General features: G+C 55.5%; 9 protein-coding genes and 1 long non-coding RNA gene across 29 annotated transcripts in view; 5 read left to right on the forward strand and 5 right to left on the reverse strand.

Annotated features, from left to right (window-relative positions):
• The first annotated feature begins 1,216 nt into the window (after nucleotides 1–1,216).
• On the forward strand, nucleotides 1,217–34,510 carry NHERF2 (NHERF family PDZ scaffold protein 2). 2 transcript variants are annotated; one of them, XM_064673417.1, is made up of 7 exons: nucleotides 1,217–1,679; nucleotides 5,649–5,906; nucleotides 24,626–24,802; nucleotides 26,757–26,910; nucleotides 29,105–29,148; nucleotides 29,717–29,779; nucleotides 31,890–34,510. In XM_064673417.1, exons 1-7 carry the CDS (start codon nucleotides 1,470–1,472, stop codon nucleotides 32,046–32,048), a joined length of 1,065 nt encoding a protein of 354 aa, XP_064529487.1. In that variant the 5' UTR covers nucleotides 1,217–1,469; the 3' UTR covers nucleotides 32,049–34,510. The 2 variants fall into 2 exon arrangements, with proteins under 2 accessions (XP_064529487.1, XP_064529488.1); XM_064673418.1 differs by lacking the exon at nucleotides 1,217–1,679 and adding an exon at nucleotides 3,946–4,023.
• Nucleotides 34,511–35,301: 791 nt separating this feature from the next.
• Nucleotides 35,302–41,377, reverse strand: NTHL1 (nth like DNA glycosylase 1). 2 transcript variants are annotated; one of them, XR_010434773.1, is made up of 6 exons: nucleotides 41,278–41,377; nucleotides 40,294–40,526; nucleotides 38,383–38,553; nucleotides 37,863–38,022; nucleotides 36,381–36,527; nucleotides 35,302–35,793 (listed from the first exon to the last, which is right to left on the reverse strand). XR_010434773.1 is itself a non-coding variant. In XM_064673420.1 (6 exons), exons 1-6 carry the CDS (start codon nucleotides 41,330–41,332, stop codon nucleotides 35,670–35,672), a joined length of 849 nt encoding a protein of 282 aa, XP_064529490.1. In that variant the 5' UTR covers nucleotides 41,333–41,377; the 3' UTR covers nucleotides 35,302–35,669. The 2 variants fall into 2 exon arrangements, 1 of the variants encoding a protein (XP_064529490.1); XM_064673420.1 differs by having other exon boundaries at nucleotides 36,381–36,486.
• An 82-nt stretch (nucleotides 41,378–41,459) lies between these two features.
• TSC2 (TSC complex subunit 2) lies at nucleotides 41,460–74,669 on the forward strand. 7 transcript variants are annotated; one of them, XM_064673411.1, is made up of 42 exons: nucleotides 41,460–41,477; nucleotides 43,180–43,337; nucleotides 43,899–43,985; nucleotides 44,567–44,677; nucleotides 45,291–45,435; nucleotides 45,575–45,692; nucleotides 46,157–46,205; nucleotides 46,584–46,709; nucleotides 47,060–47,133; nucleotides 47,506–47,632; nucleotides 48,246–48,389; nucleotides 48,600–48,737; nucleotides 48,940–49,043; nucleotides 49,835–49,916; nucleotides 50,099–50,254; nucleotides 50,388–50,504; nucleotides 51,039–51,161; nucleotides 51,422–51,528; nucleotides 52,285–52,438; nucleotides 53,146–53,268; nucleotides 53,560–53,694; nucleotides 54,200–54,389; nucleotides 54,742–54,835; nucleotides 55,345–55,447; nucleotides 55,665–55,759; nucleotides 58,234–58,365; nucleotides 60,328–60,492; nucleotides 61,302–61,454; nucleotides 61,608–61,720; nucleotides 62,242–62,463; nucleotides 63,128–63,343; nucleotides 64,917–64,985; nucleotides 67,081–67,241; nucleotides 67,772–68,259; nucleotides 69,032–69,107; nucleotides 70,050–70,136; nucleotides 70,819–71,005; nucleotides 71,788–71,927; nucleotides 72,104–72,182; nucleotides 72,724–72,815; nucleotides 73,072–73,170; nucleotides 73,260–74,669. In XM_064673411.1, exons 2-42 carry the CDS (start codon nucleotides 43,200–43,202, stop codon nucleotides 73,425–73,427), a joined length of 5,487 nt encoding a protein of 1,828 aa, XP_064529481.1. In that variant the 5' UTR covers nucleotides 41,460–41,477; nucleotides 43,180–43,199; the 3' UTR covers nucleotides 73,428–74,669. The 7 variants fall into 7 exon arrangements, with proteins under 7 accessions (XP_064529481.1, XP_064529486.1, XP_064529480.1 ...); XM_064673416.1 differs by lacking the exon at nucleotides 41,460–41,477 and adding an exon at nucleotides 42,681–42,770; XM_064673410.1 differs by lacking the exon at nucleotides 41,460–41,477 and adding an exon at nucleotides 42,744–42,770 and having other exon boundaries at nucleotides 58,237–58,365.
• Nucleotides 74,670–75,158: 489 nt separating this feature from the next.
• On the reverse strand, nucleotides 75,159–158,601 carry PKD1 (polycystin 1, transient receptor potential channel interacting). 3 transcript variants are annotated; one of them, XM_064673407.1, is made up of 46 exons: nucleotides 158,217–158,601; nucleotides 124,478–124,549; nucleotides 123,845–123,916; nucleotides 122,338–122,507; nucleotides 119,646–120,311; nucleotides 119,201–119,384; nucleotides 116,222–116,436; nucleotides 115,128–115,240; nucleotides 114,920–115,046; nucleotides 113,734–114,014; nucleotides 112,312–113,061; nucleotides 111,182–111,313; nucleotides 109,498–109,673; nucleotides 108,971–109,104; nucleotides 104,844–108,466; nucleotides 103,962–104,108; nucleotides 102,163–102,306; nucleotides 101,211–101,490; nucleotides 99,540–99,756; nucleotides 98,942–99,092; nucleotides 98,253–98,405; nucleotides 96,028–96,172; nucleotides 94,610–95,212; nucleotides 93,966–94,122; nucleotides 92,826–93,078; nucleotides 92,067–92,262; nucleotides 91,544–91,714; nucleotides 90,967–91,110; nucleotides 90,479–90,689; nucleotides 90,003–90,129; nucleotides 89,069–89,185; nucleotides 88,632–88,681; nucleotides 88,277–88,479; nucleotides 87,700–87,805; nucleotides 86,817–86,935; nucleotides 86,300–86,502; nucleotides 85,594–85,788; nucleotides 84,763–84,902; nucleotides 83,672–83,799; nucleotides 82,742–82,901; nucleotides 81,927–82,052; nucleotides 81,595–81,769; nucleotides 80,684–80,971; nucleotides 80,122–80,256; nucleotides 79,536–79,850; nucleotides 75,159–79,251 (listed from the first exon to the last, which is right to left on the reverse strand). In XM_064673407.1, exons 1-46 carry the CDS (start codon nucleotides 158,459–158,461, stop codon nucleotides 78,655–78,657), a joined length of 13,116 nt encoding a protein of 4,371 aa, XP_064529477.1. In that variant the 5' UTR covers nucleotides 158,462–158,601; the 3' UTR covers nucleotides 75,159–78,654. The 3 variants fall into 3 exon arrangements, with proteins under 3 accessions (XP_064529477.1, XP_064529476.1, XP_064529478.1); XM_064673406.1 differs by having other exon boundaries at nucleotides 103,962–104,111; XM_064673408.1 differs by lacking the exon at nucleotides 111,182–111,313 and having other exon boundaries at nucleotides 103,962–104,111.
• Nucleotides 158,602–169,784: 11,183 nt separating this feature from the next.
• Nucleotides 169,785–197,163, forward strand: RAB26 (RAB26, member RAS oncogene family). The gene is made up of 9 exons (XM_064673429.1): nucleotides 169,785–170,006; nucleotides 172,549–172,659; nucleotides 191,078–191,119; nucleotides 191,928–191,994; nucleotides 192,274–192,326; nucleotides 193,239–193,304; nucleotides 193,458–193,514; nucleotides 193,849–193,925; nucleotides 194,524–197,163. The coding sequence occupies exons 1-9, from the start codon at nucleotides 169,800–169,802 to the stop codon at nucleotides 194,624–194,626; spliced, it is 783 nt and encodes a 260-aa protein (XP_064529499.1). The 5' UTR covers nucleotides 169,785–169,799; the 3' UTR covers nucleotides 194,627–197,163.
• On the reverse strand, nucleotides 170,344–170,865 carry LOC135423321 (uncharacterized). Its single transcript, XR_010434774.1, has 2 exons — nucleotides 170,755–170,865; nucleotides 170,344–170,504 (listed from the first exon to the last, which is right to left on the reverse strand). It is a non-coding gene; the product is annotated as an uncharacterized LOC135423321 (long non-coding RNA).
• A 1,485-nt stretch (nucleotides 197,164–198,648) lies between the features above and the next one.
• Nucleotides 198,649–229,806, forward strand: TRAF7 (TNF receptor associated factor 7). Of its 4 annotated transcripts, none has more exons than XM_064673424.1 (21): nucleotides 198,649–198,791; nucleotides 209,473–209,591; nucleotides 209,777–209,834; nucleotides 210,881–210,972; nucleotides 215,064–215,180; nucleotides 216,493–216,585; nucleotides 218,187–218,220; nucleotides 219,927–220,110; nucleotides 220,820–220,954; nucleotides 222,074–222,291; nucleotides 222,877–222,950; nucleotides 223,356–223,404; nucleotides 223,542–223,669; nucleotides 224,660–224,742; nucleotides 225,156–225,195; nucleotides 225,653–225,769; nucleotides 226,870–226,992; nucleotides 227,748–227,867; nucleotides 228,080–228,211; nucleotides 228,378–228,497; nucleotides 229,051–229,806. In XM_064673424.1, the coding sequence occupies exons 2-21, from the start codon at nucleotides 209,511–209,513 to the stop codon at nucleotides 229,063–229,065; spliced, it is 2,013 nt and encodes a 670-aa protein (XP_064529494.1). In that variant the 5' UTR covers nucleotides 198,649–198,791; nucleotides 209,473–209,510; the 3' UTR covers nucleotides 229,066–229,806. The 4 variants fall into 4 exon arrangements, with proteins under 4 accessions (XP_064529494.1, XP_064529496.1, XP_064529495.1 ...); XM_064673426.1 differs by lacking the exon at nucleotides 198,649–198,791 and adding an exon at nucleotides 200,666–201,912; XM_064673425.1 differs by lacking the exon at nucleotides 198,649–198,791 and having other exon boundaries at nucleotides 201,940–209,591.
• A 255-nt stretch (nucleotides 229,807–230,061) lies between these two features.
• On the reverse strand, nucleotides 230,062–260,201 carry CASKIN1 (CASK interacting protein 1). Of its 2 annotated transcripts, XM_064673421.1 has the most exons (21): nucleotides 259,989–260,201; nucleotides 246,468–246,519; nucleotides 244,173–244,270; nucleotides 243,915–244,060; nucleotides 243,732–243,827; nucleotides 243,320–243,450; nucleotides 243,141–243,249; nucleotides 242,749–242,857; nucleotides 242,543–242,637; nucleotides 242,355–242,472; nucleotides 240,694–240,909; nucleotides 238,785–238,892; nucleotides 238,524–238,642; nucleotides 237,559–237,646; nucleotides 236,118–236,215; nucleotides 235,896–236,006; nucleotides 235,723–235,824; nucleotides 235,101–235,239; nucleotides 232,922–235,030; nucleotides 232,425–232,818; nucleotides 230,062–231,990 (listed from the first exon to the last, which is right to left on the reverse strand). In XM_064673421.1, exons 1-21 carry the CDS (start codon nucleotides 260,080–260,082, stop codon nucleotides 231,894–231,896), a joined length of 4,629 nt encoding a protein of 1,542 aa, XP_064529491.1. In that variant the 5' UTR covers nucleotides 260,083–260,201; the 3' UTR covers nucleotides 230,062–231,893. The 2 variants fall into 2 exon arrangements, with proteins under 2 accessions (XP_064529491.1, XP_064529492.1); XM_064673422.1 differs by lacking the exon at nucleotides 240,694–240,909 and having other exon boundaries at nucleotides 259,989–260,197.
• Nucleotides 260,202–262,636: 2,435 nt separating this feature from the next.
• Nucleotides 262,637–269,984, reverse strand: LOC135423323 (hexosaminidase D-like). 5 transcript variants are annotated; one of them, XM_064673434.1, is made up of 15 exons: nucleotides 269,437–269,984; nucleotides 266,444–266,649; nucleotides 266,156–266,252; nucleotides 265,787–266,024; nucleotides 265,571–265,680; nucleotides 265,182–265,269; nucleotides 264,937–265,101; nucleotides 264,667–264,850; nucleotides 264,374–264,445; nucleotides 264,062–264,266; nucleotides 263,880–263,962; nucleotides 263,591–263,669; nucleotides 263,299–263,400; nucleotides 263,076–263,165; nucleotides 262,637–262,970 (listed from the first exon to the last, which is right to left on the reverse strand). In XM_064673434.1, the coding sequence occupies exons 3-15, from the start codon at nucleotides 266,248–266,250 to the stop codon at nucleotides 262,787–262,789; spliced, it is 1,695 nt and encodes a 564-aa protein (XP_064529504.1). In that variant the 5' UTR covers nucleotides 266,251–266,252; nucleotides 266,444–266,649; nucleotides 269,437–269,984; the 3' UTR covers nucleotides 262,637–262,786. The 5 variants fall into 5 exon arrangements, with proteins under 5 accessions (XP_064529504.1, XP_064529503.1, XP_064529505.1 ...); XM_064673433.1 differs by having other exon boundaries at nucleotides 266,444–266,652; XM_064673435.1 differs by lacking the exon at nucleotides 266,444–266,649 and having other exon boundaries at nucleotides 269,437–269,458.
• Nucleotides 269,985–270,429: 445 nt separating this feature from the next.
• MLST8 (MTOR associated protein, LST8 homolog) overlaps nucleotides 270,430–273,927 on the forward strand; it is a 4,465-nt gene continuing 967 nt past the window's right edge. The window contains exons 1-7 of one of the 2 annotated variants that reach the window (XM_064673444.1): nucleotides 270,430–270,679; nucleotides 270,756–270,807; nucleotides 270,905–271,067; nucleotides 271,164–271,239; nucleotides 272,999–273,151; nucleotides 273,231–273,355; nucleotides 273,465–273,745. In XM_064673444.1, coding sequence (XP_064529514.1) covers nucleotides 270,551–270,679; nucleotides 270,756–270,807; nucleotides 270,905–271,067; nucleotides 271,164–271,239; nucleotides 272,999–273,151; nucleotides 273,231–273,355; nucleotides 273,465–273,591 — 825 coding nt within the window. In that variant the 5' untranslated portion in view covers nucleotides 270,430–270,550 and the 3' untranslated portion in view covers nucleotides 273,592–273,745. Of the gene's footprint in view, nucleotides 270,680–270,755; nucleotides 270,808–270,904; nucleotides 271,068–271,163; nucleotides 271,240–272,998; nucleotides 273,152–273,230; nucleotides 273,356–273,464; nucleotides 273,746–273,794 lie in introns of those variants that run through there. The other variant, XM_064673443.1, reaches the window with a different exon arrangement.

The raw sequence follows: 273,927 nt of genomic DNA on the forward strand, positions 1-273,927 counted from the left end.
GGTGGGAAGAGCTGACAGAGATAAATAACGTCATGGTTTTCCTGCATAGACTCTCCAACCATCTTTTTGGTTCAAGAGTATTTCTTTTGAAGAGTGACTTTATGTATAACTGCAGTGGAGGCAGGGTTTTTTTAAGCAAACCACAGATTAAAAGTGAATCAATATTCTTTTCTGGAGTCTTTTATTTACAGCCTCCAGCTGGCTGCAGTGTTTGCTTCAGCTCTATAAAATCTGGTAGGAAAGCTGTTGAGGAAGGAGAAACACCGCAGAGGAAGGCCAGGAAACCTGTGGCAAAGGAATGTGACGTGCAATGCCAACACTGTGATAGGCAATCTGCCTCATGTCCTCCTTGTAACAGATTTCACAGAAATGAAGACCAGGAACGCAAAAAGGTGAAGATGGGGATCTGCACATTTCACCAAAACAAGCTCATTCCGGGGGAAACCTGGATGGCCTCTCCAAAGGGCACCTGGGATGTAGTGTGAACCTTTTCCCACCAGGAATCATCAAATCCTGGAATGGTTTGGGTTGGACATATAATGGCCAGTCTTCGCGAGCGAAGATTTTGGGAAAGGTCATTAACCCTTCCAGCCTGCGCAGTGGATTTTTTTAGGTGAGACACAGCGTGCGCTGAACTGAGCCCACCCTTTAGTCCTGAGGTTCATCTGCCGGGGCCGAGCAAAGCTTGGACAGTGGCAGTGAGGTCCCCAGGATGTAGGTTTGTTTAGAGTGACCTTCTCTTAGGTGGATTGCCTACCAAGGCTGACGAGCTCCACCTGCCCAGGGGGCCGGGAATCGAACCCGGGTCGCAGTGGTGAGAGTCAGGCACTCTAACCACTAGACCACCAGAGGCCCGGTTTGGGTTGGAAGAGACCTTAAAGACCATGCAGTCCCACCCCCTGCCATGGGCAGCGACACCTTCCACTAGCCCAGGTTGCTCCAAGCCCCGTCCAGCCTGGCCTTGGACACTTCCAGGGATGGGGCAGCCACAGCTTCTCTGGGCAACCCGACCACCGAGATCCAACCATATGGCTCATTTGCTGGAAGGATTTTGGCCCGGGGGTTCCATCAGCTGCTGGTGCCGGTGCCGGTGCCGGTTCTGGTGCCGATGCTGATGTCGGTGCCGGTCCTAGTCCCGGTCCCGGTCCCGGCTTCGCCCGCCCCGTCCCGTCCCTCGCCGCGGCTCCGCCCCGTCCCCTCCCGGCCCGACCCCGTCCCCGCCCGCCGCGCTCCCGGTGCCGCGGGGCAGCGCAGCATGGCCGAGCTGCGCATCGCCCCGGCCCCGGCTCCTGCCCCGGCTCCTGCCCCGCTCCCAGCGCCGGCCGCAGCCGCAGCTCCAGCCCCGGTCCCGGCCCCGTTCCCGGTCCCGGTCCCGACCCCGACCCGCCCCTCCGCGCCCGCCCCGGGCCGCCCATAAAAGCGGCCCCGCGCCCGCCCGCCCTCCCGCCGCCGCCGCTCCGCCGCCGGCCATGGCCAAGGACCAGCTGAAGCCGCGGCTGTGCCGAATGCTGAAGGGGGAGAGCGGCTACGGCTTCCACCTGCACGGCGAGAAGGGCAAGAGCGGCCAGTTCATCCGCAAAGTGGAGCCCGGCTCGCCCGCCGAGGCCGCGGGGCTGCGCGCCGGGGACCGCGTCGTGGAGGTGAACGGGCTCAACGTGGAGCAGGAGACACATCACCAGGTGAGGGCAGGGCCCGGGACGGCGGGGGGACGGCGAGGACGGACGGGGGGGACAACGGGGCCGACAACGGGGGCAGCCACCGCGGCACCCCGGGCTGAGCGCCCCGGCTCCGGCCGCCCCGCCGACTCGGCTCTGCCCGGCTCCAGCCTCCCTGCAGAGGGCTAAAGGGGTGTTTTCACCCAAAATATCTCTGCCGGAGCACCTCTGGTCCGGGCTATGCTGGTGGGTGCAGAGATGGGGTGGGTGACCCCCTCGGGGTTCCGGGGGCTTTGTGTGCCCCGGGACGGTCGGTTCCCGTGCGGACAGTGGGCGGTGCGGTGTCTCCCTGCTGGGGACAGGCTGTTGTAATCGTGTCAAGGTGGGAAAGCCGAAGGTGTTTGGGGCTGGGCAGGGCTCCGCCGCGTTATGCAATCTGTGGTGGAAAGGAATGGGGAGACCCGGGCTTTATTTCCGGCTCTGCTGTGGGTTTTCTTGGCTGCTTTTGGCGAGCTGCTCCTGCTTGTGCAGCCCGGAGTGTACGAGGATGCCTTAAAATCTCCTGATAAAGCTCTGCAGATGTTCAGCAGTTTTGCTGGCCGGAGTGTGATAGGGCTCGGAGGGGAGCCGTGGCTGTTCCTGCCCACGGCCGTGGCTGGGGGGGTCCAAGGGAGCTGTTTCTCAGCTCTGCAACAGAAGCTGTTTCAGGCCGTGTCATTTTCTGCTTACAAAACCGAAACTTGTATTTGTCAAACAGTTTCATCTAAACAAACAAACAAGGAGGTTCAAGCAGCTCCAGTCCCGCGGACACTCGGAGCCTGGCAAGGGGCACAGTTTGCCTCGTGGCTCGTGGGGCTCTGCGGGGTTTAGTGCTTTAGTAACTCAAAACACATGGTGAGCCCTTCTGCCAGCGCTGCATTGGGGCAGAGCAGGGATGTGCCTCGGCCCTGCAGAGTTTTGGGGGGTTGTGGCTTCCCAGGCTTCACCCACCAGGTGTGGATGTTGATGTGCTGAAGGTGAGGCTGAGCCTCCAGTAAAGCCTCATGGACTCCCTTCTGTGAGCTTGGTGGGTTTTGGTGGCTAATTGAGCTTGTTTTGATGATCTGAGCCAGCTGTGTGAAAGTTAATGTTTGTCCTGAAATGTGATTTCAAACCCCTTGAAGGAGGATCCCCATCTTTGATGTGGCTGGGCAGGAAGGAGAGCTGTGTTCCTGTGGCGCCTTGGAAGCCATCAGAACTCCCTGCTGGAGCTGGGCTGCTGGGGATGGGCGATAGCAGGAACAGCAGCTGTGCCTTTGAAACGTGCTGGGGCTGCCCAGTAGGTTGAGTGAAATGGGAGAAATGTCTTTCTTCCATTTTTTGCTGCTGGAGGCCGGATGGAGCCCTGGCGCTTGCAGAGGTGGGAGGGAGCCTTGGTGCTTGTGGATGCAGGATGGAGCCCTGGCACTCACTCCCCACTGCAGAGCAGTGATTGGGATGGGGTGTCTCGTCCAGGGTGTTGAAGAGCTCGGTGCTGTGCTGTGCTTCTGCTGCTATAGCATTGGGACCTATGAGCATGCAAGTGGTGGGAGCAGGAGCAGCCCTGCCTGCTCCTGGAATCGCTCTTTCTGCTGCCTCAATACCATAAGAACCTCTTCCTTCCCCCAAAACTACCCAGCACTGATGGACCATGGGAAGGGTGATGCTGTGCTGGGTCACACACCAGCTCCTGACGATGGGTTGGAGCAGCTGGTTCACCATGGCTTCTCCTTGTGCTGCTCCTTCCCCAACCTTGAACAAGTAACACTTCTCCATGTGCATCGGGACGGAGCCCGCAGCAAACAAGGCCTTGCTGTTTGGGTGTAACTGTGTTTCCAGCTGAAGCTGGCAGCATTTGTGTCTTTGTTCTCTGTTTTTTCCTGGCCTTACCCAAGGAGCGAAGGCAGAACGTGTTCTCAGGGCATTTCATGTCTTGGATGCAAAACTGCATCCTGGCTCCCGGGTTCCTCGCCCCGGCGGCAGCGCGGGCATGGGGCAGAGCTGTGGCTCCTGCCCTCCTGCTGTGCCTGGAGCAAGGAAAGCCTCCCGGTCCCTGCGGAGCCTGGCACCATGGAACAGGGCACAGGCACCCCTTTCGGAGCTGCTCCCAGCGGCATCGTGAGTCCCCTTCCTGGGCGGCTGTTGTTTGGCAAGGGTGGAAGGGCCCCGGCCGGCTCTGCCGGGCTGGTGCTGGTGTCGCCAGGGGTGAAAGTCTGTTTGGGTGGAGCTGCGGAAATCATGGGGCTGGGACCGGTGCTGAGAAGGTCCCGAGGCACCAGATGCTCGGGGGAGGCTGCGGCGTCTCCAGAAGCGCCGTGGGCTCGGGGCTGTGAACATGGCTCGGAAGCGGGTACGGTGCTGGGCAGGACCTTGTCGGGGCCCCACTGCTGCTTTGCCTCTCACCTCACTGCTCTGTCCCCAGAGAGACTTGCTGCCTGGGGGGGCTCGTCACAGAAAGCCCCTTCTGCTCATGGTGAGGGGCTGCTCTGTGCCACTCTCCCTGCCTGGTTCAGGGGGACTCGGGAAACGCTTGCTCCATCTGCTCCAGCACTGCTCTCGCCGTGGCTGTTGGGGAACTCGGTGCTGGGTGATCCTGGCACAGCTCCCTGCTGGGTTGGGACCCTTCTGTGGTGCCTCTGAGTGTCGTTGGGGTCTGTGGGACTGCTGTGATTCCCTGCCTGGAGCATCCAAACTGTGGGGTCTGGAGATCATCGCTGTGCAGGACCAGCGCATTCCCCATCTGTGTCACTGCTGCCATGTGTTGGCTGCTGCTGCCAGGTCCCCTCTGGGAGAAGTGTCCCTGCACAGGCATTGCTGGTGTCAGCAGCACCATCTGATGTCAGGTGTAAATGGATCTGAACGGGAGCAGATGGATTTTCTGGGGCCTGATGGATCAGCACTGTTCGGGCTGGTTACGGGTGGCAGCCCTGGGCACGACCGCCCGGCACGGCACACGGAGATGGAGCTGCAGTGGATGGCTTGGTTCAGGACAAGCAGCCTTGGGGGTTGGTTTCTTTTCCTCCTTTGCAGATCCGGGCTCTGTTGACCTTGAGTGGCGCTCGAAGGGAGTAAATAAACGCTGGCTAATTGCGCATTAGGCTCGTTTGTCGCTCTAACCTTGGCGGTTGTGGCGTGTCTGGCTGGTGTGACCTAGATCAGAGCAGGGGCCCTGCAAGGAGCCCAGTGCTGCTTTTGGGGGGTGCCCAGCATGTGTGAGGTGTTCAGGGCCACCCCGTGGCTGCGGGTGGTGGCTGAACAGCACTGCCGGCGATACCACCCCTCCTCCTCCTCCGATGAAGGCCTGTGCAGGGAGGGGGTGCTCTCAGTGGCTGCCAGCAGAGAGTCTGGAAGTGTTTTCCGTTTGCCCTGCTCCTGTGGATGTCCTGAATTTGCCCTGTTTCCATCTCAACCCATGCTGGTGGGATCTACCCCCCTGCCTGGCTGTGGGATCAGCTCCTCCCGGCTCTCCCCACCATGCTGGCACCACAAGTGCCTGTTGGAGCCTCTGCCAGTCACTGATCTGTTCGAAGGAGCCAGGCAGAGCAGGACAGTGTCCCTATTCAATATGCCTGGAGCTGGATCCTGGTGGGGACGGGCCCATCTCCTGCTCCCAGCACTGTTTTCCCTTATCTCTGCTGGTCCCTAGCACAGATGGGGGATGGATGCATGGATTGGGCTGTTTCCTTCCTAAAACCCCCCAGGGTCGGGGTGGGTGATCTCTGCTGCTGTGTGGCTGCAGGGAACGGGCTGAAAGAGCCACCACCATCATCACCCAGGGCTGCAGGCTCCATCCTGGGCATCTCCCAAAGCCGTGCTCGGCCCTTCTCCCCCATCGGTGATGGCTGGAAGTGACAGCAAACCTTCACCCAGACCGGAGCTGCAGGAGAGTGGGGGAGAGCTGATGGCCCTTGGGTCCAGCTCCTGCCACCCCTGAGAGTTCCCATGTTCCTGCTCAGCTGTCCCTCTCCTTCCCAGGTCGTGCAGCGCATCAAAGCCGTGGAGACGGAGACGCGCCTGCTGGTGGTGGACAAGGAGACGGACGAGTACCTGTGCAGCCTGCGCCTGACCTGCACCGAGGACATGGTGCACAACGGGATCCTGCTCAGCTCCAGTGTCTCACCCTCCAAGGCCCTGGGCAGCGACAACGGGGAGGTCTGGAAGCCACAGCTGGATCTGAGCGGGGGCAGCCTCCAGCGGCATTCCCACAGCTTCTCCTCGCACGGCAGCAGGAAGGTGAGGGCAGGGTGGGGCAGGGGTGTGAGCCCCCCTGGGAGCACCTTCCTCTGTTAGCATGGCTTGTCCCGTCGCAGTAAAACCTCCTGTGTGTGGCTGTCGGCTCAGGGACCCCGCTGTGTCCCGAGCTGCACTTTGGACTCCTTTGCTCTTGCTCCAGGCAGTGTTGGCTGCTGGGGGCTGCACGGCTCCCTCCCCTTGAGTGCCCCCCGGGGTTGTCAGCCCTGGGGATCAGTGACCCCATGGTGCCTCAGCTGAGGTCGGTGTCCCAGCCTGGGCCTTTCCTGGCCCTGGGACAGGCGGCTTGGAGCAGGGACATGGCAAAGCTGCAGCTCTGAATGAGCTTCTCTCCCCTCCATTATTTGCAGGAGGGAGGGAACATCTGGGACAAGCATATTCTCAACTTTTTGCTGAAATAGGAAGGAAATTAGCTCTTTTTAAGTGGCCTGGGTCTGGACTGTGCCTTTTATTGGTAAACTCCTTTCCAAAGGGGAAAAAATTCGGGATGGAAACTGTCCAGTTTCCACGGCTGCCGGGCTGGCGGGGACGGCGCAGGGTTGTGCTCTGCAGATAGCAGGGCTCGCTCCAGGCTGCCCCTGCTCCAGGTGGGAATGTGACAGGAGCCATGTGGGCGTTGCACGGCCGAGCTGGTGACTCTGGCACTGCTCCACAGCCATCTGTCCCCTTCCCTTCCGTGTCCCTGCGCTGTCCCCTCCTGTGCTCACTGCTCTGTGCTGCCACTGGTGCTCAATGGCCTCCTCCAGCACGGAGCTGCCATGGGTGTCCCCCTCCTCCTCCTCATCTTCCTCCTCCTCCCTGGGGGCCTTGCAGGGGCTGCCTGGTCTCTGTCCCCTTGGAGCAGGGCTGGGGGCTGAGTGCTGGCCCCATTGGGCTGCTGGGAGGAGATCAGTGGGAAAGTCAGGAAAGTGTCGTCCTCAGGAGCCCTCCATGGGGAAATCCCCCTGTGCAGATAAGGGGTGATGCTGCTGTGAGGTGTGAGCATCCCAGTGATAATGAGGGGCTCTCACCCCATGGTTCTTCCCTCTGGAGCTGTTTGGGATCTTGCAGAGGAGGGTTGCCCTTCCCTGACAGGGCAGGATTGGAGGCAATATTTGATTTTTTTGTATTTTTTGCATCATTTGAAGCTGTTGGAAGGTCTGTGTGACGATGATGGATGTGTTTCCCCGGGGGGTTGGTGCACCCCTGGGATGGCTGACATTCCCAAGGTGGGGGTTTGCTGTGCATGGTTGGGGGTGGCTTTCCAAACTGGGGATTTCCTCTCCTGTCTGTTTCGTGTGCTGGTCGGGATCCAAGAGCGTGTTCTGACGGGAAGTCAGGCCAGGGGAACAGGACAGTCCCTTCCGGCCTTTGGGTTTTGGCTCCTCCAAGGAGAGGGTGGAACAGGCAGAGCTGAACAGGGCTGGGTGTGAGTGGGGAGAAGCCCCCGTGTCCCCATCAGAGGGACTGGGGCTTAGTGGGGGCTTTGCCTGGGCATTCAGTGCTTGATGTGCCAGAGACAGAGCTGATTTTGGTGTAGCCTGCACTGGACAAAGGGAACTGACTCCAGGAATGACGTCCCCTGTGTGGGGTTGGGGACGGGCTGCTGAGCATGTCGGGCACTCACAGAGCCTTGGGTCAGCAGCTGGTTTGCTCCTGCCTTGGCAGCCCTCGAGAGCTGGGCCCTGCCAGCTCCCCTGGCCAAGGTCACTTGTCCGTGCTGGAGTGTGTGACCCTGGTGTGAGGTCAGGGGTGGCCGGAGCAGCAGGAGCTGACCCTGCTCCCGTGCAGTCCTGCTTGCTTCAAGGTGGTAAAACCTGCTCCAGGCTCTTTGTCTGGGGGACATGTCCCTCCTTCTGTGTCCCAAAGCAGCTGGAGGCCAGGGGATGGTGGACATAGGGTGGCTGACCCCAGTTTGTGCCATGCTCGGCCCCCCAGTGCTGTCCCTCCATGGGGCAGTTTGAGCCCCATCCTACTCCTGCAGATCACAAGCACTGGGATGTGCAGCTCCTGAGTGTGGGAGGACTTGAGGAGATTTCAGCCCCTGCAGTGGGGCTGTGGCAGCTGGGATTTGTCCCCAGCTAGATTTAGGGCTTTTGTGAGCTCCCCTGGAGGCGTTTAGTGAAGGAGGAGAAAAGGCAGCTCCCTCCCCCCTGCAGACCTGTGGCCCCAGCCTGCCCCTGTGGGAACCTGGGCCGATGCTCCAGGCTGCTCCCAGGGAGCTGCATTTTTGTGAGCACATTTGTTTATATAAAAGGCTGGAGTTTTCCTGGATTTGGGGCCGGGTTGTTAAGGGCAGCCTGAAGCAAGGAGCAACTGAAACAAAAAGAGGAGGGAAGTCTGGCACCCAGGATGGCTGGCAGGGTGGGCAGCGGGGGGTGATGGAGCAGGGAGGGTGGGCACAGCCCTACCAGCCCCCCCATGCTGTCCCAGACTGATTTCCCAAGAGGGGTGACCCCCCAAGCTCTGCCATGGGTGGGGAGGTCACTGTGCACCCCAGCAGGGACCTGGTGCCCAGGACCTCGTGCTCCAGGAACCCGGTGATGCCATGAATAATTCAGCACCTATTTCCAATCCTGCTGCCTGCCCCGGGTGCAGGTTGGCAGGGCTGGCAGCCAGTGGCTGCCCCTGTCACAGCTCTGCTGTCCCCAGCACCACTTGTGGCCGTGGTGGCACAGGGAGCTGGGGCTGCCTTGCCCTGTCCCTGCTGTGCCCATACCCGTGTCTGCTGGGCTGGGAGGGGTTTGGGGGTTTGCTTGCTTGCTGCCTGCCCCGTGCTGTGTCCCCTGGCAGGGCACATGTCCCCATGCCATGTACTCCTCTGTCTCCAACGTGTTCTTGTGGCCACTGGACTGTTTCCCCCTGCTTTCCAGGGGGCTGCTCTGCCCTGACAGGCTCCAGTACCCCTGGCAGGTCCAGGGGTGGGGAGCAGGGGGGTCCCAGAATGGCAGGGGCTGCTCTGGGTGCCTGGTGTGAGCTGCTTTAATGGCAAAGGTGCCTTTGGGCAGCGATGGCTGTTAATGAAATGCTAAATGTACAAGGCAGGCGAGCTGCAGGGCTGGCACTGGGTAGTGCTGCCAGCGCTCACCTGGGTGCTGCTGCTCACTCCTGAGGTGCCCCTGGTGGGCAGGGGTCATGGCCCAGGGCTGGCAACACCTTCACAGGCGTCTGTGGCTCCTCTGTCCCATTCCTGCTGTGCACTGGGAGGGATGTGCCATCACTGGGACCCTCGTTAGGGCCCACGGGCTGTGTGAGATGCATTTGGGGTGTCCTTGGGACTTGCTGCCTCGCTGCTTTCTCCAGGTGTGTTTATAGGAGAAATAAGAACAACAGCAAAGCCACCAAAAGGCACTTGGGATCATGCAATTCCCTCCATTGCTGCTCCGGTCTCGACAAATTGTGCTGCGGGGGGTGGGTGTGCAGAGGGACCTTCACAACCTTTACAAAGGATAAACTTCTCCAAAGTTTATCCTTTGGAGAACAAGCCCACGTCTTGTAGCTGCTGGATTTAAGCCTGTTGAGTCTGGGAATTTTAATGGAGGGGAATTAACGGCTGGTTGTTGATTGTCCCCTGCTCAGGGAGGGAGGTGTCACCTTGGGATTGCTGCTGGCAGGAATGGGTGTCCCTCAGGTGCCACGGGGTTGTGGCAGCTCCTGTGTGCCCTGGCCTGATGTGCCTGGGGACAGATGTGTTGCTCTCTGCAGGAGGGTGGCCAGGTGCCTGTTGGGACCAGGTGTGGGGCCAGCACTGAAGTTGGGGCCGTAAATATTTACTCTTCTCTTTGGGTCAGGAATAAGAACTTTTCTCTGATGCAAATAAACCCCTGGTGTTGTGATGTCTCCTGCCGGAGCGCTGGAAGGGGAGTAACTCGGGACAGATGTTTTTGGAGTGCTTTGCCAGCTCAGTTGAGGCCCAAAATTTAGGGCTTGTAGAATAACCACAAAGATGTAATAAAACCAAACATGAGCAGAAATGTCTGCAGCAATTATGCAATTTAAAAAAAATAAATAAATAAGTGAGGGGATGGTTTGAATTAAAGCACTTCCCTGCAGCATCCTGTACTCCCCGTGGCAGGCTCAGACCTGTGGGAGGGGGTGATGGGGAGGATGGCAAAGCTTATCCCTGGCACAGCCTGGGTGAGGTTCCTGCTGTGGGGAAACCTTCCGGCACGGAGCCCAGGGCTCTGTGGCTGTGTCCCTGTGGCGTTCCCTGCCCTTCCCACAGCAGCTATTTCTGTGGAATCTGAGGTTCTGGATGGGCAGAGCTGAAGGGAAGCTGTGTGTGTGCCCATCAGGGGAGGGATGTGTCACTGTGAGCTCTGCCTTTCTCTGCTTAAAAAGAAACTCTGCAAACTGTTTCTGCACCTGCGGTGTGGAGCTGCTCCGGGTGCTGTTCCCAGCTGAGGACATAGGGTGGGATGGGTGTGGAAGGGAAGATGCCTGTGGGGAGCTGGGGGCAGGACAGTGGGGCTGGAGACCCCCTGCCTCCCCCCAAAGAATGCCATTGCACTGGGCACTCGTGGAGGGGTGTTTTATGTGGGAGCTCAGCCAAGGAGCAGCAGAGGGATCCCTCGGGTTTGGGGTTGTGCTTCAATCCCAAAGGCAGGGCAGCAGCTGGGCCGAGCCTGGGGAAGCCGGCGCTGACCCCGCTGCATTATTGATGGTGCCGGGCTCTGGCATCGTGTGTCACGGGGCTGGGCTGGGGGTGGGCTCTGGAGCAGCTCCAGCTCAGCACCTCGGGAAGGGAGCTTGGGACATGTGGCAGCCGGAGAAGCTTTGGCTTGGGATGAGCAGCGTGTGCTGGGCATCACCACAGCGCTTGGAGGAGGTGCTGGCAGGGATCTGAGCCTTGTCCTGCTGGATACAATCCAGGTTCAAGACGAGACACTCACCCATGGGGTTGTGAGGTGGATAAACCAGTGTGTTGCTTGGCAGGGTCAGCCCTGGCTTCCCACCCCACAGGTCCTGCACGCTCGCATCCTCCCGGTGCTGTGGGAAGGGGTTTTGGATGCAAAGCACTTCCTTCTGTGTGGACTGTGGCTGTGTCCCATCCCCCAAGTGCTCTGGAGCCGTGGGTGGGCTGCGGGGATGGGATGGGCTGAGCAGGCGTCCTCAGCCACAGCTCGCCCGTGCAGGCTCAGTGAGGGCAGCGGGTCCGGGGAAGGGGCTGCTCTGGGGGGTTATTTTCGTGCCGGGGCAGCGCAGGAAGCCCCTCCCGGGGAGGAGAGCATCCACCCCGCGGCAGAAACTTCCTCCGCCGGGATATTTTTAGTGAAACACAAAGCGGGTGGGAGGCAAGAGGCAGATTAGCATCGGGAGGAGCTGTGCCCTGCCAAGAGCCTTTGTTCCCGGAGCCACACGCTCCCAAGGGACACCCGGTCCTTTGAGGGGGCAGTGGGGTGACCCCCGGGACCCCCTCATCGCTGGGAGGGGGCAGGAGTGGGTGGGGTGTCGATCCCAACCCAGTGCCCGGCTGCAGGAGGGGATGCTGCTGACACCGAGAGATGCTGCGTGTGGTCCAGCCGGTGCTGATCCCTTCTGCATCCCCGAGTAATCAAAAACTTTCCCTCAAAACGATTGGAAAACTGATATTAAGTGGGAGCTGTTGGAAGTGCAGCTCGCTCCGGCCCCCTCTGCCCGCAGGGATCGGCTCCAGCAGCCTTGTTCAATAACAGCCCTGCTCACGAGTGGGCTCCTCGCCAGCTGCCGATGGTTCTGTTCAATAGGAGGACTATTAAATGGTTTCAAATAAATTAAAAATCTTCTGGCAGCACCAGGGCCTTCCTCGTGTGCCCTGGCAGCTGCACAGAGCCCCTGCTGTGCCTCCCCTCCATCCCTTGGAGCTTCTCCAGCCTGGTCAGGCTCGTGGTCTTGTCGTGGTGGAGGAAACCTTAAAACAATATTGGGTTTGGGTTTTCTTTTTGGATTCCCTCTTTATTACCAAGGCCCAAGTGAGTTGTGGAGGAGGGGACACGCTGCACATTCCCAGCTGTTTAGCCAGGGCTGTCCCAGTGCTGCTGTGCAGCATGGCTGGATAAATCATCTCCAGGAGTTTGATCCCAGACCCGGTGGTGCCGCAGGTCTGGGTGAATCCCACCTCCTCCTGCCCAGCCCCTGGATGTGGGGCTGCTCCCACCTGGATAAAAGGTGCTGGAGTTTCATATTGCTTGTGGAGAATGGAAACACAGGGAGTAAAGTGTGCTGGAGGGGAGCAGGGCTTCCAGCTGCTGACCAGGTACACCTGACTTCCAAACAAGGTTTGTAAAGAACTCCTTTTAATCCATGAAACACCATCTGCCCACAGCCCTGACATGTGGCATCACCTTTGTGAGCTTTGTTCAGGCCCTCTGGGAGACCAAGGCTGTGAGGTGGAAGGATGTGCCCAGCACTGTGAATAGCTCAGAGTGGAAATGAAGGTCTGTTTTGAGCTGGTTTTGTCTCCCAGACCTTGGCTCTGTCTCTAAATATGGAGATTTTTACAGGCAGTGGTGTTGGGAGACCCCAGGTTGGGATATGAGAGAGAAAAAGTCAAACTCGTAATCAGTAAAGGGTTTTTTCAAATCCACAGGTTTATTCCTTTAAATAAGAAATTGAACCCCAAGTTGTTGACATAATTATTTCTGGCAAGATCCATATTGTAATTTAATTTCATTACAGCTTTTGCCTGGCCCCCTGAGTGTTTTGGTTCCGTTGCTGCGTTCAGGCCATATCCAGACGTGGGGCTGGATTTTGTTGGCTCAGTGTCTCTCTTTTCCCACTAAAGTTTTGCAAGAGTTTGTTTCCAGGTACAATAAGCTGCTGGTGGATGTTTGGTAGCGGTGAGTGTGTGAAAGCCAAAGTGAAAAGTAGCTTTATGAGGAAGGGGAAGGTAAGAAAGATGGTTCCCTGTAGGTTCTGGTGCTGAAGAAGTGTGAGGAGATGCTCTGTGGACACAGAATCCTGGAATGGTTTGGGTTGGAAGGGACCTTAAAACCCATCCAGTCCCACCCCTGCCATGGGCAGGGACATCTCCCACTAGCCCAGGTTGCTCCAAGCCCCGTCCAACCTGGCCTTGGACACTTGCAGGGATGGAGCAGCCTCAGCTTTCCTGGGCAACCTGTGCCAGGACCTCCCCACCCTCACAGGGAAGAATTTTCTTCCAGTATCCCATCTAACCCTGCCCTCTGGCAGTGGAAAGCCATGCCCCCTTGTCCTATCCCTCCATCCCTTGTCCCATGTCCCTCTCCAGCTCTCCTGGAGCCCCTTTAGGCACTGGAAGGGGCTCTCAGGTCTCCCTGGAGCCTTCTCTTCTCCAGGCTGCATGAGTTGGACTGCCTGGCAGTGGGTTTTCCCTTGGGAGAGTCTCCAGCTGTCCCATGTGCTGCCAGGGATGTTTGAGGAAGGAGTAGGACAGGGATCAGCAGTGAGTGAGTGCCCCAATGCCATCCTGGGCCCCTCCATCACCATCTGCTGGAAGTGGGGTCACTGCCTCCACATTGAGAGCCCCGCTGCTCACCCTGCACTGTGTGACTGAACCCTCTTAAGGAATTACAGGGGCTAATCCCGTTAAAGACACGAGCAGCACAAAAGGTGGTGGGAGGGCTAATCCCTCTGCTCCAGCCTCGGCAGGCTGAGCTCCCGCCCCCGGGAATGTGGCTGTACCTCTGGCTGGACCGGCATTCCCTGGGGAATGGTGCTCTGCCCTGGGGAATGGTGCTCTGCCCTGGGGAATGGTGCTCTGCCCTGGGGCAGGGCTCCAGGGGCTCTTCCCAGTTCCTGACAGCTCCTGCCTCACCATGGCCAGCACGGAGCTGGCTCTCACTCGTGCCGGACTTGCAGTCCCTCATGAGCAGCCAGAGGCCACCCCAGGTAAATCAGTTAATTCTGGCCTTGGGGTTGTTCATGGTTAGCAGGATTTAATTAAGACAAGCCCTAATTAGTTCTAAGCGGGTGAGTAGTCAGTCGGCTTTGCCTGGAAGAGTTCCCTGCTCTTGTCTGGCAGCTGTGAACAAGCACAGGGCTCTGCTGGCATTGGGGACTGGAATGGGGTACGTTGGAGACCCTGTATTGTGCTGGAATGTGGGCATAAAAATCACCTTGGAGTGGCTGATGGGGTTTTGCTGGGCGCCCAAATCCACCTTTTGGTTTTGCAAGCACTGTTCTGGGGCTGTTCCTGCTTTCCCATGGCTTTCTTCTCCCCGTCAGCCCTTCCTGTGGGCATGGATTGCCCCGAGCTCACAGCTGGCACCGGGCTGTGCCCGGCACCACACACCCACCCCGGGTTTATCAGCCGGAGCAGGCGGAGCCGGCGCTGCCTCCGGGGTTATCACAGGAGATCCTCCCGTGCTGCCCTGGGGACACACCGTGTCCCCCAAACCCCCTTATCTGCCCCAGCCCTCCTGGGCTGGAGATAAGCACCAGCCCCTCTCCTGGGAGCAGCAGCTGGAGCATGCTCGGCTCCCGGGCAAGGGGCATCTTCTGTGGCCGCCTCGTTTTTAAGGAGCTGGTTTGAAATGTGTCATTTTCGGAGCTGAGCATCCCAGTGGGATGAGCCCTGGGGTTCCCTGATTGCGTCAGGCCTCGGTTTGGTCCCGTGTTTCCCGGCAGTGCCGTGGGATGGAGCGGGTGCCAGCATTGTGCAATGGGGCTGTGGCAGCAGGGTTGACTTTTGGAGGGGGAGGTCGAGGAGAGCCCCTACAGAGCCAGAGGCTTTGGGTGCTGTGTCCAGGTCAGCAGATTTTGTGCAAAGGCTTTGGCTTGTGGGTTTTTGGGAGAAGGGAGTAGTTTGCATGTCAGGCTGAGGGCTGGGACCAAGGCTCCTCGCCCCTCCTGCTTTTTGGAAAATTGCACCCCTGGATGTTTTATTGCAGGATTTCTAAAGACAAAAGGCCTTACATTTGGTTGACCCCGAGCACGGGTGCCACAGCGCTGGCTTTGCTTTCGGTACAAGGAATGCAGAGGATGTTTGGAGCCCTCCCCCTGCCCCATTTCCTCCAGCGAGCTGTGCTGCCCAGCCAAGACAAATATTGGGAGTAAACTATTGAACTTCCCTGGTCTCAGCACTCACAGAGCAGCGCCTGTTCTCCCCCTTCCTGGGCAGGGGCCAGGCTGAGGGGGTGCAGATGTGTCCTGCTCCTGCCCCGTGTCCACTGCGCCCCTCGCTCCAAGGTGGGCTCGGTGGCAGAGCAGGAGGAGAGAACCAGCCCCAAAGGGACAGTGCAATGGCTTGTGCTGTCCTTCCCCACCCTGCATGTGCCTTATTGGGCTCTGCAAGGCTGAGTGTAGCACCCATGACCTCTTCCTCCAGGGTGGGGGGGACCAGGAGCCGTGTCCTCGCTGGCCCGTGGTGCAGAGGTTTTCCCCATTCCGTGTTCAATGTCTCAACTAACAGCCAGCTTTCTGCAGGGCAGTGGGATTGCACCCCATCCCCAAAAATCAGGCTTTCAGGGCAGGTTCTCCGTGGGTCTGAGCAGTTGGTGCTGGTCCTGGTGGGCTCTGGTGTTGGGTACATGGTCCTGTGATGGTGCCCCCAAGTCCCACAGCCTTGGCACGGGTGAAAGCCAGGACTTCAGAACCTGAGCAACCTCAGCCCTTGGGAAAATACCTTTCCTTCCCTGTGAGCCCCACCTGTAACAGGGTGCAGAATGTTCTCAGGGGTGGGAGGGTGCTCCCCACGGTGCCCAGTGCATGGCATGAGCCCCCACCACCTCTGGGGGGATTTCCCTTGGCATCCCCGGTGCCCAGTGAGTGCTGTGGGAGCACAAAGCTGTAGGACTGGATTCCTGCTTGTGACCGGGGTCACTGAAGGCAAGGAATGGGGCCAACACAGATGAGTGTTTGGTGATTGCTCAAGGCTTGGCCTGGAGGCAGCAGGGGGGTCCAAAGGGCAGGTGGTGGTGCCCGACTCCGGCACAGCCCCCGGCTGGGAGCTGTGGTGAACTCACCTATGGGCTCTGCCCTGAGCTGGAGGCTCCATCTGGGATCCATCACCTGTCCTTGGAGCAGTGCTGAGGACATGGATATGTGCTGTTGTGTCTGTGTTTTGGGGTGTTGAGGAGTTGGGCAGGGGATGTGAGTTCTGTGCTGCAACACAGCCCCTGTGGAGGGAGGGAGCTCTGTGGGATCAGGGAAGCTCATTCCCAGCATCTCCCTCTGCCTTCCCATTGTCCATAGCAATCCCTCTTCTCGCCTGGGGGTTCATGGTGAGCGTGGGAAGGACTTTTCCCCCTGTTCCAGCAGCTTGAACTCTGCACAGTGACCGATGCTCCTTTCCCTCCCACCCACTAGGAAACAGGTCCCTCTGGATCTGATGAGATCCCTTTGAATCCAGAATGGTGGAGATCCCATGTTTCTCCTCCTGGACAAATGCCAGCCTGCCAGGACCCATGCTGCTGCCCCATGTTGTGCTGGAGCTGATCCCTCTGGAGCAGGGGAGCTCGCTGGTATCCCGGCTGCGTGTCCCCTTGGCAGATCAGGCTGGAAAAGTTGTCTCTCTCAACGAAAACACGTGCACGTGGCGGTTTCGGTCTCCTCCAGCCTCCTTCCCTCCTCCCAGTCTCTCCCTGGGCCGGGCCAGCTGCTCCCTGCTCCAGCCAAGCCTGTGCTGCTGTTCCTGGCTCCAGCCCTGCCCGGGGGGAAGAGCGTGGGTGCCTTCGCTGTCTGAGTCTGCTCAAACGCCAGCAAAGAGGGGAAAAAATGCTGCTTCCCGCAGCTTGTGGCTGAGAAATTCCCCAGCTGTGGGATTGCCAGGGAATGGCCAGGACAGCTCAGTTGGAGTCAGTGCTGCTGGGGGGATCAGCTGGACCCCGTGGAGCTGCACTGGGCTGGTGTTCCCACAGTGGGGATGTGCCCATCGGGGTCTCGCCTGGGGTTGTCCCCACAGGGGACACGTGGGCCTGAGCAGGACATGGCCTGGCCACAGCCCCTCTCCTGAGAGGCCCCTTTGTGCTCAGGGATTTCCATAATGCTCCAGTTCAGTGCCTGGGATTTGGGAGAGGGGCAAATCCAGGCTTACCCCTTGCCTTAGGGCAGCAGCAGCAGCAGCAAAGGTCAAGCTCTGGTTTCTTTGGCAGTGGATTGTTTGGAGGTGAAGCCCTGATGGGAGCCGTGAGGGAGCTGCTGTTCCCATCGCCCTGTGGGTGCCGGGGTGGGAGTGGGGCCACCCAGCCTGGCAGGCACTGTCACCCTGGGCTGGACATTGGGCATCCTCCCCACCCTCCACATCCTTCCTGCTCTTGTTTTCTTCTGCCTGGCAGCTTGCTGGGATAACAGCCTGGGGCACAACTCTGGCAGGGTGCTGGTACCTGAGGGATTTGCATCCCACAGCACCTGGAAAGGACTGGGGCACATGGGATTGGGATGACCTGGACGCTCTGGTGCAGGGCACAGGGAGGTGCAAACCCCTTCTTGCTGCTGCTGCACTGCCAGGGTGTGGTGAAGGACCTCAGTAATTTTTTGTGACTGATTTTGCACCACCCTGGAAGGGGCTGTGGGTCACTAGTGACCCACACTGTCCCCTCTGCTGTGTCCAAAAGGGCTGCAGGGCTCAGGGTGGGTGTCCTTGGGTTCAGTGGGTCCCTACTGAGGCTCAGGACCCACTGTGGGCATCATCCTTCCCCTCCATGGCTGGAAGAAGCCATACTGCAGGCATGGGGTTTCCATGGCATGGTGGATCACTCTCCTCCTCACAGGGACTGTTGTCGGGCTTGACTGGGGGCAGAGCAGGGACCTGGTGTCACCCTGACCAGCCTAACTTGGTGCTCCCATCCATCACAGCAACCCCAGCAGGGACTGGAGACTCCCTGAAATATCCAAGTTGTCCCCTCAGCTGCAGCTTGGCCGTGGGACCTGTGGCTGGACATGTTCCACTGCTAACTGGAATCGCCCTCCTGCCATTCCCGCTCGCTCCCTTTGTGCTGCCTGTTGGCAGAGAAAGCAGCAGGGCCCAAAGGCTGGGATGCATCCAAAGGGTGTTGGGTGTGTGTGCTGGTACAGCCCCCCAGGCAGAGCTCCAGTGCCTGGCAGAGCCCCCCAGGCTGGTGGGAGGGTGCTGGGGGAGCACTGCTGGGAAAACAGCACAAATCTGTGTCTGCTGCCCTTAAAAAAAAATACACAAGTTTTTTCTTTTGATGCTTCTATCACTCAGACCCAGCTGGAGCAATTCAAATAATTGGAGCAATTTGACTAATGGAAGAGATTTTAATAAGCTACAACAGCCCAGAGCTGTGTTGGGGATGGGCAGGCAAAGTGTCAGCCTGGTGCTGACATGGAGCTGTGACACGGTGGCACAGTTTGTGCCGTCACCATCAGGACCCTGCAACACCCCCCTCTCCTTCTGGTGATATTTAAGGTAACTCTGCTGGCTTTAAGCTCTGGAAAAAGCTATTTGGAGGCAGCTCAGCTGTGTTTGTGCTCATCCTCTTCTCTCGGGACAGCGATGACTTTGGACACTCTGCAGTCCCCGTTTGTCCCTGGGAGCACCCAAAACTTTCTCCTGGCTGTAGGGATGTGGAGGTGGCAGCACTCCTGCTTGGGAGATGTTGGGAAGGAGTTTACAGTGAGTGTCACTGGGCTGTCAGGTCTGCACTGGAGGAATGACATGGGATTTTCCTCCTTTGACCGCAGCTGTTGAAGCCGAAACACCTCGGGAACGGGGCGGGTGCTAATTAGAGTTGTGGCTGTATAAAAATGGAAGCAGGTTGTTTACTGGTCCTGCCCGAGGATTTATTCCTGACCTGGCTGTGGAAAACCTGTGACTTACCCCCTTTTGCCAGTGCCAGGGGGTCTCTGGGTGCTGGAACTGCCACCTTTCTCCCCAGTCCCAGCTCTGGCCCTGCAGGGAACATCTGCTTGTGGTTCGGTGGGCCTGGCGTCCCCCCAGCCCCGTCTCCCCCTCCCCCTCCGTTATTTATAGCATTTCCCCAACATCTGGAGTTTGAGCCGCCCCGGCGCTGGCTGACTCCGAGCCGAGGGATGGAGCTGGGTGAGAGTGTGTGGCCGGAGGGACATGGGGGGAGGGAGGGAGGGAATGAGCCCCGAGCCCTTCCCAGCAGCGTGGGGGGGCAGCATCCCAGAATCCCAGTGAGGAGCTGAGGACCGTGGGGGGGTTGGGGAGCCCCGGGAGCGTCCTTGCTCTGCTTTTCCCAGCAGTGGGGGTGATGGGAGAGCTGCTGTGTCCTTGCCCCACAGTGCAGACCTGGGGGTGCTGTGCCTGCCCCTCGCAGCGCTGCCAGCCCTTGGTCCCACTCTCTAGATGGGTTTTGAGGCTCCTTTGACATTTGCTGTCAGCTGTGTTCCCCCCTCCCCAAAAGTGTCACCGAGGGCCCCTGGCCCCAGGGGATGCAGGGCTACAATAGCCCCCTTTCTGGTGCTGCTTTAATGGGAAAACTTGAGTCATTCCTGGGGGAAGAGAAATGAAACCCAGCCCTGCTAGAGCAGGCGGCGGATCCCTGGCACGGCAGTGAATGGAGGCAGCAATCCCGCTTCAGCCGTGGCACGATCCCAAAGCTGCCTGGTTCTCATGGCAAGCAGGGCTGTGGGTGCTGCTGGCAGCCACGGTGGGGGCTCCTGCTTCTTCCAGCTTTCCTCACCTTTGCAGTGTGTAAGACAGCAGGTTTTCACCTCTCCCCTCCCCAGATCAGGGTGACAAACATCTGCTTGAAGTTAAGTGCATCCCTAAATCCGAGCAAAGGCAGCAGCCTTTGAGGTTCCAACAGAACTGTGGTAATAATGCTGGCAGTTAAAGCTTGCCCAAGGCTCGGCTCAGCTCCCAGCATAACCAGTACTGCCAAGGGAGGGTGCCCCTGTCAGAGGGGTTTAAATGGACCTCTTGTTCTGGTGGTGCTGTGGCCCCTGGGCCCCCTTTCCTGGCTCCTTCCAGGCTCCCAGAGTTGTCCCTTGGTCCTCTGCCTGCTGGGGTTTGGATTTGGGTCAGGGTCCTGCACTTCTCCTCCACAACCCCTAAAGGTGGCTGTGCATCCCCTCCCATCCCTTGGTGGCCACTGCCTGCAGTGGAGAATCCAAAGTGCAGGGGATGGAGAGGCCCCAGCTGGAGGCAAGACAGTGGGAATGGACTCTGAGGCTCTGAGCAGTGTCCCCTGTCCCCCCAGGACATCTCGGTGTCCTGAGGTGGCCCCAGGGCAGGACGGGCCCCTGGTGTCCCCCAGCCCTGGTGGGTTGTGCTGCAGAGATTTGATTTTCAGGGAGTGAAGGAGCCATTTTCTGTCCGAAACCACATGGAAAAGGAGAGGAAACGCCACGGGAGCTGACTTAAAAGAAAATATGTTAGCAATGTGAATTAGGCAGGAATGCTCCTGCCTGGGTTTTCTCCAGCTCTGCCGAGCAGAGGCGGAAAGGTTTGACATGTCGCCGATCCGGAGCCTGGAGTGCATCCAGGTGCAGTTCCCGACAGTGGCAACTGGAGCCTGTTTGGCTGCCCCCAGGAAATGGCAAAGCCCCTGGGATGGGCATGGAGGGATGGGCTGGTGCCAGGAGCAGGGTGAGGTGGTCCCAGGCAGGACTGAGCCGATTAGGGCCGAGCCCTGATCTCTGGGGATGACGCTGTGACAGGGTGACCGTCACTCCCAGCACGTGAGCTCGGCTGAGTTTGAGCAAATCCCCGATTCCCTGGGACACCACGCACTTCCCAGCTGTGCTGAGTGTCCCTTGAGCCTTGGAGGGGGTTTGGGGTGACCCCCTGCGCTGAGGGGCTCGGCAGCATCGTGGCCTTGGTGCGTGGGCCTGCAGGACCCACCAGGATCCCAGGGAGGATGGTACCGACCCGGCCTCGGCCGCTAGATTAGCTCTGTGTCTGTGTCTGTGTCTGTGTGTTGTCCTCCTTGTCCTCCTCCTCTCCTGGAGGACCCAGGAGAACTGAACCAGGTGTCCACACTGGCACTGGTTTTTATTCTCAGAGTAAAACCCTAAAACATAGCATTTCAAGGCATTTTAGCCCATTGTGGGCACGTGTTTGTAGGGCAGAGGGGCTGGAGATGGTCCTGGGACTTGGCCAGTGCTGTCTCTGAGCATCCTGGGTGTGGAGATACCTGTGGCTGTTCCTGCAGCTTTTTGGGCTGGTCTTTGAAAAGCCCTTTTTTGTCCCCATTCCTGCTCACAGTGGGGCTGTGGAGGGATGGTGTGAAGGTGCAGGTTGGTTTTGTGAGTCTCACCTTTGGAAAGCGGTGGGATCAGGACGAGGGGAGCGAGTGGTTGTCCCTGTCCCAAAACTGGGGCTCAGGGTCAGCCGTGGCAGTGAGCGAGTCTCTGGCACCAGTGACCTCGTGATGGTGTGTCGAGGAGGGACTTTTGCAGGGGCAGGTGGGTTTGGTTGGGTAACAGAGCTTGAGGGGCTGCTCTGCTGCCCCTCAAAACCCAGGAGGTGGGTTTGTTTTCTTTTGGTGCTGCTGGGAGTGGATTCTGCTTGCATGGAGGCTGGCACAGCTAATTACTGGTGTGGAAACCCCTCGTGAATCGGAGCTGGTGACATTTGTGGTGCCAGCTCCAGGTGTCTGAAATGGGAATGGTCCTGGTCACTGCAGGGACCTGCATGAGGTGGCACAAAGCCAGTGCTGCGGTATCCTGGTGAGCCTGGGGGTGTCCCTGGAGGACTCTGGTCAGGGGTATCTCTGGGGGACCCCAATGAGCTGGAGGTTGTCCCTGGAAGATCCCCAGTAAGCCAAGGGGTGTCCCCAGGGGACCCCAGTTCCCAACAGCAGTGCTGGAAACTCTAAGGGAAATAAAAAATCAAATGCTGCAAGAGTTGCTATGAGATTGTGAGAGCTGGCAACACCCAACTAGGGTTTTTTTTTATTTTATTGGAAGTGTTTCATTGTTATTTAATGTCTTGTTTGTGCATTTTTAAATGGACCAGCTTGAACTGTGCTTCCGAAACCATTTTCCTTTTGATATGCCGATGGTTTGTCTCAAGCAGCAGCTCCAGGGATGGGGTGGCAGTGCAGCTTGTCCAGGCAGTGTTTATCTACACACACCCCTTGGATGGTACAGACTGGGATGCTTGTAGGTGGAGTGTGCCTTGCCATTTCATTCCTCCTTAATCCAGTTTATTAAATTAATGGCCACTGGTAGAATCCGAATTCCTAGAAAAAAAAATTGCTTCATTTTGCAATTTTTTTTAAAAATTTTTTTTTTTGCAGGCAAATAGACAAAAAAATAGAGTTCGTTTTTGTTGCTTTATAGTATCCATGTGAATGTAACTTAATCCAAATTGGCTTTCAAGTCCCTGGCGTGTGAAAGGCAGCGAAGCCTCCTCCGGAGCAGGACCGGAGTGTTTCTGCAGGCGGGTTCCTGGGAAGCCCAGATAACGTGCTGCTGTTCCAGGGAACGCTTTGTGGCAGGGTTTGGATTTCACAAAGGCCAAATTCCCCCTGGGAGCTTAGGAAATATCTTCCCAGAACACAACCAGGGAAACGTTGGCACGGGTGAAAAAGAAAATAGAGAGCAGAGCTGGCAGGAGAGGCAGCGGCTCCGTGTCAGTGGGGGAGTCTGAGCAGGGGGGAAGCGAGGGGAGTGTCAGCGTTTGCTTAATCCCAGAGAGGGGCTTTGCAGAGCTCAGCTCCAAGACCTGTTTTTTCCAGCAGCCAAGGATTGCGTTAGTCAGGAGGTTTAAGAGCCCGGTGAAAGCCCTGGATCATCTCTGCGGGACGATAAGCAGTTTTGCCTGAGGATTTCTGCTCAGAACAGATGCTGAATTGAGATTATTTTATATATATATATACTTAAAAATAAATATCTTGAATTCGACCCAGTTAAGGACCTTAAATTCAAGATTTTGGGGTGAAAGCAGCACAAGCCCACGTAGGACATGGCACCGGTCACCACCCTCGCAGCCAAAGGGATCCTGCAGTGGAGCTTTCCCCTGTGTGGTTTAATTATTGAGTAACTTGATTTCACTGGTGATCCCAGGGGATCCCCACGGGCAGATACACCCTGGTGTGTCCCCAGGGGATCCCCACGCTGGGGCAGCACCCACAGTGCAGCATTTTTGGGGTGATTTTCTCAGTGACTTCTCTCAGTGTTTTCCCTCTGCTGCCAGAGCTCTGACCCTGCGAAAACGGAGCAAGAGGAAAACCGTTTAAAAAGGTCCTTTTTAAACCTGAATAGGTGACCTCAGGTTCATTTTGGTGATCCCAGCCACGTTGCCCTCAGCTTGTGGCACATGCCCCCTTGTCCTGCCGCACAGAGCCCCGAGTGTCCTTTAAGGTCACGCGAATCCGACCCTCTTGGGCCGGTTGAATCATTTCCTGTTTTCCTCAGTTTTTGAAGAACTCGGAGGCAGGCTGGAAATGTTTGCAGATAGGGTGAACCCGCTGCTCTGGGGCCATGGGAAAAGTCCAGGGGTGTTAAATGTGCAGAGGGAGAGGATGAGGGTGCGGGGCTGCTCCTGGCTTGTGGGGCTGAGGTGCTTGGGAGCCCCATCCTGGTCTGGGTTTTTGCACTGATAATTTTTCCCCTTTAAGAACTGATCTGGAATTGAGGTGTCAACACCAAGAGCTGATTTTTAATAAAAGACTCTTGGCAAGTGAGTCTCTGTAAAGTTCCAGAACAAGTGGAACTTGCAGTGGGTCTGAGTGTGCCCCAATGCCCATGACGGGTGTTGCTGGTGGTGACCCTCGTGTGTCAGCAGATTTTGGGGAATTTGGTGCTCAGCACCCTCAGGTGGTCAAGGTGCCCCTCCTGTGTTAGAGAAAAGCTGTCTGGACACAATCCTCAGTGATGTGCTCTAGGGACCTCTGCCTGAAAAGGGAGGTTGGACTTAGATAACCTCCAATGGCCCCTTTCAGCCTGAACCATTCTGTGTGTTAGGGTTGATCATCTTGTGTCCCTGTTTCTTCCTGGATGCTGAGATTGAGCTGATCAGGCTGGTACTGAACCCTGATGCACCACTGTCCCTCCTGGGCATTGAAGCTATGGCCAAAATTGCCCACAGAAGTGGCTGCCCCATCTCTGGAAGTGTCCAAGGCCAGGTTGGACGGGGCTTGGAGCAACCTGGGACCGTGGAAGGTGTCCCTGCTCATGGCAGGGGGTGGAATGAAATGATCTTTAAGGTCCCTTCCAACTCAAACCATTCTGTGTTTCTATGAAAATTCCATCCCTCAGCACAGGACATCCCCAGGGGTGACCACTCTGTGTGCCCCCACTTTGTCCTCCTTTGTAAAATCCCTCCTTGAGGGGATGAAGGAGTTGGGATCACCCCATGGTGACTGAGCCATGACATTCTGCACAAGCTCAGCCCTCCCGTGCTGGGGGACCTGTTGGACTTTGGGGTTTGTCATCCCAGACCCCCCCGCTGGGAGGTGATGGCACCCGCGGGCGATGCCGGTGTCACCAGGATCAAGGGCGTGGTGCTGCCTTAAATAAATAAGTGAGGTTAATCCCGGGTCTGGGTGAGCCTGGGCGAAGCAGAACTCGGCCTTGGATCCTCCCTGCCTGGGGCTCGGCCGCTGCCGGGGGGGTCCCGGCGTGCGGGTGGGTTTATCTGGGCTGCTCCTGGTGAAGGAAATGCATTTTTTGTTTTGTTTTAATTTTTCTGGAGTGGTTTTGGACAATTGGTTTTCTAAAATAGGCTCAATGAGAGGAAATTCATTTGTTAACCTGTCCCTGTGCAGAGGACGGAGGCAGATAGGGCGCTTCCTCCTTTATTTATGGTCACCTCTGCCTTGGAGCGAACCAAACCCATCAGTTAACCCCCGTGTCTTGTCCCCCCCGCCCCCTCCTCTCTTGATCAGGATTTAAATGGACAGAAGGAGCTGTGCCCACGTCTCTGCCACCTGAAGAAAGGCCCCAATGGTTACGGCTTCAACCTGCACAGCGAGAAGTCCCGGCCGGGGCAGTTCATCCGCTCGGTCGATCCCGACTCTCCGGCTTCCCGAGCGGGGCTGCGGCCCCAGGACCGGCTGGTGGAGGTAACGGGGTGGGACACACGTTGGGGGGAGGAGGGACAGCAGCAGTGATGGGACCCTCGGGAAGCCTGAAGCTGAAACAGACCCCATCTCGTGACCTTTTCCGCCAGATCCCCCCCAATATTCCTCTGTAATTCTGAGCTGTAGGATGGGGGTGCCCTGGCAGTGGCTTTGTGCTCCTTCTTCTCGTGCCAGGTGGGCATTTGTGAGCACTGAAATGTAGATGGAATCACAGAATAGAATCGTGGAACTGTTTAGGCTGGAAAAGTCCTCTAAAACCATCAAGTCCAACTGTTCTCCAGCACTGCCAAGGCCACCACTGCCCCATGTCCCCAGGATGCTGTGCCATCCCCAGGATGCTGTGCCATCCCCAGGATGCTGTGCCATCCCCAGGATGCTGTGCCATCGTGGGGACCCATCCCCAGGATGCTGTGCCATCGTGGGGACCCATCCCCAGGATGCTGTGCCATCGTGGGGACCCATCCCCAGGATGCTGTGCCATCGTGGGGACCCATCCCCAGGATGCTGTGCCATCGTGGGGACTGAGCCACGGCCCTCGCTGCTGGTTCAGAGATGGAATGGGATTAGCACTCCTGGAGGAGCGTGAGTTGGGAAAACACCCAGACCAAAGCACTTCCCTGCTTTCCAGCCCTGTGAATAATTATTCCCCAGCCAGTGGGAGCTGCTGCCTCTTCCCAGCACCTGAAAGTTTAATGCTGGGAGCAGCGTGGGGCCGGGGCCGGGAGCAGGGCACCGGTGGCAGCGGCTCCTGGCGAGGGGTTGTGTTATTTATTGATGGGCTTGGCCCAGTGCCTGGCACACACAAAGCAGCGTGGGGTGAGCTGGAGAGCTTGGAAACCCAATCCCCTCCCTGCCTGCTCTTTAGGGCTTGGATAAATATTTGATGCCCCCACCAGCCATGTGCCAGGGAGGGGGGGAGAGCAGCCCTGAGCCTCCTGGCCCAACCCAACCAGGGGTGAGCACTGGGCACGGATCGGGGTGACCTGCAGTAGCAGGATTGTGCTGTCAGGGATGGAGTGGGGTTATGAGCCAGCAGCTGAGGTTGGCAGCACCTGGAGCAAGGTGCAAAGCCCGGGAATGAGGTTCCTTTTGATCCCAGCCCTTGCAGCTGTGCCTTCAGGACCAGGGGGAACCTGGCTGTCCACAAAGGGGAGCCCAAAGTTTGGAGCTGGCCCAGCTCAGGCTCTGCAATGTCCTCCTGCCTTGTCCCTTGGCATCCAGGAGCAGCAGCCACGGCTCTGAGTCCTGCTGAGGCTGTTGGGGCCCTTCCTGTGGGACAAAGGGTGATTCATTCCCACCAAACAATGCCCCTGAATCACAATTGTCCCCTCACTGTGGGGAACAATTGGGAGCAGAGGATCATGTTCCCTGCAGGTCCTGACTCGCACGCAGGGAAGGGAGAGATGAATCCGTGTGGCAGGCACAGGCATTCACCCATCAGGAACACAGAAAATCCATGGATTTCCATCAGAAAGAGATGAAGGATGGCTCAGTGGTGGCACAGGACACACCAGTGGCACCCAGCCTGTGCCCATGCTTGGTTGCACCCCACAGGCAACCTGAGATTCCTGGGGCACATCCAGGGGAAGGCTGGGTTTGACACCACTAAAGAGGGCAGGGAGAGCATTTTGGTGGGACTGGGGTGGTAGTGGAGCCTGGGGTCTGTGATTCCCAATGGCTGTGTTTGGGACACAGGCAGAGATGTGCAGTAACACGGAGGATGCTCTGGGAGAGGCACTGGGGGGTTTAGGAGGCCATGGCTGGCTTGAGAGGGGCAAGGAAAAAAGCCCAAAGCCTTCCATCATCCCAACAGAAATTAAAAAAGGAAAATCCCATCCCTTAGGGAAAGAGGGGGCTGTTCTGGGGGTCTGTGAGCCAGGAGCGGCATCTCTGCTGCAGGGGCACAGGTCTGGGTTCTGATGCTGTGGCTTTGCAGGTGAACGGCATAAACGTGGAAGGCCTGCGGCACTCGGAGGTGGTGTCCCACATCAAATCCAGGGAGAACGAAGCCAGGCTCCTGGTGGTGGACCCCGAAACAGATGAATACTTCAAGAAGCTGGGGGTGACCCCCACGGAGGAGCACACCAAAGGTGAGGCCTTCCTTTCCCAGGGTGGCCCTGTGGCGTTCCCATGACTCACCGTGCCACGGGTGGGATCTCAGGAGCGAGGGAGAGTCACGTTTCCCTTCTGTCTCATCCCTCAGTGGTTTCCTGAGCACCACCCAGCTATTTATAAATAGTGAGAATACACCCTAATCCAGGCAAAAAACAGTTTGTTACTTTTACATTGTGAATAATTAACTTAGGAACTCGCTGCCATGAAGTGACTGAGGCGTGGTGGGATTTGGGAGGAGCCTTCAAAGCCAGGTTGGATGGGGCTCGGAGGAACCTGGTCTAGTGGAAAGTGTCTCTGCCCATGGCAGGGGGTTGGAATGGGATGGACTTTAAGATCCCTTCCAATCCAAACCATTCCAGGATTTTGCATGGTTCTACGGACTGTCGGTCTTTGCTCCGGCGAAGGAACCCGAGGGTGCTTGGACAGCCACGGAGCGAAGCCTCTGTGAGCAGGGGGGAGGGTTTCACGCCGGGTGATCACGGCCTGGCTGCTGCAGGAAAGTTTTCCTCACTGCTGAAACCTGGCAGGGAAAGCTGCCCGGCCGCTCCCAACCTGCTGTGTCCCGGCTGGGAGGGAGCACTCCCAGGCTGGCCTGGCCCCCACCCCGGCTCAGCGGGGAGCTCTGTTCCCAGGACAGCTGTTCCTTATCTGCTCCCGGGGTGCTCAATGGGCAGATTTGTCCCCAGAAGTGGGTCAGACGGCGCTGGGAGCGCGTGGGGCGAGCGCGGTGTCAGATGCTCCGCGGGGTCCCAGGAGGAGCCGGGGCCGTCTGCTGGCACCAGCCATAAAGGAGCCCTTGTTCCCAGGGTGGGGATGGAGCTGGAGCCATGGATCCGCTGGGAGGGTGGGTGGGTGGGTGCTCCAGCCCCTGCCTTGGCCCTGCAGCACTCGCTGCATTCAGCAGAGCCCGGGGGTTGGGTCTGCCTGGGCAGTGACGGCACCTGAGCCGGTGACAAAGTGCTCTGGTAGATTCTGTTGTTTGCAGGGTAAGAGGAAATAATAATTGTACCCTTTAATCAAACTGCTTTGACCTCAAACTGACCATTTCCAAGCCTTACAGCTGATCCTGAGCACCTCAACCTTTAAGCCAATGAGTGGATTTTAAGACTTTTCAGGATTAAGGAAATATGAAAGTATTTCTAGACACGGCTCGTTTTGAAATTACTTTTTTCCTTAAAGTCCAGTTCCGCTTTAGTGTCCCTTGTGATTTGAAGCTTGCTTCCTTTTAAATTATTTAAAATTTATCTTCTTATGATACCAGAGGCCTTAACATACTTCTGCTGTGAGCTGACTCTCCTAATGCCCATTGCTCAGAGCTCGTTGTACTCTGAACACGAGTCCAGCATTCAATATGTTTAAATATTTAAGGACCCAAATGCCACAACTGAGGTTTTTGCACTAGCATGCTCTCAAAAAGAAGATTTAGGTTTCTTTTTCTAAACACTGCTTTGCCCCAGGAACCCCTGCAGTGAATGTGGCCTCCAGATTGGTCTGTAGGGAAGCATCCATGCTCAGCATAATTCAGTTATTAATCTCATCACAATTAACACATCTGTTCGTCTGGGACAGATGAGACATGATAATGCCTGGGGCAATGGCTTGATCATTGTGACTGGCAGCTTAAATGCATTAAATGTGCCATAGTGTGGGATATTATTAGTGTAAATCACTGGAAGGGAGCAAAAAAAAGTCCGGGGTGCCTGGGGAGTGGGTTGTTTGCCACACACTGTTGTGACACCACCGAGATGCTGATTGTGGTGCAGAATTTTGAGCTGTTTTTTTAAGGTTTTTAATTAAGCAACTTCTGAAGACAAATTCATAATGGTCAAAAAAATGGCAGTGTGCTGCAGTTAAGGCTTGTAGAAGGTTACTTAGTCCCCTTCCTAAAAGGTGTTTTCTTCTGGTGAAAACAGGGTGAAACTGGGGGAATTCAGGGAAATCTGCAACAGTGTGGCTTCTGAGGGGCAAGGGAGAGTGGAGAGGCTTCTGTGTGGGCAGGGAAACAGCCCAGGACAAAGCCAAGAGACAGGATGAGCTGGTGGGGTGGGCAGGGGAGGAGGCAGGTGTGGGATGGCAGGTGGGTGATGCTGAGGGGATGCTTTCCTGGGCCCTGAGGATCCCAGGAATGCCAGCTGAGGGTGTTCACTGTGTTTCTCCTGTGTTGTGCAGGGGTGGTGCCTCAGCCCATGACAAACGGATCCGCACAGACCCAGGTGGGTGCTGCCCTGCCCCGGGATGTGCCCATGGCCGGGGGGAGCTGGGCTGGCTGGGAGTGTGTTGGAGTGATCAGGGGGGATCAGGGGTCTTTCCTTGGCTCCCACCTGTGCCAGGTGAGCCTGGTGGGATGACTCTCCAGCCTGGAGAGCAGGGGGATGCTCAGAACATCCCCAAGGCTCATTTAGCTCAGCTTTGCTGCTGCTGGCTGGTTTTAATTGCTCCCCACTGCAGCTTTAATTCAGGGGTCAAACAAAGCTGGTTTCAGCCCCGTGCAATCCCCATGACAGAGGGAGGAGGTGGGTGACATCCTGGTACTGGCAGGATGCTCTTCTTGGTGTGGGGGATGTGGGAGAGCAGCAGCTGTTCTGGGAAATCCAGGGAGATCCTGTGTGTGCTGGGTCAGCAGGACCATCCCCTCCAGGCTCTGTTCCCATCCCTGGAGGGACCCAACAGAGTAGTGGGGTGTCTGTCCCCACCAGGCTGGAGCATTTTTCCACCTGGCTTTTTGCTTTTTGTCTAAATCTGTCTTTGCACAAACCAGATTAACATTTTCATTTCCCCCAGCTGAACGGAGGATCCACATCTTCATCTCACAGTGACCTGCAGAGTCCTGGGAAGGAATCAGAGGTAAAACCCCAAACACTCCCCCTCCCTTTTACACCCTGGTGTAGGTACAAACCTGCCTTATGATGCTGTGTATGGACATGTTTTCACTTTGTTTCCCAGACTTGGGTTCACTTGTATCCACCCAGCAGCCAAAATCCAGAGTTTTCTCCCATCCCCTGCACTGTGGATGAGTGTGGATAAATCCAGGATGGATGATACATAACTCCTTCTTGTGGCTGATTGAGGGCTCAGGACCCTCGGGGTGATGTTCCTTCCCCTCTTTGTCCTGGGGACAGAACAGCTCATGGGGGTCACGTGGCCTCTCCCATCAGCAGCAGATGCTCCATGAGGGGATGAGTTTTGGAAGGGTGTGGTTGTGTCCTGGCTCTGGGAGGACTCTTGTCCCTTGGGGCATCATGACCTCAGGGAGGAGGTGGCTCTGCTCCAGATGTCCAGGGTTAAGGGCAGCAAGTTAATTATCCCCTTGCTGGGCAGTGACTCCTGCCTGAGGAGATTGAAGGGAGGTGTGAGATGAAAGGGTGTCTGCAGAGTTTGGGATCTTAAGTGTAGTTACACTGGCAAGCTCCAGGACTGGAGGCTGGGAAGCTGGGGGTAGCAGCGCTGGGAGGCTCCAGTGCTGCTGCCAGGACCAAGGCAGGCAAAAATTTGAAAAAGCCAAATTACTTTTAGTTTGGAGCACAATGAATTTGTCACGGTTTTTAAAGGAGCTGCTCAGGATGGGAGGAGCTGGATTTGGTGACTGGCAGGGCTGGGGGGGTTTCTCTGGAGGAGCCTGGCCCAACACCTCAGTGAAGGGGCAGAACTTGCTAGATAAGGTGAAGGGGTAACCTGATTTAGCAGGTTTTCTTCTCTTAAAATAAGAAGTAGGGGATTTGTAAAGTGCTCAAAAAATTATCTTTAGCACGTGATTCTGCTAGAAATAAAGGAATGTCTCCCTGCAGGTGCTCTGTGGGGTCTCTGCTGTGCTGTCCCCTGCCCCAGGACATTTGGGAGCAGGAATCTGACAGCAGCAGTGCTCACAGGGCCTCTCTGAGCACCCACAGCCTCTGTGGGACACCAGCTGTGGCTGAGCTGTGGCCAAACGCCTGCAGTCTGGCATCTCCATTTCTCTCTGAGCATTAAATAATACATGTCCTGCTCCAATGGCTGCTGCTGTTGGAAAAGCAGGCTGTGTCCCAGTGGTGAGCACAGCCATTCCCCCCCTGGAGTCACCTTTGGGCTGTTTCAGGGGTCACTGCACGAGAAGTCAGAGTCCCTGGGGTGGAAAAACTGGAAAACTGGTCCCAGTGCTGGAGCACAGGGGTTCCTCCCACAGTCACTGTTGGGCTGTTTCAGGGCTTGCTGTCCCACCCCTGTGTAAGAAGCCCGAGTCCTGGGGCTGCTGAGGGGGTTGTCTGAGCTCAGTTTGGGTCAGTTTGCTTTTGTTAAGCCACAGCTTAACAGCCAGAGCTGTTATCTCGCTGTGCTGGTGGAAGGCCCTGCCCATGGTTATCAGCAGGGTTTGTGCAATCATTATTTTGGAGCTGGGCATGTGTGGTGGGGCAGCAGTGCCAGCAGGAAAACTTTAAAATGTTTCCTGGAAACTGAAGGTCTCCACTCTGTGTGTCTGCCCACTCCTGACACGAGTGCAGCCCTGCAGCTCCGGGTGCAGCCTCTGCCCCAAACCCCCCTGGGCACTTCCCCCCTGCCTGGCTCCAGGCAGCAAGCAGGAGATTTGGATTGTGCCCATGATGGAGCTGCTGGTGGTGCTTCCCAGGCCTGGGGGGTTTGAGGGGCTCAGAGACCCCAACAGGAGAGTAAAAGTGTTTTGGTCAGGACACTAACTGCACCCTGAGGGATGTGGGGATGTGGTGCTGCAGCACCATCAGGGTCAGGATTGGTGGATTGGGGTGTCTGGCACATGGGGTTTCTGCCTTGCTGCAGTGGCTTTAGAAAGAAGAGTTAAATGTGGGGATTGGTCACAGGTTGGGCTCGGTGATCTTGGAGCTCTTTTCCAACCTCAGTGACTCTGGGATTCTGTGAGATGCCTCTCTGGGGTGGAACACTGTGGGACACCACGTCCTTCTGGGGGCCTGCCTGGGGTGACTCCTCCTCTGCACTCTCCCCCCAGGACGGAGACGGGGACAAGAAGGACCCGTTTGAGGAGAGCGGGCTGAGCCTGAGCCCCACGGCCGCCGAGGCCAAGGAGAAGGTGAGGGCCAAGCGGGTGAAGAAGCGAGCGCCGCAGATGGACTGGAACAAGAAACGGGAGATTTTCAGCAATTTCTGAGCCTGGCTGGTGGTGCCACCACCGCCCTCCTCCCGCCCAGCCCGGACGTTTCTGAGGTGCCTACGCCCTGTCCTTCAGTGTCCACGTGAGATGCTTTGTGCTCTGCTCTTCACTGGTTGCTTTTACAAGGCGTATTTTAAAGCCCTTTTTATTTTTATTTTTTATTATTATTATTATTGTTATTATTATTATTGTTGTTACTCACCAGCGATTCTCATAAGAAAAATGTGACCAAAGCTCCTTTTCTTGCTTGCTCTTGAGCCCGGCTCTGGCTGCCCACCATCCCCCGTTCCTATGAGAAAGGACTGGAAGAATTTTAACTCTTGTTTCCTGAATCATTTAGGCTTCTGTTACTTCTTTTTTTTATTTTTTTATTTAGGGGTGTTTGTTTTGGTTTTTTTGTGGGTATCCCAGAGTGAGCCCCATGGGATGCTCTGTGCCCCTGTGCAAACATCTCATGGCTCGTGGTGGGTGCCCACAGGGTGGGGTGTACTTGGCACCCCCTCCCTGGCACCCCGTGTCCAGCATTAGCTGATCCCACGATGGGAAAATGGACTGTGGCTGGAAATGGCTCCTGTTGGCTTTGCTATTGAAGCGAAAACGTTTGTTTTGTTGTTTTTGTTGTTTTTTTTTAATCAAGTCCCATATGTTTCCAGTTAGTTTAGGAACTTCCCTCCCACCAGCAGCTCCTGCCCCGGCAATAAAAGCCCCTTTTTCATCCTCGACAGCTCTGCAGAGGGGAGAGGGCAGGATTTAAAACCCAGCCCCAGCACAGCCCTCACCACCTGCAGCCGTGGAAGGCAGGGAGGGGGCCGGTCCTGTCCTGCTGCGCACGGAGACCGGAGACACAGGATGCTACAAAAACCTCTTTGGACAGACCTGGAAGTGAGGACAAGCCAGCTCTGCTTCCAGGGGGGAAGGTGGGGCTGTGGCTCGAGCTGCGGGCTTGGTGTTGGGAAGCGGGGCTGGGCTGGGGATGGTGCTGGAGTGTGTGTGGGTCCCACCTGGGCTGGGATTTGGTGCCTCCAGCCTGTGAGTGTGTTTTGCCGTTGGAAGGGCATCCTCCAAAGCTGTGGGTCTCCGTGGGGCTGGAGAAGAAGCTGGCAGTGGTGTGATGGAATGGGCAGTTGCTTTGGTGTTCTGTGGCCTCCTCCAAGGCCCCGCTCATGGCATCTGAGCCTCTCACGTGTATCTTTAAAGCATTACAGATTAAGCCCATTTCGGCTCTTTATGGCTTGCCTTTGGCTGTGTGAGGGAAGGTGCCTCAGCTGAACTGCACCACTCACAGGTAGCAGAGGTGTGTTACCGGGGCAGTGTCCGGCTGTGACAGGGCTGTCCCGCTCCCTCCCGTGCTCCAGCAGCAATCCCAGCCCGGGCTGGGAAGGGACTGGGCACAGCAGGACAGTGGAGCACAAACCCCCTTTTCCCAGCTGAAAGCAAACAGCAGCAATCAGCTGGCTATCAGTGACTCACAAACAGAGCTGTGATTGTGCCCTGCCTCACTCCAGCACTGCTGAGATAAAAGCCCTTGGGTTAGTCAGCGTGCTACGGACATGGGAACGGCTCTGCGCGTGTTTCCTAAGGTATTTCCAAAATACGGAGCTAAAAGGTGCCTTATACCATTCTCTGCTCTCCTCAGCAGCAGGCTGGGGCTCAGCACGGGATGTTTGGCTTCCCCATGGGGAGCAGCTGATGCCTGTGGCTCCTTGCTGCTGGTAGGAGAGCATGGAGAGCCTCAGGGGTGCAGGAGATGATTTCTCTTTAGGAAAGTTATCTTTTAGGGTTGTGGATGGGCTGAACAGGTTGCAGATAATGACTTTGGAGAGGAACTGGTGCAGGTGTTTGGCTATCAGTGACAGACAGGCAGTGGGATCAGGGGGCATGTGGAGAGGTTGCCTCCCCTCAGGGCTCTGCCATTAAGACACCGCTTTCCTACCCCTCCTCAAGTTACCTGCTCTCTTTTGGGCCCCCAAAATAGGATCTTCTATCAATGGGTAATGTTTGGAAGGAGCTCTTTTCCATGGTGTGCACGTTGCTTCCCGTGCCCGCATCGCCAAACCCCGGCAGTGCCCGGGCTGCACAGGGCAGAGCATTCCCAGGACACCCTGATACAGCTCAGAGAGCAAAGACCTGTTGTAAATACCCCATTTCTCATCCAAGACTGCTGTAGTTGAGGTGGGGGGAGAAAAAAAGAACATGTAGTTTTGAATGCAGATCAAAAGAAATCAGGTGTGCAAACCCATACTGATAAGATTTAAAATCTTAATCTCTGCTTAGTCCATGGAAACTGCTCCTGGTTGAAGCGTTACCATATTCCTGACATCTTGTAGCTCAGTAGTAATTATTCAGTTCCTGTACATTTAACTTGGAAAAAAAAATCAATAAAAGTATAAGGCTGTCAGCTGCATTGCAAAACCATAATGTACACTGTAATGTCAGTAATAAACTTGGTCTCCCATGTACCCAGGACTTATCTGCTCGTTCCTCAGCTGCTGCAGGGAACTTCAGAGCGGAATTGTAGCCGCCTTTAGCACATTATAAACTTTGCTTCCTCCCTGGCCCGCTTAAAGAGGAGCTGAAATTATTCCTTTGAAGCTCCACAATGAAGTCAGCACTGCCCTTTCTTTGAAGAACAAAACAGGGGTGGTGGTGTCCCTTCTGGCAGCTCCTGAGGACACCAGCCTGGCTCCTGTGGCCACTGTAACCCTTGCTGGCACACTGGCTCATCTGTTCCTGTGTGACTCCCTGCTCTTCTGCTGCCAGGACCCAAAGGCTTGTCCAGGCAGTGATCACCTCTGGTGCTGGCTCTGGAAGGCTTCAACTGTGCCTTAAAATCACAGAATCACTGAGGTTGGAAAAGCCCTCCAAAATCATAGAGTCCCCCCTGTGCCCCATCCCCACCTTGTCCCCCAGCCCAGAGCACTCGGTGCCACATTCAGTCCTTCCTTGGACACCTCCAGGGATGGGGACTCCTCCACCTCCCTGGGCAGCCCCTTCCAAGGCCTGACCACCCTTTCTGTGAAGAAATTCTTCCTGATGTCCAACCTGAACCCTCTGCTTGAGGCTGTTTCCTCGTTGTCCTGTTGACACCACACCTTGTTGTGGCAGAGCCCTTGGCAACCCGGGCTGGCAGGTGGCTGGCAGGGGTGTGCTGCCTGCTCCCAGCTGGCAGGGCTGGTTGCCATGGTCTCAGCTTTGCTGAGGTCACCCACGCCCTCCTCTCCCTGCCCTGTGTCACACAAACGCCAGCAAATCCCGTGGGTGCAAAAAAACTCCCACCACCTTTATTAAATGTGTATTTACAAGCAGCAGCAAGTCCCTGAGGACAAAGCTTTTCTCTACAGTGACTCAGTGTGGCACAGCTGGGCCCTGCTGAGGCATTCACACAGGCTGGAGCCTCCAGCACTGGCACAGCAGGACTGCTGCACTCTCCAAGCCCCTTTTTCTCCTCGAGAGCTGAGCCAGCAGCTGCTCCCTCCTGAGATGCTGAGCTGGCTCCAGCAGCTCCTGTTCCCTGCAGTCACACAGCCAGCCCCGTGCAAGGCCCAGCTTTACCAGGGCCCAGCTCAGCTGCTGCTCAGCCCAAGCAGCTTTGTGGCTCTCCAAAGGCTGGATGATCCCTCAGTGTTTCTTGGCAGCTGGGCAAATGTCCTGATTGAGGCACTGGCTGCAGCGAGGGTTCACAGGCAGGCAGGTCTGCTGGCCAAAGCCCACCAGGAGCCAGTTGATCTCCCTCCAGAGATCCCTGCAGTGAGAGGAGAAACATGAGCATTCCTATACAGCTGCTCAGAGGGGTTAGAGAGCAGCCTGTGCTGTTTGAGGATCCCTTTCCCCTACTGCCTGTCCTTCCTGGCTTTCCGAGGAGCCTGGAGGCAACTCCCAGCCTTTCCTGATCCCTGCTAGGAACAGCCCTCCCAATCTTTCCAGATCCTGCTGGTTTGGGTGGGAGCAAAGGACAATGACACCAAGTGCCTGTGGTCATTCCCTTGTGCCAAGGCATGTGCCAGGTGTGGAGATGTCCCTGTATACCTATCAGCTGGCATTTGATACTGAAAATTAAACATGTGAAGGCCAGAATTCAGCCCTGGGCTGATACTGCTGTGGCTCAGCAAGGTCCTGGGTGGAAAAGCACACGGTAAACTTGTCAGGGCAAAAATCAGGGCAAGAACTCCAGATGCACTAATGGTGACTGATACATCTGACAGTCAGGACACACCCAAGAAGCTGAGATGCTGCTGCTGCTGCAGCTCTCTGGGAGAGGAGAAAGACATGCAACTAGTCCCAAAATGCTGGAAGCAGGATTGTGTGCAGCCATGGCTCCTGCAGCCTCACCTGGGCAGCCAGTCCTCCAGTGCCACCCGAGTCTCCTCAGGATACTTGGTCTCCTTCTGCACCCACTTCAGCCTGTTGGTGATCCTGTGCACGTGGGTGTCCACAGCTGGGAAGGGAGAGCCCAGAGTTTAGGTGGGGCAGAGACACCTGAACGGAGAGAGCACAGCCAAGAGCTGCCTGTCACAGCCCACCAGGCCCAGGGCCCTGCAAGGCTTCCCCTGCAGGCAGCAGGAACAGGCAGGTGGAATGGGAGAGGAGGGGAGGGGAGACTCACTCGAAGAACAAACGTGTCGTCTTCCTCCCAGGCCCAGAGCCAAAAGCATTTGGGATGGATATCTCTCCCCACGCTCACACAATCCGAGCCAGCCTCCCTCCAAAGGTTCCCCTGCTCCAGTGGAGCAGGCACAGGGCAGCGTGTTCCCCATTCCCTTCCTCCCTACGTCCTCATCCTCCCGGTGTTTCAGCTGATGTTACACAAATTGCAATCTCTGCCCCTTCGTTTACTTACCCAGATGGAAAACACATTTCATAATACCCACCAGCACAGGAGGGTTTGGGAGGCTTAAACAAGTGTTTATAAAGTGCTTTGAGCTAAAAGGCTCTGAATGCAAAGTGTATTATTGTTAGATCAGCAGTGATAAACCTGTCTCTAGGGCTAATTGGGCAAAACTCAGGAAATTACTGTAAACAGGAAGACTAAGCCTTGCTTCCTAAATCAAAACTGAGCACACAATTATTTGGAAAACACTTGGCTAGTTTGGCTGCTTCTGAACTTCCCTCCCCCACAGCAGGGAGAACAACAGACCCCAAGGGCTGTCAAATGTAGAGCAAGAGCCACGGTTTGTCCAGCTGACGGTCCCCCGTGGGGCTGCAGGATCCAGCTCCTGCCCACGCCGGCCTCCAGCACTCACTGATCGGGTCACACCACTCCTGGCTTCCCCACGGCTCTTCCATGAAGCAGCAAATCAGTCTGGATATTAATCTGTCCCCAGGGACCCCAGGCTGGGACCTGCAGGTGATCTGCCAACAGCTCCCCGGGCACAGCTCTGCCCCTCCTGCACTCGCTGCTCGACAGACAAGGTAAGTCTGGAGCATCCCTGTGCTGAGGGGAGACTGCAGGAGCTGGGCCTGGTTAGTCTGGAGAAGAGAAGGCTGAGAGGGGATCCCATCAATCCAGACAAATATCTCCAAGGGGTGTCAGAGGATGGTGCCAGACTCTGGTCAGTGGTGCCAGTGACAGGACAAGGAGCGATGGCCATAAACTAAACCACAACAAGTTCCATCTCAACATGAGGAAGAACTCTGCATGGAGGGTGGCAGAACAGCTGCCCAGGGAGGGTCTCTAGACGTTCCAACCCCACCTGGTGAAATGAAGGAATGCTACCAGGGTCCTCGGGCAGGAGCTGCAATGCTTCCCCTCTGCCCAGGGAATGGATCAGGCAGGATTTAGGAGAGGAATGGGAAAAACACAGTCCAACCTACCTATCCCAGACACACTGTCCCAGGCAATGTCCATGGCCAAGTGGGCCATTTTGGGCCCAACCCCTGGCAGCTGCACCAGCTCCTCCACAGTGCTCGGGATGTCACCTCCATATTTCTGCTTCAGGATGGCTGTCGTCTGCTTTATGTACTTCACCTTGTTCTGGGAAACCAAGGGGAAAGGCACAAAATTCAAGCTGCCCTCCAATACAGGGCAAAGAGACAAGAAAATGAACCATTCCTAAATGTGTTCTACAGGTAAGGCCACACATGGGAGCTGTGGAGGGGAGACAGATCCTTGATTTCTCCTTGGAATTAAAACGCTGAGAGCTGGTAGCTCCAACCTCCCTGCACGCTGCAGGCTCTGCAGCCAACAATCTCATCTGGCTGGGAATGCAAAGTGCCAAAATTGGTGTAAAATCCAGCCTGCAGCCTGACTCCAGGGGGAAGATCCCCTCAGGGAAGGGCACACAGGCCGAGTCCCAGCACGGGGGGCTCCTCTGCCTCGTGATCCCACACTCACCCTCCAGAACCCCACGGGATAGATGATCTGGCCCAGCGTGGCATCGTCCATCTGCAGGACGCTGTCGACGGTGAGGCCGCGCTGGCGCAGGCGCAGCATCGCAGCCGATGTCACCTGGTCCTTGGTCTGGCTGGACAACATCAGCGACAGCAGCACCTGGTAGCGCATGACCTGGGGGAAAGGAGGCTGTGAGACCCCCTGAGAACTCCAGAGCCACCTCCAGGGCTCGGCTCTCCCATCCAGCACCATCTGCAGTCCAGTGCAGGATATGCTCCTGCCCTGGTTCAGCTGTATCCACCTACAAGAGACTGGAAGGGTGCAACAGGAATAATCCAGAGCCTGGATAATTCCATCACACAATTCAAGGAGAAAAGAAACACCTTCCATCTCAGCTGTCAGCATCCGTGAAAGGGCAGGGAGCAGCTCTGTCTGCTGGGATCTCACATCCAAAGACACCAGTACTGAGCCATAAAGAGCCAAAGCTTTTCCTGAGGATGGGATTCTCAGAATGCACAGGATGCACAAGTACAAATGCCCAATGACTTTTCATGCAACTCCTGCTCTAAGCAGCTTCTGAGAATCCCATCCCTTTCTCACTAGGCTTCAGTAGGAACTGGGTATCTGGCTCCAGTGAGCTCCTTATGGAACCAAATCTGCAGGTCTGTGATGACAGAGACTGGGAGATGAAGGACAAACCCAGAAGTTCCTCTGCTGCTGCCCCACAAGATTTAGCCAGGCCACCCACCTCCTATTTCCCAATTATTTTTCTCCAGATGTGATTCTGTCCCCACCAGAACTAGGAGGATGATGCAACTAACCTGGAATGACCCAGGATAAAATGGGACACAATCCTTTCTCCAGCTCTCGTACAAAGTTTATAAAACCACAGGTGCTCCAGGAAAATTCCCTGAGTGCATGGAAGTAGGATGATCTCTGAGTACCAGGAAATGGTGTGAGGAGCTGAGGGTTAAAGCATCCACTTTTTCTTGGAAACAAGAACCCCGCTTCCCTAGGGAAGAGGAGTTATTTCCGTGTGCTGCACCGTTCCCTTGGCCCCGCAGCTGCCAGCCCACATGGCTGTGGAGCGTGTGACACTGTCCGGATCCAGGGTCAGAGCTCATCCTTCTCCCCAGGGATCCAACCCACGGCATGATGCCAGCAGCAAGGACAGCATTCCATGTGCTGAGGCTGTGCAGCTGTGTCTTCCAGACCCCTCCTTCAGAGCCCAGCAGGTCCTGCTGCTCCTCTGAGCCTGCCCATGGGTGATCCCCCCATTCCCACCCAGGGACTCCCACTGCTCCTCTGAGCCTGCCCATGGGAGATCCCCCCATTCCCCCTCCAGTGCCAAGCACGGAGTGCAGCCCTGCAGCCCAGGTCCCACCATGCCTTTGTTTTTTGTACTGATGCCAACGGTCCCCTCAGAGGGAGGTGACATCTGCGTGGCCTTTGATTGTGTTCCTGGGCTTGGGAAGCATGGAGCCATCCCATCACCACCTTTCCTTCCAAAAAGCATCCCTTAACAGTGGATCATGAGAGGGGAGGAGGCCATCCTACAGAGGTTTTTAAGGGAAAAAGGGACATGGCTTCATGCCTTGCTAGACTGCCCCAGAAGACAGCACTGCCCCTCATATCCATGACCTCCCATGAGACCAACCCCAGCCCAGAGTCCTGATCCACCCCATGTTTATTTTTCTGCTCTGGAAATATCCCAAGTGGGACAACATCCAGGGGCAACACGAGGATCAGGGAGGCCGGGGTCGTGTCTTCCTGTGCCTGACGGAGTAGGCAGCAGGATGCTGTTCCCTGTGGAAGTGCTGTTCCCTGTGGAAGTGCTGTTCCTTGTGGAAGTGCTGTTCCCCTTGGAGGTGCTGTTCCCTGTGGAGGTGCTGTTCCCTCTGGAGGTGCTGTTACCTGTGGAGGTGCACTGCTGTCATAGCACTTCTGCACTCCCATCTCATCCACAGGAGCATCTCTGTTCCTCCTCATCTCCCGGATACGCTCCAGCTGCTCCTGCCAGTCCCTGGGCTCCCAGCGTGGTCTCTGGGGCTCAACACCATCCCCCTGCCCAGGCTCATAGGCAATGGCGATGCTCTTCCTTCTCCTGCTGCGCCTCGGGATGCTGGGGGTGCCATGGGTCTGGCTCGCTGCAAGGGATGGAAGAGAGACTCCAGGCTTGAGGAAAGGCGCCTTTGTCTCCCACAGAGCCCAGTGACGGCCCCAATGTGCCACCAACCACCCAGGGGACCCTGACCTGGGCTGAACTCACCCTCCCCATAGTCTTAACCCAGTAGCAACACCTCACACCTACCCAGCCCTGCCCAGAGCCAGCACGGGGCAAGGGAAGGCTGGAAGGAGCTGGGAGACAGGTGACAACAGGTGACATCGTGGGGTCACATGTCACACTATGGGGACACAAACACAGGTGAGGCAGCTGAAGAAGCATCCCCAGGGCCTCTCCCAGGACCAGCCACCGGGCAGTGCCACATCCCGGGCTGCGAGAGGGATGTGACAAGGACACCCAGCCCCTGTCCCAGCGGGACCCTCACTGCCCCTGGTGCAGCACCAAGCTCCGTACCCAGCAAGGGTGCCCATCAGCCCCGATCCTCCCCTCTCCCGTACCCCGAGAAGCGCCGATCTCCCCCTCTCCCTACCTTCGATCCCCTTCTCCCATAACCCCGATCCCCCCTCCCGCACCCCGATCCTCCCTCCCCCCATACCTCTGATCCCCTCTCCCGTACCCCGATCGCTCTGTCCGTACCCCCGATCCCCGATCCCTCTCCCGTACCCCCGAACCCCCCTGTCCCTGATCTCCCTCTCCCGTACCCCGATCCCTCTGTCCGTACCCCCGATCCCCCTCCCGTACCCCCCTGCCCTGTCCCTGTGCCCAGTCCGTACCCGCGTTCCCCCCGGCCGGGCCGAGCCGCCGCAGCCCGGCCCTGCCCGCACACATGGCGGACCCGCGAACTACCGGGCCCGGAGCGCTCCGGGGCCGCCGGAACGGGCGGGACTTCCGCGGGGGCGGCACCGGGGCCGGGGGCCGGAGCGGAGCGGGCCGGGGGCAGCGGGGCCGGGCCGGGGCCGGGCCGGGGCCGGGGGTGAGCGGCGGGGCCGGGGGCGCTGCCCGGGCCGGGGGGCGCGGGGGTCTGGCGGGGCTTAGGGGGAGTGTGGGGCAGCCCCCGGCCGGGGTGTCCCCGGTGTCCCTTGTGAGAGACCCCCGCTGTGTGTTGGGGGGGCTGTGCTGTGACCCCCGCTGTGTGTTGGGGGGGCTGTGCTGTGACCCTCGGTGTGTGTTGGGGGGGCTGTGGTGTGACCCCCGCTGTGTGTTGGGGGGGCTGTGCTGTGACCTCCGCTGTGTGTTGGGGTGGGGGGCTGTGGTGTGACCCCCGCTGTGTGTTGGGGGGGCTGTGGTGTGACCCCCGCTGTGTGTTGGGGTGGGGGGGCCGCGGCGACCCCCGGTGCGTGTCTCTAAGGGGTTGTGCCATGTCCCGGGGTGGTGGGCGGGGGATGTGGCGTGTCCGGGCTTGTTTGGGAGCATGGGGCGACAGTGTGCCATGGCCAGGGGTGTATTAGGGGCTGGGGGGGTCCCCCGGGCTGAGGCTGCGGTGTGACCCCCCGGGGCTGGGGATGGTGATGTGTCCCCGGGGGTGGTGGGCGTGGGACCCCAGTGTGCCCCAGGGTGATGGGCTGGGGGCTGTGTGTGTCCCCAAGGACGGTGGGCTGGGGGTCATGGTGTGTCCCTCGGGGTGGTGGGCTGGGGGCTGCAGTGTGACCCCTGGTGACACTGGGCTGGGGGCTGCAGTGACACTGGTGACACTGGGCTGGGGGCTGCAGTGTGACCCCTGGTGACACTGGGCTGGGGGCTGCAGTGTGACCCCTGGTGACACTGGGCTGGGGGCTGCAGTGTGACCCCTGGTGACACTGGGCTGGGGGCTGCAGTGACACTGGTGACACTGGGCGGGGGGCTGCAGTGTGACCCCGAGGACAGCGGGCTGGGGACTGTGGTGTGTCCCTTTGGATGGTAGGCTGGGGCCGCAGTGCCCCCCACCAAGGGAGGTGTGTTTTGTCCCCTGGTGACGCTGGGCTGGGGGCTGTTTTGTCCCCTGGTGATGCTGGGCAGAGCTCCAGGGCGTGTCCCCTGGGATGCTGGGACAGGCTCTGCGGTGCATCCCCGGAGCACCAGGGTCTGTGTGGGGGCCCGTGCCCAGGGCAGGGGGCTGGGGCTGTGCCAGGAGCTGGGGTCCTGCTCCTAGTGGGGTTCTGGGGTCCCCAAGGGGCAGCAGGCTGTGGGGAGACAGTTTCTGGAGGATATCACTATAATGGCTGTGCTTGTCCTCTCCCCCCTCTTCCTCTTGCCATGGCAGCACTTGGATGTTCCAACACTCAGATCTGTAAGTCCTTCCTCACGTCTGCTGCATCTGCATGTACTGTGCAGCACTGTGTGCTTGGCCACTTTGGGCTGGGAACAAACATCCAGCTCACACCCTCCAAAAAGTGTGTGTGTGTTTGGTTATACTTCACAAGTGAGCTTGTGGGGTGGGGCTGGGCATTCAGAGCTCCCAGAAATGGCACCCCAGAGCTCCACATTCACCAGGGAGCTGCAGGATGCGGATGCCGAAGGCAGAAGCAGCACAGGCTTCTCACTGTTTTCTCAGTGTTGGGCTTCTCCCAAGTTTGAAAAGGCTTCAGACAACACCAGAGCTGTTTGGAAAAGCCATGGTGTGATGCTGTTGTTGTTGTTTTCTTGCTTAAACGTTCTCCTTGGGCCTCCCTTACAAGAACCCTGTTCTGTGTTTGCAGGGCCTCAGTGCTCGGCAGCAATGGCAAAGCCTCAGAGTAAGGATTCCGGACTGAAGGAGAAATTCAGGAACCTCCTGGGGCTGGGAACATCCCGGGGAAGTTCCAAGTCATCGGAGGGCAAGCAGACAGAGTTTATCATCACTGCAGAAATACTCAAGGTGTGAGAAGTGAGCGGAGTAAAGGTGGGGAGAGTGCCTGGGTCACCCAAGCTGAGGGATCAGGAGGGCTTGCTCTTCCTCCTTGCTCTTTTGGCTCACAGTCTCTCTTGGATCATTCCCTCTCCTGATCTCTCAACTCACTCTCTAGTGAAATGGATGTAAAAATCACCTGCTTTGCAGCTCCAGCATTTTGGTTATCCAGTGTTTGAATATTTTGGAGATACTCGATAGGATGGTGTTGTCTCACATCAGGTTATAAGGTGTTTCCCTGTTCCCCTCTTTTCTATACTCTGTGCCCAATGAAGTCTCTGTGGTGGCATTCTGAACAAGCTGGGAACTCTTTCTGTTTTATAAAAACCTTACAGTTCTGTGGAAAGTAAAAATAAAATAAAATAATTGATTCCAGTAATTGGTACAGCAAGTCTGTAAGTAGAATATTTGGCACACAAGGAGGAAAACACAAAAAAAAAGGAAGAAGGAGACCAGAATTCCTTCTCCCCTTGGAGAAAGGGGTGTTGCCAGTAGGATAAATTGTTAGGTTATTTCTCCATTTCTTTCCAGGAACTGAGCATAGAATGTGGATTGAGTAACAGGATACGAGCAATCGGTCAGATTTGTGAAGTGGCAAAAACCAAAAAAATTGAAGAGGTGAGTTCCAGAGTAAGAACTGAATTCCAGAGTGAGTAACTGAAGAGGTAAGTTCCAAGAGTACTGGAAAGATGGAAATTTAAGCAGCAGCTTTTAACGTATCATAAGAGGCTCCTGTAGTTTAGACTGCCTTTTAAAATTGACAGTCCCAGGGGCTGGTTTGTGCTGTCCAGAGCTGTAAAAGGAAATGAGTCTTGTCCAACCTACCAGCTCTGGAGCAGAGAGGATGGAGCTGATGGGCTTCCTGGACTGACTGGAGGGACAATGCTGTAAATATTCAGGCCAGTTTGTGGAAGATGATGTTAAGAGGGGTTTTCTGTCTCCTTCTGGCTGCTAATAAGCAGCCTCAAATTGTTTTTGAACTCATCTGGTAGATGGGTGAAGGTTTCTGCACAAATCTTCCCACTGAAGTGAGTGAACGAGGAACTTCAGTTCCTGGGGTGCAACTTGTCACGTAGGACGGGATTTGGTGTCTCATGGGTTTCATCCCTGGGTTCATTCATTGCCATAATTAATGACTGACCTACTGGCTAAAGATGCCAGGAGAAGCTGAGCTTTCCTGCTGTGTCCTGTGTTCCCAGCACGCCGTGGAAGCCATCTGGAAGGTGGTGGCTGACATGCTGCAGCCGGAGCGTCCGGCCGAGGCCAGACACGCTGTGCTTCACCTGCTCAAGTCCATCGTTCAAGGACAGGTGAAAACAACCAACCTGGGGAAGGAACACTGACTTAAGCTGGGGTTTGTGCAGAGGAGGAACGTAAAAAATACTGGGCGTCTCTTTTCTACGGGTTTTCATATTTCTTATTTTGGTTGTGCTTCGTAAACTGGAAGAGGAAGTGTTTTAATTTAAGTCTTGGTTTGACCTCATAGCAGAACTTGTCATACAACTCGTAGAAAGCTTTTCTGGTTTGGGGCAACATTCTTGAAAAAGAGGAAATAATTTGCGTTAAGTTCAGCACAATTCAGCAAATTTTACATGGTCTTTGGCCAGACCTTCTAGTCCCAGTCTGCAGCTGGTTTTGATGTTTCAGCATGTTAGGTATCCAAGAGGTTCTGGGTGAGACACTTTTCTAGCCTGGCCAAGTTCAGCATACTGTGAATTCTTCAGATTTCACAATGTGCTGCACAAACATGAGGCTGGATTAGCTCAAAATTGTAGTTTTCAGTGTTCTGGAAAAGCAGGGGTGGATGCTTATGAAAAGAGTAGGCATTGGTTCAATAAAAAAATTTAATTTCAAGCATGAAGATTGCTGATGTAAACCTTGATAATGTCCAGGCCCTAACCCCCTCCCTTTTTTCCTTTGAAGGGTGAGAGATTAGGGATCCTCAGAGCCCATTTTTTTAAGGTTATTAAGGACTATCCCTCCAATGAAGACTTGCACGAGCGGCTCGAAGTGTTCAAGGCCCTGACAGAAAATGGACGATACATCACCTACTTAGAAGAAGAGTTGGGTGAGCATTGTCCCTCCCCCTCCTCAGTTTGGTGGGAATAAGTCAAGGGACAGACATCCCATGATAAGACAAAAAGGCAGTGATATCATTTCTGGGTAGAAAGCATGTTGTAACAGGCTTTTTTTTCCCCTTTCTTTAGCTGACTTTGTCCTACAGTGGATGGATGTTGGTTTGACTTCTGAGTTCCTCCTGGTTTTAGTGAACCTGGTGAAATTCAATAGCTGCTATCTGGAAGGCTATGTAGCTGACATGGTCCAGTAAGTTGGTTTTTTAACTTGTATGTGCTTATTCTTGGTAAATTAGAGGAGAAAGTTGTAGATCAATATAAAGAGTTTTTTTAATCCCATCTGGATTTGTTTCATTCCAGGCTGTACCTGACATTTCTGACAAATATTTGATTTTCAATTCTTCCAGTGTCCAGATCTGTTTTAGTTTAACTAAATGTGCTTTTCCTATTTCATGGGGCAGACCTGGTTGCATTGCTTAGTCTCACAAAGGGCCCGTGCTGTTGCATTAGTACAGACCTGCTGAGTTGCATTTAAATGCCACTTTATAAAGAGGTTGTAGTGCTCAGTGTCTCAGAGAGTGTTACCAACATTGCCACAGGAAGGGGAACGATGAGTTAAATAACATGGCAATTAACCTGTCTGTTTTGTCTCTTTGTAATTTGCCTAAAATCATATGAAGCAAGCAATTAAAATTAAATGTTCTTTCCTAACAGCAAGATCTGCCTCTTGTGCATTCAGACTTCATCATCTGTGGACATAGAGGTCAGTGCTTTGTGTCTCTTTTTGTACTTTAGAATTCTTTGAAATTCTTTGTGGCTTCTACAGACAAAATCAGATCATCAGACTCTTGGTTTATTCTCATCTTTCAAGAGAGTTGATACAAGATTTTACTATTTGTAAGCCACACAAATTTGGATCTCACACACCAATAATAATTTTATTTATTTTAAACCAAACAGAGCATTGATCAATTCGATAAGTGAATCAATTTTTCAACAGAGCTTTTTAGAGAGAAAAAAACCCCAAAAATACCTTCATCCTTTTTGACTTCCAGAGAATTTTTTGGGTCTGCCAATGAGCATTTAACCTGCTTTGTTGGTAGAGAAATGTGTAACCATTTTGTCTTTCCCTTTCTCAAAGATTTCCTTGCAAGTCCTCGACGCAGTTGTTTGCTACAACTGCCTGCCCTCAGAGAACCTGCCCGTGTTCATCATCACTCTGTGCCGTACCATCAACGTGAAGGAGCTCTGTGAGCCCTGCTGGAAGGTCAGAACCTCCTGCCTGGTTTGTTTTTTGATGGATTCACTGGTTTGGCCTCATGGATGAAGTGTCAGTCGTGCCTGTGCACATCTGCTATCAACTTCAGTTTGGTTTTAAGGGTAAATTAAAAATTGCTAAAGTATTAATGGATCAGCATGTTGTTAGTGTGAGTCCTGCCACGTCCGTGGAGTTCAGCCCTGGGTTCCTCTCAGCTTATGTGCCAGGTTTCTGTCAGGGCATGGAAAGGGCTGGACACATTTATTTACCAAACACAGCACAACTGGCCAGCTAAATGCATATTTAGGCTCTGAGTGTTTTAACAAGTAGATATTCAGGTGTTCTCTTTGAATTTGCAGCTCATGCGCAACCTCTTGGGAACTCATCTGGGACACAGTGCCATCTACAACATGTGCAGGATCATGGAAGACAGGTAAAGAGGAAAAATTCCTCACAAACCCGAGGAGTTCAGTAGAGGTCCTGTTGAGATAGGTGAGGAGTCAGCGACCTCAGTAGAAGAAGCTGAAGGTTCTGGTGCTTAGAAATTAATTCCCTTCCTAGTTAATTAATTAATTCCCAGCAGTTATGCTGCTGAAGTGCTCATTTTTGGGCCTTTCTGAATTTAATTTTCCTCTGTTTAAAGTTGTGGTGGAGGATTTTGGGCTTTTCGTGTTTGTCAGCTGCTGTGCGAGGCCCCGATGTGTAAGAGCTGGGAATTCCTGTTGGGGCAGTGTGTGTTCCTGTTGACTCTGTGAGCCCAAATAATTGTAGTATGGTCTGAAACTTGCCTTCCCTGTGTTCTCAGAGCCTACATGGCAGATGCAGCACTGCTGAGAGGGGCCGTGTTCTTCGTGGGGATGGCTCTGTGGGGAGCTCATCGCCTCAATTCCCTCAAGAACTCCCCAACTTCGGTGCTGCCTTCCTTCCTCAAGGTAGGATGGGATGCTGGGGGAACTTTTAAGTCAGTTGTACAAATTTAGAACAAAAAATATGGTCCCCTACACCAGAGATCTTTGTAGGGCTGGAAGATGAGGAGAAATTGGGTGCAGGGTGAAGCAGGGAGAAACAGTGAAACAAGAGGATTTAAGTCTTGGAGCTGAGGCATCCTCCTGGAATATCTTTTTTGGCTGGAAAAGCAAAGTCTGAATTCTTTTTAGCAAATATCTACATTGTGGGTACTTTAGCTTTCACTCTTTCCAGTGTGTGGTAGAAAAAGTGAGGGACAGTGTCTTCAGGGACAGCCTCAGAGCTCTCAAAACTTCCTCATCCAGGTGCCTCAAGCAGGAATTACTGGCTTGAACTCCTGTGTCTGCCTGTAGGATGGGGCTGTGTTTGACATCTGAAAATCCAGCTGAATGCAGGAGTGCAGAAATCCTCTTGAGAAAACCGTTCTTTGCTGTGTCCTTTGTGTGTAGGGACTTGAATAGATTTATCTCAGGCCTCCAGGCTAATTTCCTAATTAATAAGGCGTGTTTCATTTGAATTAAGAGGCTTTCTGAGCACTACTTTCCAGCTGTTCAGTGACTGAAATGCTTTGTGTCCCAGGCCATGACGTGTCCCAATGCAGTTGTGTCTTACGAGATAGTTCTGTCCATAACACGCCTGATAAAGAAATATGGGAAGGAGCTGCAAGCTGTGACCTGGGACATCCTTTTGGACATCATGGAGCGACTGCTGCAGCAGCTGCAGGTGGGTGTTGAGCCTGCCTTGGTGGGCTCTCATTCCAAAGGCTTTGCAAGTTACTCTCCTGTTTCTACACTCCAGTGAACTTGGAAGCTGAGGAAGCTTTAGCCCAGTTCTCACTGCTGTGCTTCTCAGCTGAGTTTTCTGTTTGTGTTTAAAATTAACACTTTCCAGTAGGGTAGAACTCTTTCAGGGATGGTGTTATTTCTGTTTCAGAGTCTGGAGAGCCAAGAACTTAAGTCCATTGTACATGATCTTTTGACTACAGTGGAAGAACTCTGTGACCAGAATGATTTCCATGGTTCTGAAGAGAGATTTTTTGAGCTGGTGGAAAAATGTGCTGATCAGAGACCAGTAAGGCTTTATTAATGTCCTCCTTTGTTGCCAGTTGAATCTATTCTGTTACAGCTTAAAATTTGGGAGTCCTAAAATAGCAGATGGTCAGAAAATCCCAGCAAGGACTTCCATGAGCCTTTTCTCGGGGTGGGGTTGGGAGAATGGATATATTGTGTTTGCTTATACACTAAAAGAATAATTCTTGATCTTTCCATGAAAGGAATCTTCTGTATTAAACTTGATAACATACAGAGCTCAGTCTATCCATCCTGCCAAAGATGGCTGGATTCACAACCTGCAGCTGTTAATGGAGAGATTCTTCAGGTAGGAAATCATAACTTTGTGAACTAATTTTTAAGAAGCACTTTGAAGTGTTTCTTGCCACCTTTTCATGTTAGAGAATTTTGTTTTCTGAAGTTCTAACGTTCTGAAGTTCCAAGTTAGTAAATGACAGCTTAGAAGTGTGGTAGTCCCAGGGCACAGTACATGAAAGGATTTATTTAACAGGATAAAAGCTTTCCACTAAGTTATTTATGGTGCTTTTTTCCCCCTTTATCTCCATTGGATTCTACTCCAATTAGCTTAGGCAGTTGTGTTCCAGTCCACAGCACTTTGTAGTTCTGACACCAAACAAGATTTTCCTGTTAAGCATCAGGATTGCATATGGTTATTCAGTATTCCAGTTATCTGGTTTTGAATTGGTGCTCCTAAAAGGGTTCTGTGCTCTAAAACATCAACATGCAGCAATAACAAGCTTGTGTCTCCTCTGTGAAATGCTGCCAAAGAGCAGCTCTTCCTCAATGCCATGTGTTTGGTTTTAAATTTGCTCACCAGAGCACTTGTTCTTCTGACATGTGCTTCCTAGTTTGGATTGGAAATGGGTAAACTGCAATTACAGGTCTCCAGAAGTAGTAAAAGCTGAACTGGGATCTGAATTTCCAAGAGTTCTTGAATCTGATTTTGTATGTAGGGACATCAGCTGAAGGCTCAGCTGATCTCTCACTGTTACTGTTCCTGCTTTGAAGTTTCTTATTTTACTTTACTTTCCTTTTCCCTCTTCCCTAAGTATCAACAACCTCATTTTGCTCATTCTGAATTTGCTCTTCCCATTTTAGGAATGAGAGTCGTAGTGCTGTTCGAATTAAGGTTCTGGATGTCCTGTCCTTTGTGCTGAGCATTAACAGACAGTTCTATGAGGTGTGTGTTTACCTGTTTCTGATGACCACATGTGAGGTCTCAGGTGGGTGGGAAGGGGCACATTTCCAGGTGGGCTCCAGTTCCTCTCTGCTGGGGAGTGGATGCACAAAACTGTGCTTGAAATCTTGCACACACATCTGACAGTAACATGTCAGGGCTTATGAAGGTCTGTCCTCTTGCAGGAGGAGCTGATAAACCTGGTGGTGATCTCTCAGCTGGCTCACATTCCAGAGGATAAAGACCACCAGGTCCGAAAACTGGCCACTCAGCTGCTCGTGGACCTGGCTGAGGGCTGCAACACTCATCACTTCAACAGCCTGCTGGATATCATAGAGAAGGTGAGCTCCCTGCCAGGGCTGGCAGCACTGCCAGCAGGGATGACCTGCTGTGGGCTTTCCTCACCTTCCAGGATGGAAAGAAAGGAAAGGTGTGTTGCAGATTTAAACCATGTGCTACTTTTCTTTTTGAAAGGTGGCTGCACATTCTCTCTCATCTCCTTCTGAACTGGAAGAGAGGGACTTGCTGTCATATTCAGCTTCTCTGGAGGATGTCAAAACAGCAGTTCTTGGGCTCCTGATAATTCTTCAGGTAAATGCTCCAGAGCATTAAACATATTGTTCATAATAATCTTCTGCTGGACAAGGCTTGTTAGATAACTGTTCCTCCACTGTTAAATAGTCTGACTTTTTTTTAAACTATATAATGTGTTAACTGTTGTTTTGGTCATTCCTTTTGCTTTTGGATGCTGTAGGACTGTTTGCTAAATGTTTTACTTTCTTAATTTCCATTATACAAGGATTATGAGCACATTTTCATGTGGAGAGCAGATGTTTGTAAATTAGCAGAAAAGAAGAGTTCATAACCTTGAATAGATTCATTGTGTTTGGTTGGGGTGTTCTGAGCTGTGGTTGAACAGTTGTGAAGAGCAGGTTGTTCCTGCCAGTGCCCCTCTGGAGCAGACAGGGTTGCTCTGGAGCCTGCAGAGGTTCTTTCCAGAGCCATCTGTTCACCTCGCATTCAGGATCAAGTTTTTGCTGCATTTCTCTTGGGATTCTCAGTGCAGACACACATTTCTGACTGGGTAACAAGTGTCCTTCTGCTGTGTGTCTGTGTCCCTGTCAGACCAAGCTGTACAGTTTGCCCTCCAGCCACGCCATGCGGGTGTACGAGATGCTGATCCAGCACGTCCAGCGCCACTACATCTACTCCTACAGCCTGCCCGTGGCCAGCAGCATCAGGCTGCAGGTAGGAACAGTCCCCCGTGCTCTCAGGGCCAGAGCTGTGTGCTGTCTGGGGAATTCCTGGCTGGCAGGTGTGGTAGGTGTGTTCTAGACCTTGCCAGATGTAGAATGAAACGTTTCTTGGCTCATAGAAGTGTGTAAATGTATTGTAGCCGTGGCACCTCTTAAAAATCCCTGTGTACTTGTGAAAAGGTCGTGTGGGGAGGTGGGAGAATATTCCCCTGGCTGGGGGTTTGATTGACTGCAGTGTCTTCCCTGTTCCAGGTATTTGATTTCCTGCTGATGCTCCGAGCTGACTCCCTCCACCGCCTTGGCCTTTCCAACAAGGATGGAGCAGTGAGGTTCAGCCCCTACTGCCTGTGTGATTTTGTGTAGGTTCCTCATTGTGTTAAGCAAAAGAATCCCAACATGGTTTAGGTTGGAAGGGACCTTTAAAGCTCATCTCTTTCCTACCCCCTTTCCCAGCTGTGTGCTGGGACACCCACTAGACCAAGCCCCATCCAACCTGGCCTTGAACACATCTTAATTGACTTGTTTATTTAAAAAGAAGCCCTGTTTTTCAAACTATTTGGGTTTTTTTGCATGAGCTTAATGTTTGCTACTGATGGGCTTAATGGCCCATCAGTAGCAATCTGTAGGTTTTCTTTATCTTCCAAATCTTAGACCAGTTACAACTTAGGATTGTCTGAACCAATAACTCTTTAGTAAATTGTTCTTACAAATCACTTGCCTGCAGGGCTCTCAATCTCAGATGTGAAATCTATGTTCCTGCTCACAAAACTATTTGCAATTTCCTGCCTCAAGCCAGTTTTCACATTGAGTTTCAATCTGATGATTTGTACAAATCTGATTATTTTTAATTTTATAGCTTGTCTAAAGTTCTCTGTGTAAGACACCCCCAAATATACCTTTCTAAACTTGCTACAGGCCTGGATAGAAAAATCCTTCACCTGACCAGATGAACTCATTGCTGTATTCTACTGGGTTTTTTTTTAAATTGAAAATGAAATTTATATTATTGTTTGGTCTTTAAACTGGCTACCGAATAGGGCAGCACTGTAGTTTACCTGTTCTGAGCTTGATTTTACATTACATTACATGTATTTTTCTCCCTTTCCATGTTGTAGAGAGGCAGAGAAGAGGGCTGCTGACAAAAAGCCCCCTGGCACACTCTCTCCACCTTCAGGCAGCCCCAGTGTGCCTTCCCAAAATGCCACCATCCGGATTGGGCATCTTCCCTACTCCATGGTCTTCGGGGTCCTCCTGCAGTGCTTGAAGCAGGTACGTCCACCTTTGTCATCTTTGTGTCCCCTTAAACCAGCTGGCTGGGGAATTCTACCCCAAAATTTCTAAATAAGGTCTGAAAAGCAATTTCTTCTCCTTCTTGGCCAGAATCTGAGTGTAACTGTGAAGCTTCACAGCCACCAGTGGGAGCAGCAGTTCAGCTCTTCAGAAAATAAGCACACCTTTCATTTCACTGCTTCAGAGCAGACAGGGGCAAAAAAAATGTGCTTGTTAAACAAGATTAAACAAGTCATCCTGTTTCTGAAAGGGCATTTGAAAGTTCCATCCTACTGGAGGTTTTTGAGGTGTTTTGAGAATTGATGGATGTTTCAGTCACTAATAAGCTGTGAATATAAATTGTTCCTGAGGGTGGAATTGGACACGGTTCTGTGTGAGGGGTTGGCTGGCTTCTGGAAGTTAATTTGTGCTGGTGCTTAGGAGAATTGAATTCTGGCTCTGTCTTGTTGAGCTCTGCCAGATCTGGATACAATTTCCCTTCCAGTTTGTGGTGCCAGTGTTGCACCTAGAGCTGAGTGACAGACAGGGAGAAACTTGTGACAGCTAAATGCCACTTCTTTTTCTGGAACTGCCATGACAAGACCCACATCTGCCTAGGAAATGGCACGTTGTCTGGAATTTGATTGATCTCACTTTCAAACTGAACTGAAATCACACGAAAATTTCAACTTTTTCTTTCTTCGCAGGAGACAGACTGGAAGGTGTTGAAGTTGGTTCTCAACAAATTACCCGAATCCCTCCGCTATAAAGTGCTGTTTTTAACCTCTCCTTGTAACATTGACCTCCTGGCCTCTGCGCTGAGCTACATGGTAATGCCACTGATGCACAGTCACCATGGCCTTGGTTTGCTTGGGAGTTGGCTGGGTTTGTTTTTAGAGTGTTTTTCTGTCTGCAGTCTGATATTTTAAAGATGAGCAGGCTGTTTGTCAATCCTCACTCACCTCTTTTGTGAGGGTCGTTTTAGGTACAGAGTAGGTAATAATGAGTGTTCTTTATATATATATGCACGTGTGTGAAAAGGGAGCTGTGGCAGTGCCTGTCTGCTGCCTTTCAGAGAGTGTTTTTAGTGTGCAGTGTCCTGAGTGGCTGTGATGTGTCAGCTCACAGACAAGAAGACCACAGACCGGCTCCACGGAACCCCAGAAGGCTTTTCCCGCACTGATTTGCACCTGGCTGTGGTCCCAGTGCTGACAGCATTAATATCTTACCATAACTACCTGGACAAAGCTAAGCAGGTATGGGGGAGGTAGGAGGGTGTAAGAGGTTGGGGCCTGAGCCTGTAGAGAGAGCATTTTCTGTATGAGCTTATTAGGACACAGAGAGGAAGGTAGCACTGCCCTTTGCTGTTAGGAAAAGCTGCATCTGCTGAATTTGGGGTGGGATCAGGGGGAAAAAGTACTTTGCTAGCTCCATTCAGGATTAGCTGCCTGGTCAGGTGGATTCACTGCTCACCTGTTCCCCCTTGCACTTTACTCTCTGCAGTAAGACTGTTATGACCCCAAAATTCTGCTGAATCAGAAGCTTAAATATTAATGTCTAAACTGTCTGCTTGATTAAAGTCCCACGTTAAGATTTTGGCCTATAATACATGGAGCTCTCTGTAAGGCTCTGTGTTAGAATTCCAGTGTGTCAGACAGGCCTTGCAGGCTGTTCTGGAATGCTGACTGGAGCCAGGAGATGGTGCAGCAGGGATTTTCTGTTTTCCTGTGTTAAGGCTTTGTTTCCTGTCCCCTCTTGCAGCGTGAGATCGTGTATTGCCTGGAGCACGGGCTGATCTATCGCTGTGCCAACCAGTGTGTGGTGGCACTGTCAGTCTGCAGTGTGGAGATGCCCGACATCATCATCAAGGCACTCCCTGTCCTCATAGTCAAATTAACCCACATTTCTGCCACAGCCAACATGGCAATCCCTCTCCTAGAATTCTTGTCAAGTAAGTTGTGATGTTCTTCTCCTTTTGGTCTTCTATAGTTGTGTTGTTTGCGCTGAATGAGGGTATTTTGATTGTGTTGGTCATATGGAATGCACTGTAAGGGTTTCAGTGATGCCCTTGCTCTATCCTCCAGACATAAATGTTTGATCAGTTCTTGTTTGTTACTGGTTTTCTATTTAAAGCACTTGCACTGAAGAGAGAGACATACTCTGTATAGTGCAGCCATTGTGCTACTTCCATGTCAGCCAATCATTTAGAAGAAACAAAATAATTCAAATTAAACTGAGTTGTGATGTTGAATGGTTTGTGTTCAGTCCTCACCTGTGTTGGTTTTCTTGTTGAACTGTTCCAGCTCTGGCCAGGCTGCCTCACCTGTACAGGAACTTTGCAGCAGAGCAGTACGCGAGCGTGTTCGCCATCTCCCTGCCCTACACAAACCCCTCCAAGTAAGGCCACAGCAAATGTGCTGCTTCCTCCTCTCTAAAATTAACAGTATAGAGATGACTTTCTTGTAGTACTTGGCTCAGGGTTATTTATAGGATATTGCTCATTCTGGTGTCTCCAGGCTTGTCCTGAAGAAGGGACATTTCTTCCCTGTGAGGGTGGGGAGGCCCTGGCACAGGTTGCTCAGAGAAGCTGTGGCTGCCCCATCCCTGAAAGTGTCCAAGGCCAGTTGGATGGGGCTTGGAACAACCTGGGCTAGTGGAAAGTGTCCCTACCAATGGCAGGGGGGGTGGAATGAGATGATCTTTAAGGTCCCTTCAAACCCTAACCACTTGAGGAGTCCGTGATACGATTCTATGACATGGTCACCTTGGACAAAATACCTGTTTTTCTTGAACAGAACTTTTGAGGGTTTTCTTTTTCTTTATATTTAGAGTAGGGAAAGGATGAGGTCTGTTTCTCAGATTGAAACATGCAGCATTAAGCTCTGGGGGTGTTTCTGCTGTTCCAGGTTTAACCAGTACATCGTTTGCCTGGCCCACCACGTGATCGCCATGTGGTTCATCCGCTGCCGCCTCCCCTTCCGCAAGGACTTCGTCCCCTACATCACCAAGGTAATGGGCACAGCTCAGTCCAGCAGCACAGAGTGAAAGGGATGGCTTACAAAGTGATTGAGGACTTTAAAGGTTCTGTTTGAAGTAAGAAAAAAAATCTACTTCTCAACATCTCTTTTAAAACTGCCCGTGAGCTCTCGTGCGTCACCTTGGCCTTGCAGACTTTGAGCTGCCCGTTGTGGCCACTGACACTGTCCCCTCTTGTCCCCACGGGCAGGGCTTGCGCTCCAACGTGCTCCTCTCCTTCGATGACACCCCTGAGAAGGACAGCTTCAGGGCTCGCAGCACGAGCCTCAACGAGAGGCCAAAGAGGTAAATTCCCTTGGAGCCCAGCAGGGCCTGTGTTCCCTGCTCTCTGCTCACACCCTTCCCTGTGTTTCTCTGAAGGAGGCTGGGTCTGGTTATCCAAAATGTGTCAGTGCAGTAAGCAAGGAAAGTAAACCTCTTTAGGTCAGGGGATTGGGGCAAGGCAAGCAGGTTGGTGGGAAGTTGGGATCAAACCAGGCCTGGAAGCCTTTGCAGTGAGGTGTGGTGCTAATTTTTGAAAATCAGCAGTTCTTTCAGGTTGATGTGTGTCAATACAGTGTTACCAGAAATAACAGGGTAGGGTGGTACCAGAAGGAACAGAATCCCATGTTCATATGGATTGTGTGAACTTCTTTCATAACTGATCTGTAACGACTGATTTTTAAATGATTGCCAGAGAATTGGTTGTGATCAGCAACCTGGATAAATTAGAGAGCCAGTGCTGTGTTTTCCATGATGTTCCCTGTCGGGTCAGTGCACTGGCTGGCACGAAGCTGCCTTCTGTCTGTCTGGATGTCCTGATCCCTTTTTATTTTTTCATTTTGAAGCCCTCATGTCAGTTTTGGCAAAGCCTCTAATTAGAAGTCAGAGCGTATCTCTCCAGCAATCTTTCAGAGCAGCCTTTTGCATATTCCTTGGAAGGCATTCAGGGTTTCTCCAACGTCCTTTTACCTTCAGGGATTACCTAAATTGGTTCACTTAACTTGCTTCAGTGTTCTGAGAAGTGAGCACATGGTGGCATCTGAACCCTGGAAAGTGCCTCTACTTTACCTGCAAGACTCAAGGAGAGTCTTGCACTGAAGAAACACCATCCCTGCCCTAATGCTGCAGCTGTAAACCCTGTGTTGTGTTTTGTCTCTCCCACCTCCTCCTCTTTCATCCAGAAACTTGGAAGAGAAGCCTTTTGACACTCTTCTCTCCAATTAGAATTTCAACTAATCTTTTTTTTTCCTTTTTTTCCCCCCAAAAAACCCTGTTAAATTCTACCAGGTTGGAATACTACTGTGTCTAAAGGCTTTTGCTGGATGACTTTGCACAGGAGTCTCTGCTGAGGAGTGTGGGCTGTACTCAGGCAGTGACCTGAAGCACTGGAATGGCAGGATGCCACTGCCTCTGGGTCTGGCTGAGCTTGGATTCTGGCCGGGGGAGAGAGGAAATGGCTTGGAGCAGATATATTTCCTTGCTTGAGAGGCTTCTGTGCTTGGTTCTGTCTCCTTGAGCCCAAAGAATGAGCATTCCCAAACCCTAGCTGAGGTACTGGGTGTTCCAAGAGATCACATTCCCAATGGTTCCCAGGGCTTCTGGATGTCCTGATGCTGGTGGAGGTGATGGTTTCCCAGTGTGGGCCTGTGCTCTCTGCAGCACATCCCCAGTGGTGGCCAAAAGTGATCTGAGAGAGGTTGTTGGGAGAAGGACAGATAAATTCTACTCCCTGCAGGTGGCAAACTGAGATGTACTAACTCACTGAAAGGAGGATGGCAAATAAACTGTGGTTAGAAAGAGCCAGAAGGGTTAAGTCAGTGTCTGTATTTTACACACGGGGGTGGGAACTGCTGGACCAACTGTTCTGTCCAAATTAGTGCCAAGCCTGGTGAGCGTCTCAGTGACTAATTAAAAGTGCCTCTTAGATCTTAAGTGCTGTCATCTCCCACATGTGGTTGGCACTTGACAGTGTGAACACTAATTTCCTCTCTGCTCCAGTTGAAAGTCAAGTGGGTTACCTGGAGCCCCTGGAATTAAGCAGCTGGTTTGGCAAAGAAGCATCACAGAGTCCACAGCAGCCAAGGGGGTGTTTGCTGGCTGTGCAGTGTGGGAAGGGTCTTGTGTGGGTGGGCTGACTGTCCCCAGTGCCTCGAGCTGAGCTGGGGAGCACCTCTGAGAGGCCCTGGGTGTGTTGTGACTGGGGTGAAAGCTCAGATTTGAGCCAGGCCTGGCAGAGACAGAGATGGGTGATGTGTTCCTGTGTCTCTTAGAAAAACCTGCTCCTGCCTGGTGTAGGTAAAGCACTTTAGGATCTGTGGAAGTCCTCAGGTGTTTAGTTGTGCTGAGATGATGAGCTGGGGCAGCACAAGACGTGGTTGAACTGCACAAAACTTCTCAGCCTTGAGGAGTTTGTGCCCAGTGAGCCCTCAGGTGCCTTTGGTGAACAGCTCAGTATTCCAACTCTCATTTCAACCAGTTTTTTTCTTTTAGCTTGTACTAATTTCATTTGTTTTGTAGCACATTTAAAAATCTTGTTTTCAAAATGTGGTTTGTCTTTTTAATGCTTTCGGCTCTGCTTGTTTGTACGTTTTAATTTTTTTTCTGTTTCCCTTTTTTTTTTCCCCCTTTTTTTTTTTTGGCATTTGTTTTTATTTTCCATCACCCTGCCGGGATCCCCCAATATTGACCCCGTGACTGTGACCTTTCAACCTACATCCCTACAATGATTTCCTCCCTTCCTGTGACCTCTTTTGGGGGCTTGGTGCTTCTCCACATAGTAGTTTAAGACTAGCCAAAAATGCAAAGCAAGGCTTGAATAACTCTCCTCCAGTGAAAGAGCTGAAAGAACCCTCTGCAGTTGATGCCTTCCGGTCCCGCAGCATCAGTGTGTCTGAACATGTGGTCCGCAGGTAGAGGCACTTTGAATGGGGACAATCCAAGAGCAACTGAGCCCTTGGAGGTTTTCCTGCAGGGGTGGGTGGTAGCAGGGGGGATTTGCATGTGGGATGCTTGCATGACTCTGGTACCCGACCAAAATCTGGCCTTGGCCCCAGCGAAAGGTTTCGGGTGTCCGGTGGCTTCCCAAGGTGGGATGTTGGGCTGTCACATCACACCCTGTGTGTGTGTGTGTGGTTACTTTGCCGCGTTCTCTGGTGCTACAGTGATGAAAAATTGTGGTTTCAAAGTAAAGATGGTGAAGGGGGGGAAAAAACAAAAAAACATCCAAAAAAAACCACCAAAAAAAGAGGAAAAAGGTTGCATTCTGTGCAAGTGAGAGATCTGGTTACAACTGACTAAAACTTGAGCCTTCCAAGTAGACTTGCCCCACTTTGGAGACACTTTGGAAGCTCTGCAAAGTTATATAGAGACCTTCCTCCCAGCCTAGAAGGAACAGTCCTGGCCTCAGTTTAGGATTTGTTGGTTGAGGTAAAGGAGCTGATGGAAGTATTCAGGTCTCCAATAAGATGCTATGAAAACCTGAATTTGTCTTTCCACAGAGCAGTGAAGGATGTGCTCAGCCCATGGGAAGCTGTTGCTTTCACAGCTAAAGAAAACAAGATTTGATTTCAGACACTGATTTGATTGATTGACAAGATTTGATTGCAGACATTGATCTGCTCCCATGAAAGATGAAACAGTTGATGCCAGTTTTTAAAACGTATTTCTGGATCACTTCCCTCGAGAGTTAAACTGCTGTTGGTTTTAATTCTGAACCTGAAGATTCGTACCTTAATCTGTAGGATTGCTGTCAGTGGAACTTGATTTTCTGGTTTTTTTTTTTTTTTATTTTTGACTATATATGGTATGTGGGGAGAAGAGACCGAAGTGACTGAGTTGCAGATATAATTCTGACACTTCATTTGATGGAAGAAATTCCTCCTTGTGAGGGTGCTCAGGCCCTGGCACAGGTTGCCCAGAGAAGCTGTGGCTGCCCCATCCAAGGCCAGGTTGGACAGGGCTTGGAGCAACCTGGGCTTAGTGGGAGGTGTCCCTGCCCATGGCAGGGGGAGGGACAGGATGGGCTTTAAGTTCCCTTCCAACCCAAACCATTCCAGGATTCTGTGATTCTCTGGCATCCCCATTAATCACTGGATGATTTTTTTCTCTTATATTTATGTATAAGTAGTAGCAACTAAAAATTCAGATAATTACCATTAATGATGCCAAAGAAGTTGTCATGTCATAAAAAAATTTGGCTGTACTTCAGCTTAGTTTGTATTACGATGGCATAAGGAGCTTCTTTGTAAAATACTGCAGTCCAACCTGCTACAGAAACTGGTTTAAGCTGCCTTGTTAACTTGGCTGATTTGAAGGCCAATTTCCTGTTCAGAGTGCAATTTTTTTTCTATTTCAAGTTAAATTAGGTTTTATGTAGCTGTTGAATTTGGAGGGAAAAAAGCAATATATGGAAGAGATGCAACAGAGAAAAAAGCAAACCACTGGATTATAAAGTTAAATCTGGAGTGCCCCAATTTCTGGCTCATGGGCAACATTCTGCCTGGGAAGCTGGTGCTGGTTCAGGGGATGCTTGCCCTCAGCATAGATTAGTGAACTCAGAGCATGGTGCTGCCACTCACTCCTTGCTTGGGGCACTTGCCCATGGGCCACCAACCTCAGAGAGCACTGGCCAGCTGACTGACATTGGAGTGTTCTCAGTCTCTCCAGATAAAATACGCTTTCTGCAAGGGCAGGCAGTGAAGCACAACGTGAAGCTGATCCAAAAATATGTTGCTATGCCCTGGGTTTGGTGCCTGGCTACCTCTCTGATCTGGCACGTGCATGTGTGGCAGGGTCTGTGTCCCGCTGTCTGTGGGGTGACAGGGACCAGCATCCTGCAGTGTGATCTGTCAGTCGGAAACATTCTCTTCCAGTCGGATCCAAACGTCCATCACCAGCTCCAGCCTGGGCTCTGCAGATGAAAATTCAATGGCTCAGGCTGATGACAACTTAAAAAACCTGCACCTGGAGCTCACAGAGACCTGCCTGGATATGATGGCTCGATATGTCTTCTCCAACTTCACTGCGGTGCCAAAGAGGTAACGGGGCCAGTCACTGACCACGGGAGAGAGGGGTTGGGTTGGGGGTCAGATTTCACCTCATTAGTGGAAAATTCCTGTGACATGTTGGGATTCTGGCAGGCCCAGGCTCTGAAGCCTTTCCTGACTGATAAAATCTGGCTTGGCTAAAGAGGAGGTTACATGAGACAAGATCGGAGAAGAGAAGGCTCCAAGGAGACCTTAGAGCCCCTTCCAGTGCCTAAAGGGGCTCCAGGAGAGCTGGAGAGGGACTTTGGACAAGGGATGGAGTGACAGGACAGGGGGAATGGCTTCCCACTGACAGAGTGCAGGGTTAGAATTCTTCCCTGTGAGGGTGGTGAGGCCCTGGCACAGGTTGCCCAGAGAAGCTGTGGCTGCCCCATCCCTGGAAGTGTCCAAGGCCAGGTTGGATGGGGCTTGGAGCAACCTGGGCTGGTGGAAGGTGTCCCTGCCTGGGACAGGGGCTGGAACTGGATGATCTCGAAGGTCCCTTCCAACCCAAACCATTGCATGATTCTGTGAAGTCCATTAGAGACAATCAGCCTTTGTCTCAGCCTGGAACTGTCTGAAGGAGATGCCTTGAAGGCTCTGGGAGCAGTGCTTTGTTTCATGCCCTTGTTGGATAGTCACAGTCTCTGCTACAGAAGGTCATGCATTGTCCTGATGGATAATGTGTATGTTGACAGCCAAGGGAAATGGTAGAGATGCTGTATAAAGAAGGAAAGCAGGCAGGTTCTCGTGCATGGTTAATGAAATCTGCTCTGTTCCCTGCCTCCTGAGGAAGGTCTTCATCACAAGTGTGTTCCCAGGTCTCCCGTGGGCGAGTTTCTCTTGGCTGGAGGGAGGACAAAGACGTGGCTGGTTGGAAACAAGCTGGTGACCATCACTACAAGTGTTGGAACAGGGACAAGGTCCCTGCTTGGCCTGGACTCTGGAGAGTTCCAAAGCCCCACAGAATCAAGGTAATTTTTGCTCCTATTTCTAGAAGTTTCCACCTAGCTTTAGCCTAACCCACTGTTACAGTGCATCTTTTTCCTCCTGTTAGACGAGGGATGTCTTACTTGTCTAGCATGACTGATTCATCTCAACATCACCAATATTTTCTTTTCCCACAGCTCAGACCCTGTTTTGCAAGTGAGACAGACTAAGGAAGCTCCAGCCAAACTGGAATCTCAGGCTGGGCAGCAGGTTTGCAGAAGCTCTCGCAACAGAGTCCGATCCATGTCGGGTGAGTTCCTGTCCTGGAGTCTCTCTGCCATCCCTGCCTTCATGTCACAGGTCTAAATGTCCAAGTGCCTCCTGTGGCTGAGGTGTTTTGAGGCTCCGGACCTGTCTGGTGTTTAATAATGGGCAGGTGGGGCTCCTCCTGCTTCCCTCTCCTTGCAGGAGAGCCTTGGTGATCACAGAAGGTGGTTTAGAGGAAACACGGGGAAGGTAAAATTCCCTTGGGTTCCTGGCATGGTTTAACACCATTTGGCAACTAAGCCCCACCCAGATGCTCCCTCAGTCCCCCGTGGTGGGATGGGGAGAGAATTGGAAGGAGAAAAGTAAGAAAACTTGTGGGTTGAGAGAAGAGCAGTTTAATAATGGAAATAAGATAATAGTAAGAATAATAATTGTAATGAAAAGGAAAATAAAAACTGGGGCAGTTCCCAATATTGTACATGCAGCTGCTGGAGGATCTTAAAAGCCTTATTCCTGAGCTGTTTTGGGGGCTAACTCTCCCTTGGTTTGTGTCTGTCCTGCCAGGTGGTCATGCCTTACGTGTTGGTGCCTTAGACAGCTCAGGCTCCCATTTTGCCAGTGGCTCCACCTCCCAAGGGACACAGGGCCCTCCTGCTCCTGCAGCTCGCTCAGAGAAGGCTAATCCTGCTCCACAGACACCCCTGCAGAAGGAAAAAGCAAACTTGGCTGCCTATGTCCCACTGCTGACCCAGGGCTGGGCAGAAATCCTGGTGCGCAGACCCACAGGTACGACCCTGAGTGTGGAGTGAGATCCTGGACCTGGGAGAAACCAGAGCATGGGGGAAGAATAATCCATATTTAGTTGTGTATGGGTTGCTCTTCATTGCTTGCTGCCTTTTGAAACTATAGAACCATGGAATGGTTTGGGTGGAAAGGGACCTTAAAGGCCATCCAGTCCCACCCCCTGCCATTTGCAGGGACACCTTCCACTAGCCCAGGTTGCTCCAAACCCTGTCCAGCCTGGCCTTGGACACTTCCAGGGATGGGGCATCTACAACTCTGAGCAGCTGCACAGTGGTGTTTGCTCTTGGGGAAGGAACAACGACATGTTCAAGGTCAAAATTCTTGAACACTGGTATGTTCCACAACATAACAGGAATTGTCTCTTTCAGCTGAAATCTGGTTCATGAGAAAATAACTGACCTGGTATCATTAATTAAATGAGTGTTTTGGATGACTTTGGAGAATCTGCTGTAGTAATGAGTTACCAGGTTTTGAAGAGCTTGGGGTGAGGTGCAGAGCACAGGGAGGAGGAAATGAATCAAGTGATTCTGCAGAAGAACTGAGAGCTTGGTCCAGTTTGATTTTGATCTGCAAACTGCAAAACAACTTGTGCTTTTTCAGCCTGAGCTGGGAATACTCAATACCCTCCCCTGATTTCCCCTCCCAGGTAACACCAGCTGGCTGATGAGTCTGGAGAACCCGCTCAGCCCGTTCTCCTCAGACATCAACAACATGCCCCTGCAGGAGCTCTCCAATGCCCTCATGGCTGCAGAGCGTTTCAAGGAGCACCGGGAAACTGCTCTTTACAAATCCCTGTCTGTGCCCTCCTCCAGCCTGGCCACGGGAACAGCCAAACCCTCGCTCCTGCAGCGCTCCAACACAGGTGAGAGCTCCAGGCAGGGAGCCTGGCCCGGGGGGGACTGTGAGGCTGCAGGGCTTCTAGGGCAGCACAGCTGGGAGCATGAGGGGAGTCAGTTCTTGTCCCTAGGAGTTTTCAGTGAAAAACTCCCTTCCTCCTTGCCTCTGCTGTTCCGTGGGAAAAGCACCTCTCTGTTAGAGAGAAGGAAGAGGAGTCACGGAGCTTCCCGGGAGGAGTCGTGTGTTCTGTGTGTTCCCAAATGAAAATGAACAAAGTCATGGATCTGTTCCCTCTTCCACTTGCTTGGGGCTGATCTGGGCATCCCACTTGTGGATGGATCTTTCCATGCAGTGTTTCCATTTCCATTTGTCTTCAGTATGGGAGTCTGTGTGGGGCACTCAGAGCTGCAGGTTCCTGGGGGAAGGGCCTGTTCCAAACCTGGCCAGCCAGGATCAGGCAGATGCCACTGGCCTTGACAGCAGGAGATAACCAGAATGCAAATCCTGTTGGATTTATCCACCTCTGAAAAGGACTATTCAGACTTTAGTTGAACCACTTGAGTTTCATTTGCTGCCTTTCTTTCAACACAGTGGCCAAGGATTTTCACTCAATTTGTTTTGGTGCTAGATCAGCTCCTAAAAAGCTGTTAATGTTGGGAGATTAGTGTTGACCCACAGCTTTTAAAGCTTTCTGTAATCCCTGCTCATTATCTTATCAATGATGCCCACACTGAGGCTCTGAGCACTGCTGGCAGTGGTACCAGCAGACCAGGCTTTGCTGGGGAGCAGGGAGATGGATCGTCTGGAAATCTGGTAAAAGTGCCAGTTTTGAGGGTTGTTTTAAGCAGGGCAGGGTATGATTTTAGGATTTCAGAAAGTGCAAACACAAAATTGGAATAAAAATCAAATTATCATCTCTTAAAACCAAAAAAATTTAAATTCTTATCTGTGAACACTTATCTGTGAACCTACAAATTTGAGGTGTATAGGAGCTAAGTGATGAGCTGAAAGCACCCCCTGAATGCCACTCCTGTGCCAGTCTGAGAGAGTCATTTTGGCCACATCCTTGTTAACGTCTCCAGTAGACTTGCAGGAGCTGGCTGGGAATGACTGGAAGAGGTTTTGCTGTCAGACTGTCACGTGCCTGTTGTTCTGCCTCTTCAGAGGTTAAACCTTTGTGAGTCTTTACCTGTGTTGCTGCTCTTCTGTGGGTTTAAAAATGATCTTGTGCCACGAGTGTGTAGGTCAGGGGGGCTCAGCCTGATTTCCTGTGTGTGCTGGGATATCAGGAAGGAATTTTCTGTGTCTAAACCTCACCAAATGTGTTCTGCAAAGGGAGCAGTTGGAGCCTGCACTGTTGGATGTGTTTATGCCTCCCTTATTTGTGTTGAGACCTTGTAGCCCTAAATACCCCTTTGGCATCTAGTGAGCTTATCCCAGCTTGTTCTTTCCTTTGTTTCATTTATTTGTTTATTTGTTTTAAAATAGGCTCTTGGTTACATTTTGAACTCTGTGCTTTTTAATTTTTTTATATTTTTTATTTTCATATAGTCTCTCCTTCCTTTTGATGTAGCTGCTCACTTGATTTCCCTTTGCAGTGGCCTCTTTCTCTTCCATGTACCAGTCCAGTTGTCAAGGGAAGTTGCACAGGAGCATATCCTGGGCAGGTATATTTATATATCTTTAAGGAAAAAAAAAAAACAAACCAACAAACAGTATTGCCATAGAAGAACACCTCTGATTCATAGAAAATGTATCCCTCATCCCTCATTTTCCCTTTCCATGTCTTCTGTCTGTCCCCAGTCTCATCACTCTCAACAAATGGGATCTTGACTAGCATGAAGAAGTCCAAGCCAGATCCAACATTTGCAAGTGCAGACAATTTCCTAAAGAAACTTTGGTTTTAGCTGGGGTGGCTTGTGAGTCCTGAGGCAGAGTGTTAAACGACCTGTCTGGGTGCCTTGATTAATTGAATTCTTCATTTTCAGCTTCAGTTCACAATTGGCTTTGTGTTCTGCTCAGTGTAAAAGCTCCCACTTGTGAGAAGAGCAGCATGTGCTGCAGGACAAGCTCCCCTGAAATGGAGTCCTTGGCTGCTCAGCCCACAGGAATCTGCCAGAATTGGACACAACAAGATGTGAAAGAAAAATATATATATTTTTGAAATATATGTAAAATTTGACACTAGCATGGATGGTGGTTAAGAGTATTATAAATAAAAAATATATCAGCAGAAAACCTGCTAAATTCTACCTTTCAGAGGCTCTATAACAGTGTAAAATCTTTCTCCACTTCAGTAAAATTGATTTTGTAATTAAATGAAGTGGAGATCAAATTACACACCTTATGAGCACAACACCTGCATTGCTTTGATAACCTGCAGTGCTTTGTGATTTTAATTAGAGGGTTCAAATGTCTTTCTGCCTCTTTCCTTCACTGGAAAACTCCCTGTAGAGCACTGGGGTGTTCTGAGCTGCTGGTGGGTCTTGTCAGAGGCCTCTCAAAGCAGCACAAAGCTGCTGCAGTTAAATATTTTTCTGCACTTCTCTCTGCTCCTGTTATTCTCTTCCCACCTAAAGAATAATTAGTGCTTGGATTATTTCAAAGCACCAGCAATCTTGGCAGAGGTGTAAGAGGGAAGCTTGGAAGCACTGGCTATGTGCAGGTGTGTTCTGGCTTGGACAGCTAACCAGATCAGCACGTTGTTTTGGTTCCTTTTGGTTTGTTTTGTATTTTTTAGAAGGTTTGTGTGTGCAATGCTAACTCTTAATTGCTTCTTTGAAATAACTTTGGTCCTGCGAGCTGAAATCAATCCAGGAAAAGCTGCTTTAGTGATTTTTCTTTGTATTTTTTTAATTTTGCTGATTTTCTTTTTTTTTTTTTTTTTTTGTGTGTGTGTGTGCTAATTTTTGGTTTTTTTATTGTTATTATTTTGGAAAACAAATCTTGGCCTTTCAGATTGGTCTTCCAGTCCCTTGTGTGCATAATGGGAAGCCTCCTGTTCTCCAGCCTTTTCCTCAGGACAAAAAGCAAGGCCAAGAGGAGCCTTTGGTCAGACTCATCCCTGTGGTCAGTGCCTGGAGCAGATCCCACATTAAATCCTCCATGTAGGCAGGGATTCCAAGGAGTTTTCTTGTCAGTGTGGTTCCATTCCCTGTTTGTCTGAGCAGGTGCCACGTGCAGCTTTGCTGCAGTGCCCGTGTCACTCCTGCTCCTGTCCTTCCACATGTTTAGGGCTGAATTGTTTTGCTTCTCCTGAGATATACCAGGAAAAACGCCAAACTGCAAGGAAATGGCTCCTAGGAAAATTTCTTATCTCCTTCCAGGCCTCAAGGCACAGGAGTGTTGCGTTTCAGTACAAGAAAAACTCCCTGTGTTGCAGACTTGCACAGAACTGACGTCTCAGTGAACTTTTAGCACTAGTCTTGTGCTTTCCTACATCTCTGTAGTTCCTGTCTGTCCTGGTAACCAATGTCCAAGGTCCCATTTCCTCATTCTGTCCCATCCTCGTTCATCAGTAACAATTGGAAACAACTGCACTTCCTTTGCCCGAGGCAGCCCTTTGCTGTGAGGGGGATTTATTCCGTGCCAAAGGGGAACCCAGAGCGAGTCTGACATGCCAAGAAACCAAAGAGCACTCATTCCACATGGCCTTCTGTTGAGATCCCCTAGGGAAAAGGCTGGTACTTCAGAGGAGAGGATGGGGGCCTGCCCCTCTGGACCCTCCCCACACCTCAGCTGCCCTGCCCTGTGTCTCCGTAGAATCTGCCGTGGTGCTGGAGGAGGGGAGCGCAGGCGAGATGGAGCTCAAGGAAACCGAGTCCCCAGTGGAGTCTCCGGAGAGTGAGGACATGGAGACGTCGTGTTCGGAGCACGTCCTGAGCGAGGAAAGGTTTGGTAAAGGCCAGGAGTCCTACAGCAGGGTAAGGAGAACCAGGGGGAGCAGCGTGTCCTGGGTGAGAGCCACGGCAGAGTCGTCCGTGACTTCCCTCTTGGCACCCTGGGAACAACTCACCGATGGCATCCGAGTGGAGCCATCACTGAGAGTGTGGATGGCCTGGGGGACTGCAGGGGAAAACACCTGTTTTATCAGGGTCCTTGATCCACGTTACTTTGTGCTTGGCACCTCCCTGCTCACCTTACCCTGGAAGTGTTGGGGTGCCTTGAGCATTGCTGTTTCCAGCTTTTATTTTGGCTCTCAGGAAAAGGAAGAATTTCGTTACTGTGAGGGTGGGGAGGCCCTGGCACAGGTTGCCCAGAGAAGCTGTGGCTGCCCCATCCCTGCAAGTGTCCAAGGCCAGGTTGGATGGGGCTTGGAGCAACCTGGGCTAGTGGAAGGTGTCCCTGCCCATGGCAGGGGGTGGGATGGGGTTTAAGGTCCCTTCCAACCCAAACCATTCTGGAATTCTGTGATTCCATGAAAACTGTTCATCTTTGTTTCTCTCTTTTTAAGTCCTCCTCCACCTCCAGCCAAGAAGACAAATCAATGAAGTCGGAAGACCTGGTGGAGGGCGGAATTCCCATCGGGAGAGAGGACGGCCGGACGCTGGAGGAACTCTCCTTCCAGCCATCCCAGCCACTCAGCAAGTCCAGCTCCTCCCCCGAGCTCCAGACGCTGCAGGAGGTCCTCAAGGATGCAAATGGCAGAGAAGTGACGAGGAGGCTGAGCACGGAAGTGAAATCCAAATCCCAGTCTGGGAACCTGGAAGGGGAAGGGCTGGGCAGCTGGCTGGGCAGGGGGGAGGACTCCAGGGGCACCGGCTCAGGCTTGGATGGCACCGGAGCCGCCACCTCTCCCCGCTCCCCCTCGGGACACCGGCCCCGGGGATACACCATCTCCGACTCTGCCCCGTCCAGGAGGGGGAAGAGGATCGAGAGAGACGCCTTCAAGGGCAGGACAGCAGCTTCCAACGCTGAGAAAGTCCCCGGGATAAACCCCAGGTGGGTGGAGGGGCTCTCTGTGCCGGAATGGGAGCTCGGAACTGCTGCGTCATTGCTGGGTCCGGAGCTGTCACGGGGTCTGCAAAGCAGTACCTGATTGAAAAGGTTAATTACCTGCTTTATTAAGGAGCCAATACAGAAATATTGAGCCCACTACTGAATTAGATTTGGGATTTAGGAAACACAACTCCTAAACGGTGAAAGAAGTAGATGAATAGCTTCCTCATGTTCTTAATCTATGCTAATTTAAGGTGTGTGGCTCAACTGCAGGTCACCTAGAGTTAATTTTGCTGGGAGCAGGATGAATTGCTAGTTTTGCACTTCAAGAAATATAATGTGTAAAATCCTAAGAAAAAGAAATAGAAGGGTTATAATTGTTACTTTCTGAACTTGAGATAATGGTAATTGCCCAAAATTGCATGATGAGACCATTTTTATCTTACTGAGGGCAGGTAGAATGGAAATGTCTGTGCAATCATGTGTCTGATAGCCCAGAAATACCCCTGGAGCTGTGAGGCAGGAGGGCATTCTGTGCCTTTGAACAGGGAATTTGTGTGGCTGCTGCTGTTTGACACATCATTGTTTTTCTGACAGGGGTCTATTACAAACTGCAGGTAGCCCAGGCACCTAAAGTGTCTGAAAGATGAGTAATACCCTGTTAGCATTTTCATTGCTCCTATTTTTCTGCTGTACATAATGTTCTTGCATCCAACAGATCAAAATGGACCTAATTTTTATGGTAACTGAACTTTTTCCTCCCTCTCTCCCTTAGCTTTGTGTTTTTACAGTTGTACCACTCCCCATTCTTTGGTGATGAAAACAACAAGCCCCTCTTGTTGCCAAATGAGGTAGGCAAGGAATTTTTTGTAAATTCTCGTAGTTGCTTTTTTAACCTCATGACTTTCTTTGACTTTAAATGATAATTACAAAAGTCCAGCTCAGGTGGTGCAATTTAAAGGTGTTTCCTACCAGCGGTGCCACAGATGGGAGATTCTCTGTGCCCCAATCCTGGTGGCTCCTGCTTTATGGCTCTGGATTGGATTTGGGGTGCTGGGAGATGTTACTGGTGGTGTTTCAGAATCCTGAACAGAAGGCAGGGACAGTTGAGGAGTTGGGGGTTTGCTGGTAGGATGAGAACTGAGCATTAGGTGACCTGTCAGCCATCCATGTAATTGGGGATGGGCAAGAAGCATTCTGTGGTCCTATGGGATATTGGTCATAAAATTCCTGGAGAAGTAGTGCTGGAGTGGGGTTTTGGAGAGCTGAGCCCCACAGGCTCCTGCTGACAGATTCCCCTTGCTTTGGGTGTGGGTGGTTGGGCAGGAGGGAGCCCAGGTGTGATGAGGCCAGAAATGTTCTTCAGAGCAAGAGACAGAACCATTTTCCACGCCTGGAGCTGAAGTGAAGAGAGGATGTGATTTGTCGTGACAAATGCACCCAACCCATGCACTTGGGCAGATCAGTGTCACCTGGAGTGTAAACCCAGGAGAGCTGCTGCCAGATGCTACAGAGCACTGCCCTGTCCCTGGGCTGGCAGGCACTGTGCCCGTGCAGGGCAGCATCCAGCAGGGAAAACACTAGGGAAGGTCAGGAATCTGTGCTTGCTCTGTCCTGAAGGGGTTTTAGCGCAGGCAGTGAATGTGTGGAGGTTATTTTTTAAAGATCACAGAATCCTGGAATGGCTCGGGTTGGAAGGGACCTTAAAGCTCCCCCAGAGCCAGCCCTGCCCCAGGCAGGGACCCCTTCCCCTGGCCCAGGCTGCTCAGGTGTGACCAGTGCTTTGGTTGCAGACGTTTGAAAGGTCGGTGCAGCTCCTGGACCAGATCCCGTCGTACGACACACACAAGATTGCAGTGCTGTACGTTGGGGAGGGCCAGGTGAGTGTGACACACACAGGATTGCAGTGCTGTATGTTGGGGAGGGCCAGGTGAGTGTGACACACACAGGATTGCAGTGCTGTACGTTGGGGAGGGCCAGGTGAGTGTGACACACACAGGATTGCAGTGCTGTACGTTGGGGAGGGCCAGGTGAGTGTGACACACACAGGATTGCAGTGCTGTATGTTGGGGAGGGCCAGGTGAGTGTGACACACACAGGATTGCAGTGCTGTACGTTGGGGAGGGCCAGGTGAGTGTGACACACACAGGATTGCAGTGCTGTACGTTGGGGAGGGCCCGGTGAGTGTGACACACACAAGATTGCAGTGCTGTATGTTGGGGAGGGCCAGGTGAGTGTGACACACACAGGATTGCAGTGCTGTATGTTGGGGAGGGCCAGGTGAGTGTGACACACACAGGATTGCAGTGCTGTACGTTGGGGAGGGCCAGGTGAGTGTGAGCAGGGCCTTCAGCCCCTGCACAGGGCCGGGCACCCCTGCAGCTGTGGGGTTTGTCCTGCTCCTGCAGGCCTTGCTTTTCCTTAGTTTCTTGCAGTAAAAATCAGTGCCTACATGAAGCCCTTCTAGGAGGGCAGTGACCTAATCCTAGGAAGGTGATAACCTGGTCACTGGTGCTCTTGGTGCCCTCGGCACTCAGTGACTGCCACGTTCCTGTGTCCCAGAGCAACAACGAGATCGCGATCCTGTCCAACGAGCACGGCTCCTATCGCTACACCGAGTTCCTCACGGGGCTGGGGAAGCTCATTGAGCTCAAAGACTGTCAGCCAGACAAGATCTACCTCGGGGGCCTGGACGTGTGTGGGGAGGATGGCCAGTTTACCTACTGCTGGCACGATGACATCATGCAAGGTGAGGTGGCTCCAGAAGCTGGAAGGATGGTCTGTCTCTTCTCACCTTGACTGATCTGCCTTCTGCACAGTTTCCTTTCCAGTGGTGGAGGGAAGGTGATCTGGGGCTCTTGTTCTTTCTGATATCTCTGCAAGCCGTGTGTTAAAGAGACCTGCCTTATTTAAGAAAAGAAAAATCACTGCACTTTTAAAGTGTCCTGCTCTCTAAGGGTCGGTAGGGTTTGGTGTGGAGGTTTGCAGAATAAGCTGGTTGTTCCTGAGCTGCTGTGAAGACTGTTCACTGAAGGTGGTGTCAAAGCTCTGCTCTGTTTCTCTGAAGAGCAGTTTTGAGCAGGGGGTGTCACTGCTGTGGCCATTGCTCATTGCACTGCAGTGTCACCCTGCAGCACCCACAGTGCAGAAATCAGCGGTGATCCAACAGGCCATGGTGAACTTCCCTGATTTTTCCACACAGCTCTGCTCATCACAAGTCCAGTTCCATGCTGCAGGTCCTGGTGCTCAGTTAGGGCAAGTCTTGATTTAAGCTATTTTAACTCTTTCCTCCTTAAAGCCAGTTCTGCTCCCCACGGTGCTCTGCTCCTTCCCACTGACCACTTGCATTCTGTGCTCCAGGGACTGTTGGAGCAGCCCGTGGGACTGGATTCAGCTGTCACACACAGGGACAAACTTATTGAGGGAGCACAACTTGTATTTTTATTATTTTGGTGCTGGTACTGCTTTGTCTGGCATGTGACTGTTGCTGCTCTCCCAGCCCACCCTAAGGATTTTTGTTTCCCTCTCCAGCTATTTTCCACATTGCCACTCTGATGCCCACCAAGGATCTGGATAAATATCGCTGTGACAAGAAGAGGCACCTGGGGAATGATTTTGTTTCCATCGTTTACAATGATTCAGGAGAGGACTTTAAACTGGGAACAATAAAGGTACAAGGTTTTCCTGGTGGGTGTGTTGTAAATCTCCATCTGGTGTGGTACCTTAGCAAACAGCGTGGAGAGCGTGAGTTGTTGGCCTTGGTGGGTTCATGTGTGTGTTCATGGCATTCACAGGCCACGATGCTGCCAGGGAAATGTTTCTGACTGTTTTATTCTTTCCTCCTTAGGGCCAGTTCAATTTTGTGCACGTGATCATCACCCCCCTGGACTATGATTGTAACCTGGTGACGCTGCAGTGTCGGAAAGGTGGGGATCCCTCAGCCTTTCCCGTGTTGGGGGTCAGTAACTGCCTTCACTGCGCAGTGGGTTTGTGTTTCAAAAGTGAGAACTTCCAGGAGAAACTCTCTGGAACCAGTTTGCCCAGTTGCATCTGGGTTTGTCCTATTCCTGTATCTTCCCCAAGATAAGAGGTATCTTCCCATTGTACCACTTGGGAATGCTGGAGGAGAGGGGAGGTGCAGCTCCCTCTGGCTTTGGCCTCTGCTGTCCCTCCCAGCACTGCAGGACCCAGCCATGGCTCCATGTGAGTTCAACAGTGCTGGTGCTGGTGGTTTCCTCTTACCAAAGGGGCACTTGTGGGTGTTTCTGGCTCATGTTTCGGTTCATGTGAGAGCCCAGCAGGCTGTTCTTAACAGTACAAGTTCTGTTACAGTGGGAGCTGTGGAGCTCAGTGGGAACTTCTGTGATACAGTTCCTCAGGTTTCTATTACTTATTTAGTTACTGGCAACCTTTGCCTTGTTCTCAACTGTGCGAAAATATTTTTTTTCTTACTCCTTTAAATGAAAGACATGGAGGGGCTCGTGGACACGAGCGTTGCCAAGATCATCTCGGACAAGAACCTGCCCTTCGTGGCCCGTCAGATGGCCCTGCACGCCAACGTGAGTACCCCGAGCTCCCCGAGACCTCCTGGCTCCCAGCTGGTGCCTTGGGCCATCACCACCTGCCAAGGAAAGAAGCAGGGCTTACTAAGGCAAAGAATTAAGTTTTCTGCTTGACCTTGAAGTCAGAGTCGGCACACGAGCAGTCGCAACTCAGAGCTGTGTTTCGGCTGCTGTCAAACTGCACTGAAAATTCTGTTAATTTTGTTGTCATGGTTATGCTGATGTGGCTCCTCTCTTCCCCTTCCCAAATCAGATGGCTTCCCAGGTCCACCACAGCCGCTCAAACCCTACTGACACCTACCCCTCCAAGTGGATCGCGAGGCTGCGGCACATCAAGAGGCTGCGGCACCGGGTGAGCGCGGCCGCTCCGGGGGTTTGGCACCGGCTCAGCGCCAGCGAGGCAGGTAAAGTCAGCTGCCACCTCTCTCCTTTGCCTTCCAGCTCCGGGAGGAAACGCAGTACCAGAGCCCTGGCCTTCCCCTGCAGCTGCACCCCTCTGCCCCCAGCAAGCCTCCTCCCCAGGCGCCCCAGGACCCGCCGCCCACCTACGAGACGGGGCAGCGGAAGCGGCTCATCTCCTCCGTGGACGACTTCACCGAGTTCGTGTAGATCCTGGCACCTGTGTGGACACAGGGTTTGGGAGGCCTGGATGTGCTCCTTGCATGTGGACTTGGCATTGAACCCTGCCAGGTTTGGATGTTCCTGCCTCGGCCTTCCCTGAGGAGGACACGCTGTATTCCCAGCAGAGCTCTGAGAGGACCAACCCACCGTGTTTGGTTTTATTTGGTGTGAGGTATTTCAAGGCTTCTGTCTCTGTTGGGAACTTCCCTGCAGAACCTTCCTTTGGACTCCTTCCACACCGGCTCCTGGGGGAAGCAGACAAAGGATGATATTCTGCAGATCCTTACATGAAGGTGCAGGAATTGTGGGATTTTTGATGACTTCACTGGGAACGAAATATGAAGTACTGAAAATCCAGTTGCTATTTTTGAGCACCCTGGAATCCCAGCTCCTACCTGGACCCGGAGTCTCCCAGCACGTGAACTCTCCAGGCTCTGACTCGTTCTGCTACCAGCTCTGAAAAGAGTTAATTTGGGTTCTCTCCTGCCCAAAATGCTGCTTAAATTCCCAAGGGTTTTTCTGCATTTTGAGAGATTCACAGCAGAAATTATTTTGCCACCAGAAGTAACAGCAAACAGGGAGGTGGAGCACCAGAATGGCAGAGCTGGGCCAGGAATCCCTGGGGATGAACAGTCTGACCCCCAGGGCTGACTCCAGGTGTTCACCCCAAGGCCAGACTTGACTTCCAGGTCCATCTGCAGAACTTCCACTGGTTGCAGGAATGCTGGGGTATCCCAGCCTTCTCCATGCACCTGTAACCCCCTTGGGAGACTGTTGTCATGTCTTGGGGCATCGTCTCTGCCCGAGTTTTGCCTGTTGCACTAACAGTGACAGTCTCTCCTGGGACTCCTCAAAGGTTCAGGCCCTTCCAGCCCAGCTGTGCACAGCTGGAATGGGATTCTGTAGCCCATCTTGAGGTGAGATGGGCACCAGACACTACACTACCCAACTGGGAGACACCACGTAAGCTGGACTATACTGTGAGTACTTTATCTCCTGCTTTGGCCCTGCCTGGGAAGCTGGATTTGGGAATGGCTGACAGCAGTGAGGTGAAGACAAGTGCAATGTGCACATGGGACTGTGAAGTACCAGGGGAGGGGACAGAAAGGCCCCCCTGGCCTGTGCAGGGTGTTTGGGAACCAAGTGTCTGTTGTGTTTGAGTGTTTGAGTCGTAAAGGAAATAAAGTATTTGTCTGGTCAGTGGTTCTTGCTGGCCTGGGAAGGTTCCAACTGTTTCCTAATCATGTAAATCCTTCCTCCTCCCCCCTTTCAGCTTCCTGATCTGTGTTGTTCCTGTAACCACTCCCCACACCTCCCAGTGCTGGACACAGGGGGGATTCCTGGCTGTGTTCCAGCCCCTGTACTGGGATATTCCTTGTGGTTCAGCTTCAGGTAACCTCTGCAGGGGGGAGGGGGCTTTTCTGTGGGCATTGCCCACCACAGGTGAGCCAGGGCAGCTTTGTGTGAGCCCTGGAGCCACACTCTGCCTTGACCCAGTCTCCTTTAGGTGACATCAGGAGCTGATGTCACTAATGCCAGCCCAGAGCTGCCCTAAGAGGCTGGAGGATTTAAGAAAGCATCTTGTGTTGTGCAGGAGACCTTAATTAACATTCTGGACACAAAGAGCATGAGTATGGGGTGGGGAAGCAGCCCTGGCTGGAGCTGCTTTCCCCCTCAATGAGGGGCTGCAGGGACTGAGACAAAACCACCCAAGCCAGGTTGTAGCAGTCAGTGTTTATTTGACCTTGTCAGTTTTTAAGAAACATCCCCACAGTTACAAAACACACCGTTTTTGTTTGCAGTGAAATGCTGACCCAACAGGAACCACTGGCATTTTGTTCACAATCACTGTTCTTTAAAAAAAAAACAAAAAAGGCACTTAGAGAAGTCCCTCCCTCTCCCTTGGAACTAATGGATCGGGGTTTTGCTTTTCATTTAAGCAGCTTGATCCTGATGCAGCGTTGTGAGATTCACGACAATAAATAAGAAACCATCTCTTGGTGACTACAGACACAGAAATATACATTCAGGGGGATTCACTGGCGAGGGCTGCAAGTCAGGTTTATTGCTGTGAGGGTGTAACTCCTGACTTGAGTCCCTGTGGCTGCAGCTGTGCCTTAGCTGGGACGCTGAGGGGACCCTGGGATGCTTGAACAAATAACTGCTGCTCTGAGAACTGTGAGTGCTGGAAGCTGTGGGTGCTGCCCACCACAGAGGGCTTGGGCTCTTCAGGAAACAACTGGGGGGGGGGCAGAGCTGCTCTCCATTCTTCCAGGGGAGGACAGAGGGAGGGCAGTTGTCTGATCCCATTTCTGCTCCTCTTTGATTAGAAGAAGCACTTGGTAAGTCACACACACCAAGTCACACACACACACACAGGGCAAGCTTAGTAAGGATCAGGCACTTGGGAACAAAACTCCTGCTGGATTTGGGGAGTGTCCTTGTTACAGCTTCCCCTTTAGCTTAGGAAGGGCTGCTCCAGGCAGATGGGGCCCCCTGCTCACCCCTCTTGCCTCCATCTCTCCTTCCTGCACTTCACCACCGACCTCTTTTAATGAGGATACTCAAGCTGAGAACTAAACTCTGGGTCGTGACCTGAAATTTTTAGCTCTTCAAGAGATTTCCAAGACCTGCTTGGTTCATTTGGTTCATTTCAATCACTAAACATTCCCACAGGGCTGGATCCTGGATCTACACCCACGTGGCTGTGCTGGAGCAGTTGTGAGTGGAGCAAGGAGCTTAGGAGCTGGATGTGACTCCAGCCCTGTGCCATGATCAGCTGCAGGGACACATACCAGGTCCCTGGGACACCTCACCACTGCTCCTGTTACTGCCTTGGGCATTTGGGGCTTGCACTGGCATTGTCACCAAATAAGACATCTGCCAGAGCGGAGCCTGGTGCTGTGCTGCCTGGGAAGCTAAAGGAACAAAAAATCCAAGGCCAACAGTTTTACATCTCTGGCTTGAAAACCAGGGGTTTTTTTTGGAGCACAGAGCACAAAGCTGACCAATGCCTAGCCCCAGCCTTGGGCTCAGCCACTAAGTGCTGGTTCTGCCTGCTCCAGGCACCTCCTACCCCTGAGCTGGGATCCTCCCTCTGACCTTCTCTGTCATCTCCCACCTGCCTTTCCTGCCATTACCAACGTGTCCTGGTTACCAGGATTGGATTTCCCCTCTACACTTCTACTTCTCTGTGCCATCTGCTCTTCCAACACCTCCACGCTGACCAACCACCAGCTCACTTTAACTGATCCTCTTTCTCTTCTCCTGCCCTCAATCCCTCTGCAACCTTTCCACAGCATCTGTCCTGCACAGCAGCTGAATTTTCCAAAGGTAACTCAGACCTGTCCTAAAGCCAATACAGAGTACCCACGGTCCTCCTGCAGCCACCCAGACGGGATGTGGCCAAGGAGCCAAGGAAGCACATGGATCATGGAATGAAATCTTAAAAAGTATCCAGCACAGCTGGGGCTGGAGGGGAGGCTCAGCAGGTGATGGAGCGATGGAAGTGCCATAGGAGACCCCTCTCTCTGCCTGGAAAGGTCTCCCCTGCCATGGGAAGGTGCTTCCAGGAGCATCAGAGGCACAATGCAGCCGACCCCGAGGCACCTCCCCTGCAGCACTGCACACCTGAGCCTTCCCCTCCACCCTCTGGCTTGTCCAAAGCCTGGAGCAGGTTCTGGAACACACGGAGGAACCCCCTGGGGGCTTCCCCCCCTTGCCCCGAGCCAGCCTGGCCGACCCTCAGCCAGGGGAGCACACACACCACACACACACAGACACCCAATCCTTATATACATGGGACATTCCCAGGAAGAAGCACTTAATACATCCTTTAAATAACTCTGACAATAGTATTCTGTCTCCTATCTACATGTTTCAAACACGGTACCGATGCTATGAAAATATAGCAAACATACAAAAATATATACATTTAAAAACCAAACACACCCCATATAAATTACTTACAATAGCCATAAGGTGAAATGGGGCTGAGGAGGGGAACGCAGACCCCGGGGGGGGCCCAGGCCCTGCTCTGCACCCCCGTGCTGTGAGCTGGGGGTGCCCCGTGGCACAGCCCAGCTGTAGCCCAGCAGCTGTAGCCCAGCACACGGCCAGTCCCGGGGGGCAGGGCTGCAGGGACCCCGAAAAACCTCCCTCAGGAGCTCCTTTGTGCTGTAGGGAAGGTGCTGCCTGAGCAGGGGCTGCGCTCACCTCCTCACTGCCCATTTCAGTTTATGATTTAAACAAACAAAATACTGCTTTTGTGATATATTATCCCGTTCTTAGCTCGCACGTGTCACTGTAGCCGAGGAAAGCCTTGTTTAAAGTGCTGGGCAGTACATAGGAACAAGTAAACCAAAAAAATACATATACTTAGGGCAATACATTCCTTGGGTTAGAGAAGCCAAGCAGCCAGCAGTGCCTGGGGGCCACGGCGGGGGGACAGGGACGGGTGGGGACCGCGGTGACACCAGCACCTTGGGAACCCCAAATTGGAGGAGGCTGGAGCAGCCCCAGGGTCTCAAAGCCCTCAGGCTGAGCTGCTGCTCCCTGTCCCCCCCAGCCTGGCCAGGCTCGCTGGAGCTTGCAATGTCCTTTGTTTTAAATATTGGATTTCTTTAAATACAAATAATAGTACCAATTTCTGGAGGATAAAAGTAGCCAATACTGGAAATTAACTGATCTGGGCGTAGATAGCATTTATCTATATATCTATTTATGCTTAAAAAACAAGGTGGGTTAAATACCTTCTCGAAAGCTGTTGCTTTCCTCCACAGTGCGTCTGGTCGACAAAAATCCAAGACTTGGTTCAAACCTTTGAGGCCTGGGGCTCTCCTGTCCTTTCCCATCCGGCACAGCCAGCAGGGAAGGGGCTGAGCTTTGCCCCACTCACCCAGTGCCCACCCCCATCACCACCCGCAGCTGGGGCCACTTAACACCCACCCCAGTCCCCGCTCCAACGGGGATCTCCTGCACCTGCCCGGCCCCAGGGGAAAGGCTCGGCCTTCTCCCTGCTCTGTAACACTGGAACGCCCCCGGGGGTCCGGGAAGGCTGGTGGCCGTGCCAGCGGCGTGAGGGAGCGCCCCGTGTGCCCCGGCCGGCCCAGCCGCGGGGCAGCTCCCGAGGCTGCAGGGCGGGCACAGCCCACCCTGGCAAACCCTCCCTGTGCCCTGCCAGGGCATCGCTCCCGCACCCATAACCCATGCACAGTTACTTGACCGTGGGGTGCACCCTGTTCTTGGCACGGAGGGGCCGCTTCCTCCTGACGGCCGGCGCGGCCACAGCGCAGGGTTTGCCCGGGGCCACTGCGCTGACGCCCCGGCTCGCCCGCAGGAGCCGGCTGGGCACCGAGCCCCGGCCGCCCGGCACGGCCTGGGCACCGCGCGGGGACCGCGGGGGCTGCACGTCCGTGTCCGACACCTCAGGGGAGGGTCCCCGCTCCGAGCCGCCCGCACAGCCCCTGCCCAGCCCGTCCTCGGGGCCGCGGGGCCTCCTCCAGGAGCGGCGGCCCCGGGAGCCCTCCAGGAGCAGCTCGATGCGGGACACATCCTCCGTCACCTGGTTGACACGGTCGAACTGGGCCAGCAGCATCTCGAAGAGGGAAAGGAGGCGCTGGATGTCGGCGTCCACTTCCAGGCTGTCCCGGGTGCTCAGCACGAGGCTCAGCCCGTCCAGCTGGCTGGAGGACGTGGAGGCCCTGGAGCTGTCGGAGGCAGCGCTGGGAGTGGGGCCCCGGAAGGACTTGGAGTCACTGGAGTCGCGGGAGGGCAGCGGCTCCATCCCTTCGAACCTCACCTTGTGCCGGAACTGGAGGGAACAGGGGAGCAGGGCAGGGTTAGTTCAGAGCTCTCAGTGGGAACACTCCAAACACCCCGGGGCTGCTCCCAGCTATTCTTTGTGTGACAAACCATGGACCTTGTGGAGATCCCCGTTAAAACCACATGGAACTGTGGGGCTGAGAACTGGCAGCCGATGTCCCTACAGTGCCCCATCACTAACCCAGCCCTGGGGCCCTCAGGAAGGCTAAGGATGGTGGACATTGCTCTTTGCCACCTGGCCCCTTCTCCATGGAGCCCCCAGGCTGCTCTCACCTCTTTGGCTTTGCTGAAGCCCATCCACATCTTGAGCCTGCGCACAAACAGCTCCACCATCTCGTAGTCCTGGGGCTCGAAGGCAGGTCGGTACAGCTCAAAGTGCATCTCGCGGTAGCTGTGGATCAGCACCACCGTGAGCAGCCTCAGCACGATCCACACCTCCAGGACGATGTAGCTGGTGCAGAACAGGCAGCAGAGGCCCGAGGCCTCGGGCAGGCAGGGCTGGAGGCTCCCGGTGCCCCGGAGCAGGGACAGCAGCAGCAGGAGGCTGCTGCCCACGCTGCGGAACGACTCGGTGGAGGAGGAGAAGAGCTGCAAAGGGGACATTGGAGATGTGACGAGAAGGGATCAGCGGCAAAGTGTTCCCCTAAGCCAAGATATCCCCTTTTACGTGGGCCCTGAGGGGTGGCCTGTGAATCAGCTGTGACAGGGACAGCCCCTGGCCAAAGCTGCCTGTGGCAGGGTGGGCATGGACCACCCAGGGGACCCGTGGGCTTTGCTCACGTCGTGCCATGGTGAGGGATGAGGGACGACAGGACCAGAACCAGCCCCCCTGTGAGGGAACGGGGACAGGGGTAGTTACCAGGAAGCCGAGCTGGGCGTAGGCCAGGAGGAGGAGGGCAAAGGCCACCCCTGCAGCTGTGAGCTCCTTGGCTGACTTCTGGAAGGTCTTCCCAAACACTGACCACTGCCTGACGAAGCGCAGCTGCTGGGCAGCCTGGGGAGCAGAGAGGGGGTGTTACAGCACGGACCCCTCCAGCACGGGGAGGGTCTCTCACACACGTCTGAGAACCGCAAACCCTGGCAGAGCACAGACCATCCCAGGCCACAGGTTCCCTGCAGACAAACTCATCCCATCAGCCACACTTGGCTGGATCTGCCAAGGGAATTGGGGGCCCAGATGCTGTAGAGACCCAAAGTGCTACAGCAGAGACACACGTGGCCTCACTGCCACCCCCTCTGCCCCGCAGCAGGGTCTGATGTGGCAGCAGCATCCAACCAGTGCCTGATCAGGACCTCAATCCTGCATGTTTTCCTTCGGGGCCCTTTGCTGGCCCTGCCAGGGACCACACAGAGATGACAGGCTGGCACGGGAGGACCGAAGCACCCAGTGCCCACATGCTGCTCCCCCCCAAGCTCTGTACCTGCACAGTCAGGAGGAAGAGCAGGGACGCGGCCAGGCTGTTGAACACGGAGCTGAGAAAGGCCACCTGGTAGAAGTTGGTGAAGCCCCTGCGGTTGTTGAGGTACTTGAGCCACTGCTGGTCAGCGAGGGTGGCCTGGCTGAGGTGAACCACCACAGTGCTCATGGTGAGCAGGATGAAGAGCCACTGGCCGTAGTTGCCCCACTGGGTGAAGTAGGCTCTGCCTTCCTTCTTGATGGACAGCGACTCCGACACCACGAAGTAAACCACAAACATCATGAGGAAGACCTGGGGGAGGGACGAGGAGGTCACCAGGGAAGGAGGAACAGAGAGGTCACCAGGAGAGGAGGAATGAAGAGGTTATCAGGGAAGGAGAGGGCAACGCTTGACTGCTGTGCTACACCCAGGACAGCAAAAGCCCCCCGGACCAGGCCCAGTTCCACCACCTGGAGCACCTGCAGTGTCCTGCCCTGCCTTCCCTGCTCACCCAGTGCCCCACTCCCTCCTAAAGCTCCCCAGTGCCCCTGTAGTAGGGTGGTAGTGCTCAGGGGACGAGGTCTCTGCAGACACCAAACCCAGGCAAGGTCTCTGGGGACATGGCTTGTCTGGCTGATGTCCCCACTGAGGGCAGAACAAACCCTCATGTTTCCACAGTGACAGACACGAGCTTAAGGAAGTAAAAATACTGAGACAAGACTGAGAGGAGGAGGAACCTCTTTCCCCTCAGCAGTGCCAGGGCTGTTCCCTGTGTGCTACCCAGGCCTGGAAGCAGAGTGGTGACAGGCAAGGGAACAAGTGGATTCAGGCAGGGGAGCTTGAGTGCACCGTGACCAGCCTGGGTGAGGGTCCCCAGAGCCGCCCCTGCAGTGACCCCAAGGGCAGAGGGGTGCAGGGGGAGGTACCACACTGACCATCATGAGCAGCTGCAGTGTGACCCCCCCGCTGAGCCGCAGCAGCGGGAAGGGGCTGATGGTGAGGGCGGCGATGGCCTGGCTGGATCCCGGGAATTCCAGGCGCAGGGTGATGGCCACGTGCAGGTCCACGCTGGGGTTGTACTGCAGCAGCTCCACAAACACTGCCCGGCTCCTGCGGGGCGAGAGGAGCAGCTCAGGGACTGGGACAACACCAGCTCCAGGGCCACTGCTGGGTGGGATCATTGATCCTGTTCCCTGTGACGCTCCAGCAGAATCCCTGAAAACCCTGGCTGACAGCAGGACACATCCTCTGCCCCTGCCACACTCACATGTTGTCGATCCACGTGTGCTGCTGCAGGAAGTCCAGCTGGGCCTGGCTCTCCTCCAGTGAAGGGCCCAGCTCCTGCACGTACCCGCTGCTGTCGTAGAAGGAGAGGTAACCCCAGTACCAGATCCTGCAGAGGAAGAGGAGCCACGGCGTGAGGCTGAAGGGCACTGGCTGCTCTCCTTTGTGGCAGGCCAAGAGCATGTGTGCAGATGCAGATCCTGCCCCTCAAGAGCTGCCTCAGCATTTATTTCACAAGACAAATCATAGGAGTGCATTGATCCACCTCAGTGTTCCCAACCTCAGGACAGCCCCAGGCCCTGTGGTGGCCCATGAAGATGCCTCCAGGGTCAAACTAGAGCAGAAACCAACAGTGATTTATGTCTGGTGTGCAGGACAACCTCCTATCACCCCCTTGAACAGACATGTAGTGCTGCTGTGTGGGTGCTGGGTTACCCTCCCTGTCTCTGCCCTGGAAGGTGGAGAGTTGAACCCTCTGCCCCTGGGTACCCCAGAGCAGCACAACGCTGCTGTTCAGACAGTTTGGGGTGACATGCACGTCCCCAGGGAAGTTGGGTGCCCCCCACCACTCCCACTGCCAGTGTGGGTGTGCCCAGGGAAGCCCTTTGGTGTTTGTGTCTGTTTGCCCTTTGCCAGGCTCAGGAGCTGGAGTTGGCCTCGCTGAGGGGAGGGCTGGGAACCACCCATGGCACAAAACCCACGGTAAAGACCTTGTAAAGGTCTGCAAGGACCAGCTGTCCCATCTCTGCAGGACAGGGGATGGAGCAGGGGGTGGGAGCGGGCTGGGCAGCCCCTTACCCTGCCAGGTCAGGTGGGGAGTGGGCCCACGCTGCCGTCACATTCCCCGCTGCCCTCTCCCAGCCTGTGCCATAGTCAGCGGTGGCAAAGCTGTGCTGGTCAGTGCAGCTCCTCTGGGCCCTGCCCACGCCGGGCAGGATGTCCTGGGCATGGCACTCGGCTGGAATGAGACCACACTGTCACCCCCAGGCAGTCCAGCACAGCCAGTGCTGGGGCACAGCTGAGCTCACAGCCCCAGCATCGCCCTTCCTCCCAAACCCCTCCACCTCCACACCTCAGCCACCCCTCCAGACATCAAACCAACCTTTCTCTTCATGATTTCACCAGGGTGAGGGGAAGGGAGCATGCAGAAGTTAGAGATTAAGAAAAGAAGGGATATTAATAAGGAAAATGTAGGAGTCGTAATATATCCACACCGCCAGCTCAGAGTGGATTTGTTAGGTACGAGTGGAGAGCACAGGCATCCCAATCAGCCTTGGGGTAACTATGAATACACCACTGGCTTTAAACTACCTGGGTTAGATGGGATACTGGGGAGAAATTCTTCCCTGGGAGGGTGGGGAGGCCCTGGCACAAGTTGCCCAGAGAAGCTGTGGCTGCCCCATCCCTGCAAGTGTCCAAGGCCAAGTTGGATGGGGCTTGGAGCAATCTGGGATAGTGGGAGATGTCCCTGCCCATGGCAGGGGTTGGAACTGAATGATGTTTAAGGTCTCTCCCAACCCAAACCATTCCAGGATTCCATGACCAGCTGCCCCAGTTCATCTCTGCAGAGCAGAACCGGGGACTCACTGAAGCACAAACCACAAACCAAAACCTCGCTGTGTAACCTCTGCTGCCTTCCCTCAGCCCCAGCTGCACCCAGACCTGCCCATCTGGTCCCTCCAGGACCGTCCCCACCCCGCTGTGGAGCAGAGCTCCCTGCCCACGTACCCTCCTGCAGGCGGAGCTGGCGCAGCCGGGCCGTGCCCAGCGTGGTGCTGTGGCTCTCCTGGCCCGACCCGTTGTTGTGCAGGTACGGGAGGAACACCCGCGACATCCAGAGCCAGAACTGATCCGACCTGCGAGGGGACACGGTGTGGGAGGGAGGCAGAGCCCTGGGGTAGCTCTGCCAGGCCAGCTCTGCGTGTCCCATCCATCCTGGGGGTGTCACCTGGATGAGGCACTGAGCACCGCAGAGCAAACCTGGCTGCTCTCCTCCCAGCCAGCAGGCACATTCCCACCCATTCCAGGGGCTGGGATGAGGTCAGAAAAGGGATTATTTGACATGACCTAAAAGTAACTGAATGCACTTGGCACCTGGATGAGAATCAGAGCAGGGGATATGTGGCAGTGCAGTGGGAAAGACATGCTATTTAGGACCAGATTATCCCCCTTTACACCACTTTCACCCCAAAAACTCTACCAAACTCACTGGAATAACTCCTGATCCACACTGTGGTGAAATCAAAGCTCCAGTGACTTTGGTTCAGCCAAGCCATGCTGATGTGCACAGAACCAAGGGCTCTGGAGGAGACACCCTCAACCCCAGGCAGTGTTCCAGGGTCAGGCTGGACTTGTGGAATTCCTGGTGGTGTGAAAACTCAGCTGGGAAAATTTCACCCAGTTAAACCAAAAGTGCAGAGCAAGGAAGGGCAGGACTCTACGAGGTGTCATTTCTGGTTCTCATGACCCTGTTCATGGTTAAACCTTACGGTTGTAAATTTTAGAGATAGAGAAACTTGTTTCCTTTAGAACAGCTCCAGTAAGTTCAATGTCAGTAACTCACACAGCCCCTTCCCACAGAGAAATTAAACCTCTCCACCTCCAGAGAACCCTCTGCTCTCCAAGAGAGAAGAACCACAGGCACAAACGGGACCTGCTCACTGCCAAGCCAGGCTCGTGTGCGAGTCCCAGCTCCACACCAGCGCTCCCAGTGGAGTCGGGAACCTTTTATGGGAGAGACTGTGGAGCATGAGCCCCACATCCAGCTTCCCTGACGCACATCACCACCTCATCCCCCATCCCAGGGCCTGGGCAGGTACCTCTTGATGAGGAGGAATTCGTTGCTGCCCAGCTGCTGCTTGATGGAGCTCTGCAGGAGGAAGGCCCGGCTGGTGCGGGACGTGTCCCCGTAGTTGGTAAGCAGGATCACCAGCAAGAACATCATGTAGATGAGGAAATTCTGGGAAAAAGAGAGTAGAAAGGGATTGCATGGAGGAGCTGGATCCCAATCCTGCAGCAGAGCAGTGCCTTCCACTGCTGTGCAGCAGGATCAGGACCTTGAGCAGGCTGTTCTTTCATATGGGGAGCAGCTTAAAATGAAACCCAGATCACAGGCTCATAACAAGATCCTTTGTTGAAAGGGCTCCAATACGCTGTCAGTTCAGCTTATCCAGTAGTTATGGGGAGTTCCATCTTTAAAGGGGAACCACTCAGTTAAAAATAACCTGATTCCATCAAAGCAGCTGTGTATTCCCAGGACAAGTGGAGGATCAGTACAGAATGAACTATAAAGGCTGAAATTTCTGCTCCCGGACAGGAAGCTGCATTTCAAAAGACTCAACTAATGGATTTTCCCGTGCAAGTCGGTGTCTGCTCCACACTCAAACCTTGCCCTAACCTCAAACACCCGAGTTATGGAGCCAAACACCAGCTGCTCCAAATCAACCCCTCATGGTTCTGCTTTCCAGCCCCCTCAGAGCTCCAAAGAGAAGATGAAAATCACTGCAAGACTTTTACAGATGGGGAAACTGAGGCAGAAGCTGAAAACATGCACCCACTAGCTGAGGGGATCCCAGCTGGACTGGGAGGACCCACACCAGGATGTATCTCAGCCCTCTGCCCTGGGCACCAGGCAGCAGGAGATGTCCCACCTTCAGCATCCTGTGCAGCAGTTTGACCTTCCTGGCCTCCTCCTTGGCCTGGAAGAGGGCGAAGCCCTGCGGGGGCCGCACTTTGCTGATCTTCTCCGACACGTGTTCCACGCAGGGCTGCTCCACCAGCGTGTCGTCCTCCTCGGGGTGCAGGCGCTTGGCAACCAGGGAGAAATACAGGGCTTCCAGCAGCACCTGGGGGGCAGGGAGAGTCCTGAGCCTGCAGAGAGCTGTGCCACCTGGACATTCCAGCAGCAGCTCCTGTGGGCCCCTGAGCACAGCCAGCACAGCACAGCTCCTCCCCGGCGCGGCCAGGCCACACAAAACAATGTGAAACCAGCCCTGTCTTCCCATCCTTCATCCACATCCTTCCCTTCCTGAGGGATACAGGGCTGGGAGAGACCATTCAATTAACATCGGGCCCAGCCTGACTCGATTTCTTCATGGAAAAGATTGCCCAGCCCTGGCACAGGCTGCCCAGGGCAGTGGTGGAGTCATCATCCCTGGAAATGCTCAAAAACCGTGTGGGGGTGGCACTTGAGGACATGGGTTAGTGGTGAACATGGTTGTTGGCTGATGGTTGGACTCGACAACCTTAAAGGGCTTTTCCAACCCCCCCATTCAGTGATTCTGTGATCAGTAGCTGGACAAGACATGAATTACAGCTGACACACACACAAGTACAGGTGTGTCACGGTATCCTCACCTTCAGGGGCTCCCAGACCAGGAAGGATGCCAGAAAGCTGAATATCCCTGAGATGAGCCACATGAGGGCCACGCTGGAGGAAAAGCCCACCCCGATCCACACGGAGACCCCCGTGGAGGTGGCGAAGAGCAGGAGGCTGATGCCATGAGCCAGGTAGGAGCACCAGGGTGGGAGCAAGCGCTTCCTGAACGTTTGGTCTGCAACTGGGAGGAGGAGGGAAAGCAAATGTGAACATTCCTGCCAAAGGGTCCCAACGGGCACAGGAAGGGCTGAGCTCATCACCTGTCCTGGGTGAGTTTGGAGGGATTATCCCAAACATTTCCCACTAAAGCAGCACATGAAGAGATCCAGGCTCCAGAAGAAGTTGGCAGGAAACAGCAGATATATCCCAAGCAGGGAGCTGCCTTCCCTAAGACTCCTTTTATATTTCCCCTCTGCTCCCCCCAAGTGCTGCTGCGTGGGATGGCCCCTGTCCCTGCACACCCCCATCCTGCCCTGATGGGCACAGCCCTGGTACCTGTCCACGTGGACTTGGCTGATCTGCTCACTTCCCTGGGAGGAGCTGCCATGCTCTGCCCTTTGTCGTTCAGCTTCTGCATCATGACAGTCTCCACCTTCTCCCCGAACACGCTGGACCTGCCGAGGCAAAGGGTGACAGCTGTGTCACTGCTGGCACTGAGAGGCAAAGGGTGACAGCTGTGTCACTGCTGGCACTGAGAGGCAAAGGGTGACAGCTGTGTCACTGCTGGCACTGAGAGGCAAAGGGTGACAGCTGTGTCACTGCTGGCACTGAGAGGCAAAGGGCGACAGCTGTGTCACCGCTGGCACTGAGAGGCAAAGGGCGACAGCTGTGTCACCGCTGGCACTGAGAGGGGCTGAACTCCAGTGCCAGCACCAGTGACCAGTCCTGGGACAGACACACACACAAGGGACACAGACACTGCTCTGCATCTTGTGGGCAAGGGCTGAAAGTCTTTCCCCTCCCTTGATCTGCCACTCTGCAGTGGCTACCACTCGTGGGCTGCCAGCCTGGCTGGGTGGTGGTCAGGGTGCCCAGCAGGGTGCTCTGGGCATGTTATAACAAAGATTCAACCCCCTTCTCCCTTCCTTCAGTGCCATGAAGTGAACCTGCATCCCAGCACTTTGCCAGCAGCCCAGAAGTGCTGGAGGCACAGCTGGGGTTTTAAGGGATATTCCAGGTGGCTCCTGGAAGGACAGCCGTGCCCTCCTGGAGCACTGGCTGTGGGGGCTGTGGGAATCATGGCCAGCAGGAACACAGTGACCCATGGAAATGTCCCCAATCCAGCTCAGCTCAGCTGGGGCGACACCGTGGGGCTGGGAGGGAGGACAAGGGGCAGGAGGCTTGGGCTCAGTGGGGACTCTGCCCCTCAAACACTTACAGGCCTGAGATCAGATCTGTTTCAGCCCTCATGTACGGCCCCAGGTCCTGGGAGTGGGAGATGCCGCTGGCTCCATCCGCCAGGATCTGCCGGATCAGATCCTCATCTGGGAAAGGGACAGAGCACAAAGAGCATTGGGCACGAGCACAGCGCCCAGCACCACTCCAGGGCATGGCTCTGCACCCTGGGGAGGAGGAGGAGGATCAGGGTGATGTCCTTCTCCATGGACAGCCCTCCCCTGCTCCCTGTCCCCCAGCTCCTGTCTAGCCCCAGCTCCTGCAGAGCCAGGCAGGAAACTGCTGGTTCAGGGAGCCAGGTTACAGCCACTTACAGAGGCTCAGGGACACACTGTGGCTTTGCAACCAGTGAGAAAGAGCTGGTTGCTTGCAGCATTCCCATGGAAACACACCCCTCCCTGCTCCCAGCCTGCTGGCAGTGTGGGACCGCTCACTTCAGACTGATCCCCACCAGGATTTCTGCTTTCCCAGACTAAAACCCCTGTTAAGCAGACCCAACCCTCCTCCTCTGCCCTTCAAAGTGAAGCCAGCGGTGATGGCAGCAGCTCTGCCTCTCTAACCTGAGGCAGAGAAGTACCGAGGCTGTCCCTGGTGAATGCCAAGGGACAAACTGTCCTCCTCGGTGGCCAGCGGGGCCTCGAGCCCCAGGTGGCGGCTGGCCTGGCCTCTCTTCAGCTTCTGGATGGTGTTGCCCATGATGGAGGGGTCACTGAGGAGGTCTGGCCAGCTGAGCAGGGCCTCACTGGAGGGCCATCGCACCAGGCTGCAGGAAAACAGGAATGGGGGCATCAGGTCCGTGTGGGGAAGCAGGAGAAAAGGAACTGGGTAGGAACGTCTGCAGGGAAACAGCACAACCCCAGCCCAGCAAAGCAGAAACTAAACTCCTGTTCACTCCACCCCCAGAAACCTCCTCACCTTTTGGAGTCCTCCAAGAACAGATCTGTTTTGGTTTGCTCAGAGAAGGCCTGTGGAGGAAACAGAGGCACTTCAGGCACGTGACACTGGTCTGTGCCTGGTTAAAGCAGCAGGTTGTGAACACCAGTGGTCATTGGGAAGCTGGAGGTGCTGTTAGATCTGGGCCCACACCTCCAGGAGCCTGCTCCCCTCCAGAGGTAACCCACAGGCACCCTGGGAAGATCCATGTCCACAGACAGCTGGAGACAGCTACTAGATCTGGGATTGGCCTGGGCAGGTGAGGGATGAAGGGCTGGGCTCTCCCCCAGCACTGGGATTTTCCAGAGGCATCTGAGTGCCTGAGCTCTCCTCCTGACAGCTGGGGTGGGCACTGTGTCCCTGCAGGGAGCACACAGACCTGTGCACCCTGTCCAGCTGTGGGGAAGGAAGCAGGTTACCTCTGCCTGCAGCCCGGGGAAGGTGGGGAAGGAGCTGTCGAGGATTGAGGAGTCCAGGTAGTTGTCAATCTCCAAGGACTGCTGGTCTGAGTGAGTCACTGTGTGGCTGATGGAGACCTGCAGGGGACAGGAAGGAGGGAAGGAGGTGACACTGTCACTGCTGCTGAGGATCCCTCCAGCTCCCTGCTCTGCTGGGGAGCCCAGACCTGCCCAGGGGGGCTGAGAACAGGCACAGACCCATCCTGCACTGCTTCCCAGGCCCCCTGGACACCTGTACCCACATACACCACAGCCCAGTGCCACCCAGGCTGTCTCAGGGACAAGCTCCCAGGAAGCCCCATAAGTTTGAAAGTTTGTTCCTGTGTGCTTACAGAATGAGGAACATCAGACACATTTGCTGCTCATCAGTCCCTGAGCAGCTGGCTGCAATACTTAATGGGGCTGTTAATTGTGCCTAACTAGTCATTAAATCCCCAGCTAATCCCTTCCCAGCTGCTTAACCACAGCTCTGCTCAGCCAGCTGAGCTGTACCCAGGGCAGACATTCCATTAGAGAGACTCCACTGAGCACCTCCCGGGCTCCTGCCAGTGCAGCAAAGGGTTGTGCCTTTGCATGGCATTTGAGTGCCTGTCACACACTGAAATCAAGAGGGAGGAGGTGCCTGAACAGCTTCTAAAACCTGTCCTTTTGGTCTCTGGGCACTATCAGACTCCAGGCAGTGATCTGAGGTCAAGGAGGGAGGCAGAGACTCGCTAAGGGAAGGGTCTGGCCATGGTGCAGCACAACTGGGCAAGTGCAGAGACCACCTGGAATGGTGTGGAGTGGTGAGTGTTGGAGGGGTGAGGTCCCAGCAAGGGCAAAATTTAGCCTCAGATAAGCAAAGCTGATGGCATCCCACCCATTAGAGCAGCCTGCAACCATTCCTCCTCCTTACCTTGCCACGAGCCATCCGGAAGAGAAATAAAATGACCAGGTAGAGGGGATAAACCACCACACTGGACACCAGACCAACAGCCACTGTGTCCACACTCACAGGGATCAGGTTAGAAACGGCCACGTTGCTGCAGAGAATCAAGAGAGACCAGAGACAGGTGTCAGCAGGAGCATTTGGGGTTGCCAGGTAAGAAAGCAGGAGACAGAACTGCACAATCAGGTATTTCAGATGGGCAGAGAAAGAAACAGGCCTGGGCAGTGCTAACAGATGGCACAGCAAACCCAAAATCTGACTGTCCTTGGTCATCCATCATCCATGCCCCGCTCCCAGTTCTTTAGAATGAGAAGGGCAGGCTCAAGGCCACAACCAAGGCAGCTGTTCCCCGTGGGTTTAAGGTCTGTCCTGCCCCAATGGGACGGGCAGGAGGGGCCCTGAGGAGGGTGGGGGCTGGCCAGGGCACCGAGGGCCCAGCGCACCTGAGGTGGACGTTGCCCACCACGCCGTACCACACGGCGTTGGCGCAGAGGAAGAGGAAGACGAGGAGGGAGCAGCAGGTGGCCCTCTGGACGCGGGTGAAGCGGCTGCGGGGCGGGCGGTCCCACAGCGACAGCCACACGTGCTTCTCGAAGAAGCCTCGCTGCAGCTCCGCCACGAAGATCCGCGAGAAGCTCCTCAGCTCTGTCTCACCTGGGGACGAAAGAGGGACACTCAGGGTGGCTGTGCTGCAGAGGGGACCTGGCTGGGCACACCACACCCCTCCCCACGGACAACCTTAACATGGTTCTGTGATTCTCTCCTGCACGGGTCCTTGCCGTGCCCTGTCCTCCAGCACAAAAGACCCAGCAGAGCACTTGGCATCACTGCCATGAGGAAGAGCCAGTGTGGAGGTACCAGGGTCTCTCTGCTCTCCTGTGCCATGAGAACTGCTCAGCACCCCCAACCCACACCCAGGGTGAGCACTCACTGGCAGCAAACACCTCCTTCTCCACCATGCCATCGTTGTCCTCGCTCTCCACCGACAGCCAGTCGTTCACCAGGAAGAAGTAGCTCTTGCTGCTCTGCAGGTCCCGCACGATGACGTGCTGCAGGTACCAGGAGGGGCTGAGTCCTAAAAGGGAAGAGTTGGAGAAATATTTCATGGCAGATATTCCCTGTGTGAGCCTGCAAAGCTGAGAGGGCCACACAAGGACCTGTCAATGGGACAGCAGCAGTTCCCTGTGACACCATTATCATCACCAATGGGAAAAGGCACAGTACCCAGAAAAGCTTGGCACAGCCAGCTCACCCCTGAGGTGACATTTACAGACACTGTCACAGCACACAGCATCATGTGTCTGGGATGACACGTGGCCAGCCTGTGGAATTCCCCATGATGGAGACTCCATGTTCCCCCCAGCAATGTTCCCCCCAAGCCAGCAGGTCACCAGGAGCCACTGTAGGCTCTCATCCCTCTCTCCTAGCCCAGGTATCGGGCGGATCAGAGCCTGGTTCTGGCCCAAACCATCCACGTGCCCCAGCCCACACAGCTGCTGGTGTCCCACCTTTGTTGTCGTGCCAGATGCGGATGCGCCAGATGCTACCGAGGCTGCGCTCCGTGGCGATCTGGAACACGTCCAGGCTGTTGCGGTGGAAGGCGTTGTCCCCATCCAGGTGTCTGTGACCACTCTTGTTGTCCACCCCATACAGGGCGATCCCCACGTGGGCCGTGGTACCTGCAGGGAAGGGGCTCACTGAGGGAAGCCCACCCGAGGTGTGGCCGTTCCAGCCCTGCCGTCCTGCCAGGGACCTGCACCAGCGGGGTTGGAATGAAATGGTCTCTAAGGAACCTTCCAATCCAAAGCAGTCTGTGACTCCATGGTTTTTGACCTGTCCCATCATCACCCAATAAGAACTGGGAACACTGTGGGAAGCCCTGGACTGACTGCTCAGAGCTGCTTCAAACACCAGCCCAAAGGCTCTGGGCCCTGCAGGGGACATTCAGTGGGTGACGTGCTGAGGTCAGACCAGGCGAACTACGCAGATGTCACCTGAGGCACCACACACGGGAGCACCCTGTGGGCTCACCTGATCCTCTGCCCCAGCCCGTCTTCACCAGGATCTCGTATTTGTACATCCCGTTCTTCCCGCAGAAGGGAATCACTCCCACCCGGTGCAGGTCGATCATGTCCAGCTTGTGCACGATCAGCGCAGCCACCGAGTAGGTCACAAAGCACACGGCACACGTCAGCAGGACGATGTAGTTCAGGCCCGGGCCCGGGGCCTGGGAGGAAAGAAAAATGTTGAAAGGCAACTCTCCTTCCCCGGGAGGACCTCTCTTCCCATTCCCTGCCTCCTTCCTGGCTCTCATCACCGCTCAGACGTGATCCCACAGACCACAGCAGCAGCTGCCAGGAGCTCTCTGCTCCCACTCACGTCACAGGGACAGAGCGAGGAAGGGCTTGGATACCCTTGGGAAGCAGGGAGCAGCTGGCAGGTGCAATTCCCTGGGATAAAACCGTGGTGGGTGACAGCTGGAGGGAGAGTTTGGCATCTCCCTAAGAGGTGAACACACTGAGAGGTGTCCAGATCGGGGACTAAAGCCATCTGCCAAAAGTCTGTTTTCAGCAGCAGCCAGGATTCCCAACCAGAGGACACAGCCCTCTGTGAGATGTGCCCATCTGCACCTCCAAAAGGCTCCCAGGTGCCTGTGCTGGTGCCAGGTGGGCACAGGGCAGCCTGACCCAGCTCGAACAGGAAGGCGACAGGAGCCCGAGGCTTTGCGAGGTGACAACAACCTGCTCAGCATGTGACAACACTGCTCAGCCTCTGCGTGGGGGTACTCACAGGGAAGATGAACTGGACAGAGTTTGGGGGCACAAACAGGCTGGCCCCAAAGGCAGTGAGGTGCTGGGTTAAGCACACGGCCTGGTCTGGCCTGGTCTCCTCCAGAGGGACAATTCCTTCTGTTTTCCAGCGCTTCTCCCGCTCGCTGAAGTACTGGCACAGGGACGTGTAGAGCCCCAGCGTCACCTCCACTGGAGACCAGCTGAAGTGGTTGGTGATGTTCAGGTAGTATCTCTGGATGGGATCATCTGTTCTGGAGAAGGGAAAGAGCAAGGAGATGACTAACCCACCTTCTGAAGGGCCACAAAGCCTGTTCCGATGGATGTGTGCCCATGGAAAGCATCCAGCTGCAGGGGCAGGGGAGCACACAGTGCAGAGGAGAAGCTCAGTGAACATGGTATGATTTACACTCTTTGGCAGTGCAGATATTCAGACCACCTGAATCCTTCATTTTGTATTATTTCAGCACCTGGAGCACTACTGCACATTCTCCCTGCCCAGCTCTCCTGCTCGCCCTTCCCTGTGTCCCACTGACTCCCACGACACTTCCACGAATCTTGGCTCAGAGGAGATTTGATTAGGATTATTTATTCCTCTTTGAGCATCCTGTTCCCAAAAGCCATGGAAGCTGTGTCACCTTGCACAACAGTGGCTCCACTCTTGCCCCACCTATTCTCAAGCTGCCCATCTTTTCTCCTCAGATAATGCCTAGGACTGGCTCCTAAATAATCCAAGGCATGAACACATGCTCCAGGGCAAGGCAGCAACTGGAGTTGCAGGAATGACTGCTCTGATAAGAAGAAAAGAGCTTTTGGGAGCCCACAAGGGATGTGGTGTTCTCCTGTCACCCACTGGAAAGGGGAGCTGTGAGGACAGAGGTGCTCTCTGAAGGTTTCACCGCAGAACAAGAACAAGATTAACATGGGGTGCTTTGCACTGGGAAAGGGTTTCATGAGCTGCATAAAGCAAACCCTGAACCCACCAAGGTCAGTGTGAGTCCCTTGGGAAGAGTCCTGCTAAAGCTGGGCAGCTCTGGGATGACGGTGCCCAGAGGATGGAAGCCTGGACAAGCTGCAGTCAGACTCCAGCAGGTATCAGGTATCCCTGGGTGACAGGAACCACTTGGGAGATTTCTCTTACCTGGGTGAGGTGAAGAAGGTGTAGAGTTTGTGGTCACTTCCAGCCAGGGCATCCAGGCTGATTTTCTTGGAGGCAGTGCAGTTGTGCTCGTTGGGCTGGGGCTCGTGATGGAGATAGGCCATGATGAACGGCTCGGGCTCGCTGGCAAGGTAGTGATCTGTGTGGGGAGGGGGGACAGACACAGAGGGCTTCAGAAACACCTGGGAGACTCGACCACAAGCCTGCTGCCAGCAATGGGTGCTCAGGGAGGAGAATCAGGAATGCAGAAAGTCAGGAGAGATGCTTTTCCAGACTGCACCCTCTCAGTCTGCAGCTCAGAGGAACCCTGAGCACTGGATACCATCGTACCTGCCCAGGATTGGGACTGGACCAACTCCCTCCAGTGCTAATGTGGCTCAACAGAAAGGCCGAGAAAAGCAAAAGGCTTCTCAGTGCCAGAATCCACAAACAAGGATGACTCTGGCCACTGGATAATGCCTGAGACAGCCAGAACCTCAACCATGCAGTGTGGAACCTGCTGGCTACCCCGGTATCCTCTCTCACCCCGGTTATCCCTTGACACAGCTCTCCTTTGCTGCAGCACCCAGCCCTCCTCTCCCATGGGAAGAACAAAGAGCACGAAGAAATGGATTTGTCTGTGCTACCATTGAGGACTCTGTAGGTGAGCTGGAAATGCAGTCCTGCTTCTCTGTTGTTGCTCTCCATGTTCACAATCAGGTTCACAGACGTCCTTGGCTCGATGACTTCCGTGCCAGCAGCGAGGTTGTTGGGATCTGTGTTGTTTGACACCATCACAGTGATGGCTTTCTCTGAGTCCAGGCTCCCGATGGGGATCTGCACCCCGTTGTGTGTCTGGAACTCCATGGAGGCCACCTTGGTGGACACAGTGTAGTTGCTGATGTAACCAAAAGGGAAAGGATTGGAGTCCACTTGGAACATGACTTGAATGACATCCGTCAGGTTGGAAAGGGTGGAGTTGAAGGCCTGGGGGATGGAGAACTGGCAGTTTGGTGTGTTTTCGTAGCAAAGCAAGTTAAAGGGGTCAGACCTCTTGCCTGTGGCCTTAATTTCTCCTCCCACCAGCTCAAGGGGCTCTTCGTTCAGCACTCGGGACTTCATGAGGATGCGCATCAGGCTGGAGGACAGGTTGTAGGCTTTGGGAGCCAGCAGCAAGTTGTGGGAATCAGCAAGCAGTTCCTGGGGCTTGGATTCTTGTGAAACCGTATTGACAAGGTGGATTAGGTCACCTGCCAGGAGAGAAATAAAGGTGCAGAGGAAGTGGTAAATTGCCTGGATAACTCTAGAGTCCAGATAACACCTGACACCTTCCCAAAACAATCAGACAAGGCTTCCCTTACTGTCTTCTCACTGTTACTCCACACTCTGCACATGACCTTCCCCACTGGAAGTGTTTGTAGCCCAGAGCTAAAAACAGAGCTGCCAGAAATTCCTGCAGCCTCTCTAATCTACAAAGTTTGGTGAGAAATACTTAATCACAACTGGTTTTATTTTCCTCCTGTGTAGTGACTAGAACCACGGAAACAGGGAAGGAAAGGATAAAACAAACATATGTTACTAACTCTTTGCACTATAAAGTGGAGAACACTCAGAAAGGACTGCAGAGAATGTGTCTCTGCTTCCTCCCAGATCAACCAGGTGGGAATTTCCACACAGTGTTCACAGATGCCCCAGTGAGGTCTGAAAGCCTCCTCAGACTCCAACCAGAAGACAAGCATCTGGAAGCCATAGCTGTTACTCATTGTTTACTGAAAAGAGAAATCCCTGGAGAATTAGTGAGTTTATTAGGAGTATTAAGGGAGTTTATTAACAACTGTCATATTTAAATGTCCGCAGAGAAGCTGCCAAAGCCAGGACAACCCTGGGAAACATGAGGGGGAAGAGACTACTGGGATGCCACACTCCAAATCACGTGTCAGATGCAATTTCCTAACAGCTTGAGAAGGCCAAACCCCAAATGGCAGAGGAGGAGGCCTCCAAAGCTCCCCTCAGCAGGAGCCCTGTGCCCTGGTCACCTGTCCCCATGCTGCAGGACAGAGCTCACCTGTGATGTTGAGGATGTTGTCAGCAATGCCAGTTGGAGTCACAGTGCCCTGGGTTGTTTCCCCCTGCAGAATGGTCATCATGGTCTCCAGCTTGTTCAAGGTCCTTGTCAGGCATGACTTGCACACCAGCTCCTTGCTCGCCACCTGCAAAGGGAAACAGGGTTTGATGGAGCAGGAACATCCCCAGAAAAAGAGGAGGCAGGTGTGGGCAAGTCCAGCAAGTTCTGCAAAGACCTTTCTATTCTGAAAGTCACCCCTGCTCTTCCTGGGGAGGGGACAGCAGACACCATGGCTACCCTGCCCACACTGAGAGGGGCCAGCAAGTTACTGGTGTCTCCAAGACTCTTCCATCCACATCCCATGACATTCCAATGTGCCAGCACACAGGCAGGCATGGCAGAGACTGACAGGAGATGCTTTTGGGTTGGAAAGAGGAATAAAGGGAGCATATTATTGCCTAGAGCAGCTGTGGCTGCCCCATCCCTGGAAGAGTTCAAGGCCAGGATGGACAGGGCTTGGAATAACCTGGCATAGTGGAAGGTGTCCCTGCCTGTGGCAGGGGGTGGGACTGGATGAGCTTTAAGGTCCCTTCCAACCAAAACCATTCCAGAATTCCATGATTCTACACTTCTGTTCCCTGGAGTTCACTTGTAAGGACCACGCACATCTTCCCTCTGGGGCTACATGCTATTCCCACAGAACCCAACCAGAAAAAGCTGGATAGGATTCCTCCATCCACTCCACTCCCATCAATGGAAGCAGGATTTAGCCCTAACTGAATCCGTTTCAGTGTCTAAATACTCCTGAAAGCTGTGGGAGGGACCCTGCCACTCAGGCATGATGGATGTCCCTCCCTCTGCTCCCAGATGTGTCCAAGAAACAGAATGTTCTAGCCATGGCCTGGAGCTTCCCGCACTCTCGAGGCTGGATGGGAGGGACTGAGGCAACACATGGAAGCTGTTACCACAACCCCGTTCCTCGCTCTTATTCATCTTTTTTTCTTTTAATCATCACAGGATTCAGACGTGATTCACCACATGTTTTGGTGAAGAATCAAAACAGCATCTGCAGGTCTTGAATTCCCCCTTTTCTGCTTTTATTTGTAAGCTCTTGAGAAGCCAGGACACAGTGTGTGAATCGGAGTCCACGAGTCAGGAATCAGGGAGGTGGGGAAGAAACTGGGTTATGGGGAGGAACCACCCAAGGGCAGCTCCTACTTAGGGAGGAGAAAAGACTGAGATTCTTTTTTTTTCCCTCCAGGATAAACTAATTCTGATTCTTCCCCTCCCCTGTAGGTAAAATCAGAACTGTAACAGCCCTGATGGACCTTTCTACAGGAAAGGAATGTGTGAACTCCACTTGTCTCAACCCCTTGGGAAATTCTAGATTACTGTTTTCCTAAGCTTTTCATTCCAATCCAGAGCACAAACTAATCCTGGAATGTCAGCTTTTCTCGTGGAATAAAAATTCTATTTCTAGACCTAAGCTTCCACAGCGAGACCGAGTCACGAGGCAGGAGGAGGTGGGAGAGACAGAAACAAACCAATCCAGCACGGAAAGGGATGTGCTGAGCCCCAACCCCGGACAAAGATGAACAGAAACACGGGATTTCTGAGGTCTGCAGGCTCTGAAGCAGAGAAGAGAGCCCAGGACAGGTACTCTGTGGGTGGCAGGCAGTAGTCTGTCCATCATTCCGACGCCTGTTCCCGCTGCGCAAGGCCCTGACCTGGCTGGAGGCGAAGCACAGCCGAGGCCAAGGTACCTGACTCCAGTCCCCAGAGCAAGGATTTGGGAGGGCGGGGAGAAGGACCGTGCCAGAGCAGCCTGGCTGACCACCAAACCCCAAGTGCATTATATAACTGGGCTCTCTTCCCTCCTCAATCCACCAGGCAGCAGCCCCAGCACTGGGAACTGGCTGGGGAACAAGGCACTTCCAGTCAGCAGCAGAGCAGAGCAAAGGAGGGTTTCTCATCTTGTAGGGTAGAAACAGGGCTGGGAGGAACATCAGGCCTTGGTCCTTGCCCCTGGCCCAAGGCAGGTCCAGCTCTACTCGTGCTACTCCTGATGGGAGCCCAGTCTGTCCTCGGAGATTCTGCAACTCCCCCAGCATTTTATTCCAGTGTTTCTGGAGCCTCCCTGTGTCGGGGAGGGAGCCAGGGAAGCACAACAAGGATTGGAGAGCACCTAAGATGCAGCTGGATGGCCAGAGGTGACGGGAACGTACCATGCACTGCGCCAGGGCCGCCGAGATCTGCTGGATGTCATCAACAGTGTTCACCTTCAGAGAGTTCAGGGTCTCCGTGATGTTGTTGCGAGTCCAGGTCCGGAGCTCAAATTCATTCCCAGCCTCAGGTTCCAGAAGCATGGATCTCTCATACTGCGGGGAGAAAAGCACATAGAGTGAGGAAATCTAGGAGGTTGTTACAGAGGATGATGAGCTGAGCTTAAGTCTCCTCTTCCATGCTCTCTGTACCTCCCTGACTCTGCTTCTCCCCAGAGGGATCTAATGAGCTGGTTTCCCAGCAGAACTTTCTCAATTTTGCTTGTGCTTTCCAAGCAATTACCTGAACAGCCTTGCACTTGATAGCGAAGTAGTGCCCAGTGTAGTCCTTACCCAGCTAAGCAGAGTCCTGTGCTCAGGGGGATCATCCCTGCCTGGCTTCCAGGAGTGCAGCAGGCTCTTACCAGGCAGGAAAACACAAGTATAGCCCAAAATTCCTGCCTTGCCTATAGCGATGCACATGGAAGGACTGGGCCCCACTTCAGGTGGGAGTGAAAGGGAATTCTGCCAGGAGGGCGATGCTGTAGAATTAGTAATTTCCCTACATTATTGTACAAAATCTGGCCCAAGAACTTTACTGGTGACTACAAGGACTTCTGGAGGCCTCTCTTGGGCAGAAAGAGCTGCGTTACCTCATTTAAGATGGTGATGAGGGCCAGGGAGTACTCAATGACCTGCTGAGGGTCCCCTTGTTTCACCAATCCCTGGAGCACAGTGTCAGTTTGGTTGTAGAGCCAGTAGGAAAGGCTGGGAAAGCCCTCAGGTAAGCCAATTTCCATGGAGCTGCAAGGGAAAGAGGGATTTGGGTTAAGTGCAGACTGTCACCGGGGCTGGGAAGGGAGAGAACAGGGAAGCAGGTGGGTGAACCACAAAGACAGCACTGCTGACGGCCTGGCACCCACTTTGCAGGAGCTGCATGGAAAACCACCATGGACCTGAGACCTGGCTCTTCATCAGCCCAGCTCTGGGACCTGATGATCTTAGAAGTCTTTTCAAGCCTTAATGTTTCCATGATTCCAAGATTCTACGAAAGCAGTAACTTCTGGGAAAATCTTCCCCTTGAGCAATGATCCACAAAGACTGGAATTCTTTGTACTGCACTTCTGCTGAGCCTCCCCACCCCTTCCTGCCAACAGCCTCTCCCAGGAGGCAAACCTTTCACCTGGGATCCACCGAGCCCTTCAGGACAGGGAGCCCAGGCTGGACACTGATGCTGTTGGTGACCCTTACCTGTTAATGGCCACCACGGTGGCTCCCAGCTGGTCCTGCACGAGGACGGACACGGACACCTGGAAGCCGCTCTCGTGGAAGCCGGGGGGCAGGAAGGCGCCGTGCTCGGCCCGGCTGCCCTTGTAGAGGCAGAACTCGTGGAAGTGTCCGCGGCGGCGGCGCGAGGCCAGCAGGATGTACACCAGCGGGGCCTCCGCGTCCTCCGTGTCCCGCCAGCCTGCAAGGCAAACCCACACGAGGGGGCTGAGGGGGGCCAGGGCACGGGGGGGGCTGCACACACCTTCCCAAAGCCTGGGCCACCCATCTGGGCTGCGCCCCTTCCCTCCTCCGGGGCGTCCCACCCTGCTCAGCCCTTCAGCATGGACGGGGTTTGGAGCAACCCGGGATAGTGGAAGGTGTTCCTGCCCACGGCAGGGGGTGGGACTGGATGGGCTTTAAGGTCCCTTCTAACCCAAACCATTCCAGGCTTCTCTGATGATTCTGCAGATCTGCCCTTGCTGCTGTCCCCAGCAAGGGTCACCTTGCTCTGGTGAGAGGGACAGTGTTTGGGTCTTGTAACATTTAAAAGGATTATGAAAAATCCATTATCAAAATAAAAATGGAAATAACTCTGCTGGGACTGGGAACAGCACTGACCAAGGCCATGGCTTCTGTACAAGCCTTGCAAAGCCTGACATTAGACAGAGGCTCAGCCCTCAGGCAGTTCAGCATCTCAGGAACAACTGAGTCAAGGATAAAACCCGCAGGAAGGTTTCCTTGGAGATCCCAGGAATTATGGGGAGTTTCACAGGGGCTGGGAAATGCACTGTATGTTTGCCAGTGAGCCCCAGTGAAGGTGTTGGCTCTGCCAGGGCTCACTGAGCTGGACATCCACCAGTAGGTCTGTTTCCTGGTCTGTCACTTCAGCTTAAAAACAATCTAAGAGCTAAAATTCCCACCGTTCCAAAGAGGAATGGATTTCAGCATTATTCTGGGCAGCTCAAAACATCCCGAAGTTACAACCCCATCACGCTGAACACGCTCTGCTGCTCCCCCAGCCTTGGTGACCAGCCCCTGGAAGCAGCAGCATCCATCCCCTCTCCGCGTGGCTTCCCGGCACTGTGCACAAACAGCTCTAATCTCTAACACTAATCATTTGGGGAAATCTGGTTTCCAGAGGCACTTAGTCCTTGGCCCAAGGCTACGGGACATCAGCCAGGCCACTTTTCCAAAACTGGGCTTGTTGTTGCTGTCTCTGCAGCTGGTTGGGAAGGTAACTGCTGGCGGGAACATCCAGCCCCCATGGCAGAGTTGGCCCCAGTGCTTTGTCTTCTGATTCTTCCCACATAAATGTGACTCGGTTTTGGGCACCATCTTCTTTTTCCTGCATCGAAGTACCAGTTTCTTCCCCAAGAGCTGGCCTGGCCTGGATGTCACCATTCAACTACAGGAATTAAGATTTATAAAACTGCCTGCCTGCTACCATGAGTTTTAGAGCTCCATAATTTGGGCACACAAAGCTGCTCCTGGGCCAAGCTGCTTCCGAGCTCAGCCCTGGCCAACAATGTCCTGGGGTAGGAGTTTGGGGCAAAAGAAACCTCTGTGGGAAGAGCATCTGGTAACACTGGCCATGGGAAGGCTTTGCCTGCGAGGGGCAGGGAGAACTGGCAGGTGCCCACCCAACGCTCTCACCTGCACACTCAAAGTGCACCTTGGTCATGAGTGCCCTCAGGGGTCCTTGGGGAGACAGGAAGCACTCTCCCCCCGTGGGGGGCTGGTTGGGGAGCAGGTCGATGGAGGCGAAGCCCTCCTCCCCCGTGGTGAGGTCTGTGATGTGCAGGGTGAAGGTGTAGCCCTCGCCATCCTTCAGTGCCCCCGGCCTCAGCACCAGGTTCATCCCCGTGTCCCCAGTGGAGGTCGTTGTTTTGTCCAGGATGAGAGACCTGTTCTTAAAGCTGTGTGCTGCCCATCTCTGAAGGGATGGAAAGACAGGAGAAGTTTTGTTTAAATCTGCAGTTATGTCCTTAAAATGTTTTCAGATTGAGTCTCTTATAAAAAGTAACAGATTTCTAGTGGGAGCGTCTGCCAAATTTGCAGTTGATAATTCAGCTTTAGTCTTGTGTGCTACAGCAACAAGAACTGGAACCTTTCCAAAATGTCTGGTGGGAATATTTCCACTGTGAGATCTACTTTAGTTTCTGGGATTACATCACCCTCCGACAGAATATTTCATAATACAGAGTACAAAACACAGGAAATAAATGAAGGACTGGTGGAGTCTCCACGGGATACCATGTTTTATATGCTTCAAGCTGAACATGGCCTGGGTGGTTACTGTTAATAGCACAAAAGTACAATTGTGATAACAAGAGAAACAGTGAGATAACCAGGCAGAAAATGCCAGGCAAGGACATGCTGGGCTTGCTGGGAGCAACAGGGCTGCCCGTTCTGAGACCTGCTTCACTCCACAGGCTGCAGGGATGCTGTGGAGTGGAATCAGGAATCACAGGAGGGCAGGAGGTACTCGGGGGATCAGGAGAGACTAAACCACCTCTGTTTGAGCCACCAGAATAACAGGTAAAATGCCAACCAGCATGGAGAAAAAACACTTTACCAAAGGTGAAGCAAAGACCAATGACTTTACCCCAAGCTTGGAGTCGTTGTGACAGTTCTGGCAGGTCCCCTCCAGGTAGACGTAGGAGCTCTTGCTGACTTCGTAGACAGACTGAGCCTTGCAGGAAACACACTCCAGGGACACGATAGGGACTCCTCCCCTTTTGATGAACACCTGGGAAAGCAAGAGGCTCCATCAGAAGATCTGACACCAAAATACAGACAACTAAAATGTAAGGACACATCCCAGCACCCAGTTCTGAAAGGGGGAATCGCTGTGCACCAGCTCAGCCTATGCTAAGGAAACAGGAGGAAGGGATTCCCAAAGGATTTCCAGTCAGATTTAAGCTACATCACTGTTCTCACATTGCCCAGTTCCATCACTGGTTTTCAAGAGCCACTCAATGCCAAACTGGGCCAATCTAAGTCATTCTGGATTTACTTTATCTATACTTTAACAACATAAATTGCTTTCAAAATGTTCCTCTGGCCCCCTGTGCTGAATTCCCAGCAAACCCTGCTTTGGCTGTAGGTTAGGGATGGAAGAACCACCTTTTCCAGAGAGCAGCATGTTGTTCCAGGGTTTTAGCTGGAATCTAACTGCACTTCTCAAGATATCTACCACACCTTCCTGGCAGAGCACCCAGAGAGAGCAGAGGCACCGGTGGCTCAGACACAACAGCTTTTGAGCTCTGACCCCTGTACTTTGTCTAAATTCCTTTAATCCCCAAGGAAACAGGCCTGTCCAGTCTTGGACAGAGCCCTCTGTCCTGGCATAACGAGCATTAGGAATTCAAAGACAGTAATGAAGACATTGTTTAACATGGCAGACTCTTAAAAGAGGATAAATATTCCCCAGCATTAAGTCTGAGAGCATTGAAGCTCCATTCATTCCTCCAGTATTTGCAAATTTCCTGCGACACTGGGATCATTGTTTTGCGCTCGCGCATGGAAACCAGATAGTACGGAATGTCCTTGAAAGACTATCAATTTCATTTTTTTCTTTTCATCCTCCAGCTCTGGTTTCAAACCCCGGCAGTAAGAGTTTCCACTTTCAGAGTAACTACACCTCTAATTGCCAAGTGCACCAGATGAACGTTCCTGACATGAACCGTCGGGCTGCGGGTGCGCTCGGCCTTGGGTTTAATGTGTCATAAACAACATGCACTTAAGAAAATCCTCCCTTCAAAAAATTTGGAAGGAGAGAAGAGAGGAACTGTTGACAGTAGAATTAAGCACCAGGTCTAAGGAAGCTCTCTCTGGGCAAAAACCAGGGAAGACCCTGCTGCTGTGGGATGTGAAGAGCCAAGACTGCATAAAGTGCTGGGAGAGCCACCGACCATGGCCGGGCTCCTTCGCTGGCCCATAGTGGGACTCAATGATCTTAAAGGTCTTTTCTAACCCACATGATTCTATACAGAAACTAAAAGAACTTGGTAGGAGAAGCAAAAAGTGCTGCCCAAGGAAGATGACTGTAAGATGGCTCTCTCACAGAAATACCAATGTCTGCTCCTGCCAACAACCTGGATGAGATCAGTTACAGAGCCCCAGTGATGCCCTAAAATCTGGGGACTAATTCTTCCCTGAGAGGGTGGGGAGGCCCTGGCACAGGTTGCCCAGAGAAGCTGTGGCTGCCCCATCCCTGGAAGTGTCCAAGGCCAGGTTGGACAAGGCTTGGAGCAACCTGGGCTAGTGGGAGGTGTCCCTGCCCATGGCAGGGGGTGGGAGGTCCTTCCAACCCAATCATTCTATAATTCTGTGACTCCCAGTTTGGCTGTGTCCAGCAACAGGCACCCAAGGAGAGCAGTGACAGTTGTCTGTGGTACGTACGGTTTGGTTGGTGGCCTCAGGACTCATGTCCCCCTTCCTGACGGTGAGGTCGAACGTGTACGCCACATCTGCTTCTAATTCAGCTTTGGGAATTGTGACAATTCCTTCACTGGCACTGAAATTCAGAGAGCACCCTGCAGCCGAGCTCTGCTTGCAAGGAGAAAAGAACTTTCAAACCCTCCTTGGTACGGGTGCAAGTCGGGTTAGTCCACAGCCAAAACATTCAGGTCCACACAGAGTCACTGCCACAGACCTCACTGTGCAGTGCCACCACTGGGGTGGGAGAAACAGGGCGTGTGTGGACAACAAAACACATCATCCTACTCTTCAGGTTAGTAAACAGTACTTGGAATACTCCTGTGTTTCATCTGAGCTTCAGATTCTTATTTTATAGCAATTAATTCTTCATTAAATAGCTTATAAACATTGCCAAGAATCACAAAAAGCTCACATTAACTCAAAAGGTCTAATCCACAGACACTTCACATCTTGCTATTTTGAGGCAAATAAACAGAAAACACGACATTTTACAAGCAAAAGAATCCCACATTCAATCAAAAAGTGCTCCTGAGGTGGATTTCCCATCAGGATCTGCAGGGCAGTTCTCTCTTGCCCCTCCATCAGTGCAGGGTCAGACCACTTCAGCATGTGAGGACAGTGACCTGCTTGTGACCACAACTTGTGGTCACTTGACCTCTCTGAAGTCTAACTCTGTCCCCTGATGGCATTAGAGACATTTAACTGTTAATGGGACAGGGACCAGAGCCCTCAGCCCCCAGAACTGCAGTCAGCAGCTATTTCAGGCCAGACATGTTTGTAGTGGAGCTGACGTGCAGCTGGAGCTCCCCAGCGGTCACCCTGGCTGTGCAAGACTGCTCTTACCTTGGAGGAGTACGTACAGGACCACTCGTACAACAGTGGGGTCTGTTCGCCGTCATCCAAGTTCGGGTCGTAGGACTTCTCCCCGTCCAAGATTAAGTCCTGAGTGTTGGACCATACACGGTATGACCCCCCATCAATAATTGGGACCAGCTTACTTGGGATCACAGTCACATTGGCAAAGATGCTTTTGGACAAGGGGGTATCTCCAAAGGAGACAATAAACATGAAGCAATAGTTCCCAACGTGCAGGGCGAGCTTTGGGATAACCAGCTGGGGCCTGTTCATGTCAACATTCGGCAGCCAGATCCTGCTGGAGTCATCCAGGTCCATGCAGCTGGGTGCTCGGTAGATCTCCCACAGGTGCTCTGTCTGGTACTTGATGCACCCTCGGAGGTCAATCTGTGCCTCCAGATAGTTCCTCTGGGATCGCTTCATGACTACCTGGGGGGGCAAGGCCAACTCCACCTCCGGCTCCTCACACTCCAGGACTTTGACGGTGACAGTGAGCTGGGCTATGAAGAAGCTGATGAGATTGGTGGCATTCACCTCCACCAGGTAATCCCCAGGACTCAGGTAGGAATAGTTGGCCACTGCAACCCTGGTTGTTTGAGTGGAAGAACCATCCCCAAAGCTCCACAAGAACTCAACGCTCCTGCTGCTGGGCACCACCATGGCTTCAAACAGTGCCGTCCTGTTGACAAAGGCATTGGAGGCAGAGAGGGAGACCTCGACTATTGGGTCTTGGACCTGGATGGTTCTGGTGATATTGACACTTCCCAAGTCATTGAAGGCACTGAGGTGAATCTCAAGCAGCCCTGCAGCTTCTGGAGTGTAGGAAACGCTCTCTCCTGACACAGTGACCACAGACCGACCTTGCTCTTTCCACAGGGAGAACTGCCAGGAGAAGGACACACGGGAGCCGCTCCCCACGCGGGCACTGAGGCTCTTCTCCGTGCCTGTGGGGATGCCCTCCTCACAGCAGTTCAGGAGCCTGACATCCCGGATGGCCTCCAGGACAGAGATGAGCACCTGGGCGTGTGCGATGCTGATCTGGTTCTGCACGGTCACAGTCACCAGGTAATCACCGCTCTTGGCGAACTCATGGGTGTACCTGGACCCGTTGAGCACCACAGAGTAATCCCCGCTTATGCTCACCAGGTAACTCACAGAGGTACCTGACAACATCCTGATCACAAAGGTGACCTGCTCCCCTGGCTCCACCACCTTCTTGCTGGCGAGAACTTCCAGACCTTGGATCCTGTCCAGCACTGAGATATTCCTGCTGGCCAGAGCCCAGCTGATGTCGTTGGATGCGTTCAGATGGACTGTATAAAGCCCTGCCGTAGGGAATGTGACTGCCACAGACTGGCCAGTCAAGGTGCCATTGGGCACCTCCCAAAGCCAGGTCACTTCAGTCCCTTTCTGCAGCTCCCCCTCAAAGACCACCGTGGAGCCTGATGAGACATACCTACAGTCCAGTTCTGCTGTCCCTATACTCAGCCCCTCTATAACCTCCTCTACACAGATAGAAATTGTTGAATTGGTTGAATTCAGCTTGTTTTCTGCTCCGACGACGACCTCGATCACCCCAGGGCTTTGGAAGGAGTGTATAATGAAGGGTTCAGAAGTAACAGGAGAGGAGCCATCCTCGAGGTACCACACGTATGTGATGCCAGTGCCACTGGTTATGGTGGCACTTATGTTAACAGAGGCATTAATAGCAGCTGGGTTGGGGAAGGCATAGGGCTTTAGGAGACCAAGGCTTTCAACAAACTCCAGTGTCCTGTTAACAGTGGCACATCCCAGCATATTGGTGGCCTTCAGATAGACAGTGTAGTTCCCAGCTTCGGGGACACTAAAGGAGAAGGTTTTCCCAGTGGAGGTCTGCACAGCATTGCCATCCCGCTGGACTACCCAGCTGTAGGAGATGTTTGTTCCCTCTCTCACCACGGCCTGCAAATGGAGTGTTTTGTTTGTTGGGAAATACATGTCCTCCACCAGGTCACCGCTGGCCACCTGCAGGCCCTCAATCTGCTCCAGGACGTAGACGTAGATGCTGTCCTGCAACGAGCTGATCTTGTTCTCTGCTGTCACAATGACGTTGAACGTGCCCACGGACCGGAAGGTGTAGGAAATTGTGGAGGAGCCTTGGATAGGAGTGCACCGATCGCAGAGGATCCACGAGTAGCGGATGGCAGTGCCAGCCACGAGGGTGGCTACAAAACTCACCGACCCATTCAGTGGCACCACTGTCCTGCTGGCATTGATGGTGAGGCCAAAGAGCCGACGTTTCACGGTGACGTCGATGGTGGTCTCGTTGGAGCTCACGTCGTTCTGGCCCATCACAGTAATGCTGTAACGGCCCGTGCTGTTGTAGGAGTGGGTGGCGACTTGCCCAGGCTGGGTAGTGCCATCTCCAAAGTCCCAGCAGTAACTCACTTTGGTTCCATTCATGCTGGCAGAGAACAGGTAGATCTGGTTCAGCTCCAAAACATCTGTCCCATTATATTCAATCTTCGCTACCCCAACTGGTTCCTGGACTTCCACAAATGCTGTGTCGTTGTTGAAAGAGACGTTGTTGGAGACGGTCACTGTGACCAGGAAGACCCCTGTGTTCTTGTAGGTGTAGGTCACCTCGGTCCCACTCGATCTGGCGGACTCGTTGTTCCCGAAATCCCAGCGGTAGCGGTACTGGTAGGGAGGCATGGCACTGACCTGGAAGGTGCTCTCTTCCCCAAGCCTCACAAAGTGCTTGGAAGGGAGAAGGGTGACATTGACTATCTCCGGCTCCACACAGACACTGGTGAAATAGTGAGCCTTGTTAAACCTGCTGGAGAGAGTCAGGGAGAGCAGGAATGTCCCGCTTCGGGTGAAGTTGTGCCTCACCCCAGGGTCCCCCCTGACTGTGACATTGGAGGAGCCATCTCCAAAAGTCCAGTCAAAGATGTACTCCTCAGGATTCCCTGTCACGTACGCGGTGAGCTGCACGTCCGGGTGCTCCAGGATGCAAGAAGCTGGCTCTATTTTGAGCACTTCCAGGACAAATATCCGAACAGGAACAGCCTGGGAGATGGAGTTCACGGGATTCACAGCAGTCACATTCACAGTGTAGTTGATGTCCTTTATGTACACGTGTTCTACCACTGGCTCCTGACTCCTCAGCACCGTCCCATCCCCCAGGTCGAACACCCAGGTGATGCTGTCCCCGGTCTGCACGGAGGCGTTGATGGTGACAGACGCTCCCAGCTCTGCTGCCTCGCCCGCGGAAACACGGAGCCCGCTGATCTCCTCAAACACCTGGTAGCACTCCACTGTCTCCACACTGCTCACGGTGTTGTTGGCTGTCACGGTGACGTTGTACACCCCTCTCTGGGCGTAGCTGTGGGTCACTGTAGGCTGGATCTCTGTGAGCAGGGGGGACCTGTCCCCAAAGTCCCAGGTGTACACGACGCCATAGGGGGACGGCAGGGGATGGGCTCGGAAGGTCACCGGGCGGCTCACGACTAAAACTTCCTCCTCTGCTTCCACCTTCACGTCAACCAGGTAACTGTGGACGTGAACTGGGGTCAAGTGCGTGAGGTTCTCGAACTGGTTGGACACGACAACCATCAGGGCATATTCTCCTGCATTGGAAGAGAGCAGAGCAAGACCAGGGTGAGGACATGTCTGTCTGCCCCTGTGCTGTGCACACCCAAGGCTTTCCCTGCTCCAGCCCACGACCAGCAGGAACTACACCAGGACATGTGCACAAGGACCAAACACCAAGTAAGGAGCCAGTCCAGCAGGTACAGAGAAAAGATTTTCTTTCTATTTGCCCACAGAACAGACCCTCCTTGTTGCCCATCCCTCCCACCAGCACAGACCCTGCCCTGCCCCTCATCTATCTATCCACTGAGACTGCCCAAAAATGGACTGTGTGTGGTAGACCTGCTTCTTACAGCGTGGCCAAACCTCTCCAAGAAACACAGTTATAGAGGATGGCAACTGGAGACTTCCAGTCACTGGCCATTCGTTCAGGAACAAGGTAATGACTTCCATGCCTTGGTTTTATTGGATGGTGTCTTGTAGTCCCCTCATAACAAAAACACCTGAGCCCCTTCTTCCCCAAAGAACCTTCCTGACCATACCTGGGTCTTGGTAGATGTGTGAAACATTGTGCTCAATGACAACCTCATGGACACTGGGATCAGGAACAAGGAAAGACTTGTTGTAGGGAGGTTTGAACAGGTATGTCTCCTGGACACCATCTCCAAAATCCCACCTGGAGAAACAGGTAAACAGTGTTACACTGCACAACAGGAAAATCATGGAAATCCCAGAGGAATCCTGGCCTGTCTTTCAGGTTGGGGCTGGGTTTTCCAAAAGAAACATAGGAAACAGCATGACAAGTATCAAAGCAGTAGCTGTGCCCAATGCTGAGAGGAGCACAGCAGTGGTAAGAGGAGGAGGAACCCAATATTAGAGCAGTGTTGCAATACTTTAAAGAGTGAACTGAACTACAGGTCCCAGCCAGTCTGATTGACCCACAGGGATTTCAAATTAACTAGGCAGCATCTGAGAGATGGACCAGCTGGCCCTGGGAAGAGAAACAGTGCAGGCAAGGTAAGATATGCACAGAAAGGTCCTAAGTTTGGGGAAGTAGCAAAGGACTCACAGGAACAGAGCCTCCACAGCCGAATCAACGTGCACCCTCGCTGTGAGCTCCACGGTGCTGTTCTGGGGCAGGACTGGCAGGACACCCACCACCGTCAGGTTCTTCATCTTATTCATCATCTCCACCGTGACGTTGTAATTGACCGTGAAGTTGCTGACGTGGTTGGAGGCGGTGAGCTGGGAAGGACAGTGGGACAGAGACTGTGCTGGGGATCACCTCATCCTGCTGCCCTCTGAGTGTGAGGCTTCACTGCACTCAAGATGTCCCACCAGGCAGGCGAGCAGGCCAGCGCAGAGAAGAGTGGCCCCTGGGGCAGGGAGGCAGGGCAAGAGCCTGGATGGCACTGGAAAGCAGCCTAGGCTGGCAGGTCACCCACCTGGCAAAGCCACCTCTTGCTGGAACCACCAGTACAGTCAGCCCAAGGAAGGACTGGTGCTACAGCAAGAGGGAAAGAGAGGAGCTTCTCATCCAGAGGCTCCTCTGGCTCTGAACTTGCCAGTTACCCCTGTGCTGGCTCCAACATGCCCTGTACAGCCTCCAGCTGCTGAGCACAGGCCACCAAGGGGACAACAGACACCTTGGGACAGGGGCAGATGAGTGGCTTCAAGCACAGAGAGCAGGGATGGGAGAGGCTCATAAAATCAAGCACATGAAGTGCACCTCCAGGATCCTGGTGTGGTGGGCACAGAGAGAGAGACCAAGGCTGGGCCGAGGAGGAAAGAGAGGCAAGAGACACAACAGAAATAGAGCAGGATCCTCAAGATTATTTAGGCTTGAAACACTGACAGGGCACCTGGTGACAGAGCATCTTGCCACCTCCTCACCTGCAGGAGCTGCTGACAGAGGGACCCTGCAAACCCAGTTGAGTAGAGATATCAAACCCAAACATGTAAGAGAAGTTCATGTCTAGGCTTCTGTGACTGCTACACTGAACCCAGTGCCCCCCAGGCTAATGGCACCTTGTCAGCTCTGTAAGTGAAAGCGCCCCAGGCTTGTCAGCACAGTGCTTCACCCAGCAAATTAGTGCTGCACCAAGCAAATTAGTGCTAGCGTGGCCTTGGAGCTGGGCCTGGCGTCTCCTCAGGAAGCCAAGTCACCCTGCAAGAGGATCAAGCACCTTGGATGAGAGCAGACTCCACCTGGCAGTACAGGACATGACACAGAGAGATGTTCTGGCCAGAGATAAACTCCTGTTCCACAATACACACCCCCCTTGGCCCAGACTCTCTGCTCCATCCTTCTGGGGCCATGACAAAACCCAGTTCCAGTCTGCATCAGGAGGAAGAGAACAGGACAGAGAACAGAAGAGCTTGTGGGAGGTCTGTCCTGCCTACAGAAGTCTTATGTTTGCATCTTGCCTCTGCCTGGTTCTGAATCCGTATCTCCTGCCTCATTCCTGCTGGGGAGGAGGAAGCACAGACACTCCGTGAGCAGAAAGGAGAACAAGGAGAAAAGAGGAGAAAGCAAAGATGAGGAATAAAGTGAAGTAATGGAAGAACAGAAGAAACTATTTGCATTTGCAAGAGCAGCTCAATGAGAAATAGCAGATGAGCTCGTTGGGAGCACAGTGAAAACCTCAGCTCAATTCTGCCTTCTCCTCTCCCTGCTGCTCTTCCCGCTGAGTTTGTGGGATGAGATGGAAACCCAGGGTTGAAATGGTATCATGGGAAAGGCCTTGGCTTACCGAAAGCTTGTACACGGCTGGGCTTTGGTAGATAACGTTGAAGACAACATTGTAAAAAGTGAAAGATGGCTTATCATCTACTGTCCATCGGAAAGTCACATCTGACCCAGCCTCCATCACAGGGATGTAGCTCTGAAAGGCATGAGAACATTTCATACTAGTGCAAGAGAAAAGCATGCCCAGCACTTCCCAGGAGATCTCCAGCTGAACTGGAGAGGGAGCAGGGTCAGACTGGGAGGCACCTCACACCTGCAGACAGTGCCCTCAGAGCATGACACAGAGGTGACACATCGTCTGGGGCTCTGCTGCTGATGGAGAAATGCAGACCCTGACCAGCAGAGCAGGGAGCACACCCCACACTCCCTGCTCCCACAGCCCAGCACTCTGCTCTTGGGATCAGGTCTAAAAAACCTTCTGATATCTGCAAATAAACAACTCGGCTTTAGCTACACCTGTAAGCTGAGCCTCTGACCCTCGCCCATGGACGGTGCCTGACCCAAAGGCTGAAGGGCTTGACCTGCCCTGTCCTCACTCCAGTAGTGCCTCCTGAGCAGACTGTGGCAGCCAGGAAGGGTGAGACCAAGAGGTGGAGGTGCAGGATCTGCTGGAAGCAGCCAGAGCTTGAACAGAGCATTTGGGGCAGTTGCTGAACAGGTTCCCAGGGCTGCAGCTCTGGGGACAGGGGCTTGGAAAACAAAAAGACTGGAAATGCCAGAGGAACCCCAAGACTTGGACGGATGAAGCTTTTTTACAGCTTCAGCCAGCTGATGTAAGGATTTAGCAGAGCAAATCTGAACGTCTTGACAAGTCAAAAGAAGGTAAATACTGGCCTCTCATAACGCCTCTGGTTTCTGTGGAAGTGGAAAGCCAGTATCCCCCTCGCAGGAGGTACTGCCTTACCTCTGAGGGGATTCAAGGGAACGTACAGCCAAGCTGCCTTCCTGCTGGAGAGCACCAGTGCTTGTGCCACATGCCTGTGTCTGCAGCAGCGCGGGCAGCACAGCCTGGGAGCTTAGCAGCAAGCAGTGCTCCCCCCAACCCAGCCTCCCCAGAGCCAAACACACACCTACGGGCTAAAGGGGAAGGCTAAAAACCCAGCTGGTGAATTAAGGGCGGCAGCCACCACTCACCACCCGTGTGTTCAGCAGGACCCTGCTCTCGGGGTCGGGGGTGGCCCTCAGCCCGCGGATCGGCTCCTCCACCTTCACCGTGACCGTGATGTTCTGGGAGCTCACGGCATTCTCCGCCACCAGCACGTGGGTGCTGAGCCCCTCCCTGAGGCCGCTCAGCTGCACCACAGCGAACCAGGTGTCGTTGTTGTCCCTGGCACACTGCGCCGTGAGCGGTGCCACGGCCGCCGGGCAGGCCCCCGTGAAGGGCACGCTGTGGTTGTCCCCCAGCCAGGTGGCCGTGGCGTTCACCCCCGAGGACAGTTTGAGCACCAGGGTGGTGTGGTTGGTGGGCAGGTAGACCCTGCTGCCCTGGGGAGGGGGGTGGATGACACGCAGGCCCGACACCCGTGAGGCCACCCGGAAGCTGCAGGACAGGTTGGCGCTGAAGACCCCGCTGTCCACGCTGGCTCTGACCGTGTAGAGACCGGGCTGGTCCAGCCCCGTGTTGTGGGGGCTGAGCACCGGGACCAGCTGCTCCTCGGCATAGCGGACACGCAGCGAGCACACGGCGCTGTTCACCCAGGGGGGGCCCACGGAGCCCTCGGACGGGCCCGGCGCCCACTCGGAGGAGTTCACACGGAGCACGTTGGTTCTGGATGGGGATGTGGCACTGGGCTGGCACTGCAGGAAGGAGCCCGAGCCTGCATTGTGCTGGATGCTGAAGACATCCCCAGCCCTGACAAAGATATTTTCTTTTCTGAATGAGACCTGCAAAGAGTGGAGACATTTTTGGATTAATGCGTCATGTTAGGAGCACTCAGCACCAAGCTCTTGCCTGGGCATGATGCTGGATGTCCTGCCAAGGGGAAACCAATAGAAGAGCTGCAGATCCAAACACAGCACAAGGAGACCTTTCTCCACCCTGTTCTCCTTGGCCACTCTGAATAAAATGTGCCAACACTGAAATCAGCTTTATGCTCCATCTCCACTGTGTTAATGCCATGGGAACAGCCCAGGGAATTTGCACGGCCTTTTCATAGAATCATGGAACCACAGAAAGGTTTGGCTTGGAAGGGACCTGAAAGTTCATCTCATTCCACCCCCTGCCATGGGCAGGGACACCTTCCACTAGCCCAGGTTGGTCCAAGCCCCATCCAACCTGGCCTTGGACACTTCCAGGGATCCAGGGGCAGCCACAGCTTCTCTGGGCAACCTGTGCCAGAGCCTCACCACCCTCTTTTGACCCCTCTGACCAACTGTGCTTGGCAACAGGGAGTCCCTGGCTCAGAGCTATGTCATGGCATGTGTGACACTGGGCACATCCTTTCATTTCAGTGGACTTCAGTGTCTCCATCTGCCACAACTCAAATTTACCCAAAGCCCTCAGGAGAAAACTGCCCCACCTACCCACTGGTTACAACAGCTAGTGTAAACACTGACCTGATACTGGGAAGAGGGGCCAGCTGGTACTGTAAAGAGAAATTCCTGGTGGAGTTCATAGCTGGGCTGGCTGTCGTTGGGCTGCAGGGCCCCGGGGGCAGGGCTGCTGGCAAAGGAACTGTTGTTGGCACACTCGGTCGCGTTGCAGCAGTTGTTGTGGGACGAGCACAGATCAGTCAAATGACACCACTGGAAACCAGGAGGACATTCCAGCAGCGTCCAGTTCCCGTCATCCTGAGCAGGATGGAATGGTTCCGTAGCATTGCTTCCCTCCTGATAGTCTGGAAGAAGTGAAAAAGAAAGCAGAGATCACCATTCTCACAAGTAACACTCCTGCTGCACTTCTTTCCTCCAAATCCACCATTTTTTCCACTCAGATGATGGCTCCACTCTTAGTAAAAGTCGAAGCTGCAGCACATGCTGGTGCTACTGAAGTGCCTTGTTTCACTGGAAAAATTCACAAAGATCATTAAAACCAAAGCTGTCTCTTTTCCAGTGAGAACACACCAATTTGCACTCTAAAAGAGATCTGTGCTTGAGCAAAAGCAAGTCCAAGAGAAAGCAGAGCTGGCTCTGACTTTGAAAACACATTAAGCAACTTTTCTGAAGTTAATGTTTCCATGTCAAAGTATCAGCTTGTCAGTGTCAAAAAAGATCCTTTTGTAACCAGCCAACCCTACGGCTACAACAAACATTCTGCTGCAGAATTAATTGTTGCCAAAACTGTGACTGTTGAGCTGTTGTACAAGGAATAAAAGGCTTTTTAGATTATCTCATCCATCAGGAAGAAATGGGCTCAGGAAAATGTTCTTCCTTGTTAACCCGTGGGGCCAGATGGACCAGAACACATTCCCATTTGACATGTGCCTTCCCAAAGCAAAAAAGTACAGCTCAGAAGATTAATTGACTTCTACACACGCTCCTTTCACTCACATTCTCTTCATGCATGGAGAGAGGCTTCTCCCTCTATTATTTTTTCCAGGATAACCACTTCTCCAAGGCAGTCTCAGGCTGTCCAACCCTCCCTGCAGATCCTGCATTTTGACCTCCTCAAAAAACAGAACCAAATCTCTGAGCCTTTAAGGTCAAAGCTTTGAAGCCAGAGGGGCCACAAGGCCACGTAGTTTGACATGGCCCTGATGCCATCCCCTCCCACAACCCCACAAGCGCTGAGGAGATGTCTCACCTTCTCCATCCATTGGCCTGTGCACCTGGAACCTCACTTGGACGGGCTGATGCAGATCCTGTGTCACAAACTCCAGGGCAGTCAGATACCCCTCGTGCCTGAATGCCAGCTCAGGGAACTCCATCACCTGCCAAACACACACAGCTCTCACCTGCCTGTGTCTCCCTGGGCTCCCTGGGCATGGGCAGGGTGAGCAAACCCTTCTCACCTGCTCAGCCTGCCATGGCTCTGACAGCACAGCTCCAGTCAGGTTCCTCACGGCCTCAGGTGTGTCAAACACAGCGTCGCCCTCAAAGAAGTTTTCAGCATTTAGGAGAACTCCTGTTTACAAAGGAGATATTTGAACAAAGCCCATGAGACCCAGCGAGGACTGGGGCATTCCCTCCACCCTGCAAAGCTGCAGCAGGGCTTGGACCTGACCCCTTGTCACTCCAGCTGTGCTGGAGAAGCAGCTCTGTAACTCTGTACCTCCTTTCTTCTTCTTACACGTGTTTTGATTTCTTTCTCATCCTGCACAAGTCACGTTTGCAGCAATTTTGACTTCTAGGAACTTTGCAAACACTCCTCCCTTCCAACAACTAATTATTTGCTTTGAATTTTAGAGCACGAGGTGCACCCCTCATATTCCCTGTGCCCCTGGACTTCCTGGGAAATGTGTGCAGGACCAGCTGGTTTCCACCAGCAGCAAACACCTCTGATCAGGCTCTGGGGACTGATGCTGCCCCTCTGACCAGGGCCAGTGCCCTCTTCCTAGCAATGGCTCTTCCTTCTGGCCTAAATCTTCTCCCATATTTCATGACCTCTCTAATGCTGTTTATTCCTCCCTATACTGCTTTGGGATATTTGGGAAGCTGCAAAAACACAGACCTGCACAGCACACACCATCTCACACCTTTTTAAGTCATCAGGCCCCAACGTCTCACAAAGTACACGATGCCACAGAAGGACACCAAGCCACCAAGGTATCACCACTGGCCTCCTGCCAGCAGCAGAGGTTGCTCAAATAACAGGGAAAAGCTATTTCCAGAGCTCTGCCTCAAAGCTTCACTCCTCTCCCTCCTTCTGCTGATGGGAAAGACTGGAGTAGGCCAAATTCTTCCCTTTGGGCTAAAGTTGGGTTTCTGGAAGCTATCAGCCAAGCCTCTGCTGGGAATATTGTTACAAGTCCTACTTGTTCTGTGGTGATGCTCTAGATGACCCTCTCTCTCCACGAAACCCTATTTTTCCTTGCCACGTGTCACTGAGAGCAGGATGTGCCAGTGACCTGCCTGCCCACAATGCTGGGGGGGAGGCAGAGCCCACCTCTGGGTTTGTACTCGCAGACGTAGCTGTGCTTGGCCATGCACAGGTCGGTGTTGCACTGGCCCGTCGGGCCCATCCGGACGCAATGGTCAGCGTTGGAGGGATGGGGTTCTCCTGGCAGCCAGTTCTGACAGCTCTCCAGATTAAATCCTTCCCCTCTTTGCTGCGCTCCAGAGCTTGCAAAATCATTGAATCCAATCCAGACATCGAGGCTCCTTCAAAAAAAAATATGAAGGGGGAGGGGGGATTTCAGGAAATCATGAGTATTAGAAAGAGCTGGGAGAGCTGCCATCTCTGGTTCTCTCTAAAAATAATAACAGCTTCATCGGGGTGTCACAGGCTGCATTTAATGGAGCCTTTTAGTTCCTAAAGGGTTTCAGTAACTTTCCGTTCTGCCACCAGAACCTGGCTCCTCAGTAACAGTCCCTCCACAGCACACCACTGCTCTCCAACAGCCCCTCACACCTCTGTCCCACGAGCCTGCTGAGGGTGGGGAGGCCCTGGCACAGGTTGCCCAGAGAAGCTGGAAGTGTCCAAGGCCAGGTTAGACAGGGTTTGGAGCAACCTGGTCTAGTGGAAGGTGTGGTAGGGGGTGGGACTGGATGAGCTTTAAGGTTCTTCCAACCCAAATCATTCTGTGATTTTATGATTCTATGATTCTGTAATGAGCAGGTTGACTTGAATCTCACTCTCCTCAGAACAGAGCACTCTGTTACCATGACCTGCCCACACTGCAGCTTAAATGACCCTCACAGACTCTTCTGAGCCTGTTTTGAGTCCTGACCTAAGAGGAATGTTATGGTCAAACAGAACTGTCCGAGAAAGCTGAATCCTTCAGAAAACTTGTGCTTCATCTGTGCAGACCTGGGGGATTTGCCAATTCTCCACTGCAAGTGCAATGGGCACCAGGGCAGGATCAAAGCTCAGTGGTGCCAGGTCTGGCAGCTCCTGTTCTCTTGGATGCAGCTCCTGGAGCCAACCAGCTCCTCAGCCACCAGGGAGCAGCCAGGGTGGATAAGCAGAGGCAAAGCACTGCAGGCAGCTGAACCCCACATACACACAAAACTGCCAGGCTTGTTTTAGGAATATGAAATGTCCCTTCCCCATTTGGAAACTGGCTGAATCCCAGCAGAGATTCTGGTGGGAAGTGCTGAGCGGTCTTTCATAGCCACAGACAGCCTGGACAACTGTTTCTAATTGCACCCAGCAGAAAGTGAGGCACTTGTTCCATATTAACTTCTCCATATTAACATCCTGCACCCTTCCAACCCCTCAGCTTCTTCTCCATACTCCCTCCTGCAGTTGCAATCAATCCTGCCATGACCTTGCCTGCCCCAGTGTGCTCCTGGGGTGGTACCACGGCTCTGCAAAGCAGGCTGGGGAGATAAGTGGTGTCTCTCCACCCCCAGGCCCACGCCAGATGAAATGATTCATGAGGTCATGCTGAAAAACGATGACAAAAATAACTGTTCTGTGAATCAGTAGTTTTCACTGCAAATATGATCTAAAAGTAAATAAGGGCTGTGTTCTGCTCCCAAACCACTGGCAGGGGATTAGGGAGAGCAGGGTAGGAAACTGCTTGCGTGCTGCCATCAGGAAAACTCAGTGGAGATTTTCCTTTTCTAATTCCAGCTATGACCTAACTGCAAAAAGAAAAAAAAAAAAAAAAAAGGAAAGAAAAAAGGGAGAAACTAAAAGAGAAGCTGCTGGCTGGCTTCCATCCTGCCCCACTGCCTGGCCTGTTCCCTTGCAGGGAGGAACAGGAGGACTCTGAACACACTTTTTTGAAGCAGGGTGTGAGAATCCCTCTGCCTCTGAGGAAGGACCGAGCTACCCTGCTGGGGCAGAAGGAGCAGAACAAGCCTGGAGAGGCTTGGAATGGGAGAGGGGCTCCCTGTGCTACCCAGAGGGGAAATTGGGTTCCCCTGCTTCTGGAGGCAGGGAGAGACTAACTCAGCACATGCTGCTCCTGGGGAGGCCATCCCACATCAGGAGAAAAGGAGAGGACAGTGGTGCTGCTGCTCTGATGGAAAACAGCTTCCTGCTTCTACCATTTTCCCATCAGAAGCTATGGAAGCTGCATGTTCCAAAAACCTGCAGCTCGGCCGCTTTGCCTTTTATCATCAGGGAAACTGCATTCTGGAACTGCCTCCTGCATGTTTATCTGAATGGATTAATAAAATAAACACAGGCAATAAAGGGGGCTGGGGGAGACCAGCGTGGGGCAGCAGCTGGGGAACAGCCTGGGCGGCTCAGAGCCCTCGTGGTTTCTGTGCACCGTCAGCCCCGCACGCAACGCCTGACACACCAGAGCACCCAGTGACCAGCTCCTAACCCCGGGAGAGGGACAGCCTCCTCTGCCTTAGAGTAGGGAACACATGTTTGCAATCTCAGGATAAAGCCCCGTGTGAAGGGAACAGGGCTCGGACACAAGGCTGGGAAGAAGGGGCTGTCAGCCCTCGAGCAGGACCCTTCAAAGCCTACGTCACACGCAGCTGTTCCCTTCCTTGTGCTGTCTGGGATGTGTTTTTGAAGAGCCCATCTCCCACATCTGCAGCTGGGAGTGCTGACAAGGGCTGTCAGGCCCTGAGAGCTCTCCTGGTTGTCCTCCCTCCCCCCCAAAAGGGCTGGCTGGGGAAAGGGCACTCAGAGGGGCGGATTTAATCAAAGGCTGACACTTGCAGTGCTCTCTGTTTATAAAGCCCAGTCCTGAGGTGGAACAGATGCTGCTGGAGCCTGAAACTCGGAGAGGAGTCAACAGGATGAGAAACAAAAGGAAAAAAGGGTCTGGGCTTCAGGCTGCAGCTGTGTCTGGAAAGGTGCAGGATCCTGTCTGGGAGGCAGGACTGCAGCACTGCCCTGGGCTTTGCTACAGTCGAGACCACGGCAGGACCCTCCCTTTGGACCCCTGTGCAGATGTGACCCCAGGAACACTAAGCCTGTCCCTAGGTGATCCTGACCCCTACCCTCCTCACTCACCTGATGACACGAGCAACCAAGAAGCTCTGGATCTCGGGGCTGCTGACAAAAGCCAGCTCTCCATTGTCGTGCTCCTGGCAGTGCCGCTGGGCCTCCAGCCACTCCGCCTTCTCCACCACCAGCTGGTAGCAGTGGTTATTGCCCGGGAACACCAAGCCATCGGGGGGGCACATGGGGTGAACTGCTGCATAAAGAACACAAACGTGGTGTCCTTTCTCTGGGCCACGTGTCCCAAGCCAATCTGGAAAGAGGCTCCAGGAACGTCCTGGCCCTGAAGCCAATAAAGCCCGTCCGCTGCTGAAGTGCAGAACACTGCCTGCCCAGCCAGGGGAGCCCCAGAGGAGTCATCCCCTCCCATCCCTCACTGGGGAGGGAGGCAAAGGGAAGGCCCGGGATGCAGTGCCACCCCTCCCTTGCCCAGCACCCCCCAGCCAGCCCTGCTTACCCCTGCCCAGCTCTCCAGCCTGTGTGATCCCGTACAGCACCACGAGGCCGGTGCCACCTCTGTTGCGGATCTGGATGTCCAGACTCTCATTCGTCTTGACCAAGGAAGGACACTGCAGCTCCAGCTGTTGGGGTGAAGCCACCACCTCAACTTCTGCCTGCTTGTACAAGACCTTGGTGCCCACCAGGATGGTGGCAGTGACATTGTACCGCCCGGGTAAGGCATACGTGTGCACAGCTGCATTTCCAGTGGTGTTGAGAACCTCTGTCTGGTCCCCAAATTCCCACAGTAAAGTGCTGACAGCGATGGGAATACTGACATTGAAGAGCACAGCCTGGTGTAGGTTGTACCGGGGCTGGAGTCCTGTGAAAGACACAGGCAGCTGTGCCTGGAAGGGCGAGGGGACGAGTGACGGGCCACCACAGCCCTGCCCGGACAAATGCTCAGTGCAAAATGGCAAACAGCCAGAGGAAGAGTTTGTTTCATGGGCAGTTCCACACAGACACTGCCCCAGGGAGCTGAAACCTCCATACTCCTGGTCTTGGGCATAGCACAGGGCACTGCAGGTCTCCTCGCTGAGGTTCCCGGCGTGGACAGACGTGAAGAGGACGACAAGTTCAGCCCCTTCCGTGTGGTTGCTTGTCAGACACGTGATGTACTGAGCTCCTGTGGGACAGAACAGAAGATCCTCTTGCAAACTGACACTGTGAAGCCAAGACCCTCCAAGAGACACCACCCCACGCTCCCGGGCATGGAATTCTCCTGTGCAGCTCCTACTCCGAGCATTTCCTTTCTGAGACTCGCCTGGGAAGTCTTTAATCCCTCAGCAACAGTTTCCAAACTCTTTATGCTAATTAATGATGACAGAAATAACAAGCCAGTCACACAGATTTATGGAGCAGCTACACTCAGTAAATAAAACGAGGCTTTGGAGAGCCTGACAGTCCCATGGGACACGGAGCCGCTGTGTCTGACACTCAGAGGAGCCCCAAGGACTCGCCACCAAGTGAGACCATGACAAAAGGTTGTCCCTTGGTGGTACCCAGGTCTGGTGCAGCCTGTTTCACCAAGTGCTGCCTGGGACAGCCAGCAACAAGTCCATAACCAAACACTCTTGGGCAGTGGCACATCAGAGACTTTTGGGAGACACTGATGGATTCTCCACCAGGACCATGCTGGAATTGGGCAGACCCTGCAGCCACCTCCCTCCCTGGGGAGAGCCAAGAGCTTCCCACCTACCCGCAGGCAAAACGTGGTGCTAGAGATGAGGGCAATGGCAGGCACAGCCTGCACCCAGAGCTGTGGAAGGATAAACACTGGGAGGATGCACGGAAACAACACGTGCCCCAACACACACATGCACACACAGCACAGAGAGCAATGGCAGCCACGACAGCCCCATTCCCTGAGGGACAGTCCATTCCCTTGAGTTTAATTTCCCCTCTCTGGCTTGCACGGGGTGGGACATTTCCCTGCCACAAACACCCAGGCAGGGCCTCTCCCTCGGCCTCTGCCCACGCAGCTCGGCCACGTTGGCTCTGCTCTTCCTGCTGGTTGCTACAACATCTCCCCCAAACATCTCAACAGCTCCGTGTGATCTTCCCAGATCGAATCCATCCAACTGTCCAGCTTCCTCCACAGCCTCCCTGTGAATGCTGAGCCACTTCTCCTAAGAGCAGTCCCACGAGGAGGACCACGGCATGGGAACTACTCTGTTTTTACCACCAGCCTGGTCATTCTTCACTCCCTGCCAGTCAGTAACAACTGTCAGTAGCTGGCAGGCTGTCCCAGCCTACTCCCATTACACTGAATTACCCAGAAGACAGCCTCACATTATTGTTTCCACCCTGGCTTAAAGTAGTTCAAGAGGGAATAACTAATTATCAAGGGCAGTAACAGTGCCAGTGTTTTTCCCTTTGATAATTCCTGCAAGATGCTGCAAGCTGGAGTGGCTTTGCTGGGGAAAGAGGAGAAACTACAATCCAGATTTTGCTCCTGGGGAGGCCTGTGCTTTACCAGGCAGCTCAACTGGCTCCCACCAGCTCCGGATCCCTCAGCCTCATCCCTGTATTCTCCTGTCACACAGCTCCAGGTCCCTCAGCCCTGCATCCTCCTGTCATGAATTAAAGGAGGTGCCTGATCCCTGCTGTGGGGAGCACTCTTCTTCCCTCTCCCTCACTCAGGGATAGCTGAGCATCCAGGCACCATTAGTTTTTCTTGGGCTCCCCCTTTCCACCTCCAGTTAATCACTGCCTGATGTTTCTGCTGGCCAAGCTGTCAGAAGAATGCCCCAGGAGCAGGTGACGAGCTGTGGATCGGGGCAGTGCTCATTCAACACTCCTGTTACCTGCAAAGACCCAGAAGGTGCTCAGGTCCCATCAGCTCCCATGACATTTCACTGCTTAAACTCACACTGTTGAAACCTTGAGAGAATGAAAGCCTGAGGCTGGAGGTCACTGAGCCAGTGCGCTGTGTTGGCTGCCTGATGCCTGGTGTGTAATCAGCGTTAATCCCAGCCCTGATGTGACCGACTGGATCCCTGAGGCACCAGGGTACAGCCTGTGTGCCCAGTATTTGCTTAATTACATTACAACTGGTGACTTGAAGTCTAAAGAAGCCAATGTGAGCCCAGCTGCCCCGGGGCCCATCGCTGCCCCTGGTTTAACCATCCCCACCCCCAGGGTTTCCTTACCACAGGTGGCATTGGGGAACGGGATGTCGAAGAGGGACAGGTTTGCCACCTCGGGGGGGTGGGCACATCTCGTGTCTGACGCCTCAAGAACTCTCACTTTTCTGTCTTCCACCCAGCGGGGCAACCAGGACAGTTTGCAGTCACAAACAAATGGATTCCAACTTAAGTTTCTGTCAGAGGGAGATCAGAAATAGTTGGGGATTAGTGTGACATGTGCTAAGCGTTAATTACAGCAGTGTGCCGAGCCCTCCCTGTTCCCATCTGTGCCACTCCACTGAAAGGCTTTGGAATAACTGGGAGGGGAGTTAATGAATAGGGAATCAAGCAATAATTAACGTGATTTTTCTAGAGGCTGGAATTAGGCAAGTACTCCAAGTACTTTTTTAACTCTACAAATAATTGTCGCAATTAGAAGCAAATGACAGACACAATCTTATATCTAAAATAATCTGACATCCAACAGCCCCTGGATGTGAGGGAGCCTCTCCTGCTCTGGGAGACTATTTACAGCTCCATTAAAAAATAGCTAAGAGAATAAAATTGATCTGTCAAAAAAAGAAATGCAAAGTCAATGATAATCTTTCCATGTGGCAGTTTAATGAAAAGATGGAAACTTTAATTGCAGCTAAGCTTGATCCAAATTACAGCCTTTGGCACTCAGCTGAGAGCAGGATGGAGCTGGAAGCTGTGTGTGGAGCTGACGCCATCAGGGCTGAGCTGAACCACGACTCTGGGGCTGAAAGCACCACTTTGCCATCAGCCCAGCAGAGACAGGCTCCCTGGGACCCAGCCCGGGGCCTTTGTGTCTTTTAGAGCCACCTGAGAGCAAAAATGCAGAGCTGAGAATGCCCTTCGTGTCCCCTCCTCGGGGAGAAGGTGGGTCTGAGCTTTTCTCTTGCTTGCCAAGAGGGCTTGCATGGGGTTAATCCTTTGGCTCCTTCAGACACAGAACTGCCACTACTGCTGTGACTTCATGGATCTGTCTGGAAATGTGTGGCTTCCCCTTGCCTCCCTCCACATAACAACAAAAGCTTTCATTACTTCAATTAAAAAACAGAACCTAAAATAATCGACTGACTGAGGGACACCACCTTCAAGTACCTTGGACACCTCAGGCAGGACCTACCATGTTGCAGAATCATCAGATCCCTGGTCCCAAGGCGTGACCACACAGACAGGACAGTAAGTGTGACCCAGAGCATGGTCAGAGACAAGAACCTCAGCAGAGCTGCTGTGGGAGAGAAGCAGGGAAGACAAAAGGCAGTGGCAGGGGTTGGAGTTATCCAGGAGACAGAAGCAAATCTAGGAAGAGGTCAGGCTTGAAGGACAACAACAGGACCCAGGAGTAGGACACAGACTAAGAGACTGGAGACACCCCAAAAGGCAGCAGCTTGGTTGGGTACATGCCCAAGATCTCCCTGAGAGATCCCACCCCAGCAGGAAGGCAAGAGCTGTTCCAAGAAAAGACCTAAATAAAAGAACTGGGAAACAAAGCGAATGAACTTACATTTCACTTAAATTAAATAAATTATCAAATATTCCATCTTCTAATGTAGAAATCTGGTTGTGGCTTATATCTCTGTAAAAGAGGGAAAAGGAAACTTCATCACGTCTGTAGTCACCTCCTGGTCACTGCAGCTTTGTCACCATTTCCTGGGAGGGTGGGGAGGCCCTGGTGGAGTTTTCCTAGAGAACCTGTGGCTGCCCCATCCCTGGAAGTGTCCCAGGCCAGGTTGGATGGGGTTTGGAGCAACCTGGGCTAGGGGAAGGTGTCCCTGCCCATGGCAGGGGGTGGCATTGGATGGGCTTTAAGGTCCCTCCCAGCCCAACCCATTCTGGGATTCTGTGATATTCCACGCTCTAACACACATCTTGTGACAATTCTCATTCTCTGGCCTCGATCTCCTCTCCATCCAGCAGCACAGAGGGTCAAAATCCTGTCCAACCCTCAATGCCAATTAGCAAATCACTGCACTGAGCAGCTGAAGGCCTTGAGGAGGGAGCTGTGGACACCACTATCTGGGGCTCAGCAGAGGAGGCCAAACACAACAAAGTAACCTGTGAAAAACACCAGCACACGGGCAGGGCCCAGCTCAGCTCTGCAGAGGGGCTGCAGGACTGGGGGGCAAGGGGTACTCACAGCTTTGCCAGCGAAGTCAGGCTTCTGAATAGCTGAACATCTAAACCACTGATCTTGTTGTTGGAAAGATCCCTAGGGAAAGAAAACACCATTTTCAGCCTTTGTTCAACCCTGTTTTGTCACATCTCCATCACCAGACCTTAGAAGAGCCTCTCTCCGAACTCCAGCCAGGCTCCCAACTGGAAGTTTGGTGTGTTGAAGTGGAGCACTTTTCCCAGCCAAAGAAAACACCTTTCCCAACCATAAAGCATTTGCTCCTCATATAATGTGCAGACAGAGGTCAGGACTCTCATTGTGTGCCTCACCTGGAGCAATGACAGCCACGATAAACGTGGCACTAAACGTGATGCATCCTTTTAAAAAACAGTCAGGTCAAATATATGTTCAAAGAAGTCATTAAGAAATAATTTAGACTGAAGTAGTAATTAAGTTTAAGAAAAATTTAAGAGGAACTTCCAAGAGCATTTCTCGTGCCAAAGCCCTGATCAAGTAATTACACAATTGATGCGTCAATTCTACGTTTTAAAACATCTTTTTGTCTCTTTAGAAAAGCTTAAAATGGAAGAAGAAGCAACAAAGAATATTTTCCATTTGATATCAGGGCAGACTGTCCTTCTAAAAGGAACACTGCTTAAAAAAACCTCCACTCTCTCCCAGTAGCACCAGCTCATCCAAACCAAACCGTCCTGTCCAGCCCAGCTCTCTCCTCACCCCCCGTCCTCTTTCCCAATTTTAAATGTCACTCAGAGAGGTGAAAGTTTCGCTGATCAGCCTCCACTTGTTCCCAATAAAGTTCACATTTTGGCTTCAGACAAATCTCCTTTGGCCTAAACTTTCTTTTAGCAGCATCAAAACACTTACTCTGAGCCCATGTGATGGTCCTTATCCTTCCTGGATCTCCAGCAGAGCTCCAGGGAGCAGACAGGGCTGGACACACCGTGTCCTGCTCCCTCCTTTCTCACCTTTTACCCTACAGGCACCTCTCCTCACTTCCCCTGGCTGTCTCACTGCTTATTTTTACCCCTTAATCAATTAATCCTTGGTTTGATCTGACATTTAAACTTCATTTATCCAAATGAAAATAATTCTGCCAAACTGGCAGGAAAACTGTGTATGATTCCAGGAAACTCTGGGGGTAAGTAATGGGGATGGATGTCTCTCTAAAAGGTTTATTCTCCCTGATTTTGCTGTCTGGGAGTTCTTTGCCAAGCTGAGAGTGGATTCAGAAGAGCTCACCAGCAACACCAATACAGAAGTCCAAGAAATGTGCAAATTAAAAGCTCAACAAATCCACTGAAAAAGGATGTTAGCAAAAATATCTGATCACACCAGTGATCTTTGTCTCGGGGCAGCTGGGACAGCAGTGGAAGAGCACAGAGCACCCTTGGCTGAAGTGACACAGCTCACTGGGGGGCACATTCTGCACAGGGGACACCAAAGTCACCCCCAAACCCGTTTCCCGCTCCCATTTGGAAGACAAGCACCCAAGACAGCTCGGACTGGAATCCCAGCTGCTGCCAGCCCGGACAGACCCCTCCTCAGGGAGCTTCAGCTCCACTTCTCCTTGAGCATTCTCTGTACCTCGTACCCCTCTGGCCTTGCACCTTCCTGCAGTACTTGCCCCGTCCTGGAAAGGACCAGACCACCAACCAATTACCTGACAGGGAGAGCAGCACAAACATTCCTCTGCTCCTCTGAAAGACCTGGAAATCACCCATTTAGTTTTAGGCAGCACCTCAAGTCCACGACTGAAGGAAATGGTGTTCCAGCTCAGATGCCTTCCTGTTCCTTGCCCAGACAAGCAAAACCTCCAAAACAAACCATTCAGTTGCTACAAAAACAGGGCTCTGCCATTTCCAAGAGCCTCTCCCAAGTGCTGCTTGGCTGCAGGGAGGGGGGAATGCAGGGCAGCAGAAGCTCTCACCCTCAGAGATGGCACAATGGGCACCAAACCCTTGGGGCACCCAGCCCCAAGCCCTCCTTGCATCTCTCCCATCCTGCTGCTTCCCAGCTGGGAAGGGAAGGATTCCAGCAGGGCAGATCTGCTCTTCTCCATCCCTCTGCCATGATGCCAGGTGGGAGGGGTTGGTCCAGCGCTGTCCCCAGCCCTTTACAAACATCCTTTGTTGTTATTTCCATTCCATCTCAGAGGAAACTCTTAAACTTCAGATAAGGGGAAGCCAAGACCCAAATCCTTGACTCCCAGGGGTCAGTCAGCTTCACTGAATAAAGTTATCTGAAATGCAAGGACAGTGGAGCTGGGGAAGGGGCTGGAGCAGCAGGAGCAGCTGAGGGAGCTGGGGGGGCTCAGCCTGGAGCAAAGGAGGCTCAGGGGGGACCTTCTGGCTCTGCAACTCCCTGACAGGAGGGGGGAGCCGGGGGGATTTGGGCTCTGCTCCCAGGGAACAAGGGACAGGAGGAGAGGGAATGGCCTCAGGTTGTGCCAGGGGAGGTTGAGGTTGGATACTGGGAAAATTCCTTCACAGAAAGGACTGTCCAGCCCTGGCACAGCTGCCCAGGGCAGGGGTGGAGTCCCCAACCCTGGAGGGGTTTAAAAGCTGTGCAGATCTAGCACGTGGGGACATGGGTTAGTGGTGGCCTTGGTGTGCTGGGGGAATGGTTGGACCCAATTTTCGAAGCCTCCCCAACTCCGTTGGTGCTGAGCCTGCAAGGGAAGCAGAGCTCCTGCTGACAGGACAGGGAGAGCTGAGGAATGGTGGTGGATCCAGCGCCTGCCACCTCCAGCCACCAGTCAGGGAGCTGGGCTCCCAGCTGCCTGCCTGCCCTCTCCCACTGCCCCCTCTCCTGCTTGTGTGGAAAATCATATCATGCCTTCCTGGCATGGGAAAGGCGGCTGTGAACCAAGCTGGGCTGCAGCAAAGAAATAAACCAGGAAATACCGAGCAATAAAAGCCAAGGCAAAGGCTGTGGGACAGAGCTGAGCCTGGCGGTGCCACAAACTGCCACGACTGTATTTTCCCAGCCCACTGCCAGGCTGGAGGAAATTGGGAGCAGGTTCAAAGCAGAGCTGAAGCCAGCAGCAAACAAGGCTCTCCATTGACATGCTCTGCACATGCAGCCTGACGCCCTCCCCAGGAGGAGAAAGAAATTTGTAGTTTCCTGTGCCCCGGGGGATTTTGAGAATAGGCTGTGCTGCCTGGAAAAGGGCAGCTACAAGTCACAATTTCTTGGTCCTGCCTCAGTTTCCACACCCGTAAACTGGAGTTGTGCAGTGCCAGAGGAGGTTGGAAGGCTTCTCATGTTCTGTGAGATATGGGGCACCAAAACCCACCACCAGCTATGGTACAGGACAAGAGCTGTGTTACAGAGCTCCCCTTGCAGCTCCCCAAACACCCCAGCAAACACAGCCACGTTTCACTGACCAGCCTAGCAAAGGGAGGGTTTAAAATCCTTCTGGAAAAGGAGTTGGTTGTGCAAGGAAGGTGAAACTTTGGTTACGGGAACATTTAGTAATGAGGGCATCAAACTGAGCCTTGGGAGCCTTCAGCTCCATCCCAGCCCTGCTACCAAGTCCCTGTGTGATGCTGGGTGCATCCCTGAACCTCTCCAGAGCTGTGGATAACCACAGCCCACCTCCCTGGAGAGGATGGATCTGTGAGGACACCACCAGCCCAACCTCCTGCTGATGGGCTCGGGGAACCCGTGGGGGTACAGAGCACCGAGCACCAGCTCCTCACACAGGAGCACCGAGGATGGAAGTGAGCAAGAGGGCTCAGTGCCTCGCTCTGTCCCTCCAGGATGCTCAGACAGGCCCTGCAGAGCCCAGCTCAGGGTTATTTCTGCAGCACTGTGGTGGGCAGGTTTTTTTTGGTGCACTGCTGTTTGCTTCTTAATTCCACGGAACATATAATGTTCGGCAGAGGAGGGCCGGCCCCGCTGCCAAGCCTGATGTCATGCTCTCATTATGTCATTTGTGGGCCCGCTCTGTCCCCATCTCACAAACAGGGAGGGGAGGGGAGGGGGCAGCACTGGCCTGTGCCTTCCCCAGCCCTTTTGGTGCAGGGAGCCCAGCCAGAACAGTAATGGGAAAAGCATCCGGAGATGGAGGGGAGAGTGCAGAGAGGAGCCTCTGTGCAGGGGCTGGGGCGGGAGGAAAGAAGCTCCAGGTCTGTAAGCCATGATCAAAGCTGAGATTTTTGTGGGGCAGTGAAGCTCCAGAGGCACCAGGGAAAGACAGCTCCCAGCGACACCCAGCAAAGCCCAGCAGTGCTCCCAGCACTGCTCCCATTTCTCACCCCACCATCCAGGTTGTGGCTGCCCCAGCCCTGCAAGTGTCCAAGGCCAGGTTGGACGGGGCTTGGAGCGACCTGAGACAGTTGAAAGTGTCCCTGCCCATGGCAGGGGGGTTGTACCAGATGGTCTTTAAGGTCCCTTCCAACCCAAACTACTCCAGGATTCTATGCAAAGCCAGGCTGCACTGTCCACACCCTGCAAGCAGCGAGGACGAACGACAGAGGGACAGTGATGGCTGGTGAGACACAAGGAAGCCCCACTGCTTCCAGAGCCTTCCATCAGCTCACAGAGCCATAAATGCCCAGGAGATCCCCTGCACAGTCCAAATGCTGCCTGCCATGTTGCCATGGCAAACACTTCCCTGTCTCCAGGAAGAAAAGGCAGCGTGGTGCTGATCCTGCCTGACGTACAGAACAGACTTTCCAGAAAAGAGCAGGAAAAACTCTGTGTGCTTTTGCATGCTGGAGCCAGGAAAAATTAGAGGTTTTTGCTGATCTGATTCCTTTTTTCTTCGTCTTTTGGCTTGCACCTCTCCCAGAAAGCACAGCAGAAGTCACAGTGCTTGTGTGCAGAGGTGGGGATAGAGATTATTTCTACAGTGGCTACAGAAATCTGAAAAAAAATGGATTTTTCTGTGTGCTGGGCATGGGAAGCAATGCTGTGGTCTCAGTAGGCACAGGGACACCCTGGCTGGCAGGAACAGCCCCACAGCTCTCTCTCCTGCACCCTGAGCCCTCTGCCTTTCAGCACAGACAGGAGGGCAACAGCACATGGAGATCATCGCCAGCTACTGGCTTCAATCATGCTGAAGCAGGGATTTTCCAAGGCAAAAGGAGACCAGCTCCACCATACTCCACCTCCAAGAGTTGTAGCCCAGCACCAGGAGGGGCCTTTCTCTGGTGGCAGGCGGCTGTGAGCACCCTCATCTCTCCGAGGCTGACACAGCACGATGACAATTTATTAGCTCATTTTGAATTTATGAGTTTCAAATGCTGACCCAAGTCCTGGCTCTCTCTGAGGAATTTTTCCCAAAAGACATTTTCACAAATATTAATCTAAAACCAAAATGTTTTTCTTCCCACAGCAAAATCCTAACTGTTGATAGGAAAACGAAAGGCACAGAGAGGAGCATCTCTGCAACAATCTGCACACTCTGTGCCCTCCTGAAGAACCACAAAGCTCTCTCAATACGCCCTTGCAGGGCAGCTGTGCCAGGGGTGGGTTGGGTTTGACACCAAGCAGACCCAGATGCCCCTCCCAGCTTCTGCAGGACCATGAGCAGGTCACTCCATCACTGCAGACTCCCTGAGCAGTGGGATGAAGCCACACTCCTTCCTCACCTCCTTGCCTTGCCTTGTCCTGCTCAAGCCTCTCCCCGAGCACCAGAACAACACAACCCTTGGATCTGTGGGAGTAAATCCTACTTGTCTTGCTGGGTTGGGGCCACAGGCTCTTCACAGCTCAGGAAAAGGGGCTGGGAGAGCCTGTGCTTCAAGAAGCAGGGAAAGACTGAGCCCTGCATGAGTCTGAGCTGAGAGCTCAGGGCACCCCAGGTGACACAGCAGTCCCCTCCAGGTGCTGCTGGCCCACACTGCCCCTGCTCTTGTGCCTGTGCCTTATCCCTGGAGCAAATGGAGGAGGTGAGGCTGTTTGCACCTGCAGGATGCACAGTCCAAGCATTCCTGCCACAAGCAGGGGACCCCCACCATGGGCAGAGCATCCCAACCACAGCCAGGACATCCCAACCATGGCCAAGGCATCCCTGCCACAGCCAGGGCACCTCCATAATGGTCAGAGAATCCCAACCACAGCCAGGACATCCCAACCACGGCCAAGGCATCCCTGCCACAGCCAGGGTACTCCCCACCATGGCCAGGGCATTCCTTCCATGGCCAGGGCACTCCTGCCACAGCCAGAACCCTCACCATGGCCAGGGCATCCCAGTCATGGGCACGCATCCCCACCCCAGTCAGGATAAGCCCTCCCTCCAGGTGGGAGCTGTCTGCAGTGCAGCTGTGACTCCAGGAGCAGCTCCTCATATCCCCACAGCCAGCAGCTCTCTGCAGACTTTCCCAAATATGGTTACAAAGCTGGGCAGGGTGAAGCCACTGGAGCAGAGGGGCCGTGTTACCTCACAGAGCGACATCACACGCTGGCAGGGCCGGCCCAATGGCACCAGGAGCCCCATCCCTCTCCCCAGCCAGGGGGGCTCGGGGGGGCTCCCAGGACCTGCAGCACAGCTCCTCTTATGGGTTATTCTTACACTGAACTGACTTCATCTCCTCATTCCCAACACCCAAGCAATGGAGCCAAGGGCGAGGGGGGCACTGAGGTGTCACCAGGAGCCTCCTGTGCCTGTGGAGGTCAGGAGAACACTCCGGTGGGACAAGGAGCTGGATACAGGGATGGCCACTGCTATGACAGAGGCTCTTCATGCCACGTCCCACCTTCTGAGCCACCCAAGTGACCAGGAGCCAGCACGAGCCATGGTCCTTCCCCCACACCCAAGAGGTGACCTCGTGTGGCACAAACCGAGGATGAAATGGGCATCACCCGGCCCTGCGACATCGCGCCAGAGGATGGGAACAGGGAAAACCTTCGGCTTGGGAAAGCAGCAACCCAAATATTTAAGTCAAGCTGATGTCCATAATTAGTGCCGCACGTAAACGAGCTGTCTGCAGCTCCAGCCAGGGAAATGTCAGCCCTGCAAACACACATTTGTTTCATGGAAAATCGGCAAAGCAACCAAAGATGTGATAAATTCAAGTATCTTCCCAGTACACGTGGCAGGGCTCGAGCAGACTCTGTTAGGCGCCTGCAGCCCAAATCCAACCACTTTCCATGCAAGCCCCCACTTCTTCCCTCAAAACACACCTGCCCCCAGGTCCTGTGGCACTGCATGCCAACACACAGTTCTTCCAATGCCCAGCTCTGCTCTCCTGAAAACCCAGCATGTTTCCAAGTCAGCACATTGGAAGCCCAGGAATATTTGATTTTACCACAAAAAGTGAGCCCTCTGGAAGCTGTAATTTAGGGATTACACGGCTGAGCTACTTAGTGCCTAATCTTCCTTACAGAAGTGAAGAGTTTTCAATAAATGTTTAGGTATTGCTGATACTAATTCACCACCAGGACAGGGGATGGAGTACATAATCTTTTTTTATTACTCAATTTGTATTTATTTTAATGTGAGGCCTTTCCTTGGACAACTGTCCTTTGGGGTTGTTACCTCTCTGTGAGCAATAATAAAAATCCAATGCTATTTTCTCCCAGCACCATAAATCCTGCAATACACAAGAAACAAGAGTCCCAGACAAGGTTCACAGGATGCAGGAGGCTCGGGATGCTGCTGGACCAATAGCACTGATATGTCCCTGACACTGGAGCCGGAGCCAAGGGACACAGAGAACTCCAGAGGGGCTTCTCCAAAGCACACATCGAACGTTGCAAACACTGATAAAGTACAAAAAAATATTTACACGGCCTGTTCCCAGGAAACCCTCTGGGGTATCTGTGTTTTGTATCCCAAAAGGAACAAGGGAACAACTTGGGCATCATCGATACAGCACAAGAGCCACGAACCAGGGACTGTCTGATCCCTCCAGAATACCCTGAGGAGACCTGTAAAAAACCTCACGCCACTTCTGAGCTGAATTCAGAGAGCAAACGAGCTAAGAGAGAGGGAGATTGAAAAGGCAGTATCAGATCAAAAGTGATTTCTTCCAACAGCTGGGAACTAATCCTCTCATTTCTCCCACAGGGAGAACAGGCAGTTGGTCCCACCGGCACCACACGAACGGCAAACAAAGCCATGGGGCAGCAAAGCCCAGCCCTCACAGGGGCTCACACAACCCTGGCAAGGGCTGGGTTGGAAGGGACTCTTCCACCCCTGCAATGGGGACACTTTCCACTAGCCCAGGCTGCTCCAAGCCCTGTCCAACCTGAGCTCACAAAGCACTGAGGATTCAGGAGTGACACCAGCAGCCAGCCAAAGCCACCTCCCATGGCAGGTCAAGCACACACAGAGGGCACACGGGATCCAACCCAGTGTGAGACAGACAGCAAGTCTCACGATATACGCTGGTGCCAGTATTGAATTCCTTTAATACAAGTAGTGCTGATTTTTTCATTCCAGTTCCTGACAAATGCAGTCAAATTCAAAAATTTGAATTCTGAGTCAAATTCAAAAATTTGACTCAGAATTCAAATTCTGCCCTCTTACCAAAGGCAGATGTGCATTACATCAACATCAGCATCTTCATCTCCTCCATCTGTAAACTTACTTAAAAGGCAGAGGTTCGTGAGATCTATTTTCCATAAGTGGGTTTTCCATGTAGGCTGCCACTAATTACACTATCCCCTTTAATTGTTAGCTAATGCCATGCTATGCAATGTATTGTTTCTCCTTGGGATAGAAAATCAGGACACTGGGATAATCAGTGTTTGTACCATCCCATTTACCTTCCGTGAACACTGGCACCGTGTTCATTTTGATCCAGTCCTTGGGAATCTCCCTAATGCCCAAAAATCCATTAAAAGTGAACATTAATAGCCCAGAGGGCTCTTCAGCCAGATCTTTTAAAATTCTTGGATACAAAATACCTGAACTTGCTGGATAAAAAAGTCTAACATTAATAGCAGCTGTTTAACATCCTCCTCGGTTACTGTTGGAGTGGAAAGTGTTTCATCATCCTCATATGATACAAATACATCATGTGGCTTTATTCCAAATAGAAAACAGAAATATTTACTTAGAAGTCCTGTCTTTTCTGTATTTTCATTGATAATTTGACCGTGTCCATCTATTAACAGACCAGTATCATCTAACTCCTTCAATTCCCAATATACTCAAAAAACTCTTTACACTCCTCTCAACCAGTCTGGCCACAGAATTTTCCCTGGATTCTTTTGCTTATCAGTGTTTGATGGGCTCGAGTTCAGCCCACACTCATCACTACCACCATTTCTCTTTCCCAGTACTCTATCTTGTATATTTATTTTCCATAAGTGCCTCCGTTTCTTCTCCAGGCTCCCACAGCACTAGAAGCAGAGTTTCAAGCATCCACAGCTTCTCTGGGCAACCTGTGCCAGGGCCTCACCACCCTCACAGCCAAGAATTTCTTCCCAATATCCCATCTAACCCTGCCCTCTGGCAGTGGGAAGCCATTCCCCCTTGTCCTGTCACTCCAGGCCCTTGTCCAAAGTCCCTCTCCAGCTTTCCCTGTGTCCGTGACAGACAGCACCTTTAAGGAGTCCTCTTTAGGGACCTGATGCCCCTAACAGCTTTGTTCTCCCATTTCTTGCAGTAAAGGTGATAAGAAAAGAGAAAATCAGAGAAGTAAAAAAATTAGTGATCTCCTGGATCCTCCTATAATAAAAGGATCGGCCCCATCAGATATCCCTCAGGGATGGTTACAGCCTTAATTTGAAGCTGTTCCATAAAAAGCAACGTTCAGTGTTCTTTGCTCTTCAAGCAAACTATTTTTTTTGTGCAATTAAATTCCATCTTTCCATTTTCTCTAATTCTGGCACACCTACAGCTGCTTTGTCCTTGGCAGCACAACCCTTGGATACCTGCAGGACGTTAATCATAGAATCCCAAATCCAAGAATGGTTTGGGTTGGAAGGGACCTTAAAGCCCATCCAGTGCCACCCCCTGCCATGGGCAGGGACACCTTCCACTAGCCCAGGTTGCTCCAAGCCCTGTCCAACCTGGCCTTGGACACTTCCAGGGATGGGGCAGCCACAGCTTCTCTGGGCAACCTGTGCCAGGGCCTCACCACCCTCTGAGTAAAGAATTTCTTCCATCTAATCCCACTCTCTTCCAGTTTAAAACCAACAGACCCTGGAATGGTTTGGGTTGGGAGGGGCCTTAAAGATCACCTAGTTCCAACCCTCCTAATTTTCTCCCAAGAAGCCAAATTTTTCATAATTCTTCCAGAAGACCTCTTGCAGGACTATGTGGCACCACGTGAGAGCTGACTGTGAGAGCTCTCTGTGCCCAGCCCGTGTGCCCCTGCAGCCCAGCCCCAACCCCTCTGCAGCTCCGGCAGACGCCGGGTTTTACATCAGCAGGGCTGGGAGCGACATGCCCAGCCCGGGTACAGCTCCACGGGGCTCTGTGTGTGTGTTTGTTTGGGATTTTGTGAATAGGGCTGCTTAGCACGTTGAGTCCTCCCCGTGGGGATGATGTGTTAGAGCGGATTGGCTCGCTATTCCCCGAAGGAAACATCTGCACATTCCAGACACATTTTGTAACGGGAGTGAAACCCATCCTTGAAGTGAAATTTTACAGCCTCCACAGCGCAAAATAACGATCGCTGGCAAGGGCCAGTGGAAAAGTAATGTTTAAAATATTATTACAGGGAAGCGGCTGCCAGGGCCTCAAATTAATCACCCGAACGTGTCTCTGGAGCGGAGCGGCGCGTTATGTAACGCTCGCCCGGCTCCCGCCCGCAGCCGCTCCTCTCCAGCCCCATCCCGGTGCCCGCTCCCAGCCCTCAGCCAGGACAGAGCCAGGGACCCAGCACCCGCTGCCCGCACCCACCACGGCCTGGGGGCTGCCATCCCCTCCTGTGAGGTCTCTCTCAAGAGATTCCAGACAGGCCTGGGGTCCGCATTACTTCCAGGTGTCCAATTTTTCCTTGGATTAAAGAAAACCCCAGGAGAGACAAGGACAAGGGGTGTTTCTCCATCACCTCTGAAAAGCAGTGCCTGTCCCAGCCCTCTGCAGCAGAAAGAGCTGGAGGGAGCCCTGACTGCTTCCCACCATACTCTGCAGGGCAGGGAAGCTACAGGTCTGCTGGTTAAACTGGTTTGCTGGTGGGCACTGGTCTTCAGCCCACCTGGTCTGCTTGGGATGGCCTTGGGGCAGGTGACAGAACAGGGACATTGCCTGTGCATCGTCCTCCCCCTCACGCAGTGATCACTAACTGGCAGGATCCAAACATTATAAAAATGCAACTGATGTTCAAAAAAACCAAAAAAAGCCTCTAAAGGAAAGCAGGAACACAAACAGCAGTGGATGCAGACACAGCTACGGGGGAGGAAGAAACGAAATGCTTGGCAGCCTCCGCCAGCAGCAGGAGAAGGAGTGACACGAGTATGGAAGGGAAAGGAGCCCTGTGGCACAGCAACCAGGGAAAAGCCTGCAGGCCCTCAGGAAGGGACGTTCTCCCAGCAGAAACAAAAGCAAAGCTCTGCTATCCACCAGGCTGAAGATACCATAAACATAGCAAGAAACCACACTGATGAGGACATCGCTATCTCTGCTTGTCAGGGGATCCAGCCCTTCCAGGGGATGAGGACTCAGCCCAGCCTGTGCCAGATTTCTCTGTCTCTCCCAGGAACATGGAGGAACAGAGGTGCTCTGGTGGCAGGTAGGTCTGAGTCCTGGGTGGTCTCCCTGCAGAAGTTCCTTCTGAAGCTTGAGATAACAGTATTTCCATGATTCCCTGGGACAAAGGGCTTCCAAGTCACTGTTGTAAACATCTCTTTAGCACAAAGGCTCCATAATTCAAAGTCAGGCCCACGAATCCCTACTGGAACAGAAACACTCAAGGAATTCATTAAACAGCAGCTCTGGTTGACATTCTGAGCCATAAATCAGAGGTAAAACCCAGAGCCAGGCTGCTCTGCAACGGGACAGATGGAGCAAAGGGAATGTTCTGTGAGAGGCCAAAGGACTCCAAAAGGACAGGCCTTCCCCTAATCTCCCTCTCCCGGTGCTGGTACCGATAAGAGCCCCCCAGATTTTTTCAAATGTGGTTGTTTGGGTTGGAGGGCTCTGCTCTCAATATTTTTGGAGTGTGTTCTCTACTATGGAACCTTAAACATCTTCCTTCTGAAAACAAAAACCAATTAGAACCCAATATAGACCTGCAGGTTCCCGTACAAAAGGCATTTGCATGTTTCTGGCATTAATAATGTGTGTGGTTGGGCTGCTTCCTTTTAGCATTAGAAAGTCTTCTGTGATGCAGTCAGAATATTTCTGCTTAAAAAAAATGCTGATGTTCAGAGGCCCCAAAGTAGGTACAAAGGGAAGTGAGCAGCTTGTTGGGGCCCCGGCAGGACCCTGAGTGCAGCACCAGAACTGCCCCTCCAGAAGGCCTTGGGAACGGGTTTGGAAAACAGTAACTCATTTGTTCCCTGCACAAGATCATGGAATCCCAAATCCAAGAATGGTTTGGGTTGGAAGGGACCTTAAAGCCCATCCAGTGCCACCCCCTGCCACGGGCAGGGACACCTCCCACTAGCCCAGGTTGCTCCAACCTGGCCTTGGACACTTCCAGGGATCCAGGGGCAGCCACAGTTTCTCTGGGCAACCTGTGCCAGGGCCTCACCACCCTCCCAGGGAAGGATTTCTTCCCAATATCCAATCTAATCCAACTCTTCAGAGTTCTTTCAAGTCAGATCATGTGCAGGTGATGTACATTTCTGGTTCTTTCTGGACCACTGCCCACAGTAGCCTGCTCAGTGTCCTCCTCTGGACCCACCCAGACCAACAGACACCCCCAGGGATCCACTCACTTCCTCGTGTTGTACATTATGAGATGCCAACAGCCCCTCAGCATTCCAAGGGTTCAGGTGGCACAGGTGACACCTCGGCAGTGAGACAGCTGGAACAACCCGAGCCTGACACCACAGAAAGGAAGGTTCTGGATTTCATGGGTTAAACAGGACTTGTACATCCAATTCTCTTACCCACTCCTTTGAAAATTTGAACTCCAGATAGGAGAGAGCCAAAGCTTTTACATGATCTGCCTGAGACAAATAACTGTCCACACTTCTGCCAAATATCAGGAGCTGATAAATCCACTGTGCAACATATCTGGAGGTATGGGGTGGAGACCAAAGGACAGATCCCTGGAAAGAGCTTTGGAAGAATGCTTCAGTCGAGTCACAGGCTTATCCTGACCAGATGCAGCTGACCCTGAGATAACCTGCTTTATGCTGCTCCCCTCAGCTCAACTCTCCCCCTTGACAGGGACTGACCTCCACCTGTCCAGAGCAACAAAAACAATTTACCTCTGACCTCTGGCTCAGTCAGACCCTCCTGGGCTTGTCTCTGCTGGCTGCAAAACAGCTTCTGTGCTGCTTCACTGCAGCCCACACGACCTCCAGCAACAGAAGAACTTCCAGCTCCCAGCTCCTCATGCTCCAGGCTGAGGGGACAAGATGGGGCTGTGGAAAAAGCCACCACAGGCTGAGAACACAGATGTGTGCTTCTCAGGGAGAGCTTCCATGCTTCCCTGGGGAAGGACACTGATACAGGCTCTGATCCTCCACAACTTTCCCAGCTCGGTGCCAGGCATCATCCCATCCTGGCACAAGTGTCATCCCTACATGTATGTAGGCCACACGTGTCTCAGGTCAAGGACACGTTATCTCCAGAGCACCTGTTTCAACTCAGCCTGGGGGAAAAATAGGAGGAAACCACAGCAGCCATTCCATAGCCTGCAGGAAAGAGGCCTGGAAGTCCCAGTCTGCTTCCCAGGGGAACCACAGCAGGGACAGAGCTGGTGTGACAGACTGGCAGTGCCCACATCCCTCTCCTCACAAGGAGCTGCCTGCTCCTGCAGATTCCTTCCTCTGATCAGCTTTGGAAAAGGAATGTCTCTTCCTCAAATTAAACACATAATGGGGATACAGTCGGAGTGTCCAAGGCCAGGTTGGACAGAGCTTGGAGCAACCTGGGCTAGTGGAAGGTGTCCCTGCCCATGGCAGTGGGGTTGGAATCAGATGGTCTTTAAGGTCCCTTCCAACCCAAACCATTCCAGGATTCTATGATTTTTCTGTGAGGAATCAGAGAAAGGATAATTCCATTCACTTCAGACTACAGGTCACGCCAGGGATCTGTTAAAGGGATGATCACTACGGTGTCTGTTCCCTTCTCTCACAGGACCAACAACTATAATCCGCTCTTTGGAACATCATGTGGAATAAACTCGGGGGGGGGGGGGGGGGGGGAAAGAAGGTCTTGCAACTCTGCTAATCTTCCTAATGATTTAATACCTGCAAATCCTACTGGGAGGTATTGCTTTCCCGATCCCATTAAATGCTGCCGTATGAAACGTCTCACCACACTTCAGCATCCTACTGTGGATTTTGTTTTTAAACAAAGCCAGTTTCTCTGGAGACTGAGTAGGGGTTTCTGATCCCACAGCCCCACCAATTTTAAAAGATCTTCTAAAGGCCTGCCTGGGGGATTCCAATAAGTCCTGGCACAGATCCCTCAAATAGTAGCAAAGCTAAACAGGGTACGGCTGTTATTGTAGAGGTCTCTCCCTGCCAGCACAAATACACAGCCTGGACCATTCAACCTTTTACAGCAGGAAAGTCACGGACAGTTCATGATTCACAATCAGCATTTTTCCTTCCACTACAGCCACTCTTTTTCTTTAATTATTCCATCTTTCTGGCAAGCAGCCCTTCCCTGCAGTTTTTGTGATGTTTTTTCCCCCCGATTTCCTGATCACATTGACAAGGACAGGGCACATCCCAGAGTCCCCACTTTGATTTCTCTGTCTGCCCACGCTGCTGCATCAATGGTGAGATGCCCCAGGCTGTGGTTCAGCCAGCCAGGGCTGGCCATTCCACTGTGTACAAGACCAAAACAAAGCCTGTGAAACACTCTGTGCCCCCCAAGACCTCAGAATAAGGCTGAGGTGGTTTCAGGGGCCACGTTTGTGCTGGCTCTGTGCCCCAGGATGAACCTCACCCAAGTCAGCCTATACGATGGCCTTTTGTTTTTTCTTTGCATATGCAAACCCAAGAGATGTTTCTTTCTCAGGTCTATATGTACAGGTACATCAAACTTATTAAATATACCACATATATAAAATATAATAAATTATTGCCTACTCCCTACCCAAGCACACGCTGGGACCAACACTTGAGCTCATTGTTCCTCTCAGTAATCTTTCCCTGATTACTCAAATCCTCCTCAATTTGCAATTTCCCCAAGAGTTCCCAAGCACAGGTCCTGTGATGATCCACCTGAACTGCAGGTGTTTACTGCTGAGACTGCTAAGCCTGAACACCCAAAGGCATCACACACCAAAAAAGAAATGAACCATCAGAGACCCACCTGGACAGATGTTCCCAGAGCAGTCAGACATCTTACAAAAGAGAAAGTCACCCCCCTTACAGCTCACAGAGTTTTTTTTCTCAGTAAACAGATTAATTTGTTGTTGTTATTTCATTTTATGTTGAATAAAACAGACGCCCAAAGCCGAGCCCCCTCCCTGGCACACGGCGACTGAAACACTGACAGTGCTGAGAGGAGTCTCTGGGGAGGCTGATGCTTCACTGCAGGTGTGGGCAACTGTCTTGGACTACGGCTCAGCTCAATGACTGAACACAAAATTACTCTTTCCTACTCTTCATAAACAGGACATAAAAACCCACGAGGGCGATTGTGTCAGAGGGTGTTAGCGGTACATACAAACCACCAGCAAATCTGCTTTGTTTAACAGGGAAAGAAGAGCAACAAAACACCAAGCCAAGGCCAAGACAAATAAAATGGTACAGACAGAGTGGCCCAACAAGCCAGGGCGTGCAGTGTGCTCTGTGCCCTGCCAGCACCATCCACAGCCTCTGCTCCGATCTCTGTGAGACTGGAAGGCTCCCAAGAGCAGGTTTGGCACAGCAGGACACGTCTGATCCCTCCTCAGGCTCCACATGGAGACTCTGGACGGTCTCAGTAAACATCCTTGGTAAACTCTGGACACCACAGCAACACCAAGAAGTATGACACCCATAAATCAGCCCTTCCATCAGCTCTGCTGGCAGGAGGAGGATCTGCCCAGTTCCCGAGGCCCATCGCACCTCAGACAGCACCATCACTCCTCGGGATTTACGGCAGGCACCGAGTTAAGCTGCGTCTTTGGTCTCATGTTAAATCACCTTCTTGCCAAGGCTAAAAATTGCTCCATGTTGTAATCACAAACTGAGGCAGAAGAGCGAAATAATAAATTTCATTCCCATATAATAACAAGTTAGGTTTCCATAGCATCCCTCTTCCCCTCGGATCCAAAAGGACATTACTGACTGGCCTCGCTGCAGCAGGCTCTGTGCACAGGGATTATGTAATCCACCACAGCCACTGCTCTTAGGGGTGTAATCCAGCATTGCAGCAGAGTTTGAGATGGAAAGGATCACCAGTGCACTAGGAAAGGGATGCCATGGAGCAAGAACTGAATCCTCCATCCACTGCTTATGCGAGGGTGACTCTGATCCATGGTGTGCTCTCTGTACATCTGCCAGGTGAGAGTTGTTGCTTTCTGCTGACAAGACTAAACCCAGATCTCTCTGGGACAATGACAAATCATGGAATCTCAGAATTATTTAAGTTGGAAAATACCTCTGAGATTATCGGGACCACCCTGTGCCCCATCCCCACCTTGTCCCCCAGCCCAGAGCACTGAGCGCCATGGCCAGCCCTTCCTTGGGCACCTCCAGGGATGGGGACTCCACCCCTGCCCTGGGCACCCTCTTCCAATGCCTGACCACATTTTCCATGAAGAAATTTATCCTCATGTCCAACCTGAACCTCCTCTGGCACAACTTGAGGTCGTTCCCTCTCCTCCTGTCCCTTGTTCCCTGGGAGCAGAGCCCGACCCCCCCCCCCGGCTCCTCCCTCCTGTCAGGGAGTTGCAGAGCCAGAAGGTCCCCCCTGAGCCTCCTTTTCTCCAGGCTGAGCCCCCCCAGCTCCCTAAGCTGCTCCTGGTGCTCCAGCCCCTTCCCCAGCTCTGTTCCCTTCTCCGGACACACTCCAGCCCCTCAATGACTTGCAGCGAGGGGCCCAGAACTGGACAGAGCATTCGAGGTGTGAGCTCTCCAGTGCTGGAGCTCCCCCTCTTCAGCAGCAGCTCTCCCCGACTCAGCTCGGGGCCGTACAGCCCCACCAGACCCTGTGGGCAGGCAGAGCTGCTGGGAATGCTGCTTTCCTGCAGATGGAGAGCCATGGCCCGGGCACCTGTGGGCAGAAAAGGTCCTGGGTCATGCCCTAAAAGACAAAACAGGTCCCTTTTCAGCTCAGTCATGCTGGGATCACTGCCCAGTTGTGCCTGTTCACTCAGCACCAGCCCACGCTGGCTCACCCTGTCAGGACAAACAAGATCTGTGCCCCGCGTTAGCCAGGGGCAGGAAGACAAAGCCCCCAAGGCTTTTCCCAATAAGCAGTCTGCCTGTCCCATCTTGGCCCTTGGCAGACTATCAAAGGGCTCCTGTTTCCCTCCAAACAAAGCAAGGAGGAGCAGGCAGGACTGTGAGTGGGGCAGTGGGTGCAGAGGCTGTGCGGTGAGAGCTCCCAGCCCCGCGCACGCGTCCGAGCCCGAGGCACACAGACCTACAGACTGCCTGAGCTCCCTTTTTCCTTTCCAACATTTTCCATCCCCTCCTGCCAAGAAAGCTCCGAGAGCTGCCTGCCATGTCTGGCTAAAGCTCCCTGTGCAGAGTATTCCCAGCAAGCACAGCCTGCACACCCACACAGAGGGACCGCACCAGCCACCTCCATAGGGCCCTGTCCTTGCTCCTCATCGAGGGGCTCAGACTCTTCTGACAGCCTAGAAAGGACTCAGGGAGACTGAGAGGTCTCTCAAGTACATCAGCCACTCTGGGTGCTCCATAGGGAGGGCAGCTCCCCAGCTCCTACGGGGTTTGGAAGCTTTCTAAGGTAGAGGGATGATGCTGAGGCTGACAGTGGATGAAGTGAATCACAGAATCATGGAATGGTTTGGGGGTTAGAAGGGACCTTAAAGTTCATCTCATTCCATCCCCCTGTCATGGGCAGGGATGCCTTCCACTAGATCAGGCTGCTCACAGCTCCATCCAACCTGGCCTTGGACACTTCCAGGGATGGGAAGAGGGAAGGGAAGGCACTGGAAGCGAGATAACCACCGTTTGTCCATGCTCAGCCTGGGTTTTAACTGCAGGAAGAGGTTTGTACTCGTGACTGGTGTTCCCCTGTAGCACACAAAGACACATCACAGAATCGCCACAGTAGAAAAAGACCTGTAAGATCAGAGTCTCAGAGGCCTGAGCATGGATTTCATATATTTTTACCACATTCAGAATCATCAAATATCAAGACGTTTTTGTGAAGCGACCTGGAGCCCTAGCTCCTACATTCAGACTCATTTGAGCAAATAAAAATTTGCATCTGTGTCTTGTGTGTTGAGGTTTTTTCTTAATTTCCTGCTGTGTGAAACAGGAGGAGCAATAAAATCAAATCCTTGGAAACAAATGACAAACGTTTAACGAGTAAAAAGAAATCCCAACACCTTCCTAGGCTGTTTATGTCACAGCTACTCCATGCATGGCTCTTTCCACAGGTAGAGGAACAGGTTCCAAGTCCGGACTTCCTCACTTTTATGGGTTTAAATTGGATGCCACTCGACATTTAAGGCCATTGTTGAACTGCTAACACATTTTGCAGCATGACTAACACCAACTGGCTTATTTTTCACTCACATTTGGCTATTTTTTCTCTCTATCTGCCTGTCACAGCAGACAGGAGAGCAGCAGAGTAGCAGGTGAGTGACAGAGTGTGCTGGGTGTGCAAGAGCTGGGACAGGAGTTCTCTAGTAAACCCACCACTGAAAAGGTGTAGGGACAAGATGCTGCATTTCCCAATTCAGAGAGCAAAAGGGAGTGTAAATATGGCTTTCCTTCAGCTAAAGGGCAACTGCAACTGTGGAATGGTAGAGAGAAAACAGTGAAGAGCAACAGAAATTAAAGTAGGAAGGTGTCCCTCAGCGAAGGCTGCAGGGCCTCTCCTGACCTAGCGAGGATCTTCTGCACTTGCAGCAATGCTCCTGGAATCAATCCTTGGCCCTGTGCTTCCAGGACATTGGGGATTTTCTTCCTCCCTCGCTTTTTTTCTGAGCAGTGGCCAGCAGACACTGGTTGACTGTGGGCACTGAACTGGCCGGAGCTTGGCAGCAGGGATGGGGGCAGGCCCGGGACACGGGCAGTGGTTTATGGAACACCCTGTGGAATCAACACTTTCACTACCAGGAAAAGTCTTTCACAACTGTGGATTTGGGTGACTTCAGAATTCTCCCTCCAGGACCTCTCCCCTCCCTTGCCAGACTGTGGCTTCATCTTAATGGACGAGGCAAACCAGGCTGGGAACATCACTAATGGCATGGACAGAACTGGGAGAGACTTCCCAAGAAATGCAACCACAAAGCTGGTTCCAGGAGCCCCTCCCTGCACAACAGCTGCTCCCAGAGGATCCTGGAAACAGCCAGCAGGCTCATCCTACCTGGGAGCTCAGTCTCAGAAAAAAAACTGCAAGAATCTGTTGCCAAGGAAGAGGGTAAATCTGCCACCGGTTGGGCACATCACACCCCAGCTCTTCAACCACCCCGTAACCACCATCGCTGACTCTGCAACCACTCTTCTGCCTCAGGAAGAGGCATAAACAAGCTCAGGGACAAAAATTCTCAAGGTCTGAGTGATGCCCAGGAGGTGAATCAGGGCTGGGAGAGAGAGGAGGGCACACTCAGATTCCTGGATTGACAGAAAACTCTGTCTGGTACAGAATTCAGATCAGCCTTGGGTTACCCACAGATTAAATATTTACCTCTAAACAGCAGAGATGACATACAATCCATCTGATCACATGATCAATCCTCTAAAATTGACCCTCGAGATTTCAGCTGGTTTTTAGCAACCTCAAGGCCTGTATCAACCTCGCTGGAATGCCAACCAACTCCTGTATCTGCTCCCACAGTAGGTGGCTCTAGACAACCCACTTTTACCCCAAAAACAATTAGCAGATATACTCAACCTTGACACAAAAGAAGTGGAAAGCCATCTCCTGGAATCACAACATTAAATCATGACCTCTACCTTTTCCTTCCCTTTTATTTTGCTGAAGTCTTTTATTCCTCTATATCTCCTTATTGAGAGGTTTAGATGCCTCCAGATGTCTCCTACATGGGAGTTCAGGTTCAAAACATAGAAGGCAACAACATTTGGCCTTTTTTGGTTTATTTTTAATCTCAAGATTTATGAGAGGTAGCTGACTCATGTTTTGGCTGGCTGGGCTGGACTCTAGTAAGTAATTGCATCCTTCTATTCTATTAATTAAGATAAGTTTTCCCACTTCTGTTTGAGTTGTTGGTGATGGACTACTGCAAGAAAAATACACATCTCTGCCTTGGGTCTCAGGCAGGTGAAAGGCCAGACACTTCCTTCTCCAGTCCCTGGCCCAAGCATCCGAAGTGAAAGGTGCAGATATATCAAATATCCCAGCCCTGCTCAGCTCTATCAGATCATTCAAGCGTCTCCTCTCACAGGGGAGCTCCACCCTCAGCACAAGGCAAGGAATCCTACACACACCAGGGCTACTGTGACTTGTTAAGTATGGTTTTGCTTCACATACCCCCATTTCCTTTCCAGCAAGGCACCAAAAAAAAATACTGAGGAGAGAGTGTGCAGCTGAGGAATTCAGTGAATGATTAACTCCATCCTACCTATTAACCATGGCTCTCCATTCCCTCACGCCCCACAGGAGCCCCAGTTCCCGGCAGCAGAGCCGTGCCAGCATCTGATACCCACTGGTTTGGCCTGGGGAGTCCTCAGGTGATGTGGACGGTTCTTGCTTTGAGTTACAACCCATTAAGTGCAGTAATGATTAATCCAGAGCCCTGGCACAGATTCATGATGAAATGCTGCTCCTCTTGTCACACCTAATGTACCTAAATGAGTCCTGTGGCCTGGAAGTCACCGGTCTCTGTGTCACAGACCTGCTGAGGCACGACCTCCACGGACACCAGGAGCAGGGCCAGGGCAGGGCCAGCTCTTCACAAGGAGGCAAAGGGGTGCAATGGCCAGATGTTGCTCTCTGCACTCCAAAACAACCCAAATCTCAGCTGTGCTGCCTTTGGGACTAGGACAGAGCAGATGCAGCTCTGCCAGCCTGAAGAAGCTTCAGGAGCAGCTGGATGCACGTGCACCCCCAGCACGTCATCACACTGCCAGACCTTCACATGGGATTGGCCCCACGTGCAATCCCACGTGCCTGTCACACTCAGCTGCACCTCAGAAGACTGGGAGGGCTCAGGGCTGGGCTCAGACACAAACTCCCTGTGTGACCTCAGGCAACTCCCCTACTCCATGCATCGAGCTCTTACAGCCTTACCCAGCTGAAAAATAGGAAGGGTAGGTTCAGGCTGGACATCAGGAAGAATTGCTTCTGGTTGTCAAGAATTAGAACAGGCTGCTCAGGGAGGTGGTGGAGTCCCCATCCCTGGAGGTGTTCCAGAAACGTGGATGTGGCACTTGGGGATGCAGTTTAGTGGTGAACACGAGGGTGCTGGGGGAATGGTTGGACTAGATGGTCTTAAAGGGCTTTTCCAACCTTTATGATTCCACGATTCTACTGCCAGACAGCCCGTGAGCCAGCAAGAATTAGGACCTCAAGAAGTTAAAAGAAACAAGTGTAAAAGTTGATTTGCAGCCAGAAGGAAGACTGGCCCATCCCTGCCACAAGCCTGTGTCTAATCCCAACAGCGAGCTCAAGCTCCTGCTGAGGGATTTTCTGCTCTAGATTCAATAAAGGAAAAAACTGCTGCTGCTGAAACATGTTTCATGTTGCTGAGGACCAAAGCCCTCCCCTGACAGCCGAGCTCGAGGCTGCCCGGGCAGCAGCACCATGGAGACGTGGCTCCTCATGCCCTTCACCCAGTTTGATTAGGCAGAGGATCAAGACATCCTCAAACTCCAGTTGGAATAGAGAAACACACCCCTAAGGAGGGGGAAAGGGCCAGTCCCCTCTCCCTCCAATCAGCCATCACTAAACAAACAACTCACAGCGGGGACCTTGTCCTACACGCTACAGCCAAGAGCTACTGACTGCCCCATCCCAAACCCGGAGTCAGCAGGCCCAGCCCTGCATTCCCAAGGCACAGCAGCAGCTCACCCAGCCCAGGACATTGGGTGGCTCTTGGAGCTGAGTCCAACCTCACTGCGAGGCACTCTGCACATCCATCCCTGTGTTTGCTGCCTGGTGCCTTTCTCCAGGATGCTCCTGTGAGGAAAACACTCCCAGTCCCATGTCCTTCCACCCCAAGGAGCCCACAGGGAACAGCCATGTTCCTCTCAGGAACTAGTCCCTCGCCTTGGGCTGGAGTCAATGCCTGACTTCCCACTTGGGGCTGGGATGTCTGTTTGGGAAACCGATGGCACAGCCATGAAACAAAAAATAAAGTCGGGCAGAAAACCAAACTTTTTTTTTCAGATGCTTTGAAAGCAAAATGAATGGTTCTCTAGCTCTGAGAGCACAGTGGGATCCTGCTGGCTCCAGACCTGCCACACAGGATGTATCCGCAAAGCACAAGGCTGTGTGTTTGGTTTGGAGGATGAGGAAGAGGAAGTTGAAGTAAAAGCAGGGGTGGAAAGGCAGGACCAAGGGTACCAGTGAGCCTGTCAAAGTGAGTCCACATCTCTGTTCTGCTGCCCTGGTGTTCATCTTGCTCAGAGTGAAGACTCATCCTTCCAAGAGCTGGTATAGGATGTTTTACTGCCTTCTCAAAAGGATGGCAGAGCACCAGGCAAGCAGAAATTAGAAATCCAGGTCATTTATCCAGCAGCCAAGCACTCAAGCCCTCCACAAGCATTTAATTCCCATAAATAAGCAGGACAATACTCCCAGTCCCATTGCTCAGTCAGGGCAGCTGATGCAGAGGAATCACTGACAGCCCAGCCCACACCACCAGGGTCAAACTGAAAACAAAACCCAGAGTCCTGCTTCCCCCTCCCTGTTCCAGCTGTTAGACAACACTGCCCCCAGTAGCTCGGCTTTCTTCCCAAACCAAGGTATGCACTTCAACTCCCTGATTGTGGAGCAGAGAAGGACAGAGGGAAGCAATCCCTGGCGTTGTACACAGCCTCCATGGCTGCTGCAGAACCCAGCAGCTTCCAGGAGCTGCAGAACAAGCCAAGAAATGGAACACCAGCTCCATTGCCATTTCCCCACTCTATGAGAATGGAGGAATTGTGGTCAGTCTGCACAGGGAGGAAAAGGTGCCCCAGAGCACCCACCTGCAAAAGGAGAGGATCCACAGCAGGGCTGCCTGCCCTCAAAATGGGGATTGGTCAAAGGCTGGACTCGATGATCTTGCAGGTCTTTCCCAACCTAAATGATTCCATGATTCTGTGAAAAGATCCAGGACTCTCCCACGACTTATGAAACGTGTTTGCCAAGCTACAGAGTGGATCTACTTCAGGGGAAGCCGTGGGTGCTGTGGGAGCGGGGCTGTTGGAGATGAATTCCCAAACTTTCCCAGTTCTCTCTGAAGTTACCGGATCAAGCTACAGACTTGGATGTGTCATGGCTAATCCACAGGAAGACAGAGCAGCAGTGGGCTCTGATGGCTTGTTTTAGAGAGGTGATGGCCAGCTGTAATTAACCCTTTAATTGCTGCAAAGACTGAACTGTGCCGAGGGTAACACTCCAATCTGAGTGGCTGCACATGGGTCACTGTACACAATGCAAAGCAAATCCAACTTTATGCAAATTAAACTTGTGGCTGTACCAGATGCAATCTGTGCATCTCATCAGAAATTAAATTATCCAAGGCCAGTGACATTGCTACCTTGACAGTTCACTCTCCTGCACTGGCAAGGCAGAGTTTTCCAAGAAATGGCTGATTGCTGGATGCAGTGAGTGACAAGAGGGAAAGCAGCGAGGGCTTTGGGGCTCACAGTTCATGGTCAGGCTGTTGGGCTACTAGAGTTGTTATTTTGTGTTGTATGAAGCACAGATTCAGGAGCCAGTGATGCTCCTGGCACTCCCTGCAGAAAATAGGGTGTGTCTTCCCCCTCAATTAAAACTCGGGAATTGTGTTGTGTCAGTCCAGCAGAACCTCAAGTGCCACCCAGACAGTTTAAGCTTTGTCTCCATGGTGTTGCCTGATCTGTGCTATGCCCTGCAACAGCTTTGCTGCACACAGGGGCAGCAGTTTTCCTCTTTAATTTTCCTTAATAAAGCCCTTCCTTACTGCTGTAGAAACACAATCCACCACAGATATCACCTACAGTGAATTTTCTTAACACAACTCAAAGACTAACACAATCCAACCCTTGGCCTCTTCTAGCTTTTGTTTTCCCACTTCAGTTTTGTCTACACTAAATTTTTTAAGACTCCTGATCCAAACTTTGCATCGATCCGTGCAATCAGAGGCTGCAGAGCCGAGTCTATAAAGCCACTGACTTCATGTTTTCCCTCTGTAGGAGTAAAATAACGCTCCCACACTCCGATGGAAACCTTTGCTCTGCACAGATTTAATTCATTACTTATGAATCTCTGGCCAACGCCACTCTGCTCATGGCAATGGCTCTCTACTTCCAGTCGCCTCCCAAGCCTGGGAAGACAGGGAATCTTCTTTTTACCCTTTAGTGAAGGAGCTGAGATGGGATCCTGACTAATGGCTTCACCAACTCACTGCTCATGTTAACAGTCCTTCCACAGAAAATCACCCAGGTAGCAACAACGAGCTGCCCTCTACAACTGCTTTACAGAGGGTTGGTCAGGAGCCAGGATATTTTCCAAGGGAACCTCTTATCCCAGGGAATCACTCTGCATCATATTTCCGATGAGCACTGCGTTTTGTTTCAGGGAACAGGAGATTTCTTTTTTTGTGCTATGCTTGGGTGCAAGGGCAGTTCTGCGACACAAATCAGTGAGGGGTCACTGTACATCCTGCTGGAATCATTTACAGACCGGAACAGCAGCAGCTTTGCCAACACCTCAATGGCAAGTGCCCATATTCCAAACCTCTGGTTTTTTTCAGGATTGCCTGGACCACCTGCAGGTCTCAGGTAAGAGCTGCCCCTTTGCTGTGCCTGCACTGTGCCCAAGCTATGAGATCCCAGAGCTGGTACAGCAACACAAAATAAGAAAGGTGCCAGTTGACTGCTCTTTCCATATCCAAACTCCTCCTTTTGCAAACTCACTCTTTCCAGACAGCTTTCCAACCCTTTTTTTTTCATCTGGGGAGGGGTGAAACACAGCTCTGCCGAGGGCCAGCTCTGCACTCCCGGCAGGACAACACTGTCTGCACAGGCTCTGGGAGAGCACAGACCCTTTCTCCAGGTCTCCTGTGCCCCTTTGATCTCTCTGGGGGTGACCAGGCAAGTCACCATCCCCAAAACCCTGTCCCATTTCTCTTCCTGTGATGAAACACAGCCTAAGCAGAGATGTCTGAGGGAGTACAAAGCATAACCAAGCATAGGGAATGTGACTGCAACACTTTTTCTTAGAGGCTCCACTCCGCATCCCATTGTGGTTTCCAGCTGTTCCCTCAGCTCTCCAAGCCCCAGGAGAGGAAATGTGGCACATGGTGTGGGATGGGGCCCGTGGTTATTGTTCTTATCACCCCACAGACTGCCTGGCACGGGCTGCAGAGCGTGGCTGGACGGTCCCCTCTGCCCACAAACAGCCCCTGCACATGAAAGCCATTAAGGACCAGCACAGAAGCAACCCACGAGGGACAACCCATGAACATTCCCACACTGATGGCGCCAGTCCTGCTGCCAGCAGGATGACAGGGTGCCAGCCCTGGGCTGCCACATATATCCCCTGGAAGGTAAGGCTTGTGTGGGCAGCTCTCCTGACAGCCCCACTGACAGCACACAGACACCACAGAGTCAAAAAGCCCCACAGGTACCCCCCAGGCTCAGTCCATGGCCCATGTGCCAGCACTGGTGTCCTGCTGTTGGAAATGTGGCATTTGGGAGCACTGGCAGTGGAGACAGGAACGGAACATCTGTTTTTTCCAAGCCACACGTGGAAAGGCTGAGCTGTATTCAACCAGCCAGCTGTGAGGCAAGAGGATGAACAGAGAAGTACAAAAATAGACACTTCTCTAGTGCTTCTTCAAGCAACATTTTTGCACTACAAAAACACACGAAAAAAGAAGGGTCATGGTTTTTTCCCAGCTCTCAGAGGGACTCGTGTCTCCTGTCACAGTTTCAGGATGCATCCCCCAGACTCCCAGCTCCGTGTCACAGCGTACCCAGCTCCCCACCGGGGCTGTCTGCAGTGCAAGACTCACACACAGTGCCCCACACCAGGACACAGATGCTTTCACCAACCTGCCCTAAACCAAAATCCGCAGCTCCAGCCCGGCCTCACTCCACCCCCTTCCCGAGGCGTGGTTTGAGAGAGAAACGAACAGCTTTGGCCAACACAATCCGGCTGGGCTCTGCTTTCCCAGGCTTAGCTGTTCCTCGGGTTCCTCCCTCCGGAGGACTCAACCCACACCCTGGGTCCTCTTTTTAGAGCACCACTCCCACGGCTCCCGGACTGGGGAGAGTTTGCTGAACCCATTTAACCCATTCCCAGCAGGACCTGATTCCCCCCTACCAACAGGGAAAGGTGTTTATAGAATCCCATGCAAGCCCCCAGGCCAGGGAGAGGAAGGAGAGGCGTCACTGCCCGTCCCAGCCAGAGCTGCAGGGAAAACTGCTCCTTTGCTCCTGGATCTGCTCCGTGCCAGAGGAGCCCGGAGCAGCACAGACCCTGCAGGAGCCAGGGCTGAGGTGCTGCCAGGAGATGTTGCAACGGAGCTGTGAAGAGGCCATTGCTGGGGATCTGCAAGTACCACAGAACCATGGAATCACAGAACAGTTTGGGTTGGAAGGGACTTTAAAGAGCATCCAGTTCCTCCCCCTGCCATGGGCAGGGACACCTTCCACTAGCCCAGGTTGCTCCAAGCCCTGTCCAACCTGGTCCTGGACACTTCCAGGGATGGGGCAGCCACAGCTTCTCTGGGCAACCTGTGCCAGAGCCTGAAGACCCCCACAGGGAAGGATTTCTTCCCCATATCCCATCTAACCCTGCCAACTGGCAGTGGGAAGCCATTTCCCCCTGTCCTGTCCCTCCAGGCCCTTGTCCAAAGTCCCTCTCCAGCTCTCCTGCTGTCCCTTTAGGGATCAGAAGGTGCTCCAGGGTCTGTCCAAGGAGGTGGGCACAGGCTGCAAACTCCACCCTGGAAATCTCCCTTTCAAACCAGTGATTAGACCCCGTGACTTCATCAGACACACAAAATTGCATTGCACGGAGCCAAACGGGCTCCCGATCCAAGGAGCTGCCCGTGGAGGCGGGCAGAGAACAAGCTGCCCAGCTGTCACCAGGGAGAAAAGGCCGTGGTGTGGTGGCCAGGGCGGATTTAAGATGAACAGGAACAGTCTGGCTGAGTCCTGGCTCGGATCCAGAATCCCTGTCACTGCAGATTGTCCCGCAGGCTCGTCAGGAGCCGGAGCTGCCGCGGGCTGTGGCTGCTGTCAGACGAGCACAGCCCTCTCCTGACAGGGAGTCCCATCACCTCCCAGCCCTGCACTGCCAGAGGGCACCCACAGCCCCAGCCTGGAGGTAAAGCAGGACCACAGTTAACACCCAAAAACGCCGCAGGTGGGAGACTCATTACCACAGAGTGAACATCAAGTACTGTCACCAACCCAGAGTATCACACTGTCATCATAGGATGCTAATTAAATTCAAAATGACACTAGGTTAAACAGAATCACACAAGAACATATGCCACATCTGAAACTTCATCTCTGAGCTCAGCTTATTGAGTTTTTTTCCAAGACCTAGTGCCAGGAAGCCTAAGAGATGTACCTGTTCCCAACCTGGGGCGGGCGGGGGGGGGGCAATTTTCCTGTTAGAATGGTAGAAACAGCTCCCTGAGGACCATCACACTTTAATTATCCCTGTTTTGCTTATCTGCACATCATCAGAAAGGATATGATCTGTTGAAGAAAAGAGAAGAGCTGGAAAGCTGAGAAAGTTAGCCTGAAGAAGAGAAGGTTGTGTGGAGAGCTCACAGCACCTTCCAGTATCTGAAGGGGCCTACCAGGAAACCAGAGAGGGACTCTGCATCAGGAACTGTGGTGACAGGACACATGGGAACGAGTTCAAACTGAAAGAGGGGAAATTTAGGATCAATATATGGAAGAAATTCTTCCCTGTGAGGGTGGGGAGGCCCTGGCACAGGTTGCCCAGAGAAGCTGTGGCTGCCCCTGGATCCCTGGAAGTGTCCAAGGCCAGGTTGGACGGGGCTTGGAGCAACCTGGGCTAGTGGGAGGTGTCCCTGCCCATGGCAGGTCCCTCCCAACCCAAACCATTCCAGGATTCTAAGACAGAATCTCTTCATATTGGTCAGGGTTCCTGTAATATACCACAAATGCTACAGCCTGCACACTGTAGACGCTCTTCCTAATGATAGCTATCCTTTAAAAAATGGGAATGGCTGCACACACATGGGCTTTGTTTTTTGTGCCCTTTGCAAAGCAAAAACCTAATGTTATATTTCAACTGACGTTTTTAGTTTTGGCAAACAGAGATGCCAACTTGGCTCTGGTGTCTAAGTAAAGAACAGTGCTACGATGTGGAAAACAAGCTAATTCTTTACTGCAGAGGAAGGCTGAGAAACAAGGGCTGCACAGGTCTGATGTGGCACCCTCATCCTCTTTTGGGACCTCTGACAGAGCTTGTCCATGCAGGGGGCAGCAGGAGAAGGGGAGTGGGGGCAGCAGCTCCACAGCTGGGCAGCCACTGCAGTTTCCAGCCTTTGAGCCACATCCCAGCAAGGCCTGGAGAGGAGGGTGGGCTGGGGGTGTCAGAGGAGGGTGGGCTAATCTGGAGGGGAGAGAAGGGCGGGCTGATGAGGGGTAGCAGCCGTTCCTCTGAACAGTAGTAGTGCAGTAGTGCTTCAGTGCAGCCTAGTAGCAGAGCTGCCAAATTTCCACTGCGGAAGAGACAGAAATTTTCTCTTTGAGCCTGACAGCGACTGCCTAAATCGTGCTGTTGGCCACGGAGGAACTAATTCACAAGTGCTGTTTCCCCCACAGTCCCCCACCTTCTCCTGTGCACTCTCCTCACAGTAAGAGCAAGATCGTCTGTCCGTGCAGCTCCCAGCCCGCTCCACCCTGGCACTGGAATGCACAGCTTTGCTCCCAAGCTATCCTTCTTCACCCCTGTTTATTTTCTTATTCGTTTACTACAACTCAGATAAATGTTTGGGGACATATGGAGTAAATAAAATACAAAATCAAGCTGAACTACAACAATGAAAGGACAACAAATCTTGAAGAAACGGAGAAAGGATGACGCAGAGACACATTATGGAAACCAGAGTGTGGAAAACGTGGCATGACAAGAGATAAAACAAGGAATCCCATTAAATGGCAAACAGGGAGAGAAGCATTAACAAACCATATGAGTTCTATCTTCTGAGTGAGTGATTTTCTTTTAAATCCACTTTTTGTGAGAGCAGGATGAAATAAATTGGCTGAAACACAAGAGAGACCTGCCGGAGGCTCACCAGCAGGAGAAGAGCAGGATCAAGCCCACATTTTCACTTCAACAAGGAAAAAACCACACGCAGAAAAACACCACCAGTAAGCTTAAAAATTGCAAGAAATACAGGGAAAAATCAGTGCAAAGAGTACACAGGAAAAACCACACCAGATGTCAGAGAAGCCCCAAAAGGTGAGGGCGGCAGCTCATCCTTCTGCCCCTTGGGGCTTCGAGATGTTTAATTCCAGTGCTTTAACATGTGTTTCTTTATCACTACCAGGGTTTGTAGATTTGGCTGCACCGAACTGCAAATCACAAAAGTAGACACACGTTGATGCTGCTCAGGATTATCTAATTGCAAATTTTGCCACGGAGCAGGAACACCTTCGAACCCTCCTCGCTGGGGATGTCTGGTCTTACGAGGAGGACATTTTTCTTAACACACTTTTAAACACCACCAAAAAAAAAAAAAAAGCCAACATTTTAATTTAAAGAAAAAGGTAAATTTCTCAGCCATGGGAACAGCACTCAGATTTCCCTGAAGCTTTAGGGAGGAGGACAATAAACAATCCAGTCCTGTATACCACCAGAGCCCATTTTGCTGACAGAACACCACAGAATTGCCTCCTTGTTCACGCTCAAACTATAGCTAAGGTTGCTTATGGGACTGGTCCCTTCCATAGGCTGAATGAATCTCATTGGCAAAATATTTATCTAGCACCTCATTTGGGCCTTTTTCCCCCTCCAGAATTTCTTACAAAAGAGAAATGCAGCCTTGTTTTTGCTGGGATACGGCTTCCTACAAGAATGACATTCCAGGCTGTCTCAGTTTTTTTCTAGGAACAGCAGTAGAGCTATTTTGCCTCTGTGGCCTGGACACTACTGCACAGATACTCCACTGCCTATGGGTTTACCTGAGGTAGATTTTAATTTAAATTGGACTGGTTTTTTCCCTGATAACTTTTGAAGACATCTCAAGCCTTGAAAAGGCTTTTCCTGCATCACATAATCACACCAAAATCCACTGATGGTTGCTGACTCTTGAAATTTAAAATATCACAGACTGCAGGTTCCTGAATCATAAGATCTGTTTATTTTAAGGTTTACTTTGGTGAAGTCACCGGCTGGGCAGTGCAACCCCAGGGCTCACTGCCAAATCCACAAAAAACCCCGCTGGGTTTTGGATGAAAGTTCTGACCCCCAAACCCAGAGCCTGGCGATAGCAGAGCTCCTCTGATCCCAGCTTCTCCTTCTCACCCGTCCACAAAGACTATTCCATGTTAATGAAGGAAAACTAAGGAAGTCTCAACTCTTTGTACATCGAGATTCTAATTTCCACTTCAAACCTACCATGACACCAAAGACGTGTCAGAAAGAATCAACATTTGCAAGGGAAAGTCAGAAAACCTCGCTGAGCTTTATTTCCAGTTGAGGAATGAAAGAAGCGATGAAAGCTCACGAAACAGCTCAGGCTCAAATAAAGGCGAACAAAATCCGGTAATGCTGAGAGCAAAGCACTTGAAAAGAGATGGATCAGAGCGTTCCTCGGACAGAGGAGCTCAGAAGTGCAAATGCTGCCACTCCAAGCGTGTTGCTCCTCAAGCTCAGTTTTTATGTTGCGCACTGAGGGTTACTTGAAAAAAAACAGCCTTTGCTCCTGTTTCCAGCCAGACTTTGCCTTACACTTCAAGAACCCCACTCTGGCCATGGGAAGGGGCCAGTATTCCCAGGCTCTGCCTGGAGACTGCTCCCAGCGAGGTATGTGGTGCCTGTGGGCTGCAGAGCTGATTTCCTTAGTGATTCTTTGGACGGGGCATTTCTCTGGGCTCCTGGTAACGGTGCTGCCGCAGTTGGCATTTATTTCCCCAAAGCTGCTACGACTAAAACATCGGACCCGGGGGGAATTCATGCCTAGGCCTTACTTCTACAGCTCGAGGAACGGAATGGCACTGCTGAGAGCAGCTGTGAGCACACACGCCACAGGGGCCGGGAGCTTTGGCGCTGGGAATTTTCTGAACTTGGCCTTCTTAAAGGCTGCCTTCATTTCAGAATAATTAATTTTTTTAAAAAAGGTTTTGTTGAGATATTAAAAAAAGAAAAGTTTTTCTCTAATGAGAGAACAGGCAGCAATCATTAAAAATATTATTTATCTGTCAGTGTTCAATAAAGGGAACGCGAAATTAATAGACAAAGCCACTTGTGTAACCTCACTGTGCCATGAGCCAGAGCCCCTCTCACCCCAACAGAAATGAAACTGTAAATCCTTCATGGTAATAACAAAGGTGTAAGTACACCTGCCTCCTTGCCAAAAACAGGAGGTCAGACAGGGCAGTAAATTTAAAGGAAACCCACTTCACATCTTCCACCAGCCATGAGAACGGTACCAGCCCACATTTTCAGCTGACTGTACACACAAGATGATGTGCTGCCTGACAAAGATTACACTATGGTCTTAATTCCAAAGACACCCATCCCTCAGCTCCTCCCTTCCACACAGTGCTCTCGGCAGTGCCATACACAAACGCTTCTCCCTCGGAATCACAGGCAGATCAGTAACACCATCCATCACTTCAGTAGGTTTCCCTGTCCCATGTTTTTGCAGGAGCTTTATGTCCAGCTTCCATTTGTCATTACACAACAGCATCTAATCCAAAACGTTTTGAGAGTTTTACAACTCAGCGCCTCTGAACAGCAATAACAAAAAGCCAAATGAAGGACAGATCACCACAGCCTTCAGGAGGCTGCTCTACAGTGACCAGCAATGGGCTGGCACGTTCCACCTCTGTCACAGCCTCGGGAGCTGCAGTTCCCCATCTCTAACCAACAACAGATAACACAAACCCAGAAACTCCTTAATAAAAACCAGTCTTTCCCAGTTAGGGACTTTCTGCGACAAACAATGGCTGGTTTGTTTGGAAAACTCTAAATATATCTTGTAAGAAAAGAGCTGGAAAATACCTTGCCTGCTGGATTTAGAGATGTGCATTTTCCTGAGGTTAGTCCAGACACATCCTGCAAAACCTACAATTTATGTTTAATGTGGTGCTCTACAACTTCTACAGTATCTCTGTATTGACACTAAGAAGTGGAAACTTAGTTAAGAATATGCAAAGAGAAAAGCAGACCCTTAATGTAGTGAAATACCAGCAGAAGTAAGTTCATGTGAGATTTATCTATTGCGCTGGGCCCCACGTCATCTCTCTTATATGAATCACTTGATGCTTTTGTCTCGTCAAGAACTGAAAAGTTGCTTCCTACAGAACACAAATTTAGGTGCAAACCCAAACTTCTCCCTGATGTCTGTTTTTGCGTCATACAGTAACTTTACTTCAGTGACTGTGCACGTGGACCATTCCAGTGCCCTTCACGTGCCTGATTGATCTTCCCAAAACAACAAAAACAGCATCTGAATACACACACATCTGTCATCCCATCCCAGCGCTTCCATGGGCAAATGTTTATTTGAACTTTTTAGTTGGGTCCTTTGAATTTTCTGTTAACAGCATTTAACCCACATCCAACTGTTCATTTCCCCAACACCCTCCTCCTGCCACTCCCCAAGGGCCTCAGAAATCAAAACTCAGAGCACAGAACCTCCTGCTTTCCCCCAGACATCAAACTCCGCGCAGAAAACCTCCTGCCATACCCTAGAACCTCTGAATTCGAACTTCGGGCACAGAACTTCCTGCATTCCCCCAGAACTTCCAAAACCAAAACTCCGGGCACAGAACCTCCCGCATTCCCCCAAAAATCAAAACTCCGCGCACAGAACCTCCCGCATTCCCCCAAAAACCAAAACTCCGCGCACAGAACCTCCCGCATTCCCCCAAACATCAAAACTCCGCGCACAGAACCTCCCGCTCCATCGCCCCCCGGCCCCGCCGGGCTGTCCCTTTCGGGACACGCGGGGTTATCCCGCCCTGGGTCTGGGCTGAATCCCGGGCAGGCGGCTCGGGCTGCGGGTCCGCGCATCCCCCGCGGGGGCTCCGCGGGCACCGAGCGGCGGCGGGGCCGGGCCGGTGCCTGCTTTCCGTCCCGGTGCCCGCTTTCCATCCCGGTGCCCGCGCTCCGTCCCGGTGCCCGCGCTCCGTCCCGGTGCCCGCTTTCCGTCCCGGTGCCCGCGCTCCGTCCCCCCGGCCGTGCCGCCCCGGTGCCCGCGGTACTCACAGCGCGGTGGCGGCGGCGGGCACGGCGGGCCCCGGGCGCTCCACGCCGCGGGCCGAGCAGTTGACGGCGCAGGCGGGCGCGGCGCAGGCACAGCCCGGGGCGCAGGGCCGGCAGGCGGGGGCCGGGCCGGCCGCGATGCCCCCGCACAGCAGCGAGCAGAGCAGGCACCAGCCCGGCAGCGGCAGCCGCGCCGCGGGGGCGCCATGTTTGCGCTGTGATCCAGTGTCTCCATTTCCCAAAGGCATCTCTCCCTACGGGCATGGCATGGCCCCGGCGCGCCGCTGCCCCGGGGCTCGGCCGGGCTCGGCCGGCTCAGCGCCCGCCCGCCATGGCCCGGCCCGCTGGGGCTCCGCTCGCCGCGCTGACAGCCCCGGCCCGGCCCGGCGCCGCTCGGCTCTGCTGCTCCGCCCGGCCCGCGGCCGCCCCCGCTCCGCCTCCCGCCCGGCGGAAACGCGGCGCCGCTCCAGCCCCGCTCCAGCCCCGCGCCCGCCCGGGCCGCCCCCGCTCCGATCCGATCCGCTCCGCTCCGCGGGGCTCCCGCGCCGGCCGGCCGGGGGGACACGGGGGGTCCCGCGGGATAGGGACGTCCCGGGCGCAGGCGGTCCCGGAGGCAGGAGAGTCCCGCGGGGATGGGGTGTCCCGGGGCACGGCGGTCGCGGGAGCAGCAGAATCCCGTGGGGAAGCGGTGCCGCAAGGGGCACGGGGGTCTCGGGGGACAGAAGTGTCCCGGGAACGGGGGGATTCCTGGAGCAGAAGGTCCCGGGGGATGGGTGTCCCTGACGGGGCAGAGGCATCCCAGGAGCAGGGGGATCCGCGAGGAACGGGTGTCCCGGGGGCAGGGGGATCCCTGGAGAAGGGGGTCCCCGAAGCAGGAGGATTCCATGGGACACGGAGGTCCCAGGAGGCAGGAACATGAGCATCCTGAGGACAGGAGCATCCCGGGGAGCAGCGACATCCCGGGGAACATGGACATCCCGGGAAACAAGGATTATCCCGATGAGGGGCATCTCAGAAACTGGGCAGGGCAGACGATGCACGATGGAATTGTGCTGGAGATGGCGGGGGTGTCTCACAATGCCAGGGGGGCTTCCCCACCCCGGGCACACAGGGCAGTGGACAGATGGGAGCACCAACACCCACCTGAGCCCTTCCTGAAGGCCCTCGGCACCCGGTTCCCGTGGCTGGTGCCCATTCCCAAGGACTGTGGGATCCAGTAAGAGCTCAGGTTGTGGAGTGCTTTACACACCTACAGTACAGCAAGTACCTTGGAGACAGAGGAAGAACAAGTCAGGTACTTTTCAGTGCATTTTTTTTTTTTACCATTAAACAGCAAATCCATCAGGTTTCAGTGCCACTCACACCCCACATTGGCCCAGGCACTGGCCCTGGCTCACACCTGGTGAGGTCAATCCCATCATTCCACCATGGCTCCTCGGGGATCTGAACTGCTTCTAGTTTAAAGTGATTGAAGGATGTAACTAAAATAAAATCTCCATACAATGAAAGGAAGTATCATTATACAGGACATCTCCCCAAAACCATCCCTAGCCCGTTTGGAAGCAGTAGATAGGTGTGACAGCTGATAATTTCCCACCCTAATTTGTTGGTCTTTCACATGTGCCTCGTTACAGTGTGATGGGACATATGGAACATGGCCCTGGCCCTCCACCGAGGGAAGGATATGAGAAAGCTGAAATAAAACATGGGAGAAGCTGCTTTTGAACTGGTTCTCCTGAGATTTGTTGATCCAGACACCACTTCCAGCAGATTTTTTGCTAAATAAGAACAGGGAAATCTTGCCCTTCATTTATGCAATTCCATTAATTCTTGCAGCCATTCACACCCTGAAAACATTCCTATGTAACACTGAAGTTCAGTGCAGCAAATCTCCCCAGGTCAGCCTTGGCACCAGGAATGCCAGTGTCCACTGGAGCCTCAGAACTGCCCACGGGCAAAGCTGAGCCCACACTCTGTTCAGTCATGGCTGTTCCAGCAATTACTGTCAATAGGAAAACCTCTGGAAGAGCTGCCTGGAGAGCACCCCTGTGAGAAGGGCTGTCCCTCCCCAAAAAGATGGGTCACCCACCACAGAGGCTGCTCCCCTTGAACAGCCCATGCCTCAGTGTCAGGGTGAGAGGTGCTTGGTACTGGTCTGAAGCAGCTTGCACAGCCAAGCAGAGCTGCCTTCTGTCCAGCCTCCCCTCAGAGCTGCACCCCGTGCCTCTGCCAGCTTTTGCTGCTCCCAGGTGTGCTTCTGGCATTCCCAGTGCTCCCATGGTGAGTGTGCCACCCGGACACTGCAGCAGGGACTGTGGCAGTAGGGCCCTGGCAATCAGTGGGCTCAGGAACTCTGCCTGGCAGCTTTCAAGGGAGAAACCACAACAAAAAGGGGTGGGAGAGAGACATGCTCACTGTCTGCAAGCATCCGAGGAGTGAGAGCAGCAGGGAGCAAGAACAATTGTTTGGGGTGGGACCAGAGGAAGGACTGGAGCCTCAGAGCCTGCTACCCCCCCTTCTCTTCTGCTGAGAACAGACCTGGGGAGAGGAGGGCCTTGGGGGCAGGTTTGCCTCCCTCAGTGGGCTGGACTTGCCTAAACCTCATCTCTGTGTCTGTGTAGAATGCCCTCACTGAGTCATTCCACGAGGATACACTCATGTTGGGGTCAGGTCATGAGTTTCAGCATGTGCCACTTGATGGCTGTGATTGTTCTGCACACTCAGCTCCTGTGAGCAACAAAACACAGGCATTGTTCCTTTACCTCAGAGACAAAAGGTTGTAAAGTACCTCCAAGATCACCAAGTCCAACCTTTCATCAATCTTCACCTTGTCCCCCAGCCCAGAGCACTGAGTGCCACATCAGTTGTTTCTTGAACACCTCCAGGGACTCCACCACCTCCCTGGGCAGTCCATTTCAGTGTTTAACAACCTTCTCCATGAAGAAATTCTTCCTAATGTCCAACATGAACCTCCCCTGGTGCAGCTTGAGGCCATTTCCTCTCGTCCTGTCACTAGTTACCTGAAGAGGGTGACCCCCACCACGTTACTCCTCCAGAGCTGCTCATCACCTCCAGCTCTATCTGGTTGGCTTGATCCAGGATGGTCCTGATCCAACAGAGTCCACAAGCACCTTTGTGGATTTAAGTGTGTGACTGTCCTGCTGAACCCTGAGGGGTGGTGTTAAATGGGGCCTCGGCTTCCCATATCCAAACTCTGAAATATAAAGCCTGACAGCATCTGATCCCACTCCTTGGCATGGTGCTTAATGTGTGTGGGAATTTACTTTCCAAAAACATTTTGTGCCTTTTAGGCTTGAAATCTGCTTGAAAGACACATCATCCTTTGCATGATGTATTGTGCCCAAAATAGCCCTGCAGTTACTATTTCCTCATGTGACTACAATGTATTTATTTCCGCTCCCTCAAATGTGAATTGCTTTTTTTGGGTGGTGTTTTTTTTTTCCTTTTTTTCTGTACTGATGCCCATATTTTTTCAGATAACAGCAAGGAGAAAATATTCTGTGTGTGGATTGCAATCAGCAGACTAGCTGGCTAATGGAATCCAGCCGGTGGAATGAAGTTAAGGGCTGACCCTGAAAAGCCAGGGCTGCCAAGCTGTAACGAGGGCAACGAGCAAGGAAATACGTGAGTGAGTGGGCAAGGAGACAGCAAACCTCGACACAGCAGCAACAGAATAATTTGTTCACATTGAGTCACAATTTTTGATCTTGGAGGAAGGTCTTGTCGCTGAGTTATGATGGGTTTGAGAGCAGTAACTGCAGAAAATGATGGAAGTGGAAAATGTACTCTGGGGCTGGGAGGCTGCTGCTCACTGCGAGGCTGGGAATGGCTCGTTGTGGGGAAGGGATTCTGCTGGTTCCTCCCACTGGCAAGGAACTGGAGAGTTTCTCAACACTGTTTACTTGCAGCAGAATTCAAACCCCAACCAAGAGGGTGTTAATTCCCCCATCCCTCCAGCCCTGCACGAGTGCACCCAGCACATGGGCAGATCCTCTGTGGTCAGCAGAACGTGACGGAGCTGTGGCTGGCTGGGAATGTCACTGCTGCCTCCAGGCCCTCCAGCCAGATCCCAGAACCACCACAGATGGTTTCAGCAGTACCCAGACAGCCGTGGAACCCCACTGTGTGCCCCAAACCCCGAGGCACCCCCTCTTCAGTGCACTGAACACTGTTTGGCTCACGCCTGCAGCGCGCAGTGCAGGTCCATGAGCAGCTGCTGGGGACACCTTGTTGCCCAGGCGTGTTCATGGGGAAGCTCTGTGCAGATGGAGATGGGATTGCAGCCAGGATGGCTGAGCCAGGACAGGATCCTTCTGCCTCCAGCAACATGCATCCACTGTACCTTGTGTGCGGCTTGAGAAGGGCAGGAAAAATGCCTCTCTTGACCTCTCTGCTCCCTTGCCATGATCTGAGGTCCCTTGTAGCTGTATTCATGTATGGCTGTTATTTCTCTGCTTAGAAGAACTCTCACCTGATGGAAGGAGCACAGCTTGTCCTCAGCTGATGTCATGGGGAGAGAGCTCTCCCACTAGGTATGGAATAGAAGTATCCCAGAGGAGGTCATGATCTCTGTTTCTCCTGGGAGGAAGTGGCTGTTCCTATCTCTGCAGTGTGTTACTCTGTGGCTGCATTTTGTGTCCCCCTCGCTTTCATGATCATAGAATCGTGGAATTGTTTAGGCTGGAAAAGATCTCCAAGACCATTGAGTCCAACCATTCCCCCACTAATCCACCACTAATCCATGTCCCCTAGTGCCACGTCCACGCGGCTTTTAAATCCCTCTAGGGACGGGGACTCTGCCACTGCCCTGGGATTGATGCTGTGGTACTTGGGGAATGACCCCCACGAGGACCATCTCCATCACCAGTCCTGGCTCCTGCTCCCCGCCCATATTCCCATTCCCCCGCTCTAATCGCCCACCCAGATGGCCGCAGGCAGACCCAGGGGCTCCCCCCGGCCCCCCGAGCCGTGCGGGACCCGGCGGGCTTGGCCCCTCACCGCTGTGCCCGGCCCTCGGTGCCGGTTCGCGGACTCCAGGCGCCCTCTAGCACCGCCGCCGGGATAGAAACCGCGAAAAGGATGCAATGCGCCCTAAAATCATGGGATCATAGAATCCATTAGGTTGGAAAAGCCCTCCAAGACCATCGAGTCCAACCGCTCCCCCAGCACTGCCAAAGCCACCATTAGCCCATGTCCCCAAGTGCCACATTCACACGGCTTTTAAAGGACAAGGGGGAATGGCTTTCCACTGACAGAGGGCAGGGGTAGATTAGAAATTAGGAGGAATTAGAGTGCCTGGAAGTGCCTGGCCGGATCCCGGCTGGCCATGCTGCTCACACGTTGTCATCTTGAAATAAAAACTAACTGCCCAAACTTACCGGTGCCTTGCTAAGAGGAAATGTCCAGCCTTCCATGGAAAACATTAACAAAGAGCATCAAAACTCGAAGCTGTATTGTCATCATCCCCCAGATTGTTAATTACCTGGAGCAGCACCACTGGCTGATGGCTCAGATTGGGAATGTCACGTCAGGTGTGTCAGAGGAGGATCAGAAAGACAGCAGCTGTTGATCCTCAGGCTGATGGGTCCCCCCTGTGTCTCATCAGCCACCTGCCCCCAGGTAGCTCTGGTGAGCTGTGAGCACGCTGTGGGCACGTCTGCAGCTCCCCTGGCAAGCAGGAGCTCAGCTCCTGACACAGACAGTCCTGCTGCTCCTCAGCCCCCTGTCTCACTCAGGGGGTGGATTTCCCTGTCCTCCCATGGGATCTGCCCTCGGAGCAGACCCTCACCTGGTGCTGCCCCAGGGCCAGCGAGCCCAGCACCAGCAGTGACGCTCCAGCGGGAGCTTCTTCCCAGCTGGCCCTTAGGGGTGACTGGTTCTCTGGAGCAGCAGCTTTATGAGCCTCTACACATTTCCACGCTCACTCATTACCACTGTTTATTGTTTTACAAGGCCCCAGAGCACTGCTCACATCCCAGGGCTGGCCCGTGGGAGCTCTCGAGCTCTGCAGTGCCGAACTAATTTCCAAAGATGAAGGTTTTCGGGGAGTTATTTGCTTCAGCCCCTTGGGCTCTGCTGTGGTGGCTCCAGAGGCAGTGCCAGGCTTGGGGCCACTGGCTGGGATTGTGCTCCAGCTGTGGCGTGACTGGTGTGAAACTCTCTGGGATGGAAACAGCCGAGTGTGCACAGATAACAGAGGCACCTGTGACATTTATCCCCTTGCTTTTGAAACCACAACCACACTCTAACCCTTCCCTGCCTCAGGACGTGCCTCTATACGGCTACAAAATACCTCAGATATTTTCAAGCTGAGACATTATATTCCTAAAATATCTGATGATGCTGAGGCATGTTTGAAAAGCATCTAAAATATACCAAGCAGCCCACAAATATCTCATATCTGGGAGGCCAGGCACGTGCTCTGCCCTTTCTCTGTCTCTGTAGGATGTGTTTCAAAGACCCTTTGGACATCCGACTCCTCATCCCATCCGAAAGCCCTTGTGGGTGACTGTGTGCTCAGCCCTCTGCTCCTGAAACCTCGGCTCGTGCTGTTCTTGGCACAAGGAAAATTAATTTCCTGGCCTCAGCCCAGTGCAGCCTCATTAGGACCTGGCACGATCACCCTGTTGTGCATGGGATGGTGGGGGCCCAGAGCAGCACCATGGCTCCCTCGGGATGCCCGTGGGGACATGCCAGTGCTGGAGGACATGCCAAGGTCCTGTGTTCCAGTGGGATGTGGGACCGACCTGCAGGGAGCAAAAGCCTTCAGGTGCAAGGGGTGTTTGCTGGGGTTCATTGTGTTTTACACTGTCAGATCTGCACTGTGTCCTGCTCAGCCCCGGGAGCTGCTGCCACTTCCCAGTGCTGTGCCATGCCCTGGGTAATCCCAGGGTGCCAGTCCTGGAGCAGGGCAGAGGGGGAAGCTGTGCCCCATGTCTTGTTTACCAGCTTGAGCCCAGGACAGCCAGTATTACAGCAAAGGACTCTTGCCCTGCTCTGGAGAAGGGGACTGAGCCCCCTTGGCTTGGCACTGGGGACAGACCCCCCCATCCCATCCTCCTGCTGCCCATGGAAGTGATGTCTTGGCCCAGCTTGGGTCCTCCTCTCAAACACTGCCAAGGTTGTGAGTGCTGGTGGTTTCTTGACTTGGCTTTACCCTTTGAAGAATGGGCTAATGGGGGCAGTTTGATGGGGGAAGGAGTGCTCAACCTCTGCCCCTGGGCTGCACGTGCTGACACCTCAGTATCTGCCCAGCTCCCTGGTGTCCAAACCCTCGTGTGGAGCTATTATGGATTGGAACACCAAGAAACAAAGACTTAGTAACAGGCTGGGCTCTCCAAACCTCTGGGGTTCTTTGCAGGAAAACATTGGCAATGAGAGGCTGGAGGGAGCTGCAAGTGGGAGCTCCCACTAAGGATGGACCAGGGAAGTGGAGGAGCCTGAGATGGAACCAGAGGGACTGTGTGGAAGAGAGATGGAAAATGAAATATCCAGACAAAGGAAGGAGGTTGCAATGTAAGATCAGGCTTGGCAATGTAAGAAATGGAAGAGACAAAAGCAGTCTCCCAGCAAAACGCTGGAATTTAACTTTCCCAGCTGCAGAGAGAAAACAATGACTTCCCACACAAAACTAGTTGATGGGCTGTGCTGATGAGGAGATGTCTGAGGAATTTCAATTAAAAGCCAGCGAGGCTGACAAAGGCGATGGGATTGAAGTGCTGGGAGGTAAGTGAGCGATGGGGAAGGAAGAACAATAACTGGTGAGGGAGGGAACAGTGCCTGCTCAGCGCTGCGTGGGCTGGGTGCTTCCCAAGGTGGCAGAGCTGTTGCCCGCTGCGCCTGGCAGGGTGCTGGGGTCCAACTCCAGCCCGTGCCCTGTGCACTCTTCCCTGCCTCCCTGGCTCTGCTCCGTGGGGCACTGCTGGCTGCAGCAGAGCTGTCCCCCCTGTCTGACATCTCCAATGGGTGTCCGCTCATCTGCAACATGAAATCAAGCTCTCTGTATTCTTGAGTCAGCCCTGTGAGCTTGGTGTCACCTTTGTCCCCAGCTGCCCTCCTGCACCTCCCATCCAGGTGATGCCCACTGCCCTCAGGCCCTTCCTCTTCAGCCACTCTGGAGCCAGAGCTGTGTGTGCCCTTGGCAAAGGACCTGGAGCTGAACAGAGTGGGAAGAGCTGGCAGTTACATGTGATTAGGGGAGTCACAGAATTGTTCGGGTTGGAAAAGCCCTCTAAGATCATTGAGTCCAACCATTCCCCCAGCACTGCCAGAGCCAGCCATGTCCCCAGGTGCCACATCCACAGGGCTTTTAAATCCCTCCAGGGTTGGGGACTCCACCACTGCCCTGGACAGCTGTGCCAGGGCTGGACAGTCCTTTCTGTGAAGGAATTTTCCCAACATCCAACCTCAACCTCCCTTGGCACAACCTGAGGCCGTTCCCTCTCCTCCTGTCCCTTGTTCCCTGGGAGCAGAGCCCGACCTCCCCCGGCTCCCCCCTCCTGTCAGGGAGTTGCAGAGCCAGAAGGTCCCCCCTGAGCCTCCTTTTCTCCAGGCTGAGCCCCCTCAGCTCCCTCAGCTGCTCCAGCCCCTTCCCCAACTCCATTCCCTTCCCTGGACACGCTACCACCCCTCAATATCTTTCTTTTTGTGAGGGGCCCAAAACTGACCCCAGAATTCAAGATTAAGCCTCACCAGTGCCCAGCACAGGGGGACAGAGAAGCCTCCTGACCTTTGGCTGGTGTCATTGCAGTAGGTGACAGCAGAGGCACAACGAGGAGCACATGGGAAGAGCCTGCACCATGTTTCTTGCAGCCACCAGGCAAGGAAGATGAATATCTTCCAAGCTGGCGCAGCTGACATCGTGTCTGATGGGAATAGCTCGTCCTTGCAGCCTGCCTGCTGGAGAGACGGCTCTGCTCCATCCGAGCTGGCACCAGGAGCTGGGACCAGGAGGAGAGCAGGCTCGGCAGGCTCCCAGGCTGCCGGGAGAGGAATGGCTCCATCCTGACCAGGAGCAGGGGATGGAGCAGCTGAGGGAGCGCGGGAGCAGCTGCAGCACGAGCCAGCGATGGAACAACCCGGACCAGCAGGAGGAGGGAGAGATGGCCTCGCACCGAAATATCTCACTTGGCTCTGAGCACAGCACGGAACTTCTGGCACGCAGAACCCTGCGGAGCTCCGTGCCAAAGAAAACAGCCAGATTTAAACCCCCGAAGCAGAGTGTTTGTGCAGAGCAGCTGGGCAGAGCATGGTGCTCGGCCCCAGGTGGGCTCGCTGTGTCTCCAGCCCTGTGTGGAGCTCTGTCCCCCAGCGGGGGTGGCCAAGCCAAGGGCAGGTGCTGTCCCCATGGCCGTTGGTACAGGTGGCAATGGTGGCACCAGCTGCCTGTCTGTGCTTGCGTTCACAGCCCCCCATACAGCAGCACAACTGCCCTCTTGGCTTGACCACATGATGTGGATGAGCTGATTTTCTACCCCTAAAAACAAATTTACAAATATGTAGATGGCTGTGAGCACCAGGCAGCCACTGGCACGGCCAGCCCCGCTCAGAGCCCTGCCAGCCCCGCTTCCCCCAGGCACGCCGTATCTCCAGGCGTCTGTTGTTCCATTAAGCTATTTTTAGCAAATATATCCCCCTTAGTTCAGCTGCCGTTATCTGATTAGTTCCTGTAACTATATGAGGAGCAACATCTCCAGGCGTGACTGTGATTCTGAGCAGGCTGTGTCTCTGCACACGCCTTTCCTACAGGAGAGAAACTTGCAGGAGGTGCCTCTCACCGCGGCCGTGGTGCTCTGAGCTCTGCTGCCGCCAAAGCTGATTTTGGGTGGCCAAGGGCCATGGGGATCAGCCCTGCTGCAGCCACTGGAGCACACGACCTTTGGTACAGGCAGAATTTTCCAGGCCCGCTTGCCGGCTGCTGCCGCTGATAAGGGGCCATCTCCTCCGGCGTTGCCCTGATGCGGCCTCAATAAGCAGCTGGCTTTGTTTGCTCCTGAGCTGTTGATGGAGATTTCCATCATCATCAGCTGGGGATGGGAGAGGGGAAAATCCTTGTGCAGCAGCAAGGCAGCCTGCGAAGGTGTGCCCCGAGGGCACACAGAGGTGCCAGGGCTGGGTACCCCCTTCCTCTGGGCACGTTCCACTGGGAAAAGCTGCACCATGGCCACAGCACAGGGGCTGGTTAATACCTGCAGCCCCATACGTAGTTCCAGCATTGCACTTTGCTCTGAGGACTCAGCCTCTATTGACTGCAGCTGTCCCAGAAAATCAGATTAAAGTGCAAAACCCTGACATCCAGTCTGCTCTGCCAGGCAGGTCTTCCATCTCCCAGCTAGATCGTCAGGATTAAGAGCACATGAAGGGAAGTGGGAAGATGAACCTCCACCGTGACAGCTTTTCCTTCATCCTCAGCTGTGTTGGAGGAGTGCTGCAGACACAGAGCTCCTCAGCATTCCTTGGAGCCTGTGACAGCCGTGGCCATGCCCGAAACTCAGGAGCCATGCATTCAAGCTGCTGGCCCACCTCCCTTGTCCACAGCCAAATCCATGAGAAACCTGCTGCCTGCCCCTGCTCATTCCCTGGGGTGCTTCAGAGCCCTTGAAAAGGGATTAACTATAGATTTTAAATGCTCCCAAAGGGAAAAGTCTCATCCATGGCCACAGTGAGAACGACCCCTCACAGCTGTCACCTGAGCTCTGGCACTGCCCCCGGGCTTGCTGGGATGCTGATCCCGCTGTCACCTCCCTGTGCCAGTGTTGTCACCTATTCCATCCTCACCGTTTGCCTGCCTGGCTTCTCACGACAGTGATTTATTTCCCAGTTCTGCTCTGCCGTGCTGTTGAAGTCCCCGTTCCCAGCCAGGCCGAGGCCGTGCTACTGGAATCTGTCACACAGCTGAAGACGTTTATTCCAGCCGAGAGACCCACCAGCGCCTCAGGTGACATTTGTGAGCAGAGAGAGATGCCAAGTGTTGCTCGTTGAAACTAGTTGCTGAGACGGACCGGGGGGAACCTGGGCTCCCGTCCCCATGCCCCGCAGCCACGCCGTGTCCCCGCGGTGGCCTCGACCTCGCTCCACGACTCCCTCACACCGCATTCCTCGAGGGATGCTGCGAGCAGCGGAGGGTCCGTGTCTGCCTCGCGTGGCCCCACCCGCACTGTGGCAAACCCGAGCGGGGGGGACCCGCTACGGAACGGACCCCCGACCTCGCTGGGGAGCCGCACCAGGGATGGAGCGTGCGGGGGCGGCGTGGGGGGCCCCGCGCTGGTCCTCGGCGTGCGGGCACCCCATGGGTGAGTGTGACCCCCCTATTCGCGGCTCCCTTCGCTCCCGCAGACCCCGTGCACCCCAATACCAGCCTCCCGGTTCCTTCCCAGCCCCCCCGGGACCCCCCGGGACCCCCCGGTCCGGCGCTGCGGGGCGTGGCAGGGGCGTGGCCGGCGCTCAGACCACGCCCCCTCGCCGGCCGCTCGGCGCTGCCATTGGCGGCAGGGCTGCAGGGGGCGGGGCCGGGCGGCGGCGGCTCCCGCGCCCCCTCGCCCGGCGCGGCCGCGGCCCCGGCCCGCGATGTCGCGCAAGAAGGCGGCTCGCGGCAAAGGCGGCGGAGCCGCGCCCTCGGCCGCGCTGCCCCCGGCGCAGGGCACCGGCCGGGCCGCCGCCGCCGCGCCCCGGGGGAGCTCCGCCACCGCCCCCGAGCTGCCCCGCAACGGCGGCGCGGCGGCCGGGCGGCCCTCGCTGAGCAGCAGCGGAGAGTTCTACGACCTCGCCTTCAAGGTGCGGGGCCGGGGGTGCTGCGGGAGGGGGCCAGGAGCGCGGGGTCAGTCGGGTGCGGGGTCGGCTGTAGCGTCCCCGAAGTTCCCGGGGTCAGGACCGGGCGGGCATCCCTGCTTCCCTGAATCCCTGCATCCCTGCTTCCCTGAATCCCTGCATCCCTGCTTCCTTCCCTCCCTCCCAGCCCCAGCATCCCGTCCGTCCGCAGCCACCCGGTCGGGGTCTCCCCGGGGGCTCCCGGGGCGGCAGGGTCGGGATCAGCGGGGGCTGCGCTCGCAGAGCCCCCCGGCAGCGGAGCTGCTGCTGCGGGACTTGTGCAAGTGATGGCCAGAGGGTGCTCTGGGAAGCTGCTGTGGCCTCCCGGCTCCTCTTTAACCTACAAAAAACGGGGCTGTGAGCGGGGTGATGGCACCCCCTGAGTGGCATCGAGTCTGCTCTGGCTGCTGCTGAGATGTCTCCAGCTTTCTGGGCTCAGATGGCTTCTTCTCGCTGCTTCAGATCCTGCCGAGAGAGTCACAGAACAAATTAATTTGCGTCCCCCCCACTTCATCATACGACCTGATGCAAGCCTAGCCTGAAGCTCACTTGATGATTTTAGGGCGCACTTAGCGATATGGGGGCTCATTTAGTGATTTTGGCTGAGGCTACAACTCGGTGCAAACGCTCTGGCCGTGTTTCTAACACGGGTCTCTGTAACCGAGCGTGGGGGACTGAGCCGGGAGAACGCGAGCTTTGCTGGGGCAGGTCCTACCGCGGTGTGTGGTGTCGAGAGCTCGGTGCCGGTGGCAGTTGGTGTGGCTATCGTGTTAAGGTTTGGGATGTGGGGTAGGAGGTGAGGGGTGTTCCAGAAGTGGGTTTGGTTGCTTTGGTAGGCGGTTGGTCCTGATACAGCTGCAGTAACGGTTTAACGGCTTCCCTAAAATGGAGCCACCTCCGTGTTTGCGCTGGTTCCTGGCTCCTGGAGCTCACCTCTGCCTGCCCAGGCTGTGGCTTTCCCTGGGAATTGTGCCCATGGCACAGGGATGAGCCAAATGGGTCTCAGAGAAGCCCTAATGCCCCAGTTAGCCAAAACCTCTGTTAATGGTCTGGCTGACTTTGAACCAGTGGCAGAGAGAAATTGCTTTGTATCCAGTAAAAACCTGGTTTGTTAAACTTTCTCCTTTCCTTGCCCCTCTTCTGAGGCTCCTGAGCTCTACCTGAGGCAGTGGCCAAATGCAAGTCCTGGGTACGGGGCTGCATCCTGGCCCCGGGTGCTTTGCATGCCTGGTGAGGCATTGGTGGTGCTGAGTGGGGAGAAGCCGCTGTTGAGGGTCACCTGTTTCAGAGAGAGGTCTGGAAAGTTAAAGAACTCCAATATTTTGTGCTAAAATTGACTTCCCCCCCTTCCCTTGGCTTTGCACCAGTACACCCGTGGTTCGCTGGCTGCCCTCAACCCTCGTGCCAGAGCTCGGTGTGTGGGGCTCTGCACCGTGGGGGCTGGGGCACTGTGGCTGGATCCTGCCCTCCTGGGCAGAGCCCTCCTGCCCCGAAATGAGCTACACCTGCACCCTAGGCTGCTGCCACCTCTCAGGGCTGAGCTGCAGAGCCGTGGTGGCGTTTGCCACTTTGGATGGCTCCTGGGAGGGTTTGGTGTGACCCAGGGCAGTCCCTGCCTTAAAACCATTTAAATCCTGTCACAGCCTAATGGCTCTGGGAAGGCTGATGGGAGCACCTTGGGAGAGAGGGAACCTGCCGTGGCAGGTGCAGAAGGAGCTCACGCAGCCCAGCTCCATGGTCCCAGATTTCTCGGTGGTGGGAAGTTGTCATCCCACTGAGGGGAGAGGGCTCGGTGCCCCAGGGGCAGGGGGGCTGTTGGTTTGGGCTGAGGTTTTGGGAGCTGTATCTGGGAGCAGGCTCAGCTCTGCCGTGATCTCTGTGGCAGGGGGCTGCCTGCCCTGTCTGCACCCAGGGCAGCTGCTGGGTGGGGAAACTGAGGCAGGGGCACCGGGAGCTGCTCCCTTGGCATCTGTGGAGGACTGGGAGGGCAGCTGTGGGCATGTGTGGGTTCCACTGAAGGCAGTTGCTTGCAGAGGGCTGATGCACCCCTGGAGCTGGCACTTATGGTTGGGGACTCCCTGAAGTCTCCCCATGGGTGGTGCCACATCCCAGAAAGCCCCACAGTGGTGGGGTGTTTTGTGGGTGTGTTGGGGAGCCTGTGGGCCCTGCAGCCGTCGGGTTACAGCTTGTGTCACCCAGCTGGCACCTCTTGGTTTTCAGGGGGGGGGTTTGTGCCCCCATGAAGGACTTGTTAAGTACAGCTTGGGGTAAGGTGTCTCAAGTTGAGCCAGTGCTCAGGGACACACGTGGTGCAGGATGGGGAATAATTCTGCTGTGAGTCCCCCTTTTTCCCCCCACCCTCCCCTGGGTCCATCGCTCTTGGATGTGCTTTGTTCCTCTCAAGCATATGGGATCTGCTGCCTGCTCCTGGGATGGAGCTGGGTGATGGCTGCAGGGGGCTTCCTTCCCAAAACCTGGAGTCTAACCCCCCTCCCTCCCTCCCTCCCAGGTGATGCTGGTGGGCGACTCCGGAGTCGGCAAGACCTGCCTGCTGGTGCGGTTCAAAGACGGCGCCTTCCTCGCCGGCAGCTTCATCTCCACCGTGGGAATCGACTTCAGGGTGAGTGCCCGGGGCGCTCCTTGGCCCCTGCCTGGGGGTCTGGCAAGTGAGCTATGGATTTTGCAGAGGAGTAACTAAACGTTCCTCCAAGGACTTAAACCTCGTCACCCTGACCTGTTTCAGCTCCACCCGGGGCACCTCGGGGTCTGATGGAAGTGGCAGCAGCACAGCAGCCTCTTTGTTACAGCTTTGCACAGGGATGGGGGAGCGTGTCCTCTGCTCAGGATCCTGGGGATAATTCCTGTAAGAACTGCTGAGGCCTGGCATCTGCCAGTGAAAATATTTCCCTAAGTCGTTTTCAGTGTTTATAAGAGTGGTTTGTTTTTTTTTTCTTGAAACAAAACCAAAACTGACATGAACCAGAATTCCCTGGAAACATTTCCTGAGCACAGCTTTGGGGTGCCGACATGGGGGTCTGGTGCCAGGTGGCCCTGCTCCCTCTGGCTTGGGGGCGTGTTGTGCTGAGGGGTCTCTGAGATGTCTGTTTTGTCTGTGATCGGAGCATCCCAGTGCTGGGAGAGTCCTGCAGTCGGTGTGTCAGAGCTGTATGGCTCCAGTGAGGACAGCAGGAACCTGCTTGACCGAGGGGTAATGGGGTGGCTGAGGGGGCAGAAGGGGAGACACATCGTGCCCTGCAATGGTCTGGTGTGCCCAGAGCATCCTTTGCCAGGCAGGGACACCTTAGTGCCAGCCAGAGGCCTTGAAACCTTCCCTTGGCCGTGTTTCCCCCATTAGTACCTTGTGGCTGCCTGGGGACATTGTGGTCCGGGGTTGGATCTCTCCCTTTCTTGAAGGATTCCTGGGAGATGGGTGTCTCTTGTAACCTGCTGTTTTGTGGGGTGTGAGTAATACCTTGCTGCTGCAGTGACATGGGAAGGGATGAAGGACGGCTCAGAAAGGCTCAGAAAGCCTTTAGGAAGGAAATGATGTTTGGTGCCGAGCGAGGCTGTTGGCTGCAGCAGGTGAAATGGGTAAATTGGAGTCTGTAATTTTATACAAAGGTAATTACACAGTATTTCAGGTGTTCTTCAAATGAAAAGCATTTTATTACCGATTGCAATGATTGATATAGCAAGGGCAGTCGTAAAACCCTGTGACTTATTGATTAGAGCACTGAAACTACTGTTACTGAGAAGCAATCAAATTAGGGTTAAATTACTTCTCTAACAGAGCTGCTAGAGCTACATTGCTCTGAAATGGGCAGATTATGCAGTGGGGAAGATCATGTGTATGCCCTAAAACTCATTATTATCATCCTTTTAAGGCACTCATAATTTTTGGGGGACATGGAAATAGTTTTTTGATGTGCATCTCCGTTCCCATTGAGATAATCCTGTTTGCAGGTGCTGTGTAATTGTCCCTCTCGCCGTTGGCACCGTGGTGCAGATGATGCTCTGGGGTGGCAACGCTGGAGGCTTCTGCTGGTTTTAATTTGTGTCTTTCTAATCAGAAAACTGTCACATGGCAGCTCCTTCTTTCCAAAATTCCGGAATTTGCTTGGGGTTTGCTGGCTGAAGTGAGTGAGGCTGTGTCAGGCGAGGCGGGCTGGGGTGGGAGGACGTCGCTGGGGTTTGCTGCGCTCTCTTGGCCTGGTGTTGGAGGTGCTGAGCGAGCACAGAGTGTTTATTTTGGTGCTTTGGGGGTTTTTGACAGGGTTTGTGGCAGTCTCTGAGCCTTGTTGGCAGCAGAGACTGCAGGGACCTCCCCAAGGCCAGCCCGTGTGGCAGCTGCACTCCTGTGCACGTGTGACCTTGTTTGGCTGCGGGAGCTGGGACCTGCCAGGACCCTGGATCCCATCCCAGCTGGGGAAACCCCAGGGACAGAGCTGCCCAACTCCTGACGTTGTTTTTGGGGCCATCTCCACTCTTTTTTTTGCCACTTGGTCCCTGCAGGCTCCCTGGGATGGGATGAGCAGCCCCTCTGGCTCCTCTCCCAATCCACCCACTGGTCTCAGGGGTCCAGGATCCATTGCTCATTTTCAAGGATGTTGAACCATTAGATGCATGCAAAGCTAATGGATTACATAGGCCTGAGTGAATGTAAATGAATAGAAATCCATTTAAAATTAATCTGGCATTACAATTCCTAATGGCCCCCAAGGTTTGTTCCCTCCTACTGTTTTATGTGAGGGAGAGCCTCCCACATCGTGTTTGTTTATCATCATTTCTTAAACAAAGAAGGATGTTGATCTGAATGTATTTGGAAAACAAACCACTGATGCTGGGGAAATAAAGATGATTGTATTGTTAAAAAAGGCATCAAAATGGCACCTGTTGGCTTCGAGCTTTGGAGGTGTCAAGTCCTCAACATTCCTTCCTGTGAAAACTGGGCTTGCTGGGGGAGCATCTTTAGCTCCTTGAGAAAATTCCAGCCTCAGCATTCAGCCAGGACAATGCCAGGGTATCCACAGCTGAGGATTTGGCTGGGGCTGCTCTGCTGGGGTGATCCCCCCATGCTGTGGGTGTTTGGGGTCCTGAGCAGGGGGTCACTTGGAGCGGCACAAACATCGTTTGAGTTACTGTGTCGTTTCCCCCTGAGGAGAAAACCCTGGGGTGGGGGGCAAACCCCTCTCTGTCTCCGGTGTCTGGGTCACAGTTGTCACCTTCAGGGTTTCCAGCCATTACTAGATAACAAGGGACTTAATTATTCCTTCCCATGAAGGAATAATTCATTCTGAGCCGTGGCACAAGGTCTTCTTCCTCCTGGGGACCTGGCAGGTCTCTCCCCACAGATCTCCCCCGGTGAGGGCAGAGCAGCTCTCTGGGCAGGTCATGTGTGCTTTCCTGCCTTCATATGTTCAGATTCCAGGGAGAAGGGGCTCCTGGAAAAGAGCAGGATTAGCCCTCAGGGGTGTGAATCCCATTTTTCTCAGTGCCACGGAAGGAGCTGCCTCTTGCTGTAATTTTGGCAACTCTGCAGAAACCTCGACAGAAATCCAAGCTGAGCAGCCAGTGGGACTTCTGTCCTGTCGTGACAGCTGAGTAACGGGAGGAAGGTCTTGCCAAAGCAGAGAACCCAAAGGGCCTCGTGAGCCCACTGTGTCCCTGTCCCCGATGACATCCCGGCTCCCTGGGGCTGCCCAGCCCGGTGCTCACAGCCCCCAGCTTTGCAGGGTCGGGCAGGTGAGGATTTTTGTACTAATTGGACCTGAAAGGAGAAGAACATGAAAGAAAAATAAAATTAAGGATGAGCCTTTTCTCCCTGGGAAGAGGTGCTAATGAGCTTCTTTGCATTAGCAGGGGGGATGGTTTCTGTGTTAATCAGGGGGATGAAACCGTTGGGAAGCACTTTTTGGTGGAGTTCAGAGCAGGGTGGCTTCTCTTGTTCTCCGAAGTGTGTAGTGGTGTCGCTCCTCACTTGCTGCCCCGAGGAGGGGGAGCAAACCAGCATCCTCCTGGCACCGAGTTTGGTGCTGCTGGAAGAGGAGGAGCAGGAGGGAGCCCCGACGCCTCGGCACAGCTCCGGGCTGCCCGAGCAGGCAGCAGACACAGGCATTGCCTCCTCTGAAGGTTCAGCTTTGATGTCCACCGGTTCACACCGGTGTGCTCGGGGGGTTTCTGCTGCTGCCCCCGCCGCAGTCCCCTCGGGAGGCTCCGAGTTCCAGCCTTGGCCGTGCCGCAGATAATCTGCCCGCCGGGACGGCTGCTGTGCTGTAAACAAACCTGCCACCGGTGGCCCTGAGCTCTAAGGACTCTTGATTACACTCAGCCTGTGCTACTCAGGGGGTGGAATCAACGGTGTATAATATTTTTTTTCCATGAGATTTTGTTGTGTTTGTGTGTGCACCTTCCACCAGCCCTCGGCGGCTGCCTGTGCCTCGAGCAGTCAGCTGAGCTTTGCAGGAGGATGGGAGATGTGCTCCTGCCATGCAGAGGAACAGTGACCATGGTTTGGATTCACCAAGACCGGTCCTGGATCTCCATGTGCTCAGGGCAGGGGGCTGTGGATGCCCTGAGCATCTGCTGGTCCCCAGTGGGCACCCGAATCCCTGTCCTTGGGGAGATGCTCCAGTTCCCAGCAGGTGCCCACATCCCTGCCCTCTAAGTGATGCTTCATCACAGCCTTTGCCTGGTGCCTCCCTTGGAAGGGCTGGAGCAACCTGGAGGCTCCTGGAAGCCGAGGGCTGGCTTTTATCTCAGTGGTTGGCATGGAGCATTAGCAGGGCTCATTTTCTGATGGATCAATCTGGAAAAAGTGGGAGGGGAGCTGCTTAGGCCAGAAGAAAGAAATAGAAATCAATTAATTTCAGCATGTCTTTCTATACTAAATTAGCCCTGGATGTTGGAGGGAAGGGACTCTGGCATTGGGCAGAGTGTTCAGTCTCTCCTTTGCCACGAGCACTGTGATGTGTGTGGGGTCAGGATGGGGATCTGCTGCAGCAGGGTGGGTTTAGGTTGGTCCCTTCCAACACAAACCATTCCGTATTTGTGTGTATTTCCAGCTCTTTGTCTGAAATTGGTTTGTTCTGCGGCTCCCATTGCTGGATGAATTTTCACAGCAGCCAGGAGCTGATTTCATATTTTTGCATTTCTCACTGTATGGAGAGCTGGGCTCAATTTGCCCAGAGGAGCTTCCCATCCCTCAAAGCGTCCAAGGCCGGGCTGGACAGGGCTTGGAGCAACTTGCTCTAGTGGAAGGTGTCCCTGCCCATGGCAGGGGGGTGAATCTGGATGGTCTTTAAGGTTTCTTCCAACCCAAACCATTCCAGGATTCCCTGATTATTCCTGCAGTGCTTCCACCCCTTCTGCCTGGTTTCAGGGATCGGATGCGATGCCATCACCGGTGCCGTAGGGACCAGGTGTGCCTGAATGCAGCAGCAGGTGAGGCAGATCCCGGTGCCCTACACAGGGAGGGCAGTGCTTGTCAGCTGGAACACACTGTGATTTCACCTGTTTGTGCCATGTGTGGCTCTGAGGGTGACGCCTTCTCCCCAGCTGCTGCTGGTCCCTGTTCCCTGCTCCCAGGACGGGCTCTCAGGGGAGTAAATATTCATTTTTCCTGGGAAGCTGAGCCCCGCTTTGCTGTCAGTGGCTGCTTCCTCCCTTGCAGAGGGACACTCACAGCTTTGCAGTTGGCAGCTCCTGTCATTTGCATGCAGGGGCTCAGTTGCCAAGAGATGCTGCGAGCGGTGCCCGTGGCGGCTGCGCCCGCTCCTCTCACAGCTGCTGGTGTTTTATTCATCTTTCTTTGCCTCCTGCATTTGAAAAATAATAACCCCCAGCTCTGCAGCACACCAGGGAGATGCAAACCCCCATGTGCAGGTGGTAATCCCAGTGGACAGCAGGCTCCATTCCTGCCTTGGGTGAGGCAGAGAAATAAGATGAATGTCTTCAAAGCAGAAGTGCTCAAGCTGCTCTTTCAGTGAACTGCTGGAGCGGCAGCAAGCCCCAGAGCCTGGTTAAGAAAACTCTTAACCAGTTTAATCCTCTTTGCAGGATGGTGGGAAGATGCCTTCCCCACTCTCCCACCCCCTCGGTGTTGGAAATACCACTTGGAATAGTTCGGGTGTGGAATTTTGCATCCGTTTCATCTGACATGAGAGTGCTGGGGATGTGGAGTTTGGGAGATGCTTCTGGAAGGGCACTGGTGTCTCCCGGGCTCCTGCATCCCTGCTGGTGCCCAGTGGCTTCATGGTGCTCACCAATAGCTGGTGTCCCCATGGGTCTGTCCTGGTCTGAGGTAGTTGAAATAGTGGGTTGCATTAGCTCAGGGAGAGCAGGAGGCCTGGGATGCTGGGGTGCTGCAGAGCCAGGACACAGGCACGGAAAAAATACACTTGGGAGCTGCTGGTGGAAGGAGGGTGGTTGTCAAGGTGTTCACTGTAACCTGCCTCTGTATCCTCCTAGTTTGAACTATGTGGGAGCCCAAAACCCAGCTAGAGGATGGGGATGGACATATGGAAACTGCTGGAAAATGCAATTCCCACCCACCCGCAGCGTCTCCAGGGCTGTGGGTCAGAGCCCCACTCCCTGCCCCGCTCCAGCTCAGCAGGATCCTGGTGCAGGAGCAGGGTGAGGAGGAGGTCGGGCTGCAGGAGGGCTGTGGGCACACGGCTGTGTTGTGTCAGTGCCTCTCTGGGTGCTGCCAGGTGGGAAATTGGCCTTGGTGAGGCCAGTCTGGGCTCTGGAGCATCCACTACCACGGTGCTGAGCCAGGCTGGGTCTGCTCCTGGTGCCAGGACCTGTGAGGGAGTGTTTTATTGGCTATAAAACATTTATATGGGCCTAGAGTAAGTCTAAATGGTTTGAATATTTAATGGAATACATTTGGCTTAATTTCACTTTCATCTTTTATTTGTGATAAAATATTGAATTCGGCTGTGCAGAACCGGGTTGTTCTTTGAAAGCAGATGGAGAGTGGCTGGGAAAGGGGGTCAGGTGGGTTTTGGGGTGCCTCTAACCCCCTGGCTACCCTTGGAATGGCCATTAAGAGCATCCCTGTCTCATGGTTCTGCCTTGCTCAGCCCCTGTGATCCCCTGAGCCCTCACTGCCTTTCCACAGTGCTGCTGCCTTGTTTTGTTAATTAATTATTTGCCCCCAGTGGGCTTTGGGTTATTCCCAGAGCAGATGTTGATGATCTCCGTGGGGAAGGGGGAGGTGCTGCTCCCAGGTTCAGCAGTAGCTGCAGTGGTGGGAGCCAACTCCAGCTGAGCTCGCCGGGCACTGACTGTGCATTGTCCTTCCCTGAAAACCACCTTTCCCTTCATCCTTTCCCCAAAGAGCCAATTCCTTGTCACCTGAGCCGTGGGGACAGGGGTTTGGTCGGTCCCATCTGTGGGGCTTTGCCAGACCCTGTGAGGGTGACACTGAGCATCCCCATGGTGAGGGGCAGGGCAGACATCGGCCACTCCAGAGCCTGGAACAGTGAGTGCTGGCAAATCATCCCCCTTAGGGAAAAACCTGGGAAAAACAACCCCATCCAGTGGGTTATACCTGTGTTTATGGGGGAAGGAGCCACAGCATGGTGTGTGCCTGAGCAGCTGTCCTAGTCCTTGGATGGCAATGGGGGACACACTGTTCCTATGGCAATGGGGGATTTAGGGATCAAGGGCTTGTTTACCTGCGGAGCCTTCAGAAGCAAAATATTTTGTTGTTGGCACCACGGGGACACCCGTGCCCTGGGGCAGGGACTGGCTCAGTGCAGGGGCTGGCTCAGTGCTGTGCCCTCTTGTGCCAGAGCCGGGTGGTGCTCGGCTGCACCGCGCTGCCCGTGTGCTTCCTGGCTCATCCCAGGGCTCTGGAGCTGCCCGGCTCCCCCGGCAAGGGATCTCCAGCGGAGCAGTGGAGCTCACACAGCTTTGTCTACCAGGGGCATACAGCATTTTAAATCCTGGCTCAGCACCGAGTCATTGCCCTGAGGGATTGGAGAATCTCTCGGAAGCAACAGCAAAGAATTCATCTTTATGCCTGCACTGGGAAAAAAGCATTTCTCCCTGATCATAACTAGCGTGTGTTGGGAGCTTGTGCTGCTTCAGCCCTAACGGGTGATGTCCATTGCCCTGGGCTGTGGTTGTCCCCGGGTGAGGAGTCATCAAAGAGGACTCTGAGGGTCTCAGTGATGCTTCAGAGCCTGAGGAAGATGTTGGTATGACAGGGCTGGGGTCATTGCTGTCTGCAGGAGATCAGCAGGCAGGAAAGGTCAGATTGTAGGGGAGGCAATGTGGTCAGCATGTCTCTGAGGATGCAACTGGTCCTGGAGGGAACACCTGGACAGATTTAGTTCCATTTTGTGTGGCAGTTTTCTATTTAATTTATTGAAAGGAGGGGAGTGATGAGGAGCCTTGCCCAGCTGCATCAGTGCAGCCGAGCCTGCTTGGGTTGGATGCCACAGAGCCATCCATCTGTGTCCACATTGCCAGCCCTCATGCCATCTGCCCACGTCTTGGGACTTTTTCCTCCTCCCTGCCAAGCCTTGATGTTCCCAGGCCCAGTGACACACTGGGGAAATGGAGTCTTTGGCTTTTCCAGCTTTGCCTGCGCAGCATCACCACGGCAACCGCCCGGGGTGAGCGCTCTTCCTCGGCACCGGTTCGTGGCATTAACGCTGATATCCGGGAAGAGCCCCCGGGCCATGTGCCCCACAGTGTGACCTGTGCCAGGCACCGGGGGAGGTGAGGAGGGGTGGGGGGTCCTGCCCCAGCGCCAGTGCTGCTGCTCCTCCTCACTGGGACTGAGCCTGGACCGACCTCAGCCCCTGGCACTGCCTCCCTGGGAGAGCCGCTGGTGCCGACACTCCTGTGCCCTGTGCTCCCAACCTTGGAACAACTCCCTGGGAATGACTTTTTCCCCCCAGAGCCAAGTGCAGGAGGCTGCTGGAGGCATCCAGGGAGCCCCAGCCCTTCCGAGGAGTGCAGACCCCACTGGTGAGGACCTTGCTCTCTGTTGGATGCTGAATTTGGTCTGAATTGTTGGATTTGCTCCCTGTGCTGCTCACCAGCAGCAGGTCCCACTGGTGCCTCTGTGCCTCGCTGCTTCCTCCGAGCTGATGACTAAGAAAAACACAACTTCGTGGCTGGATGAATAATTCAGCCCAGCCTCGCTGCTGGGGGGGTCGTAGCAAAGACCCTGTCCAGGGACCTCCTCCTTGTCAGCATGGAACAGTCCCTGGATGAGCATCCATCTTACAACGGTGCCCTGGGCAGAGCAGGGGCAGGACAGACCCTTTCCCGGGAGCACAGGGAGCCCTTCCCGTGCAGGCAGATGTCTGGGCTTTCACTGGTGTATCTTTGCTCCTGGGTGAGCACTCCCTGCTCCCGGGGGCTGTGGGGGAGCACCGTCTCTGTGGGGTCACACCGTGACCCGCGGGCTCCCATCGCCCCGTGTGCCGCGCGCCTCGGCGGAAGCGCCGCGGGATTGTTGCTACTCTCGGAGTCAATTTTTAGAGCTCAGCCCGGATTTGGCAGCAGTGCCAGCCAGCCCACGCAGCTCCAGCCTCAGCGAAGGGCTGGCAGCTCTGCTGGGCTGCCGGGGATGCAGCTTTGCAGGGGTGAGCCCCCCGTGCCGCGTCCAGGCACTTGCCATGGCACCAGAGACCCTGGCACAGTGACAGCCGTGTCACACTGCCCTGGGCACCTGTCACCAGTGTGTGGGGTGTGCTGTAACCGCTGCTCCTGTGTGCTTCCATAGGGCTGTGGGGGCTGTGTGGTCAGTGTGCTCACGGTGTGTGCAGGGAGTGGAGCCAGGGCTGTGAAGCCTCTCAAGCCCTTGTGCTGCAGGTGTGGGCTTCCTGGGGCTCCCGTGTTCCTGAGACATCACATGTTGCAGGTTTCAGATGAGTGACTTCTCTTCTTCCTCTGAGTGCTGAGGCACGTGTGGCCTGAAGCCAGTGCCAAGGAGCTTGAAAGGTGCTGAGTCCTGAGCCTGGAGGGCCCCCTGTCCTGCTCAGGGAGCCTGTCCACAGGCAGTTCCCTTCCTGGCTCCTTCCCCAGCTCCTTGTCCCAGTTCATTCCTCAGCTCCACCATGGTTTGCTGGTGAGGCTTGGGGAAGCGTGGTTAATGTGGTGGGGTCAGAGTGGGGCTGGGAATCTCTTCCCGGTGAATTCTGCTGCCCTGTGTTTGGGAGAAGTGCTGACTGCAGGGCATCTCCAGGGCATCCCTGCAGGGTATTGCCATGGAGCATCTCTGCCTTGCAGGAGCCCTGCAGCAAAAAGCAGTTGGAGGACTGGGGGAGCCAGAGCTCTGAGAGAGGGTGACCCCACCTGTCTGCCTGACAGCAGGAGTTTGTGTTGTTAGGAGGGGCAATAAAAGGAGGAGACCAACTCCCACAGCATCACCTTGCTTTGGGGTGTGGGACATTCACAGGACTCAGAGCGTGGTGCCAGTGAGTTGCTGTGGTGCTGCAGACCCTGGAGAGCAGCACCCAGAGCTCTTAAATCAGTCAGTGCCGAGGAGCTGGACTTGGGGAGCGGGTCCTGCTGTGTGGGGGTGTTCTCCAGGCCCCTTTGCATCGGGGTAACTTGCCAAGGTGGCTCCAGGCAGGGCTGGAGCTCAGTGAGTGTCTCTGTGGCTCAGCCCGAACTTCCTTCAACATGTTAACGAGCTGCACTTATAAATGTGCATGAATTAACGGGAGAAGTGCTTGGCAGTGCCGAAAATAACCTTGTTCCCAAGCAAGCGTTAATGCTTCGCAGATGTGTTTTTCCCCCTTGAATAATACACATGTGAGGTCAAATTATTCCAACAGGGAAGAGCAGCAGGAGCAGAGCAGCTTTGGGGGGTTGATTCTCCAGGGATCGGCCCCGTAGCCCAGTGCAGGGGTGGAAATCCTCTCCTGAGGACCCAGCTGCTCCAGCTGGAGTTCTTGGCTGAAGACGGGCTTTCCAAGCGTGCAACAAGGCAACTGTGTGTGGAGTTTGGCCCAGTTTTGTTTGTAACAAGGTTGGCAATGTCTTGGAAGAGCACCTGCCTGTCCAGGAGCACTGTCTGCGCTGTGTTCCTGTCCTGGTGCTTCTGCCTGAACCTCCTGGCGACCACAGTGGCAGGATTTGGGATGTTTTCTCTGCCTGGGGTGATTTCCCAGTGCAATCCTGGCTTGCAGCCCTGCTCCAGTGCCCCACACTGGGAGAGCAAATGGTGGAGTTGGATTAGACAAACTGGTTTGACTGACTGGGATGGTTTTGGTGTGGAAGTGCTGGTGATGTGCCGAGTGTGCTGTGCTTCCTTACACCTCTCCATCTCCCGGGGCTTTCAGTGGAGCCCAAACCTTGGGAAGAGCCTGCTCTAGTAGAGCAGAAAATGGGAGAGCTGGGACTGCTGCTGAAGAGAAGGAAAAGCTTTGCAAAGATCAAAGCTTTGACTCCACGGTGCCTGGGCTGGTGCAGCTCTGTGCTGGTAGCATCAGGAGGGCTCCTTGTGCCGTGGCTTCCTCCTTGTGCCACCAGTGAGTGGATCTGAGCGACCACCCCGGAGCTGACAGAGGTGCTGGGACAGGGGCTGTGCCCACTCAGCCCACTGTACGTCAGCCCTTGCTGTCGCTGCTGCCACCACACTGTGCAGAGATGGGCTGGGTGTCAGGGAGCACTGGGACCCCTGATGGGTGTCAGGGAGCACTGGGACCTGAGGGATGCCAGTCCTGGGGGCTGACTGGACTCCTACAACTGTCAGAAAATCTCATTATAGTTGTTGAGTCTCTCCCTTTTCCTTGAATCCTTTGAAGGATCTGTCTGGGCTGAGCTTTGCTGCACAGCGAGAGCGCAGCGCTCAGGAGCTGTCTGCCTCGGCTGCAGGTGAAGGATGGGTGTGCTTGGGATAAAAAGCTACAGATTCCTTTGTCAGGTCCCTGGGGTTTTTATTTTCTTTAGGGATGAGAAGCGCTCTTTAATAATGCTGTTTGCAGTGCTGTCTGCAGATGATGCTGTGTTACTGCCAAGGTGTTTGCTGCTGGATGTTCAGCCCTGATTTTTTTTTAATTGGATTGTAGAGTCTTCTGAGAAACTTTAGGCAAGTTTTCAGCCTAGGGCACAACCTGGGGCTGGCTGCAGTCACTGAGGTGAATCGTAGAGTCGTTTAGGTTGGAAAAGACCTTTAAGGTTATAAAAGTGCTACAAGGCTTTGTTCCCCCCTCAGATAAATGACTCCCTGTCTAACAGGACTTGATGAGCCATTTTTCATCCCCACGGCACTGATGGCGCCGTGTTTGCTGCAGATGAGAAATGATCCCACAGCAAATGCTCCGTGGAGATCCCTGTTCCGCTGTGCAGCGCGGCGTGTCCTTGATGAGGAAAATGAAGATAAATATGTGGAGTGCCACGTTACTTATTCCCAGTATTGGCACCGATTTGCGTGAGCCATCTCTGCCCCCTTTGTCTCCAAGGCTGCCTGGTTTGGAAGTAAGCAGGGATATTTTTAAAAATATCTCTTCTATCATAAAGTAGGGAAAAAAGAGATGGAAGGGGTGAGTAATGCAGCCCGGGGTGTTGGGGGAGCTGCACAGACCATCCCTGGGTGTGGAGGAGGGATGTGGCCGTGGGCTCCATCCCATCCTGGAAGCTGACCATGTGTTGGAGCTGCAGGGATGGGCTGCAGCCTTCCTGCTGACTGTTGCGTTTTGGTGGCTCTGATCTCCAGGGTGGCTGTAACAGATCCTGTCCTATGGAATTTTAAGGCTGGAAACCCCAGTTTCCCTGGCTGCCTGCAGGACTGGGGCACAGGCTCGCTCTGATGGGGCAGAGACGTCTCAAAGCCTTGCATGGCTGTGACTTCTGCCTGTTGGGATGAGTCTGAGCAGCCCTGTTGGGCTTGAAAGCATCACATCTCACCTGCCTGTCCCTTCCTCAGGGACTCACCCTCCAATCATCCCAGGGCTGTGGTGGTTCCATGGAGCAGCCGGGCAGGGGAAGGAATGCTGGACGTGGCTGCCACGGGCGATGCCGAGAAGCAGAGCATGGCTGTACTTTAAAATGCATGATCCTAAGCAGATCCTCTTACCTCTAATCTGTCCCTAAGACAGGATTCTCTTCTTGCCAGAAAACCCTTTTATTTGCAGACTGATGTGAATAGAAGATGATAAGTCACTAATTCTTCAGTGTGTCTGCTCCAACAAGAGCCTTGGCTCTTATCTCTGCAGGGCTGGCAGCCAGGGAGATGTTAATTGGGATTTAATGTAGTGAACATGGCTCTTGACAAAGGCTGGATCTCTGACATCCCTGGGGTGCTGCGGGGAAGGGGCTATGCCCACCTGGAGACCACAGGTGGGGTCATTTATGTAGGACAGGGCTTGTGGCTTCTCCTGGCAGGGACCCGGTGTGCAGGGCAGAGGGGACACATGTGGTGACCCCTGGAAGGAGGTGTGGGGGGGACACGGGGCTGGCTCTGGCAGCAGAGCGGGTTGGAAGTGCCGTGTGCTGGGAGGTGACATGGTGTTAATCTGCTTTTCACGAGATCTGCTGAGGAACTGAGCAGCGAGTGCCGACACGTCGTGGGTTCTGAAGGGATCTTGGCACCGGGGACCGGCGCTGGCTCTGGAGCAGCTCCACCGCGGGTGGGAGTGTGGAGTGTGCAAGGCCTGGGGAGGAAAAAACAAGGCAGAAGTTTCTATTTTTAGCTGCAGAGTGCAAATGCACAGAGCTGCTGAGGAATTAATCACCTGCCCTGCGAGATGAATGGCTGGGATTTCTCTCTAAGTGGAAGACTTAACGGGATGAGGTGGAGGGAACCGTGCGGGCGTGTTGGCCACCCAGGTCTCCCCTGGGATGGGTGACAGGGATGCTCAGGAATGTCTCTGGTGGTGGCATAGCTGAGGAGAGGAGGAATATGATTCCCAGTGCCTGGGATATCTTCCAGCAGGGCTCAGCATGGCTGGGGCAGGACCACGTCCAGCCACACCATGGCACAGCTCTGCATCCAGCCCGTGTCCCTGCCCCACTCTCCCCATTCCCAGCAGCTTTCCGCAGGCTCCGGGCTGTTCCCTTTGCTCTCTGGCAGGGAATGTGCTCCTGAAAGGGTTTTCCCCAGGCTGGAGTGGTGGGCTGGCTGTGTTTTCCATGGAGGCACTGCATGGCCGGGCAGTGCCAGACCCGCTGCCCCATGGCCTGGCGGAATGAGCATGGCTTGAATTTGGAGGGACCAACATTGGAGCCCTATTTCTACTGAGGGGGCAAAGGGGGGGATGCTCCCTCATCACTGGCCTTGGCAAAGGGCCGGGATGTCCCTGAGCCAGGTGCTGTGCCTGGGGAGATGCTGAGCCACAAGGACCAACTCCCTGGCAGCCACAAGCGCATGTGTGGGAAAACCTCAGGGTTTTAACGAGCAAATTTAATGCAGTGTCCTGCTGTTTTGGGCAGGTTTCCATATCGATCCTTAATCTATTTTTGCAGCCGCTGTTGGAGGTGGTGGTTATTTGTGTGTCTGCTACAGCCACAACTCATCCCATTTCCTCCTGGCACAGGAGCGTTTGTGCTCGCAGGGGAATTTGGATCCAGGTCCTGCCTTGGCACAGGGCTGGGGTGCTCCAGCATCCCTTCAGCCAGTTTGCTGCTGCTGGGTTCCTCCTGGCTTCCTAGAATAAAGGATAACCCAGTCTATCACCCACCCCTGAGCGGCGATGGGGACCTGGCAGCCACCTGCCCCGGGGTGACACCACAACCTAATGGCATTTCTGGGTGGCTGCACTGTCAGTCCCACAGCTCATTACTGCCACTAATTAACTCAGCTGCTGCCTGGAGCCTGGTTTGATCCATAGTCACTGAAGCCATTTGTTCCCATTTTGGCAGGAATTCTCCCCCACTTGGCCGCAGGAGCTGCCTCCAAGGCCCAGTAATGACACTTGAGGGGGTTCTTTTCCGTGGTAAACGTGGAGCCCCTGGCACTGTGTGTGCTCGGGTGGGTGGGTGATGGTGGGTGCTCCTGGAGCCAACACCCACCAGAGGCTCCGGGGAGCCAGGGTGGGGGCTCCCCTGGTTGGAGCCTGAGCGGTGTCAGTGAGCAGCTCCCATTAGTCCACTCAATTGTGAAGCAAATTAATCCATGTATCCAATTTAACTTTTAAGGCTTTGCCTAATGAGTTAATGTGTGGAAAAGCTGGGGGAGGCCGGATTGTCTGTGGTTCTGACCCTGGGTGGTGCTGCAGCCTTCCCTGGCATGGGCTCAGGGAGCTGGGGCTGGGCTGGGCTGGGCTGGTCGTTCCCAGTGGGCTTCACCTGGACCGTGGGGACGCTGTGGACCAGGGGAATGGCAGTTCCCCATCCTGCAGCTGCCCCGAGAGCAGAGCAGGGCAGCAGCACCGTGATTTGGGTGGGAGCATCTGCCGCAGGGTGGATGTTTTGGGGAATGTGGTTTTGCTCCATCACCTTCTCCTCCATCCTTTCTGCTTCCAAACGGCTGCTCCTGGGCAGGGGGTGGGATCGTGCCAGGGCTGCAGCCAGCGGGTCCTCGGCGTGTCGATAATGCTGCTCTTAATTGAGGACCATCTGCACTTGGTAATTTGATTTTTCCTACATCTGCAAGGTTCCAACTTTGTTTATCTGACATCCTGAGGATTATTTAACTTTGGAGCCTCGTGTTCTCCAGCCCAGGCATTCCACTGCAGCCCCTGCTAGACGAGATTTTAATAACATTGTCACCGCCCCAGGAAAAAAGACACATTAAAATCTGAAATTGGGAAGGGCAACAGCAGAGCTGAGTCGCAGGGATGGTTTTCCTGCCCAAATTTGTGTGGCAGGAGGCTGCTGGGAGTGTTACCTCTGTTATAACAAACTGTGTGAGATGAGGAATGAGCCCTGAGCACCACAAGCACTCCCATTGCCCGCAGGGCTGGCAGCACATTTCATGTCTCAGTGCATTGACACACGTCATCTTTTGTCTTTGGATGCTTATTAGTAGCTCAGCCCCCAGCTGTGCCTTGGAAAGGCTGTCAGGAGGGAATTGAGGCAGCTCCTTAAAAAAATAATAATAATAATTGGAAGCTGGAAAGTCTTTTAGCCATGGTATGGGGGGAGACTTGAGCATCTGATTCATCTGAACCACACCAGTTTGTGCTGCTGGCAGCAGCTCCTGCCTCTTTCCACCCCAGCTCCTGCCCTTTCCCACCCCAGATCCTGCCTTTTCCCATCCTGCTCCTCCTACCTTCTGTTTGCCTTCTTCACCCGTGTTTTGCAGCCACCTCGTGCCTGGGGGCAGCCAGGGGGCTCAGAATCCTGGAATGGTTTGGGTTGGAAGAGACCTTAATCCACCCCCCTGCCATGGGCAGGGATACCTTCCACTAGACCAGGTTGCTCCAAGCCTGTCCAGCCTGGGCTTGAACACTTCCAGGGGTGGGGCAGCCACAGCTTCTCTGGGCAAATGTCTCTGGGATGCAGGCAGGGGTCCGGCAGGAGTGATGCTCTGGATGGCTCTGGCTGTGTCTCCTGCCTTCAGGAGCATTTCTGTAGCTCCTTGCCCTGGAAACCCGCTCTGTTCCACACCCAAACCCCAGGAAATCCATTTTTTTCCCCAGCCTGGTCCAGCAGCACCTGGATCCATATGCAGACTTTAATTAGGTCTAAGCATTTCCCCCCCTAAAATGTAGGTCAGTCGTAATTAGTGTCACTCCTGCTGCTGCCAGCTCTGTGTTAATTAACTCCTGAAGTGCAGGTCAGTGCATGAAGGGCAGCTTTGGAGCTTCACCTTTTTTGGCTGCTCACCGGATGCTTCAAGGTGGCTTTGGCTCAGATGGTCCATGCTCAGGGCTTGGGCCATGTTCTCCCTCCCACTCGTGGTGGTCATCACCCCTGGAGCACGGCCACCCTGGGGACATGGCCATGTCCCCGGGCACAGCCTCACACTGCTCTGAGCTGCATGTGCTGGTGTTGCCATGGGGAAGGGCACCTCTTTGGTGCTGGTTTTAACGTGAAGCTCCTGGTGTCCTTGTCCTCATCTATCACACCAAGTGTCCTTTTCCCCTGCAAGGTGCTTGTGCCGAGATCCAGGGCCGATGGGGAAGTGCCGAGTGTTTTCCTTCCTCTGCAGCCCCTGGCACGGTGGCCCTGGCACAGTCCCTGGCAGGTGGTATTGGCAGCTGGTTGTTGCCAACTGGGAATGGCATTTGGACAAACGCTGTGCCAGCGCAGAGCCCGGGGCTCCCAGCCCCTGCACCCTGCAGGATGTGCCGGTGCCTCCCTGGGGCAGCAGCCACGGGTTGGACTCGATGGTCCTTGTGGGTCTCTTCCAAGTCAGCACAGTCTGTGATTCTGTGACCTGACGGGAAGGTGAGCTCAGAGTGGATTTTCTGCAGATTGTAAACCTGCCCTGTCTCACCTGCAGAACAGGGGCCGGGTAGAGCTGTTGTGCCTCCTCTGGGATGAGGGTGAAGGTGCAGCTCAGACACAGCAGCATCACCACGGCACACAGTCCCACCCTGGGGATGGCTCTTGTCTGTACTCACCTGGGAGCCCTGGGCAGAGGCACCAAGGTCCAGGAGGCACCTCATGGCAGTGGGAACCCTGGGTTTTAGGCACTTCAAGCCTTCAGCAGCCTTGGCTTCCCATCCCAGGAAAGGCTCAGCTCCGTGTTTGGTGAGTCTCAAGCCCCTAGCCAGCTCCTCAAGCCCCCGGCTGCTCCCCAACTACTTTCCAGCTCCCCCACCCCACACCCTGGCTGCCTATTTTTACCGTTCCTGGGCTGTGAATCACTTTGCTCCCCCGTCTCAGTCGCTGCCTTTGAAGGTATTTATAAACCTCGACCGTCTCCCCTGCGCCTGCCTGAGCAGATGGTGGATGCAGCGCTCCAGCTCCTCCTGCCCTCTCCTCCTCGCCTCTATCCGAGTGTAGATGTGCAGGAAGCGAGATGCTCCCTGTGCCCTCGTTAAAACCATCAATGAAGAGCCTCAGCAGCACTGTCCTGGTGGTGTGAGGATGGGCACCAGCACCCCGAGGTGCCTGGTCCTTGGTGCTGAGCAGTGTGGGATGTGCAGGGATGGATCTCGGCACGTGCCTGGAGGGGTTTGGTGGCACCGGAGCTGGTGGCGTGTCCAAGGCTGGGGCTGGGTGAGCCAGGGCTGAGCTGGGGGAGCCCAGCCCAGGGTCAGGGCAGCCTTGACCATCCCATGGCCACGTGCCTGGGGAGAGGGAAGCACCCCATGCCAGTTCTGAAGGAAATGGGACTCAAATCATCACCAGAGCAGCAACTGGCTGCCTCATCCCACTGGTGCGCTGTTCCTTGGCCGCATTTCCAGCACGTTCCAATGATTACTGTGCTAATTTCTATGCATCTGGCAGGCAAATTAATCTCTGCTCCTTCGCCTGGGACCGCTGGTCTGTAGGGTTGTGTTTGGTTCGTGTTTGGAGAGCCTGGTGAGGTTTGCTGGATTGGTGGTTGCTCTGGGACACGGTCAGGATCTGTCCCCTGCCCTCACTGTCCAGCACAGCCACCTGGAGGGGCACCAGTGGGCTCCCCACACTGCTCCCAACTCTGCCAGGGCATCCTTCTGCAGAAAGTATCCCATTGTTTTGGGGAAAACCCGGTGTGCCCCTTCCCCTCTTCCTTTCCACCTTTCCTAAAACCAAGAAAACCAGGGGAAAAAAATGAGAGAGAAATCAGGAGAAAAACAGGTACGAGAGGCAGGAGGAGTTATTTTTAATTTGCTGACTGGATATGGAGTGGTTGGCTCTGTCTTTTGAAGGCTGGTAAGGTGGGATGCTGGTGCTCATTAATTTATGGCCAGAGGTCTCCAGCCCAAGCCACTTGTGGCACCATCAGGGTTTAGGTACCCAAATAGATGCAGCTTGTGGTGAAACAGGGAGGGATCCTCTGGCTGGGCCATGGTGCAAACGGCTGTGCAGGCACTGGGACTGATGGGTGCCAGTTTAAAAAGCAGGAGAGGGGTCAGCCCAAGGGTTTGGTGAAACTCTGTCCGGGATGGGGGGCCGGGTGTTTGTTTCTCCCTGGGGTCCTGGGTGTCTCACAGCCACGCTCACCCCTCACCACCCTTTCTGTTTTCTTTCAGAACAAGGTGCTGACGGTGGATGGGGTGAAGGTGAAGCTGCAGGTACGTCCTGTGGCCCTGGGAGCAGCTCCCTTGTCCCTCTGGCTGTTGGGAGCTGGGCAAAGCCCCTCAGCAGAGGAGCACCCCCGACACAGGTCCCCCTTCTCCAGCCTTTGCTGTTGTGTCTCCTGCCACAGGACAGCCCTGCAGGCCTTTTGGCTGCTCTGTCCCTTTGGTAGGAGCCTGCTCAGGGCTGGGGGCTGCTCTGGCCATGGTGATCCGTGTCCCAGCCCCGCTGCCTCCCTGCTGCTCCGTGACTGCAGCTGGAGACAGTGAAACCAGAGCAGCACCTGTGGGGTTTGATCAGCTTTTCCAGGCAGCTCCTGCTTTGGCAGAGCCAAAGGATGGTGATCCTTGAAGAGATCCACATTCCCTGGCTCAGCCAGCATCCAGCCCTTGGGAAATGTAGATTTTGTGTCCAGAGCTGCTCCAGCCCCCCAAGACCTGACCATTTGCCTGGAGCTCAGTAACACCATTAGCATGGATCCTCCCCAGCAGCAGCGTGGCACTCTGCAAACCTCCTGCTGCATTAAAGACTGATAAATCACATTAGCAAGTCCCCATGCATCCATCTGATCCATGGATTTTCCGATTAAGGGCCGTGTCAGGAGCCCTCGGCCACTCATTGTCGTGTCCCTGCGCTGAGGAGTGGGGAGGTGCTGCTTCCATATTTATTGCTCTTGTTGTTTTTCCTATTGATGTCCCTGGAAGCAAAAGCTGGAGAGGCTTCCTGGGGTTGCACCGTGCTGTTTGGGCTAGTTTTGGTGGGTCTTGGTCACGTCTGATCCCTCTGCTCCCGTCTGCTTTCCAGATCTGGGACACGGCCGGGCAGGAGCGCTTCCGCAGCGTCACCCACGCCTACTACCGGGATGCCCACGGTAAGCACGGCCACCTCTGCTCTTGGGGAGCCCCCTGGAGCTGCCACTCCAGGCCAGGTGAGTCGGGAATCACCGGAGCAGTTTCCCCGTGGGAAGCAGCCGCCCAGGATGGAGGAGGCTCTGTGTGTCGAGGTGCAAACACACCGGCAGCGTGAGGTGTTGCTGTGGTGGATTTTAGTGTTGTTTTACATTTCCCAGCAGGGACCTGCTGTCCCCAGGGGTGACCTGCCACGGGGACCGGTGCAGAGCCAGCAGTAATGCCTGTCCCTCTCTCCACAGCTCTGCTCCTGCTCTACGATGTCACCAACAAAGCGTCCTTTGACAACATCCAGGTACGGCAGCACCCCCGGCCCCTCCTGCCGGGCTGGCTGCGGGTTGGCCCAGGGAAGGGAGTGGAGTCAGAAGGGAGCTGAGGGGTGTAGTCAGGAGTGACTGCATCCCTTGGACCTGCCCCCATGGAACTGAGCACCCTGAGCCCCCATGGTCTGATGGGGTCCTGGGGCTGCTGTGTTGGGCTCCCACATATTGTCAGTGACACACCCTGATCCCAAATCATCCCTCGCTTCCCTGGCTGGGTGCTGATGCAGGATGCTGCTGGACTCGGAGATGGTGGAGCAGGGATTGCTGGGGATCGCCGGCACTTGCCGTGAGCGCAGTGTTGGCACGAGAGGCAGCAAGTGGCTGTTCACACCACAGGGTTAGGGATTACAGGGAATTAGGGCAGGTTTGATTAGATTAGGCTGGATTAGAAGGCAGAGAAGCCACCCCATGGCTCAGGGAGGCAGGTTCAGGGGCCTGCTGGGATGAGTGTGCTCGGCATGGGGGCAGCACGTGCAGGACACAGGCACAGGGCACATCCCAGAGCCAACCCTTGGCCTTACCCTCGAAAAGGAGGCTTAGTCTGAACGTCCCAACCAAGGGGAAATTGGGGTTAAATTCCTAGAGGCACCTGTGGGCAGACAGAGCGGGCAGTGGGGTCAAAAGGCTGCTGTTACCCTTGGAAATGGGGGTCTGGTAGCAGCCAGAGCAGGTGCTGGGCTTGCTCGGCACAGTGGGCCCCTCAGTGGCACCCCGGGGCACCGCTTGTCTACAGGGCTCATCCACGGAACATCCCTGGCACTGCTCGGGATGGCAGCGTCTCCACCACAGAGGGTGTCCGTGCCCAGGACTGGGGCAGCTCCCCCTTCTCCTCCTCCTCCCCCTGGGGCTGTTGCCAACCCCTCTCTCTGGCTGTCTCCCTCCAGGCTTGGCTGACAGAGATCCATGAATACGCACAGCAGGACGTGGTCCTCATGTTACTGGGAAATAAGGTGAGCCTGGCCCCACCTTCCCAGAGCCTCCTCTTCCTCCCACAGTGGAGCCACGGGCAGGGGAGCCTGGCAGGGCATAAGGGCATGTGGAGGGTTACCTACTGGTGAACCTTCCAAATCACCCCAAATTGCTATTTGCTGTTCCCATTGCAGGTGGATTCAGCCCAGGACAGAGTGGTGAAAAGGGAAGATGGAGAGAAACTTGCCAAGGTAGGTGAGGTGCCTGAGGATGTGCACCAGGAAATGGTCACCTGGAGACCAGTCCGACCCAAAATACGCCTGGGACCACTTTGCTTTTCTTCCCTTGTTGTGCTCTCCCCTTCCTTCTCATCTTCTTTCTCTAAGCTTCCACTAACATTTCTTGTTTCTTTGTCCTCAAAAATTATTCTCAAAGTTACCTGAGCTGTGATCCCTGGCTCAGTTTTCCCTGCCCACCATGGCAGGGTATGAACTCCCTAGGCAGGCACTGACACTGGCCAGAGCCTGGGAGCCCCTGGGAACATCACAGGTGACACTCCTGATGCTGCTGTGTCTCGTCCCACAGGAGTACGGGGTGCCCTTCATGGAGACCAGCGCAAAAAGTGGCCTCAACGTGGAATTAGCGTTCACAGCCATTGCAAAGTAAGTGCCTGGAGCAGCAGCTGTGCTGGGCACCTCTCCTGCAGGGACACAGCAGCCGTTGGGATAATGGCTGGCACTGTCACCCACCTCTTCATGCCCTGGGTCCCACCTTCAGCTCTTTTGCTGGCAAGAACTTGCCCTTTCACATGAGATATGAAATGTCTCATCAGGGGGAGCTTTAGCGAAGTGTCCTGGCCAAGTTCAGTTCAACTGAGCTGGGCCAGCTTGGAATCAGAATCCTGGAATGGTTTGGGTTGGAAAGGCCCTTAAAGCTCATCCAGTCCCACCCTCTGCCATGGGCAGGGACACCTTCCACTAGCCCAGGTTGCTCCAAGCCCTGTCCAACCTGGCCTGGGACACTTCCAGGGATGGGGCAGCCACAGCTTCTCTGGGCACCCTGTGCCAGGGCCTCCCCTCCCTCTCAGGAAGAATTCCTTCCCAATATCCCATCTAACCCTGCCCTCTGGCACTGGGAAGCCATTCCCCTTGTCCTGTCCCTCCAGGCCCTTGTCCAAAGTCCCTCCCCAGCTTCTTCCAGACAAAATCCCTTCTCCCAGAAGCAGGCAGCATAGGAGTACCGTGTTCCCCCTTCCCACAGGGAGCTGAAGCACAGGTCCATGAAGTTGCCCAACGAGCCCAAATTCAAGCTCCACGACTACGTGAAGAAGGAAGTGCGAGGCTCGGGCTGCTGCAGGTCCTAACGCTGTGTTTGTACAGAGACTCTGGCCGTGCCCTCCGTGCTCCCGTGGGCAGTGTGTGCATGTCTGTCTGTCTTGTCTGTGTCTGCCCCCAAGGTGAGCTGCGCCGTGGGCCATGGAAGCAGCAGCAGGAGGAGCTCTCTGGGATGCTGCAGCCGCGTGCTGGGCACTGCTGCCCGAGCCCCAGCACAGCCATGGGTGCAGAGAGCACTCGGCTCTGTCCCCTGGTGTTCCCGCCTGGCTCCCGGGAGCTTGGCTGTCTGGGAAGGGGCTGGGCTGGGATCTCCTCCCAGGGCCAGCTGTGCCCGCTCTGTGAGGCTGCTGTTACCTTAGTGAGAGTCGTGCTGCGACGCAGGGGAACCAACACCTTCTCCCCATCTGAATTCCCCTTCCTTTCCCTGCATCCCTGAAATTCAGCCCCTGGTCTGGGGCATGCAGGAAGGATGTGTTTGAAGGCAAACATTTTTGTAGTTGCTTTCTCCTGTCTGTGCATCCCTGTGAGGTGGGACACACCTCTAGGGTGAGGGATTCTCCTGTTCCCTGCAAACACAGAGCTTGGCTGTCTGTCTGGATGAGCTCCTGCATACCTGGCTGTGTACAGAGATTCCTGAATTATCCCTTCAGGAAAGGCTTTGGTTCTCCTCCTTCCGCCGTTTCTAGTACTTTAATTGAGAAGAAATCTAATGTATTGCAGCTTATTCTAAATACCTTCCTGTAAGTGTGATGGCGTTTTCAGATGCAACAATGCTTTGATATCTTCAAAGTTCTCTTGGGCAGCTCTTTCTTTTCGCCGCAGAGAGCTGGGGGGAAGCTGCAGGCAGTGATTTTACAGGCTGCAGACTCCTGCCAGCTCTCTTCAAGGGCCTTCTCACCCCTTTGGTCTGTGTCAGGCTTTTGGCTGTTTTTTTGTCAAGCTGCACTTCTAAGTACAAATCTGAATCTGGATGAAGTGTTTGGCCTTTGGCAGTTTTTTCCTTTGGAAACTCCACCCGCAGATCAGCAGGTGCCTGCTGTGCTGAGCCTCGTGGGCCACTTCACATGAAAGGAAGTAACCCATCCATTGCCCTCCAGCCACCACCAGCCCCCCCAGCAGCTGGCTCAGACAGCCCTGCCCCTCCTTTTGCTCGTAATTTTGGCTCCAGCACCCCCTTCCTGATGGGCACAAGGAGCCTCCAAGCTCCTCTGTGAGCTGCAACAACACAAGCAGCTACAGCTCCACAGGGTGAAAAAGGATCCTGAAATGAACCTACTGAGAACAGAGCATTTTCTTTCCTAGGTTTTTTTTAGGGAGAGACAAGTCTCAAAGTTGTCTGATTTAAATTTTAAAGTAATCTGCGGAAAACCCATTCCTGCAGGAATTTTTGCGTTCCTAGCAAACCCTGCTGCCAGTCCCTCAGGAGCAGGCAGGTGAGGGATGGCTGTCAGGGCCCCCCATTTCCCCCCTCAGCATCCCACAGATCCAAGGGATGGCCAGCACTGGCACAGTGGCCAACACCCCCACTGGAGCAGCAGCATTGGTCCATTGCTCAGCGAGCCTTTCCCTAAAATAACTGGAGCAACTCTCTTCACCTGAAAAGTGTCATTACCTGCTGCAGGTGCTCTCAAGATTTGTTTGCAGGTAGCAGAGCCCAGGGCAGGCTCTGAGAGGGGCTCAGGAAAGGAACCATGTAGGAATGTGTAGAACTTGCTGTTCCAGGTGCCTGGGTGAGCTTTGCTTTGCTCCCACTGCTGCTGTACTGAGGGGTCCCCAACGCTTCTTAGAATCCCACCCTGGGCTCTGCAGCATTCACTTGCTGCCTGAGGAAAAGAGTGGGATTTCAGAGAGTCCCTGAGCTTGCTGGGTCCCAGGGATTTGGTTTTGTGTGGGGCAGGAACAGCCAGGCAGCTCTGAGCCCTGAGCTGTGCCTCCCTCTGCTTCCTCATCCTGCCCTGGGAGCAGCTGCAGCTCCATCCCGAGGTGACAGGGAGTCTACCTAAAGGCAAAACTTAGCAGCAGGATTCCTAATGAATTAGAATTACTGATGGACTAGCATTCCTACCTTAGGCTGCTGCTTTCCCTCTCAGATTGGCATCTCACTTTCTGGGAGACAAAGCTGAGAACTGGTCACTCCCTGCTCACTGTGGGACTGAAACCAGTTAAAGACCACTAATAGTGAAGATGTAAATGTTTCCCTTTGGAGAATTTCCAACCCACCTGTGGGGAGCAAACTGCCAGAGCAGAGCCCTCACAGTGGTATTAGACTCAAGCTTTGAGCAGACAGCCCCATCTCTCCCAGTCACCAGTTCCCAATGCAGGACTGGTCTCCCAGTGCCTGCACAGTGGCCTGACCCCAGAGCTCCTCCTCACGTGGCCATTTGGGATTTTTCCATGGGCCTCTGCTGCCACCACGCGATGCTGCAGGAATTGCTCAGTGCAGCATTAATTGTTTGATGCAGCATTAATTGCTCGGTGCATCCAGCGTCACCCGCAGCTCTCGTTTCTGCTGGCTCTTGTTTACAGCTTTTGGTTCATTCCTGTTAATAAAATTTTTTATAATCTCCGTGGCTACAGCAGTGTTTTGATCGTCTAAACACAGCAGCACAGAGCACTCAAGTAGTTCACTTGCCTTGAGCCCATCTGGATCCACATGGCTGAACCACCAGGGGATGTGACCCATTTAGGTTGGGTATTAGGGGAAATTTCCCCCCAAAAAAGGGCTGTCCAGCCCTGGCACAGCTGCCCAGGGCAGTGGTGGAGTCCCCATCCCTCGAGGGGTTTAAAAGCTGTGTGGATGTGGCACTTGGGGACATGGCTCAGTGGTGGCCAAGGCAGTGCTGGGGGGTCAGGTGGACTGGATCTTAAAGGTCTTTTCTAACCTAAGTGACTCCAAGATTCCAATGAAAGGGAGCTGGGCTGAGCTGCAGTTTATTTCAATACACCCTGCTGGGTGCCCAGCAATAAAGTTTAAAGTTAGTCAGTGGTTTTACATGTCACCCATGGGATTTTTGAATAACGGAGACAAAAGCCAAACAAGTCGTTGAAAACTTTATTAACCTGCAAGCTAAAAAATTGGTACAGCAGCAAAGAGTTAAATGACAAGGCTGGACTTGATCTGAGGCTGGGGCAAGAACATTGCTGGAATAACTTGTTATATTCCACAGCAGAATAAAGATTTAAATTCTCGATCTACACGCCGTAGAGTGTAAATGCTTTCAGTTACCCACACCATCGCACTCAGGGCATTCACCTGGAACTAACCCACGTGGGAGAGTGAAAGTCGATGATTTCTTGTAATCCAGCCCATTCTGCAGCCGCATCTTTGTGCTTTAAGAGCCGCCCTGACCCCCCTGTTGTACAGCAGCAGCAGTTTCCTGGAAAGGCTCAGCCCCACTTACCACAGAGCACACCCGGCACAGGCGTTTGACCGGCTCAGAGCCCCGGGAGCAGCCGCGGTCCGGGCTCGGACGTCCCGCGCCGCCGCCGGTTCCCGCCGAGCCCTGAGGGGAGAAGGCAGCGCGTGAGGGGCAGCCCGAGCGCCCGGCCCGGCCCCGCCGCGGCTCCCGCGGGCCTCAGCCGTGGCTGCTCAGCAGGGGCCGCGGCCGCCCGCCGCCCTCAGACGAGGTGTCAGAAAGGTCAGTATGGATCATCAGCGGCCCGCCCTCGCTACCAGCCCCGCTCCCTTCCCTTCCCGCGCGCCCTAATGCACTTCATTCTTTTCTCACCTCCGCGTAGAAAAAGAGAACGCGTGCTCCCCGCCGCGGCCTTTATAGCCTCTCCGACGCCGCTATTGGTCAGACCGCCGTTGGCGCAGCCAATCGTCAGCGGTTGGCGTGATTGCCTCCCCGCCCCTCCCAGCGCTCATTGGCCGCCGCGCTCCCCCGCGCCAATGGCGGAGCGCTGCGCAGCGTGGCCCGAGGCGGTGGTTGCCGCCGTCTGATTGGCTACCGCCGGAGGCCGGGCCGAGCCAGTGGCGACGGCGGTTGTAGCGCGGAGCGCCCGCGCCGCGAGGGCTGCCGGGAATTGTAGTGCGGGCGGCGTGGCCGCGCGGGTGGCGAGCGGTGCGTGGTACTACAAGTCCCGAGGAGCGGCGCGCGCGGCGGTTCCGGGCCGGGCGGCAGCGGGGAGCAGGCCTGGCCGCGATGTGCCGGCACCGGGCACCGGCGCTGCGGCCGCCGCCGCCGCTCCCAGGTACGGCCGGGACGGGGGGGCCGGGCGGGACGGGCCTCTCTGGGGGGAACGGCTGAGGAGTGCCCGCGGGGCTCCCGGCGCTGCCCCGTGCCCGCCGCCCGGTTCCGGCCCCGGGCAGTGTGTTCGGAGGTGCCGGCGGGGCCGTGCGGGCGCTCAGAGGGGCTCGAGCGCCATCTCCGCGCTGTTCGGTGCCGGTGGATCCCGCCCGTGCCCTGCTCTCCGCCCCGCGTGCCCTCCCGGTGTGTTTCCCGGGTCTCATCGCAGACTCTGCCCAGTTTTGCCTTTTTCTGCCCAGTTCTGCCTTTTTCTGCCCCGTCCCTTGCCCGACCCCGTCCCGTGTCGCTGCCTGTCCTCCCCTGCCCTCGCGGTGCCCTCGTTTCCCCGTGCCGTGCTCTCCCGAGGCTCAGGATGGGGGTGTTTGGGGTGCTCTGCAGCCGCCCCGAACGCCCGCGGGTCCCGGGGCAGGCACGGGCGTTGTTGTGTCCCCGTGCCGGCGGTGCTCTGGGTCCTGCTCCCGGTGACAGGCACTGTCCCTGCTCCTGCTGGATCCGGGCTGTGCAGGGCAGCCCAGGGTGCGGGTTCCCTTTGTGTTCAGATGCTTTAGAGAGCCCTGTGGGGTCAAAGACGAGGGCTGAGGTGCTGCCGGTGGCTCGCTGAGTGTGAGAGGAGCTGGGACAGGAGTTACCCAGGTTTGGTGTATCTGGGCTGTTGTCCCTGCCAGGGCCAGGCTGTGTTAAGAACTGTGGCCTGGCGGTTGTTTTTTCCACTTTGACAGAGTTGCTTTGACTTTGTTTCAATCCCAGTGCTTTAATTTTGCCTCCCCGTGCATTTCCCTCCCAGCAATGTGTTCTCAGCCTGGACAAAGCTGTTGTGTTCCTCTAAGCAGCTGCTGCATTGTGGTCTGAGTGTTTGTCTGTCAGGGTTTCAGCTTCCAGCCACAACAGGGGTTGTGAGAAGAGGGCTGTGGACTGAAGGATGATTCTAGAAAGCCCTGGCTGAGCAAAAGTAGCAAGACCACAGAATCCCAGAATCACTGAGGTTGGAAAAGCCCATGGAGTCCACCCTGTACCCGATCCCCATCTTGTCCCCCAGCCCAGAGCACCGAGTGCCACGTCCAGTCATTCCTTGGACACCTCCAGGGATGGGGACTCCAAACCTCCCTGGGCAGCCCCTTCCAGTGCCTGACCACCCTTTCCATGAAGAAATTCCTCCTGATGTCCAACCTGAACCTACCCCCAGTGAGGGAAATTTGGGATTTCCTAAGGTCATGCAGGAAGCTGTAGGAGCAGGGAGCTGTCCACACTCTGCTGGGTCCCCCTCTATGTCCTGGGGTCCCTCCCGGGCACCGCTGTCTCAAGCAGGGAAGGGACAGGGTGAATCCAACCAGAAATCTCAGGTGTTGGGGTTTGATTTGTGTGCAGGTGAGACTTCCCCAAGGGAAGGAACGTTCGTTTCACCCTGAGGGAGGTTCAGTTTTACCCAGTGGCTTTGGGAAACCTGAGCCAAAGTGCAGTTTCCTGTCAGGAAACGCTGGTACCTTCACTGGTTGACACCCCAACAGGAATTTTCAGGATATTGATTGAACCCAAGGGGAAAAAACCCCAATCCATAGTTTCCAGGCAGTTCGGTTCCCTGATCTGAGGGATTCCTGGGGGATCCCAGCTGCTCTGCAGGGTGGGCCCACACCTGCCTGTTCCTGTGGCAGCACAGCCTTCAAGGGCCTTAAGCCATGTGTGAAGCACCACATGAAAGTTTGTGCCCGCTGGCTGGAACCTTTGTGCAGGCAAACATTCCCTTCCCAGGGCTCCACAATCCCGCAGGGACCCCTCCGGGCTGTGGGGTGTTGCTGAGCACCAAGTGCTGGAGCTGGAGCTGGAGCCAGCTCTGCCCTGCCAGGAGCTGCTGCTGAGCAGCACTGGGGGTGGCCCCGAGTGGTGCTGAGCACTGTAGCCTCGGTTGGGGTTCAGCCCTCGGTCACCTCGTGGGCTGAGCATTCCCCTCTTCCATGGGAGCTTCCAGGCCCTGCTGGCCATGACTGTGGGATTTCCTGGAGCGTGACTGTACCTGTCTCACAGGTTGTCTCAGCCAAGCCCAGCTGCACCAGGAGAAAGGCACTGGAGAGAAAATCCTTCATGGTTTCACTACCTCAGCACTTGGGTTTCGTGGACAGGTTCAGCCTGTCAGAACTCATCCCTCCTGATTTGTATTCCCTTTGTCGGCCCTTCCCTGCCTGTGACCCTTTGCCATGGGCATGGTGAGGGACACACTGGCACATCCCCTCATCCGTGGATTGGATCGAGGGATGTAGTGGCAACTGGGACAAGGAAGGAGGTGGCTGGTTGCTCACAGGGGTACGTGTCACCCTTCTTTGGACCTCAACAAGTCCCCCTGGAGCCCAGGGCAGCAGCGCCCCAAATTACACATTTAGGCTGCTCCTGCTCTGCCTTTAGCACAGCCCAAGCTCAGAGTTTCATCAGAGTTTCATCAGCTTTTAATGAGGCGTCCTGGGCTGGAGTGGGGCAGTCCTGCTCTTGGGAGACCCTCAGTTGTGGGGGTGGGTGTCCTGGCAGAAGGAGTCCCCCACTGTCAGTGCCTGTATTTTGAGTGAGTCCTGCTCCCCAGCTCAGCCTTTGAGGTGGTTCTTAGTTAACTGGATTCCCCTGGATCGTCTCTCCAAACAAAGACCGTGTTGCTGTTTGATATTCAGAATTCTGAATAGTTTGGGAACTCTCTAAAGAGGGAGAGAAACCCAAACTTCCCTTAAAGCGACTGTCCCGTCCCTGGAGCTTTCTCGGATCGGGGGAATAAATCCGTGTGTGCTCAGAGAGGGTTGTTTTTCCTGCACTAAGCTGAACCGGGAAGGGAGCATTCCCGGAGCAGCCAGGGCAATGCTGAGAGGCAGCGTGGAGATTGGCTGAGCTGTGGGATTTTCCAGCTGGATTTACATCTCGCCCACTGCTCCGCATGCCTTTGTGTTTACATCACTGGGGAGCGATGCACACACGCACACAGATAGCGGGAGGGACGGCCTGGCCGGGAAGAGCCTGTGCACGGCTCAGGAATTGGGCATGGAGGCGCCTTGCCGGGCTCTGCCGCTCCGGGCCAGCCGGGATGGCCGAGGGTGAGTGTCCCGCAGGAGAGGGGTTTGCTCCGGGTGTTGGGTGTCAGCCCATAGCAGCACTCCCTGGGAAGCTGCTCTGCTTCAGCCGTCACAGCAGGGAGGGAGGAACTGTTTCCATCCCTTGGTGGAGACCTGGAATCCAGCACCAGTTTGGAAGTGGGTACCTGTGGCCTGTCCAACAGCCAGAGCCCTGTTGTGCTGGTTTTATGATCCTTCAGAGTGACCTTTGCGAGGACGTGGAACTTTTGATTGCAACTCAGCAAGTGTGTTCCCCGGCTGTTCCTGGTGGTTTCAGGGCTGGGAAGTCCTCGGTTTTCCTTAGGCAGAGTTGTGAGCGTGGAAGCCAAGTTTGTGAGGAGAGGCTGTGTCCAGGTGCCTCCCCTTTGAGTCACCCTGGGGGAGTGTTAGGGGGCTGTGGGACACTGAACAGTGCTGCTGCCTCAAAGCTGTCCGTAGATTTGCCATGGTGCAAGTGTCCACAGCCACTGATTCCTTTTGGAATCCAAGATTCAGCATTTGTTCCTCTGAGGGTCACAGTTTGATCAATGAATGTAGGTGTCTACATTGTGTGTCCTGCTTGTTCTCAGTGGCAAAGTCCAAGGCAACTGTACAAAAAAAAGAGCGGGTAACTGGAATTTACTGGGTCATTTTTCTTTGTGAAGGAGCTGATGTGTTTCAGCCTGATCTTTGAAGTGCTCCAATTGCACCCAGAGGGCAAGAATGTGTCATGAAGTTTCAAAGCTTTGGAGGATGCTGGGGGGGAGCAGGGGGTGGAAGTGATACTTTGTGCTTTTTGATTTATGTTTATGGGCTCAGGTTTCTTATGACTTTAATCTGGAAGAATCCCATAATGTGATGGGCTGGTTACAGCTTTCCAGAGGAGTGCAGTGCAGCCAGTAAGGCAAAGCAGTTGGAAAAGGCCTCAGTGGTGGCACAGGAATCGAGGAATGAAGGAGAGGAGGAGCTGTGATTGCCTTGGGTCTAGCAGGGCTCCAGAGAGGAGGATCAGAGGTGAGACAAACGTTCCTCTGGCTCCCTTGGGAGAACAGAGGCTGAATCTCTCCATATCCCAGGCTTTGCTGCTGACCTGCCATGTCTTAGAAGCTTTTTAGATGAGTTGCAAGCCCCTCTATCGACCAGATTGGCAGCAGCGGGGCCTGAGCCAGCCCACAGGGCCCTGTGGGGTCTTGGCAGCCATTTGGTCTCTCTGTCAAGCAAGGCTGAGGAGCACCAGTGAGCACCAGTTGTGGTGTGAGTGGTGTAAGTGACTATTCTCAGCTTTTAAAGCCTGATAATTCTTATCAACATGGGGTGACCATTTCCTCTCAAGGAACTGCAGCAGAACTGAGATTTTTGCCTTGGAGAAGTAGGGTGTTGTTGGTTTGGGGGCTTGGTTGGGGTTTTATTCTTTTTCCTTAACCAAATCCCCAATTTAACAATGTGATGGTGTCTGAGTGGGCCTGTTCTTTGAGGGAGGATGTGGAAAAGCACAAGCTGTGAAAGGCACAGCACGAAGCTGCAGCGTTAGGGCCAACTTTTAAAGCACCTTTTGATTCTGGTCTTTGTGTGGAGGAGCTCTGGACGTGCCTGTTCCTGCCAGCCTGGCTGCCCAGCAGTGACTGTGCAGCTGCTGAGCCCAGACACGGCAATTTGGGTTGGAGGGGTCAGAACTACTGAGCCCTGGTCTGCAAAACAGAAATGGTGTAGTAGGTGGGTGCTTCCAGGTTACCAAAAATGGAAGTAAAGCTTCAAATGTAGCTTTTTGTGTCATGGAACAGTATTGAACATTGGCCTCTGTCCTTCCTTTTAACTTCATTTTCTTGGGGGGAGGGGAAAAATGAGATGCTTTGTTCCACCAGAGCAATCACTTTTGATCCAGTTATGGGCACATCTGAAAGTTACTGCTTCAGGTTTTGACATGAAGTATGACAAAAAAAATCTTCTATCCCAAGGAGTCATTATCCGTTAGGAAAAGCACCATATGACATGATTTCCCATTCTGAACCCCGTTTGCTCAAAGGCATGGCCACGTTCAAGCAGCTGTTGAATGTGCTCTCACAGCCCTGTGGTTGGTGGAAGCGCTGGTAAAAGCAGCAGCAATTAAAAATATCAGTTTTATTTTTATTGATGACAGCTCAATACAATTTTGGTCTCAGGAAAGTTTGTATGACTTACAGGAGAAACTTCTGAACAATACAAAGACTGTTCCCCAGAACCCAACACCCACCAGATGGAGGTGCCACGTTCTGTCAGTAAGGCTGAACTTCTGTTCTGGTTTTATGTCCTTCTAGCACTGACTGCACATCTTGGCATACGATCCTGGCCTTTGAGAGGCCTCCCAAAGAGTGTAAGAAATGTCCTGCTGGGTCAGAGCATCAGTTCTGTCTTCAGCAGCTGTGGAAATCATGGAATCCTCGAATGGTTTGGGTTGGAAGGACCTTACCCTAACCTGAGGAGTGACCATTGGGCTCCACCCTCTGCTTCCTGTCTGGTGACTGACTTGAGAGGTGTCTATCTCAGGGATCTGGGGTAGCTCAGCATTCTGAGGCCTGTGTTTTACAAGTCAGACCAGATGCTCATAGTCCTCATCACCATGAGATATGGGTAGTCACAGAATAGTTAATTAGAGTTGGAAGGGACCTCTGGAGACCATCTAGTGTAACTCCCTGCCAAGGCAGGGTCACCTAGAGCAGGTAACCGTGTTCTTAAAGCCCTGTTAATGCAGCTCACAAGCTCTTTTGGGTGGTATTTCCACCACAGATACCAGGGAAGCCAGTGTGACTGTCACCAGGCTGTCTCTGGGATTTGAGATGTTCCCTTGCTGGTCGCTGTGGGCCACTAAGAACCAGTTCACAGAACGTGTGGGCAACACCTTGGTCCTGCAGAAGGACAAGGTAGACAGCCTGCCCCAACTGGGCTGGATATACTGGCCCTGTGACCTCCCCCAGAGGAGCCCTGGATGTGTGAGAGCTTGGGATATGGACAAGGAGGTGGGGGTAGCCCCCAAAGCCACCCCCTGCTCTTGGCACCCGTGTGCCTTCCCCTTGTCCCGTGGAGCTGGGCTGTGGGAGCTTTTCTCAGAGTATTTCCCTGGGGATGTGCCAATACTCTCAAGGATGTGTAACCCTTCTCATCCTCACTGTGGTGTTGTAAGAGGAACAGAAGCTCTTATGCCATAAATACCCAGGCTGTGAGATAAGGAAGTTCACGTCACCCAGGGGCTGTTCCAGCCGGAGCAGGATAACCCATGCCTGTCTTTCCCGCTGGCAAACACTCCTGCTGTGGATGATTTTGCTGCTCCAGTGGTTTCCTTGGGGGTGAATAACCTTGGAGAGGGCTTCAATGGAGAGAGGAAGGAGGGGGGAAAGAAGAACCAGCAGATGTAGGACACACTGAGCGTCACGGGCTGGCGGTTGCGTAAGGCAAAGGAAACTCTTGCTGGTGTCTTGGCAGGGAGACACTGTGGGACTCTGCAGCTGCCAGTCGTGGCACGTGTCACCTGCAGGACCTACTGCCGTGCCCGTGGCTCACCTGGAGAGCAGCCAGAGCACACAGCCCAGCAGTGCCCTGGTGCCTGCAAAGGTGGGGTTCCTGCACTGGGAACTGGCTCTCGACAGGACCAGGCAGGTTATGTGATGTTTGTGAGGTTGGGATACTCTACTGTCCCTTCTCCTTGTGCCATGTCCCCCCTTCAAAGCCTTGGCCTTTGTGCTTGGTTGTAAGGATCTTCTGGGAATAACTGTGTGTGCTCTGGGGGCGGAGAGAAGGCAGATGCCACCAGACCCCTCTTCAGCATGGCCAGTGGTTCTCTGCCCACGGCAGGGATTGGAACTGGGTGACCTTTAAGGTCTCTTCCAACCCAGACCATTCCAGGATTCTATGATTAGCCAGGCCACTGGTCCCAGAGGTGATTCTTCTCCCTGCTTTGAGGTGCAGTGGCAGGGTTGGCAGCAGTGTGATCCATGGCTGATCCCACTGGATCTCCACTCAGCAGTAGGAAGAGCGCTGCTTCCCCCAGCTGCCTCTGCAGCTACTGGTGGTTGGGTTTCTCCTTGCTTGGATTACTACAGAAGGATTTTAAGGCTTTTCTTCTCGCTGAGTCTCAAAAGCCTGAGTTGATCCCCATGGTGTGCAAATGCTGAAACTCATCCCTTCCCCTCCCTCGCATCTGCTTACGATCAGCCGTGGGATTTACTGGATAGCTGGTCCCCACTGCTTCCTTTTCCAGGGTAGATTTTTTCCCCTCTTTGTTTACTCTAAAAAACACTGAAGTTGCATGGTAAAAAAAAAAAAAGTATTAGAAAAATTAACTCTGGGCAAGGAGAATCTGGGTCACAGGCTGGGATCCCCAGGAGGGACACGCATCCTCCAGGCCTGGAGCACAGGACAGTGTAGCAGGCAGGGTTCAGATGCCAGGCAAAGGTGTAGAAATCTGGCAGAGATTTTTGCAAGTGCTGTAGGAATCTGATATTAATATTGACAGGATCAGCTCTTTTCTGCCTCCTTTTAACTTGCTTGATACCAGTTGGAAAAGGCCTTTCTCAGTACCTCTGGGAAGATGGGAGGAGCTGTGCTCTGGAGAGGTGTCTGCTCTGCTGAAATGCTCCTGCCTTTGGTGGGTGCAGAGATTTGGGCTGAAATCAGATATTCCTGTGGCTGCTGGTGTTCTTCAGCCTGGCTGATATTCCACTCAGCATTTTTCCCATTGCTCATGTTCCTCTGCTCTCTGTTCAGAGCAGACAGAGCAGGTCCCTGCTGCTACTTGCAGGTAGGTTGCTCAGCCAAGCTGCAGAGCACAGGTCGTGCTTATGGACAGTGAGTGGAAAATCCCCGTTCTCTTCCTCACTTCGGATTTATCCAAGCTCTGTTGCATCTGTTTGAGTGTGATTTTGGGGCAGGGTGAGACTGGAGATGCTTCCTTAGTGCCTCTCCAGGACACTTTTCCATGGCCTGTGGGTTATCCCTGGGAAGTTCCCAGGCAGGTGCTGTAGGGGTCATTGTAGTGGCTCAGGTGCCTGCAGTCACTGTTGGTTGCACGTCTGATCCAATGTTTAAGGATATTCCAGAACTCCTCAAGCTGTTGGTTGTCCCCATTTTTGGTTTTCCCTGTCTCCGAGTGCTTTCCCATCACTCCATCTGTTACATCTGAAGGTGATACATACCCTGAAAATGAGAATGAAGCTTCTGTAGGAGTCTCCAGACAGCCCACAATCCACCATTAGGATGGGCTTCCTCCCTTTCCATCTGGGAATGATTGTTTGCCCTAAAACCCAATAGGAATATTTTATATGCGAGGTTCCCTTAATGCTGACACGAATGGTGAGGTGGGAGCATATCCCTGCTCTTGGCTTTGAGCAGTGCAGGATAAAGGGTCACTGGGTAGATGTTGCTGAGGTTCTCTGAAGAAGGAATCATGGATTCATATCCCTGAAAAGTGAGTCCCTCTATTTCTACCTTAGTGGAAATGACCAGAGCTTAGCTGCATTGTTACACATAGGGAGCCTATGGAGAGGGGAAATTCAGGGATACATGCAGGCGATGATTAAGGATGAGATAATGCAGCCTTGAGACATGAGACCCCAGGAAATGTGGCAGTTTATGCCATCACTCGTGGAAGTACTTGGCTTTGCTTTATTTATAAGCACTACATCATCTGGAGACCCCAGCTGGACACCTTTTTGACTCTTTGATCTTCAGGCTTTGTAGTCCAGAAATGCTGTGCAGAAGAGGGGAATTTTTGCTGGGAGGAAGCTCCAGGGCTTGGTCCAAGGCTGCTGGAGGGTGAGAGGCTGGGTGGGGTTCAGACCTCATGGGGCCACAGCCAGTGTTACCCAAAAAATTTGCCTGCCCTCTCCCACCACCCACCCTCCCAGTTCCCTCTAATCTCTGTGCCCTAAGGAACACTGACAGGAATAAAAGGATCTGATGGCCACAGCCAAACTTCTGGCTTGCTGGAGCCCAGCTTTAAACTCGGCAGGTCTCCCTGATGCAGCAGCACAACACTGCTTCAGTCCTGCTGGTTTTGAGACAGCTCCAGCAACTCTGCTCAGCATCTCCTGAGGGATCTGGCATTTGCAAAGAGCCAGGACAGTGCTGTCACATGTGTGGAAAACATTATCCAGATCCCTGGTTTTAAGATGGTTTTGGGTTTGGCTTCGGAGTTTCTGTTTGTTTGGTTTTTCATTGGAATTTTTGTGGAGATTTTTTTTTTGTTGTTTTAGACTGTAGCTTTTTCTGAGAATTTAGTCCTGAGTAGCAATTCCCTGGATTCTGCTGCTGCTGTTTCTGGCTGCCTGACAGCTGTTGGATCCAGAGCTGCAGGGAGCACCAGGAAGTGCTGTGTCAGGCCCTGAGCAGAGCCTTGGTCAAGGACAGCTCGAGTGTCACCTTTGCAGTGTTTAAAATGCAGGTGCAGGGTGTGCCCAGCCCCGTGTGCAGGCAGCCTTGTGCCAGGGCTCTCCAGGGAGGTGGGAATCCCTGGACAAGTCCCCAGTCACAGCTACATGGTGGGACCCTGTCTCTCTTTGAGCCTCAGTTTCCCTTTCTGTAAAGTGGAGAAATCACGGTGGTGGTTCTGTAAGGAGCTTGGAGATTTAGGACTTGTCACCTCCAAACCAGGGAAAACCAACTGCTGGAAACCCCTGAGAGATTTCACCTCCCAGCAGCTGGCAGTGGGAGCAGCAGGAGTGTGGAAGCCTGGCTGGAGCAGAGCCATCTCACAGGACCAGGAGCTCTGCGTTGGGGACACCTGTGGGGTGTTCCTTACAAGACTCTTGTCCTGCAGAAAGGGATTTTTGTTGTCTCAGTAAACCCTTTTTGGCCTGTCTGTCCTCACTGGAGGTGTGTGTCTGTTTAGCCCCTGGACTGCTGCTGGCAGTGAAAATACCAAGACTTACCTTGGACAGAAAGGGGTCTCTTAGTCAGGATTCTTCTGGAGCAGTTTATTCCCAGAGCACAGAGCCCCTTGGGCAGGCTGGGACAGCCTGGGAGTGCAAGCAGAACCTGCTGGCTGCAGGGATGGAGCCTGGGAGGAGAGCTCAGTGCCCAGCTGAGCCCTTGGCTTCTCTCAGGGAAAGTCCTGCTTGAGCCAGAAGTGCCTCCATGTGATGGCAGAGAAGGTGCAGCTCCTTCCTAAGGGTACCTGGCTCCAAAGGAGACTGAGAGCATCTTGTCAGATCCGCTGGGATAACAGCATGATTGTGCCCTGAAGCACCATCGAGTTCCAGCTGAGGTTAAAGAAAGCAAACTCCAGGTGTTTATGCAGGTTATTGTTGTGGAATTCTTGACTTTGCAAACTTGAGCTTAGTGAAAATCTGTGTAAACAGTGGAAAAAGAGAAATGAGCCCCTTTTTAAAAGATAATATTTTTAGAAAATGCTGAACTCTCATCCAGGAATGATTCAAAGGAATCTGACTTTGTCCTTGCCTCTTCCTCCTGAAAATCCAGGTTTAAGTGAGTTTAGGTAAACACTTGGACTTAGTGCTGCAGGAGAGTGTTCTCTGAGCCCAGGAAAATACATACAATGAACCTAATTCCCTTTCTGTCTCCCTTCTTCCCCAGAGCAAGCTTCCCATGACTAACAGATGCTGGCCTAGATTATGAGCTCAAACAAGAACGCTCGCTACAATCGATTCTCCAGTGGCACAACAAACATCACTCCTTCAGAAAACACTAACGGGGTAAGGTCACTGCTGGTGGCAGAGCAGAGGGACTAGGTGCCTTCTGAAATATGGTATTTCCTTGCCTCTTAAGATTCTCAGCATTCACAGATAAAAGTTAGGAACATGTATGTACATTTTTTCACCGGTTCGGGGAAGATCTGAAGCCTTTATATGCCCTGACCTTCATTTTCTCCATATTTCAGACGAGAATGGAAACAACTTTTGGACCAGCCTACTCTGCTGTGACCACCATCACAAAGCGTGAGTATCTCATGCTTGGAGCATCTCACCAAAGCACTGTGGGTGATTCCAGGTTGTTGTTGTTTTCTACAAACCATAAAGCTGTTGGGAGAATCACTGTGTTCATTAGCCAGGGGCTGGTTTTAGTGCTTTGCAGCCCCAGTGTCCAGACATGAAGGAAATGAGAAGGCACAGGAATTGTCTCCCCTTAGGCAAACTGAGCAGCACCACTGGGAAGCTCCTGTTGAAATTGGGATAGTACAACAGGGTTTGATACTGATTTCAGCACCAAATCTTACTGATCCCTGTGACAATCATCACCAGCACTGAAAATTCCATCTTCACTCTTGTGCCTGACTGTGAGTCACTCTGGAGCTTTGGTGAAACCCCCATGGCCATTTTTAGCTCAGACAGGAGAGGATGCAAATGCCTCTACTTATTTAGAATTCCTGTGCCTTGTTCCTCAAAGCTCAGCAGGTGAGGGAAGCCTGAGGCCTGACAGGTGGGGTGAATGTAGGAAGAGGTCTGTTTTTATTTTGGAATACAAATATCCTTCCTTTAGTAGAAACAAGAAGACTTGACACTGATTTAGATAAGAAAATTAACATGTGCCTGAGGAAGATGTTTGGATTACATTTGTCTTGGACTCTAGGTGGTTTTGGACTCCAGAATATTTACATTCAAACTTTTACATGAGTCAGTAACACAATCTCTATACAAATATCTCATATTTAATTTACCATGCCTCCCTTGTGCTGCAAGAGTATCCAGACCTTCCTGGATCCAAGCAATTTTTGTTGGTGACTGAGATATGTGGGAGTATAAAGTTTCCTTTTAATAGTGTTTTTACCCTGTGAACCTGACAGAATATAACCTGTGCTCTTTTCTGGGCAAGCTCTCAGAGATCAGGGTTGTTCTACCTGTGCTATGTCCAGTCACAAAACTGGAGTTGGAGAATCCCGAGTCTTTTCTAAGGAACACTTACAGCTACAGAGGCTGACCCATGGTTTGGGAATGTTTCTGAGGAGCCTAAATGCTTGTTTTTCTTTCTTTGATTCCCTTCAAAGCTGACGGGACCAACACTTTTAAGCAGCACCGCCGGACCCCGTCCTCCTCCAGCACACTCACCTATTCCCCACGGGATGAGGACGATGGCATGGTAGGTGTTGCCAGGGCCCTCCTGACTGGCTTAGCTGAGAGATGAGAGATGTCTGGTGTTCCTCTGGAGTCCTCTGCCTCCCTCATCATTCCCGTGCACTGTTATATCCAAGGGAGATTCCTGCACCGGGGGCAGGACCAGCCTCAGCATTCCTGGCTGCTCCTGTGGTTGGTGCCGTGGGGAAGCAGCTGATTCTGACCTGGGGCTTTAAGCTGGTGCTGCTGGTGCTCATTTTCACACTGCTTGAAATGGTTATGTGGTTTCAAAGCCTGGGAAGCACAAATGCCACAGACCTGTGTGTGTACCTGGCTCTGGGAGAGCAGGTGCTCAGGAGGAAACAGGCACAGCCAGGGATGTCTGGGCTGTGACTGAGGCCAGGCAGTCTGGTCAGGGCCTGTTGGATGGATCCCAGCTGGCTCTGCAGTTGAGGCCGTAGAATCCATTCCTATTCCCACCTCCAGATGGGGCTTCTGGCCACAGGGAGCGGGTTTGGAACCTGCAGAGTGGGATGTTGGACACTACAGACTGTGCTGGGCTCCTGGGGGCTTCTCACACAAACCATTCCCATGTCTCCCAATATTTTTGCGGAAAAGAACTTCCCAATTTTGCATCCAGCTTTCTTACTCACTTCTGAGTAAGATGTTTTTGGGGAATTTAGTGATTCAACAGGCCTCAGGGTTAGCTGTTTAGAGAGAAATTAAATCAGCTAAATCAATTAAATCAGGAACAGCAACAGCAAAGCAAACCTCAGGGAAAGGATGGACAGCTCTGAGGCCTGGACCTTCTCCTGTCCCTGGTGCTCCAACCACGTCTCACAACCATGAGCTCTGTTTAGATTTAAGCATGTTGGTAGTAAACTTCAAATAAAGTACTTGTAGACTTAGTCAGGTTACAAGACCCAGCTTCCAAGCTAGAGGTAAATGGGATCCCTGCTGCTGGAGTTATGCCCTGACAGACTGGGGTCAGCAACAATATGGAGCTACAACACTTCTGAAAATAAATTTGACACCAGATTGCAAAGAGCTTTATTGTCAGCATCCTATAAAGTTCCTTCTGTTGCTCAGACATCTTGCTGTGTTTAATGTGAGCCCATGGGGTTTTTTGTTTGTTTTTTTTCCTAACAAGTCCTTTGAACATTTGCCTGGTGTCTTTGGCAAGTGCAGCTCTCCATCCCCTCACTGACCCCACAGAGCTGGGCCACTGCTCCAGGCCACCCTGGCTGTGAGCACGACCCCTGTGGGCTCAGTGCTGGGCTCACTGTGCCCTTCTCACGAGCTGGGCAGTTCTCACAGGGCAGAGGGGAGGAGTTTTGCAGAGGAGGGGTGTGAGGGATACTTCATTTAGCCAGGTCTGGTGGAAAAGCTCCTTTGAAAACCCTGGTGTCACGAACTGAGGTGTGCAGCCAAAAATGGGGGAGATCTCTCCTGGGATCCAGCCCCAATCCTCTTGGGCAGTCTCAGCCCACCTTCCCCAGAGTGCTAAATGTTCTTAAGCAAAAATAGCAGGAGAATTAATGAGTGGTTCAGGAAACAGCATGAAGTGCTGACAATCCGGAACCACCCCAGCCCTGCTCTGCCTGCCGCTCCAGACAGACTCACTAACCCTTTTAGGAAGCTTCATTTGCTTTGTCAAGAAATAATCTGGGATTTCCCTTCCCCATCACTGAGTTTTCCCTCCTCCAGAAGCTGCCAAGGGCTTGTCAGCCATCAGTGAGACAGCTGGAGATGCGTCAGAGCCCTTCTGTGACCTCCACCACCCCTTTTTCTTTCTTTTTAAAGCTTCTGTTAATGAAACCCAAAGCAGAGCAGTGTGTTCTGTGTGCAAGGCAGGGATTACTGAGCAGCTGCTGTCAGCTTTCCATGAAAATAGTGCCACAGGTCCCCGTAAGGACTCTGCTGGAGCCTTCACGTGGAGCCTGCACCTGTAGCTGAGGTGATGGGAACTGCAGCTAAAGGTTACAGCTCAATATTGGCACAAATAGATACTAGTGGATGAAGGCTGCCTGGCTGTCCAAAGTCTGTTGTTTACAGGGAGCTTCACCTCTGAACTGGAGGCTGGACTGAATTACCAGCCAAAAACTATCCATCTTCCATCAGAAGATTTGGGAGCTCCATCCTTGGGCTGTTTGAAGATGCACCTGATGTTCAGTGCAGAAATAAGGTCTCTCAAGTCTTGTCCTTGTTTGCTTGGCAAGAAGCAAGGCTGAAGAGACCCAGAGGGTCTGTAACTGCCAGCACATCCTCTGCCATTCCACATTGTCTCTGCAGCCAAGGGAATGAGGGAGCTTTCTCAGCACATTCATTTGTCCCCTGTGTAGTTAACACCAGCATTACCCCAACCAGGACACAGGGCTCTGAGCCCACAGTGTTACAGAAGCCTTGAAAGTCTGTGTCTCACACCTCTATCTCCTGGAAATGTTTTTGGGCAGCAGTCCCCCTCTCCATTGCTGACCACCCAGGATGCTTCTTGTGATAAACCTGCCTCCCTGCAGAGCCTGCCTGTGCTGCCCTCCACTCCGTGTCACCTCCAGAGTGGGAACTATGCACAGTCATTCTTGTTATTTTAATAACTTCTGTTACTAGTGGAGGAAAATAATAAGCTGAATGGATACACATAAAATTGATTTACTCATTATAACCCTTCCTCCTCAAGGTTTACCTGTTTAGCCAATAAATATGCTGTCTTTAAGAAAAAGCTTTATGCTTTGGCTTCTGAGCAGATGCAGCAGTTCTGAGCTCCTGGGAGTGCAGGATCATAAAACTGAAGCAGCAGAGGAACCAGCAGGATCCTGATCTGCTCCTCTTCTGCAGCCCAGCCAAGCTGCACTCAGACTGCAGCCTCTGAACCTCATTCTACAGCTTTCATTGCTGGATCTCCTGACTGCCCCCCTGCCCTCCTGCATTGCCTTTGTCCATCCCTGAGTCTGATGTTGCCCCCTTTGACCCAGGGTACACGCACAGATTGCAGCTCACAAGGTTCAGATGGAATATGAGGGAAAGTGTTTTGCTCCCAAGGTGCTGCACAGGAACCTGGGGCAGCAGAGTCTGGTCCGTGCAGCTTCCCCTGTTCCAGCTGGGCAGTGCCAGGGCTGGCCTCCAGGGTCAGGGAGAGTCTCAATTCCAGCCAGTGATCTCCAGAGCTGCTTCCAGCCAGCACTGCTCAGAGTTGGTGGCTGACATAGCTACATCCAAGCCATGTAGAGGTGACACGTGCAGGTGCCATCGGTCACCTCCTGGTGCCAGGTGTCAGAAGCTTACAGCTTCATTCTCCCATTTCTTTGTCAAAACATCCATTCTGCTCCTTGACTACCTTTATTCCTTCCCTCTGCACCCTTCCCAGTCCACTAGGAGCATCTCTTCTCAAGTAACCCAGCCCTGGCTGCACTCCCAGGTGGATTTGGGACCCCCAAATCCAGACACTTCATGATCTGAAGAGTGTCCAGTTTTGCTTTGATGCCAAGTTTCATCTTGGCTGCGTGCTGCTGGTTGATATTTCCCCCTCAGAGATGCACTGCTGGTTAATATTCCAGAGGCAGCATTCCCTCCAAGCCAATCCCAAGGCCGCTGCAGCCAGGGGGATTGTCGTTGGTCGTGCGCGGTGTCCGCTCCGCTCTCCCCTCCCGAGCAGGAAGCGGCAGAGCCGGGCTGTGAGGGAATTCAATAGAAGGAAGTTTCCACACTTACGCAAAGAAATTTGGCAGAAGTTAGATAGCGAGTGCAACAACAAGTGCTGCTGCAGAGATTGGAGACGGGGCAGGAGCCGGAGCAGTCTCTGGGGGAGATTTACAGAGCTTTCCATGAAGGATTAATTCTTCCAGACCATTGCTCTGCGGGTGCCCACGGTAAGTGCACAGCGAATGCACCTTGGAGAAAGGGACGTGCTTGGAATTTAGATGTCAGCCCGGTTTAGGAAGTTAAACCTTAATCCTGTCTCTGAGCACAGTGCAGGGAAGGGCACACAGCAGCAGGGCCGCTCAGTGCAGCTTGGAGTGGAGCAGCGTAGTTTTGGGAGGGAGAGGACTGAACTTGAAGTGTTCACACAGAGTTTGGGAATTACTTGGACTAACCAGAGCTGGTTTTATCTCTTTGAAGCCCCCGATCAGCACCCCACGCCGCTCTGACTCGGCCATCTCCGTCCGTTCATTGCACTCCGAGTCCAACATGTCCTTGCGCTCGACGTTCTCACTCCATGAGGAAGAGGAGGAGCCAGTAGGTATTTGGGATTGTCTGAAGGAGCAGTATTAGGAAGTGCAGCGACAAAAGAGTAACTTAGTGGACTCTTGTGAGAACACAGAGCTGTCACAGACAGGTTTTTTGTGGTGCCTGGCTGTCAGGACTCCAGCTTTAACTTTGTTTCCACCACTGGCTTTGCTTCCTTCTGAGCCATTTCCCTGTCTGTGGAGCAAGGACAATGGTGAGGCTTTTCTGCTTCCCAGATAAACTGTAAATCTTTGCAAAGTCCTGTGTGATTCCCTGGCTCTGCTGCAGAGCAGTGGGGGTTGCAAGGCTCAGGCTGGTGGTCTGGCCCCAGGCAGCAAGAGAAATACAATTCTCTATGGATTTGGAGCCCTATCCCACATTCAGTGATGTGTGGCACCCCACTGACTTGATTGTAAGCCCCTGGAGAGTGCAAGGAGTTGTCTGCATGTTAGGGGAGGATACTTTAAGCTGAGCTTAGGGTGTGACCCAGTAACTAACCCCAGACTGGATGAATAAAAGGTCAGGTGGTGTTTTGCCACTGATCTGGGATGAAAGTGTGTTTCATATTTAGGAACCCAGGGGGTTGTGTTTGCATTTCTGAGAGCAGTATGGGATGAAAAGAGAGACTGAGCTGCAGAGATTGATTTGAAATGCTCTGAAATGTGAAGCCCTGCTCTGGCATGGCATGGAGAGCTGTGCTGCTCCAGGAGATCATGCTCAGGGTCCTGGAGAGCCTTGCTGCTCCAGGAGGACGTGCTCAGAGCCCCGTGCTGGCAGTCGTAGTTGGTAAACAAAACTGGAGAGATGGGCCCATTGCAGCAGAAACAATGTTGTTTCTGCTTCATAAGGGAATGAAAGAGCCCTTCCTCCAGGATGTTTCAAAAATACAAAAGGGCAGGCTGCTCTAAAATTGCTTTCAAACTCCAGGCTTAGTACATTTTTGACAACGCTCTGTTCAGTCCAACCAAGCACAAAGTCTCAGCCAGTGCAGCTCACACAGGTCTGGTGACTTGAGTCACTGACAGAGAAGTTGGTCTGAGCAGTTTGCTGTCAGGTCCTGATCCTGCCAGATGCTGGTGGCCCCCAGTTTGTGATGAGCTGAGGGTCTCCAGCCACTCCCAAGTTTGTTCTTCCCCTGCCTCTTACTGGAACTCAGCAGATCCAGACAGATTGTTTGGTTGAGATAGTGAACCCCCGATGTGCCCAGTGCCCCAGGCTCCCTGAGACTCACCTCTGAGGAGTATTTTGTTCCTTCTGCAGAGGAAGGCTCTTGTGTTTGGACTAATCCTTGTGCTGTCTTTGTCCCTTTCTGTCCCTGCAGGAGCCCCTGGTGTTTGCTGAGCAGCCCTCTGTGAAGCTGTGCTGCCAGCTGTGCTGCAGTGTGTTTAAGGATCCAGTCATCACAACCTGTGGGGTAAGGCAGAGCTCTTCAAATCACCAGCATGTCCTGTGTGAGCCAGAGCCAAGCCCTGTCTGTCCTCACTGACTGTCCAGCAATCCTGGTGCTTGCCTAAAGTTGGATGGCTTTTCCCAGGAGAGCTGCCCTGTCCTGCCCATGTTCAGTCTGCCCTGAAGGGCTCTGCAGGGAGCTCCAGGGCACCCCAGCAATGGCTGCTCCTCAGCTGGGAGGGAAGTGTTGCTTATAAAACAAAAATGGCTTGAAGCTTCATGTAGTTAATGCTTGCAAAGGGATTTGAGATCCTCAAATGAAAGGCACAGAGCATTATGAATATTCTTCTGGATTCCATTTTAGTGGGATTTAATAGAAGCTGTAAATTATTCCTGCTTCTGTGCTACTTGTGAAGAAAGATGGCTTCGAGATGGGCTCTCTAATGCTTCTGATGTGCTTCTGATTACCAGAATGGGGCTGTAGCAACAACAGCTCCGGATTGTTTATTGCAGTGAGGGTGCTGTTCCCCAAAAGTGCTGGAAATTGGTGCAGTTTCGCTGCACCATTTCAGAAAGCAGCTCTTCACAGAGACGCTGAAATGCCCTGGATAACGTGGAAAAAAACCCACTGCAGGAAGCAGCCTGGCTTGGTGTGCAGTCCCGGTCTGGCAGCTCTGGAGGGCGCTCCGTGCAGCTGTGCCGGGCAGGAAAAGGAGCAGGGCAGCAGATAACAGATAACAGCTCTGGGGAGGGACTCGCAGCCGCTGCCGGGCGCTGGCCCTGTGGCAGGGGAATGTGGCTGAGGAGGCTCCAGGGAGCCCACGGGGCAAGGTCAGGAGCAGTGAAATGCTGCAGCTTTATATTCGTGAGTGTGGCAGATTGTGTTTGTTACTTCATCAAGTTAAACTGCAAGAACAGAGAGAGGGAGCTATTTAAAGTGCTACAATTTACAGAGCATTTAATGGACTTACAAACCAGCTGTTCCATCTTCCTGGCAGCAGGACAGGGCAGCTCCAGCTGCCTTAGAAAAGTTTCAGGGGCATATGTGTAATGGGTTGACTGGGCAAAGACAGGGAGAGGCCAGTCTTCCCCTTGCTCCTTCCCTTGAGGACTTCTCAGGGTTGTGAGAGGCATAATATGGGCTAAAGTGGAAGGTGAAGTAGGGAAACCCCATGCAGATGTGGAGGGTAGGAAGGACTTGGGCATGTTCAAGAGTAGGCAGGACGGAGCCCTGAGCTACCTGGTCTAGTGGAAGGTGTCCCTGCCCATGGCAGGGGGTTGGAGCAGGATGATCTTTAGGTCCCTCCCAACCCAAACCGTTCTGTGATTCTGTGAATATCAGAGTGTAGCAGAACATGCCCGTGGCTTTGGCTGTCACCACAATCATGGCCTGATCCTGAACGGGGCAGAACATCAAAGTTTACTCTCAGGAGCAGGACCTGTGCTGCACCCTGAGCAAGCAGCTGGGCTTTGCCCTGTGGTGCTGAGCTAAAGCAGGCAGAACAGCTGCTGAGGCCCCTGAGCCACAGGCTTGGGTATCTTCCACCTTTCCCATCATTGTCCACAGGGAATAATTAGCCTGCTCTCGTTTTACGCTGACGCTGCTGTTCCTCTCTGTCTCCACAGCACACGTTTTGTAGAAGATGTGCCTTAACATCTGGTGAGTACAGAACTGCTCTTGTGTGATGCAGCCAAAACACTGTTATTTTCTGGTTTGTTTGCTTTCACTTAAAAAGAAACCTGCAGAAAAATATTCAAAGGGCTTAAAACAAGCTGTCAGTCAGATCTGCCACTGCAGCGGTGAGGGGCTGGAGCTCGGGGGCCGTGCAGCTCCCATGGAACACACTGGAGCTTGGGCACTGGAGGGAGGGCTGGGCCCAGCTCTTGGGCACAGGATGTTCTCAAATCGTGGAGTATGCCATGGATAATCCCAGGATAATACACGTCTCGCCCAGAGCTGACCCACTGATTTCAGACAGAAAGCTTTCTGTGGCTGCCTGGCTAAGGAACAGGGGGGCTGTGTTTGGCAGAGCCCCATCAACCCCTCCTCCCCCAGCCCCTCAGTGCCAACGTTCTGGCCCCTGGTTGTGCCCCACAGAGCTGCTTTAGCTCACCTAGCTCTTCCAGAACCCTGAGGGAGCCCAAGCCTCTGGCTGCTGGCCTGGGATAACCAGCTCCCACTTGGATTGGACTCTGCACTGCAAAAAAGACTTTTTTTGGCACAAGCCTGTGCCCCTCTTGGCAAGTTGTTGTTCAGCACAAAGCCAAGCCGTTGGCATTACCAGCACAATGAGCCCAGGAGGGGCAAGTTCTGCAGAAAAGCAACTCTTTCTGCCTTACAATTTTCACCTTCCACATGTGAGGGTCCCTCTGCTTTGCATGATAATCCCCTCACTGTGCTTTGCTATATCTGTCCCAACCCACATGTTCTGTAGCAAAAGGCTTTGCAGTTGCAAGCCCAAGTTGCTCAGCTTTGCTCCTGCCCTCCAAGCTCATGTTTCTGCCTCTGTCGTAGCCAAATGTGAGTTGGCCTCTTGTCCCTGGTAACAATTGATGGGACAAGAGGAAATGACCTCAAGCTGTGCCAGGAGAGGTTCAGGTTGGACATCAGGAAGAATTTCTTGCTGGAAAGGGTGGTCAGGCCTTGGAAGGGTCTGCCCAGGGAAGTGGTGGAGTCACCACCCCTGGAGGTGTCCAAGGAACGACTGGACGTGGCACTCACTGCTCTGGGCTGGGTGACAAGGTGGACATCGGTCAAAGCATGAAGTCATTAGTCTTGGAGGATTTTTCCAACCTAAATGATTCTGTGATTGCTGGCCCATGGTGCTGCTGGGAGCTGGAGCTGAGCCCAGGCCTGAGTGAGGGAGCACGTTATAGATGGGGCTTCTGCCTATGAACACTCACACTTCACCAGGCACAAGGTAGTCTGAATTGGAATTATAGAATATGGTCAGCTGGAAGAGACCCATCAGGATCGTTGAGTCCAGCTCCTGACCCTCACAGGACACCCCAGCCATCCCCCCATGTGCCTGAGGGCATCATCCAAATGCTCCTTGAACTCAGGCTTGGTGCTATAACCACTTCCCTGGGGAGCCTGCCCCAATGTGGCCATCCTTCATTGGTAGCTTGCTCAAATTATCATGGTTTAACAAAGACTGTAACTTTTCCAAGCCCCAAGACTAACTAAAGATAGTGGCTCACAGACCTTGTGTAATATTCATGGCTCGTTCCACGGCCACCCACCTGGGACTTGGCTGACTTGGCCAGGGAAGGCAAAAGAATAAAATCTCCACGCAGAGGCTCCTGGAAATGCTCCTGCACTGTCTTTAATCCTTGCTGACTGTGTTTTCTGTCCCTCCCTGGCAGAGAAGTGCCCCGTGGACAATGCCAAACTGACCGTGGTGGTGAACAACATCGCGGTGGCCGAGCAGATCGGGGAGCTCTTCATCCACTGCAAGTACGGGTGCCGAGCCGCGGCCAGCAGCAAGCCCACCGCCTTCGAGGTGGACCCCCGAGGGTGCCCCTTCACCATCAAGCTGAGTGCCAGGAAGTAAGTGCCCTGTTCCAGCCTCTTCAGGGAAAGGGCTGTGCCAGCCTGCCACACCTGAGCTGCCCTGCGGCTCCGGGGCCGCGCCGCTCCTGCCAGCGCTGCCCAGAGTGGGAGTGGGCAGGGGGGTTGAGGGGATAAATCACTCTTGGGATGGTGGTGCATGGGTTGTCTCAGGGGAAGGATGCTGTTCTCTGCTCCCAGCTTACCTGAGTGCCAGCACTGGGACAGGGACGCTGTGAGAGCAGCCCCCTCACTTCTGGGGTGAAACACTGTGGTATGGTCAAGCAGAGACTTTGGGATTCTTTTTGTGAGAGGAATTATCCTAGTTATATCCTGAGAATCTGAAATCTGTCTCCCTCCCCCTCCTAAATGCATTCCCTGTTTTCCCTATCACCTGGCTGATAGGGATTGGACTGATAGGGATTTCCACAAGCTTTCCCTGCTTGTGGAAAGCTGTTGTTTGTGGGTGCCTGAAGGCTCAGCCCTTCAGCTGCAGAAGTAGTTATGCCCTGTGTAAACGTAGCCTGTTATTACTCTCAATTTTCTGGTCAAATGAGAATTAAAAGCTATAATTGCAGTCTTAGAGCAGGAGGCTTTGGACCTGACAGCCTTACAGGGCTGGTTTGCTCCTTTCCTGACAACCTGTGTTGCTTCCATTAATTTTTGCTCATTGCTGATTTTCCCTCCCTTTGCTTCTCTCCGTGGGCAGGGACCATGAGAGCAGCTGTGATTACCGGCCCGTGCGCTGCCCCAACAACCCCAGCTGCCCTCCTCTGCTCAAAATGAACCTGGAGGCACACCTCAAGGAGTGCGAGCACATCAAGTGTCCCCACTCCAAGTACGGGTAAGGACCTGATGCTTTCGAGTGGGGAAGGTGCACTGAGGTAACTTCTGAGCTGCTTTTTGGTCACTGCAGCTTTGGGGTGACCCCAAGGACTCCGAGCAGCTCTCCCCAGTGCTGTGCTCAGCCTGAGGCCGAGCTGAGGGTTACAGGGGTTGCAGGAGGCAGCCCCTGAACCCCTCTCCTGGTGGGAACAGGAAGTCCTGGTGCCCAGGTGTGAGCCCAGGAGGAGGGTGAGGTGTGAGAAGGCAGCAGAACAGCTGGAGGAGAGTCAGAGCATGAAGGGAGGAGGATTACAAGAGTAATTCGAGCACCGTGGCAGTGTCTTGCCAACCAGGGCAAGGGAAGTGCTGATCTGCCCCAGAGGGTTCACTGTCACCAGAGCAGGGGGACAGCTCGGGCTGGGGGTTCCCTGCTTGGGGTTACTGCAGGAGGGTTCACACAAAGGGTTGTCCAGCCCACCACCCAGGGCAGTGGTGGAGTCACCATCCCTGGAGAGACTTAAAAGCCAATGTTGCATTTGAGGACATGGGTTAGTGATGGGCTTGGCAGTGCTGGGGGAATGGTTGGACTCGATGGTCTTAGAGGCCTTTTCCAACCTCAACAGCTCTGTGATTGTATGATCCTTAGACATGTCTTGGCAGAGGCAGGGTAAGACAAGTCCTAGCAGAGCATCCCTGACTCCCTGCCATGCTGCAGGCCCAAGTCAGCATCTGCTGAGGTCAGCTCCAGTTTTTTCCACTGATTTTGGTGCTCCTGGTGAGCACATAAACTGACACCACACTGTCTCTTGCCCAAGATCTGCTTTTCCTTGCAACTACCCAGACTGACAGTCTGGTTTGGGGCCAATGCTCTGGCTGGAAGAACAGGAGCTGCTTGGCCTCCATGTTGCCCTGCAGTTGCCTGCACCCAGCAGGATCATGGGGTCATTAAGACTGGAAAAGACATCCAAAATTATTGAATCCATCCTTTGAAGGATAATGAACCACAGTAGCCCTGCTGCTGGTGGGAAGAGCAGGACAGCTTGGGAGCCACACGGGCCTCGGAGCTCCAGTGAGGAGCCAGCTGAGCAAGGAGTCTCCCTGGGAGCCCTGCTCCAGCCAGCGTCTGCCTTCCCCTCAGGTGTACATTCATAGGAAACCAAGACACTTATGAGACCCACCTGGAGACGTGCAAGTTCGAGGGTCTGAAGGAGTTCCTGCAGCAGACAGACGATCGCTTCCATGAGATGCAGGTGGCAATGGCCCAGAAGGACCAGGAGATCGCCTTCCTGCGCTCCATGCTGGGGAAGCTCTCTGAGAAAATCGACCAGCTGGAGAAGAACCTGGAGCTGAAGTTTGGTGAGTCTACTCTGGACGAGCTCTCTGGTCAGAGCTGTAGGGACAGGGAAGCTCTTTGTTTGGATGATGCATTACAGGACTCATTCCATGTTTAAAACTGGTGCTGAGCAGGTTTCAGGAGGTTCATATATTCCTTGCAGAGGGACAAATAGGGGTTCCATTGACTTTGCTGCCTGAACATCCTGGGACCTAATCCTGCAGTCACTGGTCATGTGGCAAGTCCTAGTAATGTCTACAGGCAGCTGCCACCTTTCTCCTATGACTTTTTCCTGTGCAGTCCATGGGCACAGGCCCCTATAAAAATCAGCAGGTCACTCGCCAGCAGCTTGCAGCTTCTCGTCCAGGACAGCTACAGAGCAGGGACAGCCCTCAGGACACCCTGCTGTGCAGCCTGTGTGCTCCCAGATTGTGATCTAGCATCCAGGTCACCCAACTTCTCCATCTTGAGGAGCAGACACCCTCCTGCTTTCCAGCCAATAGCCCCTCCATGTTCAGAGGTTGGGTGGCAGTTGGGTGTCCTCTGCCTGTTCCCTGGGATGCCCTCAGTTGCTCTGCAGTGACTGTGGGCCTGTCCTTCTCTTGTAGATGTTCTGGACGAGAACCAGAGCAAGCTGAGCGAGGACCTGATGGAATTCCGCAGGGACGCCTCCATGCTGAATGTGAGGAGGGGCCCTGGGATGGAGCAGGGATTGCATGGAGTTAGCTGGCTCAGCTCCTAGCTAGGCTTGTCCTGCAGTGGGAGAGGCTCTGGGGTCCCCCTGCTTGCTGGCTCTGCTCACACCAGGTTTGGTTTGCCTGTACTGCAGTCGAGGTCTGGGGAAGGGTTTGAGTCAGAGGCAGCCTGGGGAGCACGTGCTGGTCACTGCATCTGGGCTGCTGCTGGAACTGGCTCTGCTGCCTTTTCTCGGCCTGCTGTTGCTCTGGGAATGTGTTAACAGAGGAAAGGAGCCCTTCAGCAAGGGAAAAACCCTCTGCTCCAAAGCCTGAGCCTTTTACACTTGCCAGGGACACTGTACCCTTCTCCCTGCTTGTGGAAAGCTCACATGGCTTGTTCTGTTTTTCAGGATGAGCTCTCCCACATCAATGCTCGGCTCAACATGGGCATCCTTGGATGTGAGTATCCCTGTGGGCTTCCTCCCCTGGGGCTGGGTGTGGGTGGTGGCCCTTGGAGCCCTTTTGGGTGGTGTTTACAGGTGTACAAAGGAACAGCACTGTCCTCTCACCTCTCACCTGCTCTCTCCTTTCTGCAGCCTATGATCCTCAGCAGATCTTCAAGTGCAAGGGGACCTTTGTGGGCCACCAGGGCCCTGTGTGGTGTTTGTGTGTGTACTCCATAGGAGACTTGCTCTTCAGTGGCTCCTCAGACAAAACCATTAAGGTAAGAGCTTGTCTGTTCCGTGCACCTTCTGCACTGTCACGTGGGACAGAAGCTGAGTTCAGTTTGGGGGGGGAATGTCACTTCTTAAACTTTCTCCCAAAGAATCTTAAATGATTCTTTGTGATTATAGTTGGGCAAAATTCTCTGGGAGGAAACATTACTTGATAGTGAAATTGAGAGTCAAGAGTTATTTTTGCAAAACTCAGATTAGAATCTCATTCCTGCTGCTGCTGGATTTGCTTTATGTGGTGTTTAGGGTATTCAAGCCTATTTCAGCTTCTGATTTTATTTTCCTTTGTTATAAAAAGTCATCTTAGAACAAAACATTTGTCCCTGATCCAAAGTGTCCTTTTCCCATTTTATGGCATGTTTGTTTTCCTTTGTCCTGTTTGCAGTAACTCAAACTGACAGCACTGCTCTGGTGCAGCTTAAACAGCCCTTCCCAATGTCACTGTGGTGGCTGCTGGCTGGGCTGGGGACCCCCACGGGCTGCTACAACTAATCCTGCCAGGAGCAGAGCTTTGGTTTAGTTTCCTTGGTTTTAGAGCCACATGGAAGAAAATGGATATTGCTGTACTTTAGGGAAAGAAACTCCCCTGTCCTGGCTGCTCTGGGCACAACATTCCCTCTTGAGAGAGCAGAGTGTGCTCAGGGGGAAAACTTTGCAGTGGCAGAGGAGGCTGTGCTGTGCCATTGGCGCCCCAGGACAGGGTGAGAATTGCTGAAGCAGGAGCCTGAGAGCTGCTCCTCTGGTTTGGTTTGTTGTGTTGGCCTGGGCCGAGGAGGACAGAGCTGCAGAGGGCTGATACCTGCTGCTGTCCTGGGTCTCACTGACTTCAGCCTGACCCTTTGCAGTAGATTTCCTTTCCCAGACAAGTGTATCCGTGCCCAGGACTCGGCAGGCAGTGCCCAGGTGACAGACAGCCTGTTTCCTCCTTCCGCTGCTGACATCCTGCCCACTCCCAACTCCTGCCTCGTGTTTCCTGTTAGGTGTGGGATACCTGTACCACATACAAGTGCCAAAAGACCTTGGAGGGTCATGATGGAATTGTACTGGCTCTCTGCATCCAGGGGTGAGTGGAGAGGGACATCTGCCCCTGGGGAGAGCGGGGAAGAGCATGGGGGCTCCTGAGCATGCCCTGACAGTTCCCATCCTCTGCCCTGCACAGGCCAAAATTGTGCATCAGAGGCACATCTTGCCTCTGCTTTTTAAAAATGGACAAAGCGGCATCTTTGTGGTGTCCCCTGTGTCCTGGCTTTGTCCCTGGTCACCAGCAGGGTGCTTGGCCTCCTGCTCCAAGGGCCAGTCCAGCCTGGCCTCCCATGAGCCAGGAGCCCCGCTCTCGGGGTGGGTGTGTGAAGTCTTGTCCCAGTGAGGCTGTGGGACTGCAGCTCCTGGCCCAGATGGTGCCTGGGGACAAGCTGGGAGCCTGCACATGGCGCTGTCCTCCTCTGACCCCCCCTTTGTCTTCTGGTGCCATTCCAGGAACAAGCTGTACAGTGGCTCTGCTGACTGCACCATCATTGTGAGTACCCTGACCCCGCTCTGCAGCTGGGATGGGAGAGCCACAGGCTGCTCGGGAGCAGGGACCTTCTTCTGGAAGGCTCTTCAGCTGCCAGTGGTGTGGGACTGATAACCTGTGTGTGCTGTACCCACTGCCTCAGCCAAGTCACTCATGGGTTGGATTGGGGGGTTTCCTGCAGGCTGGATTTCCCAGTCCCTGCTCCTGTGGGGGGAGCAGGAGGCTGGTGCTGTGAGCTGGGACAGGGTAGTTGGTCCTGATCAGCCAGGACAGTGGCTCAGATGAGTGCCCTGTCCTACCTGTATGTCAAGAAGGGCCTCAGCACGAAGGACTTGCCCTGCCCCTCATGGGTGCTCTTGCTTAGTGGGTTTGGCAGTGCTGGGGGAACGGTTGGCCTCGATGATCTTAGAGGGCTTTTCCCATCTGAACCCTTCCATGATTCTGTGATTCTCCTTTGCAGGTCTGGGATATTCAAAACCTGCAGAAGGTGAACACGATCCGAGCACACGACAATCCTGTTTGCACTTTGGTCTCCTCACACAACATGCTCTTCAGTGGCTCCCTCAAAGCCATCAAGGTACAGCTCAGGGGGCTCCTCTGGGGCTGGTGTGGGACCAAGGGTACAAACTGTCAGACAGAAGTGTCCAAACAGGAAGAAAGTGGCATTTTGGTCTGTAGGTGACCTTGTTGCTACGCTCTCCTGAGCCACAGAGAAGCCAGCACTGCAAAGGTTTAGCCCATACTCTGCACTCAAGTCAAAGGTGTTCTGGGACCTGGCTGCAAAAACACTTTATTTCTTCCAACTCTGTAAACCTGAGGCTGCAGGTGGAGTATCCTGGCAAGTCCCAAGTGTGTGTGTCCTTGGACCCCCAACAGACCTGCTAAGACCATTGGGAATCATGTCTGGGCTCCAGAATTGGCTGGGGATTCAGGCTGCCTGTTTTGAAACCGCCTCCAATGGATCTTGAGTCTGCATTCTCTACCTAAAACATGCAGAAATCAGAGAACAGCTTTGCAAGCTGCCCTTTAAAGCCTTGGCTGGATTCCCATGGTTCTGCTTCCAGCTCCTGGTGAGACAGCTTATGGGCCCGTCCATCTGTAAGAGGATGTGTGCTCTTTTCTTTAACCAGGGCCTGGACTGGTTCGGCTCTGGAGAGAGCTCAGGGCTGGGGGAGCAGCCAGACTGAGCAGAAGGAGAATATGGGGCCTTTTGGGTTTGTCATCCCCAGCCACTTCCTGCCAGATGAGCTGAGCAGGCCAGGAGTGCTGCTCAGAGTGGGGGGGGAGTGAGATCTGTCAGTCCCTGCATGCCAGAGACTGGGAATGGAGCTCTGTGGAGACAGGCTGGGAGTGGAGCTCAGTGGAAGCTCCTTACTGCAGCTGTGGTTTAGGTTTTCAAGCCCGTGGCTGTGCTAGGGAAGGGTCTCTGCCAGCAGTAATGCAGTGTCCAGGCTGGCTCCCTCAGGGAACGTGCTGACTCAGCAGTTATTGTGTTTTATCTGCAAGCCAGTGGGTTCAGGCCATTCCCAGCAGGCAGCAGAGCTGGCACAAGGATCCCCACAGAAGCTGTGAGGGCCTCTTGCGGGGTGGGCATGGGTGGGGAGCACCGGCCATGTTCTGCCCAGCCCCACTGGGATTCTCCTCCATGTCTCTGTGTATTGTCTGTGCTTTCCACAGGTCTGGGATATTGTAGGTACTGAGCTCAAGCTGAAGAAGGAGCTGACAGGTCTCAATCACTGGGTGCGAGCACTGGTGGCTTCCCAGAACTATCTCTACAGCGGATCCTACCAGACCATCAAGGTGGGACCCTGGCACTGGTGGGACCCAGCAGCTCTCCCTGTGCCCCCCTGTGCTCTGCTCCCCTGTGGAGCAGGACCAGAGGCAGCTGCTGGGATGTGAGATGACTGCTGACACACGGGATTCTCCTGTGCTGATTGCATCTCTGCAGGCTGGGCCTTGGGGGCTGCTGGGGAGGCTCACTGGGATAAACTGGGGCCTCGGCCCTGGCGCCTCGTGCCGCCTCTGCGGCTGCTGCAGCCTTATCTGTGCTCCCACTCCTGCTGATAACAGGGCAAGGTCACTGGCTGGCTGCAGAGTTACCATAAATCTGTGAGGGTTCCCAGTGCCCTCCACGCTCTGTGCTGGCTCAGGTTTTGATGAATACTTCACCTCAGCATCTGGGGGACACAGAACTGCAAGTTGCCCTCCTCAGTGCTAATAAATCCCTGTTAATTTGTCTGCATCAGGTTGTAGTGCTATCAAGGAGTGGGTTGTGAGTGCATGTGTGTGTGTAGTCACACACACGGGGTGAGCAGTCTCCACAACATTTTCAGCCTGGATGTTCAAAGCTGGGCAGCCAATTAAGACAGCAGGGCTTTGCTCATCATCAGTACTGAACATTCCCAGCTGGATAGATTTGTCCTTGAAGGTGTGATCTGGGCACACATGGAGCCAGGCTGACTCAGTGCGTAGCAGAATGGCTGCAAGGGATCTCGCCCCTGGAGAGGGGTTCCTGCACGGGTCTCATCCTGCCTTTGCTCCGGTGTCTCCATCAGATCTGGGACATCCGCAACCTGGAGTGTGTCCACGTGCTGCAGACGTCCGGGGGCAGCGTGTACTCCATCGCCGTGACCAACCACCACATCGTGTGCGGCACCTACGAGAACCTCATCCACGTAAGGAGCGGGCTGGGATGCATTCCTGGCAGTGAGGCTGGGGGAGAGGGGTGTGGAGATGGGCTCCTGGCCCTGCCTGTCCCCCCTGGCACACGTGGAGCGTGGGGGCACAGCACCCACCTTGGAGTGTGTGTGGAGGTGGAAACACCTCTCGGAGGAGAGGGCAGTGGCCTCATCCCAGCACAGCTCCGAGCCCAGCTCTTCCCCCGCAGGTCTGGGATATAGAAACAAAGGAACAGGTCCGCACGCTGACAGGGCACGTGGGGACGGTCTATGCCCTCGCTGTCATCTCCACACCAGATCAAACCAAAGTCTTCAGCGCGTCCTACGACCGGTCGCTCAGGGTACGTGTGCGGGGCTGGGCGTCTGCCCCGGCAATCTGTGACAACACGGGGACCTCGAGGGAAGGGGGATGGGGATCCCCATCCCTCGGTGTGGCACCTGCCTTGGGGCCTGTGACGTGAGATCCCCCTTCCCAGATTGTGGCTCACGCCTGCCGTGTCCCCGCAGGTGTGGAGCATGGACAACATGATCTGCACCCAGACGCTGCTGCGGCACCAGGGCAGCGTCACCGCCCTCGCCGTGTCCCGCGGCCGCCTCTTCTCCGGCGCTGTGGACAGCACTGTAAAGGTGGGTCACCCCAGCCTGCTCCAGCATGCTTTGTGCTCTTCCAGTGCTGGAATTGGGGCATTAAATGAGTTAGGAATTGTCTTCAGACAAACTGGTTGTAGCAAGGTGGGGGTCGGCCTTTTCTCCCAGGCAACAAGTGACAGGACAAGAAGCTGCGCCAGAGTAGGTTCAAATTGGACATCAGGAAGAATTTCTTCACTGAAAAGGGTTGTTAAACACTGGAATGGGCTGTCCAGGGAGGTGGTGTAGTCCCCAGCCCTGGAGGTATCCAAGGAACAACGGGACGTGGCACTCAGTGCTCTGGGCTGGGGGACAAGATGAGGATTGGGCACAGGGGGGACTCCATGGAGGGGACCTCCAGGGAGGTCTTTTCCAACCTAAATGGTTGTGTGGTTCTGTGACACAAGGGGGTAGTTCTCAACAGGTGGGAGACTCCACTCCTGGCCAGGGTGTTGTGGATGGTGGCAGCCCAAAGGGAGGTGCTGTGGGAGGATGAAGAGAAGCCCCCAGAGCTGCTCAGGAGTCACTGCCGTGGGTTCCTTTGTCTCCACAGGTCTGGACGTGCTAGTGAGAGCTTCACACTAGTTCTGCACACTGAAAGACCAAAAACTCTCCCCTCCATCGGCCTGTGGGTGACCACATCCTCCGAAATGACTGCTGCAGCTCCTCCTGCACCAACCACTGCCTGCTGCTGCCCCTGGGCCGGCCCCCCCCGCAGGGATCCCGGCTGGCGGCTCTCCCGATGGGTCTGCCCCATGGATGCTCCAGATGTTCCCCCAGATCTGCCCTAGATGATTGGAAAAGCAGAGGAAGCATATCCAGTGCCTTCCTCTGCCTGTGTCCCCCCAGCTGGGGACATCCCTGGGGCCGGGGCTGGGGTGACTCTGTGCCCCAGGGCTCCAGGCCGGGCGAGCACAGCCCTTGGCCAGTGATGGGACTGGATGGATCAGCGTGTCCCAGTGGTGACACTGGGAGGCTGCTCCCCTGGCCATGGTAGGACTGAGCATTAGGCCCTGCCCTGGGTGGGCACCCGACCCCTTTCTGTCTCTAGTATTTAATTTTACTGCCAAGGCGCCGGGGCCGATCCATCCGGGAAGAGGTATTTCCTTGAGTAGCCAGGTACGATTTTTATGCCACAGCTAGTTCTCAAATCAAGTTCCACAAGCCCATTGTTCACCACCCTGTAATTATGGTCTCCACATTAAAGACAAAAAGCCTCCGTTGCATTTTTACTCACATTTTCTACTGTTTTTAAGATTGTAATATAGATTTGATTATTTCTTCATTGACAATAAAAGCAGAAAGAGTTGTTCCTGCCCAGCGTGAGTTATTGCAGGGACCAGCACTGGCCCTGTGGAGTGAAAATTGGGATGCAGGGACCAGGCACCTGACTGGGGACAGCAGCTCCCAGCCAGGCAGGCCCCAGCATCCCACAGAGGCACCCAAGGGTGCCCCCTGACCGTGCAGCACAAACCCCCCCACGACACTGAACACCCGGCATGACACGACCACACCACAGGGACTCGGGATGCTTTGGGGACACAAACAGTGGTGGCAGCCTGGCAAGGGTTTTATTTTTTTTATTTTTCTTTAAATATTTGTTGCCAGACTTGGTATAGGAGCAAACGTCTTCACAGCACCACGAGCCATCTACTATTCAGAATAGGAAGAATAAGGACGAGTAGAGGTGAAATCTAAGCACAGAAGAGCAGGGAGCAGCACCAAGATGCAGAGCTGGACAGATGGGATACAATACAGAGTCCATAACTTAATCATAAAAAATATATATATGTATATATCCATCATGTAGAACTTTATGGATTTTTTTTTTTAAGATACATATTTTTTTTTCTTTTCAACAGATATTTTCAGGCGGGTGATTTATTTTTTTTTTAATTATTTTTAAAGTCTTTTTTGTTTGTTTGTTTTTGATTTTTTTGTTTTTTTAAAAGAAATTTCAAAGTTGTGCCAAACACATCTGGATCAGCGACCACAACGGGAGAGACGGGGAGAGAGGGAAGTGGGGAGAGGGATGGGGGGAGAGAGAAGAGGGGAGAGACCACTCTACGTCTCAAGAAAAGAAAGGAACAGCAACACTTTTGTTTGGAAACCACAAGCAAAAAATGCATTCATCAGGACTCAAGCGACTGAACCAGACTCCAACTCCAGTTTATACAGGAATATACAGCGGTGCATCCCGGAGGACGCACGCGAGCACACGCACCCCGCGTGCACACCCACGCACACCACACACACCCCAAACAAACACCGACAGCAAAAGGAACCAGGAGAAACCTAAACCAAACCCTGAAGACACTCCAAAAGAAATGAAACACCTCCAGTGTAAGAATTAACAAAAACCTCCATAAAACAAGGCACATCCTTTGAGTTCGTAACGGTGGAAAAAAGAAAGACGCGACACTGAATCCCAACGGAAAACCCGACCAGAACCGCTCGCACGTACCTTCCACCCAGAGAAAAGGTAAATATTGTGCTACTCGTAGAATGAGTTTGCCACAAGACACACAGCTTAGTATAATCTAATAGTTTTTCTCAAGCTAAAATCCAGTTTTCTCTTGATTTCTTTTAAACTGCTTTATATATAATTGCTAATATTTTAAAATCTTTTAAATATATATTTGTTAAAGTTTATTTCTTTTTATTATTTTGGGGGTGGGGGAAATCTGCTTTATATCTTTTTTTTATTTATTTTTTTTTTCCCCTCCAATAAATTAATACTTCTTTTATAGCTTATCACCGTCCTGTCCCCGGGCGGGGAGGGGCCGGGCAGGGGCACGTCCCGCTGCCCCCGGGGAGCCGCCAGCCCGGAGCTGCCCTGGCCGCCCCCGCCAACCCCAACCGAGAAAGAAAACAAAGTTTAAAAAATAAAAATTAAAAACGGAGCAAAGAAACCCAAGTGCATTTGCCCACCCGGCCCCGCCACTTGCAAACGCCATCGGTGCCACGTGGCTGGCGGAGCCACTGCCGGGGCCGCCGGGCAGGGCTTGTGCTACATTCGGGTCGCGGTGACCCGCGGCGCCAGGGCTGGCAGGGCACGGGCTGCCACCAGACAGGCAGGTCGGGAGCCCCCCAGAGCCTCCCAGAGCCCCGGCAGCGGTTCGGTCCGGACGTGTTGCTTTGTTTCTTCTGTTGGGTTTTGTTTTTTTTGTTTTTTTTTTTTGCTTCTGCAAAAGGGAGTCCTGCCGGAGCCGGCGCCGAGTCTGTGAGCACAATCCTGAGGTATCTTCTTCTTTGTGCAAACCCCGAGGGACGGGATGTCCGGGAGGGGACGGCTGTACAAAGGGGCCGGGGGGAGGGCGGCGGGGCCGGGGGGTCGTGGATCGTTGTGCCCTTGTGCCCACGTAAGCCCTGAGGTTCGCGGGGCCCTGGCGCCCCTCACTCCAGCATGGCATCCAGCTGGTCCGCCAGGTCGTCGAACATGCTGCCGATGTCGTCCAGGATGCTCACGGTGCTCTTTGACTCCACGGCCGAGCTGGGGAGTGACCGGGACGGGTCAGGAGTGACCAGGACGGGATGAGGACACCACACAGCCCCCACCACCCTGTGCCACAGCCCTCCTGCCCCCCTGCCGTGCTCAGCACTGTCCCCAGTGTCACTGCTCATACAGACCCCAGGGCTGCTACACAGTGCTCTGTGCCAATGTCCCCAGTGCACCCACATGCCCAGGTCTCGCTGCCCATGCTGCTCCACCACAGTGTCCCCCAGTGTCACTTCCCCAATGCAGCTCCAGCCAAGGTCCCCTGATGCTCCACCAGTGTCCCCCAGAATCCCTCCTGGCACCATCCCACCCCCACCACGTGGCCACATCCCAATCCCTGCCTGCAGTGCTTGTGGCCTCTGGTGCTCAGTGGCACCGCACGGTCCCGCACCCTCCCTGTGGAACAACCACCTCCTGCACCCCCTTACTCTGCTTGACTGTCCTCCTGCTTGATCTTCTCCTCCACAGCCTGCAGCGCAGCAGCCAGGGACGCGCTCGTCTCCTCCAGCTTCTGCTGTGCCAGCTCGGGGCCGGCGCTGTCCACGGAGGGGCTGGCGATGGTGGAGCGCGGCGGCTTCACCGGCACCTGCTGGGGCTGCGCGCCAGGCGAGAGGGGCTTGGCAGGGCTGGAGCAGAGCGAGGGCGGGGTGCTGGAGGGCTTGGTGCCCGCGGGGCCCAGCTGCCGGGCGGGCGACGGGGCCGGCGTGGAGCTGGCGCTCACCGACTGGATGGCAGCGTGGGGCTTGGGGGGCTTGGGCGCCGTGGGAGGCGGCGTGGGCTTGGGGGACACTGGGGGCGGCGTGCCATGGACCCGCTTCACCTCTGCAGAGAAAAGAGAGAGAGGCAGGAGGGCGGCAGGGCCAGCTGGGACCCCCGGCCTCTGTCCCGGGGAGAGCCTGTCCCAGGGATCTGGTGGGGCACCTACCTGGGCTGCCAGGGCTTGGGATGGGCACCTTTTTGGGGATGGGCACTGGTGGCCCAGGCACCTTCTGAGGTGGCTGCGTCAGCACAGGCTTGGGGGACACCGGTGGCTTGAAGGGCTTCTTGGGCTCGGCAGGCGGTGGGATGTAGTCGGGGCCGTCAGGGCGGGCAGTGGGCGGCGGGGTCGGGGGTGGCTCAGCCCCGCTCAGCTCGGAGGCCGGCCGCCGTTTCACGGTGCCGGTGCCGTTCTGGTACACGGCGAGTGTGGCCGGCTCCAGCGCCGGCTCCTTGTCCTTGGCCTTGGGCCGGCGCTTGACAGTGTCGGACTCGGTGAGGACAAAGCGGACACCGTCCTGCTGGCTCTGCCTGGCCCGGATCCGCCGCTTGAGAGTGGCACTGGCCTCCACCTTGGCCAGCTCCCCATGGCGGTGGGCTGGGGACAGCCCCTCGCCCGCCTCCCCCCGGGCCGGCCCCAGGGGCCGTGGCCGCTGCTTGATGGTGAGGGTGCCCTCCTCGGCAAAGGGGATGCCGTCGGGGGAACCGCCACGCTCCACCCGCAGCCGCTCGCCGGGACTGTCGGCACCCGCCTCCGACCGCACGCTGTCGGCGCGCTCACGGCGGGCGGCTGCCACCAGCCCGGTGACAGGGCCGCTGATGGTCCGGCGCCGGTTCACCACCTCCCCATCCAGCCCGATGGCCTCCTTGTGCTTGACGGTGGCCAGGACGGTGGCCACACGGGCACGGTCAGGGCTGCCCGGGGGGGGTCCCGGCTGCAGGTAGTAGCCGTCGGGTGCCTTGGCCGGCCCAGGCCCACCGGCCACGTGCGGCTTCTGCAGGGCCAGCGCGCGGGCCCCGCCGCCGATGGAGGACATCTCCAGCATGGCCGCAATGCTGCGCACGCTGCCGGCACTGCCCGTGTCCACGCTGCCGCCCAGGTCGCTGGCCCGCCGCTGCTCCCGCCGGCTCTCCCCCTCAGCGCTCGGGGGTCCGACGGCCGCCTCGCCCTCACCCTCCTTGGGGAAGTCCTCGGCCATGCCGGCGCTGGAGATGGCGGAGCTGGAGCGCTTGGGAGGGGGTGGTGGGGGTCCCTTCTTCTTGGGGCGGACGGCAAAGGACTGGCTGCGGTTGACGTTCTTGTCACCGCCGGCAGCTGCCCGCACCGAGTGGCTGCGGCCCACGCGCCGCTGGACGGTGGCGTAGGGCCCCGCGTCCGGCACCAGCAGCTCGTCCCGCTCCTGCTCGCTGTCGGAGGCGGCATAGCGGTTCAGGCTGTGTGCCCGCTTCTTTGGCCTCCCCGGTTCCTCCTCACCCTCGCCCGCCGGAGGCAGGCACAGCACCGGCACCGAGACGGGCAGGACGGGCACCCCCGGGGATGCCCCCTCGCCCTCGGCGGGCTGTGGCAGGACATAGGCGAAGCCGCGGTGGGTGGGTGACTGGGGCAGGGAGCGGGGTGATGCAGGGCGCTCGCCGGGCGGCAGCAGCTGCGGGGTGGGCTTCACCTTGGCGGTGGCGTGGGGCACAGCTGGCCCTTGTGGAGAGGGGGGCCGTGCCTTGCCGGGGGTCTGTGGCGGCGTCAGCTGCCCAGTGGAGGGCGGGAAGGGCTGCCGGGGTTTGCCAGGCACCGGTGGCACACTGGCACGCTTCACGGGGTGGCCGTGCCGGGGTGGACGCCCCTCCTTGGGTGGTGCAGGGGGGCCCTCACCAGCTCCCTCCGCCAGGTATTCCTGGCTCTTGGAGATGGCAGCGGCAGGGGGACCCCGTGGGCCATCCCCCAGCAGCTCCTGGGAGCTGCTCATCAGCCTGGCACGGCCACCCAGGCCTGGCGGCGAGCGGTAACCGGGGGCCGCGGGGTTCACCGCCTTCTCAGGGGGCTCCTCAGGGGCTTCGCCTGTCATGGCCACCTGCAGCTCGCTGCTAAGCTCGCTGTCCTGGAAGGTGGTCATCTTGGGCGACTGGCACTCGGGTGGCTCCGGTGGGGGGGACTCGATGGCCAGCACCTCTGGGCACGGCCCCGACGCCTTCCTCTTCAGCGTGCCCGGCTCGTACTTGCCCAGCTCGGCACGCTGCAGCTCCGCCAGCTTCTTCACCGCCAGCATCAGCTTCTTCTGGTGGCCTGGGGATGGCACGGGGCATCAGTGTCACCGCCAAGGCCACCACAGCCAGCGCTGTGCACAGAGCCTTACCCAGCTTGGTGATGCCAATCTCCTGCAGGTCCTCCCAGGTGATGTCGGTGATGAAGTCAATGTTCTCGTAGCCGTTCTCCACCAGCACCTTGTAGTACTGGGACAGGCCAATCATGGAGAGCCACAGCGCCAGGTTGGCCTGGGGTGGGGCACAGGGCATGGCTCAGCACCAGCTGGCACCAGGGTCTGGCCCCGGCACCCCTGGCACCCCAGCACCTGAGGCACACAGGAGATCTGATCTCGTGGGGGTACAACAGCTCCAGGGCACTTCCCTTGTCCCTGTGCCCCACAAGCACCCAGGGCCATGCCCAGCCCTGTTCCCATGGGAAGCCCCTTGCTCTGTCCAGCCCCATTCCTATGGGAAGCCCCTCACTGCACACAGATGATGGGGCAGGAGGGGTGTCAGGAGACACCACAGTGTCACATCCACGTGGTGACAGCTGGCACCAGCCTGACAGTCCCTGCAGAGCTGTGGGGAGGGACATGAGCAGCTCCAGGATGTGTGCATCATCCGGCAGCAGTGAGCCAGCTCCCACCCTCATCCCCCTGTGCCACCCCCTCCCTGGAGGGGATTAATTGTCCTGGATGTGGCTTCAGCCCCACGGCCCCATGCATCCCTCACCGGTTTGTACTCCGGCAGCCACTCGGGGATGCTGAGGTTGTTGATCTCGGACGCAATCTTCTTCCTGTGCCCCGGCTTGGTGACGCCGATGGCCGTGAGGTCCTGGGGCAGAGAGGGGGGTCAGTGCCGCCCTGATCCAGCCCTGCCTCCCTCCCACGGCCCTGCGGCCTCACCTCCGGCGTCATCCGGCTGATGGTGGTGATGTCGTAGCCGGCGTTGATGAAGTTGGGCGCGTAGAGCTGCAGCTGGAACTTGCAGAGCCACTGGTACACGGCCTCCGAGCTCTGGGGTGAGAGGGACAGATGGGTCGAGGCAGTTCCAGGGACAGGGACCCATCAGCCCTGCCCGTGTCCCCACCACGTGCTCCCCACGGCACCCCAGTGCTTCCCACTCACCTTCCCCTCTGATGGTGGCTCCATTTTCTTCAGCTGGGGCTCGGCAGGGGGCTGGGGGGCGTACGGGGAGCTGGCCACGCTCTGCGACCGCGACGAACCTGCCAGAGGGGCAGCGGTCAGCGGGGGGGCTCCCACCCCTGGGGTCCGGCCACGCGGAGGGGGGAGCCGAGCCCCTGCCCCAGGTGGGATGTCATGGCACAGCCCCCAGCCTGGCAGGGCCAGGGCAGGCACAGGAGAGCGACACCTGCCCCGGCACAGCAGCCCGGAGCACCCTGGGGTGCCCTGGACAGGAGGTCTGCTCCTCTGGGATGGGTGGGTGAGCCCCCAGCCCGGTCGGGGGGCTGCTGTGCCCTCCATCCAGCCCTGGGCAGCAGGTCCCAGCCGGACCTCTCCTTCAGAGCAGGTGTTCCTGGCTGCCCCTCTCCCCAAGGCAGTGGCCAGAGGGGTCCCACTGCCCAAAACCCTCCGGCCCTGCTCCTCCAGCCACGTCACCAACCAGGCAGGCTGGCACGAGCTACTCACCACTCAGGACACCCACACAGGCACCTCACGGTACCACCCTCCAGCTGGGGGTGATGGGGGCTGCCCCGAAATTTCTGCCTCATATTTCTGATCGGGATGAGCAAGAGCAGACCCTTCCCCCCACCAGTGACTGCATCCTCTGTGTGTGTGTGTGTGTGTGTGTGTGTGTGCATCCCCCTGCTCTGTCCGTGTGTGAGCGTGTGTGTGTGGTGTGTGTTTGAGTGTGTGTTCGTACATCCTCCTTGCGTGTGCATCCTTCGGGCATCTGCCTCCCACTCGCGTGGGCATCCTCCTCCCATGTGCATCCCTCTGCCATGTGCATCTCCCTCACGTCTTCATCCCACTTGTGTCTGCATCGATCCAGCATGTTTTCCCCCCTCCCTGGCAACGTCTGCACCCCCCTCCCTGCGTGTGCACCCCCCTCCATGTGTGCATCCCCTCTCCGTGTGCGCATCCCCCTCCCCGGGTTCCTCTCCATGCTGCCTGTCCCTCTCCACAGCTCACACATCCCCCGCGCACACCCCAACGTGCGCATCCCCCTCCCCAGGCATGTGCCACCCCCGCGCCGTGGCCACCCCCGCGCGTGGCCATGCTCCCCGCAGCCCCCCCAGACGGCGGTGGCGGGGGGGACCCCGGTTCGGGCTCCGGCGGGGCTGGCGGGGGGCCAGGGAAGGGAAGGGGCCGGGGAGCAGCGGTGCCCCCCCTGCCCGCCCACGCCGCCCCCCGCCCCCCACGGGCCCCCACTAACCGAGGCAGGAGAAGGCCTGGCAGCAGCCGAAAGGCGACAGAGTCATTTTTTACCCACACGTTTTTCTTCTGGCGATGGGTGCCGTGGCAATAAAAAAAAAGACAAATCCCTGGATCCACGGCACGGCCAGGGCTCCTCCTGCTCCGGCAGCCGGGCGGCCGCAGCACGCACCTGCGGGGATGTCCTGCGCCTTGGCCGGCCCATCGCCCACGGCAGACTCTTGCGCAGAAGCCTTCTGGGAAAGGACCGTTGCCAGCAGCTGAAAAACACCCCGGGAAGGGGGGAGAGCAAGGCAGGAGTGAGGCGGCGGGGGGGGCCGGGGGCGCGGGGGGCGCGTGGCGCGGGTGCCGTGGGTGCCGTGGGTGCTGCGGGTGCCGCCAGCCCGGGCAAGGGTGGGCAAGGGAGGGTTGCGGCAGATTTCGGCTGCAGCGGGGAGAGATGGAGCCGCGGGAGCAGCAGATGGTGCTTTGCCGGCGGCAGGAGCCCACGGCACCGCGGCACCACAGCACCCCAAATCCAGCCTGGCACATGCCCAGCCCAGGCTGCTGGTGCAGGCTGCGGGGTCCTCCGTGCCCACGAAACAGAGCCCCCCTGGCTGGCAGCGCGGTGCGGCCCGGGGGCACGTGGGCATGGCGCAGGAGGGATGCCAGGGGAGGTGGGCTGTGCCACAGCCCGGGCACGGGACGGGCCAGGGGCAGAGCACAGGCGGTGCGGGGAGGGGGCTGTGTGCCATCGGTGCGTGCCGGGGGCAGCAGCGCAGCGGGCGGTGGGCGCTGTGCCGTGCGGGGCTGGGTCCGGGGGCAGTGCGCGGTGCCGGGGGCAGCAGCGTGGGCAGCGCAGCGCAGTGCGGAGGCCCCTGCGAGTGGCGGCAGAGGCGCGGCAGCTCCAGGTGGACCTGTGGAATGTCGTGCCGGGGGCTGAGCCCAGGCAGTGAGGGGAGCAGTGAGGGGCCAGGTGGAGGGAACACGCTGGTGGCCACTGCCAGTGACAGCGCGGCTGGTGGCCCGCTGGGCACCGATGGGACTGCACAACACCCGCTCAAGCATCAATACCAGCCGAGGTCACGGGCAGCAAACTGCCAGGACCAGAGCCGAGTGCCACAGCAGCTGGCACGGCCCCCTCAGGGCTTGCCTTACCTTGACGCCTTCGGAGCCGGCGTGCAGGGCGTGTGCCCCGCTGCCCGCACTCTGCCCGCTCCCCGAGCTGCGGGCAGAGGCCACGCTGCCCGTGCTGCCCAGGCTGCTGCGGTCACCACCTGCAGAGAGAGGAAGGGCTGTCAGGGCGCTGAGCCCCACGGTCAGGGGATGCTGTGGTGCGGCCATGCCCCACCAGAGCCCCCGCCACGTCCTGGCACGTGCTCCTGGGGCCAGGGAGGGTCCCGTCCGCGCTCCCCGTACCTGCAAAGGGTTTCCGCAGCACCCAGATCTCCTCGGCGGGGGCTGGCGTGGCCGATCCGCCCTGTGACGGCGAGAGGTGGGACGGGCTCATGTCGGCCCCGCGAGACCCTTGGTGGCAGAGCAGAGAGAGGGCCATCAGGCGCGTGGCTCAGCACTCGGCTCGCACTGGGGTGGGCACAGGGCGGAGGACCCGCCACCCCGGGCCTGGTGTTGCCCCACGCAGGGAGAACCCCACAGGCAAGGTGTGGGGACCCCGGCTGCGGCCGTGCCCAAGGGCACCAGAGCTGTCCCCCTGGCTGCTCCCCTCCCAAGCAGCTGGCACAGGGTTGGGATACCATCCTGCAGGACATCCCCTCCCTGCTGTCAGCCAGGATCAGATGTGGTGGGGTGTCCCAGTGCCCCAGCTGAACCCAGGCAGGGGATGATGACAGTGTTGTCCCTGCACAGAGCAGGATGGGGGCATGACTCGGTGCGGGGAGCAAAGGAAGCTGGACAAACTCAAGCAGTGAAACCCCAGGAACACACAGGGGACACAGCAGTGGGTAAGAGGATCCGATCCTCCTGGCGAGGCACAGTTTGAAGGTTACCCGTGGCCATGGCTCCTCACCCTCTATGCTGCCCACCTCTGCCAGGTCCCACTCGCACCAGGCACACCCATCTCTGAGCCCAGGGGTTAAAACAGCATCAGATGACATGGACAACAGCCCTACGAGGCCAGTGCTGCTACAGCTCCACCATAGCTTAGCCAGCCCCCTGCCAGCCACAGGGCATTGCCACCCCGCCACTGGCCATGGGGCATTGCTACTCTGCCAGCTGTGGGACACTGTCACCCCCCTGCCACCCCACTGCCACCCAGGCCGGTTCTGTTCACGGAGCCCTCACCCCGTCAGCGCCAAGCATAGCAGGGGATGGTTGGTACAGGGGGATAAAGTCACTGAAGGAGCAACAGGGGGAACAAACGTTCACAACAAACGGCTGGGACATCCCTGAGCTGCACATGCCACAGTCACACCAAGAGGAGCCTGGGCAGGCGTGTGGCTCCGTGTGACCCCACAGGGAGAGAAAGCCCCGGGGAGAAGATGTGCTGGTCTGTCCCCACTGCGAGCACGTCACCCGGTGCTCCCCAACACGACCTCCTGTGCCGCTGCCACCAGGGAACATGCAAAGACCCTGACCCCAGCCAGCTGGGGCAGCCCTGTGGGCACAGCACGGGCTGCACCCCTGCAATCCCCCTGCTCCAGGGCGCTCCCGACACGTAAATCCACAGCATCCGTCACCTGCCTGTGCCACAGGGATGGTCCCCAGGGTTTCGCTGGGCTCTGCCAGCGCTGGGCCAGCCCCAGGAGCGTTCCCTGGGAAAGCCCCCTGGTGCCGCAGCCCCTTCCCACTCCGAGAGTGCAGTCCCAACCCAGCCAGAGCTGGGAATCGAACACCCTGCAGGGATGCTGAGGCAGGCAGAGGGTACCTGTGCCCATGGCTCCCGTCTGGGCACTGCGCTGCCAGCCCTGCCCCTGGCACAGAGCTGGGAGGGTGGTTTGGGGTCCCCACGCACCCCGACAGGAGTGCAGGGGCCATGGGCAGAGCACGGGGACGCCAGGGTGGGGGGGTGGGATGTGCCGGCAGCGGAGCTGTGGGACATAAGGTGTGACAGCGGCGCTGGCGCGGGTGTGAGGGCAGGGGGACGATGGCATGCGCGTGCCACGTGTGTGCACCCACTGCACCCACTGCACACATGCACACGCACACGCATGCACACGCTGCATGCACACACGTGCACACGCCTGTGCACACCCGCGTGCAAACCCCCCGGCCAGGAGGGAGAGGCCGAGCAGAGAGAAAAGACTCGACACACGCTTCAAAGAAAAAGAAAGAAAAATCCATGGGGAGCACGAAGCGAGCGGTGAACTACCTTGTCCATAATGCGGCTCGTCGGCACTGCTAGGGGAGAGCCTGTGATAGCCAAAGGAACTGAAAAGAGTCTGATGGGAATGTGGTGGTGGAGGTGGAGGTGGAGGCAGGGAATGGAACGGATGGGACGAGGCGTCACCGTTTAGCACAGCAGCCCCGTAAGCCGGGAGCGGGATCTTTTGGAAGTGTTGGGGGATTGTTACAGTCTCCCATGAACCTGATAATAAAACATAACAAGAGACAAAATGAAAAGAATCAAAATAATAGAGACACGCTCAGTGCCGCCAGGAAAAAAAAAAAAAGAAAGGAAAGAAAAGAAAATAAAAGAAAGGGGGGAAAAAAGCAGCAAATCAAAAAAGCAACCAAAGGGACATGGAGAAGCCAGAACTGAGATCCAACCGATCCAGAGCCGAGCCGAGGAGCAGCAGCAGGAGCTCAGCACACGCCCAGCCCGGTGCAGGGTACGGGCACATCCCGTGGAGCCGACACGGACACTGGGACAGCCCCACACATGGGGCAGCGTGGGGGCTCGTGGGGGTCCTGTTCCCCATGGAGGCATCCCGGGGGAGCAGGGCTGCAGGCACGGCTGGGTCGGAGGCTGCAGTGCTGGCACCCCCATGCCCAGCTGGCTGAGCCCTGGCTCAGCACTCGCTCCCAGCTCTGCCAGCCCTGCAGCCGATGGGGTGGCAATGGAACCCCACAGCCTGGCTAATGCTGCTGGGGGGCCAGCCACAGCCCAGGAGCCACGGACCACAGCCCAGGAGCCATGGGCTGCAGCCCATATCGCATTCCAGGAGCCACGGACCACATGCCATGGCACCGGCACGTGACCCACACCAGGAGGGTGGCTCTGTCCCTGCCTGTCCAGCGCCCAGCACCTCCACAGCTGGTGTGGAGTGCCCGGCAGCCAGTGGATGTTCATGCCACCATTCCCTTGAGATCTTGTTCAAGTGCCACCATTTCCTGCCTGTGTCCCCACAACGTGGCTGCCCCCAAGGTCCACACGCCTGAGAGGGGATGAGGTGGTTGATATAGGGCCTTTCAAAGCCTACTGCGATGCTCCTGGCAATGGGCACAGCCATGGGCCATCCCAAGGGGGCCATGCACCCCACCAGGAGCCTAAAGGGATGGGGATGGAATGGGGACAGGAACAGGCAGCACTGTGCAGGGGAGCAGGGTCCGACCCCTGGGACGGCCCCTGGCTGGGGAGAGGGTCTCCATGGAGCAGCATTAGGTCCCTGGCACTGGTGCCCAGCCCCCTGTGCAGACCCCAAGCATCAGGTTCTGTGACCCCACTGCTGCACTGGCCCCCCAAAACCACAGTGATGCCCCTGGGTCTCCTCATGCACGAAGCTCCCAGCACCACAAGTAATACCTCCCCCTGAGGGCAGCCTGGGGCTGCCCCATGAACACCCTGGGGCTGCCAGTACCGACTCCCACAGGCACCAGGTGGGCACTGGCCCCACCTGCACAACAGGGACATTGACCCTGCACACTCAAAGGCACCGTCCCCATGCACATGGCAGGGACACAGACCCCACATGCACAGCGGGGCATCGCCTGGGTTTGTTGGCACTGCTGCACCCCCCAAACACCCCAGTCCCCACCAGACCAACACGGGGCTCCCCGGGGCTGGGGGCAGGCGGGGGGGGGATTATTTGCCTGTTCGTTTGCTTATGGCCTCGACGAGGCTGGAGGGGAAGTATCCCACGCGGTCGTTGCCGGTGCGGTTGTCGTGGATGCAGCCCTTCCAGCGCCCGTCTGCGTGCTGCTCCAGCACCTGCGGGCAGGGGCCGGGTCAGGGGCTGGCGCCAACCCCGGGGTGTCCCGGCCCCCCCCGCCGCACTCACGGTGATGACGTCCCCGGCCTTCACGTTGAGGCTGGTCAGGTCGTAATTGTTGCAATAGTCCTTGACGGCCCGGACCTGCAGAGCGGCGGAGGCGTCTGCGGGACAGAGCGGGAGCGTCACCCCCTGCCCACCCCGCAGGGATTGGCACCCCCAGCCCAGCACCCCCCCACACCAGCACGGCCTTCATGTGCCCCCCAACCCCCTACCCCGCAGCATCTGCTTGATCTCCTTGCTGGCCTGGCTGGTGGTGAACTGGTTGACGATATCCAGAGCTGTCTGGTTGTAGGTGTTCCTGACGTGGGCGTTGATCCCGCTCTGCAACGGCACCGAGAGGGATTGGGAGGAGGCTGCCCCTGTCCTGCCACCCCCTTGGACCCTGTGGTCCACCAGGAGACCAGCAGCTGGAGGGCACAGCTCACTGCCTTGGTGTCCCCCCACCCCAGGACCTTCACTGCCTTGGTGTATCCCTTCCAGGACCCTCATCCCCACTCCCTGGTGAAGTTGCACAAGCTGCTCTGAGCCCCCAGTTGCAGCGTCACCTTCTTCCTGCAGTCCCTGGCTGGGTAGGGGGTGTCTGGGGGTGCCGGGGGGTCCTTACATCCAGCAGCAGCCGCACCACGTCCGTCTTGCCGCAGAGAGCAGCCTCGTGCAGCGCCGTGCCTGCCTTGGTCTGCCGGTTGATGTCGATGCCAGCCTGCAGCAGGAGCCTGCGGGGGGGCAGGGGGTCAGCAGGGCACGGGGGGGCACCGGCGCTGCCCCTCCACCCACAGCACCCACCGGATGATGTCGATGTGGCCGTTCTTGGCGGCAAGGTGCAGGGGGCTGGTGCCGTTGGGGTCGGTGGTGTCCCCCGGTTTGGGCTCCAGCAGCGCCGCGCACATGTTGCTGTTCAGGAGCAGTTGGACCACCTGGCTCAGCAAACACAGACGGAGCAGGGCTGCAAGGGCGGCTCGGCCGCCCCCGGGGCTGTGGGTGGCCCCCTGGCCCTCCCGATGCCCCCAGCCCCCGCCTGCCCTCTCGCCAGTGGCAGGAGATCCCCTGCAGTGGTGGCACCGCAGGTCCCCAGAGCTGGCCACCTCTGGGGCTGCCCTGTGCTTCCCCCTCGGCTGTTTAGCACCCCCAGGGACCTTGCTGTGCCCCGTCCTGTTCCAGTCCTCCTCTGGGGGGTCCCAGCCCTGCAAGGACTTACCCCGACCCGGCCAAATTCGCACGCCAGGTCCAAGGGCGTCTTCCCCGAGTTGTCCATGATGCAGGGGTTGGACTGGTGCTGCAGGAGCATCTCCGACTGCAGAGGAGCGAGACCCCAACTCGGTGAGGGCAGGGGATGGGGGTGGCACCATCTCCCCCCTGCCACCCCCGTGCCCTGCCGTACCACGTCGTAGTGCCCGTGCTGTGCTGCCAGGTGCAGGGGGATCTGGCCCTCATCCGATGGGATGTTCACGGAGGAACCTGCCTTCAGCACCATTTTCATGGGCTCCTTCTTGCCCTGCCAGGCTGCATAGTGCAGGGGCCGCATGCCTGCAGGGCAGGAGGGGCACACCGTGAGCCCCTCAGTGTGCCAACACACCAGGGCAGAGCCCACAGAGGGGCACGGGGGGGGGGGGCATTGCCAGGACATCCGGGGACTCACCTTTGTTGTCCTTGATGTCCACTGCAGCCTGTGCCTCCAGCAGCAGCGAGATGAGCTCCGTGTTGCCGTTGAGTGCCGCATGGTGCAGGGCTGAGAACCTGGGGACCAGGGGGGAGTCAGGGTCCCAAGTCCCCATGCCCTCCACCTGGCAGCATGGCCTCGAGCCTACACCCAGCTCCCTGAGGATGATGAGACCCCACAAGGCTGAAGGTGGTGGGCAGGGCAGGCACAGGGGTGTCCCATGGAGGGTGACAGTGCCAGAGAGCCCACTCCCCACTGACCCACTTCCCCCAGCCTGGCCCCGGCAGCACGGCCACGAGCACAGATGGCAGTGGTGCCCTTGTTGGGTGCTGAGCCTGGCAGTGGGGCGGGGAAAGGCCCTGGTGCTTACCCTGCTCTGCTCTTGCAGCGCCCGGCCCCAAGGCTCACGCCTGGGAAGCAGGCCAGGAGCTGACCTACTTGCTGCTCCTGGCGGTGGCATCCTCCATGTGGCTGTGCTGGCACACCCCACTGCTCTGGGCCCTGGTCATGCACAGCATCCCCATCACATCCTCGGGGCCACCCCGGTGTCACTGGAGCATGGGAATGGGCTGTGGACCCCAGTGGGGCCCCCGGGGCTGCCCAGTGCCTGAGAGGTGGGGGGTGGGGTAAAAATTCCTCTGTCCCCCGTCCCCAGGCCCCCAGCTGAGGGGGACACATCCCCGTGAGGAACATGTTCTGGCCACCACGATCCCCACGGAGCTGCCGCCCGCGATCCCCGGCGGGGAGCGGCGATGTGAGCAGACAGCTTGCACAGGAGGCCGATCCCCAACGTCTGCCTGGGAAATGTCAACATTTTCCGCTCCAGCGCCCTGCTCAAATCCGCTCAAGATGGTGCAAATCGCAGCCCTCCCCGGGGCTGCCTCGGGGGCTTCCCCCGGGCACTGCACGGCCCAACCGGCCACGTCTCCACACGGAGGGCACCGTCCCCGGGGCAGGCAAAGGGACAGCAGCACGGTGCCTGCCCACGGTGCCTGCCCATGGTGCCCGCCAGCCAGGAATCAGCCAGCACAGCAGGGATGGGGAAACCAAGGCACAGGGCTGGCTGAGCCCATGCCAGCGGCAGGGCAGAGCACACACAGGCTGCAGCCTGGGTCTGCCCCAGGAACCCCTGGGTCTGCCCTGGGTCCCCTGTCTTCCCAGGGGAATCCTTCCCAGGAGCAGCACTGGAGGCTGGAGGCTGCTACCCTGTTGCTCCTGCAGCCCCAAGCCATCCAGGATCCATAGGCAGGATATGAGCAGCACACGAGCAGGGCCCTGCCTGCAGCTCCCCCTGCCAGCGCTGCAGAGCACGAGGTGGCCCGTGGGGTGATGCCCCCCTTGCCCTGCCCACGTCGTGCCCACCCGCCCCACTGCTGCCCCACGCTGTGCACACCCACGGCACACACGGACACGCTCCCGTGGCCACGCCTGCGTGTGCCCGCACACACGTGCACACGGGCACGGCCGATGCGCTGGCAGGTACCAGGGGATGCCGCTGCCACTGCCCCAGTGACGAGGATGAGGACGGACCCCGGTGCTGTGGCTGCATGTTCCCCAGGGCATGGCCTCCCATTCCTGATCCCTCTGCTCACTGCCATTTCCATGGCCACAGCAGAGCCATCCCCAGGGACCAAGTGGCATCGTCCTGCTGGCCCACTCTAGGGGTGGGATTGCAGGGCGAGGGGAGCCCGAGGACACGGGCAGCCGCTGCCCAGCCCCACAAGCGTCACTCCCATCGCGGCCCCTCCTGCGCGGGGCCCCGGCTGCCTCCCTGTGCCGGCGGCCTCATTAGCGTGATTAGCGGGACGTGAGCCTGCGGTCCCTTCCCGCTGCTCCCGCCCGTTGGATGCCGGCTGCGGAGCGCCGGTGGCACAGCCGGCGGGGTCACGGCTCGCCCACCCGGCACCCTGCAGGGCTGATCCCTGCACAGAGCCCACAGGGCCCCAAAGGGCTGGGAAAGGGGTGGTGATATGTGGGGCACGGCCATTCCTCCGCCCTTCAGCCCTCACCTCCTGCCTCCTCTGGGGCCCGCGGCAGCTCTGTGCCAGCCCACCGGCTCTGGGTGCAGGCAGGGCTCGGCCACCTGGGCTAACGGGGCTGAGAGCCCCAGGACCAGAGCCAGCAGCTCGGCTGCATCGCTCAGAGAGCCTGGCATTCCTGCACGGACCAGGCTCCCACGGCACAGCACACCCCCCGTTTTTGTGCACCCCACAGCACACCCCCCATTTTGTGCACCCCACAGCACACACATCCGGCCACAGGGCTCCCACTCACCCGTCGGTGTCTTGGAAGTTGACGTTGACTTTCTTTGCCGATCCAAGGAGCTCTGGGAGGGAGGGAAGGGGACAGCATGTTAGAGGAGGTGGCCAGGGCAGGAACACATCAGGGAGGTGGCAGCTCCAGGTCTCCCTCCCTACCAAGGTTGGGGCTCCCTGCAGCTCCACAGGTGCTGCGTGAGGCTTGCCCGATGCTGCAGGCAGGTGAAGGCAGGAGGGCTCAGGGTGGAGGTCCCCCCTCAAGGTGGGGCCCCTCCTGGCACCAGGTTCTCCCCATTCACTTGGTTTGCCTGGGGTTCCCTCCCAGGCTGCTTCACGTGCCTAGGGCTCCAGCGTGGCCCTGTGAGGCTCACACCGGGCTGCTTTGGCAGAGAAGGAGCTCAGCACCCTCCCCTGCACCCCAGCACAGCCCCTGCCCTGCAGCTCCCGCCTGGCACTGCCCACCCCACACTTCCCTGCGTGGGAAATTAAACCCTGTCGGGGCAATCCAATTAGCAGCACGAGGAAGGATGGAGCCAGATTTACATAAGATTTACCCGAAAAATGCCACTCAGGCTTTCCAGTGAGCTGCTCTTCCCCCAGCGGGAGCTGGAGCAGGAGGAGGAGGAGGAGGGTGGGTGCAGCGTGGCAGAGCCCTGGGCTGGGGGCCCACACAGCAGGCCCTGTGTCCCCCACAGCGAGATGGCACCGGCACAGCCATAAGTCTGTGGGAGATGACCCAGAGGTGGCATGGCCTGGCCAGGAGAAGGGGCAGCCAAAGTCACTCACCCTGCCATCCTCATCCCCTGAATCCTCACTTCAGAAGCTCAGCTGGAAGCATGCCAGGAACGAGTATGCCAGGGACAAGCTCTCGTTAGGAGAAGCCAACTGGAAGGGGCTACTTCAGGCAGGGAGGAGGGATATGGGGCCAAAGACATGCTCCCTGTGCACCACAGCCATGGCCTTGCTCATGCTCCCTGTACCATGTTCCCTTGTCAGCATCCCTGTGAGATACTGAATTATTGGGCACATGGATAAACAGGGCAGCAGCAGCAGGAAGGGTGGCTGTGTCCAGCCCTGATCCTCAAGCCTGGGGAGCGGTGCTGGGCTGAGCCAGCCCTGCCTGTGCCACATGGTGCATATGGTCCCAGGAGCGGCTGGGACGGTGGCAGAGGTTTCTCCCTGCCCACGCTCCCTCCCTCCCTCTCTCCCTCCGTGGCTGCCCAACAGTCTGAGCTGCAGGACATTTGCTAACGCTGAGACAGCCCAGTGTGACAGGCGAGAGCTGCCGGGGATGGGCTCCATCAGCCACAGTGACCAGCCTCCGGCCCCTGGGTGCCCAGGCTCTCCTCCTGGCATGCAGTGCCACAGGGTGGCTGTGGGATGAGAAGGGGCACTGTGGGGTCCCCAGGGTGCAGGGAGGGATGGGGACATGACTGGTTCTCCTGGGTGTGAAGAGGGATGGGCACTGTAAGGTCCCCAGGATGTGGGGAGGGAAGGAGCCACTGCAGGGTCTCAAGGTGCAAGGAGGGACAGGGGCACCAAGGGGTACCCACAATGCAGGGAGGGATGAGGGTATATGGGGTGCCCAGGGTGCACGGAGGACAGGGACACCACATGGTCCCCAGGCCGCAGGGAGGGACAGGGGCATTGCAGGCTCCTGAGTGCAGGAAGGGACAGGAACACCACAGAAGCCCCAAATGCCACCCCTGCCCCAGCATCCCCATGCTCCCCTGGCAAGAATCGGACATTACTGGTGGGCAGAGCTGCCCCATCGCTGGGACCGATGGCAGTGGCCGGGGTCGAGTGGGTCCCCGCCAGCCCCGAGCTGCCGCCAGCCTCCCCAACAAAGGTGCCATTCAGCTCCGGTGGAGAGGAGCCCAGTGCCGCTTCCGCTGCCTCCCCACGCCAAGAACCAGCTCCCAGGAGAAGGGGGCCGGGCTGCCCCCCAGGGATGCAAAGGGCCAGCGGACAAAGGGAGCCGGTGGGCGCAGGAGCGGCACCGTGCCCGGCACTGGCTCCGATCTCCAGCCCCGAAACGGGCCCCGCTCTGGCTAATCGGTCCTTGCAGATGGACGGACGGATGTCAGCAGGTCTGCGGTGCCTGGCCTTTCCCACGGGTTGATCCCAGCAAGGGGCTGGGACGGGGCAGTGCCCGGGGATCGGGGTGGCAGGTGCGGCAATGACGCCTTTGGCGATCCCCAGGCACGTGTGCCACCCCGGCATCACCCAAACCACCGGCACTCCCACACACCATAGCGGCAAATTTTTCCTCCCTGCACCTGCAGGAGAGGCTGCGGCTGCCAAAATCTGTTTAGCACTTCCATCACTGCCCGTGCCAAGTGCTTAGTCAGTGACTTCCAGCCATGCAGTGGTTTGACTTTCCTTAAAGCTCTGGAAGTGGCCGCCAGCATGCTGAAGGCAGCTGGAGCATGGAGCCCAGCTGGGGTCTCAGAATAACCCCAGTTCCCAGAGCAGGGGAGCAGGATGGGGACCTGACACATCACCAGACCCATAGTGGGATTTGCAGCCTGTCGGAGGGCAGCAAGAACTGTGAGAGCTCATTAATGGCTGGGAAGCACAAGGAAAACTCTTCCACTAACGAGGGAGAGAGAAGGGACCTGAGCACTTCTAATTAAAAATACCAGCTACAAAAGGAGACAGGCGCAGCAGGGAGGAAAGCAGGGCTCCTGCATAGCCAATGCTGCCAGTGGGCACCCAGCGTGTTCCTGGCTGTCCCCTCTGCTGAGACCACTGGAGGGGTGTCGGGGACCACCGAGCACCTGTAACCACCATCCTGCCCTCTCCACGCACAAGCAGATGCCATCAGGCAGGTGTTGTGGGAGGGGTGGCTCTTTGCTCTTTGCTCTGACCTCCTGAGCCCCCCCACCATCCGTGGGACACCACAATGTCCCCTCTTGGCTCCCCACAGGCTGCTCAGGTGATGGCCCTGTCATGTGGGAGCACAGAGCTCCCCTTCCTTCTCCTGGCACGGCTCCTCAAAGCTCTTGGAGCACCTCGCACCCCAGCAGCATCCCAGGGCAGGACCACATCGCTGGCCCCATGAAAGGGGGAAACACGGGATCCATCCAGTGCGCTCCAGCACCTCCGGATGTGGCTGCAGCCGGCGGCTCCTGCGTGCACCGGGAGCCGCAGCGTCTGCCATCGACACCAGCTATAAACAGCGTCTGCCAGAGTAAACACCGCCGCGGGGAGCAGCCCTGCCACTACTCCCAGAAATGCCTCCACTTAAACACAGGGAGCTCAGGAGCTCAGTGCACGCTTGCATTCAGGCTGGCGCTCCGCGTGCTGCGAGCTCCTGGCCGGGCCCGGCCTCCCCTGCCACGCGCCGGCCCCGCAGCGGCCACGGGCACCACGACGGGCCACGCACGAGCCACCCGCACGTGCAGGGCCAGGCACGCACGGGGGAGCAGCAGTGCCCGACTCCAGGGCCCAGCCGTGCACCACCCTGGCTCCTCACACTGGGCCTGGCACCCTGCTCCAGGCACCCTGGTGCACGCCGGGGGGAGACCCCCATGCCCAGCCACAGCTCTGGGCATCCCGGTGCATGGCCACAGGGAGACCCCCACACCCAACTGCTGCACCAGGCATCCCACTACATGCCATGGGGAGACCCCTGGACCCAATCACTTCTCCAGGTATCCCAGCATGGAGACCCCTGTGCCCAGCTGTTGCTCCAGGCACCCCGGTGTATGCCCTGATGAGACTGTGACCAACCACAGCTCCGGGTACCCCAATACCTGTTGGTGGGAGAATCCCATTCCCAGCTGCTCCAGCCCCATCCCTGCACACATGTCTGAGGCCGTGGCCCCCCACAGTGGGACTCCTCGGTGCCTGGGGGAACTCTTCTCCCTTCCCAGCACCCCTTCACGTGCTCACACACCAGCCCCTGTGTCTGCAGCCAGCACAGCGCCAGCAGCGATCGATGCCCGGCCGGGGCTGGGGGCCCCTGGCCAAGCCCCCACTGACGAAGCACATCCTCACCCAGCTCCCCCCGGCAGGGAGCAGGGAGCAGGCGGCTGCTCCAAGCAGATGGCTCCAGCCTCTGCTAAATCAACATCTCCTTAATGAGGGGAAAGCATGGCTGCCCCCCCTCAGCATGGCGGCAGCGGATGAGCCAGGAGAACCCCCCCCAAATGCTCCTCTCCATCCCTTCCATCATCCCTCTGCAGTGATCCCCCTCCCCTCCAACCCCAGCCCTGCTGTAACCCACTCCCCAGCTGACGTGGGCAGCCGGACCCCTGCGTGTGCCCTCCCGCAAACACAACAGGACCCCCAGGACCCCACAGGCAGTGAATATCCACAGGGAAGACATTCAAGGCAAGCGCCTGTTTCAGAGACAGGGGGAGGATCCTGCAGCGGCATCGCTGGGAGCTGCCGGATAAAGGAAGCATCCAAAATAGCTGCTCTTAATTATATCCCTGCTGACGAGCGCCACGCAAACAACGGGGCTGCACGAGGAGCCCTGGCATGGGCGGGTCTGATTCCCTATGGCAGCATGTGACAGTGTGGGGACCCCACCGAATGGGCACAGCACCCCTGGCTGGGTCTAGTGATGATGGTGACATCAGGGAGCTGGTCCTAACAGGGAAAATCTTGTACTCCTGCAGCCAAGGTCGTGTCAGGCGCTGAGGCCGTCGTGATGCTCAGATGCTAATGAAGCCGTTATCATCTTCCGATCGATTTGGACTGTATAAATAATGCACCACTGTACAGGAAAAGGGATTGCCTGGGGCTAAGAGGTAGCTGGGATGGGATGGAGCCATTGCAGAGCAGTACACAACACAGTTGGATAGCTACTGCCCACCGCAGCGGGACACATACCACTCACCATACCTGGACACCCCAGTGCCCATCACAGGAGGACAACAAGAGTTCATCAGTACTGGACACCCCAGTGCCCATCACAGGAGGACAACAAGAGTTCATCAGTACTGGACACCCCAGTGCCCATCACAGCAGGATAACAACTGTCCATCACATCTGGACATCGCAGTGCACACCCACAGCTAGGTGCCCTGCTGCCCATCACCAGCCATTCCCCAAATCCCAAGGCACTCCTGGGGGACGCTGGCCCTGTGCCCAGCACACCTGTGGACACTCTGGATACCCAGCCCTTGCAAAGCCTTCTCCAGGGAGTGGAGAAATCTGCACTGGAGGCTGGCTGGGCTCTGGCAGCCTGAGTCATGGCAGCACAGGGCTGTCCCCTGGGGCCGCAGGAAGCAGCTTAAATGCAGCTTTCAAGAGGCAGCGGGGACTCCACTGTGATGCTTTTATTTTTACAAAAAGGAAACTTTTTGATCCCAAGGGAGGGTGAGGGGCTGCCCTTGAGGGCTGCCAGGGCAGGCGGGGACAGGGGACACGGGTGTACCCAGGACAGAACCAAACCACTGGGGCTGGAGTGGGTCAGGGGACCCAGCACTCCACAGTGCACCAGCAGCTACTGTGAGGGTCCCTGTTCTCCCTGTATTCCCAAGATGTATCCTCACCCAATCTTTGCTGTGTGGTGCCACAGAGCCTGTCCAAGCCACGCTGCACCAGCCGGACTCCCTTGGGGTAGCCCCATCCCCCCGAGTACCACACAAAGCCACGGGGCTCTGCCGAGCAGTGGCTGCTGGTGACTCGGCCCTGTGCACCCAGGGATGCGGGGAAGAGGCAGCAGGAATGGGCAGGTGTGTGGGAAGCGCAGGGATGTGCTGGCTCTGCCCCACAGGTGGGACACGAGGTGTTGTGCTCAGCTCCATGGGACCAGCGCCGAGCGTCCCACCTGCCCGTCGTGCCCGGTGCCAGCTGCACGCCCACCCTCGTCTGTGCAGAAATGCGTGTTGGTGTCGCTGCCAGGGAGCCCTAATTGCCAGCCTGTGGCAAACAGGTAATTTTCAGTAATCACCCTGGCTGGAAGCAGTCACTGCTGCCATGGCAAGGCTGGCATGGAAGGGACGGGACATGGTTGCTCAGGGCCACTGTCACCTGTGTCTGCCCATCCATCCATCCCAGCATGTCCGGCGCCGCACCCCTGTGGGATATGGGAGCAGAGACCATCCTGCCCTGCCTCATCCTCATCCTCCCCATCTCCTCTCCATCCTTGCCCCCTCTGCAGCATCAGGGATCCTTGGGAGGACCAACGCTGGCCTCGCTGGCTGCAGGGAGGGATCAGGAGCTTTGAGCATCTCAAAGCATCATTAACTAACGCAGAGTCTTCATCATTGGCCTCCCATGAACCCAGTGCAGTCCAGCGGCACTGGGGATTGGCAGGAGCTCCTGGCATACACAGATCATGTGCACACGTGTGCACATGTATGCATATGTGCAGGCAGCCCAGATCCATCAGAGGCACCAGGCGCTGCCGCAGCACCAGCTCTGAGCTCCCATCCGTGCGTCGGCAAAACAGGCCCGAGGGTCTATTTTAGAGCCATCGTTTGTCCTCGCGCATGGAACGCGGACATGCACGCGGGAGCACCGTGCCCACCCTCTGCCCCACGGCGGTGTGCCCGGGCCCCCGCGGGCAGGACGGGCACGGCCACAGCAGCTCTGCAGGGCTGGCAGCTCGGTGGTGCCGCGGTCTCTGCCGGGGCGGGTGGGCAGCGCGGGGATGTGCGGCCAGGCGGTGCCGTGCATCATCCGGGAGCACCGGGAGCGCGCCAGAGGCCTCACACCGCTCCCAGTGGGCCGGCAGCACTGCAGGGGAGGCGCAGGGCTCTCAGCACCTGTCCCAGCGTCCCCAGTGTCCCCCAGAAGGGGCTGGCAGGGGCAGCGCAGGGCCGGCCGAGACAGACGCTGGAGCGGAGCTGCTGCGGAGCCGCAGGGCTGCGAGGAGCGTGCCTGCCGTAAACAGCCCAGCTGCAATGCAGGAGCCGGGCAGCCGCGCTTTGTTTGATCCAGCGGCTCCGGCGGCCGCGGACCGACAACCTGCGGGGGCCTCCCGAGGAGGCGGCGCGGAGCCGGGCTCCGGCAGCCACATCTGGAAGGGATCAGCCGGCTGCCGGCCGTCCCCGGCGCCAGCCCCACGCCAGGCCGGGGAGGAGGCTGGGCCGAGGCGAGCAGCGGAGGCGGCCGCGGGCACACGGACGCACGGGGCAGGGGCACATGGGCACGGGGCACACACGCGTGCACGGAGGCACACGGCGCACGGATGCAGAGGGGCCGATGCGTGCACATGGATGCACACATTCACACGGGCACATGCGTGCACATGGATCCACGGGAGAACGCGGATGCAGCGGGGCACACGCAGGCACACTGGCAGAGCACCTGGCTGCCGGTGCTCAGAGAAGCAGAGCCCGGCGGTGCCTGTGGTGGCTGCGGGCACCATCTCCAGCCAATTCTGTCTCCAGCTGACACAGGCCGTGGCAGGGCACAGCGCTGGGGGCCCGTGTCCCACTGCACCCCGGGGCACCCCGGCCCCACTGCTGCCTCCATCTGCTCGGTGCTCTCCAGGCGGCCAGCAGTGACCTTGGTGGGGAGACCCAAGGAGACCCAGGCAGAGCTGGCACTCCCAGCCAGACGCTCTCCCACGCCCTCCCGGCACCGTGCTTCCCCACCGGATGGCTTGTGCCGGCACTGGAACCTATCCATCACCGGAGCGGTCCCGGCAGCACGGGGCTGTCAGGCCGAGCTGAGGCCGGCACTGCATCCCAGCTTCCCATTTCTCAGGCTGATTGCTCCTGTCGCTGCGGAGCCCAGCGTTAAACACCTCATTTTCTGCTCCCGTATTGAGTTGGAAAATACTATTAACATTTCATTAGAGCTTAAAGATCCTTCTCAGCCTGGCACAAGGAGCTGGGTCACCGGCGGCATCGCTCCTGCACCAGGTGGGCTGCGCTGGCCACGTTCCTCTGGGGAGAGGGGAACCAGGAGGGCGAGTCCCACGTGCCCCAGCTGTGGGACAGGATGGTAACCCAGGGCAGAGGTGACATCAGCACTGTACACCGGCTTGATGACCTCCCTGGCATGGCCCATCCTCACAGCACACTTGGCTGTGGATGGGACACAAAGTGGTGACAGCAACAGTGTCCATGCAGGCCCTCCTGAGTTTTGCTTCCCAATGCCTCTCCCTTGCCCATAGGAGCCGGACAATAACAGCACCTGTCATTAAATATCAGCAAATTTGTTCTCCAACACTCTCCCAGTGGTGCCTGAGCACCATTCCCAGCACACACCACCCTCTCAGCGGCACCAGGACAGAAGAGAGCACCATGGCAAACACAGCCTCAGGCATCAGCCAGAGCTGGGCATTCCCCTCCACTGCTCACCCTGCCAGCAATGCCACAGCTCCTGCCTGCCATGTGCCTGAGGAGTACATTCCCTGAGGACTCACCACTGCTTTGGAACACCCAGTGCCCTGGCACAGCACCACGGAGCCGCCATCCATGGGCATTGCTGCTGTGGCTGATGCAGGCACAGGGGGAACAGGAAGGGGCTGGGGGCACCCAGGCAGACCAAGATGGGAAGGGGACTGATTGCAGCCATTCCCAGCACAGGGAATGCACTGGGAAGGGGATGGAAGAGTTAAAGGGAGTGCAGAGCAGAGGACAGAAGCCAGACGCCAGCCTGGCTACTGGAAACCACGATGGGCTGGCACTGATGGGGATGGCTGCAGAGAAGGGCTGGGGGCACCCACAGCACCCAGCCCTGCTCACTGCCAGCACCATTACCCCTGGGTGGAGCCTGGCCCTGCCACGTCCCCCACAGCAGCACCCCACAGTGCACGGGCAGCAAGGGGCACCACAGCACCGGCAGGAAGGTCCTGGTGCAGGGAAGAGCCGGAGCCGGCGGCCGTGGGAGAGCCCCAGCACGAGGGGCCACCCGCTGCTGGCAAAGGGCTGGTTGGTGTCAAGCCAGGTGAATTTGGGACTGCTGAGAGAAAATCCAGGCCAGTAAGGAAGCTGGGAACGGAGCTGCTGGCCTGCAACTCTGCTGCTCCTCGGTGGCTGTGGCCAACAGTCCCGGGTGCCCTGCAGCATTCCCGGTGGGCAGGGACCCGGCAGCCAGCATGGACATGGGGGCTGTGCTGGGGGCGGGTGGCAGAGGATGGTTTGAACCCACAACTTAGCCCAGCCACAGAGAGAGGCAAGAAATGTAAAATAAGGAGAAGTCACCCCAGGCTGAGCAATAGTGCCCCTCTGGAAGGAAACTTGGCACGCTCCAGCCCGCATCCGCCTGCCAAGTCCTGCTGGGAGCGAAGCTTCACACGTGGGCTGGAAACCCCAAGAAGTTTATGAGGGACCCGCTGACACGTGGATGAGCACGGCAGCAGCCGGAGCTGCTCGGCCCTGACTCGGGAACCTGCCTGCCAGCGGTGCTCAGAGCACAGCCCCATGCCTGGGACATGGCTGGGAGGCACCAGCATCACCCCATGCTGGCATCACCCCCATCCCAGCCCATCCCCTTGGCATTCCACCCCTTAATCCGTGCCAAGGGGATCGGGGGAGGCACAGGAGCAGCTCCTGGCCATGGGACGGGGGATGCATGGGGGCCCAGCATCCTTTTGGCCAAGCTGCCACAGGATCTGGTCCTACAGCCCCTTCCTCTCAACTCCAGACATCCTGCCCAGCACCAATGGCTCCCGAGGCTGGCAGCATCCAGGGGCTCTGGCACATGGGTGAGCACCGTCTGCTCCCCTCTACCCGGGCTTCTCTGTCAGCAAGGAGGGTCTGCCCAGTGCCTGTGACCAGGGAGTGGCGGTGGAGGGCCATCGGGGTGGCTTCCTCCCAGGAAAGGCTCCTGCTCTCCCAGAGAGCTGAGGGGGAACTGGGCAGCTCCGGTGGCTGCCGGCCACACACGCCCTGGGCACTGCACCACAATTGGATTTGCAGCTGCCCTGCCTTTTACTGCATAGAAATTGAATTGTAAAATGTCAAAGACATTTCCTAACTGCGCCATATTAGCCCGGTTTTATTAAATACTGTTATCAGAGGAGATTATTAATGCAATCAAATGCAGGCAAGAAAACCCAGAATTAACTGGCCATCGTGCAAGAGGACGCACTGGAGGGCAGGAGGCAGCTGGTTGAGGCCCTGCCCAGAAGCCCATGTTCCCAAGGGGTCTGGCTCTGCTTCCCGCTCTCCCTGAATCCTGGAGTGCTGGAGAAGCAATGATCCCACTCAGCCACTGCAGCTCCACTCACATCCCGGGATGTCTCACCACGGGACAGCAGCACCCGGAGGGTGATGCGCCTGGGAGCTTTTGCTGAGCTTTGAGGTCCCTGCCCAAGCAGGCCAGGACCTGCTCCTGGCACATGGCAGCAGGGCCAGGGCTGGCTGGGCTAAGTCCTGAAATGCCAGCAGTGCTGCCAGGATGCAGAGCCCTGCACAGGCGGCAGCGTGGGAATGGGTACCCAGAGAGCTGCCCGGGCTGGAGCACAGCACCCCTGGGCAGTGAGACCAGCCTGGGCTGGTCACCCCGGCATGGCAGGGCACAAGGGGTGCAGAGCTCCATGCCCAGATCCCAATCCCAGCCAGTCAGCCTGGCTTGCCCATCCCCAGGCATCCCAGAGTGAGGTACCCAGAGCTCCAAAGCACATGAGGACATGAGTCCTGATGGCAGCCTGGGGGACCAGGAGGGCCCTGAGGACCAAGCATGGGGTGGGCAGCACATCCCTGCAGGACACAGCCCTGTGTTCCGCCCACACAGCCAGCCCCCGACACACCGGATGCTTATCCTGGCACCACAGGGCCACGTGCTGGGACATCTCCTTGGCCACATGAGGCTGCCACGTGTGGAAGTGCTTTACAAAGCCCCCCAGCCCAGTGGGAGGAGAAGCCAGGACAGAGGATCCAACCCTCGGCTTGAGGTCCCTCACACGGCCCTGGCAGCATCGCACAGAAGCCATTTCCAAAGAGGATGAGCCGCTGGCAGCACTGGCCCCACGGGGAAGGAACCAGCTCGCTCCAACCCTCCATGGCCGAGGAGCCATGGATCCCCTGCACGGCACAGCACGGCTCATCTCCCACTGCCTGAAGCCCTGGGTGCCCAGGACAGGGATGGCACAGTGGGCATGGGTGCTGCTGGAGACACCCCAGGGCCACATCCCATCCCATTCCATCCCATCCCATTCCATCCCATCCCACGGTTCTGGAGCCAAGGGGAAAACGCCAAGTCACTACAATTCTTCGAGGTAGCACCGGGAAGGAGGGGACAGGGAGGGAAACAGTTTGCTGCCAAATCCCTGCATCTGATTTGCGCAACTTTCAGACAACCTCATCAATTATGGATGCCCGGGAAGCAGGCGCGGTGCGCGCTGCGGCCGGCCCGGGCCCCGGCCCCGCACTCCACACACCACACCGGGCCCCATGTCACCATGGCAACGCGCGCTAATTCACGCAAGGATTTTTAAAATCTCATTTATTAAACCCCACATGAATAGGATATTATCCAGATAACAGAGCTAAGTTACAAATCTTCCTGGTGCCACACAGCGCGGGGAGCACCACAGGCATGTGTGGGACTGGAACTTGGAGGGGACACGGGGCCGCCACGGCATGGGGACAGCCCTGCTCAGTGCTGTCCCTCTCCTCATACTGCTCCTCCAGCCTCACTGCCATGGTCAGAGGTGCTCATGCACCCCTGGCTGGGAGCACAGCACCTGTGACACATGTGTGGCACCCTCTGCCAGGCAAGAGAGCCGGGTCCAGGGGGAAATGGCACCAGAGCAGCCCAGCACTGGCACTGGAGGGCTCAGCAGAGCTGGAGATGGACAGCCCAGCCAGGGAATGGGGCAAGCATCCAGGCCTATAGTGGGAATCTGCCCAACACCAGGTTCAGCCTCACTGGGTGTCCCTTGTCCCTACCCTGCGATCCTGACATGGGGAGCACCACTGGCCCCCCATGGCCAATCCACCTGGCACCTGGAGGGCTCAGCAGTGGGAGAGGCAGCAGAGCACTGGGAAGGAGAGGGATGCAGGAGGAGGTAGTGGCACTGGCACCTCTGGCTGTTGCCAGCAGGGACTGGAGAGGGGTGTGTGGGAGACAGTGCTGTGCACAGGCCAAGTGTTGTCCCCATCCCCACATGTCACTCCGAGAGGCCACTGCAGTGGCAGCACCTGGAGCAGGTTAGAATGAAGGGGACTCTGAGCTGGAGGTTCTTCTTGTCCTGTACAGTCCCTCAGCAATGACAGCAATGATGGCACTGGGCCCTGGGGAACACCATGTCAGGCCTGCACAGCACCAGGACATGGGGGGATACCATGTTGGTCCTGCATGGCACAAGGAAACACACACTGGCCCCAAGTGGTACTATGGACATGGTGGATGCCACGCTAGAGCAGGGACATGGGGGATGCCTGCCCAGCACCAGGGCACAGGGGACACCACGCTGGCCCTGCTTGGCCAGGAACACCCCTGCATGACCAGGGATGGGAGACACTACACCAGCCTTGCACAATTCCAGGAAAACAGCATTTGGGGAGCGCTTGGCCCTGGAGGGAGGGACACTGGGTGCAGCCATGAAGGGGCTGTGTGTCCAGCGCCCCAATGCCACACGAGGTCCCTGTCCATACCCAGGGACAGTCCCCAGCCCCCCCAGTTCATCCCATGCACCAGGCCTGAAACCTGCGGCTGCATCAGCACCATGAATTATTCACTCCGGGGCGGAACGCCTCGACAGAGCAGTTATATCCTACAGCGAGTAGATACTCACAGAGCTACACACACGTAGAGCCGGAGACACACACGTACAGCCACACGCATGCCCCTGCAGCCTCACACCTGGCCACGCACACTCGGTGCACACGGGGAGCCGTGCACAGCCAGCCGCAGGACGCACCGGGAGATACCCGCGGAGCGACATCCAAACACCCCCACACCGAGAGGCACCAACAGCCCAGCCAAACACACAGATGCCAGGGTACACACCGCCACGCAAACACCCCACGCACCCAAACACAGCCGCACACGCACCCGCGGCAGCGCGGACACACGCAGAGGTGTGCGGGCGCTGAGCCCCGGGGCTCACACGCGCGGGCCGGGCACACTCGCTCCACGCACACGCAGATGTGCCCGGCGCCGCCCGGCCGCAGCCCCTGCCCAGGCCAAACATCCCGGGGGCACCGGGCCCGGCTCCTGGAGGTCGGGAGTTGGTCCCGGCCGCGGGGCAAGGGCAGCCCGACTGGGAACCGGCCGCACCGGGAGCTACCCCGGGACCGGCGGGGCGACCCTGTGCAGCGCCCAGCACCCGCGCAGCGCCCGGGGGTGTTCCGAGCCCCGCCGGGATGCTCAGATCCCCACCGGGCAGCCCTCTCCCCGCCCCTCCCGGGGCGCCACCGGGGGTCCCCGGCACGTCCACGGCCCCCGCCCGCCTGCGACGCGCCGCAACCAGGGAAGGGCCGGGGATGCTCCGGGGCCGGAGATGCTCCGGGGCGGGCAGGGCGGCAACGCGGTCGGGCCCCGGGAGCAGCGCTGGGATGCGGCCCCGAGCCGCCGCGCCTGCTGTTGCGACGCCGGTGTCCGTGTGTGTCCCCCCCAGGGTCCCCCCCTCCCGCCGCCGCCCCCGGCCCGGCCCCGCCGCCGCCGCCGCACTCACTGGCTTTGCCGGGCTTGGGCCTCTGCAGCAGCTTCTGCACGGCCGCGATGTCCTCCGCCTTCACCGCCTGCACCAGCTCCTGGTCCTTGCCCATGGCTGCGCCGCGCCGGGGCTGCCGGCTGCGGGCTCACGGCCCGAGCATCCTCCGCGGCGCGGCGCGGCGAGGGGCGGGGGGCGGCTCGGGGCGACTCGGCACGGCTCGGCTCGGCACGGTGCGGCCCCCCCGCCCAGCCCGCCCGCTCCGGAGGCGGGGGCGGGGGCGGCGGCGGCGGCGGGCGCCCGGGGCGGGGCGCGGCGGGACGGGGGGGCCGCACCGGGAGGGCGGGGGGGCAGCGCGGGAGGGGAGGAAGAGGAGGAGGAGGACGAGGAGGAGGAGGAGGAGGGGGCGGGGGCCTCCCGGTGCTGCGGGCGGAGCGCGGGATCCCCCTCCCCGGTGCCGGGGCCCGGGGGACGCCCCGGTGGGAGCCGCCGCCGCCGCCGCCGCGCAGCCGTGGCGTGTAACGAGCTGGCGGGTCTCGGCGGGCGGAGGGGAGGGGGGAACACGGCTGCTCGGGGCCTCTTCCTCCTCGAGGAAGACCTGAGGAGGGTCCGGCAGACCCCCACCCGGGGCACCCCGTGCTCCCCAGTCCCGCTCCAGGGTGCCCTTTGCCGATCCCCGTCCCGCCTGGACATCGCAGGCACCGGCCGGCAGCCTGCGGTGCCGGTAACGGACCCGGGCAGGAGCAACTGTTCCATTTCTGTAAATAAAGCCCTCATTACCGCGTCATTTTCCACTTTTGTTGACACAGTGGCCGGTGACATTCGTCCCTTTCACTTTTAAGGCTGGAATGACAGAGACATTCCAGGTGTGGAGCGTTCCCGGAATGAGGACGCTGAGGAACGCGATGGGAAATAGGGCCAATGATGGACAAGTCATTAATGTCCCCACAGTGCCCTCAGGGCAGAGCACGGTCATCACCCACGCAAAATCAGCCCAAATTTCTCCCCTCCCGGACGAGTAACCGGATAAAAGCCTTGTGGAGTGCCGGCTCCAGCAAAGCGACGTTGAGGCAATTGAGCCAGAAGGCTGGTAGCCAGCTGGCCACCGCAGCGCTGGGCACTGATGGGTGCAGTGCACTGGTGTATGCGGTGCACGGCCGTGTGCGGTGCAGGGGGACGGGCGGCTGCAGCCCCGTGTGTGTGCCCGTGGCAGAGGGAAAGATGGAGGAGGGAACTAAGATCATTCCTGATGCCCCCCTGCCCGCCTCGTGCTGGCCCATGCCCCTGAGCTGGAGCCCAAGGATGCCTCCACAGCCCCCAACTCCCTGTGCAGCCCCCAGCTCCCTCTGTAGCCCCTGGGTCCCTCCCAGTCCCCACCTCCAGGCTGACCCCGCCTCGGGATCGGCGGGGTCGTCTCCTCTCCCCACCCCCACTTTCCAATCCAGGACATTTGGGTTGCCAGCACGGAACGCCGTCTAATCTGCCCTCTAATCCCGCAGCCGGGCGGCCGCACGGGCCCTGAGCCGCCGCGGGGCTCCCCGGGCTGGGGGCTGGGGCCGGGGCTCCGCACGCGCCCGGGGGCCCCGCCGGGTCAGGGGCTTCCTTCACATCTGCCACCACCTGATAACAAACGAGGCTCCTCAACAAAGGTCCCTTTGTGCCCCACGGCTCCCTCCTGCTGGGCTCCCACACCCGGTCACCCGACACAGGCACGGGACGGGGCAGCCCCTGCCCCGGTGGCCTCAGCGGGCACTGGGACCTCTGTGACCGGGACACGACGCGGGGCTCTGTGGGGCCAGTGGGGTGCACCAACGCTGTCCCTCCTCCCTGGCTGTGCCAGGCTTTGCAGGAGGAGCTCCAGCCTCGCGTTCCTGCGGCTCCCTCGGGCTCTTGCCAAGTCGGGTTGGTCTTTGCAGAGCAGAAGAATGTGCAGTGAAATGTCCCTGTTCCTGCCTTGCACACGCCGAGAGAAACCAGCGCCCGGAACGGGCAGAGCCGCAGGCACGGGGGGTTTGGGGTGGGCACCGCAGGGAACAGGCACGTGGAAACCCGACTGTGGGAGCCGGAGGCACCACCGGCAGCAGGAGGGCTCGTCCCACGCAGAGATCCCCACGCATCCCCCCCCAGCTGCCTTTCCGATGGGAATGGAGTGCACTGAGGCCCCTGCCTGGGTGCAGGAGGCAGCAGGGGTCTGGGAACACATGGGGCCCTGGGCCGTGGATTAATGGAGAGGAGGGAAGAGATGAAGGCAGGGTTTGGAGGATGGCTTGGCTCAGGACACTCACCTCCCTCCCAATGACCAGGGATTCATGGTGGCTGAAAGCTGACACAGGGGTGGGGAGCGGGTGCTGGTGGGAGCCTGACAGGGCCCCTGCACAGCCCCCTGTCACTGCCCCATCCCGGGTTCCAGCCCTCTCCCTGTGCCATGCAGCACCCAGCCCCAGCACCGAGCTGGATCCCATCCTGCAGGGAGGGCATGGCCACCCTTGAGGCCAGCACGAGGTGTCCCCATGAGCTCTGTCACGCTCTGCCCTGAGGCTTGCCTACCCCTCCAGCTCCAGCAGAGACTGGGGCCCAGGACAGACCTCAACCCTCCACACCAGCCCCAGCTCCCCCTCCCTGCATGGGGGCCACGACACAGAGCCATGGCCCCTCCAGCACCAGCAGCATCTATGAAAATACTTTATTGTGGAGCTGGGTGTGCAGGGCTCTGTACAGCGCGAGCGGCGGCGGCAGCGCCGTCACCAGCAAACAGACACACGGTGCTGGCCCCCGAAGACCAGCCAGGGGGGCAGTGAGAGCTGGGGGGGCTGCAGCCCCTACGTGGCCTTGGGCCGGCCGTTGAGGCGGATGATGGCCCGGTAGTCCCGCACCAGGTCCCGCAGCTGGTCCAGGTAGGGGTTGACATTCTCCTCCATCCACTCCTCCACCGTGTCTGGGAAGTAGACCCTCTCCAGCTGGGCACGCAGGTCACGGACGAAGCTCTCCCAGTCCTCATGGAGCCTGGTGGGGGGGACAGCAGGGGTCCAGCTCCCTTCTGTGAGCCTGGGACCCCTTCCAGCCCTGCAGAGGCACCCGGGGGGGCTCCCAGCCCCCAGCACCACATACTTCAGCACCTTGCTGCCGAAGCTCTCCATGTTGCGGGGGTTCCCAAAGTGGTGCTTCCGATGGTAGGGGCTGAACCAGCCCTTGATGGCACTGGGGAGGTATGAGGGAGTGGGGGGCACAGGGGCCAGGGATGGGGAGCTGCATGTCAGGCAGGTCCCCTCCCACGGAAAAACTCTCGTGTTCCAGCCCTGTGGCCCAAGCCACCAATCCCGCTGCCTGTTACCTCTCCTCCTGCAGAGCCTTCAGGATGCTCTCCCTCAGGTGGCCATTAACCTGCTCCACCATGTGGTAGACCTCCACACCAGGGAACGCTCCCCTGCCCTCGCTGGAGAAGGGGAGGCCAAGGTGAGACCCCAGAATGTGGGATGCACTGGGCTGGGTGAACCCCAGCACTCTGCGTGGCTGGAGGGTGCCCACCCTCAGCCCAGAAGGGTCTGGTACTGAGGAATTTGGGTGACCAACTCCCTGGTCCCCTCCAGTGCATCCCTTCTGATGCAATTGGGGTGGTCACGCACCAGGTGCTCTGCTCCAGCTGCACACTCTCCAAGCCCAGCACATCCAGGACCTTCCTCTTTGCCTCTTCCGTGAAGCCCCCTGGGAAGGGTGAGGAGAGGGACAAAAAGGCTTGGGCCACCCCGCAATCAGGCTCACCCCTGGCTTCACCACACCCCAAAACTGGAGAGACTGAAGCTCTTCCTCCCCTGCCTCCCATCTCCCCCCTGTCCCCTTCCCGGCAGGCCAGGCTCTGGCAGGTGGTGGGAGGTGGGGGTGAGCCTGGCTGTGCCGGCAGGGCCGCTGGCTCACCGTTCACCAGGGTCTGCAGGCAGATGGCCAGCGAGGGGATGCCGACGGGCAGCAGCTCACAGAGCACCGAGTAGTGATCGTACCTGCAGGGTGGGGACAGCCACGCCGTCGCCTCCTGCACTGCTGCCAGCGTGGCTGTGTGGGCACCGGGGTGGCAGGGAGGGGGTTCTGGTGCCCCTCACCTCTGCCAGCCAGTGAGCACGATGCCCTGGAAGCGCAGCGGGGCCAGCCGTGGCAGGGCCTGCATCACCTTCAGCCAGCTCAGGTGGTTTTTCAGGTGGTAGCTCAGGGGGGTCCAGGTCTGCGCCGGCCCCGTGGTGCCCTTGAAGGCGCTGGCGAACCAAACTGCCTTGAAGCCACTCTCTGCATACTTGGTGAGGAACGGCTCTGCAGTGGGACAGGCATGAGCCATCAGTGCCACTGTGCCCAGGAGGCTGTGGGGAGCTGGGGGCAGATCCCCCCACCATCCCCAGGAGCCTGGCGCGTCACCTTACCAATCTGCTCAGCCTCGAAGTCGGGTGCGTAGAACCACACCACGGGTGAGACGTGCTTCGCTATCCCAGACTCTGCAGGGAGAGCAAGACGGGGACACTGGCACTGGTGCCAGCAGCAGGAGCATGCCTGGGACTCCTCAGCCCAAGACCCACATTCCCACAGGGCTAGGCATGGGTTCCTGCCAGCACCAGGCATGACACGTGCCAGGGCAGCCACGTGAACAGGCACTGCCGAGACACAGGACAGACCTCGGCTGACACCCGAGACACCACTGCCGTCCCCGTCCCCTCACCCCGCAGGGCTCCCACGCTGATCTTCCTCAGCATGTCGTCCCACATGAGCACCCGCAGCCCCCAGTACTGCGCAGAGAGGAAGCCCAACACCTCCTTGATGTGCTTCAGGAACATGGTCCCCACATCGCCCTTGTTGCGGCTCATCCAGTTCTTGGAGTCCATCCCCTCCCCGAGATGGAAAACCTGGACTTGGGGGAAGGGGGATGCTCAGCACTCCTGGGAGCACCCCTGGGGCGAGGGCTGGGGTCCCTGCACAGCCCACTGCCCACCTCATCCGCGCCGATGTGGATCCAGGTGGAGCGCCTGTGCTTCTCGATCACCTGTGTCAAGATGCTCCTGAGCAGGGCCAGGGTGTTGGGGACGTGGGGGTTGAAGCTGTTGGGGAAGCGCTCGACCTCCCGCAGGTGCTGGTACTTCTCGTGCTTGAGGATGAACTGCAGGAAGGAGCCATCAGGGGGGTTTCCAGGGGAACCCCCTGTGATTTGGGATGGGGAGCAGGACTGGGACCCCCTACCTCCACATGGCCAAAGGTCTGCACCAGGGGGACCACCTCCAGCTTGTGTTGCTCCGCCAGCTGCTGGATCCGCTCAATGTCCTCCTCGCTGGGAGGGCAGGGACAGGCTCACCAGGGGATGCCAGGGCAGAGGGCAGAGCTTGGGGAACTTCCCCTCCTCCTCTGGCACCCTGCCCATATAGCCCCCACCACCCCACACATGTGTGGACTTTACTAAGGGGCACAAATATTGTCCCAGCAGGGCAGGAAGCCGGTCTGCCGGCGGCACAGCCTGGCACTCCGACCATGGTTATCGCAGGCACAGGGCCAGGTGGGTCACACCCAGCCCTGGCACAGTGGGACCCACCGGGGCCGCCCCGCCGGGCAGCTCAGCACACAGCCCTGCTCACCTGTAAGCGTACGGGGACCTGAGGACTTCCAGCTCCCCCTTGAAGGGGAACATGTCCTCGTACTCGATGAGGATGCCGTTGGCTCCCAGCTGGGACAGGAAGGGGAACACCTGCAGGGTGGGCAGGGTGGGCTCAGCAGTGGGGACAGCATGCAGGTTGAGCCCCCCCCAACACATCCCTCCTTGGTACCTTCTCCCTGCCACTGGGCATCCTCACCTGCTCCAGGTAGGAGACCCTGGGCGCAGCTCCCTTGAGGTCCAAGTGGACCAGCCTCATCTCGGTGGCACTGACATCCCTGGGGACCTGCTGCCCAGGCTCTTGCCTCAGGGCCGTTATCTTCGCCTCAGGGAGCTCCAGAACCTGGCTCTGGGGGATGACATCCTGGACGATGTCACCTGTGTCCCCCCAGAACCCACTGTCCTTGCTGACGTGCTTGTGCAGCTCCAGGGTAAAGCTGCAGGGAGTGGAGCAGGGATGGGATGACACAGGGCACTAGCTGCCCCCCAGCACCAGGCACTTACCTGGGCATGACCCAGGGGCTCCCCACAGACCCCCAAACACCCTGGGATCCTGCTGTCACCTCACCTGTCACGGAAGAGGAACTTGATGCCGGCCAAGGCGATGAGGAGCAGCACGACAAGGCGCAGCAGGTTCAGGCGGTGGCTCCGCTGGAAGGCCATCTCTGGGGACACACACAGGGTCCAGCAGTGGCCAGAGGGACCCCAAGCACAGGTGACCCTGCACAGCCCCACGTACCGTGTCCTGCTCCCGACCAGGGTAGCACAAGACCCAGAGAAAGGTGCCATGGGGGGAACCCCTCCATCACTCTGGTCCCCATCAGGGACGTGCACAGCGGTGCCCTGTCCCTCCTACCTTGTGTGCCCCAGCGTGGGGCCAGCGGCTGGATCAGCCTCTCCCTCTGCCTGCAAGGGCGTGGCCAGTGCCAGAGCAAACAGGGCGGTGCTGCAGGGCAGGTCCTCCACGGGGATCCCCTCAGGCTGCAGGGTCACCCCTGAGACAGGGGCTGTGTCACAGGGCGGCAGGGTGGGGTGGCATCAGGGGGTGGGCACGGCACAGCCCTGCTGATGGAGGAGAGGTGATTGGGGACCACTCGGGCACACGCCAGCACTGGGCTGCTCCAAGGACAGCACCGGCACAGCCATGGGCACTGGCAGGGTGAGGGTGGCAGCCTGGACCCCCTTGGCACCCACAGGGGCCATGTGGGAAACCTTGCTGTGTCCAGTTAAAGCAGTGCTCGATCCCTGACAGGACACAGGACAGGCCGTGCAGGCTGCAGGGATGAGCTCATGTCACAGAGGTGTCACAATTAAGATGAATAAATTTCATTTGACATATTTTCTTTGTAAACTAATTTTGAGAACTCCTGAGACAAGGAGTTCAACTCAGATGAAAGTGAGCCCAAATCAAAGCAGCCTCCATGGAGCAGGAGGTGGCAGCTGCCCCATCCTTATCTCCCACAGCCACAGCTTGAGGGACAGCACAGAATTCCATATCCAATGGCACATGACCAGCCCCAATTCCCAGACTGCCTACAGTGTCCCACACAGGGGCACTGTGGCTGCAGCAGGAGATGCTCAGCCAGGCCAGACCCTGGTGAGTGCAGCACTGGGGACACTGCTGTCACTGGGGCACCACTCCCGCCAGCCCCAGGAGCCACCAGCCTCTGCAGCCCCAACACAAACCCTGGAAAAACACCACAGCACCCCGTGTCCTCTGCTCCCACAGTCCCCTCAGGCTCCTCCTCACCCGCAGCCCTGTTCCCAGGTGAGGAGGGACCCTCGGTGATGCCAGCTCCTACCCCAGGAGCCCAGAGCTGCCCTCCTGTGGGCAGCACATCTCCCAGGGCCCTGCAGCACAACAGGCAGGAGGCAGCACAGATTCTCCCGGGAGCCGCACACAAGCATCATTTCCGCCCTTTCCCCCCCTCTTTTATTTTCCAGTCCTGCTGTATTTGTTGAGGCAGGGACGGGGCAGTGCATCCACCCCCAGCCCCTCGGGGGCAGGAGCCTGCTTTTGGGGAGCAGGCTGTTCCCTGCACTCCCGTCCCTGCATGGACAAGGTACCTCATGGCACTGCACCTCCTGTGCTCCAGGGGATAAGTGTGGTACCCACTTCCTGCCCTGCCCAGGATGCTCCTGGCAGCTCCAGCACAGCCCAGCAGGGATGTGCCAGGCTGGGGATAGCTGCCAGCCTGGGGGTCACCCCAAGTGCACAGGAAAGCACAGAGGGGACACGGGAGGGGGGGTCAGTGGCCCTGTGGTGCATGGCACGGGGAGCCCAGCACCCAGGAAGGCCATAAATATGCCAAGTGCTAATGGGGCTGTCATGGGAACACAGCGCCTGACCGGAACAGGGATAAATATTTAGACAGATGCTGTCAGCTTGCCAGGATTTGGCGTTTTTAATGTACGTTATGTTATTTAAATAGGGCAGGTTCCCAGGGTCTGCGTTCCCAGGCAGTCAGGGGGGAGGGATGAGTACTGGCCAGAGTGGGGGGGCAGCACCAAGGGGTGATGGGGGCAGCCAGGACACCACATCCCTGTGCCATTGGGAGATCCCTTGGCAGCGAGGGCTCAGCTGATGGATGCTGCCCCTCTAACCCGACATCTCGCCGCTAGCACCCACTATATTTATTAATCTTCGGCTGCCAACGCTTTGGGGATGGCACTGGCACAGTCCCCGGGAGGCTCGGGAGAGCCCACGGCTCCTCACAACCGGCCAGTCTGACTCAACACCCTCATGGTGATGGGGTGAGGAGGGGCCAGACCCTCGCCCCCCTCCCTGCCTCCATACAGCCCATGTGGGTTTTGCTTCCAGCTCCCCAAATCCAGCCCAGCTCCCCACCTACCTGCCTGAGCCCCAAGCCCTGAGGAAGATGGAAGCAAACCCAAACCCGCACATGGAGAGTGCCAGGCCATGGGGAGGATGGAGGCGAGTGCCCCGGGGTGGCAGGTGCCACTGCTGCCCGCTGGGTACCTGCAGGTGCCACTGCAGCCCACGGACCAGCAGTGAGGGGTTCGGGTGCCACTCAGCTGCCCAGCGCTCCAGTGTTCCCACTGTTTCCGTGCCAAACCCTCGCTCCCTCCACACACATGACAGTGCGGCTGTGGGAGGAGTGACACTGCTCCATGTACACTTGTGTGCACACACATGTGCACACTCACACACGTGCACACTCACACGTGTGCACACACACATGTGCACACTCACACGTGTGCACACACACATGTGCACACTCACACGTGTGCACACACACATGTGCACATGCTCAGGTGCTTCCAGAGCATTCCATGGTCAGCCTGGCCAAGGCCATTCTGTATTCCCAGCCTGTGCCACCCCACAGGATGAGCTGCCCCTCCCCAGAGGCCACGGCGCTGCAGCCCCACAACCCGGGGCTCCTGCGAGGAGAGGCTGTGGACTCCCCTTGGGGCTACAGCCCCTTGGCAGCAGGAGGGGCTGTTCCCCCAGTCCCCGGGCAGAGCTGGCCCCTGTCCCACCCCGCATCCCCCCAGGACACTGAGACACCCCCTGGGCCTTTCCGCACCCCCCCCAGCCCTCTGTGCTGTGGGGCACTACCTGCACCCTGCAAACCTGATACACCCCACAATGCCCACACCAAGGGCATCCATTGGGCATTCCCGTGCCCTACGTTACCCTCCAAGCTCTGCTCGGCATCCCGGCAATCCCCACAAGCATCCCTGCAATCGCCCCGAGCATCCCTGCATCCCCCCGGCTATGCCTGCATCCTTCCCGAGCATCACCGCTCCCCGCCGCGGCCACGGGCATCCCCGCATCCCCCCGGCCTCCTCGCGGCCCCGAGCATCCCGCGCTGTCCCGGCTCTTACCGGCAGGTGCGGGGCGGCCGCGGGCACCGCCGGGAGCGGGCGCGAGCACGGGGACGGGCACGGGGACGGGCACGGGGACGGGCACGGGGACGGGCACGGGCACGGGCACGGCCGCCGCCGCCGCTCTTAAAGGGCCCTGTGCCCGCCGGTGCGGCAGGAGAGAAGGGGTGGCGGGGCCTCAGCAGCCGCCGCACCCAGCGGGGACCGTGCCCACGACCCCGCACGGGGGGACCACCGGCAGCGCGAGGAGCCGCCGCCCGCCCTGCCCGGGGCCGCACCGGCACAACGGGCGGCTCCGCTGTGTGCCCGCTGTGAGCTCGCTGTGTGCCCTCTGAGAGCCCACTGTGAGCCCACTGTGAGCCCGCTGTGTGCCCGCTGGGAGCCCCGTGCCCGGCTCCCATTGCCCGTCCGGTGCCCGGTGCTTGGTGCCCGTTGCGTGTCCAGTGCCCGCCTCGCCCCGCAGTGCCCGGTGTGCTCTCCGTGTGTGCCTGGTGTGTGTCCCGTCTGTGCTCCGTGCCCATTGGGTACCCCGAGTGCAGTGTGTGCCCCATGCCCGGTGTGTCCCATGCCCAGTATATGTCCCACGCCCAGCGTGTACCCGGTTCCCTGTGTGTCCCATCTCCCGTATCCCACATCACATATCCCACATCACATATCCCATATCCCATACCCCACATCCCCTATCCCAAATCCCACCCCCCCATATCCCCTATTCCACGCCCCATATCCCACATCCCGTTCCCTCTCCCCCCCATCACTGCGCCCCCTGGCGCGGGCTCTGGAAGCTGCTCCCCCCCCCCCCTCCCCCGTGCTCCGTGGTCTCACCTTACCCCCCTCCCTCCGCCCCGCCCATGGTATGTCCCACCGCCCCGCTCCCGCGCATGCGCACCCCGCCTGTGGCGGCCCGGGCCTGTTCCGCGCGCATGCGCAGAGCCGGGAGCCGGGAGGGACCCGGGAGCACCGGGAGCACCGGGAAGGGGGAGCGGGGGCGGGCAGGGAAGGGAAGGGAGCGGGGGGAGCTCCGCCGCTGTGAGAGACACCCCGCCGGTCTGAGCGCCGCGGCGGCACCGGGATCGCGAGTGCGGGGGGCCTGAGCGGGCCCCGCGGCGGCAGCATGAACGCGGCCCAGGGCACGGTGGGCAGCGACCCCGTCATCCTGGCCACGGCCGGCTACGACCACACCGTGCGGTTCTGGCAGGCGCACAGCGGCATCTGCACCCGCACGGTGCAGCACCAGGACTCCGTATCCTTCCCGGGGCTCGGGGCGCCGCGGGGCGGGCCCGGCTGATGCTCCGTACCGACCTTAACGGCGCCCGCAGCAGGTGAACGCCCTGGAGATCACGCCGGACCGCAGCATGATCGCAGCCGCAGGTGAGCACGCCCGTCCCGCCGGGCACGCCGGGCACACCGGGCACACCGGGCACACCGGGCACGGGGACGGCGCCCACGCCCTGCCCGGTGCTTGCAGGGTACCAGCACATCCGCATGTACGACCTCAACTCCAACAACCCCAACCCCGTCATCAACTACGACGGCGTGAGCAAGAACATCACGTCGGTGGGGTTCCACGAGGACGGGCGCTGGATGTACACGGGCGGCGAGGACTGCATGGCCCGCATCTGGGACCTCAGGTGGGCACGGCGGGCTCCCCTCCTCCAGCAGTGTCCTGGGGCTGCGGGGCTGATCCCAGGCTCCCAAACATGCCCCTTCCTCACCGGCTGTTGCAGGTCCCGGAACCTCCAGTGCCAGCGCATTTTCCAGGTGAACGCTCCCATCAACTGTGTCTGCCTGCACCCCAACCAGGTGAGCAAACTGGCTCCTTCCGTGGGCTCCCAGCACACTGAATCCTGTGGAAGGGATCTTCAAGTTCACCTTGTTCCAACTCCCTGCCATGGACACCTTCTGCTATCCCAGGTTGCTCAAGCCCCGTCCTGCCTGGCCTCAGACACTTCCAAGGATGGGGCAGCCACAGCTCCTCTGGACAAGTTGTTATGTGGCTCCTCTGGATAAATCTGAGGGGCTGCAGAGTTGTATCTCAGCAGAAGATTTTGGGAGGGTGGCTGGGGTGGGTGACCTTCCTGGTGGCACAGACCCATGGCCTCTTGGTGGCACTGCAGGACGGGCAGCAGCCTCCTTCCCACCCCCCATCTGCCCCCTGCCTGGCCAAGCTGCTGGTGCCAGGAGCTTTGGGTGGCACTGCTGGCAAGAAAAAGCATCTCAGGGCCCACAGCCACGATTCCCATCAAGTTTGGTTGAGATCTACCAGTGAGTTCAGCAGCTGTTGCTGAGCAGAGGGAGGGCTGGGGCTTGGAATGAGGCTGAAGGGAATGTGGTGCATTAGCAGGGAAATCAATAGGGATCATTGCAGTGCTAATGACTCTGCTGGGCTGCAGGGCTGTGGGTTTGCCTGCAGACAGGGCAGCGCAGACCTTTGTAAAGTGCTGAGTAATGGAAGTGTTCCTTTGCATTTCATTTGGCAAAGGTTTAATTTTGCAAATCGAGAATTTCAGACCAGATTTGAGATCAGTTATTTAGACCGGACTTTACCCAAATGCTCCTGTGGTATCAGTGCTGTGAAAATACGTTATTGTAAAAAAAAGTATTGCTGCACATAGGTCTCAGATGGGAAATAATCACTGACCATAATGCTGCTGAGGTGCAGAGTGTTGGTTTGTGAGCAGAACGTGGTTAATTAGTCCAAAGGTGGCAGCATTTCTTCAGATAGGTCCATGGCTCTGCAATTCCCTCTGCAGAGATGCTGCTCCAGTTATCCCAGATTCCTCATGGCCTGGGTAAATCATGATGGCTTTAGGAATTGCACTTTACACCTGCTAAGAGGGGCTGAGGATTAAGGGGCCCAGAAAAGGCTTCTGTGCAGTCAGGTAAATATATCAGTGATGTTTGTCTTCCTCAAAAACAAGGCTGTGCTCCCAGGCCCAGGATTAGCTGTGCCTGATGACCTGATCTCCTCTAGGGATTCTGCTGGAGCTGTGGGCAGTGCAGGGCTGTCCATAAAGCCCTGCCTGAGTGGAGGGATGCCAGCATTGTCTTCTGCTCTGAGTGTGGGATCAGAGCCAGGACTCTGCCCTTCAGCTGGCTCTTGTCCTTCCCCTGAGAAGGCGTGAGAGAGAGAAAAAAGCCACTCCAGGTTGTGTTTTTCAGGTATCTATGTGCTCTTGAGTGCTTCAGTTGTTCACTGGCCAACCTGCATCTAAATGCTTCCTCTCAGATGTGCTGAAAATCACTTGGCTCCTGTAGATTTTGTTTGGAGCTGTAGGTGTGCAACAGCTCTGGAATTCAGGCAGCTGCTGTGTGCTCTGGGCTTTAGAAAATTAACAAACACTTCTGGGAAGAGAAACAGCCTTTTGCAGAGTGTAACAGGAGTCAGGACTTGGCTTGCTCTCCGTGCAGCCACTGTGTGGAACAGCTCTGTGCTGGCGAAAAAGGAGGCAGAACAGGACCCCGATGCTTCAAAGCAGAGCAGGACTCCCCGTGGTGCTGCACGGGCACGATCAGGGTGTCAGCTCAGGGCTGCTGCTCACGGGGGGCTGTTCTCTTGCAGGCAGAGCTGATCGTGGGTGACCAGAGCGGTGCCATCCACATCTGGGACCTGAAGACCGACCACAACGAGCAGCTCATCCCGGAGCCCGAGGTGTCGGTGAATTCTGTGCACATCGACCCCGACGCCAGCTACATGGCTGCTGTGAACAGCTCGGTGAGCTGGGGGGCCGAGGGGCGGCTCGGGGAGATCCAGGCTGGCTTTGGGGGGCACAGATCCCACTGTCTCTCCGCAGGGAAACTGCTACGTGTGGAACCTGACGGGCGGCATCGGCGAGGAGGTGACGCAGCTGATCCCCAAGACCAAGATCCCGGCACACAATCGCTACGCCCTGCAGTGCAAGTTCAGCCCCGACTCCACGTGAGTGTGGGCAGCCCTCTCCTCCCTCCCATGGGAAACATGGGCCTTCCCGGGCAGGCAGAGCCCAGCTGTGCCCCCAGCTGTGGCTGATGCTGGCTCCACGCTGCAGGGCCCCAGGGAGGAGGCAGGGGATGTGTCACCACGGGGTTACTCTCAGTCGTGTCCCACTCGTGCTCCCTGAGCTCAGCAAGGTTTGCAGCCACGAGCTGTTCCTGCAGCTGGGATCCCACTGCTGATCTCCAGGAGCAGAGTGTGAGCTCCTTCCTGGAGTCTGTTCAGCTGAAATCTCATAAATCAGACAATACAGGTGTAAGGAGATGTGAGTGAGTGCAGTGAAGGCAGGTCTCCATGCCATCACTGGCCAGGCCCATGGTGACCAGAGGCCTGTAGGTACACAGTGTGACTGACAAGGTCACCCTCACATGGCTCCTCCTTGCAGGCTCTTGGCTACCTGTTCTGCAGATCAGACTTGCAAGATCTGGAGGACTTCAAACTTCTCTCTGATGACAGAGCTGAGCATTAAGAGCAACAACCCCGGGGAGACGTCTCGGGGCTGGATGTGGGACTGTGCC

This window comes from Pseudopipra pipra, chromosome 16, assembly GCF_036250125.1.
Source record: "Pseudopipra pipra isolate bDixPip1 chromosome 16, bDixPip1.hap1, whole genome shotgun sequence".
In the NCBI taxonomy this organism is placed as follows: Eukaryota; Metazoa; Chordata; class Aves; order Passeriformes; family Pipridae; genus Pseudopipra; species Pseudopipra pipra.

Bases quoted from the DNA above. Each gene is read 5' to 3' on its own strand.
- NHERF2 (XM_064673417.1), top strand. From the start codon at position 1,470: ATGGCCAAGGACCAGCTGAAGCCGCGGCTGTGCCGAATGCTGAAGGGG. The intron at 24,803-26,756 runs GTAACGGGGTGG...GTGGCTTTGCAG, and splicing joins CCCAGGACCGGCTGGTGGAG to GTGAACGGCATAAACGTGGA. The intron at 26,911-29,104 runs GTGAGGCCTTCC...TGTGTTGTGCAG, and splicing joins CACGGAGGAGCACACCAAAG to GGGTGGTGCCTCAGCCCATG.
- NTHL1 (XM_064673420.1), bottom strand. From the start codon at position 41,332: ATGTGTGCGGGCAGGGCCGGGCTGCGGCGGCTCGGCCCGGCCGGGGGG. The intron at 36,487-37,862 runs GTAGGTTGGACT...CTCCCTTCCCAG, and splicing joins GGACAGTGTGTCTGGGATAG to CTGTGGACACCCACGTGCAC. The intron at 35,794-36,380 runs GTGAGGCTGCAG...CTCTCACTGCAG, and splicing joins CTGGAGGACTGGCTGCCCAG to GGATCTCTGGAGGGAGATCA.
- TSC2 (XM_064673416.1), top strand. From the start codon at position 42,737: ATGGCAGCACTTGGATGTTCCAACACTCAGATCT. The intron at 48,390-48,599 runs GTGGGTGTTGAG...TTTCTGTTTCAG, and splicing joins GACTGCTGCAGCAGCTGCAG to AGTCTGGAGAGCCAAGAACT. The intron at 61,721-62,241 runs GTGAGTTCCTGT...CTGTCCTGCCAG, and splicing joins CAGAGTCCGATCCATGTCGG to GTGGTCATGCCTTACGTGTT.
- PKD1 (XM_064673406.1), bottom strand. From the start codon at position 158,461: ATGCCTTTGGGAAATGGAGACACTGGATCACAGCGCAAACATGGCGCC. The intron at 101,491-102,162 runs GTAAAGTCATTG...CCATCCCTTCAG, and splicing joins ACAACGACTCCAAGCTTGGG to AGATGGGCAGCACACAGCTT. The intron at 99,093-99,539 runs GTAAGGGTCACC...TTTCCCTTGCAG, and splicing joins ACCGTGGTGGCCATTAACAG to CTCCATGGAAATTGGCTTAC.
- RAB26 (XM_064673429.1), top strand. From the start codon at position 169,800: ATGTCGCGCAAGAAGGCGGCTCGCGGCAAAGGCGGCGGAGCCGCGCCC. The intron at 172,660-191,077 runs GTGAGTGCCCGG...GTTTTCTTTCAG, and splicing joins CCGTGGGAATCGACTTCAGG to AACAAGGTGCTGACGGTGGA. The intron at 193,926-194,523 runs GTAAGTGCCTGG...CCCTTCCCACAG, and splicing joins GCGTTCACAGCCATTGCAAA to GGAGCTGAAGCACAGGTCCA.
- TRAF7 (XM_064673424.1), top strand. From the start codon at position 209,511: ATGAGCTCAAACAAGAACGCTCGCTACAATCGATTCTCCAGTGGCACA. The intron at 216,586-218,186 runs GTAAGGCAGAGC...CTGTCTCCACAG, and splicing joins CAGTCATCACAACCTGTGGG to CACACGTTTTGTAGAAGATG. The intron at 218,221-219,926 runs GTGAGTACAGAA...CCTCCCTGGCAG, and splicing joins AAGATGTGCCTTAACATCTG to AGAAGTGCCCCGTGGACAAT.
- CASKIN1 (XM_064673421.1), bottom strand. From the start codon at position 260,082: ATGGGCAAGGACCAGGAGCTGGTGCAGGCGGTGAAGGCGGAGGACATC. The intron at 243,828-243,914 runs GTACGGCAGGGC...GCTCCTCTGCAG, and splicing joins AGCACGGGCACTACGACGTG to TCGGAGATGCTCCTGCAGCA. The intron at 240,910-242,354 runs GCAAATAATCCC...TTTTATTATCAG, and splicing joins GGCCATAAGCAAACGAACAG to GTTCATGGGAGACTGTAACA.
- LOC135423323 (XM_064673434.1), bottom strand. From the start codon at position 266,250: ATGGCCTTCCAGCGGAGCCACCGCCTGAACCTGCTGCGCCTTGTCGTG. The intron at 266,025-266,155 runs GTGAGGTGACAG...CACTCCCTGCAG, and splicing joins AAGTTCCTCTTCCGTGACAG to CTTTACCCTGGAGCTGCACA. The intron at 265,270-265,570 runs GTGAGCAGGGCT...CTGCCCTCCCAG, and splicing joins AGGTCCCCGTACGCTTACAG to CGAGGAGGACATTGAGCGGA.